This window comes from Sparus aurata, chromosome 1, assembly GCF_900880675.1.
Source record: "Sparus aurata chromosome 1, fSpaAur1.1, whole genome shotgun sequence".
Taxonomy (NCBI): Eukaryota; Metazoa; Chordata; class Actinopteri; order Spariformes; family Sparidae; genus Sparus; species Sparus aurata.
Genome location: NC_044187.1, coordinates 32,471,470 through 32,757,789, shown reverse-complemented (window position 1 = coordinate 32,757,789; position 286,320 = coordinate 32,471,470). Strand labels below are relative to the sequence as shown.

At 41.2% G+C, this 286,320-nt stretch overlaps 17 protein-coding genes and 5 non-coding genes across 35 annotated transcripts in view; 18 read left to right on the top strand and 4 right to left on the bottom strand.

Moving 5' to 3' along the window:
• Positions 1-2,892, top strand: part of LOC115582441 (uncharacterized) — a 10,213-nt gene extending 7,321 nt beyond the window's left edge. For both annotated transcript variants that reach the window (XM_030418427.1, XM_030418419.1), the window contains exons 6-7: positions 1-1,448; positions 1,982-2,892. The exon at positions 1-1,448 is cut by the window's left edge. In XM_030418427.1, coding sequence (XP_030274287.1) covers positions 1-1,448; positions 1,982-2,370 — 1,837 coding nt within the window. In that variant the 3' untranslated portion in view covers positions 2,371-2,892. The remainder of the gene's footprint in view (positions 1,449-1,981) is intronic.
• A 91-nt stretch (positions 2,893-2,983) lies between these two features.
• Positions 2,984-5,899, top strand: timm10 (translocase of inner mitochondrial membrane 10 homolog (yeast)). Its single transcript, XM_030418451.1, has 2 exons — positions 2,984-3,208; positions 5,186-5,899. Exons 1-2 carry the CDS (start codon positions 3,138-3,140, stop codon positions 5,379-5,381), a joined length of 267 nt encoding a protein of 88 aa, XP_030274311.1. The 5' UTR covers positions 2,984-3,137; the 3' UTR covers positions 5,382-5,899.
• A 1,509-nt stretch (positions 5,900-7,408) lies between these two features.
• On the top strand, positions 7,409-25,806 carry unc93b1 (unc-93 homolog B1, TLR signaling regulator). Its single transcript, XM_030418440.1, has 13 exons — positions 7,409-7,717; positions 11,673-11,789; positions 11,946-12,087; positions 12,183-12,336; positions 12,462-12,623; positions 15,053-15,182; positions 15,320-15,413; positions 16,399-16,523; positions 18,257-18,439; positions 18,610-18,883; positions 18,967-19,088; positions 20,087-20,209; positions 22,300-25,806. The coding sequence occupies exons 1-13, from the start codon at positions 7,424-7,426 to the stop codon at positions 22,573-22,575; spliced, it is 2,196 nt and encodes a 731-aa protein (XP_030274300.1). The 5' UTR covers positions 7,409-7,423; the 3' UTR covers positions 22,576-25,806.
• A 1,177-nt stretch (positions 25,807-26,983) lies between these two features.
• Positions 26,984-32,594, bottom strand: LOC115568927 (beta-crystallin A1-like). The gene is made up of 6 exons (XM_030396724.1): positions 32,496-32,594; positions 32,117-32,193; positions 31,870-31,988; positions 29,052-29,193; positions 28,647-28,789; positions 26,984-27,365 (listed from the first exon to the last, which is right to left on the bottom strand). Exons 2-6 carry the CDS (start codon positions 32,189-32,191, stop codon positions 27,218-27,220), a joined length of 627 nt encoding a protein of 208 aa, XP_030252584.1. The 5' UTR covers positions 32,192-32,193; positions 32,496-32,594; the 3' UTR covers positions 26,984-27,217.
• A 4,408-nt stretch (positions 32,595-37,002) lies between these two features.
• crybb1l2 (crystallin, beta B1, like 2) lies at positions 37,003-41,487 on the top strand. Its single transcript, XM_030440869.1, has 6 exons — positions 37,003-37,110; positions 38,318-38,412; positions 38,803-38,921; positions 39,541-39,673; positions 39,800-39,942; positions 40,993-41,487. The coding sequence occupies exons 2-6, from the start codon at positions 38,323-38,325 to the stop codon at positions 41,162-41,164; spliced, it is 657 nt and encodes a 218-aa protein (XP_030296729.1). The 5' UTR covers positions 37,003-37,110; positions 38,318-38,322; the 3' UTR covers positions 41,165-41,487.
• Positions 41,488-63,515: 22,028 nt separating this feature from the next.
• rtn4rl2a (reticulon 4 receptor-like 2 a) lies at positions 63,516-67,167 on the top strand. Its single transcript, XM_030436694.1, has 4 exons — positions 63,516-63,869; positions 64,412-64,638; positions 64,768-65,001; positions 65,147-67,167. Exons 1-4 carry the CDS (start codon positions 63,812-63,814, stop codon positions 65,999-66,001), a joined length of 1,374 nt encoding a protein of 457 aa, XP_030292554.1. The 5' UTR covers positions 63,516-63,811; the 3' UTR covers positions 66,002-67,167.
• A 20,670-nt stretch (positions 67,168-87,837) lies between these two features.
• LOC115588685 (N-acetylaspartate synthetase-like) lies at positions 87,838-92,350 on the top strand. Its single transcript, XM_030429433.1, has 3 exons — positions 87,838-88,173; positions 88,544-88,708; positions 90,045-92,350. Exons 1-3 carry the CDS (start codon positions 87,954-87,956, stop codon positions 90,437-90,439), a joined length of 780 nt encoding a protein of 259 aa, XP_030285293.1. The 5' UTR covers positions 87,838-87,953; the 3' UTR covers positions 90,440-92,350.
• A 7,717-nt stretch (positions 92,351-100,067) lies between these two features.
• On the top strand, positions 100,068-106,392 carry LOC115586352 (asialoglycoprotein receptor 1-like). 4 transcript variants are annotated; one of them, XM_030425322.1, is made up of 7 exons: positions 100,068-100,208; positions 100,482-100,614; positions 103,299-103,397; positions 103,505-104,299; positions 104,465-104,607; positions 105,194-105,303; positions 105,393-106,389. In XM_030425322.1, the coding sequence occupies exons 2-7, from the start codon at positions 100,545-100,547 to the stop codon at positions 105,529-105,531; spliced, it is 1,356 nt and encodes a 451-aa protein (XP_030281182.1). In that variant the 5' UTR covers positions 100,068-100,208; positions 100,482-100,544; the 3' UTR covers positions 105,532-106,389. The 4 variants fall into 4 exon arrangements, with proteins under 4 accessions (XP_030281182.1, XP_030281194.1, XP_030281183.1 ...); XM_030425323.1 differs by having other exon boundaries at positions 100,086-100,208; positions 100,467-100,614; XM_030425334.1 differs by lacking the exon at positions 103,299-103,397 and having other exon boundaries at positions 100,070-100,208; positions 105,393-106,392.
• Positions 106,393-109,719: 3,327 nt separating this feature from the next.
• On the top strand, positions 109,720-114,642 carry LOC115586337 (C-type lectin domain family 4 member M-like). Of its 3 annotated transcripts, none has more exons than XM_030425302.1 (7): positions 109,720-109,854; positions 110,128-110,260; positions 111,524-111,622; positions 111,730-112,524; positions 112,690-112,832; positions 113,629-113,738; positions 113,830-114,642. In XM_030425302.1, exons 2-7 carry the CDS (start codon positions 110,155-110,157, stop codon positions 113,966-113,968), a joined length of 1,392 nt encoding a protein of 463 aa, XP_030281162.1. In that variant the 5' UTR covers positions 109,720-109,854; positions 110,128-110,154; the 3' UTR covers positions 113,969-114,642. The 3 variants fall into 3 exon arrangements, with proteins under 3 accessions (XP_030281162.1, XP_030281155.1, XP_030281171.1); XM_030425295.1 differs by having other exon boundaries at positions 109,726-109,854; positions 110,113-110,260; XM_030425311.1 differs by lacking the exon at positions 111,524-111,622 and having other exon boundaries at positions 109,732-109,854; positions 110,113-110,260.
• A 3,374-nt stretch (positions 114,643-118,016) lies between these two features.
• Positions 118,017-118,089, top strand: trnar-acg (transfer RNA arginine (anticodon ACG)). The gene has a single exon. It is a non-coding gene; the product is annotated as a tRNA-Arg (tRNA).
• An 867-nt stretch (positions 118,090-118,956) lies between these two features.
• Positions 118,957-119,029, top strand: trnar-acg (transfer RNA arginine (anticodon ACG)). The gene has a single exon. It is a non-coding gene; the product is annotated as a tRNA-Arg (tRNA).
• Positions 119,030-119,380: 351 nt separating this feature from the next.
• Positions 119,381-119,452, top strand: trnah-gug (transfer RNA histidin (anticodon GUG)). The gene has a single exon. It is a non-coding gene; the product is annotated as a tRNA-His (tRNA).
• Positions 119,453-119,883: 431 nt separating this feature from the next.
• On the top strand, positions 119,884-119,956 carry trnar-acg (transfer RNA arginine (anticodon ACG)). Its single transcript has one exon. It is a non-coding gene; the product is annotated as a tRNA-Arg (tRNA).
• Positions 119,957-120,307: 351 nt separating this feature from the next.
• trnah-gug (transfer RNA histidin (anticodon GUG)) lies at positions 120,308-120,379 on the top strand. The gene has a single exon. It is a non-coding gene; the product is annotated as a tRNA-His (tRNA).
• Positions 120,380-125,290: 4,911 nt separating this feature from the next.
• LOC115585928 (up-regulator of cell proliferation-like) lies at positions 125,291-139,029 on the top strand. Its single transcript, XM_030424633.1, has 13 exons — positions 125,291-125,355; positions 126,420-126,535; positions 127,672-127,761; positions 129,758-129,847; positions 131,158-131,223; positions 131,339-131,416; positions 132,019-132,117; positions 132,438-132,521; positions 132,953-133,247; positions 133,359-133,380; positions 134,232-134,501; positions 134,604-134,870; positions 135,882-139,029. The coding sequence occupies exons 2-13, from the start codon at positions 126,510-126,512 to the stop codon at positions 138,344-138,346; spliced, it is 3,852 nt and encodes a 1,283-aa protein (XP_030280493.1). The 5' UTR covers positions 125,291-125,355; positions 126,420-126,509; the 3' UTR covers positions 138,347-139,029.
• A 752-nt stretch (positions 139,030-139,781) lies between these two features.
• Positions 139,782-161,979, bottom strand: LOC115585734 (calcium-binding protein 1-like). 3 transcript variants are annotated; one of them, XM_030424457.1, is made up of 7 exons: positions 161,822-161,979; positions 161,088-161,270; positions 142,858-142,888; positions 141,340-141,474; positions 140,622-140,731; positions 140,305-140,452; positions 139,782-140,003 (listed from the first exon to the last, which is right to left on the bottom strand). In XM_030424457.1, exons 1-7 carry the CDS (start codon positions 161,879-161,881, stop codon positions 139,978-139,980), a joined length of 693 nt encoding a protein of 230 aa, XP_030280317.1. In that variant the 5' UTR covers positions 161,882-161,979; the 3' UTR covers positions 139,782-139,977. The 3 variants fall into 3 exon arrangements, with proteins under 3 accessions (XP_030280317.1, XP_030280244.1, XP_030280389.1); XM_030424384.1 differs by lacking the exons at positions 161,088-161,270; positions 161,822-161,979 and adding exons at positions 147,122-147,343; positions 147,596-148,361; XM_030424529.1 differs by lacking the exons at positions 161,088-161,270; positions 161,822-161,979 and adding an exon at positions 147,596-148,353.
• A 6,012-nt stretch (positions 161,980-167,991) lies between these two features.
• LOC115579188 (prostaglandin D2 receptor 2-like) lies at positions 167,992-181,599 on the bottom strand. Of its 3 annotated transcripts, XM_030412755.1 has the most exons (3): positions 181,524-181,599; positions 170,820-171,276; positions 170,651-170,692 (listed from the first exon to the last, which is right to left on the bottom strand). In XM_030412755.1, exons 1-3 carry the CDS (start codon positions 181,577-181,579, stop codon positions 170,687-170,689), a joined length of 519 nt encoding a protein of 172 aa, XP_030268615.1. In that variant the 5' UTR covers positions 181,580-181,599; the 3' UTR covers positions 170,651-170,686. The 3 variants fall into 3 exon arrangements, with proteins under 3 accessions (XP_030268601.1, XP_030268609.1, XP_030268615.1); XM_030412741.1 differs by having other exon boundaries at positions 167,992-171,276; XM_030412749.1 differs by lacking the exon at positions 181,524-181,599 and adding an exon at positions 176,000-176,024 and having other exon boundaries at positions 167,992-171,276.
• Positions 181,600-183,874: 2,275 nt separating this feature from the next.
• LOC115584121 (von Willebrand factor A domain-containing protein 7-like) lies at positions 183,875-205,600 on the top strand. 2 transcript variants are annotated; one of them, XM_030421581.1, is made up of 17 exons: positions 183,875-184,054; positions 192,603-192,739; positions 192,874-193,018; positions 193,880-193,973; positions 194,518-194,646; positions 196,504-196,690; positions 196,805-196,974; positions 197,111-197,223; positions 197,338-197,454; positions 197,563-197,736; positions 197,866-197,998; positions 199,429-199,581; positions 202,276-202,368; positions 203,127-203,398; positions 203,564-203,697; positions 204,438-204,597; positions 204,765-205,600. In XM_030421581.1, the coding sequence occupies exons 1-17, from the start codon at positions 183,875-183,877 to the stop codon at positions 205,443-205,445; spliced, it is 3,072 nt and encodes a 1,023-aa protein (XP_030277441.1). In that variant the 3' UTR covers positions 205,446-205,600. The 2 variants fall into 2 exon arrangements, with proteins under 2 accessions (XP_030277441.1, XP_030277503.1); XM_030421643.1 differs by lacking the exons at positions 183,875-184,054; positions 192,603-192,739; positions 192,874-193,018; positions 197,338-197,454 and having other exon boundaries at positions 193,852-193,973; positions 204,765-205,597.
• A 10,800-nt stretch (positions 205,601-216,400) lies between these two features.
• LOC115584008 (von Willebrand factor A domain-containing protein 7-like) lies at positions 216,401-229,347 on the top strand. The gene is made up of 18 exons (XM_030421334.1): positions 216,401-216,463; positions 217,329-217,518; positions 218,712-218,848; positions 218,958-219,102; positions 219,298-219,391; positions 219,597-219,725; positions 220,971-221,157; positions 221,272-221,441; positions 221,578-221,690; positions 221,820-221,936; positions 222,045-222,218; positions 222,348-222,480; positions 224,470-224,622; positions 225,069-225,161; positions 225,745-226,016; positions 226,178-226,311; positions 227,226-227,385; positions 227,553-229,347. The coding sequence occupies exons 2-18, from the start codon at positions 217,336-217,338 to the stop codon at positions 228,531-228,533; spliced, it is 3,375 nt and encodes a 1,124-aa protein (XP_030277194.1). The 5' UTR covers positions 216,401-216,463; positions 217,329-217,335; the 3' UTR covers positions 228,534-229,347.
• A 3,911-nt stretch (positions 229,348-233,258) lies between these two features.
• LOC115584002 (serine-rich adhesin for platelets-like) lies at positions 233,259-241,198 on the bottom strand. Its single transcript, XM_030421321.1, has 5 exons — positions 240,746-241,198; positions 238,798-238,961; positions 238,622-238,688; positions 236,283-238,480; positions 233,259-235,913 (listed from the first exon to the last, which is right to left on the bottom strand). The coding sequence occupies exons 1-5, from the start codon at positions 241,014-241,016 to the stop codon at positions 233,934-233,936; spliced, it is 4,680 nt and encodes a 1,559-aa protein (XP_030277181.1). The 5' UTR covers positions 241,017-241,198; the 3' UTR covers positions 233,259-233,933.
• A 1,257-nt stretch (positions 241,199-242,455) lies between these two features.
• LOC115590761 (zinc finger and SCAN domain-containing protein 2) lies at positions 242,456-246,869 on the top strand. Of its 2 annotated transcripts, none has more exons than XM_030432155.1 (4): positions 242,456-243,230; positions 244,451-244,569; positions 244,723-244,831; positions 245,343-246,869. In XM_030432155.1, the coding sequence occupies exons 1-4, from the start codon at positions 242,963-242,965 to the stop codon at positions 246,500-246,502; spliced, it is 1,656 nt and encodes a 551-aa protein (XP_030288015.1). In that variant the 5' UTR covers positions 242,456-242,962; the 3' UTR covers positions 246,503-246,869. The 2 variants fall into 2 exon arrangements, with proteins under 2 accessions (XP_030288015.1, XP_030288005.1); XM_030432145.1 differs by having other exon boundaries at positions 242,457-243,230; positions 245,337-246,869.
• A 1,404-nt stretch (positions 246,870-248,273) lies between these two features.
• On the top strand, positions 248,274-254,780 carry LOC115590772 (zinc finger protein 37). 2 transcript variants are annotated; one of them, XM_030432177.1, is made up of 5 exons: positions 248,274-248,715; positions 248,985-249,252; positions 249,334-249,467; positions 249,602-249,707; positions 253,460-254,780. In XM_030432177.1, the coding sequence occupies exons 2-5, from the start codon at positions 249,003-249,005 to the stop codon at positions 254,503-254,505; spliced, it is 1,536 nt and encodes a 511-aa protein (XP_030288037.1). In that variant the 5' UTR covers positions 248,274-248,715; positions 248,985-249,002; the 3' UTR covers positions 254,506-254,780. The 2 variants fall into 2 exon arrangements, with proteins under 2 accessions (XP_030288037.1, XP_030288028.1); XM_030432168.1 differs by having other exon boundaries at positions 248,274-249,252.
• Positions 254,781-286,320: the final 31,540 nt, after the last annotated feature.

Here is a 286,320-nt window from a genome sequence, read left to right as displayed (position 1 = left end):
TAAAACTCAGCCACAGCCATCTCTACACTGCCCACCCTGGCTTGCAGAAAACTCCGGATCGCTTCAGTTTCCCCTCTGTGCCATCGCTCAAAGAGAATATAAAAGCGTGTGCTCGCCGAAGACGACAAACCACAGCTGTAATTCAAAGCCATGGCAGACACGTCAGGAGTTGAGGCCAGAACATACGAGTCCCAGAGCAGAATCCTTCGCTGTGAAAGAGGTGGAAGAGCAAGAAACTAAATCTGCTGCTAACAAAGCTGGCCCAGAAGAGAAATCTGACCGAAGGAAGAAGAAATACAAACAAGGGGACCCTAAAGGTGATGCTGCAGTGCCTAAAAGGAGGAGGAGGAGAAAGCGCACCATACAGCCACAAGGTGCTGCTGTTTCTCTGCAGGCGCACAAACAAGTCAGCGATCGAGCAAAAAGTCAGATCAGCCTGAGTGTTTGTTCGGTCAGTTTGTCGAGCAACAACGTGCTGGCAAAGGAAAGAGAAATGGCCACCAGTTCCTCAAACTTTGCAAACAAATTTGTAAGCCAAAAGGACGAAACTTCAATTATCCCGGACAGCTGGGCAGCGAAGACCAGAGCGGCCAAAAATCTCATTACTGGCCAGACCTGGATCAGGACCAGCGGCTTTTTGAAAAACACTCAAGAGACCCCAAGTAACACATGCCAAGAGAATTCTTCAGTTTTAAAGCCCGTGGCCCGTGGAACTGAGATTTCGGATAAACAAGGAGTCTCAGGCTTGAAGCGGAAACGTGGAAGGCCGAGGAAAGCAAAGCCTGAAGAGCGGCCTCCTGCCATCGGTGAGGAAAATGAGCAGCAAATCGACAACAGTTTGCCAAATGAGGAGGAGGCGGGTGAAAAGACAAAGAAAAGGAGCAGAATACGGAAGCGGGATAGGAGTAAAGTAGATGTGATTCCACTGAAGAAGACCAAAAGTAGCGGAAGCACTGGCACTGTTGAGGCAGACGATAACAGCGACGTAATCCCAGGAGAGAGAAAACCAGGGACGCCCAAACGTCCACGAATGGTCACGCTGAAGGAGTTCCAAAACCTCATCAAGTGCCGACACTCAAGAACATGGAAGTCAAAAGAGAGCGAACACAGGGGAACAAATGTGACCGTAAGAGCTGGAGAAAGTGAAGAGGAGGCACTTGGTAGCAGGCGCGAAGAATCAATCAAAGAGACAGAGGTGGACAAAGACAGGGGGTGTTCTTCCCACAGCATCGTCGGCACCGCAGTCGATAAAAATCACAATCAGATTTTCAAAAGCTCAACAGCTGAGTGCAACCAATCACACCGAAATGACAAAAACGGCTGTTCCAGTGAGGGGACCAGTGTGTTGGGTAATGAGAACCATCCATCGTTTTCCTTCGATCTCTTAGAACAAGAGGTGGCCAATATAGCAGCCAAGGCTGAGACACCGCTGAGGACTCCTGATGAAGGTAAAGTGTTTTTTCCTATAAACGTGACGCCCTTTTTCCACGTTAAAATCTTCTGATCCATTTGTCAAGCTGAGTTTTCTTAAAGCTACAATGTTTCAGATCGGAAAAGCACCTACTTTGGTGCTATCTGGTGGTAACATACAGAATAACATGATGTGAGTGGTTTTAAAAAAAAAAAATCTGAAAAGCAACCTGTAACCTCAGCTCTCAAGTAAATGTAGTGGTACAAGATTGCCCTCTAAATTGTATGGAGAGGAAGTATACAGAAGCTTAAAATGGAAAGTTCAAGTCAAGTACCTCATAACTTAAGCACAGTGCTTTGGTAAATGTGGTTTCTTACTTTGCACACTGTCTTTTATTTAATGAGGCTTTCAGATATTTCCCATGTTAATCCAATGGAGGTGAAGGATTTGGTCTGGTGCTTCAAAAAATCTCTAAAACGTTGTGCATTTACAAAAAACACAGCCCCAGTTACTCTAAATGATCTATCTTAATTCCTTCTTTTTTTCTTTTCTTTCTGTCTTTTTTTTTAGCACAAAAAGCCTGTGGTGCAGGAGTGTGGGATACAACACAGCAGACGGAAATCCACCACGAAGGCTCATCTCACAGTGATACACACCCACTGCAGGAAGAAAAGGCAACGCTTTTGGAACACAACATGGACCCTGTGACGCCTGAGAGACCCGGTCCCGCTCTGTCAGACAGTGGTGGGTTCATCAAGAGCTCAGGCTGCAGCCGAGAAAAAGAAGAAGAAGACGAGGAGGAGGAGGAAGAAGAGGTGGAGATTCTGCTTTACTCCCCAGACAAAGTGCCTCAGTTCAGAGGGCATGACAAAACGCTGGACAGCATAGATACAACTGCAGAGGAGGAAGAGGAGGACGATGTGAATGAGATTGATGTGACTGGAGACGAGGCAGAGTGATTTTGTACATAGTTTTTACTATGTTATGTGACTAGTTCAGCACTTTGACGTGACATACATCATATTCTCTCTGTTCTGGTTTTATGTATGTTCACAGAGATGCCAGATGAAGTCCATTTTGCTTGTCACACTATGTGTAATAGATTTTTATGTCCTTTCTTCTCTGTATTCAGTCATCGTCTGGATATGATCAGGTTTGTACGTGTAAGACTCACGGCGTGCGGGCTGGATTTGAGCTTCTTTAGTTCCACATGTAAGGTTCGAACGGGTGTTTAATTTTCCATTACTCGTATGCTAAAGCATTAATACAAAATAAGGAAAAAGTTCTTACTGTTGTTAACATTTACCATTTATATTTGACAGTGAATTTTGAATTGTCTGACTAGTGTAAAAGCACTTCAGCAGCATTTTGTCTCTGTAACTATTGTAAAGAAGAAACTTTATTTTTTTGAGTCTGTATTTGTAAAACGCAGTCTGTTTAAAGTATATAATTATTGTTTATTAAAAAACAGTCTGTCTTTTCAACTGTCTTTTTTCCGTTGATGTAATCAGGCCAGGAGGGGGCGCACTGCCTCTACCGTCCGTTTGAATCGAACTTTATTGACACAGTATTTGTGAGCGGAAGCGGTACACACGTGCTGTCTTCAAGATTTGAAGGTTACAGAAGAAGCACCGCGTAGTTTTCTTCTCGGCTGTCCGCAAGAGAGGGTCACCAGAACGGCGTGTTTGAGGTTGTAGCCGGGTGTGAGCAGCACTGAAGCGGAGACATGGACCCCATGAAGGCACAGCAGCTGGCGGCGGAGCTGGAGGTGGAAATGATGGCTGACATGTACAACCGGTAAAGCCAAAACAAGCTAACCGTTGAGCTAACCTTAGCCATCTCCTATTCATGCTACACCTGTCAGCAGTGAACTGTCTCATGGCCTTGTTTTACAGTTCTTCTGAAACTTATGCACGTATTTACAGCGGGTCATGTCACCATGTCAGTTTCCATAATTCAGTGACGACGTGGTTTTCGTGTCTCTGGTGCTAGCTTCGTTATATCGGATTATCTGAAATTACTGCAGCTACATGTGACAGTAACGTTATTTCAATTATGCTTACTGGACTGACACTGAATGGACATAAAGGACTATGTAAACCACCAATAACAAACAGTGCAGAGTTAGCTTGTCCTGTTTAATTGTCACTGAATTGATGTACAGTAAGTTACAGTAACACACGACCAAGGACACTGAAGAGAAATGTGGCATTGAAGTCCTCTAAATGTGTGTTGTGAGTACAAAAGCCCAGTGTGAATTATCAGTTTTTATTAACAGTTTATGATCAATCTGTACGTTTTCGACTGATTTATTAATCACAAGAGAATTGACAAGTGTAAAATATTTCGGTCTCATCTCAGGGACCCTGAATGTCCTCCACACCGACATTTGCTAACGAGTTAAATCTGCTCAAACTTGGCTACTAATAATAGTAGATAAAAGTGCTCACACATTGTATTAATTTGTATCAAACAAATGAATCTCCCACACGATCAAACAATCTGAGTCCATAATTCCAGTACTGATCCCCACAGCAATGACGAGTATGTGTGTACTCAAAAGAACTACAGAGCTTATAGTGCTCTTAAATACGTATAGCATTTACTATACATAATGTATGTTGTGGACTAAGATATATTTTACCACAAACCATCCTCATCATTTCCATCAGACAAGTCTTTCTATGTGATGCCAGTGCAAATCAACAGAAAATCAATAGAAAATCATCCAGACTTAGAGTTTGATTACATTTCCCTTTCCATGTGGTTTTTAAAATGGGAATCCCTGGTGGAAAAATTCAGCTTGATGCAACTCAACTTCCAGCATGGGAGGAAAGAGATGCGTGTAGTTTGATGTGTGGACAGCGCACAGGTGAAGGGATGCTGCGGTAGAACTTAAGGTAGTTTGAGGACGAGGCAGGGTTGAAATGAGTCAAAACAGAAGGGGCGATTCAGAAAGAAGTTCAGGGGAACTGAAAAATGTGGACCGTTGTGGATGTCAAAGAGGGACTGCGCGTAGCACTGACAGGAAAGCACAGCATTGTGCTGCTTTAAACCATATTGGCTGCAAGAAGTATTTTAGCTCCCTTAGAATATATATATCTGTCTGAACATTTTTGGCACTTTACATTATCATCACACAGCCTTTTCCTTTGGCAATACATTCCCTCAATCATGCAATAGCATGCTTTCCTACACACGAAGCGCCAATATCTTCTGAAATATAGCGTCCACCTAAATGGATATATATATTTTTTTAGGCGTGATGATGATTGTCATTAATTAAACTGACTAGTAATATTTGTTAATGAGCTAGTATTAATCACAGCAAACCTTTTCCCACCAATTTAGCCCAAGGTTGCTCTGATAGACATGATCTTGTTGTTTTGGCCAGAGTTCTTCGATCATCTATGTTCCTGTGTCTGCCCTGCATGCCTTAGATGTTTCTCTGCTCCAACACACCTGATTTAAATGATGAGCTGATAACGACCCGTTCATTTGAAACAGGTGTGGTGGGGCTAACACTGTAACTGGTCATGCACGTTAACAATCCGTATTGTTAAATAAATAAATAAATAAATAAATTTTTTTAATTCTTAAAAAATGCTGATTCCAGCAGATCAAGCGGTATAATTTGACCAAGTGAAACTGACTTTATGTAAGCATTGACCAGACATCATATTCAGGTGCATATTAACACATGAAATGTGATGGAACTTTAGACATTTATGTTTTAAAAAATCTGACCGTCTCCTGGCTTCCCTTTCTTCCCAGTATGACCAATGCCTGCCACAGGAAGTGCGTACCGCCACATTACAAGGAGCCGGAGCTGACGAAGGGCGAGTCGGTGTGCCTGGATCGCTGCGTGGCCAAATACCTGGACCTCCATGAGAAGCTGGGACGCAAGCTGACAGAGCTCTCCGTCCAGGATGAGGAAATGATGAGGAAGGCAGCAGTGGGGAGCGGATAGAGACGCTGACGAAGGGAAGGAAGTGGAGCATCATGGGGAAGTTATGGGAAGGGGTCGGCGTACCTGGTTTCTCCGAGAGGAGAGACTTGCGTTTTAATAAGTGGGTGGGTTTTGTTGGGGAAATAAAAACATGTTAAATTAATGCTGTTGAGGGTCCACTGAGAAAAACTGCTTCCTTCACTGCAGCAGAGGACGAACATGGGACCGGAGGGATCACTGGAACACTTTGTGGAAGGACGACACAAAGACGTCTTCCAGCCTCTCTGGATGTGTCAGATTAGTTTTACACTCAGAAGTCGCCTGGAATGAAAAAAATAAAAAAGACTGGAAAGGAGGAACACCAGGGACAAGTGATATTATGTTTCAGTCATACTCTGTGATTGTTTTTAGCTGCTTTTCTACAGCAGAGACTCAAATATTGCGTTGAAGCTTTGTGGAACCAGCCATCGGGTAATCAGAGCAGGTTGAAACAACCACTAAAGATGATTTACATTTAGTCCTTGTTCCTAGATCACTCTTTGAACTCAAGGATTTTTTTTTTTTTTTTGAGAGGGGGTTAAAGTAAACATGGATCCTCTTCCTAAGGTTACAACACAACAGGATGATCAGTTGTTCACAATTACTTCTTGTGTGTTTTGTAGAAAAAGATACAATAAATGAAATATCAGGATTTGCACTGAATTGTGTATGGCAGTGTTCGAGACGATAGGTAACACTAACTAATGGGACAAATAATGATGAACAAATGCATGACTCATGATGAGTTAATGCATGAATGAATGCAGAACCTACCATTAATTCCTGATGCTGACTTTTAACAAAAGAAGTTACTGGAGCCCCTTTCACACGCACTGTAACTCTGCATTTATCCAGAGTTTACCCAGAGGAGCTGTATGTGTGAACACAGATGTCTGACTTTACCCTCCCAGCTCCATAGTCCCAACACATCTGTGAATGGCCATGTAGACGATGCGTAATTAATCAGCTGTAACACGCATACTCAAAAGTACACCAGGGCAGATAAAATTATTTTTTATGAACTGCTCATTATCAGAGTTCTGTAAAACATCTGTCGCTTGAGCTTCCATACGTCCTGCTCAGTTTGCAGCTGGACACAAATCCAAATGTTCATTGAATTTGCAGATGCGTCCAAATCATGCAGTTTCCTCATTACGGAGCAAACGACGACAAACATCCTGATCTGATTCACTTAATAGATCATATAGACCAGTTGAGGAAGCTGGTTCCTTGAGGGTGGGTTCCCCAGATGAAAAGGGAAATAAGTAATTTCACTTCAGTTCCATTCATAAGTGAAACAGTGTCACCAAGTCTGACTGTTTGGTCATGGGTTTCTTACCAGAATGAGACAAAATCTAATGAAATGGGGGAGTCTGTGGTCTAATTGGTTTTGGGCGTGAAACATCTGAGCTAAAGAATATTAATTCGGCTACGTCATGTGTTAAATGACATGCGTCAAGTTAGTTTATTTTTTTTATGTTACTGTATTAAAGTATTTAAGTTTAATTTGTGATTGTTTTGTGTTCTGCTTTTAGAGGCTGAGCAAATACATAGGTCTGAAATAAAACATCCAACTCATTTTGTTACACATCAATATAATGTATGAAGAAATTGTCGTGAACCAAGGACCAAGTAACTTCTGTGAATGTGTTAAAGTTCAGCAACAGGAACCTGATACATCCTACATTAAATCATCGTGCGTCATGCATCGGGTGAGTTTATGATTTCATAAATAAAGTGTTACCTCAGAGTTTACTCTCTTTTCAGGTGCCATGTGGCGTTTGTCTGTGGCAGCAGCTCAGACGCAGACTGCTCCTGGTCTGACTGACCCTTGCTCACCTGTCCTGCCGGTGTTGACTGTGTTGTGTTGTGTCATGTCAGTGGACCATGTTTCTGACTGTGAAACGTTCATTTTGTTTTTTTTCTTCATGTGCTAACCGCTGTGTCGGTGACGCAGCTGCATTGTTTTGTCGTTGTTAATAACTCTAATTAATAAAACATTGTCATGCTTTTATCTCAACATCATGAGCGTTGTCACTTTTCTGTCCCACACAAGTGATGTGGCGGCCGGTGTTGTTCCCGTGGCATCATGCGGGCAGAGAGGTGCCTGTAGCTTTAAGAGAAGCAAGAGTGAGGAAGTGAAGACGGCTGAGTTTCGTTTCCCTGTAGAAACTTGTATTTATACCTGCACCGTGTTCGTCGGAAAGGAGAACCAAAAGCGGCGGGGTCGACCAGTCACACGATTGCAGGGGTATCTGCGCTGCTCTCACACAGGTGGACAACTTTTACATGCCGAGGAGCCCCGTCAGAGAGACATGGTCAGTGAGTTTCAATTCAATAAAGTTTGATGCATAGTAAAACAGACATAGAGAAGGGGTGTGTGTGTTGTTAAGCTAGCTGTGTTGGAATAGGTCCCGTTCTGTATATCAAAATAGTTCTTGGACAGGCTAAAGCAGAAACAACCGGCTGATATCGATGAAATCAGTAGAACTTTTTTTTTTTACATACATGTCATAGCAGCTCAGACGTGCTTTTAATCCGCGAATATACTACTGCAAGTTAACAAGTCAGTCTTAAAAGGACTATTGAAGAGGAGTTTAAAAGCCTTGCTGAAGAAAAAGTAGAAAACGACCTCTGTGCAATACTCCTGTGTGAGAAGAAAAACATGGTAATAACTCAAGTGTGACGTTTGCCCTGGTTTATAGAGTCATATTCATGTACGGAGGCCAAAGAAGACATGGTGGCATTGTGTTTATTGCCACATCCTCTTTTATAACTGTTTGTTAAAGTTAAGGGTAAGACAAAGATCAAATAGTTGCATCGAAAAGACAGTTTTCATGTTATCCATTTTGAGATACCGGGAGGAAGGTGTTACATATTTTTATTCTAAGAACAGGGGGAGGCCCCCCAAGACAATATGGATAACTCAAGAGAAGGGTGTGCTTTGTTATAGCAAAAAAACAAAAGCAAAAAGAATTAATAAAAGCTTGAAAATCAAATAACTGAAATAAAATGTTCATTCAGTCCCTTGCCTAAATGTTTTTTTTAACACAAATAGAACATGCACCTTCTACTACTAAATAAAAAAAACACTGAATGACATTGAAACCTCAAAAAGAGGACTTAAGTTCAATTAAAAGAATGAAATGAACTCAAATGTTAATTCAGGAAAATGTATCTGTCCACGCGACAGAGATAAGGTGCTGTAACACCAACAGATAAAGGACAAGATTCAACATCACCACCGTAATGAAACGTCATAACCTTTTTTAAGATATATATTTCGTTTTGATTTCAGTATTGTAAACACGCCACGCAGTTTCCCATTTGAACATGTCAAATTTTCAGTTGCCTTAGAATTGAAGACATTTCCAGCTGTAAATACATAAAGACAAAACAGAAACAAGTTAACTATTTAATCATCAACCTGAAATGCATGTAGGTAGTAGAAGGGATTAAGAGAGTGAAAGACAGAATACATGTTAATACAGGTACCATCAGAGGATGCCACCTTCGTAAAATGAACTCATTTGATTTGCTCCATAGTTCAGACTTCATGGCTTGAAGGAGCAATTATACTGATGCTCTAGCCATAGATTTCAGCCTTAGTCTGTAATAGGGCTGGGTATCACCAGGTACCTCGCGATACGATACTTTCACAATATTTTGCACACGATAACGATAATATCACGATACAGCGATTCTGCGATAATCGATATATTGCAAGGAATTTCATCCACGATACATCAAGATATCTGTGTCACTGAAGAAATTCAGAATTTATTGACTGCACTGAATCCATTTCACAGGAATTACAAAACATTGTCAATCAATTTCACATGAATGACAGCCAAGTAAACAAAGAGTATATTGCGCAGTGTCTCTTCTTAACACACACACTGACTACAACTATCATTAAATATCTATATGTGTGGGTTTCAGAGCTACTTAAACCATTTTTTAAATTTTATTTGGTTGTATACCTATGTTTGAATAAAGATAAAGCTGTCCTCCGAAGAGGGGTGGTGGTGGTGGGCCAAAAAAAAAATGTTATTTTTTTTTTTTTACATTTTTAAATATCGATATTTGGCACCAGTGTATCGATAACGTACCTCAAGACGAAATATCGCGATATATTGTAGTATCGATATTTTGGCACACCCCTAGTCTGTAATACATGTCTGTGCCCTGTGAAAATGTGAGCAAGTGTCTAAATGTAGTCCCCTTAGTGTTATGCACAGTAAGAGATTTGACAACTCTAGCCCCCTCAGGTATCTCATAAGACGACTAATTAAACATAAAGCGATTGAAACGTTTGGATGTGTACTTAAGGTGCACTGAACTGTCCATATCATTCCAAATATACTACACACTTCATTATATTGGCTCATCACAACTTTAAACACAAGTCAAAATGTGCGCAACACTTGGAGATAAGCATCTTACTTCTGTCTAAAAATGAAACTCTGCTGCAGGGATGCCACAATAAGTGGATTCCGCAATTAACCGCAATTAAAACGTCATGTTTTTGTAACCATAAAGTCTCAGCTACATTGAGGGTTCTGTTCTCACTCTCAAAAAACATTATGGTATAATTTTTTTAGGAACATTGAGGAAAATTAAACACACTTAGATAATTGCTAATAACTGGCAACCAGCAGACAATAGACAGAATGAAAACATTAACATGGTGCACCAGGTTCAGGTGAGCGCATCAGCTAAAGGATGGGAGAGGGACTGTTATTGTGAAACACACTTTAATCCTGAAACTGCGACCTATAATTGCTGCATCCCTACTCTGCAACCTCTCTTTTGCAAAATGTCATGACTGCAACAAAATGGCACTATTCCGAACACAGCTAGCTTAATTACTCTTTTGTAGCAGTAACAACATAGTCATCTACTTCATATGAAACAGTGGTTTGTAAATCTTGCTGAATGTTCTCACTTAAGATTGTCATTACACCTGCTGACATTTGACTGAACACAAAAATAGAAAGCTTTAAAAAAAAAAAACACAAAGAAGAGAAGAATTACAGAACAGTCATCAGCACAATATGTTAGTGTAAACTCCCGGAAATAAAAATAATTATAGTAATGCCTTGTCATGGTGTATGTAGGCAGATGATGTTGTTAGCCAACACTATATTGACTGTGGCCAGTTCCTGTTCATGAGTGAGCAGGCGTTGCCTTCCACCCTCAAGAGGTTATCTAGTAGCTCTGTTGGAAATGCAGAACACAAGGTCATTGGTTAGGTTTTTACATACTGCACTGTCATATTGTACATTGATGTACAACATCAAAACTGTATTACATATACTTCACACCACTATACCTTGTTTTTGATCACTGAGGAGTGTAACACAGTATAGCAGGACTACATTGTATTATGCTGTGCCACAGAATAATGTGCTACAATTGCACAGGCACAGTCGAGTGTATAAGATTAAAGGCATACTTTAAATTCATTCGTGAATGAAGTGTGTGTCAAATGTAAGAAGCAATGTGTCCTAAACATGTCCTACTGCAAACAGTTCCAACAAAACATTTAGCCTAATGTTTGTCTTTATTTACTCACCCCCGCGCAGAAAGTCAGGTGAACTTTTGTAGTCCGTGAAACATTTCTGGAGCTATTCAACATAACAGCATTGCCGCATTATTGGAAACAACCGACTTAGATGGGGCCTTGTTTTAAAATGTTTTAAGAAAAAAAATATTAACAAAACAAATGGCTTCATACAGCTCATCTGGTGTAATCCAAGTCTACATAAGGCCCACGATCCCAAAAGACGTTATTTACGCCTTGTTTTTAAAGGCAAAGTGTGTTAGTGCACGCTCCACCTGAAGACTACACAAACATAAATGCCTGTAAATGTAAAAAGAATGTAGATAAGTTATTTTCAAATCAACGTTGGGACAATGACAACGACAGTGACTTGGACAAGCTGTATGGAGCAGTTTAATTCCTTTCTGCCATTTTTTTTACATTTTAAAACAAGTCCCCAATTTACCTCTGTTGTTAAGGAGAATGCTTTAACACTGTTTTGCTGTGAAGCTCCAGAAATGTTTGGTGGCCGCACTATGAAACCTCACTGGACTTTTTCATTGTCATGGTGGTGTGTGTTGATAATGGCAGAATTTTCATTTTTGGTTGAATGTCTATTGTCCTTTAAGGCATGGTTGTCAGGAGGTAAGGAGGCATTTTCTTATTGTGTCCTCTTGTGTGCAAGCAATAATCCAGTAATCCAGTGTACTGCTCTTTTTGGCCACTAGATGGAGGCATGTGAGAGAGAAGAGTTGATTGTGGATGCTGATCACCTTGCAGCAGCTCCTAATGGCATCGAGAATGAACTGCTGGATGTGGGAGAGGAAGACCACATGCAGGGCCAGGTGAGCTCCTTGCTGTCCTGTGAAAAACCTCCTGACTGTGTGATTCTCCAGTTTCTAGTGAAAGATTGTTTCTCTCCTCCATGAGTGTATTAAAATTCCAACACCTTTGCTCTCATAAAACGGTTGCATAACTTTCTTTCGAATTTCTTTCCTTAGATGGAGGAGTTTCTTGGCCCACAGGCAGAGTACAACGAGGAGGAGGAGGAGAGGAAATACTACCGGAGGAAGAGACTCGGAGTCATCAAGAATGTTCTGGCAGCCAGTGTTGGAGCCATGATTGTGTACAGTGTGTATATGGGTGCGTTTGATTGGAGGAACGACATCGAGGTTGACAATGCACACAAAGAGGCAGAGTTTTTAATTTGTGTGTGTGTGTGTGTGTGTGTGCTACAGGCCTACTGCAAATGCAGCTAATCCTCCATTATGATATGACATACCGTGAGGTGAAGTACAGCAACCTTGGCCTGGTGGACATCGATCGCAAAATGCTGATGGGAATCAACGTCACGCCCATCATAGGCCTGCTATACACCCCCATACTCATCAGGTGGACACACACACACGCAAGCACGCACCACGCACGCACCCACACACATACTGACATACAGACACAAATGATAAAACCATTCTTGTTAATTTAAATGTTTAAAAATATATTCACTTCTCTGGCAGGTTTCTTGGAACCAAGTGGATGATGTTCCTAGCTTCTGGAATCTACGCACTCTTTGTCTCAACCAATTACTGGGAGCGTTACTACACCTTGGTCCCTTCAGCCGTAGCTATTGGCGTGGCCATTGTTCCGTTCTGGGCCTCTTTGGGAAATTATATCACTAGGTAAGAAACATGACGTTGAAGGGTGGGTGGGTGAGAATGTGTCATGAGAGGCTGAAGCTTCACCCTATTTTTGTCACAGAGAAGGTAGTGCTGAAGGTTGATAGCTGAGATCTCAGTCTATAGTCAATGTCACAGATCTTTGCTCTGACCTTCTTCTGCCTAGTTTGAGCTCACTATCTGAATTTTTCTCCCCTTACACAACATATTGTGTTGAAATGCCTAAAGATAACTTTCGTCTTCAACATTTCAAATATTTCTGTAACATTTTCCCATTTAAATGTCTAGAAACATCTAGCAATTTTGTTATACATTTTGTTGAGTTATGTACTAACAGTATCCCAGATGTTTCCAACAATTTGGAACCAAGAGAAATCCAGAATATTACTCAAGGAAATGGTATGTTTCATTTAGTTGCCTGTCACTATACTCTCTGTGAAAACATCAGATGATACATCAGAGAGTGAGGAAGGAAGCCAGCGAATGTGACCTATTTAGCCATTAAGTGAACATTTCTGTCTGAGTCACGTCACACAGATTTTCATATGTCAGACAACAACTACAGTGACTCTACTTCACAACATCATCAGACAAAAAAACAAACAAACAAACTGGTAACAGTTTATAAGCAGATTTTCTTTTCATATAAAAACGTAATAGGTCCAAGATATGTACTCAGTGAGACAGTTGGAAGATTTGTCAGTTCTTTCTGTTGGACAGACTTCTAAATTAAGTTGTGACTTGGCCTGATTGACTGCTGGCTTCATTAAATTAAGAAAATGCAAAATACAATATAAGGACAAACCTGGAATGATCTGTCCTGTTCCTGGGGGCCCACTACCCTGCATGTTTTAGACGTTTCCTGATTCAAATGATCAATCTCTGCTGACGCCTGTTATTGATCCATTCATTTGATTAAGGTGTGTTGAAGCAGGGAGACATCTTAAACATAGGGCCTCCTGGACCAGGATTGAATGTTTTAAAACTGCACCTTGACAACAGGGCCCACTTAAACATCAGCACCATTCATGGTGTTACATTTCAAACAAATATTTTTAATTTTATTGACATATTAATTCAGGAGCTCAGGTGGTTTTCCTGCTTTGTATAGTGACGCTGTTTCTAAATCGCCTCATAAACAATTTCTTGTTTCTTGTTGTTGACATTCTTCAAATGGGTCAAAAACTGGGATGCTGTGTAATAGGTCAATAAAAAGACATACATATAATCAAATGTAAACAAACTGTTAACCGACAACACTATACAAAGTGTTCTCACACCCATGTAGTGTAGTGGGTGAGTACAATCATGTGTTTCACTAAGTGGTGAGCCTTGCCCCGTACTTGCTTGTTAATGACGGAGCCTTTTCAAGGGAGCCTCTTCCAAACCCAGTCATGATGCTGTCACCTGTTACCAGTGAACCTGTTTACCTGTGGAATGTTCCAAACAGCTGATTTGTAGCATACCTGAACTTTCCCTGTCTGTTGTTGCCCCTGTCCCAACATGTTTGAAACGTGTTGCTGGCATCAAATTCAAAGTTGATGAGGTAAATCATTAAATAAATTGTCTTTGTACTGTTTTAATTGACTATATGTCGAAAAGGTCTAACAAATTATCATATCGTCTTATTTATGCAGTTTTACACGGCATCCAACTTTTTGGGAGGGAATTGAGGTTGTACAGTCAAACCTGTTTTAGTTAAATAATAGATTTGAGCTTGTGGTGTAATATAATACACCTCTTCATTAAGATTCATTGAGATCATGATCTCTTTTTCAAGGCAGACCTGTGTACAAGAATAAACATATACAGTGTAAGCATGGACAGACACAGAAAACGCCCACACATGTGGTATATTTAATTTCACATTGAGACAAAGAATTACAAGGCGAACTGCACATGCCTCTCTTTAAAAATCCTCAAGTGAAATGAGAGATTTTCATTTCAAAGTCCGTTGTGTCAGTCGATGGTGACGGAACTCTAAAAAAGCAGCTTCGAGTGTTTTCACGTCTGTTCACAAAGAGCTGGAACAATAACAACTCCCCGTATTGTGTCGATCAATGCAGCCTGAAACAACATTTCACCAGGCACTTTTTTTGTTGAAATTCTGTTGAACTGTGCGGTGCTGTAGTCGTCAAGCTGAGATATAAATTGTCAGCACACTTTTTTCGTCACTTTGCAAAACATTGTTCCTTTGTGATGCTATGCTGCGGATAAACATACGATTCTCTCAGACAAAACCCAGTGGTTTTCATTCCAGTGTCTAAAGAATAACTCATTTATAAATGTAAGGCACATTCTCAGGCCCCCTTATTCTGTTAAAATCAAACTATGAATTTTAGGGATCCTTACACCTCTATTATGCACTAGTCATGGAGCAAAGCTTAGTTGTAAGTGTGTTTATCTTTTTCTCCCCCCACAATCCTATGCAGAATGGCGCAGCAGTACTACGAGTACGTCAACTACAGAGAGGATCACGTGCAGGAGCAGAAGAAGCTTCCTAAGGGAGCGTGCCACAGCTACATCATCGTCTTCCAGTCAGTCTTTCACATTATCTATCATGTGAGTCTTACGCCATGCTTTCTTCACTAATGCTTCAATTAGCATCATGTTGTGTGCTGTGTTAAACAGTGGAAAACAAGTGTGCACAGCTGCAGAAACGAAGCTCAAGTCCCTGCCTTCTCTCCCTTCCTTATCAGCTGAGTTTTGTCTTCGCGGAGTTCCCCATGCTGTTCGTCCTCAACGGCCACCTGCGTGAAAGTGATCACATTCTCTACAATGTCAAAGGCTGCGGTAAAGACATGTCACTTCACCTCCACTGATTACCGAAGTAAAAGCAGGATAAGAACGTGTCAGGATTGAGACATGGCAAAGCTGTAGCTTGACATTTAGGGAAATACTTACCATGCTTCTTGCCAAAAGTTACTTTGTCAATTATACGGCCAGCAACAAAGGGTACTGTTCTGTACACGACCTGCCTTACCCAAAACAGCAACGTACAAAGTTAGAGACTGGCTGATGAAGATAGTAGAGTGTTTAGCAGCTGAAGCCCTGCGTATTTCCTCAGGTCCCTCAGGAGTTGTTTGAAATGAAAACAGAGAAGAGCAACCAGTGAACTTATCGTAATCAGTTAGTCAAAGGCACGACCCGTAATGAAAGCTAAGGTTGCATCGTGTTTGCTTGATGTTTAAAAAAGGGAACTGTTTGCCAACACGCTCACCACAACTTCAAAAGCTGATAACACACCAATTCATGTTTTCAGCTTGTTGTACTGATCCCAAGTGGCTGAAAATCAATTTTAGCAGCTTTCAGTGCTTGATCGTCTGTATTTCAAAACCTCCCGTTTTCTTACCAAGTTTGTAAAGTGAACATTTTGTTTAATTTCTCAGAATCAAGCGTAAGAAAACACAAGATGGCCCCTTTAAGCTGCTGTGAAAATTACTGAAGTGCAGCACTTCTGCTAAAGCTGAAAAGTGTTTCCTGTCACGCTTAACCTGGAAAAGGATCTCACTTCTGGCAATGATGCTTCCTTTTTATTGTGACCAGTGATCAGAGGAAACAAAAATGTACATGCACATGCCTCTCAGATAAGATCCTCAACATACAAAACCATGGTCGCACAACTAGTTTTTTTCAAACTGCTGCTTTAATAGTTTTCCATTCCGCTTTTCTCAGGGTACATTTCAGCTATATGTTACTCTGCAGAGATGCAGCCTTGTGTGTTAAAAAAACAGGAATGACGTTTCTTAATGGCTGAACTTTCCTCTTCCTCTGCCAGGAGCAAACATCAGCGGAGTGATCCCCGGCTTCAACAGCACCGTGCTGCTCAACCTGCCTCGCTCCATGCTGCTCATCCAGGTGGAGAGCGTCCTCATGGGCTTCGCCTTCCTGGCCATGCTCATAGTAAGATTAAACCCACAGTTAACATGCTGTGTGACTTCTTTACTTGGTATACCCATAAAATCAAATGGAGTGATAGAACAACTTCAGGCTGCGGCCTGCAGTACACATGAACTATTGTTTGTTTTTCATCTTGATAGTGATTTAGGGACAATGATATGACTGGCTAGCTCGCTTGTGTTCTTGTTAAATATACTGTCAAATTTACTCTTCTTCAACTGTAAGCAATTTTTTTGGCTTTGAATCTTTAATGACATAATGTGAGCTTGTTGTTAATAGCTGAGCCAAAGTGCTCAGTCATATCATATCTTAGAAGTCATATCTAAGGTTCATCCTGTTTAGTGGAGTAGAGAACAACATCTCCATTGCATAAGAACTGTATGGGATTGTAATGATTTTTCCAGCTATTAGTCCAACCCTCAGTCATTGCCACGTTGGGATGGGACAATTGTTGATCGTGGTGAATATCTAGTTTCAAAGATAATCTTGAGAGCCTAGCTTAATAACATACGGTCCTACATTGATTTCAGTCATTTTTTTCAGTTATCTCTATCCTTGCAAACCAACCCCCTTTAATTTAAGCTCTGTTCTCCAACTCTGTTTTCTGAATGGTTTGTTTTTCACTAAAAGGGGTGTTCACTAAGAAGTTTGTGCAAATATGAGTGATGCAAAAATACATTTGTTTCTTAACAAACTGAAAATAGCGTAAGTGGGATAATGCCCTTCGAAGCATCAGTCATTGTCCGTCTCACATGCATTCATGTTATCCATTAGCTCCTGATAATGGACACCTTGCAAATTATATCCCACGCAATGTAATGTGTAACAGTGCTGTTGTAATGGAGCTGGTATTATGTGGGTATAGCTAATAAAGTGGCCAAATAGTGTATGAGAACTTGTTTGGAAACACAAACAATGTACACATCCAGCACACACAGCAACATGTTTCTGACCAATTGATGCATATTCTGTTAATCCACTTTCTGTGAAGAGTGTACACACAGTATACTATAGTATATGTTGCTAATTTGAATGTGTGCTCTGTCTTGTGGGGCACAAAGTGTTGAGTGGGCTTTGAGCTTTTTTGGATGGACACGGTTTCCAGCTGCTAAAAATGCTGCAGATGAGAGGCGTGAGAGTGAACCAAAACAGTGAGGACATAGACTAAAATAATGAGCTAAAACGCTCAAAGCTGAGGGGACCTGCAGTGTTTGGTGATAATTCTTTGTTGGTTCATGATTACTAGCAACCTGTCAAGTTACATACAGTTAACTGTTTTGTGTAGAATATTGATTAGAGCATCTTTAAGATGGAATTCATGAATATTTTTGAGACACATTTTCCTAATTTGTGTGAGACACCAGGTGCAGTCATGTTATCCACAGAGCGCTCCCACTCTAAAATTACCTGCCATAAATGTTCTAAACCAGTTGGTCTGTTCGGGGATGCTCAGGGCTCAAACCTATCCCATCATGCTGATGAGAACAGTTTATCACAGTGGTAGCTCACAGAAAAAGCACAGTAAACACACGCTCAGTTCTACAGAGTTGAACAATTTAGAGCAATTTAGAAGGCTGGCTTGAGAAAAGGGTTGTTGTTGCTAATACCACTCTCAGCAATTTAAGAGAGATTCAAGGGCTTTCAAGTATTTTATGTTTATGCACAGCACAAACAAACCTGAGCAATCATCTGAAATGATTACAAATAAACTGATTACTGCCTGCTGCTCCCCACAGTTCCTTTTGCTCTGCGGTGCTGCTTACCGCCCGACTGAAGAGATCGACCTTCGCAGTATTGGCTGGGGCAACATCTTCCAGCTGCCTTTCAAACACTTCAGAGACTACCGCCTGCGACTGCTCTGCCCATTCTTCATCTACAGCGGGTTCGAAACACTGTTTGCAGTGACTGGATTCTCCCTGGTACTGTGCTGTTATTGAGATTGTTGAAAACTAGACTAGCTTTTACTTGAATTTTGTCTATTTTCTTTATTTTGTTAGTGCTTTGGGTAGATTGAAATGCAGAATAATCAAACTGGACAAAAAAGGAGATAATAATGTTTTTTGTTTTCTTTCCTTCTTTTCCTCCGCAGTCGTACGGCGTCTGCGTTTTGGGCCTGAAAAAGCTGTGGCTCCTCATAGTGGTCTATGGCCTCTCCTGCTCTATCTTTTCCTCCCTATCTCTTTGCCTCCTGCGCCTCCCACGCTGGCTGTGTCTGGCAGCGGGTGCTGCTGTGCACATTGTGCTGCTGGTGGCTCTCCTTGCGTTGCCTCTTTATCCTGACCAACCAAAATATTTGGGCCCTCTGCTGGTGATCTCAGTACTGTGGGGACTCGGCACTGCCCTGATCAAGACGGGCGTCAACAGTAAGTGACATCTGTGGTATCCGACACCAACTTTGTTCGCACATGATGTGTGTCAGCATGATGTGTGTCTTCTGTGTTGACAGCTCTGCTTGGTATGCTGTACGCTGAGGACAAAGAACGTCTGGACTTTATCTACACCATCTTCCACTGGTGGCAGGCCATCGCTATCTTCATAGTCTACCTCTGGTCCAACCTGCCGATGAGGGTAAGACTGTTAGTATACAGGGGCGGAGTGTCAAACAGGACGATCAGGAGTTTTCCCGGTCAATGAATTTGAATTTGAAACCGGCCCACAGATTATTCTGAGCGGCCGGCCCTTGGGCTCATTGAAGTTATTGACATTGTTTAAATACTCCGCGAAAATCTCTAAGATCTACTATATTAGAATGGAATGGAAGTCCAACCAATGTTTGTACCACTTGCTCACTCTATATATCTCAGTCATGGTTACCCTGCACACTATCTTAAGCTCATCTTAACTATCTTAATTTAATTCTTCTTATTCAGGCGTTACAGAACTTTCATGGTCGCAAATAAAAAAATGACCTGCAATTTAATTTGTTTGTTTGCTCTTTAATTAACGTAGAATGGAGCAAAGCCTCCTGGGAATGGGAAATGCGTTTATCCAGAGCCTGTCACTCTGCTTTATCCAATGAACTGAAATCTATTTACAGAAATGTAGGCGGGTAAATGAGTGGCCCCTCCTCTAATGGCATGACCCTACAGGATAATGACATATGTCAGACAGAAAGCTAGAGAGCATGTTTGAAGAAAATTACAGGATTTTTGACAGTTGAAGGATTTGCGTGGTTGATTGTTGTGGAAAGCCAGAAGAGAAAGGAGAAGAAGCGTATGCTGGAGGGGGATGCATCAAAGTTCTCGAAAATTACGAATTTATTCTGAAATCAAACATCAACGAGTGCTGCAACAACGACAACAACAGATTTCATATTTCCGTTATGCGTAGACTTGGATGGAGGAATTCATCTGTTATAATGCCAGCCAGGGTGGTTGGCCGGTGTGGACAGAATTTTTCTGGTGGATTTCGGTGCCCCACTCCGCTCCTGTTTGTTTAGACAGTGTTAAATGTGTGTTAATGTCGTATATTGCACCTTTGAGGGAAGACTCACCATTTGGATTCACATTTTAAAGAATGTTTGCCCAGTTTTTCTTTCTTGACCCATGTCTGACCTTCTCCCTCAGGCCAAACTCTCCATCCTGTTGGCCACTTTGTTGCTGGCGTGCTACTGTTACTGGTTGATGGAGCGTCGGCTGGCCGATAAAAAAGCTTATAGACTCCCTCGCATCCCACGGCCACGGCACAAGGTAACCAATCACAGAATCTTAAACAGTCGCCTGAATTTCGATTCAATAAAAGCCGATGTGCCAGTGTGCCAATGTCTGACCTGTAAAGCGCAGAATTTAAATGTGTTGATGTACGTTAGTTTTCACGGTTGACAAAAACATTATATAGACAACGAAATAGAGAGAATCAATCTTAAAAGTAGGTAGTTAGTTTGATTCTTGTACATTGTAGAGAATGTATTTTTGTGCTTAGCAAAGGAAATAACTAATGAATAAGGAAACAATCCTGTGAACAAAATGATCAAAGGGCCAGAATGAGGTAGTCAAAATGCTGTATTACAGTCAAGGTCTGCCTTACCACATTCATACTGCAGTTTACTGAACACAAGTAAGAATTCAGTTTCCATCGAAGCCAACTATGATATAAAGTATTGTTTTCCATCGATGCCAAGAAACAGCCGTCTGCACATTTCCATTTGTTTTGACATTATAGCACTGTCAGAAATAAGATCTTTTTCCCAGTTCATATCCGTTTAGTTTTTTTATATCTAATATCAAGAAGAAAGCCGTAAAAACTTTAAAACTAGAAAAGCTGCTTTCCCTGGAATAGTTTGGCTACCACATTTTATGACCGTTTTGTTTGATATATAACCTCTACAGGTGTTCTCATGTGGGTAAAAAGCCTTTTTAAACTCAAAAAGTTCAACATTAAATCCCCCCTTTGCTCAAAGTTACCTTTTGTTGCATCATTTTTATTGTTATATTATCGTTACATCATTTGGATTTTTGACCTTCACTGTGCAGAATGATGTGCTGAGAGTGAGTCTGTGCTCGCCTCAAATCAAACGGGATTTTATAAGATCGCAACCTGTTTGAAAAGCCAGGCATGGTCAAATATTAAGCTTACATTAAACCTGACGCAAACAGACAAATAGACTTTTCAATGAGTAAAAAGGAGTAGATCTTATTTATAGAAACCCTCACATATATTTAAAGCAAAGTATGTTTTAGTCTAGTCTAGTGTAGGAGACCTTTAAAAAAATCCTTTTTTCTCTGATCTATGTGTGACAAAACCACATTATGTAATTATATGAATTAAAATGTCCTTAGACGTATGAATGAAGACAGGTCCAGTATATTTTATACACCTCAGGGTAATACTGCTCTACTGTGGCCACTCGAAATCATACATTTACAAAACAAATATGTTAAAGATCACTTTGATTATATAGTTTAATAAGCACAAATCAGAAGTGCTGTTGCTATGGTTACCTTTAGTTTAATATACCTTGTGGACCAACTTAGAAGGACATTTGCAGCTGTTGACCAGAAGCAAAACTGTGTTTTGCATTGTGTTGCTGTGTTGTACAGTTTTAGCACCTGGGATCCGAGCTGAACATGTTCCAAGCCTCCATTCAGGAGGTGATTGCTTTGTGGAGTTTTTTTATTTTGATTGTGTTATTGTGTATTGTATTGTGTTAACATTACTGTAAATATGCAAGAATTAGCCTTGCTATTGCTGTGCTCTGTCGCACCAATAATTGTGCAACAAAGGAAAAACAAACAACGCAACAACAACAAAACACAAGCACAGACATCAGTGGCCTCAGTGGTTGCCGTAGCCAAGACCCGGGTGCGAGAGGCTATGAAGGAGGTCAAAAAAAGTTCAGCTATCTTGTCCGATGGCTCAAGAAAGGGAATCAGGGCTGCTGACCCTAACTGGTGATATTACATGTGTATGACGGTTTAACACACAGCTTTGCACATGTTCAAATGTTTCAGCGCCTTAGATAACAACCATATTTTATTCATGAAAGAAGAGAGTTTTCCTGGAGCGATCAACTCTCTTCTTCTCCCATTCAGAAATAAAGACGTGTCTGTAGAGATCTGTTGTCTGGCGAGATTTGAACTCAGTCCTTTGTTCTACACTCTGCCAGCCCTCAATAGAAGGAGTCCTTCAGCTGTGCAGGAGTATAAAGTCTTATTATAGTCGCAGTGTTAAGATAAAACATTTAACTGGAGACTTAAAGGTGACTACAAGCACATTTTAACTTGAGAGGACTCACTTTCGCTTCTTGGTCATTAATATAACATATTGTTTGTGTTGGCAGGTCAAAGGCTACCGCTACCTGGAAGAGGATAACTCAGATGAGTCAGACTCGGAGAGAAGTGAAGAGGATGATGGTGATGACAGGGACAAGAATGAGGACGGAGAACATGTGGTGGAGGAGAGGAGAGCAGAGGACAGGGAGGAGGAAGGCCAAGACGCAGGGGTCCAGGGAGCTGACTCACCAGGAACCAGGAGGAGAGGGCCGGAGGGTCACCACCGCAGACTGGAGGACGCCAATGTGAAGGAGGAAGAGAGAGAGGAGCGTGAGGAGTGGTGAGAGAGGAGAAAAAGTAGGAGAAAAGAATGGAGATGGTGGACAGATCACAGATGTACAGAAGAGGAAGAGAGTTAAAGATGTACTGGATGCCGTCGCTCTCGGTTCACTTTTACAGACTACGAGGACCAAAAACATTTTTTTCTGGCATGTGCTTTAATAAAAAGCTCTGACCTGCTGGTCAACTATAATCACAACAGGGAATCAAGGGTACAGAAACAGAACTGGGTATGACCATCTTAAAAAGTAGAGCACCTCAGATAAACAAGTCAGAAAACAACATGATTGATTCATTTGCTGCACAGCTTGTGGCTCATGTTTAAAAAAAAACGTGCTGGTCATTATCGAGGTAGTTGCAGTTGCTTTTGTGCTTCTTCGAGTGGAAAATATATTCTCTAACACAGAAGCTGGTTATATTTTAAAAAAAGAGAACTTCTTTACAAAGAATCTTCTGAATGTCTCAGAAAAAGGAATGAGGAATTGATTTTCTCAGTTCACCCTCTGGGTGAAGTGTGTTTTGAGTCATTTTTAGAGAGTCTGGTCCTGCTGGATGTGAACAGCGTAAGCAGCCTCAGCTATATTTAATGATCTGTCTATGGTTACTTTCAACCCCTTCAAGAAAACAAGCTGACCCAAGGTATCACCAGAAGCTTGGACACGTGTCTGTTGACGGATGTGTATCCCGGGGGAAGTTAAACATGCTTTTTGCTGAAGTTTAATATGAAGTTTAGTTTGAATGTTTGTCTATGTTCTAGTAAAGTTCGATACAGGTACGGCTGGTCGGTCATGTATGGCCCATAAGGTATGAAATAGGGATGTGCAGTCATTAATATGTGGATTCCATTGTTTAATAAAGTAACGTAAAAAAATGTCAGTGAGCAAGATTATACACGCGCGCTAGCAGTCGCTCTTAAGAGGACTGATTTGACAGTATACTGCTGATGTTAGCATGTTAGCTCGCAGTAACAATGTTAACTTGCTGATGTTAAGTAGGTTTAATGTTTGCCATGTTTAGTGTGCCATCTCAGTTCAGTTCGTAAGCATTCTGATCTGTGCTAATTAGCATTCAACTCAAAGCATGGCTGAGGCTGATTGGAATGTCAATGTTCATTGCAATCCCTTTCATAATTGTTAATTTTACTCAAAATCATGATTGTCAACCTGCCGGTGGCACAAAAAAAAAAGTCAGGGATTCATTAGCATTCTTCATCTGTGTTTACCATGAATATCTGTCCAAAATGTCATGGCAATCTATCCAACTGATGTTGAAATATTTCAGGACCAAAGTGCTGGACAGACCGACATTGAGTCATATCATTAGCGTGGTTAAAAACAAACAGGAGTTACAATTTAACTGAGAGACAGTACAGATAACATAACAAATAAACAAGGTCAGTTTATGCTTAACTACATACATATCAGGATACCCACAAACCCTAAAACAAAAATTATACACTCGCACAAAATGTTCTTTTATCATAATCCCAAAACAGCTTTTATTTGTGCTGAATGGCCATGGGCCCAATGGCCCTTTTTTTTTTTTTTTACAAAAGACATTTTGACATGGCACAACAGAAAAAGCACATGTGTAAAAATAACACAATGAACTGTGGCTGAGTTCCATTTAGCAGACAGTACAGTATGTCAATCCATCCTGCCTGTTGTTGTGGCTTAGTTGAGTAGGTGGTCCTTCAAAGTGGTCCAGGGCGCATGTGTGTACACATGCTGCTGAAAAGTTGTCGTCACATGAGGCCCCGACCACCTCTGGACATGCTCTGAGTGATCACATCTTATCACACCTGTACCTAGAGCTGTCAACTTACAATTGATCACTCAAGGGTGATCAAAATCAAAATGTCTGAGGTGAAACAGGTCTCATAATTATGACAAAAGGGGAGATTGGAGACCTCATATTGGATAATTTGGTGATTATGAGTGAATAAAGTAAATGTGACTATAAACAGAAGCTACTGTATATGTTATTATTGTTGCATCTGTAAAAAGTTGTCACGTAATTCCCTGTCATGTATTTTGCTTTTACAGCTTCTAAAATGATGTTTTGTTTTGTTTGTTTTTTTATTCCACCTTTTGTCATCTTTATTGATATCTCATCCAGGCAGCTTTGGGAGAAAATGAATCGCAATGTCAGCTCTCATGCTTTCAGACTGGTAGTCAAAAGTTCATATCGTTTCGTTGGTACTACACTCGCAAGTGTTATCTAAACCTGCTGTGGGAAGACAAAATAAATCCACATTCCCGTGTGAGTATTTATCATTTCATTTATGGCAAAAAAATAATTCCTGACTTTTTGATGAACTGACGCCAAAGCTACTTGATGTTTCACGGATCCCTGTCAAGTTGCTGATGATGTGAAATTGTGTTACTGAGAGTGTGAAACTCTGTTGCTGTGTCAACAGCAATACACTTTGTACCTTGCTCCTAATTGCGCATGTACTTTTAAATTAAGAGTGTGTTGAGGATGACTTACTGTGTTTGTCTTGTCAAGTTTCACCATGGAAACGTCAAAGCACGGCAAATGCAAAGAATAGCAAGACTAAATTAATGTTCATTCACATGCCCACACATTTATACAACATGTCACCTACGTCACTTCTTGTGTCTTTTACTTATGTAAGAGAAGAATTACTGTAATGGACTAAAGGGAAAAAAAGAAGTAAAAGTTCTGTTATCACCAAAAAATGATGTGATGAAGCACCCGCTCCCTCACTATATGCTAAACCCTTTTTGTTCAGAAAGGTGGACACAGTTCTCTCTTGTCTTTATTTAAATCACATTTCAGATATCAATGATAAATACATCGAATTTTCTTTCATCATTAGAATGTAAGAAAGCGGAAGTTCATTTCTCAAAATATATCACTCTAGATATATTTTGAGCAATAAACTTCCATGCTGTAATCAAAGCAATTACCTGTCAAGAGTTTGAGTCCTTTGTGGTGGCCATCTTGTGCTGCAGCCGAAAGAGGAAGCGTACCTCAACAGTAGTCTTTTTATATGCGGTGCATGAGTAGGCGTGGCCAGGCCAGTTTGAGCTGGAAAGGCGGACTCTCGTGCTATATGTGATATTAATGGTAGCGAATGGACTGTTTTTTTGAGGAAAAGATCCACCAGAACTCTCTGGAGCTGTGCAAAGAATGTTTTTCTTTGTTTCACGTTTCTTTTCTTTTTTTTTGGAGACTACAAATAAAAAGTCTGCCTATTTCTTTCTGCGCAACTCCCTGCCAGCGTGATGTTTTATCTTCCACCGTGCTATCCTGCACCTCACCTCGCCACAAATGAAAACACAGCCATGACCTTCTCACCGCCGTGCTTATGGAAAGTCAGGTGAGGGTTTGTAGTCCACAAGACACAGCCTCACAGCAAAACAGTGTTGCATCAGTCTCCTAAAACCTGAATAGGGATAGGGACTCGTTTTTGAATGGAACAAAACATAAAAGAAAATGCGAAACAGCTCCACACAGCTCGTTCAGCATCAACTGAGTACCCACCAATCCCAAACTGATTTGAAAAAAGACACTTCTTTCTCTGTCGACTGGTGGTCGAGCTTGTTCACCCACTTCAGACACACACTGTTATGATTGGGCTTTAAAAATGATGGAAGTTATTGGGGACTGAACCTGCCAACATCAGAGATAAAGACGTGGGTACATTGCTCAACCTTTGTATTAATTCTATTTACTTACATTCCCATTTAATTTTCACATTTTTTGATTAATTGTTTTATTTATTTATCCACATATCAATTTCCATATATAAAGCAAAATAAATTAAAAGCTACAAAATAGATAGAAATACAGGAACGAAATAAGTATGTAAGTATAAGATTAATAAAATAATTGAATAACATGATAGCTAAAATAGTGGAATTAATGCAAAAGGTTAATAAATACAGAGGTTAGTTAAAACAAATATCTATTGATGTCACATTTCTAAATTGATTTATTTTCAATATTTTGTTTTTGGTGCATTTCATGACGTTTATTTAATGAGCTATTTATATATTTAAAACAAATTATAATTATTATGTAGTTGCAGATACCTAAGGTTATAGTTGCTCTGACCAATCATAATGTTACTGGGTAATTACACTTCATGTAAGTCTGCGTGTTCTTTACACATTTACACACGTCCTTGTGCTAGTTTAACTTTCTGCAGTGACTTTTAAAGGGGTTCATATGGACCCTGGCTAAAAAGGTAAAATTTCACTAAATAGGAAATACTCAGAAGATGATAGTATGTCGAAATTGAACTTTTGTACTGCAGTAGATGTACTTTGCACACACGACGAGTGCTGTTTGTGCTGACGGACACGTTCACGTAGATGGGAAAAAAAAAAATGCCAAGTGTTCCCTGCATTTGTGCAATCACACATGAATTACAGAAATCACTTCTCAGGGTCTCAATCTGAATTTATTTCACTTGTACTAAGACAAAATGAGCATCAACAGAAATATGAGCTGGGATAAAGAGGTAGCTGCTACGTCACTGTTGGATTGTGTTGTAGTCGCGGTCCTGACAGATCAAGCCTGGAAATTCAGGCTTTTGTCTCATAGTCAGGCCCCTGAAGCACAGCGTCCAGGTGTTAGCCTGAGCCATCACTGTTGCCGGTCCTGGTCTGCTTCTCCTCAGTGCCTGATGCGTCTGATGGACTGGATCTTTGGAGTCTGGCAGTGGGAGCCCCAGTTCCTCCAGTGCTGATAGTCTCCACTGTGTCTTTCACACTCCATGATGTACTGCTGGCCTCTGTAGCCCGGGTACTCATAGCACACGAAGCTGAAAGAAACAAGGAGGACGGAAAGGGAAATAAGGTAAGAATAAAGATTGCAAAGTTAAAGTTACGTTTTTATGACTTGCTTTACATTTAGAAACTCTACAGGTGGTATTGATTTAGCCACTATTAGGGAAATTATTCAAATAAGAGCCTGACAGATCCTGGATGCCAGTACCAATATTTAAAAAGTAAATATCGAATATAAAAAACGATTTGATTAAGTTTGACATAATTGGAGTGGCAGTGAAACTTGTCCATGCTCTCTGGTGCACAGTTCACCTATGACTACAGCGTTTCCACATTACTGCAAACCTGCGTGTTGTGTTGTGTTGCAATACAAACTTCAAAGCTAAGAAAATTAAGAAAAGGCAAGACGCAACGAAATTTGAAGAAATGGAGATGACCGTGACACGTCCACAGGTGATTCTTTACAATAAGACATGTTTGCAAATCAGCTTATCTAACTAAATGTTAAGTTATTATGCATAAACCGAATGATCATTTAGGTCAGAATTTGCCTTAGAAATCATGGTGAAGTTAACAGTGATTGTTCTGCCATCAAAGCTCATGATTATAATGCTAACATGCTAAGGTTTGGCAAGTAACTCTCAGAATACCTGTTACGCACGCTAACACGAGCTAGTTAGCAATCAAAACAAAGTACAGCTAACTGGAATGTTATTAATCTCGCAGCTATTCGGCCGTAAACTAGAGTATTGGGTGACTGTAAATCTGACCTGGTGATGGAGAATAATGAAAAGTCAGTGAGTCACGAAAGTGATTAGAAATCATGCCGAGGGGGGGACGGAATGTCGGCTTCAAATCTCACAGCAATCCGTCAAGTGGCTGTTGAGATATTTCAGTCCGGACCAGAGGAGCAGACCTAATGACGGTAACATCCCCGGAGCCACGCTGCTAGGGATGCTGGGAATAGCGGCATCATTAATCTAAGTGTGATCCAACTTCCGAGATGTGGTGCAACCACTGTGACACTGTTGGACAGTCTGGGGACTCTTCTGAGCTGCTCAACAGGGAAACAACAGAGTAACGCTGAGAAGAGTCGCCTGTGTTCGCCTGTGAGTCAGTGTTTTTGTTGCTTTGGGGCACGGTATGTCTCCTGGAATGTCTGAACTTCTTTACATCTATCAGTTTGGACCTGAATATGCTTTTTGTCCTGCTCCAATCTCTCTCTTTTCAGATTTAAAGCTCTCTGAAACCTCTCCACGATTAGGAGCTTCACTGAGCCTGGACTGGAATGTGTTGGGTTCGAAGCACTGACTTACGCGCCACACTGCACGTGCATGGAGCCCACCTCGGGCCTGAACCAGCCCATGGCCTGCAGGGAGGGGTAGTCGTCGCACAGCTCGGTGTTGCGGCCCATGAAGTTCTCCCTCTCGAAGATCATCATGCGGCTGCTTTGGTGAGACTGCAGAAACAGAAAGTGAGCGCGAGGCCCGTCAGACGGACGTAACAGCGACCAGCAGACATTCGGCGCTGACTTGTGTCATTTTCTATTTCTGAGCTGCTTCAGTCACTGGCTGTGGCTCACTCTTCTGATCACTCCCTCCCTTCTGTCACTCACTATCGTCTCATTTCCATACGCCCTCTCACGCTCCTTTACTCCCACCTCTCTCCACTCAGTTTCCGCGCTTCTCGTTTTAGCCGTCCCCTCCCCTGCAAGTACTCACGGCGCAGTAGATGGGGCGCAGGGACATGAAGCGCTCGATGTGGTTGGACAGAGAGCCGGTGTAGGCCTCCCAGTTGGGGTACTCGCCCCTCTCCAGGATGAACTGCTGGCCCTGGAAGTCGTGGTGCTCGTAACCCACCCAACTGGACACACGAGCGAGAAAGAATTGGAAAGGTCAGATGGGGAATAGGAAAGTGTTAAATGTTGGGAATCAGTCTGAACGTCAAACAGACAGGTGACAGGTGACACTGGACGGGGTGAGAGGAGTGAAAGGTAAAGCAGCAGAGAGGGAGCAGTCTGCAGTGACGTCCCAGGAAGCAGTGCACCTCAAAGGCAGGTTCATTAAAGGATAAGTTCATCCAAAAATCAAAAATTCAGGCATTATATACCTACCCAATGGAAATGCCGTCGAAGCTTTGCGGCCCACAAAACATTTTTGGAGCTTCGCAAGAAAATAGAGTTGCAGCATTCTCCCAAACGACTTGCTTTAAAACGATAAAAGAAAACTTCCACCGGCATGGAGGTGAGTGGATGTTTTTATTTGTGGGTGGACTTCGGGTGGAAGTTGGGAGCACCCTGTTTTTAATTGGTTTTCACATTTAACATGGCCAGACAGTTTCATCTCTAAAGGTGACCATTTTTTTTTAAATGTTCTCACAAAATGATGACGGAAGATTGAAAATACCCAATGAATGCGCATTTTTTACGAGCTACAAGAAACACGACCTCGACCAAAAAACCCCACATAGCTTTACATGATATATAGAACACTATTCCCCCCTTTTGCCTCTGAAACCTGGGGGAGTTTAAAGATGTTCTCAACAACTGGGGCCGCATAATCTGTCAGCTGAACAACATGTCAGAGGAAAAAAAAACAAAAAAAACAAGTCGCTTATTTTTTGGGCCAGACAGTGATTGGCATGTTCTGGTCAGGATGCACAGAAGAGGAGGAGGAGTGAGCGCTCGGTGAAGGAGCGTAGAGAGGAAAAAACTTCCACACTGTCATTTTAGGTTCTGTATTTAGCCTGTCACCCTCGTAGATTACCATCCATCCACTCAGTGTCTACAGAGTAGCTGGACTTGGTATTGATGTTCCCCCTTTAGTCTACAAATAGTACAGTTGCACTCTCATCGACAATCATTCCTCACCACTTTTTCTAACCCCGTGAGGAGTCACCAACAGATGGCTGCTTGATGTATACAGAACACTCTGCGGCCGGGAGAAGACGTTAGAAGTGATGGATGACAAGCAGCTGATAACTAACGAAGAGGCTTACGTAACACCCACACAGAGAAGAAAAAGTTGATGAAATGATCTGTTGATTCACCTCGGATTTGGCGAGGCGCTGTGACATTTTTCCCGCTGTAGACATCGAATAGAAAATCCAGGAAGACTTGTTGAACCATCAAACATGCAGCAAGACTTCCTGTAATTTTTATTTTTGTTTTCCACTGAAGATCGTCTGTCGCATGCAGCACCTCTTTTCTTCAATTTCAAACTTTACACATTAAATGCTTCTATGAAAGTACAGTACATTTTAGTGTCAGTCTTCTAAAACTGAAGAAATACTTGAACCCAGAGAAATACGTGATTTACGGTGCGTTTCACTTGGTCGCTAGAAACATCCAGGAGGAAGTCGTGAGCGAGCACGACTAAAAAATGTAACGTAAATAAAACGTCGATACGTTACCTCGCTTGTGACCTGTTTTGCACGTCAGATGGCTTCTCGTTGGCGATGCTGGTCATTTAACAGTGAAGACAGCAAATCCCATGATGCCTCAGCGCTTATGTCTTTTGTTTTGTTTTGATCGAGGGACCCCTAGTGGTACGAGATGACATGCCGCGCAATGATCTGTAATGAACTCCTAAAACTAAAACCGACTGATTTACGAGTTTATTTCGATAAATAGGATTTCAATCCATATGTTGATTATTGAGGGTCGTCGAGGGTGGTGGGGTGGACAAATGCTTAGTAACACCATGCAGTCCAGTCCAACAGATGGAGTTAGATTGCACAAGTGGTCGGCGAGGGTTTTTCCCATTATGTTGTGTGATCAGACACAACGACTGAAGAGCTGGCTGATTACTCATGACAAATAATCCGCCGAAGTTTGATAATTTTTGGCTATTTTACATGAAATTTCAGTATTTGGATGCGCGGGGCTCCTTTGACGAAAGGTGGTGTCACGGACTTCCATGTACCAGTTAGAATTGGGCAACGACTGAATAAAACGTCATGATCACCATATTTTTTCAGGGGTTTTGCAAACATACTGAACCGAGACAAACGCAACATCACAGAGGCTTTCAGTTTAGCGGCGTGATAACAGGGCCATGGAAGAAGATAACAGTATTAGCAGTGTGATATCGTTCTCAGAGCAGTTTCTAAAAATATGGCTTGAGCTGAAAAAAGAAGAGTCGCACCGTTTAACTAAAAGAACCTCAAAGTATCCGCTGGTGGCCACAGGAGAGGATTGTATTTCAGCGCTGACTCGCCTCCACAAAATGAAACCCTAAATAGCGTTGAGCTTGGTGAAAAGACCCCGCTGGCTCCCCAGGTGATCCTGATAGAAACGCTCTCTCAGCACTTCATCTGGTTGAGCCCTCAAAGAAGACTGCTCACGCTGGGTGTGTGCACCCTGCATGTGGGACCTCACAGGTGTCACGCTTTCGTGGGAGCCTGGACACAGCTTCCCTCTCTCGTCAGCTCTCTACCTCCGTCTCACAGACACACACTTACATCAACACACACGCACACGCACACAGAGTCAGTCAACTGTCCACAGAGACTTGCAGGCGTACAGGCTGTGTGACTCACGCTCCACTCTCCACTCGGATGGAGCGGATGTTGTCCATGCCGCAGTCATAGATGTTGCAGCACTCGGAGGTGAACTCCATACACTTGCCCTGGAAGTGCTCCTGCTCAAACAGAGTCACCTGCACACAGAGAGGGGGGGGGGGAGGCAAGATGGGGGGAGGCATGAGGATGTGTAATGTATCTATGTGTGTATGTATGTGTATTTGTTTGTGTGTGTCTTAGTGTGTGTGTGTGTGTGTGTATTCACCTTAAAGAAAGGGGCTGTGTCCATGCTAGGGAAGAACATGGGTGAGGTCATGCGGGTTCTAGTGAATCGATACATTTCTACAGAGGAATAGAGAAAAGAAAAAAGAAAAAAAAGAAAAACAAAGCACACAGGTCAGAGAGGATGTTCAGAGTTAGCACATGTTGATTTACTTGATAACAAGAGGATTTTTTTTGGTTTCCATATGTTGTAACTAACACTTTCCTCCCATATGAAGTCAGAGTTTTACTGTTTAACTTCCCATACAGCCAACATGGTCTTCATAAAAAAACAAAAAGCTTGAAAACTAAAGTGTCAAGCAAGCGTTTAATCCGTGTGGTGGTCAGTGCTCAGTGTCAGTCACTCTGCCGGCCCTGCTCACCTGGATGCTCTCTGCTCTCCTCGCTCCTCACACACCGGATCCTCTTTACATACACACTGTGTGAACCTGGCGCGTCGGTTTTATACCGGCGTCCACGCGGGACACTCGTGCGCGCGCGTGCGCCCGCGTTGCCCCTCCATACTGATGATGTGAGCCGGGCCGGGCCTGTCAAGTCCAGAGCGGGCCCCGAATTCAGGGCGGTACTTCCGGTTCAGAGCCTTCAAAATAAAGCTATTTCGGTCACCTGTAGGCCTGCATTGTGTTACAGTCATTATAACAGGTGATACAGATGAATACACTGAACACGGAGGATAAAATAATCAAAATATGAAATGTTTTAGTTATCACATTTTAATTGATCACCTTAAATTCACTGGTCCACGAGGCATTGTTCATGCTTACTAGGCTTTATGTTTCTTTCATCTCATTCATGAGTGTTCGGGCATAAATTGGTTGTTCTACAATTACTCACACCCAATGATTATCTTTATTTTTATATCAATTAAATGTTGCATTACGCATACTGTAAACACATGTTTTCCCACTGATTTATGACATCACAGGTAGGCCAGAAATGTTTCATAAACTAAATGCTCCACATATTAATCAATAACACAAGGGACAGATTGTTATCCGCATACTTGGCAATACACACAGTGAGCGGGCTCAGGGTTGGGTTAGCGTTTCTATGGAAGCGCAGTGCATGATGCCAGGCAGGTAATCAGTGATGACAAAGAATGAGATAACTACTTCAGAGCTGTTGTGGCTTTTATTTTGAAGGCGGAGGGAGGACGAGTTCCGGTATTGCTCTGGCTAACCGTGGTCGGCTTGACTCAGGTGAGCGTGAACCTCACGTGCGCTCCTCTGTGCTCCTTTTAGTGCGTAAAAAGCGGTTTGTGCGCGCGCGCACGTGGGGGCCGGCCTCTCATCGCTCTCTCTCTCTCTCTCTCTGTGTCTGTGTTTCTCTCCCCCCCCCCTCTCTCTCTCTCTCTTTGTAACCCTGTGCGGCCTGTCGACTCAGCAGATCATATACAGCAGGCAGAGGTGAGGCTGGGGAATGCGGGGCTGTTGTTGGTCTATTCGTATAGGTCAGCAGTGCCATCGTATAGAGCAACAATGGCCGGGGCTATAGGCAGTGAATGAGGAGGATTTGGAGAGCCATCCGGGGAGAATGTTTCAATAGTCAGTCCCAAAAGTTGAGGAAATTGGGACAGAGGATTTCAATCGATGATGATAACTGGTAATGAATAATAACACTATGGCAATAATGATCTTTGAAAATCGAAAAGGCTCGAAAAGTGGATTAAGCTCATTTTTCTATGCGAGAACAAATACACAGCCCACTGAAAATGAAAGTGTGAAAACGTGTTCAGTCTATGACGCTGCACCCGTGTCGCATCCAAGGAATTTTGTTGGCTCTGATGTCTTAATTGAAACCCCTGGGTCCATCACCTCAATCCACAAGAGGCCACAGTTGCCACGGCAACAAACCCCCTCCCCCCCACGCCCACCACCACATCTGGGCCTTGGCCCTTGACATTCCATCTAGAGAGTACAGTAGGGGGCCGGCACCAAGCTCCCTTTGATATGTTCCCCCGCCATAAAGGCTGACACACACAGACACACATATGTACAGAAACATACAAAGCCGCAGGCCGCGTCAAAGGACACCCAAGTCACGATGCTGCCATTATTTTCCCACTCACTAGCAACATCATTTTATAATGAGGCAGTCATGCGTGTTCTCCTGAACATGTGTATTACAGGTAGTGTGTGAGGTTTCCCTCTCTGCTGTACAACTGAAGAGAATATGAATTTTGCAGTCACTGTCATAATAATCACTCCCCAGGGAGCTTCCTTTTTACTTGTGGTAAAGATTGTCAGGATGCTCCACTTCGGTGTTTAACAAGTAGGGAATGAGACTCAGTAATCAAATATCTTACAAATTAGACCTCTGGCTTTTGATGAAATGAGTTTACATTCTTAGTCTGTTGAAATGGTTGATATATCGATGGATAAAAAAATGTTCAATAGTTATCAACAGTTGGTTTAACACAGGGCTGCACAGCGTTAAGGCCAAAGTTTGCTCACTATTATTAGGTTTGATATGGCCTGCTGGATGTAGTTTTAGTGAAGAAAAGAGGAAATTAATTAAATGTGCAAAACGAACCAGTGCTAACTGTTTTCTTTTTATACATCCTTGGCTGTGGCTACTGCTAGCTTTTTAGCTCAGTTAGCTGTGTAGCTAGCAGGACTAGCAGGGGAGTATTGGTGTTTACACCACTAACATATAGAAGCTTTGGACAGCTTAGGGAAAGTTTCAAGTGCAGGGCGAGGTGCTGAGCATGTTGACTTCAGTAGATTTCTCTTCGACAGAAAATGTAGATTTCTTTGACATAACTTCTAAACTGTTAGGCCTATTTCTTCACACTGTTTAAAATGTTTTGAAATAAAGTTCTTGGATATTGCACCTTTAATGATTAATACATTAACAAAAAACTATGCTTGTTAAAATTATGAGGGAAAAATACTTACATTTGTAAGATTTAGTAGTGGGCAGACGGACACTTTGCACAGTGAGTCAGTGCGGTAACATTTGCATCCTAGGTCCCTGCTCTCAGCCTTCGGACAGAAAAAGTTCTGGCACCCCCGAATTATGAGATAAAAATCAAATAGGCCTGCATAAAACATAGAATACTGAATGTCAATGCGGGCACAATGAGCTGCGATCTCTATATGCACTGAGTGAAGGGGGGGAGGAAATTAAAGATGGATCTCACACATTGAATTTACATCAGCCATGCCCCAGATTTGGATCAATGCACAGATCAGCTGCAGCATCTCAATATGTCAGCTGAGTATCTCTGGTCTGATTTCACACGAGGGACCGATACACGGTTTGTATTGCAGACTTCCCTAAACAGGCCAGTCACCTCGAAAAAACATCAGAGCTACAGTGTCAAGTGAGGAAGTTAAGGAGATCATCCTTTCAGCTGTGCTAGACGTGAATGTGAAAAATCTACAGCTCTATGCCGCTCTATGTGCATTATTGATGTGGTACGAGAGAGAGACAGAGAGAGCCCCTGGATGATAACCTTCACATAGACTGCATTGCAGATGTTTTGTGATTTGATAACTTCTCGTCCTTGGGTGACCAGTGTTCAGAAAGTTTCTTCCGTTTTTTAATGTACACAGTCAGAGGACCTAAAGTTAGCCATAGTTACATACCACAGATACTCGTCCTGGTTAATTAAAATGAAATCAAGTTACCTGCTAACATGTTCGCAGATGAAATGAAAGGCTCCTTTACACTTTCTTCACATTAGCATTGTGATTTCTATGGTCTGTGATGAGCATCATCACTCCAGTTTGCTAGTCTGCTCTGAGAAGTGTATTGTCAGCTTGAATGTCCCTCTGGGTGGTGGACCTCGACTGAATCCAGTCTCGAATCCAATCCAAAGTGGTGGATCTGACTGTTCTCCACTACTGACGAGGGGACAGGTGATGACACTGCAACAGGGGTGCGCCCCAGGGTGCCCAGTCAATTTCCCTTTGCTGTGCGACACTTCCTCTTCAGACTTCCGGTTAATTTTCTCCTGATCCTGACCGGAGAATGAGTATTTGTAGAAATTCCATTAGCGGGATCATTGAGGCTGACCACTGAATCCAAGACATTAATCATCTCCCCCTCAGGATCTCATCTGATGAACAGGTGCAACACTTATTTCCTTCCTGTCTTCCTCGAGCGCTTGATGTCACACATCACGTGACCTCCTCTATCACATTCGCGCATTTCGGCCGGCCCGGCTTGTTCTCTTGTGCGTACTTCGGAATAAGCGTCTCATGGACTTTCCTCTTGCTTCTGACGCCCACCACAATATTTCTTTCAACCACGTAAGAAAAAAAAGGGCAGAGGCCTTTAATTTAATAGCTGTGCTCCCACTGTGATGAGGAGAAAGATTGTCCATGCACACTCTGAACCGCTTTGCTCACCCAGAGGTGGAGCAGGCAGCTTATTGCTTCTCACAGCTTATTGCTTTCCTTGTTGTTATTTGTCCCAGTGCTTCTTGGCTATGACAGCGGAGGGAATGGGAGCTTTTAAAAAAAAAAATCTGCGACAGGCTGTTAAACGTGATCCCGGTCAGCCTGGCTGTCGTTATCATGAAACTGTTATTGGACTCGGAATTAGCAGGAGACTTAAAGGCTGACTTTAAACCAACTGCACTCTCTTTTCAGGTCGTGGATTTAATGTCAGGTTGGCGGTGAAGCCGTTCAGTCGGAGCCCACGTTGATTTTTTTCAGTCTGTCATTTTTGCCTCCTCATAATTTATTATCTTCTTTCAACCCATATTTCTCTGGCTCTCTTTCTGCCCCACCGTCTCTCTCTCTCTCTCTCTCTCTCTCTCTCTCTCCCTCTCCCTCTCCCTCTCTCTCTCTTTGATGATGGGGGTATTTCTATTCTGTGGGGGCTGTGAGCTCAGCGAGTTTGTTTCTGTGTCTATAATCCCCTCTCTCTGAGCGCCAGCATATAAAAGCGCAGGGGGGCCTCCCGCACTCTCACACAGACTGCCAGTCTCAGCCCCGTGTCTACTCCTTTGCGCACACACTGCCACAGGTAAGACAGTGGACAAACATCTTAGGGAAAGGAGAGAAAAAACGAGAGAAGAAGCGAGGGAGGTAGAGAGGAAACGGATGCAGTACTTTGTGATAAGGAAGTGTTGCGATGGCTCGAGCTCATGATTTTGCTGTCGAAAGATTGTCGGTGGAATTTCACTGTGGCAGGTTTAAGTCCTTCACATTCAGAATAAACATGAGAGGTCACTTTGAGTGTACGTTATGCTCAATATAACGCTGACATCTAGCTGCGTTGGTCCCATTTCACGAGCGCTCAGTTTGTAAGTTCAGCCTCGAACGTGGAAGAAAACGTTCAACTCAAAGAATTTAAACGGCGGTTTACCTTGGCGTGTCGATTCTTTTAATTTCGTTTTGGTTGTATTGTTTTGAGGATTTCCGATGGAAACGGCTGCTGTTTTATTATATAAATATCAGTGTAGAGCAGGACATTTGACGAGATACTAATTTGTGTGAACTGATTTCATCTTCTTTAGGGGACTGTTTGGAAATTATTAGGGGGGGGGATTGTTGGGAGAGTCTAAATGTTTCAGTCCACTGGTAGACTGGGAGAGGGTCTCTAGTCACTGAGAGTTATCTCACTAGAGAGCATTTCTCCTCTCCTGTAGCAGCTTCCTTAATGTAATTCTGTATTTTAACAGGAAGCAGAATGTGTTAAAAAAACACCAGTCAACGTGTCATATAAAGTGAACGCGGCAGCTCTTGTGTCACAGAACAGAAGTGCTGGAATATTTGAAAAAACAGGACGCATCAATTTGACTCGTAATTTCTTAACTCGAAATGGCTCGTATTTGCGTTTGTATTATGCAATTCGGTGGCTATTGGTGAGTTGGAGTACTGCGTCTTCAACTGTTTTGCGCTGTTTCAGCTGTCCTTGTGTGGAATTTGACCTTTTCCAGATCGGATAAGTCGTGAAATTAAGTTGATAATTCATCGGGGAGCGCTGTGGATGGAAGTCCCTGAGGAGTCCCCACAGCCCCGAGGAGAGAAGCTGCTCTGTAGTCTGATGGGATGGCACTAAAAATAATCGTCTACTTTGCTTCCGGGCCTTCAAAGGGGCTGCCGGAGTCAACAAAAAAAAACTTGCTTCATGTTTAATGCCTCTACCAGTCATTTTCATACAGTTTGTAAATGTGAAGACTGCCGTCAAGAAGTGATGTGAAGCGTCTTCTCTTCTCGTCTCTTCACAGTCATCATGTCCGGAGAGAAATCCAAGTCTGCTTCTCAGACTGATGGGAAGGCTGCTCAGAACAAGACGTCTGAGACGGGCATGATGTCTTACAAGGTGCAGTACACACACACACACACACACACACACACTACACCCCACATGTCCACCAGATGGTCAAACATCTGCAAACATAGAATTTGTCACACTGTGTGAAGCAGCTGGCCTCACTCACACTTTACCTTCATGGCGGATGTCTATAATCTCGACCTGATGGCTTGTAGCTCAGTGACAACTACAACTGGCAGAGAAATACCATGTGAGGCTTCTGTGCGTGAAGTCGGCTGGGCGGGGGGGGGGGAGCTGCTAGAACCACACAGTCATTTCATTTAACTCCATGTTTGGTTACTTTGTCTCCTCTGGCTCAGGCCGTTCCAACCTGTTTCTACCGTCCTTGGGTGTCCTCGACTTCCTGTCCTCACTCCACGCTTCTCTTTCTCTATCCAGATGTTTGTGTTTGACCATGAGAACTTCCAGGGCCGCTGTATTGAGATCAACGCCGAGTGCATGAATGTGTGCGACATGGGAATGGATAAGGTGCGCTCCCTGCGCGTCGAGTGCGGACCGTAAGTAGCCTGTGCATGTACAGACGCAAGCACACGCCCGCCCACACACACACACACACACACACACACACACACACAAGTGCGGATAATGTACCCGGCACCCACACTCCTGTGAGCGCGGAGCAGGTGATATCCGATTGTGCCTCCCCATTATGTGACATTTCACACTTCACATTTGAGGCGTTTGGATGATGCTTTTATCCCGAGTGATTCGCAGAGAGTGCAGCAGTAGAGTGAACTTCACTGATAACATCATGCGATGATCACGTAACAGTGTGGGGCAATAAAAGTCAAAGGAAATAAAACGGAAATGAGGAGATTTCTTTTTTTTTTTCAAGGTAGGGGGGAAATAATTGCAAGAAAGAGGAGAGAAAACAGGAGAACAGTGTAAAACGGTGACAAAGTCTTTTTTTCAAACCAAGTCCAGCACGCAGAACAGGAAGGCGACTTTCATAAAGTTTGGGCACTCAAAAGAGACAGAGAAAAACGAGTGGTCAAGTTCATGAGGTATGTGTTCAGGGTTGATCTTCATGTGTAAAATCAGTGGGCTGCTCCTTTAAAAGACGATACAATGCCCGTCCATTGCAAGTAGAGCTCATCACCTTCCTCCCCTCCTCAGCTTCGTGGGCTATGAGCAGATGAACCTCTGTGGAGAGATGTTCATCCTGGAGAAGGGCGAGTACCCCCGCTGGGACTCCTGGAGCAACTGCCAGAAGAACGACTACCTGCTGTCCTTCAGGCCTGTCCGCATGGTAAACCCCACGTCAACAGAGCACTTTCACCGGCAGCTTGTTGTTACATGCACGTGGTGGCTCCTACTTTTCCTTCATCTTCTGTCTCTCCTCATTTCGAATGCTTTCCCCTCTTTTTCTTTCCAGGACCCCGAGAAGCACAAGATCTGCCTGTATGAGGTCGGAGAGTTCAAGGGTCGCAAGATGGAGATCATGGACGACGACGTCCCCAGCCTGTTTTCCTACGGTTTCACCGATAGAGTGGGCAGCATCATGGTCAGCTGTGGAACGTGAGTGTCGAGGCAACGTGTTACGAGCATTTGTCGTCCTTTTTTTTTTAGGTCCGGTGTGTAGGATTTAGTGGCATCTAGGTGTGAGTTTATAGATTGCAACTGACTGAACGCTCCACGCCTTCAGAAACATCCCTAAATCCTACACACTGGACCTTTAAAAGAGGACAGTGTGCGTTTTATGGCAAAATACATGCATTCGCTCTCTTGCAGAGACTTAAATGTGAAGATGAATAGCACTTTCGTGTCTGTTTGCTCAGTTGAGCTAAAAGCCTCTGATATAGGGCCTTTTGTCACTGCACTTAGCCCAGGGCTAAAAGCAATCGCACAACTTTGTCAGCCTCAGGCTAAGAAGCTCCCCCCACCACAATCCGAAATGGGCTAACCCTGATTGAGCTAGCAAGCCCGAGGCCAACATAAATTGTGGGGTTATCCACTGAGAATTAACACGAGGCTGAGAGGTGCCAGTGTGAAACAGAATAAATAACCACTGGTCACATGTTCCAACCAACATTTAACCCAAGGCTGCTAGCAAGACAGCGTAGAATCGTATCGCCCCGGGCTTTGGTTACCCCCTGGGTCAAAAATGTGTGTGTGAAAAAGGGGCTACGTATAGCCTTGAGCTAAGAATATGCAGTGCGAAAAAGTTTAGTCGAGAGTCTGGAGACTGTAGCACGTCAGCAGCTCAGTGTCTGTGTCAGAGCTGTCACAGGCAGCAGACACTGTCTCTGAACGCTGTGATTACTTCACTGGTTCTGCTCGCTGACACAAACAAGTGAGAGGCAGTCTGCCTGAGAAGTGACATCACCGAAATGAGTTGTTCGACGTTTTGACCTTGCTGATCTGTTTACAACTGTTTCTCGCATCATTCGCAGACACTGCATCCGTCTGTTGCTCATCTTTCCAGCTTCTGTTTGCTTTCCTCGCATCAACCCTCTCTGCCTAATCGTTTCTCCTTCTGTATTCCAAGCTACCTTGCAATCCATCCCCAATTTGAAAATGTAAATCTTTTCTTTCTTTCCTCCCTTCCTCTGCTATCTCCCTCTGCAGTTGGGTGGGTTACCAGTTCCCCGGCTACCGTGGCAGCCAGTACGTGCTGGAGAAGGGCGAGTTCAGGCATTTCAATGAGTTCGGCGCCCGCTGCCCCCAGATGCAGTCCATTAGGCGCATCCGTGACATGCAGTGGCACCCACACGGCTGCTACACCATGTCCACCAAGTGAAGCACAGCGAGGGCGAGAAAGAGAGGGATCGGAGGAGAGATGGAGGCAGAGGGCGGGCACAGAGACGGAGGGGGAGGCGGAGGAGGGAGGGCGAGGAAGGAGAGGAGGAGGGAGCGGATGTGATATTTCCTCCTCTGTCCCAAAGTCTCCGGGCAGTTTAAGTGCAGGATGGAGGGAATACAGTCGGTTGTTATTTTTAGTTGTTGGGGGATTGTAATTTAGCGAACCAGTGAGAAGTTATTCAAGGGGAAGGGGGGCGGGGGGATGATTACACCGACCATTGATACTACATCTGACAATAAACAATTTCTGTTCTCCTTCAACCTGCGTCTCTGTTTGTCAGCTCCCTTCTCCCCACTGTCTCTCTCTCTCTCTCTCTCCCCTCCCCTCCCATCCTCTCTCCCCCTCAAACTCCTCATCCACATCACACCGACGTCAACCTCTCGCTCAGCCCATTAGAGCCAGACTGACTGGGGTGATGGATACTGATGTGAATTATTGTGTATTTCTGCGTCGGGCAAGCTGAGACAGAGGACAGCCACAGCAAGGGGAGTGGTGTTGAATCCTCTGTGTGCTCAGATCCTGCAGCCACAGCAAACCCTAAACCCCAATAAAGCATCTCACATCCTGTTCCGCTTGAAATGACGTCTTATTTATCATATATGGTGATGATATATGCGTCCCAAGCGCACTGACAGATTATGAGACAATAGGCATGTGGGAACAGACACATGACGGGCCCCCTCCTACCTACACGAACAGTCAGTGGTGTTTGGTGTAATTACCTTAACACTAAAACAGATCCTGAACTTAAAGCTGTTATAGCACTAGCTGCTCACAGTGGAAAACACACAAATAATTATAACCTGTATCTGGAGTTCCTCTTTTAGTGTCTTTCAGCCCGTTGTTTCGTTTTTTTTCCAGGCCAAAACGTCACTCTTAAAGCTCTGATAAACCTGCTGTACACTTCCTGAATAATACCAAATGACAAGCAGAAAAAAATGGCTAGTAGCTCAATCAAAGTACTGGAACATTCAGCAGCGAAGGAGCCAGATATATATTTCTTACTTGGGAATTGGAGAAGAGCCACGTCAGAATTGAAAGGGAGCGAATACTACACTTACATTTTTCAGGTGGCAAAAAAACAATGTATGAATTGTAAGCTAATGCTGCTCTGAATCTGACGTAGGTGCCGTATATGTGGAGGCACTGAGTAGGTTATTGTTCGCTAGCCGTTCGGCAATATGAACTTAAAAGGATGAATTATGTCAGTGTTGTGGTTTTGGTGTGTGTTTGCCGGCCCCCGAGTGGCCATGAAATTACTTTAGGGGCACCTGAAGTAATTTTCCACATCAAAGCCTGTTTTAAGTGGGAATGGAAAAAAAAACCTCACACTAAGTTGATTGGTGGATTTTCTTCGTCACAGTCATGAACTGCAGTGATATGAATAACTTGAAAAGGCTGTCTAGCTCGCTGTCTGATATTGGTTTCCTGATTGATTTTGAATTGCCTTGGTCTGCAAATGTGGCTTATGTTGTTGGAGAGGATAACTGTTACAGAGAACATTTTCACCGGGGACCAGTGATGTGCACAAGGGAGGGGCAGGGGGGCAGTCGCCCCGCCCCTCTTGGCCCAATTGTTGAAAAAGGTGTGCTAAAGTGCCCTCCTGGAAACCAAAAAAGCATGCCAAAGTGCCCTCTTGTTTGGCAAAACACACTAAACTGTCCCCTTGGCTGGTTAAAACATGATAAACTGCCCTCTTGGGAGCCAAAACACGTGCTAAAGTGCCCTCTTGGGAGCCAAAACGCACGCTAAAGTGCCCTCTTGGAAGCAAAAACACGTGCTAAAGTGCCCTCTTGGGAGCCAAAACGTGCGCTAAAGTGCCCTCTTGGGAGCCAAAATGTGCGCTAAAATGCCCTTCTTTTCGCCCCTGCCCTTCAAAAAGTCTGTTCACTGAAGACTTCCAGTTTGCAATTGAAAAAAATCTGTGGGGTTAGAAGGAAGTGACCTACCCAGACCTCTGCACAGATGCTCCTCATCTCTGCTTGTGGCTTGAGGTTACATTAGCTACTACTTAAACAGAGATGAAGCCTTATGCTACCTGTCCTGTCAGTGGTTGAGTGGTTACATTTCCTCTTATGAAAGGTGTCGTGTTTTGACATGGATCATAATGAATTGAATAACAAAGACTCAAGTATTAAGTTCATGTTGGAGATGGAAACAGGCTGCTAAATGTTTCTCAGCTGAATTTTGTAGGGGAACTTGTTAATAACGTTCACTTCAGACAGAGCTTGTTGTTTCAGGGCCTCTGAAATCCAATCGAACCCAAATGAGCTGTAAGAATTTATTGTCTTGTTTATCACAACTCTAATCAACAGAAATTCCACATTACATTTAAACTGCATTCTCATGAACATTGCCACAAAAAAAAAAAACAATTTTGGGGGGATTTTTGGGTTGTTTCTCGAAGACACAAAAGCACTTATTGATCAACTTCCTTGAGGAATCGACTGCCTCTCTCGATTTGTTATTGTCAGGCGGGCACAACTCGAGGTAATTTGCAATCTCTATCCCACGTCCAGTCACAGTGTGATCACTCAACATAACGCCTGCTGCGGAGACACAGATTTGATTTGTACTGATGGAGAACAATTTGGACCAACATTGTTAATGTGCGAAAGAAGAAAGCACTCCGACTCCTCCACCCTAGCACTCTGTCTCAAACAGCACATGATGTTTTGAACGATTTCATGCATTATTTATCCTTCTCTGAAAGAATATTGATGCCTAGTGTGGCCGGCAGACGTCAGCACCAAAATGGACCGTGGCTACCGCATTTGAGCTTTTAGACTTTCTTTTTATGAACTATAAGCGGATGTGCGGTGCCTGCTTCCCTCCCTGGTGCTTATCAAATATTCAAATATATCAAACTACATCATTCAAGATGTAATCAGCTCATTCTCTGTGTGCGGCGCGGCTCTATCCACAGTGTGACGTTGCTGTAGAACAGGGCTCAGGATCCTGCAAAGACAATGAGGCAAGTTTCAGTAAACTGCATTAGAGTATTACTCCATCATCGTTAGCCCAGATATGATGACAGATATGATTCACTGTGTCCTTTCATTTGCTTCAGTCTCCCCCTCGCTAACCTACGGACCAATCCATACACTTTCTATTTATATACAACAAAACGTGTACATATTCCATGTGCCAGCTCCAAAATTGGGGTTAAAGTTCATGCTGAGTGATTCACCAACACGGTATCCCTAGTGCTGTAGCAGGAAGCATCTTGTCAAACTACTTTGTATTACTTATCTCTCCAACCTCCTGATTACGTAAGCCTCCTTACTGGCAACACCATTTCTTGTTTCAGGGAACTCCACAACACTTTGATATCGAGCTGGGCAGCATTAGCCAATTGTTACATATTCCAGCACGGTGTCAAGGTGGGATGATATCTGGGGTGTCCTGCGGATAATTCTCTGCGCAGACAGAGTTGGAGCACTTCCCAGGCTTGGATGAGCATGAAGCTTTCCTACCTGAATCATCAGTAAGAAAGTATGAGCAACTGTGCGGCGCAAAAATCAAACTCATCGATTGAAAGTCCAGAATACGGGCCTGCATTCATTAATACTGGAGGAGAAGAGTTAACTGCAACTCCTGAGGGAGTAGCAAGAAACACTCAAACACTCATATCAGGATTCTGTCTGATGGCAGGTCGACGCTTGAGTCTATGTTTTTCGAGACTCCGATCAATGATGAATGAATTGTGCATTTTACATCAGATCGCTCTGATTCCGGGTCAGTGTTGTTCGGACTCAGCAGTCGTCACTGTTTCGTCCCGGTTAAGGCCTCTGGGTTTGATGAAGCTCTGATTAATTCACGCTGGCTGCTCACTCTCCATCGCAAAAGCAGCTGGGGCTAGAGAGTACAGTACAATTTAAAGTAACTCGCCATCAGTGGTGGAAAAGAGAATTGAATATCTGTACACAAGTGATTTACATTACTGAAGTATTACTCGATTACCACTAACTACTGGTATTAAAATAATATTGTAAAAAGTACAAAGTTTTCTATTTAGACACTACTCAGAGAATTAGTTAATTGATAACAGTTCATGTTAAACAAACTGATCTTAAAGGACAACACATACTGTTTTACTGTGTTTATGTGTGGCGGACCCTGCCACCTTTGTAGCATCAAACATTGTTCTGGGGTTTATTCACTTATTGGAGAAATAAATATTTCAGAGTCTGTATTACTGCCTCTCTGATACTGTAAATATGAATTGAATGAATTGAATTTCACCATAACAACATATTGCCCCTTTTATGCATTATCAACCGCAGGCATTTCAATCAAAGGGGTTTCTGTTTGTGTGAATTACTCTTTAACTCCTGCTCCCTTCTGCTCAGTGGTCACGATCACCTTTTTAAACCTGCAGATTTTTTGTTCTTTTGTCTGTATGTCAGGGTTTTCATTGATCCATTTGTGATCGGATAGCCTTATTGGCTGCAACAATGCAGATAATAGGTTAGATAGATAGATAAAGAGAGATAGAGATAGAGAGAAAGAGAGAGAGAGAGAGAGAGAGAGAGAGAGAGAGAGAGAGAGAGAGAGAGAGAGAGAGAGAGCGAGAGCATAGTATAGTTTAATTAATCCTTGTTGCCATGATGAGGATTCAAACATGGCTCCATCTCCTTTGCCACCCTCCCGGAGGAGCTAGTTGATTGGCAGGTGTGGGTCATTCCATTACGAGAACAAAACGAGACTCTTGAGTGATTACATGAATGAGCGCTGCACAATGAACGGAGACTTACCAGATAGAGAGGATACAGCTGTAACAGGCGGTCGTCACCACACTAACATGTAGGTGGAGTGAGCAACAGAAATAGCAAAACCAATAGGAGGCGGGTTTCCAGATGACAAAAACTGAACATTATGACACTGATAAAAAAAAAAAAAAACAAGATTCATGGGCTCGTTTGGACTGACTTGATGTTTCCTATTTGTGCATTAGACATTTTACTATGCAGTGCTTAAAATCAATTGTATAGCTGCTCTATGACGTCACATCGGTAATTTCACTTCAAGTTTTTTTGGGACTAGTGGTTCTTGTAACTCGCTAAAGGTGTTTAGATGTTTATTTCAGTATGTGATAATGCACCCACTTCAGCACATTCCTCATTATTTTTTCATTACTCCGCTCTGGAACACTTATGAACCACCCCCCCCCCCCCCCCCCCCGCATCCACCCTTTCCCAAACCACAACACATTTCCGTGCATACCACTCCAAAAATAGATTCTCCTAATTCAGCCTAGCTCTGCTTCAATCCAGAGAGGGGAAGGCACACTTTACCTGTCACAGTGAACCCACTTCGGCTCAGTCTATAAATACTTTGAGATAAGACACCTACAAGGTGCTGTGAGTCTTCCTCACTATGTTGTTAAATATGGATTGGAGGAGTATTGACGTCAGACTGACACGCACGCACACACATGCAAATGCGCACAAGTTAAAACACACATATGGACGCTCATATGTGAGTAGACCTGACCACAATCCGGCACACACACACACACACACGCACCCCACGCACACACACACACACACACACACACACACACACACACACACACACACACACACACACAGAGGCACACATGCAGCTACACTTATTTCCAGCCCTGCTTCTGATGTCATTCTGTGAATTGGGACTGTTTCAGCAGCAGGGCATTATGGGATAGCTTATAAGAGCTTAATGACTCCTTGAGGTACAATACTGCTAAATAATGGGTAGAGAGCAAAAGAGAGAAGGGGAGAGAGAGAGAGAGAGAGTGGGATGAAAACACACACCCTAACACACATATGTATACACCCAAATCCCCCCACCCTCTCACTTTCAATTCCAGCGCTATACAATCCTCGCTCCATCTGGTGAGTTAGTGGCTCCAGTCGTCTGATTGGCTGCTCAGACAGGAGGTCAATCACAACTGCCAATACAGACTTATCAGAAGCTGTTGGAGATAATGGAGTGTGTGCCTGCAGTTTCTTTTGTTAGCTTATACTCTCTGTCCTCTGGGTATGAGTTCGCTCTGGTGCCAGCCTCGGTGGGTTGGACTAATGGCTTTCTGGAATGACAACACACTGATTTTCAGTCTCAGAAGAAAAAAAGGAAGTATAGCTTGATCATTATCAACGCCTTTAGTTTAATTGGAATACAGTTGAACTTCAGAAGAGAGCTGCTATATGGAAGACCAAACCTGACTCTTTAATAAATAGGTAAAGTGAAGTGAATGTTATAAAGGCAGTGAAATAATAACATGGAAAAGTGCAACAGCCCACAAATAATCAAGAAACATTAACACTGTCTTATCTGCCTATGAGGGGTGGATGTTATGAAAATGAATTTTAAACTAATAGTGATCGATTAAATGCTTATTTTCCATTTGCTGGTAATTTTATCATAACTGCCCATATTTGAAATTTACACATTTGAGTTCTGGCATAAAATATTACCAGAAGTTAGCGATGGAATAGCCTACGCAAATTGTGAATAAATGTCCTCTGTGGTGCACGCCCATAGCTTGATGAGGACGGATCGAAGGATCGAGCCCAGGTCTCCCTGATGGGTGCGGTGTTGGATTGACACAAGACTCTAATTTAAAACCAAATGCTTCAAATGATACTTTAGTTTTTAATCAAATACATTTAATTGATGAGTGACAGATTTATATTAAAGTTTTATTGCATTTAATAACCCTGCATCTAAATTTTCTTTTTAAAATCAAATGTATTTCATTGACTATACCACCTGATTTTTCATACTGGAAGAAAAAAAGACTTAGGCCGTCATCCAGTGAAACCGAATCATCCTGTTATTTTCACCTGAGCCGACATACAAGGTGCCTCGACCCTCTGATTGGTGGCAAAAGCACATGAAGGACACCTCCTGTGTCATTTGCTGATGAAGGCTTGGTGCTAAAATTCACTCGCTGTTTCCCAGAATAAAGACATTTTTTTTAAATTTGTTAATTTAAGATTGGTGCATTACATATTAATCAATTTACATTTATTTAAATGAAATGACTCATGTCATTGTATTTATTTCTCTTGAAGAACCCACAATTTCATGGCGTTCTCTTCTGAAACCAAACCAGCTCACCAAGCCACACCACTGAGGAAGATCAAATACTAAAGTGGACAATAAAACGTTAACTATATTGTGGAATGAAGTTATGACACATAATTATGTTTATATTTGCTTTGCTGTATCACACTCTATCATAAATATTGGTCTATTTTATTAAATTGTGTTTTAAATGTATTTGTCAGATTATTTTTTAAAAGGAATTTATTTGCTTCTTTGGTTATTTTTTACATGTCACTTGAACATTTACTATTTATCATCACTTTGTATGCGCACATTTACTTTTTATATGTATTTGTAAAGTTCTTATTTTCATTCATTTATTTAAATCTAATGTATTCATTTTATGACACTATTTTGTGTATTACTTTGTCATTAGTCATGTTTGGTCGTCCACATATTAAGCAGAAGTCATTATCTTCTTCCCAACTGCACTGTAAGTGTTTCTCAGCAGCCTTAATCAGTTTAGTCAGAGATATGCCAGGCAGATGATTCTCTGTGTAGTGTTTATTGCAATCAAAGTCAAATTTTTTTGTTGTTGCCGGCACTGAAATGTGTCATCATAACTCATTTTACTGTGATATTTGAATAATGTAGGCCTACATGAAGCCTTATTAATCATTACAATTGGCAGTGATTATGATGCAGCCATTGTTACATGCAGGGATTGTCATGTATAAGTTTGGATACAGCTTGCACACGTATGTTGAGTAGGAGTGGACCGACAATTTTAGTCTCATTGTCCAATTATGAGTAATGTTAACTCATCATTGGGAGTTGGAGGCTGTAGGACCATGTGGTGAAGAAACGTTCCCTTTTCTCTCTGCTGTAGGATTCTGTGGAACCACTTCTTGTCTAGGTCTGCTCCGCAGCCAGGCATATTAATTATAAATGATGCACAAAAATCCCTTGCACGTACTTGCACCTCTTTTCGTGCACGCGCAGATGCAAACGCACACACGCGTGCATAAACAGTTTAACCTGACAGTTGGTGTGCGTCATGGCGCCTTCGTCCTCATTCAGTGTCTCTATAAGAAGTCTAAGGCCGACTGTTGAGTGATGTAAGATTGATATGTAACTCCTCTTCTTTTCTGCTCAGACAAATGAGTGGGTGTGTAAAGCTGCAGGAAGATGGATGGGGTAGACGAGGAGAGGGAGCAAGTGGAAATAATACAGCACTGATTATCTTTCTAGTTTTTTGACATGGTGATCACCGTAGCAGGGGAGTTAAAAAATGTTGCTGGCAGGTACTTCATTGATGTGTGACAAGTGTTACCTGATCGGCGAGTGAAATGAAGGACGATAACATGACGGCCCCTCTCTCTCTATCTCTCTCACCACCTATCCCCCCCCCCCTCCCCCAGAAGGCTTTCTCCTTCCCCATCTGACAGTCTCTCTGTCGGTCTGCAGCCCAGACCTTTCCCTCTTTAATTTACTCCGTCCGTATTACGTGCCCATCTGCGTCACGCATGAGGCATGCCTGAGGGTTAAAAATAAAAGATGAAAGGGGAAGAGAGGAGTGGAGGACTGATGACTAGGGGCGGGGATATGGAGGGTAGAGGAGGGAGGGCTGGCCGTAGAAGCAGCAGTCTGTGGGAAAGTAAGAAGTCTGTTCATTAATAGCTGTTTGTTCATGTCACCTGTAAATGTGGCGTCACAGGGTATGAAAGCTTTCTGTCTGGCTTTGTCAGTGCCCGACACAGATCCTAATGAAAGAGTCGTCAGTGGTGGGAGATAATGGGCTGTAAAAAATAAGCGGAAAAACAGGATGCGAGGCGTGTGTTTTGCAAGTGTGTTAGCGCTGTGATATTTTTTCTCTCGTCACGATGTCCAAATGACAGAAAACCGAGGGCAAGTTTCTCACAAGTCCAGTTTTGTGTCCGTAACCACGAGCAACACCATGAAAAGACCAAGCAGAGACTGTGTGAAAGTGGATGCTCTTATTCAACTTTTCACGATTAGCGCCTCTCTCTCATCTCTCCACTGACAGCTTTTCTCATCGAATTTGAATGTGGCCGTTTGAAACAGGTTCTGATAGGTCTGCCTTAAGACATTATCACTTCAGACCTGCTTGAGGCCTCTGGGGCCTTGCTGACCTAGTTTATCCCCATTTCTGTGTAATGAGTACCGCTTTTGTGTGCAGGAATATTGCTATGTGGGTTTGATTAAAGTCAGATTACATCATGAATATGCAACATATAAGCACAAATCCAGTCATGTGGATAAACTGGTTGGTTCCACGCCCAATTTCAAGGCTTGAATTTTGTATTGAGTTTTGTTAGTTTCCTTAGTAAAGGAACTTACCTCACCCTATGCTGTGTTACAGCCAGAGCTTTATGGGAGTCATGGTTTCAAAAGAACAGAATCCTCCAAAAAAGAAACTTCAAGTCATTATCAACTCTACTAAATTAGATGAGGTTTCGTAGCCCACAAAACAGTTCTGGAGCTCAAACAGTAAACCAGCGCTGCAGCGTTCTCCTTAATAATTGAAGTAGATAGAGACTTGTTTTAAACACAAAACAGAAAAACAGAAAGAAAACCAAATATGGCTCGATAATTCAAGTCTCTGGAAGCCCTGAGATCTGAAATTGATTTCAGAAGATTTTTTTTAAATCCTCTACTCGCTGTGGAGCTTGTGTGCTCTATTCAGACAGGATGCCTTATAAAACCTTTAGCTTAGCAGCTACAGTGAAGATTTTTAGGGATGTAAGAGAATGTAAATAATGTCTTTTCAAGTCAATTTGGGCTGTCTGGCTTTCCAGAGTCTTCGACTACACTGGACAAGTCCCCATCTGCTTCAGTTGTTAAGGAGAATGCTGCAACACTGTTTTGCTGTGAAGCTCCAGAAATGTCTTGCAAGTGACAAAACTTCCCCTGACCTTCCACGGAGACGGGGGTGAGTAAATAACAATTGAACACATAGAACTGAATCAGGGACCTCAAATGTGAATGCCTGTGTTGATATTTGTGTACATATACACTCAAGGACTCGTGCGTCTTTGGCAGCTGCCACATTTGAAGGTTACACTTCTGCTATAGGATAACAAACAGAAGGGTTGTATCACCTCCTGCTTATGTTTTGTGTATTTGAAATATGTTGATATGAGCAAAAGAATATAAATACATACTTGTTAGATGGCATGTGTATTTTATGCATGAAAACATTTGAAAAAATGGTGATGTGACACAAGCTGTCAACTAATATCATTATCAATAATAAATAGTGGGCTATTGGAGGATGGATGCCATCTCCCATTGTTAGCACAATGACCAAACTGTATCTTCCTTTTTAACTTTGCATCCCCATCCCCTAAAAAAGAAAATGATGGGGTAGAGGGGTGGTTTCGTTGAATATGTCAGCCTAGTTTGCCTGATTAATTGATCCTTTATCTGACTGAGGCTTGGTTAGACTGTGTGGCCCTGACTCTGGCCCAAAGTGACACAGTGAGTATCTAACAGTGCTGTGTACTGATAAATCCATGACTGCGGCCACTGATGTAACAGATCTATACATCTCAGTGCCGTCCCTCTGTCAGTTTCACCTCAGATCTAATAGCCCCAGACTAAGGTACCCCTGTTGCAAAATATCTTAGCGGAGATATGACTAAAGAAATATAGTTTTTACATAAGATTTTTTGGCGTAACATCAGAGTGAGGTAGGTGATATGACTGACAGAATTAACCTGCACTGGTTACATCATTTGAAAATATTAAACAGGCCGGCATAAAAGACATGTATGTATTTTGCCTTACAGAAGCTTCAATCAAAATTACAATCACCATTATAGTATCAAGAATTAGGCTATAGTCTAGGACAAAGGTGGCCCTTTAAAACCTCTTGTCAGTGGGATTATTAGCCCATATATTAATAATCATTTGATATCATGAGAAAAATACTCCTCACTTTTAACCTAGTCTATTAAGCAGTGGGAATTTCCAAGAATCAAATTGACAATCGACTACTAAGAAGGTGCACAGCTTTTTTCTCCCTGTGCTGATGTTCCTTTTTCAATTGTGAAAACTAAGCGGAGAAAACAAAATATGAAACTGTATTTTAACACATTTGAATTCCGAAACGTATGAGTCCGACATAAGGAATGTACATACATGTTCGGCCTCTTGGCACTGCAGTCCAGCCTTTCTAACATGGGATGTGTTAGGGTCCTGGCTTCAATTTGTTTTCATTTTACGCTCTCAGGTGAAATCACTAGGCTGGCCATGGCCTTTAAGTGTTCAAGCCAGACTAGCAGTGGCTCACATGATAACGTAATAAACTGTCGCTGACCATGAAAGTATTTCCGGCCATCAAAGAAAGCAAGGAATGGAAAGAAATGGAATGTTATCAGTTCAACTTGCGTTTATTAGTATTTTCATTATTCAATTATTGTGGGATAGGATGGAGTGAGATTGGTGGAAGTACGGTATTGTGTTTCCGAAGTGGGTAAGGTGAGGGTTGGGATCTGCAGGTAGGGGTTTCAGAGGGAAGGATGCTGAGTCCAGCCAGCAGCAGGTTTGTCCTCTGTACTGTACATTTCACTATGCACCCCCGTTTTTCCTCCCTCTCTCTCTTCTTTGACGTCTCTTTATCTTTGATTTCTTTCTCTCCACTCGTCTTCATCTCCTCCCTCTTCTCATTTTGTTTCTACTTGATCTTTCTACCTTAATCTCTTCCTCCTCGTTATCTGTCTTTTCTCTGTCTTCCTCCCTCGTCTTCTCATTCTCATTCCCCTCCTCTTTCATTTTCTCCTCCTCCTGGACCTCTATTTTGGAAGTGAGCCCCTGAAAAATAGGAAAGATCAGTGTTCAGCTGGATTTCTTTCTGAGCCAGCTGGTACGGGGTGTCCACACGAGCTCTGCTTGGCCCCCGTCTTTTTGAATTTCCCTTTTGAGGAGTTCATCCTTTTCTTTCAGCTCCTCTTAGAGCCCGCTCACCTTCGCCTGCCTGCTGGTCACCACCTGCTGCTGCTCTGCTCCTTTCATTTGATAGTGAGCTCCTGAAAAGAGAAAAACTGAACATCAAAAATGAAAAGGTTCACACAGAGAGCAACAAATATTTAAAATCAAACATTCAATGAAAATTTGTAGGCCATACATTATTAAATGTTTTGTTTCGATAAATAACATATATATATATTATATTACCTGAGTATCAAAGACCAGCAGCGACTTCTGTTTTCATTTTAATTATTTTATAAGTTTTGATTATTTTATATTTTATTTACTTTTTTCCATTTTTAATCTGATCAGTAGAATTAATCTGCTTTGGCATGGGGGGAGAAAAAAGGTGATGTCAGATGTTTTTTATTTCCCAAAGTGATTTACACAAGAAATGATTAATTTAGCATTAAACTAATCCTGTATGAAAATTGATCTGCTTTCTAATGGCTAACTATGCTTTTTTCGTAGCTAATCTTTTGACAAAATATGAAGACATAACAGCAAATAGCCTAGCTGAAAAAGTCTGTTCAGGTCAAATAAGAAAATCTCACCTCATTTCTTCCACTGGATCTTCTGTCCATGTTGGAACAGTGAAGATATCCCAGTGGCGGTAAAAACAGTTGTCCAGAGGAGCTCACCTGGAAACTGGACTGTAGTTTCATTGTTGAGCAGAGCAGACAATTTCTGTCAATGTATTATTTTTTTTCTTTTACAGAAGCACAGTTCAACATAGATGTTCAATATGGTGTCTCTGCTGACCCAGAATCCACAGTCTTAATCACATAAAACACATCCCTGGTGAAATATCTAAAGTGTTGTTTGTATGAATCAGAGGTAGCCACACGTATATCAAACTTATGATTTTGTTTCTAGCTTCTTCTAGTTTTGTTTGAAGTTACCACAGACACCAAGTATCACAAATATCAACCCTTCTGACTATAGATAAGTCATAATTATGAGAAACAGTAGAAACTATTAGATTAAAAGCCAAACTAATGATAGTGTGTGCGTTTGTGTGTGTGTCTGTGTGTGTGTGTGTGTGTGTGTAATAAAATAACTCTGTTTGTAGTTGGGTTATCAGTAACAAATTGGATTACTTTGTCAGATTACTTCATGTGTCTGGTGTGTCTGTGCACTATCTGGTCAATTTCCTTAACACCCATATTTATTTCATATTTATTATCTGTATTAAAAATCTACGTTTAAAAACAAACAAACAAACAAACAAACAAACAAAAAAAACTGCTGTTAATTTTGCACTATATCATGTAAATATGTCTATTTCTTCCCTTTTTAATTTTATTGCTATTTTTGCCATTGTTTCTGTTCTTGTAATATGTTTCTGTTTTTGTAATATTCCGTCGCTGCTGTGACAAACAAATTTCCCCATCTGCGGGACATTAAAGGATTTCCGATTCTGATTCTGATTCTGATTCTGATTCTGATTCAGATAGTGTTTTGATGGAACTTATCCGATGCTGGCGTAGCTGTTCAATGTCTGTGTGTTTTTTGTATCATAATTTCTTCAAAATAAAAATTGTTGTCCAACATTGTTCTGTGCCTCCAACACTTCTCGGCCGAATCATCTGATGCCCAAATATCAAACCTGCCTACTAATGCAATTCAGACATAGAGGTACCTGGACCTACTCTCGGAAACCCTGCGGAAAAACACCCGATTCGACTCTCTTTTTTAAACAACACACATCAAATATTGAATCCTTAAAGATAGATATCCTTCATTAAACCTCTGCATGTGGCGGAGTAATTTAAATCTGATAAGACTTGAATAATGTTCGACAGCGGCTGGTAAGAGCTGAAGGACTCTTCTTGGTCTCTGTGCGTCACATCACTGACGTCTGTCTTCATGTCACTCAGTGCACACTCCTGGAGGTTAGCATGTTATATATATACGTGTGTTAGGCTGTCTGTTGCTCCTTCTTCTCTTTTCTACCCATTGTGTTGTGAAGGATTTTTCCGCATCCCTTTCACAAGCTTGTTAAATCTTTGTCAAAGGTCATAACAAAAGAAAAAAAGTTGCAAAAGACAAGAAAAAGATCAGGATGAAGATTTTATCCTGTGGGTAATGGGGACGGGACTTGATAAGCTTTGGCTTCTCCCGCTTTTCCCTTTCGGCCATGTGTGTTGTATTATTTGAACAATGATGAAATGTGATGTTTATGAATTGACATGCCCGAAATAAATAACATAAATACACTGATTGTATTTGCAACCTTTGTGTTTTCAATTTGTTAGTTTCACGTCTCAATGAATCCACCCATCGTCATATTCATTCATTATTTCACTCATTAATTCATTCATTCGCTGGTGGAGGCAGATATTAAATCAGGATCATTTACTTTCCTTCTCCATGAAATGCCGCCTAACGGTGTGTTTTTACTGTCGAAGAGGTGCATAATTGATTTGGCAATATTATTACAGAACAGTCGCTCGTCTCAGTTAAAACCAAACTCAAAGAGACAGAGTGAAAAGGCAAAACATCTGAAGGTAAAAAATGGTAAAATCTTAAAGAGAGAAGTGTTGAGCAGAAGATGCATTCAAAGACCTCGAGGCAAAACAAGCGCAGACAACATTTGGGGGGTGGTGATGCGAAGGAGGTCTGTGTGAGTAAAATGTGTGAGAACAACTTGTGAAAAAGAATCAAACCTGTGAAGTCCAGGTGATCCAATTATAGTATGCTTCAACACCGCTTAAATCATTTCAAAGCTTCTGAGGAATGAATCAAAACAGACAATCAAACACTGTTCCAGATCAGAGGAGGCAACGAAAAAAAAAGCCGATTGTTTCCGCGTGGTAAACATGCGCTTGACTGACTGTCTGTCTTCTGCCCAACGTCATGATACAACACAGGATAATCGAGCCCAATTAAAAACAGCCAGCTGGGGCTGTGTATTTGGTTCCTGCATGATAAGGAAAGCACTATATCCTCTGCTGTGAATAATAATTCTCTCCGTTGGAAATGCTCTGAGATTATAATATGAAGTGAATAGGTTCACAGGGGGTGCGCATGGATTTTACATGGGATTTAAATCCCCATAGATAGGAGGGCGGAGTGCTATTTGCATATTTACGTGTCTCATGCAAAAGTGGTCCGGCAGGGAGAGACTTGGCTCATCAGGGGAGATGTGGCACATCTTTTCCTCACCATGCCAGTTACTTTAGCAACAAGTAAAGCCATCTTTTCATCAAGTACTGTAAATCACGACGGTTCAGGCAAACCAGCCAGAGCGCATTATAGGGAAAAACAGGAACTTAATTTATAAAAAAAGGGAATAGAATTATACATTTGTGTTTTTGGCTTAAAATTCCTGTTTTGGTGGCCAAACGTGACTGGACTAGTCTGTATGCAAATGAGTGCAAAAGATCCTCTGCAGGTGTTATGTAATTACTTTTTACACATTCATTTTCTGTCTACTGATGCCAAATAAAATTTGTCAAACACCTATATTACTCATGAAATAGTAACTAACAGAGTGATTCATTAATTGGTTTGAAACTTTGTCAAATTACATAAAAGCAGCAACACACACATTTAAACCAGAGTGGTCACAAAACTAAAAATGAGGTGAACTGAAAAAAGGGCAAGAGAGGAAATTGTGTGTATGTGTGTGTGCATCTGTATATGTATATATGTACAGTATGCACATATATGTACAGTATGTATATTGCAAAAATAATGTATTGTTCCACATCTAGACCATTTGGGAACCAGCAACCAAAGAGAGATGACCTTACATTTTCCAAAAAAAAAAAAAGAAAAAGAAATTTACATTTGCCTTTAATATGACTGTGGAGATACACGGGAGTGATGGAAAGGCAGATACGACATGCAGCAGGCAGACTGTCAACAATGCAACAAACATATCATTGCACTCATATCATTGGGGGAATCAGCTATTGTGTACACAATATCACTCACAGCCCAACTCTGACACAACTGCATCATTTTAACAATAATGTCAGTCTGAAAACTGTCAAAACATAATAAATCTAAACTTATGTCAATATGTCCTGTGGCCTAAAGCATGCTTAGAAGCTTTCCTACACGTCTATGTGCTGTGTGCGGGCTCGTCACTTGCTCAATTAGATGCCTGACGAGGATTGCTGGATTGAAACATGGCTGTTTAATAAATCTGTCAGTGTTGAGAATCATGTAGGAGACTGCACTTGATATGTCTAATATCTTTATAGCAATGTTGCGTCATTTATTCTGCCACGCACCTGCCTGTCTAACGGTGCACACAGATGCTTTATTTTGTCATGCTTTAAGGTCGATTCAATTGTAAATCTATAAGGGGGGGGGGGGGGAGGTGCTCAGAGAGAGGAAGAGCTATGATGAGAGATGGAGCGAGCAAGCAAGCAAGTGAGGGAGGGAGGGAGGAGGAGGAGGAGGGAGAGTGGAATCAAACAAACAAACACGTATGTCTGAGTGTTATACAATTGTTCTGCCCGTGATGAAAGAGGAGGAGAGGAAGTTGCATTGACCAAAGAAAGCAGAGTGAGTAGAACACACTGGATGTCTCCCAGTCATTAGGCTCTTTTATCAGGTTCACTCTGTAACCTTCTGTACTGCACATACTTCTAGATATGTATAGCCTATCCTTTGGTTCATCGTTTGGGTCTTTATTGAGGTTAAGATACCTTGGTTTATGTGAGACGGACAGTTTTATAACCAAACTACATGAAATCTGGGGGACAGTACCTCAGTGTGGCCGTAGATTAGAGGTCATATTGATGCAAGTAGTCCACTAAAACACTGTATGGACTGAGGCCTAGCCCACACACACACACACAAATATTTGGTCTCCATCCAATCTCCAATACAGGTTCTGTCTACACTCTTACATCTGAAAACTCATAGCACGTGTCTATTCATTTACATGGGGCATGCATGAACATTAACATTCATATAGCACATGCTGCTGTAACCAGATTCTGCACTCTGTGGTTGGTTGTTCAGAGTAATTGCTGAAAAAATACTGTGAATGATTTTTACTTTAATTCATTTTACTTTCATTCCATTTAACAGGACAAGAATGATGAAAAGCGGTGAAGCGTGACTGTTCACAGAGCCCTCCTGCGTCATGCTATTTTTTATTACAATATTGTCAGCAGACGGGTTTTTGTCTCTCTTTTCAATTGTTGTATTTTCAATGTAGGTTTGTGTTCTGCCAGCCTAGACCTAAAAACCGAAAGTGGAGATGTTTCCAATAGGTCTGTTTTGAGTGACCTAAAACACATAAAAAAGCTAAGTCTGTGTGTAACATCTGTGTGTGTGTGGACAGGGCCTGATATAGCAGGGCCTTAAAGGTGCCCTGTGGGTTCCCATTTTCTTTGAATCGAGACACACAAGACAGCAACACATATTTCTGCCATCAGCTCCATGCTCATCTCCTGACTGACAGCTGATGGCAGACAACCTTTTATAGGGAATGATATGCACTCAGCACCTCAAAGGTACGGGCAATATATTTTGGTAAGAAACATAAACCGAAATGAAACCTTTGCTTCAACAATCCCACCCTCCTCCTTTCTAGTTCAGAGTCCCATCATCGCTGAAAGGTTAAAATGGTCTTCAGTGTCTTGCTTTGGCCTCACGCTGTATACCTGCAATACTTGTATTCTGTATTGTGCTCCCTGCTTTAACCCTCACACCTCCACGACTAAGTAGCTTGATTGCCAGTGACCCCCAAAATGACATTACTGTTGCAACATACCAGCAGCATAGCATACTGGACGGTCATTATACTGTGGCAGGTTGGTTAGGGTGAGACTCAAAAAGTACTTGGTAAAGTTAAGGCAGAAAACTACTTGGTTATGTTAAGACACTAAATCGTCTGGGTTAGGTTTAGGCACCCTAACGCATGAAAACATATGCAGTGCACAGAAGGGGAGAAGAACACTGCTGTCAGTCGGGGCTGATGGATACATTTTTGCCCTACAGGCAGGTTAATGCCTCCATACTCATTGAACTCCCAGGAAATTTCGAGGACACACCAGATACAACACTACTACGATAAAACTTAACAAATGTTCTTGGATACTCCACTAGGATTACAAGAAATCCCTGTTGAACACGGAATGTTTCACTTTAAATTGGATGATATTTAAGCACAGCGAGGAAAAACCCCCCAAAACGATGAAAACAATGACACGAAAGTGATGACGACCTCCTGATCAAGTCAGTCTGGCATCTTAGAAACTCGATCACTTGCTGCCTTAAAAGAAGAGAAAACTCATTTCATGTCACTCCAGCAGCCATTGTGCTGCAGACAGTGTGCCAGCGTGTGGAAGAGAAAAAAAGCAGCAGTATATGGTTTGGCGGAAGTGGTGACGCCATGGCAGGATGAAAAACTGGCAAAAAAAAAGAGGGAGGGAGTGCTGGAAGACAAAGAGATTAGAAAATGAGGGGGGGGGGGGGAGCGACGCCGTAGAATAGCACGGTGACAATTGGAGAGGCGCTGAAAGATAACGCTGCCTCTGTGAGTGCGTCTATGAGAGGTAGACGGACCGTGCCAGTGAGCAACGTGTTCGAGTTTCCTACAAAACAATATGTGTTGAGTCACCTTCTAGAAGTATTTCGTCTTTGTCTCGCTGTTGATGTGCGTGACACTTCGCTGTCTTGTCTTGTTTGCTTCTCAGAGTGTGTCACTGTATGTTCCCGTATCTCTGTCTGCATCAGCCTTGTACATCACGCTGTCTGTAGTAACCACGAGGAGGTGTGCGCGCGCTTATCCTGTGTGTGTCTTTTGTGCTCACTAATGAGACAGAACATGTGAAAGTCATCCTCCATTAAAAGCGTCATCATTGAATCAATAACACTCGAGGATGGCGCTGAAGAGAAACAAGAGAAGAAGTGTTGTGAAGCCAGAAACAGGAGCCGCAGCTCAATAACAAGGAAATCTTACTTATATTTAATAACTTCTTTGAAGGCCGGGGAACAGAACCGTAACCTTGGCAACAGACACACCTCAACTATCCCATCAGCTTTACCCACATCTACTCGGTGTGAAAGCTTTGACGTCACGCAGGAGTGAATTGCGCAGCCACACCTGTAGCAGTGAATCCCGCGGGCAAATTCGTATCAGCTGACTGGGCGTCCAATCAGTGTATTTCAGGGTGTCTGACACCACAGAGCGAGATAACAAGCCGCCTTTCTTCTGGCTGGTTGCAGTGACGCACTCCTCGGTTGGTAACTAACAGTTGATCAAAGCCGGGCAGAGTGTGGATAAAGAGATACAGCAGTGCGCAGACAGGAGGACGGAGAGACGGGCTGGCTGATGTGGCGGGGCGGGTGCGGGCCGGGGGGAAACCTCGGTGTGTTTTTTGCGTGCGGGGAATACACAAACACGACGTGGCGACCGTCGCACTCAATGTGGAGACGGCGCCTACGCAGTAGCGCCAACCTGCTGTGTGGGTGACTGGCACAACACGGCTTGACTGACACTCGGCGGTGGCATTTAGACAAAGTTGTGCCACGGCGGGGAGGCACGCAAGCGCACATGCACACTGACACACACAGTCGCACAGCTGGTGTGGTGGGTGTGTGTGATGGGGAGGCCTGCGAGGTGTTGGTCCCGGATGGCCAGTGGGCAACGAGACTCAAACACAAGTCCCGATAAGGACAAAGCAGGAGGTGTGAGGGAACAACAGCGCACGCCGGCTGACGGATCCCCTCACTTACTCATTTGTTTATCACTGCCTGTGGCTCATTTGGCATTGTGCGGAATGAAGTGTGTGTGTACTGTACTGTATGGTGTGTGTGTGTGTGTGTGTGCATCCACATATACACCCTTACATGTGACTATTCCTTCATTCATACACTCATCTGTTGTGTGTTACTATGAATGGATGAGCCTCTGTTGTCTTCCTCCTCACTATGTCTGGGTCTGAGCAGCATTCCACTCATTTCTAACACCACACACTCGCAGAAATAAACTTGAATTACTCTCCAAGGTCGACTCTGGCTTATTCTACTGCTCATCACATTGCCAGAGCCTCACTCACTGCAATGATGCAACGATGATTTGCTCCTATTCTTATTAAAAGTGTCTCGCTTGTCCAATGTTCAGCAAACAGCATGCTCTTTAGAAACCACGCCAGTACAATCCATGCATTCATACACCTCTATGGGCTCTTTCTACAGCTCTCTACGCAACCAAGGACCGCACGGAGACGGAGCCTACAAGGCAAAACTAATTAAAGGGTAAGAGCAACAGAAAAATGATCACCGCCATGCTGATGGAAAGCCGGGTGAACTTGCGTGATTCACAAAACATTTCCGGAGCCTCGCAGCCAAACAGTGTTGCAAGCATTCTCCGAAACAACTGGAGTAGATGGGGACTCGTTTTAGAGCGTAAAAACCTAAAGATGAAACAGCTCGTACAGCGTAATCCAAGTCTCAAGAAGCCCAGGGATTCAAATTTGAGCCAAAATGAATGCCTCTCGGGTCCGAAGAGGGTGCATGAGTTTGAACCCTTGGCTCAATGTACACACATTTGTTATTTTATCAACCAGCAGTTTAGGATCTCAGGGCTTCTGGAGACCTGGATTATGCCAGACCGGCTGTAGCGGGGCGTCTTGTGTTTTTTTCCGTCTTTTCTTTCTTATTCTTTTTACGTTTGGAAACAAGTCCCCATCTGCATTTTTTCTGCGCCGGCGTTTTGCTGGGAAGCTCCAGAAAGCATTGGGATAGGCAAATAATGACTAAATGTTCACTTTTGGCTGAACTTAACCTTTTACGATCATTTCATGTGGCCCTATGTAGCATAAAGCAGCAATTTACATGTATTAATCACTTTCGTTTTATCGGCCACAGTGAACAGATTGTACTGTGACGTGGTAATGACACCTTCCCCGGCTCTCTCGGTTGCCTATACAAGCCCGTGGACCATTTGTCAAAGCTGTTCAATGCTGCTGGACTGTGGATTTGTTTAGTGATGGACTCGGGGCAGATCTTACCGAGACAGTCCGGAGAATGCGACTTCAAGCATTCTCTAGAGTGCCTCATCTCAGTTCCTTTTAACATCAATGAGGTCATAACACAAGCTCAGGAATCCTTGTCATAAGTGAATAAACAAGCTGTTCTCAGAGGAAGATAAGGTCCCCAGAACACTGTCTGAAGCTAGAAAGGTGGCAGGGTCCGCCACGTATAAACCAAGTAAAACAGTATGAAATTGTGTTGTCCTTAAAGGTCAGTTTCTTTATTCAGTCATGACAAAAAAGTGGTCATTTTTTTTCTTTTTTTTAAGTTTGTTAGGCATAAAAAAATAAAAAAATCAGGATCTTTGTCTTCTGGTTAAAATGTCGTCCCCGAAACCACACAGTGCACCGCAAACAACATCTTCCATACACAGTACATTTGATCAATGACAGTTATATGTATCACTCTCTATCACTGTCACGGTCGATGCTATCCTGCTATCTTACAGTTGGTGGTCGGACACAAGCAGTGACAGCTTGAGGCACACACACACACACACACACACGGACACACTCAACAGACTTGTAAGTGGCATGCATATTAAGACATCTGCTGTGTTTTGCTGCCTTTCTGCTTTCTGGCTTCATTAATAACCCGTTCCCCCCATTTGTGGACTTAATTAAAAACATCTGAGGCAGTGCGATCAAAACAGAGACACCAAATATGAGGATCCACTTCTACAGAGTTTGTGTTAATGTCCTCAAACAGCAGATAGCCCCCTCCCTCTTCATTTGTGACCACTCTTCCCCCTGTTGAGCCAATTAACTCCACTTCATCTCTCCATCATCAGCAGAATTATGTCAGGAGCTAATTAAAGTACAAAAAGCATGACTGGAGCATGTCGTAGTTAACCTCCACAACAAATACTACTCAGCCACGGTTGTTTTGAGTAACTCTCTCTTGGCACTGATTCTCCCATGTAGCTGAATCATAATTCGGGGGCATCCTCCGTTCCTAACGCAGAACCATCCCAGCCTTCATCTCTTTCTCTCTGTCTGGCTGGTGCGCGCCGGAAACGCAGACCATAACGGTCTCTAAGAGAGCCGGCCAGGAAACGAGCCGCGCGCTCTTCTTCTCCTCCGCTCCTCCACAGAGCCCAGTCATTATTACCGGGCACGGTGCCTTGCTCTCCACCCCCCTCCCTTCCCCGTTCCTACTTTCACTCACCCTCCCCACACTGTTTCTACTTTCATTCACCCCCCCTTCCTCTTGTTCCAACGTGCGTCGAGAAGAGTCTCCTCCTCTCACCGACTCTGAGCGCACGTCTCCAACCAGTCCTTACGCGCGTACAAGCTCTCCACGAGAATCCCCTGCGGTCGGCCCCTCCCCTTTCCGTTTCTTGCCGCCCTCACTCATTCATGACCCGGGATCCGTGACGTAGGAGATTCCACGGTGCCCACTGCCGTAGGCAATAACGAGAGGCTCGAGTATATATGGGACAGTGGTAGCCATCAACCGGCACACTCTCAGTCGCTCCGACTTCGGGAACCAGGGCATCAGCGGAGATAGCAGGCTTTACTTCTTAGGCTAACTCGCTTTGGGCTTTGGTTCAGGATGGAAACCTCTACGATTTCTCGTAGCCGACGATGCTCCATCATGCGCACCTACAAAAGTAAGTTTCTCCTCTCTGTCTTCTTCTTTTGGATACCTCTCGGAAACTTAACGCATAGAGTTAACGCAGCCTTTCATCACTTGTACAACCATTTCTACGTGTTTTGTAAATCTAAGAAAAGTTGTGATACTTTAAGATTTTAGACCTAAATGGAAAATGGATACATGATTGGGTAAACTCAGAGTTTCAGTCGGAAAATGACTTATCCCGTGACTTACAATAGTTACATTTGAGTGTGTGAAGCGGAATATGAGACGAAGTTTTCATTGACTCTGAGAAATAGCTGCTCCGACTGAACGCTTTAGTGATGGAGCTGTGCGTAATGGTCGGTGCAAGTGTGGCGCTGAAGCGTAAACTTCACCTGTTGTTGCTCGAGATGAAAATCCAGCTAAAATACCACTGGATGCATGCAGCAATAGCAAAATAAGCGCAATATTCAGCCGTTTGGACTCAGTGTGAGGATGAAATGTGTGGTAAAGGATGACTTCAGCACCTCGGACAGCTCCCGCTCACCGCTCCTCTCCCTGCTCTCTTCCTTCCAGGCGGTCTCTCCCTCTGGCTGGTGGTGTGGCTGGTCCTCGGCAAGCCAAGTCCGGCGTCGGCGTGCCCGCATCACTGCGTGTGCTACCCGACTCCCATGACTGTGAGCTGCCAGGCGCAGAACTTCACCGCCGTCCCGGTCGGAGTGCCCTATGAGTCACAGCGCGTGTTCCTCCAGAACAACCGGATCACGGAGCTCAGAGTTGGCTCTTTTGGCTTCGGTACTCAGGTAAGAAGGAAAATGACCAACGGTTCAATTTGAACATGCTTTAAATTTCTTCACATCTGAAGTGAAGTCATATCCACTGAAAGGAGAAAAATAGTCACCGTTCAATCTCTGTATTTTCCTCTGTATCAGGTTCTGTGGCTGTTCTCCAACAACATCACGTGGATTGAAGCTGGGGCCTTCAGTGAGCTGAGGGACTTGGAGGAGTTGGACCTCGGGGACAACCCCAACCTCCACAGGCTGGAGGGGGGAGCCTTCCGCGGCCTAGAGAAGCTCCAGAGCCTCCACATGCACCGCTGCAAGCTCACTGCCCTGCCCCATGACATCTTCCACAAGCTGTACAGCCTGCAGTTCCTCTATTTGCAGGTAGGGGGAGACATATTAGTACATGCACACAACTCTGACACACACACGTGCAGCCACCCACCCACACACACACATACACAGCACTACACATGACCAGTTAAAGATATTGCAATCTCAAATCTTCTTCTTCTCTTCCCCCCCTCAGGAGAATAATCTTCACTTCCTGCAGGACGACATCTTCTCTGACCTCATCAACCTGAGCCAGCTTTTCCTGCATGGCAACCGTATCCGCACCCTCTCCGAGAACGTGTTCCGCGGCCTGGTCAACCTTGACCGCCTCCTCCTCCACGACAACCGCATCAGGCAGGTGAACCGCCGCGCCTTCCGCGACCTCGGCCGTCTCACCATGCTCTTCCTCTTCAACAACACCCTGGCAGAGCTGCCCAGCCAGGCCCTGAGAGACACGCAGGGCATCGAGTTCCTCCGCCTCAACGCCAACCCCTGGTCCTGCGGCTGTGAGGCCCGCGCCCTGTGGGAGTGGTTCCGCGAGGCCCGCGTCTCCTCATCCGAGGTCATCTGCGCTTCCCCTTCGACCCGCCGTGGCCAGGACCTCCGCTTTCTCAGGGAGATGGACTTCGCCCTCTGCCCCCTGCCCGACCCCGGCTCCATCGCTGGCTCCACCACCACCACCTTCAGCACCAAAACCCGCTGGTGGTTCCACAAGAACAAGCCCCAGTCATCCACAAAAGGCGTCTTTGAGAAAGCTTCCGAGACTGTCAAGGCTGGTTTGTACGGGAAAGGCCCATCCACGACCACCTCAGTAGTCAAGTACGAGCTGGGTGAGGAAGAGCTGGCGCTGCCCAAACTCGACCCAGAAGAGTACTGGGCAAACTACGGCAACGAGGACTCAGGTGTCACCCTGCGATGCTTCGAGCTCGAATGTCCACCTGAGTTCGACACGCCTTCATCCGCCTCCTCCCCCTCATCGTCCTCGCCCTCCTTCCTCTTACTAGTAGCCCTCTCTGTATTCAGCCTCAGCCTCCACCTTCTTTTCGGCTGAATCTGACTCTTAGCAACACTCCCCTTTCCCTTCCAGCCTGTTTTAAAGGCTGCGAAGACCTCTGTTAGACTCTTGATACCCTCTTTGCCCTCTTTGCTGTAAGCCAATCCTCAAGGCACAGCGAGGGAGATAGGGGGACGGTTAGATTCTGAATCTACCACTTACAGGGCTTAACACTTTTCAGGGCTGCTAAGAGTTCTTTAGCTAAGGTCACATTTATCTATAATAGTCTGCAGGTGAGGCTTTCTGCGTCTCGCCTGTATGATGTCATGATTCCCTGCAATCAGGGCTACGAGGGCTGAGTCCATTAATAACATCAGCGGGATTTGATAGCAGTTGTGAACGATGTTGTCAGTCTTTGTCACCTCGACTTAGTTAATACTACTAGTGCTATTATAGTGCATCCAATTAACTGGCTGCTACAATGCTACAATTACTGTTAGAACCTGTGCACAGTAATGACAATACTGTAACCACTTAAAGTGTTATGTAAATAGGTCTGTATTTTTGTGAGTGTTCTAACTGATATCTGTGGTCCGACACTTTCACCTTCATCTAGATCCAGGTAATACTTTGCAGGCAAGTGCTTCGTAGCCAGGCTGACAGTTTACTGTGAGAGAGAGGAGAGGAAAATCTACTGTGAAGCCGTGAGGGGAGGGGAAAGACGGAGAAGGGAACACATGGATGCCAACCAAGAAGGAAGGGTGACAAGTAAAATAAGAGGGAGAGGAAGGGAGTGGGGTTTTAAAGACGCAGGATTAGATAGAGGAAGAGACGAAAGCAAAGGGAGGAGGGAGGAAGGAAGGAGGGAGGAGGAAGGAGGGAGGGAGGATGGGGATGGTGTTCATGCAGCAATAAGAGCAGAACAGGGAGAAGATGGCGCGACACTACAGTATCCGAGACAGTGCTGGCCGTAGAAGCAGCAACACGCAGGAGAAGAGTAATAAATCCACTCATCAATAGTTGTTCCATCATCATCCCTCATTCTCTGTAAATACAGTGTCGCCCGCGACAACCACAGGGAAAGAATTCTTCCTGTCAGGAAGCCAGAGATTTTGGGGTTTTTGGATGTCTTTCTGTGACATATTGATATAATGTGTAAAGATTGTTGACTTGGATGCAAAATGAAGATCTTGATATAAAAGATACACCGAATATTTCCTGAATCATGCTGTCTATCTTTACTTTTCTTTGCTTAAATTATTTCTTAAAAGGATGCAACACAAGGTCATTTTAGGGTTGACTTCAATGCACCCAAAAAAGTAGCACTGCGTGTGACTAACGCGTGACTAAATCGGACTTTGTGGACTGTGAGCTTGAGGTCACTCAGAATGTCTCTGGCTGTGATGGGCATCTGTCTTGTCTGTGTCTGTGGATAAATGAGGCTGAATGGATTCACAGGCTGGCGGCGCCGCAAAAGGCAAATACGTCAGCAGTTCTGTCACTCGACTGACTCATCGGTGGGCGATGCCAGATGGACAAAGAAGGTGTGAATCCTCCGATTTGTAAATACACCAAGAGAGCAATGACAGAGTCTGGTGACTGTCAGAGCAGGAGACCGGTTGGGGATGGCAGACTGACGTGCAGACGGACTGATGGAGATGGTATGGAGTTACAGAAGAGGGGGTTTAAAAAAACAATCAAACATGCAGGCGAGGGAACTGTTAATGCTGAGTGCGCAGAAAAGAAGAAGAAATGTTCCGAGAGTGCCGCGGCAGCAGTGCGGTGAAAGAGAGAAGTAACCAAATATAGGCATCCACAGGGTTTATTCATCCCTCCCTCGTTAAAACCAATTTCCGCCTCGCCTTGTAGGAAGCGAGATGCTGTCGGCGTGCTGATGTATAGCAACTCCTTCTCTTCATTCCTATGTTTGCCCACTGATTTCCTGAAGCTCTCTCCATCCCTCAGTGGCAGAGGAACGTTGTAAGGAGAGATGGTCCCCAGCTCCAATAGAGGTGACGGGGGCCAAGGCCGAGATGTAGTGGGAGTGAGAGAGTAGGAGGTAGTGTTCGAGAGGTAAACACAGGCACACACAGATCTGCTCACAAAGCCAGTTAGCCTTGCTTCAGTAGAAACAACCGTGTGCAGTCTTTTTAAATCTCTAACTGGTATTGAGAACTACAGAAAAATGACCAATCCTTTTAGCCGTTTTCTCAATGGAGCTCTGGACTAAGAACGATTTAAGGAAATATTCGGTGTAGTCTCGATGTGCAGTCTCTAATTGAGTAATTGGTCAAACTGAGCCCGGGTGCTCTTCAGTGGCCATGACAGTGAGGTCACTGTCAGGCGACCAAAGTGCCAGTTATACCATTTCCCCAGCTCCCTTGTACGAGTTCGTCGGTGTGCACGTTCTGTGCTGTGTTTTGTATCAGAGAAAAAGATATGATGATTCTATATGACAGATCGACTTCTTTATATATTTATGATGTAAAATGTAAAAATGTTGTTGGAGGATGCAGCATAAAGAAAGAATAAATTCATACTTGATTTAAACTAAAATGATTATGTGTGGGCGTTTTCATTCTATGTCTTGGTGATCGTCCAGTCAAACACACAGAGCAATCAAAGCGTGCACACACACACACACACACACACACACGGACACACAGACACAGTTGCCATTGTGTAAGTCCTACAGGCAGTTGTCCAGCTTTCTCAACTGTGCAACTATTCAGCTGGGAAAAGAACAGAACGAGGAGATGAAAACACAACACGAGCCGTGTAAACTTTGTTACTATTTAGCCACAATTGAAGCACAGTGACACTATACAGTACCATCACATTATAAACAACGCCTGCTCTGGCAATATGTTGATGTCGCTGCAGTGTAATAAGTCACACAACAGTAGTACTTTAGTAATAAAGATTAACCTGAACATTGTTGCGCACCACCTTTAGACATAAGATTATTGTTGAGATGACTAAAAAAAAAGAATTAAAACACAGATAGTCTAAATTAGGGATACTATCCAAATACATACACCCAAAAATAAAAAAAAGAAAATGTAAAATGTTCCACTAGTTTACAATGATTTGGGCACATTAAAACACTCCTGAAGTTGTAGTAGGTAAATATCGATAAGGATAGGATCTCTTTCATTGGAACTGAAATACCAACACTTTGAGTTAACCTAAAGGGTAGGGTCACACCTTTTGTCACTCCACTGTTCACATCTTTTAATTTAATACAGTAAGCCTTATCATATGCACATATGTGACCAATTTGATAAAAGTTATGACGCTGTGTAAAATATGATTAAGACACAATGTGATCATTTACTCATCCTTTTTGACAAATGCTTGATTGAAAACAGCACAAAGAAAAAAATGCTCAATGTTTTACCTGGTTAACTTTATTCATTTTAGTAAATAAATGCTTTCATTGAATTTGATGCCAGCAAGATGTTTCATTGGACAGGCAGAGGCCCCATCTGGGATTTGGTGCCCCATGAAAAAATATCACAATGGCCCCATTTACCACAATGCAATAATTTGTAATTTTGGATTCATTCTTATCTCCCCGCTGTATTTGTTTTCACATAACTGTTTTGTGTTAACAAGCTACTCAAACTGATTCCCCACAAAGTCTACATCTGTAGATGTCATTAAAGGGCCATAACTCAGTCTGCACCGAACCATCTGACTCGAAGGGATTATTTTAGTGTTGGCTATAACTTTCATACAGACTGAGTCGCTTGATGCTTCAAACTGTCCAGCATCCAACACAGTCCAGAGGCTGTTTCTGTTTTATATGTGGAAAAATAATTACAATGTTTGATTGAAAGATTACGTTTTCTTTCTTGAGTGAGAAATTCCCACAAACCCCTGCAATGATGCTTACTCACATGTCATTCAACACAATGTTTCTCACCTTCTCGAGATGGTTCATTGGGCTGGGGAAGGCTATGGACACCTGATTTAGTATAATTAGGTTGCTAAAACTCTTACCTGCACTGATCCAATGTAGGTTAGACAGGAGTGAAATGTAACTGTGAATATGTAGCTTATTTCACTGTGGACATCATGCTAACAGGTTCATTTCAACCAATCACAGACTAAATCCACTTTTATCGAGAAAAACTGGGTGTACTGTTGTCCTTCCTTTTCTCTCTCCTGTCTTTCCTTTTATGGAGGCTGACGGCGGTGCTCCTACTGGAGCTAACTGTGCAACTCCTACCTGCTAACAAGCACCTCAGGCAGGTCTGTACCATTTCATGCAGATACAGGGGGGTTGTCAATGTGGATGTTTAAGAAGTAAAGACAAAGAGGCTGTTCATTTTATTACCATATTTTGAATACATCGTGTTAATTATGATGTGTTAATCATTTAGTATTGTTTTTTCCTATCCTAATTTTTGGGGGCCCCTGTCAGTCATGGCTCCTTAGAATTGTCCTAAGGGGTCCTCTCAATTTTCCGGTGGCTGTAATCTTTCCTCAAGGTAACAAAAGGCTTTAACAGTCTGAGGATTGCTTGGAATGAAAATGTTAATCTGATTATGTTGGGAAATGTGTAGGAAATGTTATTACATTCACCGTCTTAGTTTAGTGTGTGGGCATGCTAATTAGCACTTAAAACAATGTTAACTTTTTAATTTGGCCTTAAATTACACTATTTAACAAAGTAACTTTCCTAGCTGATGGAGGTAGTAGTCAAGGGGTGGTAAACATAATAAAAATGGTTGTTAAGATATTTATACCTAAGTGGTGGACTGACTATCCAACACTGCCATCCAATAGCTAAATAGTCCCACAGGGTAATTTGGATAATCCACAAACCCCAATGTGTGTGGACCATTATTCATAGGAACTGTTTATTGTTACATTGGTTTCTGGCATTGTCTACGCTCACTCACTGGCATGGCTGGTATCTATGATGAGCTAATTTAAAGAAGTCAACAATGGCTCAGAGTTTTGGGCTGGCAGGTAAATACACAAACACAATTATTTGGTAGGCAAATGAAGACGTGTGCTTTTTGCTCATGCACAGTTCAGCCAGGCACAAATCTTCAAGACAAAGTAACAATTTCTATCTGACAAAAATCCTAACTCTGTAAAAACAGTTTGTCTTCATCCTGAGCAAACACCACACGCACACACACACACACACACACACACACACACACACACACACACACACACACACACAGACCACACCGTGTGGCACGGAGCTCACTCAGTGGAATCACAGCTTGTCATGCCTATATAAGGATGAAACAAGCACATCAGACATCCCTCACATTCCCATTGGTCTCCAAGCTTTTGTGTGGCAGAAAAAATTCCATGACGCACCTTCTTCGTAGACTACATATAAACTGTGTGGGTTCCATTGGACGCCGTCCATGTCACTCAACCATCAGCACAGTCGAAGGCGGGACATGAACGCTTTCTGTGGAAGCCACACTACAGTATGTTGAATACATGAATATTAATAATAACCAGTCTATGCATGAGAAGAGAGGGAGCAAAGGCGAGATGGGGAGGGAGGGAGGCTGTCTGCAGAGGGCTTCTTCAAGTGCGTCACTACTTTGTCGCAACTTCCCTCCACCTGCTGAGCCCCCCGTCCCTCTCTCCGTCTCCCACTCCCTCACACACAAACACACACATAATCACAAACATGCAAACAATCTCTCACTTTCTCAGGCACATACGCAATTTACACTTTGTTCACACTTTAGTTCAGGAGTTGAATATATGCAACCCCTCTGACTCTTCTGTCACAAATCTGGCATCTTATTCACTTCTCATCAGCGGCGCTCTGCGCTCCTTGCTTTCACACATCCCCTCTTTTCTCTGAAGCTTCCTTGACGTCATGTACTCTCCTCATCGCCTTACATCTCAACACTTTTGTCTGTTGCCTGTTTTTTTTCTAAGATGCGACCTCCAACATGAGCTGACAAGCTCCACTGATTCATGGCTTCTCTCACACTCAGTCCTAGAGTTTTCTGGAAATGTGCCGCTTCTGTCCTCAAATCTTGTCTGTCTGACTATTTGATCTGAAGCTCTTTTTACTGATGTTTTCTCTTCATAAATTTGCACATTATTCTGTTTTTCCTTTGAAAAGCCCTTTTAGCACATCTTTGTTATTTGTGCCCTTTTTGTCTTCTTCACAGTCGATGGGAATCTTTCCATATCAAAGAGAGCGGAACAGAAGATGGTTGCTGCAGCAAGCCAACATGAGAGAAAGACTTTTGATCTGGTGCATACATGTAACACTTGTTGGTTTCTTTATATTAAAGTATGCATATTTCTTCTTTAGGTTATGCCGGGAAAAAAGTTTACATTACAAGCAATAGTGCATGCAAATCAGACCAACAACTAGCACTTTAATGGAGCTCATGTTGTTTTTACACCTACGTGGAAAGATCTAAGGCTGTTACATAGATACACATGCGTGAATGATCATGTCAAGCAATGTAGAAGAGACCTCCTGTGCAAATGAATACTAGGAACAGGCTGTTCATTGTGTGTGTGTGTTACAAAGAGACAGAAAAAGGTTAAAAGTCGCTGACGCCAATATGGGGTGGAAAACAGAGCTCGCTGTTGACAGCATGAGATGAAAATGTGAATTAGTGTGAAAGAGACTGAGACAGAAAGATAGCAACAGAAAAGGTGTGATGTTTGAGTCATGTACTTGGATCTGGTCGCAGCTGAGAACATTTGGAAGGCTTAAGCGTGCACACGCATACACGTGCGAACGCACCCTCGTTGGCAGCGCTTGCCGTTGCTGGTGCGCCTTGAGAGAGGCCCACTGGGAGACAGACGTTCCTCCTCGCATCACACAAAAAGGGATCCACGCACATGCAGGCCTGCACACGCACAAATACAAATATGCAGAGAAAAGATATACATGCTCATGCGTGCATAAACAGCGTGGACTTGACACATTTTCATAAACAGGCTGCGGCCCCCAAAATATCTGAATGTTTTTTTGTCGGCATTTGCATTTCAGCGTGTATTTAAGTGTTTCTGAGGAGACAAGTGCGTCATGAACTCTGCTGTGATTCTGTTCCCCCCTGCAAATACATCTTAACAAAAATTCCACCTTTTCCAGAAATATTGATGCACGCAAGAAAAAACACTCCACACAGAGGGCTGAGTGTACAGAACGCACGCATATGCAAACACGAACCAGTGGTAACACACTGCAGACAGATGGAGACACTCGCATACAGATGTCTCAGAAGGATTCTGACATCATCTGTCAAGTTGTCATTGAAAGTGAGGTGATGAAGAGAGAACAGGAGGAGGAGGAAGAGGAAAGAGAGGGCAAGAGCAACTGGCTGAGCAGACATAAAAACAGAGAGGGAATCAACTGAGCAGGGCAAAGAGGGGAACAAGGACAAACTGAAGGATAGCAAGAAGTGTGAGGAAAACAGAGAGGCTGTCGGCAAAAATGAACGAGGTAGTTAGCACTCGATGAGGCTGACCTTTTCCTCTCATGTCACCTTTTCTTCTCGTTTTTCACTGTAAAACCCTGCTCACACCTCGCTGCTGTCTTTTCCCTCTTTTACTCTCATCTCATGCTGCTCACGCTGAGCTCGGGGTTACTGATCTCATGTCGTGCATTTGACATGATCACAGTCAGCTCCTACACATCTGGCTATATGCTTAGGAAATGGCAGGGTGTACCCCCAATTAAGCAGATCAAAGCTGTTTTAATTTTCTCACTCATTTAAAGGGGAAAAAAAACAAAACTCCCTGGTGTGATTTTCTGCCTTTTAACCAATCACAGCCATCTTGGGTGGGGCTATGTCATGGATGCAGCCACAGTGCAACTGCAAAATAGTATATATGGAGAATATGTTTATCATGTGCAGGGGGGTGAACCATGACACCTACAGTAAATACCCTCGAAATAAAGTGTAACAGCTGCTAGCTTGTTGAGGTCCGTACTGTGTTGAGTAACTTCCAGCGTGAAGCTTGCTTGCTCGGAGGTTCCATTTAGGGAAAACTGGAAAACTTTTGAGCGGCGCATAAATCCCAGGCGATTTATATCTTCTATATAGCTCCTGCACGAGTGGTTAAGCCTGACGGTTGTGGCGCTTTGAAAAGAAATAATGCACAATTTTACAGATGCATTGTCTCTCATGGGAAAATATAATTTTTTGGGCCACTGTGCATCACATGACATTGTGATTACACGGCTTGGCCACTATGTCAAACTGTTTTCAAAGCCTAGCGCTGTTCCCCGGGCTTAGCTACGAGGTTAGTTTTGGTGTTCCCTGTAGAGACAGGATTTTGAAAACGCTGACACACAGATACCGAAAGGGAAGACAATGCTGAAGGAAACAGTCACCTAGTAGCAGGCTCTTACTAACAATCAACCTTCTGAGATGTGCATATTCAAGTCACAAGTCTTCATAAACAGCCTGAACACTGCTTTTCTATCAGGCCTGTGATTGCTGGGATTGGATCAGTGTTCTTTTAAAGATTCTGGAAAGAGAGTTTTCTTGCCTTACATTCAGCACTCAAACCATCTTTTATATAGATAACACCTTGAGTTCAATTAGCAATTAGCATTCCCAGGCTTCTGAAACCAGCTGATGTGCTGTCAGTGAAGCACAAGTGACCAATACACTATACTTGGAAAAGAACAGAGATGCTTTGGAAAGAAAAGCTTCAGGACCTCTGGATGAAATGTGGTATCTCTTCCTCTATTATTTAGGAAGTGAGAACTCAGTCTGGACGATCATGCATGCTTCATCTTTACTGGGTAGTTCTCAAGACAGTTGAATCAGAGAATGTTTTCCCCTTTTCTCAAGTTCTCTCTTTTTTTTCCCTTCATTTTTTGAGTACATAATAATGACTGTATCTGTGCATATACACATGTACTCATCAGTGCACTAGATGACAACATTTTTAATATCATCACTCCTCAAAAACAGCACTTTTTTTTTTGTAAAGCCTTGACCGGATGAATGATGAATGACAGATGTCTGTGCCTGTACTGTTGTGGGATTTTACCAGGCCTCCATCTGGCTCTGAATGTTTTAGGGAATCATGTGGGTGTAGTCTTACAGCAGTGAATTCAAAGTATGAGAATATGGTGCACATAAATCAGACACCAAGTTTCCTCACTCTTTATATTAGCCCAGCAATCTGTGTGCATCTGCTGTCTGTCCACACTGAGAAGAGCACTGCAGTGCAGTTTCTTCAAGGCCTGGGGAGGAGTGAGACTTTCACTTTTTTAAAACTTGCCTCATGTTGCCTTCAGTTCACTTTACACAAGCTGACTAGACACAGTTCTAGTGGCCCCCCTTGTGCATATCTAGCTCTGACACGGGTTCAATTCTTAAAGAGACATGCGCACATGAGCTAAAGCTGCCGATGGTGTAGCTACAGGGCCTATTCACAGGTGTACCCTCTGATACAGAGCTATGGAAACTTCTGAAAACGTTTTGAAAAGAGTATTTCTTAACAATATGAGATATTCCTGAAAATCGGAATCTGAAAGAAATCATATCGAGAAGCTGCTGTAAGTGATATATTTGTATTAAAATAAGTGTTAAATAGCTCTATATTGCAACAGTATACACTGTTGTAGAGTGTTTGGTCAGTGACCCATGTCTCTCCTCCCTCTGCTCATGCAGTAAAAGACAAAATACATTTTCTTGTATCGCTGCACACTTTAGCCAATCAGAACTCAATAAAGATGCAGTCCTGTCTCAGGTTTTTATGATGTCATAGCTTTGTGACTCAGGTAAATGACTGGAAAAATATGCACATGGTGTCATGTTTTCGATATTTGGTAAGTCATTTCCTGTTTCATTTTGTAGATTATATCCTTATGTGACTTTCCACTTCCTGTCTTTGTCTTTTCCCCAACGTTTTTTCTGTGTACCCTTGTGTTTCTTTTGTTCATCAGTACTTGTGTATTTAAGCCTGTATTTTTCCCTTTCACTTTTTGTCAGTTTCTCTGTTCCTCATCCCTGTGTTCCTGATTTGTCCCCCATGGACTTATGGGTTGTCCTCCACTTTTGTGTTACTTTGAATTTTTCTAGGATTTTCCTTGTTGTCTTTCAGTCATTGTTTCTTACCCTGCCAGCTATTGTGTCTGCATTTGGGTCCTCAATCTTTGTGGACTATAACACATGGTAAATTCAGCTTTTCTAAAATGCGGTTCACATTATGAAGCAGTCTTTTTTAACCGAAACCATATTTCCGGAACATAACAAAGTAATTTTGATGCGTGACCCTAACCTAACTTAAAAAAAAAAAGGAAATTATAAATTCATAATAAGGTCAAAACAGGACACACACCCCAGTCTCCTGGATGAAGGGTTAGGGTTATCTACTCTGTCCCTTCATTTCCTGGCATGATAAGGATAGAAAAAATATGGATCCTCTATCTTACCTAACCTCTTTCCAGCCATTCATGCTTGGTGTAAGCAATGATGATGACGTGACACGCGGCTTTCTCACACAAGTCAAGATGTTGAGAATGCACCAGTAAGCTCAGTTAATTAGCTTAGTATATGACATTAACTGTTATGTCTTGTAATTTATTTTGGTAACAGTGAGATATTAGAAAAATTGTCAGACCGATGGACTACGGACACCTAGTTTAATGCATCAAGCTGTTTCATCTTACTTGAACAAAAAGGGGAGTAGATATGTAGGTCCGCCAAATATTTGTTTAATCAAGCATTCTAATTTATTCTTGTGGTCATGACTCATCTACAGTATTTTCCCCCGTAATATGCAAATTTTAACTGGACTTTTCACATCTGACAACTCTGATGCTCTTGTGGGAAATAACTCCAACATGGTGACACCAGAGAAACCGACCTGGGCGCCCCTCAGGACTGACCGAGGCAAACTGCAGGTTGCAGAACGGAAGCTTTCTTGTCCTGTGACATGGATAGATGGATTTTTCCCTTAAAAAGAAATTTGAAGGATAAACAAATTGGGATTATTTCCTGATGTTAATTCTCTTGGCTAATGCTACCAACTGCCAGAGGCTAAAAGGCTCAGAGAAAATATTTCTGGGAACTAAGGGGGTGGGCATGTCTGATATCTCTATCTGCTATTATCATGATACAGCACCAATAAATTAGTCCTCCTACCTGCAGTTCCCACTCCTGTGTGTCCTAATTTCCCTCTTTGCCTCACTGATTTAAACTGTCACAGCCCAACTACATCACAAGCTCGTACCAAAATGACTCTTTGCCTGCCCTTTGCAGATTACTGCCCCCTTCTTTCTTTCTGTCTTCAACTCTGCGTTTTTCCGACTCTGTTGGAGCCTCTCCGCCTCTTCTCTAATCTCTCCTCCACAGCACAGAATGAAACTTTGTGTTCTTCCCAACATCTTCCCACCTCTTTCTCTCTCTCTTTCTCTCCAGCTCCCTCCTCTCTCACCCTCTTCTGCCTCCTCTGTCATCCTCGGGTACGTTCTGTTCTACCGACTGATGACTGGCCTTGTCACTGAGGTGTCACCACGGTCGATAGTCATCTATACTCATCATTCAGTTCTACTGTTGAAACTTCACTCTCTTGTGATTCCACTGAGCAAACGCCGATCGTATTTATAAATGGGAAACAACATAATGGCCGGAGGTGATTTTAATTATTTAAGTCCGTCTAATGATCGAACCATTTGATACCAGAAACAAAGCGTGGTGTTCATGCAGACATTTGTGAGCCTTTCATGTCCAAGTAAAAGTTTGATCTCGTTGCTATTCATTTTTTGTCTGTTATATTCAATTATTTAAAAGAAAATCTTGAGCAACTTGAACACCCCCTGAGCATCCTGTTCAACTGCTCACCATGCTGTAGTAGTGACGTCACAGGGCAGTCTAGCACCCTGTGACATGTTTGGGTGCAACAAAGAACATTTTTGACCACAGCCAACCAAACCCCAGGATCCACAGGTTTGATAAGAGATGCATCAGACTCATATCTTTGTATTATCGACAAGGCTATTTCTGCAGTCTACTACGCGGCTGTGGCTCAGGGGTAAAGCCAGTGTCTTGTTATCGGAAGGTCGCTGGTTAGATTCCTCCGATCTGCATGTCGACGTGTTCTTGGTCAAGACACTGAACCCCAAACTGCTCCTGACGTGCTTGTCGGCACCTTGCATTGCAGCCACCGCCATCAGTGCATGAATGTATGAATTACAGTTGCTTTGGACGAAAGCGTCTGCTAAATGCCCTAAAAATGTACTCTTTAATGTCTTATATATATTATGTTCTTCACTTTGAATGGAGCAGTTGAAACATTTCTCTCCAATGAACGGGAGCTGGTCAGAGAGAAGTCAGCCAACGAGACGAAACGTAATATAAATTAAGTTTATGTAAGGTTTAATCATTTCTTTTTATTACTTCTAGTAGGCAGCAAGAAATAACTGGGTAAAGAAGTGTGTGTGTTTAAAGTCAGAGTGACTTTGCTGGAAAATGACCGATAAGTGGATATCATGGAATACAGATGTTTGATGGGAGAAGGGAGGTAATGGTGACCCAACTCTGTTTTGTTGCACCTGCCCTTTACAATAAGCACCACAATCAAAAAGCTATTGAGTTCCATTGTATTTGTGAGAAGCCAGACACCTCTATGGCTGATATCTCCAAAACAGTCTGGGTGGATAAATAGCTTGACACGAAAAAGGAAAACAGAAAATAAAATAATATATATATATTTGGGGTGACCTCATTGACTGCTCGAGTTAAAACAATGAAAAAATGCCAGTGTCCTAATTTGCACTGTAGTCTGAGGGTGACTAACGCGGCAGCAAGAAGAACTTGACCAGAGGCATGGCGGGGGAACAGAGAAATGACGGACCAGGACAGAGGCCTCCGCACTGTAGCCCACTCAGACCAAACGGAACAGCGTGGGCCACCCGGGCATTTGACTCAGTACAAACATCACAAGGACAGTTGTTTCCCTGCAGACTAGGCGAGAGAACTGCTGCTACTCTGAAGAAGCTGTGTTCCTGGCTCTCATCCAGTTCTCTCTTCTCCTTTTCCAGACAGTGCAGAGAAATAAGCATAAATTACTGAAATCTTAAACGATTGCAGAGTTCACTACCTCGCTTGGGAATACAGCTCTGCTTAGCATCCCTTTTTGGAGTTTGATCATACAGAAATTTGAACAAATGCCATTTTTTTCGACAATTTAGTCCCTGCTGAAGATACCCTGTGCCCATTACTGGCCAAACACATCGGGACCCTGTTAATCATTTTTTGAGTTTTGACAAACTGCTCTGAAACTGTTTAATGTTCTCTTTCAGAGGTGTGGGTTGCTTAGTCAGATTTTGTCCATATAAATTACAGTTTATTTACATCCTCTGTGGGATGGTTTTAAGGATGGCAGTGCACAGTTTGTACGGTTCAAATTCAATTTAATGCGTGAAGAAAATGTCGCAGGGGATAATGGCTGTAGCTGTGGGTGCCTGTTGAGTTTACTGAGTCACCGGCTAAATTAGGTTAAAAACAAGCTATCACTCATGCCACCGCAGCACTAAACAAATAAGAAAAAACATGTGAATGCGTACGGGGGATCACCACATACGGATGATCAAAGTGTGGCAAATCCGTTGGAGGCTTATGTGACGTCACAGACGGGAAACTCTCCTGGATCCGACTCTTTGGTCAGTCTGACATTGAAATCAATGCCACAGAAGATGAAAAGCGGAAAATATTTTGCCTGGCGAGATGATGCAATGACTAACTGACAGGAAACTGTATGAATGCATCAGGGATGTCAGGTTAAAGGGGCTCTGAGGAACACCGAGACGAGGCTCTTGAGAAAGTGCATCCAGTCATACATACTTTGGACAATATCAAAACAGCCCAGTCGCATTAAACAACTTATACAAATCATCCACAGGCTCACATACTGAGAGTCAGTCTGCTCAAAGAACTGCAGAGCTTGTGGTCATGTGTGGGACGATCCTTAACCTGTGGAACCTGGGAACGTATGTTTGTGTTCGGGTCAGCTTTACCAGAAAATATCACGGGTGGGTGCGGGTGGGCGGGTGTGCACAGAGGCTTACAGACGGCCCGACATTAGCCAGTGGCTGCCCTCAGGTTTGAACCCTCACAGACTTAGCAGATATCACCAGGTAAGCCAAAACGCACGCTAAAGTGCCCTCCTGAGAGCCAAAATGCACGCTAAAGTGCCCTCCTGAGAGCCAAAAAAGCGTGCCAAAGTGCCCTCTTGGGAGCCAAAACACGCGCTAAAGTGCCCTCTTGGGAGCCAAAACGCACGCTAAAGTGCCCTCTTGGGAGCCAAAACGCACGCTAAAGTGCCCTTCTTTTCGCCCCTGCCCTTCAAAAAGTCTGCGCACGCCACTGCATCCAAGTCACTGAACGGACTTCCAGGCTCTTGCCTTTGGGCCCATTCAGACAGAAATCAGTTTTTGCAGTGAGTCATCTTTTCCAGTTTTCCAGTCCAAGATCTCAGAACAGATAAGCGGCTGATGTCACTGTCAAACGGTCCCTGACTTAACGTGAAATAAATATACATTTAAGCCTTAATCTGACTATCATCCAGGTGAGGCTCCTGGACCAACTGGTTGTCCTCCATGACTTCTTCTCCGTCTGAGGTTCTCATTTATCCACACAAGTCTGTTTCCCTTTGTCCTCTCACCCTCAAGTAATTTATGCACAAGGTGGGTAACTGTCTAACAGCTAGACATGCAACTACTGCCAAAATAAAGTAGTGAGTTTTTTTTTGGTAGTTGCTGTGGAATAATAATAAAAAAAGTTTGATTTAGGAAATGTGTCTTTGTTAATAAAAATGCTGTATGTACAATAACAATATCAGACATTTAGGAGAGCTATCATCTGAGATACTTTTTAAAAAACTATTTCGACTTACTGAGAAGCGCCTCTGTCTGTGAGTTTGTGAGTGCGGACACTTGGGATGGGCCATACTCTGTCAGGGACAGAGCATGCCTTCATGAAAACCAACTCGAAACACCAAGATAGATATTATCTGAACAATCACTCATGAAGAAAAATCAATCATCACAAAAAAAATTATAATATCGAAATAAACATAGAAAAAAGTAGAACAATAGACATGTATGTATTACTTATACATCGTCTGTATCGACATATACACATTTGAAAAAGACAATCATATTTGTTATTGTCTGACAGGCAACAATACAGAGCTTTTAGACAGAGGGTCATAAACGGTTTGAGAAATAGTGTTTGAATGTGAATGAGTAAGTCAGTGACCTTTGAAAGTGAAATTACAGTGTCATCTGGAATGACCGATAAGCAGTGAGTAGGTCGTCCTGTTGGAAGGTCAGCTCTGACTACGAGTTCACAGATTTTAGATCAGTGTTTTTGGTCAGTTATTTCTCGTTTTATTTTGAAGTTATCCTCTTGATCCTGACCAGCCTGATTGTTCCCCCCTCATCGGTCTCAAATAATCCTTGTTAGCTCTGCCCTGCTCCCTGTGTGTCTCCAATTGCACCTCATCCCCTCGTTTGTTAAGTGTTTATTTAAGTCAGGGTTTGTCTCTTTCCGTCCACGCGTCTCCTGTCTCTGTTCTGGTCCTCACGGTTTTCTGGTTTGTCCTCAGTTTAGTATTTATCTTTTGTTTTTTCCCTTGGACTTTCCTTTGCCTGTCATTGGATTTGACATTGCACACCAGCTCAGTAAAGCTTGCTTTTTGTTTTCAACCTGCAATGTCTGCATTTGGATCTTTTTAGAACTGTGACAGGAGCACATTAGCAAACAGTGCGTGGGGAATCCTTAAAGACTGATTTATGATTAGAATCATATTTCAAACTATGACAATATTGTTGAAGAATCCCTTAATTCTTTCCCCAAAGCAGATTATTATAAAATGCTTCCATTATCTGAGTCAATATTTCTCTTGTTGTGACTTTAACTTTGGCTGACATTCTATCCTTCTACAGCATTTTGTATTCAGCCTTTCTCACACTGCCTGTCCCTAAATCATTCCATCATGTTGTCCCTTTCATTCATTCATTCATTCGATTCATTTCATTCTAAGACTCATCTGAGCTTCAAATGTAGCTACTAAATTGACTATGGATGGAAACTCTGGCAATATAATATTCTTGTTTGTTGGTTAGCTCTCGACAGCAGCTGCCACTTTGGCTCAAGTACCCCTCACTGTAGAGGTGGTTAAATTGTCCTGAGAAGTTATTTGGGAGTAATTATAATTGCTCAGAAGATAAAGAGGATGACTCCTTGCATTTAGAAACTGTATGAAATCCAGTTATTCTTTCATAGTACCTGACCAAAGGTGGAATATATCGTCAGTATAACATGACCCGATTCCTAGGCGAAGAAAACAGAAATAGCGAGGTCACACACAGAAAATCTCCACATACGGTTCTCTTACTGATTTTATTTCTCCTTGTAATAAGCAAACTATCCAATCCGATCCCAATTTTGTGAAAGAAACAGAGTTATAATGTCAAGCACTTTCAAGCACTTAAACTAAAATCCAAGCACTTTTCAGACCTTGAAAACACAACACTGAAATTCAAGCACTTTCACGGATTTCAAGCACCCGTACGAACCCTGTTGTTCAAAGTGTCTAACTTACCAGGAGACATGGTTTGCTGTCACGGTGCTACGCATAGCTGTGCCTTTCAACAGCTGATAAAAAGAATCTTTGACATTTAAACTTTTCAACCAACTTGTTATTTATAATTTAATACTGGTAATCTTAGAATTGATATGGGAAAGAGTAGACTGTTGATAAAGTCTTTTAAATGGTCTCTGGATTTTGTACAATAGGGTAAAGTCTGTTTCATGTCTGGATCATCTGAGCCGGACATTAGCATTCACACTAAATTAAATCAAACTAATTCTCCTCTGGCTCCGGCTCTACAAAGAGTTAAACTATGACCAGAATATATGTTTAAAACATTAAAAAATTAACTAACATTATCAACAGAGTGTGTGTGTGAAGAACAGTAGTGTTTATCACTGCGTACGGAGGTTAGCATGCTAATCAGCTAGCCCCAGCCTGTTCTGGCTCATAATTCCACTCTGCACTGTGAGAGATGATAGTCAAATAGCCCCTGTAGTTTTAGCTGGGATACGTATGGGAGTAGCGGCCTCTCAGAATAAAAAACAGTATAAATGCTCAAAATGTCAGGAACTAAATATTCCTATATCTGTTTTTCTTACCTTCTGGATTCAAGATTCTCTGTTTAACCAAACCCACCCAGGAATTGCACTGGCTCCATGCTCCGTCGTCCGTCAAACCCCCACCGCCTCCTTTTTGAGTTCCTGCGATAATTACAAAATCACGCATGACCATAGTTATATGTATGTTTTACTAACATAACAACAACAACAAGTGTTCCCAACCAAAGAATTAGAACAAGTGCCTCAAATGTCTCTTTTTTGTTTTGTGCTGGCGTCAACACAGTGTGTTTTATAATGATGATGGTGATGTTTTTTAACGGTGTTATGTTGTTCTTTCAGTATGTGACTTCCTGTCTGCTCTGTGCCGTATTCGTCTGAATTGATGTCTTGCGTATTTGCGACGGAAGGGTCCGGAATGCCGGAGCTGCACTGGAGTGGATACGCAACGCAGTGGAGCCAGTGGAAGTACAAACATGCACTAGAGTGACACCTATCAGCTCCACTGCAGACACAGATCTGGTGGAGTTTAAGGGTAAGACGAGATTAATTGCCATCATAAAATACACTTCATCTAAGCTTGACATCAATGAAATTAAACTCACCAAAACAGTCTTGGTTTGTCTTTCCAAAATTAGAAATAAATCCTCAATTTACCAGGTAAGATGTAAACTAAGTGACTTAGCGATCCTTTGGATTTAGTCAGCTAATAGGACCACTCAGCTCAATGGCTAAGTGAGCTAAATTTCTCAGGGCAGCTAGACGCCACAGCCAAAGATAGCAATGGTAGAGACTATAGCAAGCAGCAGTCAGCTGTGTTTTTGGTGCGACCTTCAACAGGTGGCCACATGTTACAAATGACACCTTTAATGCAAAGTGAGTGTTCTCAGTCTTCTAGTCAAATTTCGGTGACAAGGTGAATAATAATCCCATTTCCAAAAATGTCACACTATATGTTTAACAGGGGGTCACTTATAGCACTCAAAACAACGCGAGCCAAGGATCAACAAATATACGGTAGATGATAAATAATGAGCTAATTTAAAGTTATTAACATTCCCTTTTGTCAGGACAATATTTTAGTACATTCATAGCTGAGAAATTCTCTGTCAAACCCAGTGATTTAAAATGTATTCTCGATTGGAGGTTTGTTTTCTGATATATATCAATCAGCGCAGTAAAGAACAAGAGGGTTTAATAATTTATAATGACGTGATGGAGATGATACTAATCATATCACAGGAGAAGTGAGTGTTAGTGAGTGGGAGGCAGCATGTGTTCATAGTATGCATATTACAGAAGGGAACGAGAGATGAAAATGAAGAGGTGTGGGTGTGTTTGTTTTTTGTTGACCTGTATTTATTGAGCTGTAAAAAAACTATTTAGGTGTTGCCTCATTAGTGAGTTCTGGTGTGTCATTATGGAAAGATGTGGCTTCAAGCTTATTCAAAAATCCTATTTCTTCTTCACCTGTGGGAGAAGTATTTCTAAGAAGACAGTCCTGTTGCTCATTTGCATGCGCAGGAGACAGAAAAGCGTCTCCTGACGTTTTCGTGAAGTGCCTGTCAGACATGAATGAGCTTCTTCATAGGGATCACGCTGAGATAGCTACACACGACGATTCCTTGGAAAGTGCTCCCTCTGTCTCCTGTTCCCTTTTGAGCCTTTCATTCTTGCCGTACCCCATTCAAACATTTGTGTCAGTATCATTTCACACACATCACAACCAAAAGGCGTCATCGCGGCTAAATATAGAATCCCATCTGATCCCACCCTCATGTCACATTTGGCATGCTTGAGCTTGTCTGATTTACACACATTATTTATGATCTGAACAGCTCTTTTCCAGAGTTCTTGGACTAGAAGTGAGTCATTCCCCACCAGTTTCCCTGCCTTCTCCCAGCCCCGGCCCCCCTACCCACACCACCTCGCCTTCTGCCGTCAATGCCGCGGTCTATTTTCACTCTGCAGAAATTAATAGAAAATGACTTCATCAGATGAGCTACATCCTTTTGTAGTGCTCATTGATAAACTGTATCTTTTGTCAAGCGGTCTAAAGCCTTGAGCAAACAGGAGCAACAGGTGGTGTTTGTGTATGTTCTTGACTCATTCAAAGCCTTCTATTATTAGCATGTGTCATTTTTCAGCAGTTTGTCGGTGGATTAATAGAGTCTCTGAACCATATTTCCAGTTGAGAAATAATTAAGACATTCTTACAATATATGCTGTGCAACCTGTTTCAGCCTGTATTTCAAAGAAGCTCATGATTAGTATATAGGTATGAACTGCTAATAAAGCAGGGGCTTAGCACAGAGCTATGTGGGAAACCACTTTTAACTTGAAAAAAGCTTCTTGAAAACACAATTACTTGTTATATGAAACCATCTCCAGAGCCTTCACATTCTACATCTTCTGTAGGCTGACTTGTGTAGAGACAGAAAAAAAGAAATGAGACAAGGTAGTTCGCCAAACAGCCTGGAGGTATTTAGTGGCCATCCACAGCAAGCTTAGCCAACAGGGCCCTCCAGAAGTGCTGTCGTCACAGTGAAGCAGCAGGCTTCTAACCCTCCAACCCTGAGCAAATTGTAATTTCAAAATGTGTGTTGTCCTGTGGCAAACATGAGCAAGGACGATATATTCCTCGTTTGGTACACACAACATGTAGCTAAAAAAAGACACATTTTCACAACAGCCATTAATTAACTGCTTCCTCACAAATCAAGCCCCAGAGTCCAGTTAACAAACAAACCAAAAAGTGTTGGTATAACTGAGAAATACTGGGATTATTAACTGAAATTTAATAACTGAATTTCAAATCATAATCCCTCATGCTCCTTGTTAAAAAAAGTAATCACATTAAGCAGGCTTCTACATTACAGCCCAACACTCAGTTGGACAGAGTTGAAAATTCAAACCCTGCCATGTGCAGGCCCAACTTCACACTCCTCCTCAATATAAAGGGTGGATGATATTTCCTCACTAGGATAACTACGTTTAAATGACAGTATGTAACTTCTGCTGCTATGTGGCTCTCTATCACAACAAAATATGTTTATGGAGTGTTGGAGGGCCGGATGGAGTGGGGGACGAGAACCGCTGTTGCATCTATCTGATGTGACTCAGGCGAATGTTCCAAGATGAAGGTCGCTGACTTCCCTATCCCAGATATAGCTGCAGGCGACCTAATGAAACACGTGTGAGAGCAATTCTCAAATGTCCCTTCTTATTTTTATGTATTGTGCTGAAACTTAACAATAGATACAACATTATTATTGAAGGTCAAATCTTATTGTTTGTGTGCTTCCAACACGAGCTCTGTCTTGTGATAGCTATGTGGTTGCAGAGTATGAATGGATGTGTTCATGAGTGGTACATGATGTAAAGTGCCAGGTAAATGAACATAAAGGAACTTAGGTAAGGAGTTATTCCTGAAGGGGGTTGGTGAATAAGTAAGGGATAATGTATAGAACGGCGGTCATTATCGGGAAAAGAAGTCGAACCGCACCCTGGTGCGAAGCGTGAAGGGATAATGTGCGGTTCTATACATTATCCCACTTATTGCACAAAAAAAACCCAACCCACAGTGTGTCTTTTTACAATTTATTTGTCACCGTTCATAGTGTTTTTCAGCAGAGAAATATAGTTCGCCAAATCGACACCGTTTCGCTTCTCCCCCTTGCTTTCCTCTCTTTTTCTTTTCTTGACTGGTGACGACAACTCACCCTTTTGCCAAGACTCGAAATCACCATATTTTCCAAAAACATTAAGTTGATGTGAAACTCATCACATAGTAGTGGCCTAGGAGTACGTTTTTTTCCGATATGAAGTAGACTGCAGATCAGCTGACGTCGCTTAGCGACCAAATACACTGGGATGATAAGTGACCGGACTACTTGTGGAGCAAAGATTCAAGAGCGCGAAGTGCTACGAAATATGTGAATCAGAGGCAAAAAGGCCACTTCCCTTGACGGTGGTCAAATATGCTTAGCAGCGGTCAATTAGACGAAAATAATTGACCACGTTGGGAAGGCTCATTCAAGTGAATGGAGCATTCTACAGCATTAAAAGGGCCTTGTAATACGTGTGTATACGTGTTTTGACCTTAGGATTACGTGACACGCAATAATGGTTGAAGTGTGTAAGAAGTGTATGTGTATCATGAGATGGAGGTGGCGATGATTAGAATAGTGTTTTGAAAGAGAACATATGTATTCTTGTAACTGTTACAAATTGAATGTATTGTTACTAATCATCATAAAGGCTGAGGAGATACTGCCTGTTCTCCGCTGGTGTGTGACTCTTGCTTGCAAGCAATAAAGCACTTCCAGAAAAGTAATATTGTGTCCGAGCTTAGTGTTTGACCAACTCTCATTTGCACTACACAAGCAAGTGGTTTTAAGTTGCCACGACACACACACCGTTAACTTGAGTAAACATGTGGATTTCTCTGAGTTAGAACATTGTTGGAAACGTTGTGGTGGTACACAGCTCAGCAAATGATATGAAAAGATCTTTTCTTTTTTAGAAATTTTAATGCAGAACTAATACATATTATATATTTAAGTAGGCCGATAACTTAAAAAGTACTTTTACTACCTTTCACTGAGAGCAAGACATCTTTTCACATGTGGTAGCTGATAAGAGTGTTTAAGGGGCCTCCAGACGTGCCTTGGGGTCTTATCTGTAGCAATCCTCAAAGACAAATACTCTCAGAACAACTGCAAAGCTACTGGAGCAGCAAACTATCTCAAAGCAGAGAGCACACAGAGAAACTTGCACACAACAGTATTGTTGTTGGAAGAAGTTGTCAGTGGTTGGACCTTAGCTAGTTCTACACCTGCATCCTCTCAATCAACTGTTTTCAACCTTTTAAAATGGGTGACAAAGGACAGAAAAAGGATGTCCAAAAACATGACAAAGGACTAAAAGCTCCAAATGGACTTCAAACTGTTGTTGTGCGTGAGTTTGAGCCGGCGGACAAACCAGAAGTCCAGCTGATCTTTTATGATGGAGTGATGGAGATGATACCAGACATCGCCTTCAGAGGCCTGAGACATCACCCCGAGAGTCTCCTGCTCTATGCTGCTATGACAGGTAGGATTACAAAATAAATGGTATATTTCTGTGACTGCTTCTGCAGCTTGGAAAAATTTGTAAGGTAGTAATCGCAAGCACACTGATTAGGAGAGGTCAGATCAGGAGACTATATTTTATGAGCGACATCTTTTTCTGTTTTTTTTTTCTGTTAAAGTTTATTGATTTTGATGAAAACAAACATTAACATTTTTTTTCTAGTTATTGATTATGTTTCTAATGTATTGTTCAAATGAATGTGACATTTGTTCTCTTGTTCGCTCACTCTTCATGCCTCACCTTCAGTCTGTGCCCATGGGTAAAGTTATAAGCGCAACAACTTTAGATTGTCATTATTTTCACACATCTGCTCATATCTCTCCTCCGGCAGTTATATGTTTTGTCATCACCATGTGCTGGTGGGTGATAGGACTCCTCCCTGTAGTTGTGCTGTGTGGGCGCTACTTCTACAGCAGACGTGTGATCCACGGTTACCTGGAGCACGCCATGCGCAAAGACATGGAAGACATCGAAGGCTTTTACATGAAATCGTCAGGTAAATATCGTAGAATTCACATTCCAAGTGCAGTGTGTACTGAAAACATATCTATGGTGCACATTGTGGAATTGAGGTACCCAAGTTAACTGTTGCAGAACCTTGATTCATCTTTTATCCCCTGATTAGCAACACATAAGAACGACCTCTTTGAATTGAACACAAGTGAGGGTATTTTGCACAGCTGTACCTCCAGGACAGCTTGAGCCTTCTGTGAATGAAAAGTGAAGTCATGAAAATGCCTTAAATCTGCATTCTTTCTAAAGGCCAGCAGGGAGGAGACTAAGGTTTAGAAAACAAGTCAAATTGTGTGTAGGCTTAAAATGACTCGACTTCTCACTTGATCCATTACTTCATCCAACAGCTTATTCATGTCTTTATGGTCTCAATCTAGAGTTCCAAGTCTTCAATACAGCATGATGTTCATTTTGTAAATTACAGTCCCCTCCAGAGTAAAATAAAAGATAAATCAGGGTATGCTTAGGGCGTGGCCAGGATTAGGGTTATTCCAATCGGAATAGCCTCCCTAGCTCCAACATTCTCATCCAAATATGTGCCTTTCTGGCTCCATTACAGTCCAACGATGCGACACAGTAATGACGCACCTTATTTTCAGGTCTTGAAATGCATTCAAGAGGGAAGTTAATTCAATTTCTGCAGCAGAAACAAACCTAACCGTTTCTATTTTTGATTATTACGCAAAAAGTTAGATGACTAGTTAGCCGTAAGTTCTGGCAGATGCCACAGGTAGACGAGAACAAGGTCATTTCAATTGAAAACTTAGACATAATGTAGTGTAATTCTGTCCACACTGGCTGCAGCCTTGCACAGAATTAACATATCTACGGAATAAAACTATGTCAGGGATAGGACAATAAATCCCTGCTCTTACCTCCAACATTGTGTTTCACAGTCGGATGAAGTACTAAGAAAATTTGAAAATAGTAATTAAAAAAGTTTGATTATGGACCATATTAATAACATGAATAATGACATGAAAACTTCATAGAGACTTAACAGTCATGTTGCTGATAAGACTGACAAGCTTACTGGGAAGAGTGTGATAATGGATGCACAATTTGTACCCAACCTTTCTAACCTCTCTAAGCTTCCTGTGCTCACGAATGACAGTTTTCACACCACACTGCCGCACTGCTCAGGCTTTCCCTGCCACCGAAAGACGTGTAATAAAATCAGGACTGACAAGGATATTGTTGCTGGGAAAAAAAAGAGACTTGAATTAATTATGTGTGAAACTGAATGATTCTATTTTTCAAAGCATTTTCAAATCCTTTATTCATCATAGCTCATGTTGTGTCCTTGCCCTCAAACTCAGACTCCTGTCTGTGGGTAGCAGTGCTGGAGGGCAAAGTGGTGGGTGTCGTAGCAGCAGTCGGACAGCAGAAGTCAGGAGGTGCTGTCGAGTTGCAGCGGATGTGTGTTGACCGGAGCTGTCGGCGGCGGGGAGTCGGTGTGGCACTGGGACGGAAGGTTCTAGAGTATGCCGCCGCTCACGGATACTCCTCTGTTTTCCTGGGAACTTCAGCCTACTCAAGTGCTGCCCACCAGCTCTACCAGCGCCTGGGCTTCCGCTGTGTTGGGGTCACCAACGGGTACATCACACCCGGTGCAAGATTGTCCTTACTGGGAAAGATTTTCTACAGGGTCCGCCATCATCACTACAGCCTTGTTGTAGGAAATAGTAAGATCACTTCAAAAGGACAACACTGACCTTAGGAGAAAACACACAACTCAAGTGGATTTTCAAGCCTGTCTGTAATATAAACATTCCTGACTGTTAGGATCCCAGTTCTTTATGTTCTTTAGTTTCCTGTTTAACTTGAAAGTATCTCCGTATGTGTCACGTCTGGCTTTTCAGTTCCTCCCGCGTGTTTTCCCCTACCAGTGTTTTTCCGTTCCTTCCCTCACCTGTCCTTTTCCCTCTTCAGTCCACCTGTACCTGATCCCCTCATTAGTGTGTGTATAGTCTTTGTTCTCCCTCATGTCCATGTCAATCCTTGTTCATCCGTCTTCCTCTGTCTTTGTCCGTGTCCGCCTGTTCTGATTTTTCCCATTTGATTTGTACTTAGCTTTTACTGCACTTTGTTTAAGCCTTTAGTTGCCACCTTGTCTTTTTTAGTCCATTTTAGCTTGTTTTTGTCCTTGTTCTCTTGTTTTCTTGCATTGTTCAGCTTTGTTTTATTAAGGTGCTCTTTTAGTTCCCCTATTCTGGCATCCCATGTGTATGTGCATTGGGGCCCTCACCTTATTTAACCATTTAACCATAACTTATAACACTAACAACCAACCTACCTGGATAATGACTGACTTTCTCAAAGACTGAGTTAGTGTATTTATTTCACCAGTGGAGTAGCAAAGGAGGAGTTCAGCATGGCTGTCTTTGACAATGTTATACATTTGCAATGTCAGCAATGGTTTTCTGTGTTTGATTTATTTCAGAACCTGCCTAAATAAAATAATCAGGGCATGTACTTGGTACAAGAACAGTATGAACTAGTGTAAAAGCACCAGCAGGGAGAATTTTTGCTGTCGTGGAGTCCTGCAAAGCACTTTTGAGACTTTATATGCAGGGATAGAAAAGATAGTTGGTTTCTGTGCTTCTTTCATCTGGCACTTTGAATACTGACCATGACCGTTGATTGGCTGTTTGTTTTGATTGTTGACACAGTTAAATAGGCAGAACGACCATTTTCATTGTGTCATCATATTTGAGCAACTCTTCCCTTTCAGAGATCCTATTTTTGCAGGTGTTTTTCTTTGCTGCATGCACCATAATTTTTAAAACGTTTCTGACTTTGGGAGACCGACCAAAGGAGATTGTTGATCAGTTGTGAGCATGTAGGATGCAGGAATTCTCCCTTGCAATGAGGCTTCTCTGCTGGTGGATTCTGGTTCAGCTTTTGAGACTAAACACAATGATATATTTATTTATTTATTTTTACTAGGACATCAGGTCTTTCTAACCCTTAAAGTAATTTTGTGCCAAAGCGCACACATACAGGTACGTTATGGCTTCGTTAGACTTGTTCTTTCTTTTGTGGGTGGGTGTGGATCTGGTGCAGAGTAAGTTCTTTGTCATTATTTCTAACAACAACATCAAGAACTTTTAATTTTTTAGCTGTTCCAAAAATGAAAGGATGTTCCGCGGCCTTTTTTCCCTGTTACAAGTTAACGTTAGGTAGCTACAATCCAGGAGAAAACGAAAATGTAATTCACAAACACTACCAGCATCTTTTAGGTGGGACATTTTCTTGCATGTTACATATGTTACTACATAGTGAGTGGATCTTCAAGAGCTAAAATGTATATGATTATATGATTTTGAATCTGATTATGCAGACTGCAAACATTTTATGTGTTGTTGTGAGTGGAGGTCCGGGTTGCTCCAGCACCGCTTCCCACAGTTCTGACAAATCACCTTGTCCACAGTGCAACCTATCACCTATTTTGTTATGTAAGGACTGCCTAAGCAGAGGATAAATGTGTGTGTATGTGTGTGTGTTAGTGTGTTAGAGGCAACATATTTAATTTCAGTACTTCCAAACAAAAGATATGATTATTGATTATTTGATTACCACGTAAACTCCTTATTGACTATCCCATTTGAAATGCCTTCTATAACCCAATATGCCTATATGACACAATAAAAACAGTACATCAATATAAAGTGGGGTTTTTTTTGGCCTTTTTTAATGGCTTTATTCATAGAACAGCTTGAGGGATGACAGGAAACAGGTTGAGAGAGAGAGGGGAAGTGACACACAGCAAAGGACCCCAGGACAGGATTCGAACTCTGGGCTGCTGCAAAGAGGACAAAGCCTCTGTACATGGGACGCCTGCTCTACCAAGTGAGTTAAACAGCTCCCTGTATAGTGTGTTTCTATGGCCAAACAGGTAGGAATTACTCAGCAATGACTTCAATGAAGACTGTAATTTCCTGTTTGTCTGGTGATGTGCTGTGCTGTGCTCAGGTCTGTCTTGCAAAAGAAAAATTGATCTCAATAAGAGTACCAGATTAAATAAAGGTTATAAAGGTTCCATTTCTATGGCGGACTCATTGGGGGTCCAAAAAATGCTACATGAGTCTAGTCCCATGACACAACTCAATGGCATCCTTCATATGCTCCCTCTGCCTCCTAAATAACTACCTCCTTCAAACCTTATAGCTCATAACTGTACAGTAGCACAGGCTTTGTGTTAAAATTTAAGTCCCAACTGTTAGAAATATCAGAGGAAATGCTTTCCAGAAAGTTCAATGAATGTTCTTTCAAGTCAGACCAACGACTCTGTCTTAACGCTCTGAGCCGACTTGGGTAGTGGGACCATACGAAGAGAACGTGAATGCAGCGAAAGACCAAGCACAGATAACCCTGATGTTTTATCACACTGTGAAAAGCTCCCTGCAGAGCAATAGAGGGCATTATACAATTGTTCAACAGGATGAGTAGCACTGTACTCCTTGTGATGAGTGAACTGATCTTCATGCTTAAAATCGGTCAAGTGCCCCTTTAACAACTGAATAATCTGAAAATGAACCTCTCTTTCTTCACTTTGCATGGCCTTGCTCATAAAGCCATGCAGGCTCTATTATCAATCAACATCTAAATGAACCAAACAGTTTTCATCTCTGGGTGAGCAACAATGCTTTCTGTATACTCCATTAAGTGGCTATTGCATGTGTTCTTGCTGAGCTATCAACTGATCTGGAAAACACAACTGCTTGTATGAGATATGGAGGGTGTAGCAGCTGGTCCCAGCTCTGTTCGGGTTCACTTCCTCATAGTTTGTTTTCAGTTGACTGAAAACTAGTCCCCTCACTGGTTCTGTGGGGTTGAAGTCATGACAGATGGGGAGGCCAAGGCGGCATTGAGGGAAGCTGTGTATTTCCTCTCACTGTCCCTCTGTATATTTAGAATGGATTGTGTCATGAAATGCTGATTTGCTGTTCTAACATTCTCACAGGAACCTGACTAAACATAAGTTGTTAAATTGTTGACAAGCTATGGACTAACGAGAGGTTGTAAAATGTTAGCTCCAGCTTGCATTGTCCAACGGGACCTGTTACTGTCGCTGTGATCCGGAAAGTGAGCTTCATAGAGACGCTTGAGCTGTGTGAATTTGATGAATACATTTCCTGCATTGTTTTATGATATGAAAATGAACCAATTCAGATGAATATCCAAATTAAAGAAAATTTCCATGCCAAATGTCCACTCTGATACACAAGCTGTTAATTAAAGTCTACACAAAATCATTTACTTGCCCAGTGTGCAGTTTTTCAATCAGAAATACGTTGGAGGGAAACTTGAGTAATCAACCTGACTCAGATGTTTTCCCAGTATGCCATGCTATTAAAACTCCATGCTCAGCATTTTTGTTTTGTGAAATCTGTCCTTCCTCATATCTGAACTTGTGGTTCACGTTGTGAAACTGACAAAAAGTTTGAGCTGCTGGGCTATGTAGCGCTCTGATTACACCAAATCTATCAGATTTATATCCCAAGACCTCAAACATTGGTCTCATTGCTGTCGGGGCTTTAGGTGATTATTTTAATCAGAGACACAAACTGATGTCACCCATGAAACATACTACAGAAACATTGCACTGTAACATTGTTAGGTTAGGTGCAGGTCAAACAATGCACCACCAGTGTTAAGATCAATCTTGCATGGTCAAGAGGTATCCTCAGTTTAATTTCAACTGCTGCTTAAGTTAAAAGTTCACACAAACATTCAACATCAGTCAATGTCCACTCACCCCCATGCTGATGGAAAGTGAAATTTTATAATCAACAAAACATTTCTAGACCTTAACAGCAAAACAGTGTTGCAACAATCTCCTCAACAACCGAAGTAGATGGAGACTTGTTTTAAATATGGCTGTCAAGCTATTAAAAAATTCATCTAATTAAAGATAAGCTTTGTGATTAATGATTTTTATTATTATTATTATGATTATTGATATTATTATTATTACTACTACCACTACTACCACTACTACTATTACTAATAAAAAATATAATAATTAGGGCCGGAACTTTAACGCGTTAATTACGATTAATTAATTACACAAAAATTAACGCGTTAAAAAAATAACACATTTTAATCGCACTAATTTTTGCACCGCGGAACGTTTCTCACTGGAAGAGTTTCAGGGGCAGTGTTGGGAGTAACGGCGTTTAAGTATAATGGCGTTACTAACGGCGTTATTTTTTCAGTAACGGAGTAATCTAATGAATTACTTTTCCAAAAGTTACAACGCCGTTACCGTTACCGACTATAAACTGTGGCGCGTTACAAAGTTAAGTTTCTCATTGAAGCTGACTCGGCTCTCAGCGACCGGGCGGCAGAGCTGTTTTATTTTCCTCCGGTGAGGCAGGAGGGAGGGGCGGAACAACCGCAGAGGTGCTGATTGGCTCTCTAAGGTAGAGTGAGAGTTCGTAAGCCAATCAGAAGCTGTGTTCGGTTTACACACAAACCACACAGCCTCGCACACACAAACTAGCAGAGGTGAGCTGCAGAAATGGAGAGTCCAAAGGGAAAGTTAACGTTAACGGCCAAAAACTCCGTTGTTGACACTGTTGATGAGGATAGCAGGTGTGGCTAACGTGAGCTCTGCTACACAGAAGGACACAGAGCCGTCTGAGCAGCTACAGCTGGATGTTTCTGCTCCAGCTTCACTAAGACTTGTGACACAGACTGAACTGAATGCAATGATAGGCAGGTATGTTGTTGAGAACTTGCTCCCGTTATCAACAGCTGACTCAGACTCCTTCATTGGCTAAATACCAGGGAGAGCAGGTGCCGGTCCGCCATGCAGAGAGACATTTTCTAAATACATAGATGCAGAGTACATAAAAACAATGCCGAGCTCAAAAGGGGAAGAAAAGAAAGTAATGCAAGAGTTACTTTTCCTGGTAACTAATTACTTTTATATTGGAGTAATTCCGTTACTAACTCAGTTACTTTGTGGGAGAAGTAACTAGTAACTATAACTAATTACTATTTAAACGTAGCGTGACCAACACTGTTCAGGGGTACCGATTATACTGGAGCACCAACTAACGTTCATGACTTAATACAACAACAATGAATGAAGAAGCAGATGAGACTGCTTTGGTTGGCCCCGTGGATGGGAAATTTTGTTTTAAAAAGCGGACGGATGGCAGCGTAGATAAGAGCATGCTATTGCTGCGCTTAATGGCAAAAGAGCGCGCGTCCCATGTGCCGAGGCTCTGCAGTGGACCCAGGTTCGACTCCCGGCCTGGGTCCCTTTGTCTTCAGCTGTACTATCAATAAAGCCATAAAAGGCCAAAAAAAAATTTAAAAATTGCACTGGTCTGTTGGTCTTGAAAAAAAACAAAAACAATATTTTGTTGCTTAAGCTTCTGTATTCAGTCATTATTCAATGGTATACTAAAATCCATGTGAAAAAAATTGCTTCTCACTGTTCTCAGGTCAAATATTTATATGCGATTAAAATGCGATTAATTTCGATTAATTAATTACAAAGCCTCTGATTAATTCGATTAATTTTTTTAATCGAGTCCCAGCCCTAATTTTTACATTACTTGCGGGAACAGCTGGTAAAAAATTTATTTTGCAGAATTGGAAATCAGAGTTTCCCCCATCGCAGAGACAATGGTTAACTGAATTAGCATCCTACAGCACACCTGAAAAAATCCTATTCATTGTGAGGAGGAACCCACAGAAGTATGAAAAGATATGGGGCTCATTTTTGGCTTTACTACCATCACTACATCACTTTAACTAGTACATCAGTATATAACTTGCTCCCCTGTACTATCCTGTATACTAAACTTCTAGGATTTTGTGATTATTTGGGACCTCATTCAGCACTTGATTGTATTTCATTTTACTTTTCTGATGTAACCAAAGGTGAACTTATGCAACTGTTTGTTTATTTATTTATTTATTTTATTTCTTACCGTACCAGGGTTGAGGGTGGGGGTTGGCGAGGGGTTTTGATTTTGTATTTTTGTTCTGTTTGTTTGTCTTGTCAGTGTCATTATATCTATAAAAGATTTCAATAAAAACATCTTTTTAAAAAAAGAAAGTTTGAATTTCAAGTCGTGCTTTTTATTGTTTTGCTGCACTGGAGCCATGGCGATCATCAATATGATATTGACTGACAGAAAGCAGCACAATATGTGAAAAAGGCGAAGAAGAAAAACGTGCAGTGTCAGTGGTCACGTCTTCTTCCTTGATAAAAAAAAATGAATTAGACCCGGCATTTATTTGGAACCGCCGGTTATTTATCAAAATATACACCTGCACCCCGTGTGTTTAAAGGGGACCCTGTGGTTAAAGTACGTGTAAAGCGGCAAAAAAATTGTGTTATGAGTTTGTCACACCAAAGAAACATGTATCATTGACCACTGAGCCAAATTTGAAAGATTAAAAAAATTGTTAAGTATATAAAATTAGGTCTCTAAATCATGGAAAAACAAGCACTTCTTTCTGCTGTGAAACGCTGGGGGCGTGTCAGTTAGAGGCGCTGGAACCACGCCCATGCGGCAGGGGCTACACGTCATGTTAATGACGTCGGTGTCTCCCCAGGTGTTCCCCAGGTGTTCCCCTTGTCTATCTAAACACGCGGACAGTTTATAATCATATAGATGCTGTTATAACGTGTAGTGATTGAGATCCTGACCCACTAAACATCCTGGAAAGTGACGGAGTGAAGTTTTTCGCGCTAAATTACATAATTATACATAATCACCATCAGTAAACAGGACGCTGTCTGACTCTGTCACTCGCGGGGACGGAGGCTGTTTTCTGGGGGACAGTTTCCTTAAGTCTCGGTCAGGAGGGCTGGCGGTCGCGGTGATTTATTTTCGTCAAACACTCGGTGAGTTAAACACTCTTGTGACAAGCGTGACAAACGCTGTTTTGTGAGCAGAAATGTGAGGAAGAGTCGGGAGGACAGGGAGGGGACGGACAGGAGGACAGACGCTTTTCCACATACAGCTGTGGGATTTGTTTTCCTCATATAAGTTGCTAAAGACAGTTATAGTTACTACGTTACTTTTGTTCGGTCATGTAACGTTGCTTTGTGGGACATTTCTCTGTATTTAGTTGAGTGAAGGACCTGTGCAGTTAGACTGTCAGACCGACACGCCCCCGCTCCGCGCCTCCGGATTATCCGTTCACACTGGGACGGCTCACCAATAATGCGGCCCTGATACTACCTCCACATACCGCCGGTGGGACCCGCCGTCAGCAGGACGGAGAGGGTCGGCTGCGGCGCGGCCACATCATGCCGGTGGGACTCGCCGTTAGCGGGACGGAGGGCCGGCTGCGGCGCGGCCACATCATGCCGGTGGGACCCGCCGTTAGCTGGACGGAGGGCCGGCTGCGGCGCGGCCACATCATGCCGGTGGGACCCGCCGTCAGCGGGACGGAGGGCATGCTGCGGCGCGGCGGCCACATCATGCCGGTGGGACCCGCCGTCAGCAGGACGGAGAGTGTCAGCGGCGGTCAGCAGCGGTCACATCTCCTCGTTGGCGGAGGAGAGGATGCAAGCCGGGGACGGAGTTGACCAGCGTCAATGAACTCCCCCGTTTCCTTACGTTTCATCCGAAGGAAACTTAAATAAGCTAACAGCGCAGTCACCCTGCACACTGTGGCATCCAGGAAAGATGCAGAGCGATGTGGAGGAGACATGGCTGGTTAGCTGACTGGTTGGCTGGTTAGCTAGCTGCAAACTATTGTAAGCAATGCTATCCGAGACTGGAGAGTGAGTGGGAGAACCGCTGAAGCCGATGCGCTGAACGTATTTATACCACTTCCGCAGCAGGGCGGGGTTTATGCAAATCATATGGCCGCGTTACCTAACGCGGCCATGATTTGCATGATTTCTGACCCGCCCATTAAATCCTGAACACAGAAATGTTGAAAAACTGTTTGTGAGCCTAGCTCCAAAATTTAATTCTACATGGCCGAATGGCTTTTACATGTTTTAAGTAAACACATTTATGACCCGTTTAATGTGTTTTGAAGAAAATGGCTGATTTTGGTTTACACGGACTTTAATTGAAACCCGGCTATTATTTGGTAATATACAGTAGTCATTCAAAAGCTTTTATCATTAAGCTACATTACAGGAAATGTGTTTTCACCAGCAGTCAGTAAACATGACTCCTGAAACAGCTCAGAGTGAACACAATCAATCAATCAATCAATCAATCAATTAATCAGACTTTATTTATAGAGCACTTTTCATACATCGTAATGTAGCACAAAGTGCTTAACAGAATTAAAACAGCAGCAATTTCAACACCCCCCCGTACATACACACACACATACTCCCACCCCACCCCCCCACACACATGATTCCAGCTACTTAAACACAGTAAGTGAAATAAAAGAGTGAGTAATAATAAATAAATAAATGGTAATAAATAAAACAAGGCATTAACAACAGGTATTGCAGAACTGAGGAAACGCTATCATTGATGCATTCCACTGAGGAGACACTAGAGGCAGTAAAATAAGATGAAATAATGAAACACTAAAACTAAGACTGATAAAATACTAAAGGAGGTTAAAAGTCTAAAACTGCTGTGAAATCACTAATATAAATAAGTAAACTGTGAACAGTAAAACAAGATAAAACAGAATAATTCAAATAAATAGATAAGTGGTGAGTGAATGGATAAATAGAATAAAACCAGGTTTAAGCAGAGTAAGAACCAATAAATAAATGAAATTCAGCTAAAAACCAGCCTAAAAAGGAAGGTCTTAAGGTTGCTCTTAAAAGTATCAACATTCTCCAGTGCCCTCAGGTCCTCTGGGAGGCTGTGAATGAAATGAAACTGTAAAACACAGCGGATGTTTGAAAAAACAAACAGGATAAGAGAAACTAAAGAGATTCATTCAGAAGCTACAAATGAACAGAGCTGGACGCACTGACTTTTTTGAAAATGTATTTCTCTCAGGTTCATGCACAGACATGGAATATTGTGAATGGTGTATCTGTCTCAGCAGCTCCGCCCCTCCGTCACTTGTTTCTGCACTGTGAAACTTCAGAGAGAGGTTAGGATCACAGCATTAAATACATGCTTACTTCAAGATACAAGTTTTCAACACAACATTGTTATGACGTAATGAGTTTTGTTAGCACCTACATTATGTCTGACAGATTGTTTCAGACCTGGTATTTGCATTTACGAGAGTGGCATTGTAATGCCCCAAATCTTCATTTTTGGGTTAGCTAATCCTTTAAATGGATTTCTCTGTCTAACTCACTTTTTAGGTTAGGGAGAAATGAGTTTCTCACTCCGCCTCCTGGCCAGCCCTCAATTTCTGCCCCACAAGTGGTCACAAGTGAAAAGAACACCATACATTACAGTGACATACTGACGCCTAAGTGCACTGCCTCTGCGCTGCGAAGTTACAGGAACACAAAACATAATTCCTTCATTATTCCAAAACTTTGATCATCTCTGCTAGGAGAGGTAAGGTTTACTTTGTTGCTATCTTACATTCATGTCTGGCATTCTTATCCAGGGGTAGATGCCAAAAAACAAACAAACAACTAAATGTAGAATTGTATGTAGACATTTGAATCCTGGTAAAACTTAATGTCAGTTCCACAGTATTATTCTCTATGTCATTATAATGAACTCTGGAGAGGAACATAAGTCAAAGAGAAGTTGTTGAAAGTGGACAGATTTTTTTGTATTGAAAGAATTTTCCATAAACTAATGTCACAGTGTTTTGCTGGTAAGACTGCAGCTCATGAAGCAGATCTAAATATTGCCGTTGAGTACCGGGCCTCCACAGTGACAAACATGGACATGGAGAACAGTAAAATTGGCTATAAGCAATTCTTCACGGATGGCAGCAAGCTCCAGTCTTCAGGTAAAAACATCTAAACCTCCTTTCAAATACAATTGGGTGATTTAACAATATATAAGATGACACAATACAAATTTGTCAACTGCTTTTTAATGTTTTTTTTTTTTAGCTAACTGATTTGGTTTCACAGCCCACAACTGTTTTTTCTAAAAAAGAAAAATCAGAAATACCCAGCATTACCACTGACAATACCACTCAGTAATCACACTTTTATATTTGATAGAATTGAACTTTCTTCCCAAAAATGTTTACTTCTATAACTTGTTGTTAAAACTGCAATATTTTTTCCCTTTTTTTTTGGCTGCTGTGGTAGAACAGAATATGCTGCGGACCCAAATTCAGAAGTTGTTTTTTGTATGATATTGTGACCCCACAGTTTCTTATTGCAACACAACTATCATAGGCCTAAATACTATGAAAAAACACCAGTTGTAGCCTAATGTGCTAGGTGCTATCTACAGCCAAATCTCTGCAGCATAATGACAATGTTATGTCTTAAAAACATATGTCTTGAAGTGGGATGTTCCAAATGGGAGTCAACATTTGCACAGGCCTTTTGCAAACAACTCAGACAAGTAGCATGCCAAGCAAACGTAAACCGAACCAATGAAAATATGCTGCTACTATCAGTCTATAACATGCTACCTGACCAAGGCCATTTGGCCATATCCTTTTTACACAGCCATAACAACAGTGGCGTCCATTTAGGTGGATAATTTTTCTGGCATCAGCACTGGACCCTAGAAGACCAAGCTAATAAAGTTAGCAATCACCTGGTTAAATATGCAACGGTTTGCTAAATATTTGATGCAGCAATTGTATGAGGTTTGTTCTGCTGCCCCCATGTAGCACCTTTATGTTTTCAACACATACCATTGTTTTGACACATTTGACAAGTTGTTACAGACCTGGCATTTGTATTGACCATAGTGGTGTTGCTAACTTCCTCAAGGATTAGCCAAGTCAATAGTCAATAATTTGACCTTTAAACACTGCTTAATTTTAACTTCAAATAAAGGCCTCAGAGAGAATATAAATGTTTGTGGTGTGAACATAAAAAGTTTTAAGAACCCTCCAGTTTCTGGTTTATTAAGAAACTAGGAAAAACAGTAAATACATAGGCCTTGTGGTCCACACGTACAATAGTATTTGAAAAAAAAAAAAAAATCCTTTGTCCAGACGAGCATTTTAGTTTTGTTTCAGAAATAATCTACATCCATACCATGTACTTGAAATTGCATATTTCATGGTCATTCGCTTAAACACAGGGCATGCGTATGCCGCTGTTAAAAGGCTGCAGATAGTATAATCTGGTTGGATGCTTTGCTACAGAAAATACTATTACTGAGGCAGGGAAACCTGACTGCTCTTAACACAATCTTCAAAAGTCTGTCAGCAAATCATTGCAAGCACCCATTTTTGATTCTCTTCCCCATCATTGTATTATCAATGTCTGTTTGTGTCTTTCCAAATAGAATGCTAAACAATATAACATCCATTACGTGATGGTACAAAAGCAAATACTTCCGAGTTGACAGTGCGTGACTGTGTCATGTTCTTTCCAAAAATCTCTGTTTCTTCCTCTCTAGACGTAAACACTGAAAGCACGGTTTCTTAATATCTTCACCTTGGTTTTTTCAAAACCTCTGTTTTCAGTGATGTTGATATTTGTACAAAAGGTCAGAAAACGTGAAAAAAGCTTTGTTTTAAGCGATGCTTAAGTACTAAGGGACTACTTGGTAACTACTCAGTATTTTGTATCACTACTTGAGGAGGCACAAAAAGTACAACTCATGATTCAATAATTACTTATTAATTAGCTGCTGATTCACAGATATTCATGAAGTAATCATTACCTAATGATTAATTAATATATTTTCTCCCAGTCTGTTCTCTTGTGAATCATCACCATCTACTATATAGTCCTCAATTTCTCATTAAACACTCAACTCTAATCTAATTATCAAGTAATTCCTGATTCATTCCTTACTCATTCTTTAGTAATTATTCATAGTAGTATGATATAGTGCAGTCTTACCATATATGTATATATATACATATGTATATATAATTTCTAACATTAAAATGGTTGTATATGTAATATGTTGTTTGGAAATAATATCTACATATATTTCTAAAGGCACCACGAATCTCACCACTCATAGTACAGATGAAGCACATGACCACAAGTTCCTTAAAACACTTCTTCGAATTGTTTTTCTGTATTATATGGTGACTGCAATGTTTCTTATTGCAACACAACTTTCATGGCTACACACGTATTTTCTTCAGTATTTTGTATCACTACTTGAGGAGGCACAAAAAGTACAACTCATGATTCATTAATTACTAATTAATTAGCTGTTGATTCACAGATATTCATGAAGTAATCATTACCTAATGATTAATTAATATATTTTCTCCCAGTCTGTTCTCTTGTAAATCATCACCATCTACCATCAGTCCTCAATTTCTCATTAAAACATTCTACTCTAATCACAATTTCCAACATTAATATGTCCATATATGTGATATTTTGTTTTGAAAATAATACATATATATACCTACATTTATTTCTAAAGGCACCTTGCCTCACCATTCATAGTACAGATGAAGCACATGACCACAAGTTCCTCAAAACATTTCTTCGATTTGAAGTTTCTGTTTCTACCCCTGCTGTCATCCAGTCTATGCAATGAGAAACAGCCCTTTCCGGATGGCTACAGTTTGCCTTGGTCTGCTGTGTCTAATCCTGTTGTTAGGGGTCATAGGTCAGAGTGTCCACTGTGAGTCCACCTCTGTTTTTCCCTCTATCAAATTTTCCCATGTTTTAAAAAGTTGCCTCATGTCCTAATGAAACCACTAACTAACTGATATATCTTATCTTTGGCAGATCAAAAAGCAGAGCAAGAGCATCAGAGCAACCTAAAAACCATGCATAAAGAGAAAGAGAATCTGCAGGACGATTTGAGGAGAGCGCGAAAACAGAAAACAGATCTCGAAGTCACAAATACTAACTTACGGGAAAGTAACGATCAGTTATCAAATAGATATCAGCGCACAGATACCAACAACAACTTACTGAGTAGGCAGGTAACTGAACTTAAAAGTAGCCAAAGCCAGTTACAGGCCAGTAACACTGCCACAACTAAGGAGATAGAAGCACTAAAAGCCACTAATGACCAGCTCCAGACTAATAATAATGCCTTGACTACAGCCAAAGACCTGATACAAAAACAATACGATATAGCGCTCAACCGCAAAAATGAGTTACAGGCCAATTATGTCTCAGTGACCAAAGAAAGGGACAATTTACAGAACAAATACAATGTCGCAACCAGACAAAAAAATCAGCTGCAAATGAATTACAACACCTTGATTAAGGATGTAGAGCACCTGCAGGACAGATACAACCACTCTACCAATGAGAAAGACAAGCTAGCAAACAGCCACCTAAACCTGACGGTAGAAAAGGAAAGTCTGCAGACCGGAAACGATATACTTGAAAAATCCTTGGATGAGCTGCAGGCTTCTTACAAGTCCCTGAATCAAGAAAAACAGGAGGTGGAAAGCGGTTGCCAAAATGTAACTGTGGAGAGAGACCTGCTGATGAAGAACAACGACAACCTGACTGCTGAGAGAGATGTGCTGCAATTAGAAATTGAGAAACTGAAGGCAAAGATTCAAGGTAACATGTTAACGATGTTTCATTTTGCAATATGTCGTCACTCAGTAAAATGCATGTTGCTCTCTTGTCAAAATCATTCTTGAAAGAACTTTAAGGTCTGCTGTGCCTTCTGATGAAAAACAAATCCAATGCTTTCACATAGCTTCTTGATGACTGCATTTTCAGAAAAAACATGCCCCACTGGCTGGAGAAAATATGAGGGCAGTTGCTACTACGCTTCCGCTGGCAAGAAAACCTGGAGGAAGGGAAGAGAATACTGTCAAAGCAACGGAGCAGACCTGGCAATCGTAAAAAGCCAAGAGGAAATGGTTTGTTTGTCTCTTTGCATTTATCTACAGTATATCGGCATGTCTCTTCGTGCAGGTGTCACCATGAAAACACAATGAACCAGCTTCTTCGTGGCATTTTAGTTCATGAAAGCTGCACTAATCAGTGTGTTTACACTAACAATGGAATAATGGGTCACTTGGCTCTGCTGTTCTCCACAATGAACTTAATGTATAACACATGCTGAATTAACAAGTAGGTGCAAATAATCACAAACCAGTCATAGAAAGAATTTCACAATGTCTATGAAGACTATCACACAACCACTTAGTCTGGGTACTTTCTTCTCGGCCGAGGAAGAAGTCGCCTATGTTAGGAACCCCACCAGCCACTGTCTTATCATTGTTTGTTTGGATTTTAAAACCTGCCGCTAGTGTTTTAGTTTGGCTATCCTTGAACAAAAGCAAATTTTGGCAGGACAAATTGTTTGTGAAGCCATGTTGACAACGTTGTCAACATAGCGTCCAAGCAGCTTTAAGTTATTGTGCTTCATCACAACGATAACTGTAACTTTGTGTTCAAGGAAGTTCTTCAATAACTTTTGATTTGATGTCTCATCTCCCACAGTTCTTCATCAATAGCTTGTATTCAAGTGACAAACAAGTCTGGATTGGATTGACGGATGAAGGAGTGGAAGGGAATTGGAAATGGGTAGATGGGTCGCCACTGACCACAACGTAAGAAGCTAAAAACTATGTAGATCTTGTTCAATAAAGGATCGAGCAGCATTTTTTTCTCATTTCGGAAGTCTCTTGTTCTCCTGCAGGTTCTGGGGTAAAAACCAGCCCAACAGCTACAATGGGAGGAACCAGGACTGTGCGGAGTTCCGGCACCGGGCGACAGGGACTGGAGACTGGAATGATGAGAACTGTAACACAGAACAGAACTGGATCTGTGAGATGTAGTTTTCCTGTGCAGAGTGGACTAGAGCTTTTGCTGGCCAATGTCTGGTACAGATGATTATTATGTAATATCAAATTTGCACACAATGAGACAGAGCATTGCTAACATATGAAGCCTGTTGTGATAAGTAATGTAAGTCAAATTTAGCAGATGGCTGATCTTGTGCTGGAGTAGGTTCATTGAAATAGTTTGTTTGGATAAAACTGCTTTGGTAATGTTGCACCAGTTAACTATACAATGATATCTGTACATACCGTAACAATCAATTATGTTAGCGTTGTAACTCATTTCTAAAGAATGATTTTCAGTGTACACATTATGTGAAGTAGACGCTTACAGAGTATGTGAGACTAATTTGCAACTAATTAATCAATTTTCCTAAAAGTTGTACCTACTAATCAGTTGCTATTAGGCTTGTGATGGAGCAGCTGGGTGGAGTATGAGCTCCCTTTACATTGTGCCCTCTGGTGCCAGGCCCTGAAAATCAACAGTGAAAAGATAGACAAACATCATGACAGTGAGATTGTTCTTAGTTTAAGCTTATGCTGGCTATTCTGTGCTCAGTTATGGCTTCCTGTATGACCTCAAAGACCAGCCAGTGCAAAGGTTTACAATAGGATAAATGGAAATGGAGTGTTCTGTATTATGCACAATTCACTATGTGTAACAACCATTCAATCTGTGCTTTAACTATTTAAACTGACGCTTACATTGTAATTAAACTTGTTTTTGTGCACTTCTACATTTTATATATTGATTCATGGATAACATATAAAATGAGTGAAAATAAATACTAAAGTAATTCATCGTGTACAACATCAAGTTCATCAATGTGGTCAAATAATTAAATAAAGTAATAAAGTGAATTGTTGGTTTTCATTTATTTGAGGATGCATCTGAAGGAGTATGAAGTGTCCTAATAATGGGGCGAGTTTCAAGGATTCAAATGATACTATAAGCTACAAGCACAACAGCCGTTCTGGCTTGAATATGTGTCGAGAAGCAGCTGATGGACACCTGTGTTGACGCCTGTCAAACACTGTTTATGTCTGATGCTGTGAAAACATTTCACTACATTAAAAGGGCTCTGTGGAACTTCTGTGTCGTGGTGGAAGGCTGACTCCATTTATAAATTAACGTTAGCTGCTCTAGCTCCGTGTTAGCAAAGTGTAGAGGGGGCACTGAGATGAGCGAATGCACATAAAGTCACAGCCTTGAAATCCACTGGCAAATGGAGGAGGAGGAGAATGGGAATGCGGCATAAGCTCATGCACAGATAACCCTGAAGTTGTTTTTCATACTGTGAAAGCAATAGAGGGCATTATACAACAGGATGAGTAGTACTGTACTAGTCCCGGCAGAACTGAGACCACTGGTTCTGTGGGGTTGAAGTCATGACAGATGGGGAGGCCAAAGCAGCACTGAGGGAAGCTGTGTATTTCCTCTCACTGTCCCTTTGTATATTTAGAATGGATTGTGTCATGAAATGCTGATTTGCTGTTCTAACATTCTCACAGGAACCTGACTAAACATAAGTTGTTAAATTGTTGACAAGCTATGGACTAATGAGAGGTTGTAAAATGTTAGCTCCAGCTTGCATTGTCCAACGGGACCTGTTACTGTCGCTGTGATCCGGAAAGTGAGCTTCATAGAGACGCTTGAGTTGTGTGAATTTGATCAATACATTTACTGCATTGTTTTATGATATGAAAATGAACCAATTCAGATGAATATGCAAAATTAAACAACATTTTCATGCCAAATGTCCACTCTGATACACAAGCTGTTAATTATCTACACAAAATCATTTAGTTGCCCAGTGTGCAGTTTTTTCTCAATCAGAAATACGTTGGAAGGAAACTTGAGTAATCAACCTGACTCAGATGTTTTCCCAGTATGCCATGCTATTAAAACTCCATGCTCAGCATTTCTGTTTTGTGAAATCTGTCCTTCCTCATATCTGAACTTGTGGTTCATGTTGTGAAACTGACAAAAAGTTTGTGCTGCTGGGCTATGTAGCGCTCTGATTACACCAAATCTATCAGATTTATATCCCAAGACCTCAAACATTGGTCTCAGTGCTGTCGGGGCTTTAGGTGATTATTTTAATCAGAGACACAAACTGATGTCACCCATGAAACATACTGCGGAAACATTGCACTGTAACATTGTTAGGTTAGGTGCAGGTCAAACAATGCACCACCAGTGTTAAGATCAATCTTGGATGGTCAAGAGGTATCCTCAGTTTAATTTCAACTGCTGCTTAAGGTAAAAGTTCACACAAACATTCAACATCAGTCAATGTCCACTCACCCCCATGCTGATGGAAAGTGAAATTTTATAATCAACAAAACATTTCTGGACCTTCACAGCAAAACAGTGTTACAGCATTCTCCTCAACAACCGAAGTAGATGGAGACTTGTTTTAAATATGGCTGTCAAGCTATTACAAAAATCATCTTATTAATTACAAGCTTTGTGATTAATTTATGGAAATGAATCCTAAATACCAATACTTTCTGTAAGCATTTAAAATATTTCAGTGGAAATGTATTTTGGTTGATGAGTGAATAGAAAAATAAATGGACATTCTAAACTTTAAAGGAGGTGATATTTCAGGCTCGAAGTACTCCGACAGTACGAAAATTCAGTGCTCCTGTCAACAGTTCCATCTGGTTGTTGTTGGAGCCCCACTCCAGTGTATTTTGGTATTTTCATGATCTTTCCTGACAATGTTTCATAATTTTTGACATATAACTACATTTTGTGCTTAAAAATAAATGTAAAAATGAAGCTCTCTCTCAAATGGAGTGGACTATAGTAGAATCTGGGACTTTGTGTCATCTACCAAGCTTGGCTTCTGGCCTGATTTATGGTTACAATTAGGCTCTACACAGAGCTGATGCCGTAACTAAGTGACCTTTGCCACAGTGAGCACTTTTACATGTGTACTGACGTGTCTGTGTTGCTGGCTTTGGTAAGCAGATTGCCAACTGACTTTCCTCTTTAAACTCACTGACCCCTTTGACTCACAGCTGTGTCTCTGGGCTAGAGAGAGCAGACAGGCAAACTGTCTGCAGGGAGGGCCACGGCTCCATGCGAACCCAGCTTGAACAACTTGGTTTTCAGCAAGCCTGCATTACCACCATGCTGCTTGTGGAGGTGCAGTTTGCCCTTCAGACATCCAGCTTGTCCAATCTCTCTTGCCCAGAGACACTACAGCTGCGAAGAGAGACTCTGACCAGAGTCCTGCACGGGTTCGGGTACCCGCGGGTACCCGACGGGTGACCCGCACAATTTGGATGAAACTGGTGAAAAATAATGTCCTGTGTCAGACACGGGTGCGGACCGGGTCGGACGCCTAGAGAGCGCGGGTCAGGTTTTGCGATTGTTATTTTCAGGGTGTCACGTGCAAAAAAAACAAAAAACAAAAACAAAAAAATCATTAGCAACACATCTACAAAAATATGCCTGCATTTCAAAATGATAAGCATGTATATTTCATATGAGCTCATTCATGCGTGCTTGAGCCCTCCCAGAACTCCCATTCCCCATGGCTTACTTTCATTTTAAAAAATTGTGTCAGTCTAATTTTACTTTGGGTCGGGAGTCGGTATCAATTTATAGTGGGTCGGCTCGGGTGTGGGATGGAATTTGTGCTACTGTCGGGAAACAGGTCGGATGCGGTTTTAAGTACGACGGGTACAGGCGGGTGTGGGTTTGCAAAATAAGACCTGTGCAGGACTCTGACTCCGACTAGTCAGGAGGAACTGCATGTCGAAGTGTCCTTGGGCAAGATACTGAACCCCAACTTGCTCCTGATGTGCAGTTGGCACCTTGCATTGCAGCCTCCGCCATCAGTGTATGGCAAGTATTGTAAAGCGCTTTGAGTGGTCATTAGACTGGGAAAGCACTATATACATGCAATGCTTACTTCAAGATAAAAGTTTTCAACACATCATTGTTATGACTTAATGGGTTTTGTTAGCACCTACATTATGTCTGACAGATTGTTTCAGACCTGGTATTTGTATTTACGAGAGTGGCATTGTAATGCCCAAAATTTTCATTTTTGGGTTAGCTAATCCTTTAAATGGATTTCTCTGTCTAACTCACTTTTTAGGTTAGGGAGAAGGGAGTTTCTCACTCCGCCTCCTGGCCAGCCCTCAATTTCTGCCCCACAAGTGATCACAAGTGAAAAGAACACCATACATTACAGTGACATACTGACGCCTAAGTGCACTGCCTCTGCGCTGCGAAGTTACAGGAACACAAAACATAATTCCTTCATTATTCCAAATCTTTGATCATCTCTGCTAGGAGAGGTAAGGTTTACTTTGTTGCTATCTTACATTCATGTCTGGCATTCTTATCCAGGGGTAGATGCCAAAAAACAAACAAACAACTAAATGTAGAATTGTATGTAGACATTTGAATCCTGGTAAAACTTAATGTCGGTTCCACAGTATTATTCTCTATGTCATTATAAGGTAATTTGGAGAGGAACATTAGTCAAAAAGAAACTGTTGAAAGTGGATAGATTTTTTTGTATTTAAAGAATTTTCCATAAACTAATGTCACAGTGTTTTGCTGGTAAGACTGCAGCTCATGAAGCAGATCTAAATATGGCTGTTGAGTACCGGGCCTCCACAGTGACAAACATGGACATGGAGAACAGTAAAATTGGCTATAAGCAATTCTTCACGGATGGCAGCAAGCTCCAGTCTTCAGGTAAAAACATCTAAACTTCCGTTCAAATACAACTGGTTGATTTAACAATTTCTAAGATGACACAATTTAAATTTGTCAACAGCTTTTTAATGTTTTTATAGCTAACTGATTTGGTTTCACAGCCAAAAACTGTCTTCTAAAATAAAATAAAAAATCAGAAATACCCTGCATTATCACTGACAATACCATACAAAAATCAGACTTGTATATTTGATAGAAATGAACTTTCTTCCCAAAAATGTTTACTTCTATAACTTGTTGTTAAAACTGTAATTTTAAAAAAAAAAATGTTAGCTGCTGTGGTAGAACAGAATATGCTGCGGACACAAAATGCAAGAGTTGTTTTTCTGTATTATATGGTGACTGCAATATTTCTTATTGCAACAAAACTTTCATGGCTACACACGTATTTTCTTCAAGATAAAAGTTTTCAAAAGACAACATTGTTTTGAGGTAATGGGTTTGTATACTTGGCATGTTAATCACGTTTGGCAAGTTATTACAGACCTGGGATTTGTATTTACCAGAGGAGTGTTGTTAAATTGCTCAAGGATTAGCCAAGAACATCAATAATTTGACCCATTAAACACTGTTTAACTTAAATGGATAATTAATAAAGTAAATAAAGGACTCAGAGAATATGAGAACAGGCATGTGAATATGAATGTATGTGGTGTGAATATTTTAAGCACCTTGCGATTGCTAGTTTGTTATGAAGAAACTAGGAAAAACAGGATAAACATAGGACTTTGATGATTGTACAAAAGGTCAGAATGCACGAAAAAAGCTTTGTTTTAAGTGACGCCTTTGTATGCATGGACAGGGTCTTAGTAAATAATTGTTATCATGATGTACTGAGGGACTACTTGGTAACTACTCAGTATTTTGTATCACTACTTGAGGAGGCACAAAAAGTACAACTCATGATTCAATAATTACTATTTAATTAGTTGTTGATTCACAGATATTCATGAAGTAATCATTACCTAATGATTAATTAATATATTTTCTCCCAGTCTGTTCTCTTGTAAATCATCACCATCTACCATCAGTCCTCAATTTCTCATTAAAACATTCTACTCTAATCACAATTTCCAACATTAATATGTCCATATTTTTGAAAAATATACATATATATACCTACATTTATTTCTAAAGGCACCTTGCCTCACCATTCATAGTACAGATGAAGCACATGACCACAAGTTCCTCAAAACACTTCTTCGATTTGAAGTTTCTGTTTCTACCCCTGCTGTCATCCAGTCTATGCAATGAGAAACAGCCCTTTCCGGATCGCTACAGTTTGCCTTGGTCTGCTGTGTCTAATCCTGTTGTTAGGGGTCATAGGTCAAAGTGTCCACTGTGAGTCCACCTCTGTTTTTCCCTCTATCAAATTTTCACATGTTTTAAAAAGTTGCCTCATGTCCTAATGAAACCACTGATTAATTGATATATCTTATCTTTGGCAGATCAAAAAGCAGAGCAAGAGCATCAGAGCAACCTAAAAACCATGAATAAAGAGAAAGAGAATCTGAAGGAGGATTTGAGGACGGTGCGAAAACAGACAAGGGATCTCGCAGTCACAAACACTAACTTACGGGAAAGTAAAGATTACATGTCTATTACATATCAGCGCACAGAGACCAACAACAACTTACTGAGTAAGCAGGTAACTGAACTTAAAAGTAGCCAAAGCCAGTTACAGGCCATTAACACTGCCGCAACCAAGGAGATAGAAGCACTAAAAGCCAGTAACAACCAGCTCCAGACTAATAATAACGTCCTGACTACAGCCAAAGACCTGATACAAAAACAATACGATATAGCGCTCAACCGCAAAAATGAGTTACAGGCCAATTATGTCTCAGCGACCAAGGAAAGAGATGATTTAAAGAATAAATACCATAACGTAACCAGACAAAGAGATCAGCTGCAAATGAATTACAACACCTTGATTAAGGATGTAGAGCACCTGCAGGACAGATACAACCACTCTACCAATGAGAAAGACAAGCTAGCAAACAGCCACCTAAACCTGACGGTAGAAATTGAAAGTCTGCAGGCCAGACACGATATACTTGTAAAATCCTTGGATGAGCTGCAGGCTTCTTACAAGTCCCTGAATCAAGAAAAACAGGAGGTGGAAAACGGTTACCAAAATGTAACTGTGGAGAGAGACCTGCTGATGAAGAACAACGACAACCTGACTGCTGAGAGAGATGTGCTACAATTAGAAATTGAGAAACTGAAGGCAAAGATTCGAGGTAACATGTTAACGATGTTTCATTTTGCAATATGTCGTCACTCAGTAAAATGCATGTTGCTCTCTTCTCAAAATCATTCTTGAAAGAACTTTAAGGTCTGCTGTGCCTTCTGATGAAAAACAAATCCAATGCTTTCATATAGCTTTTTGATGACTGCATTTTCAGAAAAACCATGCCCCACTGACTGGAGAAAATATGAGGGCAGCTGCTACTACACTTCCACTGGCAAGAAAACCTGGAGGAAGGGAAGAGAATATTGTCAAAGCAAAGGAGCAGACCTGGCAATTGTAACAAGCCAAGAGGAAATGGTTTGTTTGTCTCTTTGCATTTATCTACAGTATATTGGCATGTCTCTTCGTGCAGGTGTAACAATGAAAACACAATGAACCAGCTTCTTCGTGGCATTTTAGTTCATGAAAGCTGCACTAATCAGTATGTTTACACTAACAATGGAATAATGGATCACTTGGCTCCGCTGTTCTCCACAAAGAACTTAATGTATAACAAGTAGGTACAAATTATCAAGAACCAGTCATAGAAAGAATTTCACAATGTCTATGAAGACTATCACACAACCACTTAGTCTGGGGACTTTCTTCTCGGCCGAGAAAGAAGTCGCCTATGTTAGGAACCCCACCAGCCACTGTCTTATCATTGTTTGTTTGGATTTTACAACCTGCTGCTAATGTTTTAGTTTGGTTATCCTTAAACAAAAGCAAATTTTGGCAGGTCAAATTGTTTGTGATGCCCTGTTGACAATGCGGTTGACACAGCGTCTAAGCGCTCCTCTGGAAATAGGAAAAATACAGGAAAAGAAGAGACGAAGGAAGTTACTTTAACCAAAATGGAATTGGAAATCTCTAGCTGTTTATATGCTTAATTATCCATTATGTTCACCATACTTATACTAAGTTAATTTAGAACATAATTTATCAATTGTTAGTATAAAACTATTCAATAGCACAACTTTAAGTTATTCTGCTACTTCACAATGATAACTGTCTGTATAACATGCTCATGAAGAAATGACATGATTTCAGGTGACTTTGTGTTTGAGGAAGTTCTTCAATAACTTTTGATATAATAATGTCTCACCTCCCACAGATCTTCATCAATAGCTTGTATCCAAGTGACAAACAAGTCTGGATTGGATTGACGGATCAAGGAGTGGAAGGGCAATGGAAATGGGTAGATGGGTCCCCACTGACCACAATGTAAGAAACTAAAAACTTAGTTCAGACCTTGTTCAACAAAGGATATAGCAACGTTTTTCTCTCATTTTGGATGTCATTTGTTGTCCTGCAGGTTCTGGGGTACAAACCAGCCCAACAGCTCCAATGGGAGGAACCAGGACTGTGCGGAGTTCCGGCACCGGGCGACAGGGACTGGAGACTGGAATGATGAGAGCTGTAACGCAGAACAGAACTGGATCTGTGAGATGTAGTTTTCCTGTGCAGAGTGGACTAGAGCTTTTGCTGGCCAATGTCTGGTACAGATGATTATCATGTAATATCAAATTTGCACACAATGACACAGAGCATTGCTAACATATGAAGCCTGTTGTGATAAGTAATGTAAGTCAAATTTAGCAGATGGCTGATCTTGTGCTGGAGCAGGTTCATTGAAATAGTTTGTTTGGATAAAACTGCTTTGGTAATGTTGCACCAGTTAACTGTACAATGATATCTGTACATACCGTAACAATCAATTATGTTAGCGTTGTAACTCATTTCTAAAGAATGTTTTTCAGTGTACACATTATGTGAAATAGACACTTCCAGATTAGAGGATAGACAAACATCATGACAGTGAGATTGTTCTCAGTTTAAGTTTATGCTGGCTATTTTGTGCTCAGTTATGATTCCATGTATGACCTCAAAGACCAGCCAGTGCAAAGGTTTACAATAAGATAAATGGAAATGTGTTCTGTATTATGCATAATTCACTATGTATAACAACCATTCAATCTGTGCTTTAACTATTTAAACTGACGCTTACATTGTTATTAACCATACTGTTCGTACTTTTTTAAATATAAATACATTTTTCTATATCAATTTATGGAAACATATAAACTGAGTGATTTCAAATAAAGTGATTCACCTTGTACAACATCAAGTTCATCAGTGTGGTTAAATAATTTAATACAGTACTAGGATAATTGTTGGCCTATTTCTGAATTGTTGGTTTTCATTTATTTGAGGATGCACCTAAAGGAGTATGAAGTGTCCTTATTATGGGGTGAGTTTGAAGGATTCAAATGATACTATAAGCTGCGAGCCAAGCTGCCGTGCTGGCTTGAATATGTGTCGAGAAGCAGCTGATGGACACCTGCGTTGATACCTGTCAAACACTGTTTATGTCTGATGCTGTGAAAACATTTCACTACATTAAAAGGGCTCTGTGGAACTTCTATGTCGTGGTGGAAGGCTGACTCCATTTATAAATTAACGTTAGCTGCTCTAGCTCTGTGTTAGCAAAGTGTAGAGAAGGCACTGAGATGAGAGAATGTACATAAAGTCACAGCCCAGAAATCCATTTGCAAATGGCAAAAAAAAGAGATTATTGCATGTAAATAGCCAAAAAAAAGAGTTACATAGAGCCCCTTTAATCAGTAGCCATTGATTGATTATCACCTATAAGAATCGTCACAGAGAGTACCAGTGTAGACAAGCCAAAAACAAGGTTTTAGCCAAGCCCAAAGCACAAACACAGTCTGATGTTATCACTAAACAGTGTAAAAAGGCATTTGGGCTTGCTGAGACTGCTAAAATGATCCGTCTTACGGGATGTTTTCACTTTATTTCAGTGCACTTAACCTTTGTTTGGCATATGTACTGTGTCTGTTTCGCTGTTTTTGATGATGACCTGACCCCCAATGCCTTCATTTGCTACTCACAGTACTACAGGAAAAATTATATTTTCTCTGACCTCAAGAGGTTTAACATCTCACTATGCTGGACTTTAAAATCAATAAGTTCAAAACTTCACTGAGGGCCCTGAAACATAATGTCTTACTCAGCCTCTAACTTTGCGCAATGTGGCCCGACATGAACACAGATTTTTGTGCCAAAGCTGTAGATATCTGCATTGCTTTTTTTCCCTGTGCTCTGGCATTGGATTTAAGTATGTTGGAAGAAATACAACATACTTCAGTGCAACCACCAGGATCGAGCCAATCTTGATTCAAATGTCTGATGACAATTGAGGGGTTGCTGCTTGTGTTGCAGTTCAATCTGATCACAACACAGCACATCAACATAACCCATCTTCAGCCTTAAAAAACAGTAAACTCTAGTCCCAAATGACAGTCCCATTGCCAGACATCCTACTCATTCTTCTCCACAACGCCTTTGCATCTGCAGAAGAGTATGTTAACATCGCTCTCTCAGTGCTGTAGGTGTTCCTTCCATTGTCCTAGATTCGCAGGTCCTTTTAATAAGACTTAATCAAATGTTTCACTTAATGGGTACTGTATATATTAAAGAAAACACTTTCTGATCATTCACCCACACAAAGCCAATGCAAGAGATCATCAGCACATTTGATGGAAGCAGGCAGAGTTATACCACTAATGTTCCCACTGTGCTGTCTCAAAAAGATGTGCTGCTTAAAGATTTGAGCTATCTGTATCTTTTGAATTTCTTAACTAATGTGAGAAGTACACACCTCAAAAATGATTTCTGCCAATATATTGCATCCCATGCCTTCTAGAAAGTTGTAGTCCTTGAAAGAGGACAGATATTTACTGTACCATAATTTATCAAACTGAGAAGACTGCCATACATCAGGGATTCACAAGTCTAAAAAATCTTTGCAAAAGGCACCCCCTGCTGTTGAATGTTAAGGGTAAAAAAAAAAAAAAAAAAAGAAGTCATATCCATAAATTGTGTGTTTTGATGTTTGCTTTCCAAATCCACTATTCATCTAGTCAACAACGGACTTCAAGCAAAGCTGTGGCACACTTCCAGAGAATCTGCTCAGGTACCAGACTGCACCGGACGTCACTGATTTAATCACCCACAATTCACTGCTACAGACGTGACGTCATAGTTTTTCTCAGCACCAACTGAAAAGCAAACAAACAAACACACAAAAAACAACGTATTACTAATGTGTAAAACAGTGAGTCGTATTGCCTCGCAGTCTCACTCCCACGCTGACTCGATGTGATGACAGTGAAAATGTCACAGTACGTACCAGCTCAGTCCAAGGAGGGCTCAGTCTGCAAGTCCAGAGGGTGGAACTTTGTATTCAAACCAAAAACTAGAGACTGAAAGTCAGAATATCTCAGCCTCTTTGGCTTCAGTTTTGTCCACTCTTATTCAAATCTCTGAGACCCCCAACTTTTTGGAGCAAAATTCCCTGGAAACAATGTTTACTTCATTGGTTTACTTTCATTCCTTCTTTCTACATCTTACTGACAGCTAAATACATTAGTAAGACGGTCATGTTATTTAGTCTTGACCTTTGCAGTTTTTAAGTCTTAAATTTAGCTCACCATATTAGAATGGATGTGTTTGTCAGTCTAACTTAATTAACTATCATTCCTTCACTCCCTCTTACGTCCTGCATACATCATTGGCTCCCTTGTCTGCTGATCCCTGTCTGCTCAGTGATCCTATTTCTTGCAATTATTCTGGGGTAAGAAGCAAGCTGCAGGTGCTCATGTTTGACAGGGGAATTATTCAATTTTTAATATGCATTTCTATGTCAATTAATGATATAAAACCTGAAAAAAAATCTACAAATACAAAGACGCACAATTCACTATATCACTGAACTCATGACAAACAATGAGTGAATAATTTTATAGATTTTATAATGCAACATTTGGAATTGGGACATTGAGGTTAATGGGTAATTTTTCTGTACTGTGGTAAGGACTTGGTGTTTAATAGCTGAACTGTTGTAACTTCTCTCCTTACTTCTGGCAGACTTTTCTATGACAATTTCCACTTCATTTGTGTGGGTCCAGTGCAGTTGAACATATGAAATAAGTTGAAGTAGGCTTACTGTAAATTCCTTTAGTTGCAGGGAGATATTGATGTAGATTTCTAGCCATCTAACCTTCATTTTGAACCACTTTGTCTATTCAGACTTAAGGTAGACATTTTGTAACTTGACGGCTCTCCATACATTTATTCTGACAAACCCCATAGTTTAATTGCTTGAAAGAGTAAGGCATCAGGAAGAAGATGTAAACACAATGAACTAACCTATAAAGGAATTGTTGTCAAATAAGGTCAAAGGTCAGTATACTGAAAATAGAGTTTATTCATTTTGGAGGTGATTTTGTGGTGAGATTTCTCCACATAACTGCAGTGAAATGTAACCAAATGTCTACCTGTGATAGAGTAAGGCATGAGAAAGAAGGTGCAAAGATAATGATGAAGTAACCTATGAAGGAATTGATTTGACATAAGGTCAAATGTCAGAATACTGTGAATGGAGTTTCTTCATTTTCGAGGCGATAATAACAGGTGAACGTAGGGCTAGTGGCGCAATGGATAACGCGTCTGACTACGGATCAGAAGATTCTAGGTTCGACTCCTGGCTAGCTCGATTTACCCTTTGGTACTCTTTAGTGTGAAGCACTTGGTCCTCGTGCATTGCTGCCATTCTACATACTGTGCAACGAAGGACATTTACAACTGAAAAATACCAAATAATACCAAATTGGCAATTCAACAACTAGTAGAAGGCGTCAAAATCCATCGGTGACAGCCAGCAAGGTATCCTATAACTCCGTAATTATCTTTGAAAAGCTACATTTCAACCTGAAGAATATGCAGAGCGGCACTCCATGAGCCCTCTGATGAACTTCATTGTCTTCTCTGACACATCAGTTAAGCTATTCAAAATTCAAAGCATTCCATTTCAAGGCAGGGACACAGTAAAACAAGAGGTTGCTGTGCAGAGAAAGAGGCTGTGATTGTATAGTGGTTAGTACTCTGCGTTGTGGCCGCAGCAACCCAGGTTCAAATCCGGGTCACGGCAGCATGTGAAAAAAGAACCTCCCTGGTGTCTTTGCCTGCGCTTTAAGGTAGACATTTTGTAACTTGACGGTGCTCCATACATTTACTCTGCAAAACCCAATATTCTAATCGCTTGATAGAGTAAGGCATCAGGAAGAAGATGTAAACACAATGAACTAACCTTTGAAGGAATTATTTTGAAATAAGGTCAAAGGTCAGCATACTGAAAATAGAGTTTATTAATTTTGGAGGTGATTTTGTGGTGAGATTTCTCCACGTAACTGCAGTGAAATGTAACCAAATGTCTACCTGTGATAGAGTAAGGCATGAGAAAGAAGGTGCAAAGATAATGATGAAGTAACCTATGAAGGAATTGATTTGACATAAGGTCAAATGTCAGAATACTGTGAATGGAGTTTCTTCATTTTCGAGGCGATAATAACAGGTGAACGTAGGGCTAGTGGCGCAATGGATAACGCGTCTGACTACGGATCAGAAGATTCTAGGTTCGACTCCTGGCTAGCTCGATGTACCCTTTGGTACCCTTTAGTGTGAAGCACTTGGTCCTCGTGTCAATGCTGCCACTCTACATACTGTGCAACGAAGGACATTTACAACTGAAAAACACCAAATAATACTAAATTGGCAATTCAACAACTAGTAGAAGGCGGTGACAGCCAGCAAGGAAACTTATTACTCCATAATCATCTTTGAAAAGTTACATTTCAACCTGAAGAATATGCAGAGCGGCACTCCATGAGCCCTCTGATGAACTTCATTGTCTTCTCTGACACATCAGTTAAGCTATTCAAAATTCAAAGCATTCCATTTCAAGGCAGGGACACAGTAAAACAAGAGGTTGCTGTGCAGAGAAAGAGGCTGTGATCGTATAGTGGTTAGTACTCTGCGTTGTGGCCGCAGCAACCCCGGTTCAAATCCGGGTCACGGCAGCATGTGAAAAAAGAACCTCCCTGGTGTCTTTGCCTGCGCTTTAAGGTAGACATTTTGTAACTTGACGGTGCTCCATACATTTACTCTGCAAAACCCAATATTCTAATCGCTTGATAGAGTAAGGCATCAGGAAGAAGATGTAAACACAATGAACTAACCTTTGAAGGAATTATTTTGAAATAAAGTCAAGGTCAGCATACTGAAAATAGAGTTTATCAATTTTGGAGGTGATTTTGTGGTGAGATTTCTCCACATAACTGCAGTGAAATGTAACCAAATGTCTACCTGTGATAGAGTAAGGCATGAGAAAGAAGGTGCAAAGATAATGATGAAGTAACCTATGAAGGAATTGATTTGACATAAGGTCAAATGTCAGAATACTGTGAATGGAGTTTCTTCATTTTCGAGGCGATAATAACAGGTGAACGTAGGGCTAGTGGCGCAATGGATAACGCGTCTGACTACGGATCAGAAGATTCTAGGTTCGACTCCTGGCTAGCTCGATGTACCCTTTGGTACCCTTTAGTGTGAAGCACTTGGTCCTCGTGTCAATGCTGCCACTCTACATACTGTGCAACGAAGGACATTTACAACTGAAAAACACCAAATAATACTAAATTGGCAATTCAACAACTAGTAGAAGGCGGTGACAGCCAGCAAGGAAACTTATTACTCCATAATCATCTTTGAAAAGTTACATTTCAACCTGAAGAATATGCAGAGCGGCACTCCATGAGCCCTCTGATGAACTTCATTGTCTTCTCTGACACATCAGTTAAGATATTCAAAATTCAAAGCATACCATTTCAAGGCAGGGACACAGTAAAACTAGAGGTTGCTGTGCAGAGAAAGAGGCTGTGATCGTATAGTGGTTAGTACTCTGCGTTGTGGCCGCAGCAACCCCGGTTCGAATCCGGGTCACGGCAGCACGTGCAAGACAAGCCTCCCTGGTGGCTTTGCCTGTGCTTTAATTTCCTGTTATTTCACTACCTAGTAGATGACCCTTGGATAGTTTTTCCCCCATAATCATTCATTGGTATCACATAATTGCTGAATAATCAACTCTGGTAACAAGTACTGATTGGGAAATACTTTGTGCATGTCTTGTACAAGAAAAATGTGTTTCTAGGCATTGTACTGTACACATCAATGCTTAAATATAAAAGTGGCTGGTAGATTTTAGAATTTACCAGCCACAGAGGCAGGTGGACAAAAAAGTTCATTTCCATCCCTGGTACATACAAAGTCAGCTCACCTAGATAAGACTACTTCACCTAATTTTTACTATTATTCTGTATTAATATTATTTCACTACTGTTACGACCCCAGAGGTCATGAATGTTTCTATTTGTCTGTTTTTTATTATCCCTCTTTTACCTGAGTATGAGTGTGTGTGAGATTGGTTGCAGGTGTGTGAGTGGTTGTAGGTTGTCCCCGAGAGCTGATTGGTTTCAGTCTGGAAGACAAGGGTTTAAAGGCTGGCTCCTCCCAGTTCCTCTGGACTCTCCTCCATTGACCCAGACTGCCAGCATGCATGATTGTGGAAAATGTGTTTGTTTTGAATAAAACTATGTTAAAAATGCTCATAGCTGGTGGTGCTTGCTCGTAACAATTGGGGGCTCATCCAGGATCTGAATGTCCATGAGGTGAGGTAGATGTGGTTTGGTTTTGTTTGTTTGTGTAAGTGGCCGTTAGTTAAGTGTAGTGGTCATCTCTTTTGTTAAGTTGTTGCTGCATGTTGTGTGTCTGTCTGAGCACCCCGACCAGATAGCTGCTGGGCACTTTCAAGTAATTTGCCATGTTTGTTATTTTGCCTTTCTTATTTTTGGTGGTAATCCTGGGTGGGGGTTCGCTTCAGTGTTTCGCAGTTGACTAGATTCCTGGTCTTCGGTGATTCACTGAGTTCAGCGTTTAAAGACGCCTCGAGCTCGGCAAGCCACTGAAGACTAGCTAGGTGAGTTAGCCACCTTTTGTAGGCAGGTAAAGTTGGGGTGTCCCTACAGTTTCCCTTTTTATAATTTGCACAGCAACGTGGTTTTGTGTGAGATGGCTGCTTTTGTGTTCATGTTGTGATGTGTGGCCCTAATTAACACTTGTGTGCAGTAACTTTTTGTGACTTTTTGGTTGTGGTAACTGGACTCCACTTTTGTTGGGTCACTTGTGGTTGCAGCTTAAGAGTAAGCTTGCAACATTGTGTAGTGGTGACTACAGTGTGATACCTTTTGTGTGTGGTTGTTGCAGTCCAATTTTGGTTTGGTCATGTAGGTGTTGCTGCTTTAGTGTATTAATTAGTGTGATTGGCATGGTGTCGCTCCCCAGATCAGTGGATCTTGAGTGGTGGCTATGGCTTTCCCAGTTTGTCTGGTCACTTTTGTCCCCTTTTTATTACACTCCTTTTACAGTAACATGTGGTTGGAGATCACAAGGGTGTCCATTTTGGGTGTGGTAGTGGCAGTTCACTTTTGTTGGGTCACTTGTGGTTGCAGCTTAGGTGTAAGCTGGTGACATTTGTGTGTAGTGTTGACTACACAGTGATGCCTTTTGTGTGGTGGCTGTTGCACTCCACTGTTGTGTTGGGCACCTGTTGCTGTTTTTGGTGTGTGTCTGTTACCACAGTTGGTGTATTTGCTTTTTGTGTTCTCTCCTCATGGTGGTGGCCATTTTGTTTTTGGGAGTGGCACCCACTAATAAGGTTTTGGGTCCTGTTTTTATGTAGATTGGTTTTAAGAGGGAACAGACTTGTGATTGCTCAACACCCGATTGCAATAACTTGAACATTTCTTTATGGGAGAAATGTTCAGTTTTAAGGGGGGAGGTGTTATGACCCTAGAGGTCTTGAATGTTTCCATTTGTCTGTTATCACTCTTTTACCTATGAGTGTGTGTGTGTGTGTGTGTGTGTGTGTGAGATTGGTTGTAGGTTGTCCCCGAGAGCTGATTGGTTCCAGTCTGGAAGACAAGGGTTTAAAGGCCGGCTCCTCCCAGTTCCTGTGGACTCTCCTCCATTGTCCAAGACTACCAGCATTTGTGTGATTGTGGACAAACTATGTTTGATAATAAAACTATGTTAAAACGCTCGCTGCTGGTGGTGTTTGGAGGGTGGGAAGAGGGGAGTCTCATTCTCTTGTTGCACCAGGGTTTCCCCTAGGCCCTGGTCGTAACACTACCTGTAAAGACAATACCTATCAATTAACTCACCTGTACCTGTTACAAAATCACATCACCTTTTTGTTACCTGGCATCAGCTTGTGTTTTTATTTTCTATAAAATAAAAGGACTATCTATGGTACTTCAAATAAACATGTGAAGACTTTCTATCACTTCTTTTGCAAACAAACAGGTGGTGCCAAGGCCAAGCAAAGGGCAGCTGCAAAAAAATGATTTATAATCTCCACAATCATACTGGTTGTCACTTTGACCCATATCAATTCCTGGTATAAACTGACCCCAGCCCCCCATCAAAGAAAGGAAAGTTGATGTGGCCCCCACCCAAAAAGGTTTGGGGACCCCTGACCTAAACACTTCACTACCTAAACTTATGGTAACTTAAATGACCTCAACAGTAGCGAATGTCAAGAGTTAATGTGATCATGAGTGGTCCTGAAATATTACATTTTGGAGGTAATGTATAGTGTATTATTCTCCAGTCAGTGCTCTTGACCAAAGCACTGGAGTTGGCCTCGGACGCTGTAGGTAGGTTTCCCACTGCTTGTCTGGGATGGGCTAAATGTAGAGAACCAGTTTCACTACATTGTACATGATTGTATGATTATTTGTGATAAAGATTCTTCTTCATAAACCATGATGTATATGACTGGGCTCTGGTCACCCACTTCCTGCTTCCATTGGTCAGAAAATCCAACTGAAGACTGTACTCTAAGTGCCCTGCATGGTAGCTCACTTGCATCTTGTATGCAAGTGTGTATGTGTGTGTTAACAGATGAATGCGAAGCAAGGTAAAGCACAGTGTCTTTGTTTAACACTGCTGCCTCCTGAGGCCTGGGTTTGACTAAGCACTAACCTAGATATATGTGACAGTGCATGACACAAGTTTCTTGTGACTGTGCTACTGTGCTCTAATACCTGCTTATATCCACATAACTGATTATTTATCTGAAATATGTTAGTTTTTTGTCAAAGGACCAATAGTCATCCGTTCAGTAATGTTTTTGGTCCAAAATATTGCAGCATTTAATTTTGTCGCCCAGTTATAGCATTGATGAAGTACTTCTGAGAAGACAACAAAAATATTGAGTTATATATTGTGTATCTCAATAAAGCCAAACAAATATAATATATATATATATATATATATATATATATATATCATTAAGGCTATATATCCCAACCCAGGCATGATTGTATGTGATAATACAGATTATAGACATCTGTCTCCATGTTATTTGGAAAAATGCAGTAGCCTGACTCAGTATAGAATCATTTTACAGTTTACCATGCAGTCCATTTAGGCAACTGACTAAACCCAAAGGGCTGACTGAACCAAAAACGAAACTTTTTCTTTAAAAGTGAGTTAACTTTTCCATATTTAGGCCTGTATTTAGAACTTAAACAGGCACTGATGGTCAACCACAGCTGGGTGTCTCTAAACTCTATCTCTTTGTATATTCATCTGTCTGTCTAACTTGATCTGTACCCCTCCCACTTACAAATGTAGGTGGGGAGTTCTCAATTTGGCTGCATTACCGTGTTGGAGCAGAACCATGCATCTCAAACAGAAATAATCTCATGACAACTACGATTTTTCTTGTGACCCTTTGGAGGGGGCCCAAACCACTGGTGGGGAACCAATAGACAATACAAAACTCTAAAGTAGTTTAAACTAGCTGCACCTCGAGCAGTGAGCAGTACCATGCTATTTACACACTGACGCTTCAATACTTAAACAATCATGTGATAATTATCTATATTTTGATACTTTAAGTACATTTTGCTGAGAATACTTCTGTACCTTTTTTTACAGTAGGAGTATTTATTTATAAGTAGTATTATAAATGCAGGACTTCTGTTTGTAATGGAGATTTTTTTTTTTTAACAGTGGGGACTGGCAATGATCAATGCACCAGAATGCTGTAATGTTTGCTGATGCTAGTTGATAATATTTGTCAGTTAGTTGAACTTTATTGTCCACAGGGAGAACGTCTTTTTCACAGCAGTGTACATCAATGGGAGACTTGACACTGCACTCTAAACACGTTTTTTAGTTAGCCCTGCTCTGCGGCACACAGGGCAAGATGTAGAGATTTAACATAAATCTCACAATTAATGCCTACAGCAGCAAAAAACACCTCCTGAGCAAAATACTTAATACATAAGTGATGAATGAGTAATATAACATTTGTGAGACTGAACCAAATTACTTATATTTCTTTCTACAGTAGACGATCATCTGATTTCATTCAAAATGATGCAACGATTGATAGATCACTCATGAAAGGACTCATGAATCAGTTCCCATATCTGTATGCAATTCTATCCTCTTTGAAACTTGAACTTGAACACACACACATGCACATGCACATGCACACACACACACACACACACACACACACACACACACACACACACACACACACACACGTTGAATTTTAAACCAAAGCACTCAAAGTGATCAAGTGTTATGTGTTGATAAGTAATCATCATAAAAATAACCACTTGAATACATTGTGTAAAATATATATTGAAACACGTCAATAACAGAGACCGTGACTGAAGTATGCAGCCCTCTGCTAGCAAGTTTACAGTAGTTATATATTAAAGAAATGTGGGAGCGGTCAGTAACTTTGCCAGTGAGATTACACGTGATAGTCAAGTGATTTCACTTACTGACCTAACACATCAAGCTCTGTTTGAGTTTACCATGATTCACCATGAGACTTTATCAGGTAGGCTAGTTTTGTATTTTTCTATTCCACACACTATATATATATATATAGGATCTAAGTCACTCCAAGGCATATTTTGATTAGTCATATTCAGATGAACAGTACAGGAGAAAGTGTCTTTTGTCTTCATACATATCATTTACTTATTATTTTGTTAAAAAGCATAAATTGGACAGCATTTCTTTCTTTTCTTTTTTCAAATTGCCTTGCCAAGTATTCCTGCACCTCTCCAAAAGTTAAGTTATTTCTAATGCATTGTAATATTTGTCTCTGCTAACTCCACTATTGACTTATGGAGGCCATGTGTGGAGGCCTTCGAAATGCAAAAATAAACTGCTTCCCACTAACTGACTGATAACACTAATATCTTCAAAATATTTATTAAATCACTTTATCGTGGCTTTATAGATGACTAATTGGCCAATAACAGAGACAGATTATTAGTTCCCAGTTTGATAATACTACTACTACTACTACTACTACTACTACTAATAATAATAATAATAATAATGACAATGATACTTATAATAATAATATAATGATAATAATAATAATAATGATAATTACAATCTGGCTTCAGACCAGTCACCATAGGGCCAGAATAACTGTTGGCAATGTTAAAAAGAAAGTCAACAATACTAAGATGGGTTGCATTGGTCCGCATAACTATACATGGGAGGCTACCCATGTAAAGTGTACGTGTAGGATACACTAGTTTTACATTGTGGGTAAACTGAACAAATCAGTGGTCAAACCAGCGTCACGAGAAAAATTAGTTTTGTGTCAGGTGAGCTTATACCATAACTGTCATGAACCGTTCTGGGAAGTTTTGTGTGCAAGCTGTTTTCCAGTAAACACATTTGTTGTAATACACCTGAGGTGGTGTCACTTACAAGAGCAAAGTTATGATTCAAGAACAAGATTCAATACTTTATTGCCCTATCAACAGAACTGAATAGAATTTACCTTGGCAAGCTCACCCAGACCCAGACAAGGAAACCACTCACTCATAAATAATGCAGTTACTAATAATTGACCTGATATCAGACTCAATTTGCGTGCAGGTTGTCACGAATGTCATGGTCCAGTGGCAGAGTGATGCCAAGGTGGATTGCGGTTTGAGCTGTTACTGACCCCTCAGCCAAAAAAAAGGGATGGACTCCTTAAAAGATGATGCAAGGTAAGAATATATAACTTCTTTTAATAAAAATTGATAGCAGTCATACATCTTTTCAATCCTAAGTAAGAAATAAGAAAGTTCCTAATGAATGAAAAACATATCAATACATACATTGTGGTAGTTCTGTCAAATTAAACAGCATTTGAAAGACTTGATCACTGATGAATAAAGATCGTGTATGATTGGTTTGGCACATGAAAAGCTGATTACGATCTACAATACCCTTGCTTGTAGATAAGTTTGCTTGGCTGTATGGGCATATAAGTGTGTTGTGTCAACTGTCTCATTTACCTCTCAGCAGGAAAAGAAGCATGTTTCCAAATATGTTAAACCTTTCCTTTACATGGCACTGCAGTTTAATAAGTTGCTTTTGATTGTTTACTTTCTAGTAAGTGACTTTATTGTACTTTCCAGTCTGCTCTTACTCCCAAAGCATCAAGTACAGCAGCCTGGCAGTATAAAGTCAGTTTAAGGAGGGGAAAAAGGTCTGAATTAGGCGGTTGTTGAGGTGGCTGGATGAGTCATACACTGGACTTTCCTTCCAGAGACTGGAGCTCATGTTTAATTTGTGAGAAGGAGTCCAAAGTAATTTGGTTTTAAGTTATGGTCAGTAAGTCGGTTAACGTACGTTAATGACATAGACGGCTGATGTCATGTGATGTGAGTTACGTCGCATACATTACAAGACTGAAATAGTTATTTTGACCTAAAGTATGATCTCATCCTAAACCTAACTAAGTTGTTTTGGTGTCTAAACCTAAAAGTTTGAGAGTGTAAATAAATATCCAAAAGTCATAATATGTCATATTATGTGAATTACGTGAGTTTGTCAGCAAGCTTTATTTTGAAAGTCAAACTGGACATATTATTGCTTATTTGACTGTGGAGCCCCCCCCCCCGGCTGTAAAAATGATGCAGAGGAGTTAGTAGACAGTCACAGTTTGAAGCTGAAGGCCACTGACAAAACTGCTGTATCTGAGGAACATGTTGCACTTTCACACCTTTTTAAAGATAGCTTTTCATTTTTTCAGTGTGAAGACACCGGTGTATTTTTGTGCAATTAAAAGCTTTGATGTAAGGAAGTAAAGACAAAGATAGGCTACTAAACATTTCCTAAATTGCATAATGAATTTCAGATTGAGGACACCAAGCCCATTGCCCAGTGGATGTGTGAGTTTAAAGTCTGCACAGTCCAATGAACCCATCGTAGACTTAAAAAAACAACGGTAAGAAACCATAAATTCACAGTTTCACTTAGAAATGACACATTTTATGTATTCATGTAAGCTGCTTTCGTGCAAGTGAAATCTTTGATGCAAGATGTTTCCTTGTTCGTGGTTTAAAGGACTTGTTTCACATTTTGGGAAATGCTCTGATTCAGTTTCTTGTAGAGGGTTAGATGACAAATTTGATCCCACTCTCATGTCTGTGTGCTGAATATGAAGCTGAGGTATCTGGATGGCAACACATTCTGATTTTTGAGTTTACTTAGTTTGGATTGAATGATGACTAATTGTTTCTCCTCATGTGAGTTAAGGAATGCAGACAGAGTGAGGCTCACAGCTCCAGGGGTCCTAGAGTAGTTTTTCAACTGTGTGAGGGCTAAAGGTTAGCAGGCTGCAGGCCATCATAAAGTACTAAACCTGAGATTGGCCCGCACGCCAAATGGTGGGAGATGTCTACACGTTTATGTTCCTGTGGAAGGATAGAGGTGTCAATTTGGGGACAAGACCTAAAGTTGACTGCAGCCAAGTTAGATGAGTTATGGGGGAGACAGGTCATCTCCTCTTTTAGTCTATTGGATAATTTACCAAAGTGACCAGTTTAGAAGAAGTGGGTGTGTACTGGAAAAGGGACTCTAAAAACCCTCACATAGGAAGAGAAGGAGTGTGGCACTTGGTAGAGCTCCTAAGATTGAAGGCTGATAAGAGTTCTGATAGGGCAGAGGGCGAAGCATTTTGGCCTTGCTTTTGCCATAGATTAGAGAGCATCAGAATGCGGCCGATTCTGATTCGGACGCTGGCATCTGTTTCAATAAAGATTGCTCTATCATTCCACCCAGCCTTGCCTCCGCAGAATTCTTACATCAACATACTACTAGCCGACACCTTTGATGAAGAGAGCCCAGAAACCACAAAGCTATCACCAACAACCAGTCAGCTTGACAAAATGACTGTAAACAGATGGAAAAAGCTGGCCTAGCTCTGTCTGAAAGAAACAAAAAGTGCCTGCAAGTACCTCTACTGCTCATGCATCAACAGGTTGTATCTCACTTGTTTAATTCATTAAAGATCAAAGTGTAAAGACTTCACCGCCACGCTAGTTGTTTTGTGATAAGCTAACCCCGTCTTGGCTGTATGGGCATACTGACATGAGTGTTGTGTCAACTGTCTCATCTACCTCTCAGCAAGAAAGGAAGCATATTCCCAAGAGGTAAAACTTTTCCTTTACATGGCACTACAGTTTAATAAGCTTCTTTAAATTTTTCTCTTTTTTGTAAGTGACTTTACTGTACTTTCCAGTCTGCTCTCATTCCCAAAGCATCAAGTACAGCAGCCTGGCAGTATAAAGTCAGTTTAAGGAGGGAAAAAGGTCTGAATTAGGGGCTTGTTGAGGTGGCTGGATGAGTCATACACTGGACTTTTCTTCCAGAGAATGGAGCTCATGTTCAGTTTGTCCAAAGTGATTTGGTTTGAAGTTATGGTCCGTAAGTGAGTTAACGTATGTTAATGACATACGCTGCTGATGTCATGTGAGTTACGTCACATACGTTACAAGACTGAAATAGTTATTTTAACCTAAAGTATGATCTCATCCTAAACCTAACTAAGTTGTTTTGGTGTCTAAACCTAAACGTTTGAGAGTGTAAATAATAATCCAAAAGGTAATATGTCATATTAAGTGAATTATGTAAGTTTGTCAGCAAGCTTTATTTTGAAAGTCAAACTGGACATATTATTGCTAATTTGACTGTGGAGCCCCCCGATCGTTAAAATTATGCAGAGGAGTTAGTAGACAGTCATAGTTTGAAGCTGAAGGCCACTGACAAAGCTGCTGTATTTGAAGAACATGTTGCACTTTCACACCTTTTTAAAGATAGCTTTTCATTTTTTCAGTGTGAAAACACCAGTGTATTTTTGTGCAATTAAAAGCTTTGATGTAAGGAAGTAAAGACAAAGATAGGCTACTAAACATTTCCTAAAATTGCATAATGAATTTCAGATCGAGGACACTATGTCCATTGCCCAGTGGATGTATGAGTGTGAGGTCTGCACAGTCCAATGAACCCATCGTAGACTTAAAAGAAGAACGGTAAGAAACCATAAATTCACAGTTTCAGTTAGAAATTACAAATGTTATGTATTCATGTAAGCTGCTTTCGTGCAAGTGAAATCTTTGATGCAAGACGTTTCCTTGCTCGTGGTTTAAAGGACTTTTTCACGTTTTGGGAAATGCTCTGATTCAGTTCGTTGTATAGGATTAGATGACAAAATGGATACCACTCTCATGTCTGTGTGCTGAATATGAAGCTATCACCAACAACCAGTCAGCTTGACAAAATGACTGTAAACAGATGGAAAAAGCTGGCCTAGCTCTGTCTGAAAGAAACAAAAAGCGTGTGCTAAATATGAGGTTAGCACCGACAGCCAATGAGCCTAGCCTGTAGGCTATTTTGCTGTTCATGCTCATGCTCAGTGACCAGCCAGTTTTAATGTGGTCCTGCCAAAAATGATGACATCAAAAATCTTATAATGTTGGTTAGGACACATTCTATAGCCCCTGCCAAAACCCTTCAAGGTATCCAAGCCAAAGCATGACAGGTCTGCTCTGTGTACATATGGTTGCCAAGCTATGATCAGACAAATGCTGTTCTTGTTCAGGGGTTCACAGACAATTTGTGTTGTCATACTTTCAGATTTGAGAGATCAGGCATCCCTGACAACAAAATGCAAGACTTGTGTCTTTAAAGTCCCTATGATCTAAAAGAATCACTGTATAATGTCTTGCTCCATTTCTTAGCTAAAGCCAGAAAAACATTTTGTAAATATTCTTAATGGTATTTTAGAGATAGTAACTCCCTGGAAACACATCAAAAATGATGATGACTCATTTTGCACTCAGGGGCAGATATTGTTTTTCCAATTAATGCTTCCTCTATTTGATGATGCTGCCATTGAGGGGATGGGGTGGTGTGGGACATAACCTTGGTCCATGCTGTTGGCAGCTGCCTGTTTTTATTGGAAACACCCAACTGTGCTGAAGCAAATAGCACTTGCTTAGCCATTTCATGGGGATTTTAATACATTGTTTTTATCCCAACAATGGTATTTATACTAGCTGACACCATGCTCAGTTGCAAACCTTCCTACTAAGTTTTGCATGAAAAATGTACACACTGCACTATTGCATGCAAGGAATGAAAATATTGTAATATATTTTAGGGGAGGAGATCACTGTCAGTGTCTGGTTGAGAGACAGACAAGTGGTTGAACGAATACAGTAACCTCTAGCAGATTTTGGTCTTTTGTCAGCATATTTGATACTTGGAAACTTGGTGATGGAAAATTCCTGCATCTTTGGTTTTGACACGACTGATTTTTTTTCTTAACCCCTCCTGTCAGATCAAAAGCATATGGGGTGCCTAAAGCCTGGGGTGGACATCTGCCTTATTCTGAGATTCCACATAGGTATTTTTCCTGCATGAATATTTGTCTGATACCATGCTGAATTTCTGTCTGATTAACTATACCATGTGAAAACTGACAGACATGTATGCTGTGTGATGTGTGTAATGACTTTCAGGTTGAAGCCGCAGGGTCCTGCCCCAGTTGTGTATCCAGTACAAACAACTGGTCACAGAGCCCTTGATGGCCAAAGCTGGTAAAAATCACTGTTCACATTACCGTCTAATTCATGTGCTGTTATTAAACGAACATAAGGTTGATGGGTAAAAAAAAATATCTGATTTTCTTTGATGCATTCAACAAAAGTTGATGACATTTGTAGGTGCTCAGAGATGATCAGATGCAAGTCAATGCCAGTGGGGTTTTCATGTTAGCAATTTGTTATCGCACTTTGACACTTTCCGTTTAACTTTCACACACTCTTACTTAATTTATGATTTGAAAGTCAGAAAAGTGATTCATTTGTGAAGGTTATCTTGCTGAACAAAATGTAAAAAAAGCATCACAAACTTGTGTTTGCCACAGAACTTACCAAAATCTAATTAAAAAATCCCATAAACTTTTATGTTGAGGGAGAGAGGGTGTGGAATTATTTACTTTTTCCTTTGGTTTGGTCTTGCTGCTTTCTGAAATCTTACCAACCGCAGCTTTAATTGCACAATTCGTTTTATAATGAGAGACACACATTCATCAGCTTTGGAAGAATTTGTTGACTGAACTGAAAGGTGGAGAGCTGCGTTAGTTCAGTATTTGTACATTTATATAGCCTTCATGTACAGTTTTCCGTATAATTTTCAGGAATAAGGTCAAACCCTCCTACCCTTCATTTCCTGCATGTGAGAGTGTCGTGTCCGATGATTCAGAGGATACCATAACCAACTTCCTCCGAAGCGAAACGTAAGAAGCAAGACTAAATATGATTTTGTTACAATGAATAATGAATAATCGCTTGTTCTAGAAACAATATTTAATCAATGCATCAGAAATTATTAATGACTCAGATATCAACTCTAAAGCAATATAAAGGCTGATTCATCCTCACTTCTTGATTCCAATGGGATGTTGCAGCAGTCATTGTAATCTCAGCTTTGTAATTCTTTACTGTTACATTTTGAATATGAATGACTCAGAAAAAGAAAGAGGGCAATTTCTTGTAGCTTTTAATTACAGATTATTGTCAACATCCGTTGAGTCTTTTTTCCTATTTTGTCTTTCAGCGGTGTTCAGTTCGAAGCACAGACAGCATACTCATCCACGACTGGATCGAGGGATTCAGTATTTGATGAGGAGACAACTGATTCGTGAGACACTTCTTAAATTCAATACCTTAGTAGTCCACTCTCATAAAGACTGATCACGATCAGAAGAGAAAGATGTTGATTGACTGATTTCTTCTGTCTAAACAAACTCAATAAAGTAGCTCTCTTCATTTTCATGACTAAATTAACTGAATAAAGAAACCGACCTTAAAGGACAACACAGTTTCATAATGTTTTTTTTATCTGGTGGACCCTGCCACCTTTCTACCTTCACACAGTATTCTGGAGAACTTATTTTATAAATAGCTTGTTTATTCACTTATGGAAAAGATAAAAACTTAGAAAAGTTTAGAAAACTTAACTAGTCCCCCCATCTTTAATGTTTAAGGGCCAGGCTCACACATAGCGAACATGTCTTGCACTGCTTCATGCAGTGAATAATAATAAGTGCACTTTATTTGCCTGTTTAACAGAGAAGATGAGGAGGTGATATGTGACATCTGCTGTAAAGCTCGAGCTATGAAGACCTGCCTGACCTGTGACATCTCCCTCTGTACGAATGATGCGTGGGACCACTACAAAAACGAAGCTCTGGAGGAACACACACTCACTGATGTGTGTCAGGACGGCGAGAGGAAGCGCTGCCTGCAACACAAAAAGCCTCTAGACTTGTTCTGCAGGTCCGATCAGACTCCGATCTGCAGCCGATGTGCCCGGAAAAATCACAAAGGTCACGACATCGTCTGGAAGAGGAGACATGCAAGTCAGGTGAAAATCTGAAAATGTGTAAATAATGGGAAAAATATGTTAATAGTGACACGCTGCATTTTGCTAATTCATTCTATTCTGTTGCATGTGTGTTGTGGTGATGGATAACAGAGCTCTGGACTAACTGAGACAGGTGAGTGAATACTTCAGAGGTACAGGCATAGTCACACACACATTTGGGATTTACTCATATGGCTTTTTAATTACAAGTATCTGGGGGTAGATAAGCAATTTGATTGGCTGGCAGTTAAAACAATACAGGAATTCTCTAGTTGACAAGGCATAAACTGGATCCAGGAAAGATAAAGAGTTTCATAGAAAGAGTTGTTGCAAGTTTCCTCCCAACTAGTAAAATCTAGTCAGCAGTAAAAAGGGTGCTGTCTCCAGTGATTTTATGACAGCCTGTAGAGAGATAGACTTTGATCCAAAGTTAAAAAAGCACATCACGCCACATAGCTGGGCAGAGGTAAAAATCATATTTTTTTTTTTTATTGGTGGTGTACAGCGGCTGTTTAAACCTGTTTATACCTGTGTATCCATCTGTCTATTCATCGATTCATCTTCATCTTGATAAGGTTTACAAGAGATTTCTACATCTCCAGAGCCAGTTACCAAGAGCACAGGCTGATATATAAATGTGTGTTACTGTAGTATTTAATTCAAATGGATGCCAAAACTCATATTTCACTGGGTGAATAATTTGTCATGATGATGAAGCAGACACACAAGCAAATATATTATTCTCAACAATGAAACTCAGAATTTTGATATTAATAATATTAATGGAGTAATAATAAAAAAAAAAAACAGAATTGAATTTTTAGTTTCAATAACTTAAAAAACAAGCTCCTCTTGGATGAAAATGAGTGTGCAGCATTAGAAAGTGTTTTATATGATAATGTTCATTCACCGGGCTTATAATGATGGGTTTATGAATGTAAGAGTGGCTCAAAAATAGTTTTTGTGCTGTCTTATGTTTGACAGTGGTGCCCCCTCCTGGTGAGATCACGTTCCTGTCAGTGAAGCCAAACTCTGTGATTCTAAGCTGGGAATGCCCAAAGGGACCAGAGGGGCCTGCCAGCTTCAGAGTTATGTGGGGCTCCTCTATAAAGATGACGGGTTGCCTCGTCATCAGAGGTTTTCACAAAATTGAAATAAACAAACTCCAACTTGGACAAAAGTATTTTTTCAGAGTGGCCACAGAAGACAAGGATGGCAATTTAAGCGAATGTGTCGAGGCATCTGTTGTGACAGGTAATAAAAGGGATGCGAACACATTTCACGTTTCTTTTACTGCATTGTGTTCGTGTTTCATTCACACACAGTTTTTTTTTTCAAATAACTGCTCTCTTGCAGCCGTGCCAGCCCCTCGACACTTAAAAAAAGGACATTCAGAGGCCACAGCTCTGTCTTTAAAATGGACGGAAGGAGAAAAAATGGAGGGAATTCCACATCAGTACCTCATAACCATCACAAGTCCAGGGAAAGATTCTTTAGCAGTACACACAGAAGACTGCTACAAGATGTTCTCTGATTTAGAGCCAGACACAGAGTACATTATCTCTGTTTCTACAGTGCTGGGTGATGCGTGCAGTGAGCCAGTCTCTACAACTATACACACAGGTGGGAGTTATATCGCATTTAATATTCACGAAATACTTTTATAAATGTAGTAGTCTGATAAATATATTGTACATTATGTATACAAAGAAACTTTTTGACAAAGTTTTAGTGTTATTGAGTATGATAAGTGAACCCAGTGCAGAGAGAGAAAATAAGAAATAATTCAAAGGTGTAATCCTGCAGCGATGGAATGTAACTTTGCACAATCAATTCAGTGCTGTACTTGTTTTTGTTCTTTATTTGAGTATATACATTTCATGCTACTTTATATGTCCACTCCACCACATTTAGGAAATGTAAAAGCAAACACCGTAATTTCTACTACACTACATTGTCATATTTAAAATGTGTTTTCAAACCAGGTCATGGTAATTCTAAGTGTTATATCGTAGGCAACTACTGGACTTTTCACCTCTCATCCAAGAGGCTTATTCAGTTCTAATGGGAGGGGAGTTGGCAGGCTTTTAAACCCTGTGTGGGAGTGTCCTTACAGAGTCGTTAAGGACATGTGTGAGTTTCAGACTCATTAGGGCCACTTGTGAGTCGTTGATCCAGCCGGACATGAATGTCGGTTGGACCCCCTCCCCCCACACATGGAGTGGTTTTTCTTATTTTTCTGCGGTATTTTGCAAGTTAAGTCTGACATTCAATTGCTGAAATTGTGTGAGTCCAGACTTAGGCCAGATTTTGTAGACAAGGATTAACTTTTAAACCCAAATAAATCATGGTTTAGGTTTAAACTGTGTTGCACCAAACTTTTAACGTAACACAAAAATTAGATTGAAGTTAAACCTCTCTTTGAACCTCAGTTTTGTTCTCTCAACCAAAATTAAACTGAATTCTGTTGTACCAAAACTTTAAACTCCACTTCAATCTGTGATCCAGTATCAACTTTTTACTTACACTTGAGAGGGTCTTTATAAAATGAACTGAGCAAAATGATCACGTTTCTGGAATGAAATTAATTGTTACATCATGAATATTGATTTATCTCTTTGTGTTGATTTACAGAGCCGTGCCTCATGGAGGCGCTGTCAAAGATGGGACTTGACCAGTATGACGACAAGCTAACACTGAGCACTGTTATGAAGATCAAACAAGACGATATGTCAGAGAACAAGCTCGAGACTGCTGAGTCACTCCCTGGGGCTTTTTTGAAGAAACTTACAATGTTGAATGCAAATGCTAGAAGTGTCAGATGTGCTTCCCATGATGTGAACACAGACAAAAGCAATGCCATTAATCCCCTAGACCTAATTGTTGCGCTGCTCCTTTGTTCAGACAGTTTCCTTCAGCAGTACATAGTTCTGAAAATGGCACTCTGCCAGTTTGCTGTCCCACTCTTGCTGCCCAACTATGAAACAAAGCAAATCACGTTGATGCTTTGGTCCATGCGTGAAATTGTCAGAACCTTCAGTCCCTCAAATCTGGCATTCCGAAAGTTAAGCTGTGTAGAAAGAATTGTGCTCTCTGATATTCCCCTGGTGTCATTTGTCAGGCTGGACAGAATGATGTTGTCCAAGTCTCAGATGCTGAACAAACTGCTCAGTAACTCTCAGCAGTGCCATGACCCGTTCTATCATCGCAACATGGTGTGTGGTGATGTTCCAAGGAGGATTTCAGAGGGGCTCGTTGAAATAAGCTGGTACCACCCGTGTGGGGACAGGAAAGTAGACAGATTCACTGAGCCACTGGCTGTCGCCAACCTCAGAGGAGACATTAGGGCCTTTGACAAGCAATTCTCATTCCTCTGTCGGACATCCGCAGCTATTTACATCTTCTGTGATGAATCAGAAGCTGATTTCTTCAAGAATCTGACAGGAAAAGATGCGAAAGCGAATGTCATTTTGATTAGCAGTGCACAGGGGAAGACCTTTACACTGCAAACGCTGACGTTGAAACCAAGTTTAAAGAAAACTAATGTGAGCCAAAAGAAAAAGACTGAGACAGAGCTGATCAAAGCCCTCCAGGAATCAGTCTCTAAGTTGCTAGAAAACTGTCCGAACAAAGTGTCGATAGCAAATCTGGCTGACAGTGCTCCAGGCTGGGAAATCCTGGTTGATGAGGATTCTGGTGAATGCCAGGGTGCAAAGAAGCATGTGAGTAAAATCACTGAACGCATCGCTAATACCTCAGAGTTCAAAGACAAACATCTGGCTTCCCAGGGGCACATCTGGAAAGCAATTTCATGGCTGGAAACTGAGTGCTGGAGACTGCGTAAAGCTGGCAACCAGGACACTGAAGAATACCGCAAGTCTTTGAAAACAAAAGAAAAGGCGCTCAGAAGGAAACAGCTCAAATTTGAGATGACACCTGTTATGTCAAGCTTCCTTCGCGGTGTGGTCATATCCGAAGTGCAGCGTTACTATTTCCTCAAATGGCTGGAAATGGATTTGGACAACCTGTCCTGGAACCAGCTATCAGCTCTGCAGGATCAATACAAAGAGCTCAGTCAGAAACTTCCCCAACATACAGAAGACATAGCGGCCATTGACAAGCAAATATCTGCTCGCTCTTTGCGCCTCGAGCACTTTCTTCGAGAGTGTGGGCAGCTGTATGAATGTGCGAGTTACCTGCCAGACTACAGCGCTCAGAGAAAGACCATGGAACAGCTCCCTGCGCTGTGCGCTCAGATGCTACAGGACGGTTTCCCACTTGAGCTTGTTGATGGAGATGCAGCAAACATCCCGCTTAAATGGATCACTGAGGTGCTTACCGAGCTTCACTACATAATGCAGTCCAACAGTAAGCTCAAGGTCATTGCTATCATCGGAGCTGAAAACTCGGGAAAATCCACTCTGCTAAACACCATGTTTGGAGTCAGGTTTGCCGTCAGCAAAGGAACATGCACCAGAGGGGCGTCCATCCAACTAATCAGTATTGACAAAGAAGTCAAAGAAGAGCTGGGGTGCGTCTGCATCGTGCTCATCGACACTGAAGGACTGAAACCGCATCAGATGCTTCACGATGATCACAGTCACGAACGTGCCAAGGAAGTAGCGAGCCTTGCTGTAGCACTTAGTGATGCCACAATTGTCAGCGTTTCCAGGGACAACTCAAGTGAGCAAGACATTTTGGAGATGGTGCTGTATGCTTTCACAAGGTTAAAGGATGTTAGATCGAAGCCACTGGGCCATTTTGTTCATACTGACATGAATGAGAAGCCCGTTGCGAAGAGGAGAAATAGTAAAGATTGGTGGGAGAAGCTCAATGAGATCATCCGGAAGGACAGTAGGATGAAGAAGGCAAAAATCACCAGGATCTCAGATGTGGTGAAGTTTGATCGAGACACTTGCAGCTGGCAAATTCCTTCGGTTTGGCACGGAACTCCACCGATGGCTCCTATCAGTGTCGACTATAGTGAGACTGCTCATGCTTTGAAAAAGCGTCTCTTAGGTGACCTCAAAAAGTGCAAGGCAAGGGGTGATCTGATGCACTTTATCGAGAGGATGGAAAGCCTCTGGAAGGCTCTATAAAAGGTGAAGCTTTATCTGTACTGATAGCCGAGAGGGGAAGCAGAATAATTTCGTAGAAGCCTATTTCAATGTAAATGTTTCATCTTTCACTGTTATCCTGCGGTATTAATGTTGCCGTCGCTGTCACAAAGACTAAGACAGTAGCAACATGGTTACAGCTAGCAGCCTGGCTAATCCCAATTTGACCTGGAAAGCCTGAACAACTGACATGAAAAGACAGAGTAAAACACCTGGTTGTATTGATAAGTGGGCAGGGTTGCTGCTCACTGATTTCGGAGAAAGAAACCTGATTTTGTCTGTCTCAAGACCAGGCAGTATCAGCAGGGAAACAGACTTTGTCACAACACCAGAGGTCTCCATTGAGTGTAAGCCTATCTGTTCATTTTGCTTTTCCCTGGTCTCTGTCACTCCGTTTTTATCTTCTTTGCCCCCTCCATCAGCAGGGTTTTCTTTTTTTCCACAGTTATTCCAGTTATTCCACCGTAACCTGCCTCCAACCATGCCTCTTTGTGCTGTAATTTGACCTTTGTTTAATTTGACGGGAAAAACGTCAGATGACCAAGGTAATAGTGAGACTTATAGGGGACCAATCTATTGTACAGCCATTAAGTATGTACTTCAGAATGATAAATTAAAGCAAGAACGTTGTCAAAAACAAGTATACTCACTCAAAAACAAGTATACTCACTCAAAAACAAGTATACTCACTCATTCACTTTTTTTTTTTATTTACAATGCATTTTTTTTTTCAAAAAGATCCGACATGTTGAACGCTGTACAAATAAAACATTAAACCCGATGATTGCATAAAATAAACATGTACTTTGAGATGAAGTTCCCTCTGAATAGGAAAACAGAGGTATGGACATACACCTAATGTGTACAGATGTGTGGCAGATGTGTAGTGTTATCAAATCTTTATCAAAAAGATGTTTGTATCTGCAGTGATTTTGTTTGATTGCTTTGATTATTTTACATTAAAAAAGCACAGCTGAAGATAGTGCTAAAATTAATTTATATGTGTATGGATTTATGTGGTAGTTTGTACAAAAAAATATGCATATATAATCTCATTTACTTGCGCTATCATTAGGAAAGGATTCACTTTTGCTGTCTACTCTACAATAATGTCCCACAGTTACAGTCATAACAGTTTAGATGTGGCATAACTGACATCATGACAATAAATCCTCATATTTACATTCATACACCTCTCTTCAAATCAGGTCAGGGAAAAGTACTAAACTGCATACTTAAAGGGTCAGTTCACCCAAATTCTGAGAAAAATTAAATAAAATCTCAGAAATCTTGGAGACAGGGCAACTGAACCCCTAAACTAGAGTTACAGCTAACCCTAACTCCTGACAGTATACATTTATATTTAAATGTAAATGTACTTCTAAAGAGACTGCCCCCAACCCTCTTCAATCTCTTGTTACATGTTAAATACATATAACATTCATACAACTAACACATTTAAGGATTCTCTTATATTTGAGACATGATGGAAGTAGCTGAAAAAAAATACAGACACCAAGAAGTCTTTGTACATTGAGAAGAATTACATAAACATTAACAGTGTGCAGTCTGGTACATGGTGTGTTGAGTGCAGTAGGTAGAGAGGTTTGGAGTCAGCGAGACATCATTCGCACAAACTCTGTGGAAAGAAAAATATTTGTTATTGTTGGCTCGAGAAAAGGTAATTATGTCCTTAATCTACATTGTTTCCTTCGACAATCTCCTTTTCCTTCTGTCTTTAATCTGAACATCCTCCTTCAGTTAAGTTTTCTTGCCAGAAATGGATGCTACATGTATGCCAAAGAAGATTTTATTATGCCTGAACTCTGGTTTTTCAAAGAAAATGATTATTTAATACCACAGAAAGAAGTCCAGTGCCCATGTAGCAGACACTTCCCCTTCCTTCCTAGCTGTTTTAAGCTAAAGCAGTAATCACTCACCTTCAAAGTCCACCTGTCCATCCCCATTGAGGTCTACGTCTCGAAGAATCTCGTCGATCTCGCGGTGGTTGAGCTGCTCCCCCATCAGCTTCTTCATGGCTTCCCTCAGCTCCCCAAGGCTGATCTGACCATCACCGTCAGAGTCAAACTAGGGGGGGGGAAAGGATGGGGTAGAGAATAAAAAAAAATAAATTAAATAAACAATGTAATAGATGTGAAAGTTGCTAAAAGGAGGTAAGCTACTCAGGGTACCCCTAAGGTAGGCTGTAACCTTTTTTGGCTTGAGTTAATAGATTTTATTCATCTTTATTAGACACCTCTTTGAAGGCGTCCCTCAGCTCCTTCACACCAATCATGTCTGCAGTCTCAGCAAGCATCTTTGGACCCATTAGTTCCACAAAGTCCTCAAAGTCCACTCTGCCACCACCTAGAGGGCAAGTCAAAAAAGGACACACAGAAGACCAAAGTGATGTCAATTTTCTTCTAATACACAGTGTCAAGGGAAGTTATAATTTGGGTTTTTGAGTGCCAGATACCACCAGCCTGTACAACAGCACAAACATGAGGGGAACTTGCTACAGCCTCCTGCCATACACCTTGCAGGAGGAAGCTTGGGGACTGTCCTGGCTTAATCGATTCCAATTCAAATTCAGCAACAATTAAAGTTGCTGATCAATGATAAGGGATATATTTTGGTGATAAAAGTTTACTCTCTTCAATGATACATGCAGTGATCTCTAGTTCGGGCCGTGAAGGTACTGCAGATGGGCCGTGAGGTTATTTACAATTCATGTTCAATTACACTTGAAATTTTACTATTCCAAAAAAAAAATATAAATGAATGTAGATATACATATATGTATGTATTCCCTGTCAATGTGAATGCACAGCCACTGTGTGCAAGTGCAATGAAACAAATTAAATCATCACACTATAACATATCAGTAATACATTTTGTTCTAGAGGTATATGAAATTACAGACGTCCTTTGTGTCTCTCTCTGTATGTGTACTGACGTGTGCGTGTGGGACTCACAGATCTGCTGGCTGAGTTCTATCAGTTCCATCTCTGTTGGCATGTACCCCATTGTTCTCATGCACTCTCCGAGGTCCTTACAGCTGATGAAGCCATCTTTGTCTTTGTCAAACTCCCTGAAAGCCTCACGCAGCTCTGTGGGAAACAAATAATGACCGATTAGTGAAAGATAGAGACATTGCTGTTCTAAGTGTGTACTCTATAGGTCTTATGTTGAGGTCCCATGTTTAGAATTTTAATGGGATTATACCATTTGACAAATTAATCTGATAGGAAAACCCTAGAGAGGATTGTTCTCGTCTGTGTTGCTTTGAGCCTGTTATCTTTCCTGAATCACATCTATGATTGTGTGTGTGTGTGTGTGGAGGTGGGGGTCGTACACGGGTTCTTTTTTTTTTAGAAATGCTACTAGTGGTAGGAGCCAAAGTTGTCAGACTTGATTCATAAATGGCTTAAAGTGGAACTCTACCAATTTTAGACATCGACGTCTGTTACAGGTGATTGGGACTTCTGCTGCATACACAAAAAGGAGTTGTTCCAGTGGGTACAGAGGGAAGTCTGATAAATGTCCTTGGGTGTCACTTGTGTCAGTCTGACGACTGCAAGTTTCAGCAAATGATTATTTCAGACAGCCTGTGTGGTTACGTGTTGTAGCACTGAGCATGTGTCTATGTTCATATTGTTCTCGTGTACTGTACTGTACAATATTTGGAGGAATTGCACTCTCATGCTTTGGAAAAAATTTTCTTGTAATTTCCATGTCAATAAGGCCTCTTGGAATTCAATTTTTAGAAAATGCAGTTCAGTGAAAACGAATGATGAACCATGCACTAAAGAAATTTTAGTGTTGCATTGTTGGTTATTTCAGGCACCAAGCAAAGAAGAATCCCTGGAATAACTGTTGTTTTTTTTGATGCTGCTGCATTTATTGACAATGCTGTAGGAATGACATTTGAATTCATTGGAATACTCCACGAATTGAGTTGTTACCAGAAAGAAAGAATGACCACCTACCAAAAGGGTTCTTATATGATATATAAACTATTCATTAACTTCAGTAAAGCCATTATCATATACAGCATGAGCCTCATTTGAAAGTGGTAGCTTGATTTGTTTTGTTCACTGTTCAAAATCTGCTTGACAACTAAAATGTCAGCGTGTTTTTAGTGTAAATGATCCAATAAGTTCTTTCTTATATCACCATGAATGTGGAGCGTGAAAGTGTGAGCCAAACCTGAGGAATATACTTGAACTGGGCTTTGAATGTAAGGAATAATCTTTTCCTTTGAATAATAATCCTTCACTTTGATCTTCCACAGTTCAAGTAAGATGACATTCAGTGGGAAGTCAAAGTCAGGAGGGTCTCTTCAAATTCTCCTCTTTACAGTAAAGCACATTTTTTCACCGTCAAACAGAAGGTTTGAGGTTTGAAAGGAAGGCTGTTCAGGGAGAAGACTGAGGAATGACTGTGGGAGCGAGATGGGAGGATTTGGATTAAGCGTTTTGACATCTCAGTACCTTCCATTTCCTCTGGTCGTAGATCTCTGTCCTGTGGTGGTGCAGATAGAAGACATGGCAAACATACAGATCAGTATCACTCCGTTGCACGCACACAGTTACAATGGCAAAACATGCAGGAAACATTACAGTGCGTCAACAGGTTCCTTCACTCCTGTGAACCATTTTTTCCCCTTGTTGCACCGACTCAGCAGAGATTCCAATGCAGGATTATTTGGGTTTTTGATCCGACTGACCTTAATAACCTTTTTAGTTGATCTGCTACAAAATTTCATGTCCAATTTCATTTTGCTCTCGCTGGTGGAGAAGCTTTGGAAGTCTGCTGTGCATATGCTCCACAAAAACCATCAGAAATGTATTATCATCTGACGTCTCTCTCTCCATTTCCAAACACACAACAATAAAGCACAAACATCCATATGCACACACGCACAGGCCGAATTCTGAAAGCTCTGCATAACATGTACCAAGTAAAATGGTGAACGAATACATTTAAATCGCAAAAAGAGAAGTTGAAAAGGAGTCGGTGCCTAAACTGTCCTAGAAAAGAAAGCTACACTCATACACAAAAAATTTACAGTTACAGTTTGGGTTTAGCGTGTGGTGGCATGGGCACAAGGTAACGCCAGGATAAGTTTGTTCTCTCGGGATGTTCTGTGAGGCTTTGACATCAGCAGCAGGAATAATACAGACCTGGATTAGAGAGTATAAAGGGAAAGAACGGTGGGAGGGAGATTACAGCTGTAAATTGTATTACAAATCACGAAGGCTTATCGGTTTTTCATTTCCCTATCTGATGCTGATTTTTTTTTTCATCTGTATCTGCATCTGCATCTGCATCTGCACCGTGGTTCGGCCGGGACATGATTAACAAACATTAACACACCTGCGCAGACTTAACGTACAGCAAAGACACATGAACAAACTGCTGGATGTTGTTCTTGCTTATAGTTGTGACTGTCAGGCTGAAGTGTAAATTCAGGCGCAGAGGCCTGAAGAGAAGTTTCTTGTTCCCATTTTGTTAGGATTTGCATTACCAAGCTACTACCACAATAGCACCACAACTACATTGATAGTACCCCTGATCACTTGTAGAACGACAACGACCCAGCATCGACAAAAGTGTTTGAAGGAGAAATGTTGCCACCTCAATGTGTTTTAGGAGCGACTACAATCATGTGCATCAAATTCACACTATACCATCTGTACAATGTGCTGCTAAAGCAGTACTCATTCTCTGCCTTTTTAAGCCCGTCCTTTTAGAGAACAAAGGGATTATGGGGGATTAATAACCTTTCACTCTCACCCTGTCCATCTCATAGATATATCTGTGTACTCTGTCGAGGAATCCTACCTCTTTCCTCGATCTATGACTTATGGAAAGAAGTTGTCCTATGAGTTCAGGACTGTGGTGGCTCAGTGAAGAATCTGCTGGGTGACTTGACTGATGTATGAAAGTCTGAACACTTATTACTCAACAAGAACAAGAGTTTAATATCATAGCAACTCTGTGAGCAGCTCTGTTGGGATGTAAGGCTGTAGTACATCTGTAAGGATGACTAAATGCTAATTTACTCAAAACTACATGAGGGTAATGCAAATTCTAAGTGATGTATTTTAGGCAACTGGTTGGGTTGTTTCTTGAATATATTTCACCTCTCATCCAAGAGGCTTGTTCAATTTGAACTATCTGGAGGAGAGTTGCAGGTGTGGGAGTGTCCTTACAGAGTTGTTAAGTAAACATGTGAACTCTGAGTTTCTAGGTCATTGGTGACATGAACTCAACAAACGTCCAGTTGCCTTCGATATAGCACTTAGATTAACTATTACCTATATGGCTGAGAACCTAAATCAACACCACCTTAATGCTAATGTCAGCATGCTCATGTTGCTCACAATGACAGTGTTAAAATGCTGATTTTATTAAGTTTGACCATAATAGCTGTGAGCTAGCAAGTATAGCCCAGATGTTTACCGTGGTCAACATATTAGTGTACAAGCACACCATTACTGTTATAAATACTACTATTAGCACTAAAAACAAAGTAAAGCCCAGGTTGATGGGACATCTGATCATTCCAAGACAAATTACAATGACCTGATGATGTTGTGATAGTGTTGGATGAAAAATATAGGGATCACCATAAGTTATCAGGATTCTTTCAAAATTTGGTAGAATCATTAGTTGTATGTTAACACTTTATATTTATATTTACAGCTAGATGCTAACTTCATCCGTCTGTAGTTTGGTGGTGGGCAGGTTGTGAATGGTGGGTTGTTACAGCTTGCTGGTTGAAACAAGCTGCAGTCGGAAACTAAGTTGATCAAAGCAGTGAGACTGAACCAAAACAGTAAATTGCAGACCATTGTTATTATGAAAATAATGATATAGCCACGTTGAAGGAGAGTGGCTACCTGCATTCAGACATATGCATACAAGGAGGCAGGTTGTCATTTTCTGCGGTAGCTTGTTTGAGCTGTGCTCAGCTCCAACAAAACAGCTTAACTTGTTGTTAGAACCTGCATGAATTTGCAGCAGAATAACACAATTTCAAATTTGCAATAACGATATCATTGCAATATTCATACGTATGTGTACTGTATGTATAATACAATATCAATATTTCATGGCTTTGGTGAACACCACAATATTGCGTCACGTTCATCTTTTAAAGCTTTGTGTCAAAACTGTTTGCAAACAGATGTATATTTTTCTGGGACTGATTGAGATCATCATAATCTGTATCGGCTCAGCCAACAGAATGGTCTGTATCTGGACTTGCAACTGGCAGAGCTTAAACTGAAAATAGATGGTGCTTAACTCAGACGTGGGTTATTATGAGAACGATATTTGCAGAACAGACTCAGAAGTGTGCTTCAGATCAATGTGTCGAAACAGTAGAAAAGAAAACTATTTACAGAACAAGACTACTCAATTAGGGAATGCAATTTTAGTACGTTGTCCTTAAAAAAAGAGTACAAATTAAAAATATATTAATATAGTATATATATATATATATTTATTTAACTATATTGATTCATTAAGTTTATTTATATATGTAATTCCCTATTTAATTAGTTCAGAATTAAGTTCATTCATTTATTTATGTCATAAGTTTATTTATTTCATAAGCTTATTTATTTGTATATTTATTTGTTAAATATTTTAAAAAATGTAATTCCATACCTTATGACATACTGACACATTTACTCAGATGATACTCATACTTATTCAAAGTACATTATCTTTGCTGGACACTCGTCTCAGTCAATATTTATGTAAACAGCCGATATGGAGTAACATTAGCATTCATTTGGATTCGTGTCTCTGGCAATGCAATGAATATCATTCCAACATTCATCCTCTTTTTAGCTTTTTTTTGGCCTCCAACAAGAAAATATGTCTCAGCTCATGGCTACATTTGTCTGTATGCTGTTTGTTGCTGTGCAAGTACTGCACAGTGAGCATTTCTAATTCTCCATGGCCATAGACAAGTTAATAAGACTTCCTTCAACGTTTTTGATTGGATATACTTTATTAATTTACCAAAAAATGCACTAAGGCCAACTGTCAAATACCGTACTAGAATATCAATTCTATGTAAATTATTTCATTACATTTCTCCTCTAAACTCAGCCCAAGGTCTTCCAATCCCTCGGGAGCCTATAGCGCAGTAAAGCACCTGTGATCAGTGACTGTCCTAATGGCTCTTTTCAATTAGTGCTGCTCACCTTGCAGCCAGGAAATGACTCTGTTATTGATCTCTGCTGTATCCCCTGGTCTATACATGAGAAATTGATCTGAAATAAGATAATATCTCCAGGAGTGTTAGAAAGTTCATTTATGAACTAAATGACAGTCTGTCATATGACCAGTTACTCTCACTCACCATAGGACAAACAGTAAGTGGAAAATATTTTATGACTTTCTTCGCCTTAAATCTTATGTCCCTTTCAAGGTGGTTTAGGTGTATTCCCTTAAACAAATGATGCTCCGTAACACATATTTTTGAGCTAAATCATACAGTAAGATTTATGAAATATGGGGATATGGTGGTAGGGGATGTACGGGAGGTTGACACTCACAGGATGAAATTCTCATTGGTGGAGATGGGAAGGGTGAGATGATGTCACAATGATCTGAAGGATGGCCTTAAACCTCACCTTGCCTTGGACAATGACACGCTATGAAAATTTATGGATGAAGGGATCTATGGGTGATTTTGACCTTGATCGTTCTGTTCTGTGTGAATGTCATACATACAAGCTGGCTCTGTGCGAAGCCCTGTCTCAGGAAGATACAAGCAGGCCCCACTATGTTGTGCAGCACGTTGCAGTTCTTAACCAGAGCACACAGGGGCTCATCAAAGTCCCGATCGCTCCCTGCTTCGTCCTCGTCGTCCGTGTCCACCTCACCTGCACCACCCAGCTCCCCCAGCATGGCGGCAGATAATTGGGCGCTGCTTCGCTCTACGGGAGAGTCCCCCTTAGAGGAGGGGAACCAACCGCATTAGGATAAAACTTCCGATAAGTGCAATGAAACATGCTTTTTTTTCCACATGTACATTTCCGTCGTGTTATGGCAGTCGTGAGTTAAATTTTAAAACTTAAGAAACAAAATTTAGTGGCGAACTTTCACAAATGATTACACTTAAAAATGCTCAACAAAGCATCATCCTACATATATCAATAATATAAACTCACTTTCCAAGCCGAAAGCAGTTAAATAAGTCCTTACCTGCTTCCTTTTACTGTTCTTTTTAGAAGCTTTGTTGATGTTTCCCATCACCCTGCCCCTCTTCTTCCTGTCTTCCCCCCTCCCTTTCCTCTTTGTTTGTCCCAACACTTCTCCTCTGTTTCTCTTCCTCTTTTTTCTCTTTCAATCCCTCTGTTCTCAGTTGTCACAAAAAAAGTCCACTCTCAATCCAGTGCAGTCCACGGGGCAACACCTCTCACACCCGTTGAGGCGAAGGCGAATGTTTCCCACTACTACTGAAAGCAAATGAGGACTCCTCTCGGTGCACATGCTCCAATCCAAGATCCCATTGGTCCAGTGAGCGGCAAGGTAGGCATATGATGTCGCATTTGATCCTAAACTCCTATAGGTTGTTGGAGGCTGTCATGATGAGCTTTGAAATGTGTAGTGTGATATTATGGCATAGCAGCAGGGTGCGGGAGATTGACGGGGTGTGGAGAGAGCGCTGGGTCAAATCTGGGTTGAGGCAACCTGCTGCTGCCAGACTCTGTCTCTGATTGCATGACTTGACCATTTTTTCTCTCTCCCTCTTCTGTCCCTCTCTGACTCTGTCTCACACAAACACGCTCTTTTTTCCCCCCGATTTATCTGTCACCCCCTCTCTTCACGAGTGATCCCTTGAATTTGGACCAACTTAATCTAATCCACCCAGCCCACTTTTTTTTTCTGTCTGCCTCTCAAACATCGTGCTTACAGTCTCAAAATGACTAGTCTGGCAGAACTCTGTGAATTTGTCTTTGTGTGTGTGTGTGTGTGTGTGCGCGTGAGAGAGAGAGAGAGAGAAAGAGAGGGAGTCAGAAAGTGAGAGAGAAAGGGGGAGGGGATGGTAGAATTATGGATGGAGAATTGGCTGCCTGTTTAATCCCCGGCATATCAGATTAGAGGGAAAGAGTTCTGTTGCCACGGGAGTACAGGCTTGTAGTGGTAGAAATGGAGCAAGAGTATTCAGAGTACTCAGCCTATTTTCAAATACAAAGAAAGGGAGCAGACAGATGTTCAAGTCCCAGAGAGACAGAAAGGGGGTACGCACCAAATCACAGTGAAAAAATTAAAAAAAGATTGATCTCTGTTGGATAACAGGCAGAGAGGCTTTTAGAAATACTGCATCAGAATTTCCAGTGACCAAGGATAACCCCATCACAACCTTAGACATTTCCAATGTATTTATTCAAAGGTGTAATTTCTAAGAAAAATCCAAAATTCAAAAGTTACTCCTAAAATATAGGTGGACTAAGACTCTACTAACGCAGCCCAGTCACCAGGATATAATGCTAGCAGTTAACGTTTCTGCAAACCACAGATACGTCCAAGGTTGAAATTTATACCAAATGATGCCAATCACATTCACATTGTATGCTTACAGTATGAGCCAGCTTTAACATCAGAAGATGCAGGGGATGGTGGTGTTATCACAAGCCAACAAGCCTGGTAAAGGCAAAACGGTCGAGTTCGTGTTATAATGCGGGGTAATTTTAAGGACGACGGGGTTGTTTTTTTAAGGTGACCTGCGGACATTTCCACCCGAATGTTAAACAAATGTATTGTTGTATAAATGTATAACATAAAGAAACGTTGAGTTTTAACTTCTGGTAAAACTCAACGTCTGTGGTTTTGCAGAAATGTACTTAGCTGACATTTATTCTGGCTAAGGGGTTGGCTCGCAATACTTGACTTGCTACACTACACTTTGGCTGCAGCAATTAGCTGCCATGAGCAGCTGTGGGGCTAAGTCGCCCTATTATCTGGAAGCTGAACTGATTACCTGAAACTACAGGGGCTATCAAACAATTGCCTCTTGTGGTAGAAGGTGGTATTAGGGTTGGGGCTAGCTGGTTAGCATGCTAACTGCAGTAGACACCTCAGCGACACAATACGTGGACATCTTTTGACATAAGGTCAACACTTTTGATTCTTCACACTCTACTGATAATATGAGTTAATATAAATATTATCTTCCTGGATGTTAATCCAGGTTTATATTAGAATTAGAATGTACAAAACTTCATTAGTTCATTTAGTTCTAATCTATGAACAATTGATTTTTGAATAATTTTTAACTAGATCGCAACCAAAGTCTTTTATTAGTAGTGAAAAAAGATTTATTTGATCATTCCACTGTCCAGGTACAATAATGAGAACAACACCGTTGATTTCTTTCTACCACAGTGTCAGGGTTGATAAAACCACCAGATGGCACTGCAGTAGTTCAAATAAAAGTGGTTTTAATATGAAAAACATTTGAGTTTTATCTGGTAAAAACCACATCTCTAAAAACATATAATTTTCAATTCAGGCTAAATTTCAACAACACTTCCTTAATGTCACTCCAGCTTGGTGACTGCTGTAATTGAAGTGCTCTTGAAGCTCATCTAAACTCTCTAAAACTTACAATCACTGCTTGTTCATAGCTTACATTTACTGATGATGCTTGCGTAAAATACTTGTTTGATAATTAATTGTTTGTTTTCTTAATTACTGTTCTGCTGCATTGTATCCACGGCTATGAGACAGGATTATATGATCATCTATGCATTTTCAATGACATGAAAGTGACATTTGGAACCAGGCTGTGATACACATGATCTCATGAACAGTAACATCTCTGATTCTCATTCTGATGCTAAATTTAGTCCAGCAAATGTGGGTCTGATGTTGTGTTAATATTTATATATTGTCCATAATAATAAATAAATACATATTTCTGAATGTCACGTGTTGTTGAGTTTATCTCTATACATCTACCGTAGATGAGTGCTGGCGCTTTGGTCAAAGTGCCATATCATATCATTATCTGATATCATATAAGTATGAAAAGTCATTTCCTGGTAGTAAATGTACTTACGTGTCAAAAGAATACGTAAAAATAAATTCTACATGCACTACATTTTGTATGTATGTACATACTGACAACAATGGTCAGACGATTACCAGCCTGGCTGATTATCAGATCAGATATTCAGCATCTTTCTGATTATTAGAATCAGTGTTTTGTTTTTGTTTTTATCTGATTACTACAGAGCCCCAGACATGACATGGTCAAAAAAAATTTCATCGTGGTCATAATTTAGCTATGACGTGCACACGAAATACTGATATGTGGCCACGAAGCAGGTATAATGTGCGCACGAAATAGAAAAAGAAATAGAAATAGAAAGATAGTAATTAATAACATTAATATCAATCCTGGACAGCTGGGTAAGCAAAGCGAGCACACCTTCTCTAGAAACTGCAAAAGCCTACGTGATGTCCGTAAGGTGAGTGTGTTTTCTTATTCGCAATTTAGTATTTTGTGGCCATAAATTAGTAATTTGTGCACACGTTATAGCTATATTGTGGCCACAATAAATTATTTTTTTTTACCATGTCATGTCTGGGGCTTACCAATAGAAAAATAAATTAAAGATGCAGTACTTTGACTCCAATGCAGCAACCTGGACAGTAACTAGTAACTAAATTCTGTGAGTACAATATTTGCTTCTAAAATGTAGTTGGGTAGAAGTATGAAGTGAAGAACAACAACCTCAAAATTGCAAACTTGAGTACAGTTTGTAATCTAATCTTCTGCTGCTTATTTAGGTTAACACATTTTTGTTAGCTCTCAATGTTTCTTATATCTTTCCAACAGACTGGTAACACCTTATAATAACCATCATTAATAATTGATACATTTATTGTTAATCGAACTTTAGTTAAAGGCCCGATATTATACTGTTTTCCATCAAATTCACACAGCTGTCAGAGGTCCAACAACAACTTACACAGACCGTAGCCGGCATGTTGTCGTTAAAAATGAAACGCAACCACTGTCTCCTCTGTTGTTCTGTAGCTGGGACAGAATATAGGCACTGATGTTGATTTATACAACCAACAACAGAGCAATTTGCATGTCTAGCTCTGAGCGACGATATTGGGAAACACTGCTAGCTTACCGCTGGACACACTGAACTTCACCTCGGGGATGGACGCCCCCCTCTCGGATTTCTCCTATCATCGCGCAGAGGAGGCCGGCCTATGATCATCTCTCCTGTCGTTACATAATGAAAGGAGCTGAATCTGAACACCCTGTAGGAGCACCGTTTTACCAGTGGGTGGGCTGCAGAGACCATGCAGGACTCGTTTGCTTTCCTCATTCTGGGACCAGTTTATATATGTAGAGACCAGAGAAAAAGTGTTTTTATAATAAAGGACCTTTAATAGTTGACAAACAATACAATGTTTTATAAACCATTTATCAAGCAGTAGTTTACTGTAAAGAAGTAACTGTTAATCAAGCTTTACAGTTGTTAAATAAAGGGTTCATAAAGCGTTTAATTGTTTGTTAACAGTGAAATACTATTAACTAAAATGTAGCTGATGGTACATTTAACATTTATTAATGATATTATTATAAAGTGTTCTTTATCTGATCTTTTTAATACTGCATCCTCATTTGCTGCACAGATCTCTGCACATTCCTGCTTGGATTCTGATTCCTTTAGTCTGACTTCAAAGAGAGCAGCTCAGCTGGTGAAATGAGACACGAGACAGGCCGCTACCTTACACTGTCAACATTCCACCGGAGGAGTGCAGCAAAGCTCAGCCTGATGCTCGTGACAAGATGAACTTGTGTAAGCTGTAATACTCGTGCAGCACCACCAGATGCCAGCCTCGTGCCGTGCATCATTTTAGTTAAGTAAACATCTGTGTTTCTTTGGAAAGCAGCACACTAAGCAGAAGGAGAGAGGGGAGGACCAGCAGGGTGGAGCGGTGACTGGTGCACACTCACAGAATCTCTACCAGCTCCACAGACTTGGCCCTCCACCCGACCCTGCAGTCTGACCTTTCTATGGACTTGAGGGAAATGAAAACAAAAAAAATCCACTGTGAATGTATTAAGTAGAGAGGACAGAGAGTGATGAGATGACTTGCAATAAAGGATTTGAATCCACAGTGTCTCGGTTATATAATAGTATGTGCCTTAGCCCACTGGTCCAGCTGGACAGCCACCAGATTAGCGAATGGAAGCCTCGGTCCTGTAATGGGCTTTTTTTCCCTTCTGAATCGTAGATTTCACAATCATGCACAGAATGATTCAGCTGGGTTTCATTATGTTTCATTGCACTGCTACAATGGCTTAGGGTCATATTAAGTGGATATGTCTTGCACAACTCCAAAGGGTCACACACGTCAAAGTAGAAAAAGCACATGCACATAAAGAGAAAAAGCTGTGTAGCTTTTGTCTCGCTCAGTTGAAAAAAAGACAACAACAAAAAAAAAACAAAAAACAGAAGCGCTAAAAGCTGGCGTCAATCAACAGCCCGGCGCGAACGCAAATCTTTACAGCCATTAAACCCCAAACAGAGCAGTTGGGTGAGAATTCATGCACGGTCCCTCGACAACAGCAAGCACACCAGATGCCTGAAAGACAAAGATAGAAGACAGGCCAACAGAAAATCCAGTGCCAGGACAGTGTGATGGACGCGTTCCAAAAGTCAGGATTTTGCACGCCATGCTATGTTGACAGCTTTGGTGTGGGTCAGGTCAGACATTTTGGTTGAGATGGGCTGCGCCTGTGTGACTGCGTACACATGCTTGCACACTGACACACAAACACAGTTATGGCAAATGCTGTAATTAGTGGATATGAGGCAGGATACAGGGTGACCTACAAACTTAAGCTATGAAGGACAGTTTTGCAGCCATCATCACATTGGAACTATACACCATGGCCTGCATCAACAGTAGAAGAGTCATCTAACTTGCATCAAAGACAAGGCTGACAGCATAATCCCAGTGCATTGAAGACGGGTAATAACACTCTTATAGGTGGTAAACAAAGCCTCTTTGACGTCAGAGCTTTCACAGAAACGCTCTTCCCTTCATTCAGTCTTCATCCGTATGCTCTATGCCATCCGCACACATCGAAGAATGCGACCTGACCATGGCCATGCGCTGATCTCTCTGGTAGATGAATTTGGATGGTATATATCTGCTGTTCTAGGAAGGAGGATCAAGCAGAGGTGAATTGAGCTGAACCCGGCTGAGTTTGAGTTGGCACAGTTATGTAGCCAAAAGCTCACAGCCCAGATACACAGTTATTTGAAAACAACACAACAGTGTTGTCAACAGGTTACAAAATCACTGAAAAAGACAAGAACAACGTCAAATCTGAGTATCAGCTTTTTCAAACTCTTATTTTACATTAATATTCATGACGGGGGACAGTTACTGTACTTGTCATCGCATCTTTTACGAAAAGCTTGGGTGGCCATCTCTGATGGTAAGACTTGACAGGCATTGCTTTTCTATTTATTTATGGAGCCCTTAATGGCAGCATGCCATCGTACATCACCTCCCGATCAAACTGATCCCATTGTCAGTATTTGGGCCTTCCAGTTGATTGGCTAAAGCAAACATAAAATTTGCGAAAACTGCGTTTTCTTTGGCAGCCTTTTTTTCTGCACACAACTGAACCATTTAACGACACACACACACTAAAATTCAAAGTAGTTGTACCAATAGGTCAATTTAAGAGCACAATTACAAACTACTTGTTTTTAACACTGTTTTGTTGTTGTTTGTTTTTCTCGTTCAACGTTTTTGTGTGTATTTATTCTGGTTGAGTGCTCTTGACTGCCCTCAGCGACTCAAATAATTATTTATTATTTAAATAAAGGTTTAAACTTGCACCAAAAAAACTCCATGAAGCCGAAATGCGCCAGAGTTTGTTTAAAGGTCTTTTATTGGTGTGAAAGCGTGTCAAGGTTTTAGGTATTTCAATTATTAACTGTGCCTGTTATATACTGTTTCATTTGTATGTCATTATTTTGTTGTCATTGTACCCCGTGAGGCACTGGTTTGAAAAGGTGCTACATAGATAAAATGTTACTTGCTTGCTTATCATTTTTATGTCTAAGGGTAACCCTATCCAAAGACCACTTCTTACAAACAATTTGAGTCCACGCTCCTACCCTTATATTTTGATTTAAATAAAGGTTGATTGAATTGTACTGAATGTACCGAATCCAGGTGTTGGTCCTGCATGTTCAACTAAGTCATTTGTTATATCATCAATGGAAAAATGTGTGTAACGTTAAGTGTAGTGTGAAAAGGGTCACTCTTGGAAACCTGACCATCACGTTTACTTTGGTTCTATGAAGCATTCTAGCGTCTTGCATCTAAGGGTTTTCATTTTCCAGCCCAAAACTTTGCGATTTACATTTTTCACAACTCTCAATCAATCCTGTGTCCATCTGCAGCAGGCAGCTGTTTTCACTGAAAAAGCTCTCATAAAGCCACTGTAAGCTACCTGCCAACTGACAAGGTTAGCAGCTGGTAAACATAATGGGACATTTAGCAGGCTAACTAGACACATTTTTCTCAGGATTTAGTGGAGACCAGAGTAGAGCTGAAAGGAGAGTGAATATTGGATGTTTCAACTGTGTTTTTGCCATCAGTAGGCAGCTGTTTTCAGTGAATAAGCTTTAAAAAAAAAAAAAAATCCACCAACCACTCAGCAGCAAATGGTAAACAGACAAAGTTAGTGGTTGGTGAATATAATGGAGCACTGGAATGGAACATGGAAAAATATATTAGAAACTGATCCATTCATAGAGGTTGATTCTGATTCAACATGCGAAGCACTCAAAACTAAACCAAACACAAATTCTGTTTCAGAGGCTGATACACTGTTTAACATCAATCCATCAAATAGTCTTTGTGTGTAAAAACATCAACATTTTGAAAGTGAGATTGGCATCAAAAAAGGATGAAAACCAAAAATACAAAATAAGAGTATTACCTCATATATCCTTTTCTGACCTGCACTCTTCAAACTATGCCAACTACAAAAGGTTGTGTAAGGAAAAAGTGCTGGTACAGTCAGCGGAGGATTTCAATTTAACCAGACATCATTTTACAGACTGCCCCCACATATGGCCGCCCGGATTGTCCCACATTCCCCGCTCTCATTCTCGCCCACTTATCCATTTCCAAAAGGAGGATAATACCTTTTGCACCTGCCCAGATTTTGTTTATGCTTTTTCATGTGACCTAAAAGTTGGAGTTGCTCTGAGGTCCTATGGATTAGAGACTGTCTGCAAGTAAAAAAAAAAAAAAAAAAAACAGGATGAAGGGACGGAAAGTCACAGAGAGGTTGGAGCTGCATGTTTATGAGTATAGGACCAACTGTTGGTGCTGAAAGTGCCCCAGTGGTAATAGTCCATCAACTAACCTACTTTTAAATCTGCCTACTAAAGCTGCTCTTGTTTTTGCAGTTCTAATTGGGTTGTATGCGCTGTCTACAAACACTGATGTTCAACTGTAACTTTGTGCAATGTTTTCTTACAAAGCCTGCTGCTCAAAATAGAATTTCTAAAATAGGGGACTGTTCCCATCAGTATAGTTGTATAACAAATACTAATAATATCTACATGTATGAAACTGTAAAAAAGTAATGTAATGAAAAACAAAATATGTGTATTTAATATGTATTTCTTCATTTTAAGGATGAGAAAACAAAAATAGACTCTGTGCCACAACATCAATTATATGTCAATTATTCAATCAGTTAGTTTCTTTTGCAGCACCTGCAACCATTTGGAATTATTTATGTAACTTCTTCTGGTCCAAAAATCATAGTCAGACTTCGGATCTCTGTGTAAAAAACAAAGCACAACTGGTTCAAAAGAATGAAATTAAAAGTTCAACACAAGGTCAACAGATCACAACGGCGCATCATTGTAGCGTGAGGCTGCATTGGCCAATCAAATACAGGCAACCTCACAATATTTTGTATATAAATGCAGTAATTCCACTGCTTAGTTTTATAATACTGTCCTGAGTATTATAAACCAGTGTGCAGTGTTTTGGCACATGATAGCATACAAACCCATGGATTTGTCACTTAAACCGGACTTCTTGGATTATATTTCACTACTGCTGTGCCCATTCAAAACATGCTGGTTGGCTGGTCTGTGGTACTGCTGCTTGCAGCTTTTCAAGAAAAGTTAAATCAAACAAAATAAGACCAGACACTGTGCACTTGTTGTTCCTCCTTATGAACAACACACCTGCTACGACATAGTAGAAGTGATAGAAGAAGACTTGAGTAAAGCTGGGCTCCATAAGAGTTAATGGCTGATTTAACCCTGAGATCGCACTTGTGATAATTGGTCCTTGAGTGGTTCGATTATCAGCACTTTAATTATCTGGTATTGTGAGGGATTCACAGATTCGGTCTGAAGCCTCCTGAACTGCTCACAGACTCATCTGACATCATCCGGCCACCTGATCATGTCAAATATGTTAGATTATTTTGATTAAAATCTCAATGATTCCATAGGTACTTTCTGAATCAGACCACAACAACCAATGGGACAAGCGTCTCGAAGCAGCTGATGGTGCTGGATGATAATCATTCTAGCCTTTGAGGCTAATGTTGGCTTGCATGCCACTGTTAATGTTAACTTAAAATCTCACCTCAAGTACCCACTGAAGAATAGAAAAATACTTGTTGACCTCCTCATCAGGACTCATTTACTTTGCTGCTTTTGTGTTTCTCACTGCAGCACCTTACTTAAGCAAGCTGTTGCGCTTCGCTTATCTCCATTTTGTTTACGTCTGCTCCCCCATGGGATCACATAAGAGGGATCACTTGTGAGCCCAGTGTCAGTCTGCAGAGAGTTCGCTGTTTGCTAAATGTATTCATATTGAATGTGCTGCGTGCCCCAAAACAACATGCTGTATGTTCACCTTGAAGGGACAAAGCCCTCTAGTGGCTGTAGAAATTATGACGGGAGCACAGAAGGATGTGATGTGATGTATTGTAGAGCAGCAAAGTCCAACACAGTAATTGTATTTAGAACTTGACACAGTATCAGTATGGCAATTTTACCAAGTGGCAGCTGAAAAGATTTCCCCTGACCAAAGAAAAGTTTTTCCCATAGAACAACATATTTTGTTGTGATATCCCGCTGCTGGCTGGCACGTAAATCTTTTGTCATTGGTGAAGTTCAGGTGATATATTTATCATTATATATGACACCGAATACAAATGCCAGGTTACCACATGGCCAATTACACAGTATGTCAGGATACTGACTCATACTGACAGCATGTTAATTTCATATATACATCAACTTTGAAACTAACTTGTTTCTATGAATGGGCTGATTTCTAAGCGGTGTGTTGCGTTTCTCTGTAAAAAAAATTAAGCAGAGAAGTTAAATGTTCATCGTCCTTCACAGAAATCCATCCAGTTCTTCAACAGTGTTGGTGTAACGTGTTAGAAAACCAACGCATTACAGTGATATATTACTTTTAGCGCTTATGGCGTAATATATAACGCATTTTTCTCAGTAATTCATTTCTGCAGTTATGTCACATAGCGTGTTACAATCCACATAACCGACCGAAGTGAAGCTTTTATAGTTTTTTTAAGAACCCATCCACCCCAACGTGACCATATTAATATAGGCTCGGAGTGTGTTTAATATAGCCGAGCCTGTAAGTTCTCTGTTAAGCCTCTGTGTGACTAAAATGAGACGTATTTCGTAGGCCTAATGATGAAGCCTCATCCTCCGAGTGTACTTCAAATTCTTGAATCACATATGCTTATACATTCCTTGTTCTGTGGACTAAAATAAAAAGGCATAGACAAAGAGATGTTTGTCTTGTCATGTCATTATAGGCTACATTAAAAAAGATAGAGGTCTATTGTGTTTCAGCCTACAATGAAAAAATTGCATTCCTATCTCATAATATATCAGACTGAGGGCAGGGACATTTGTTTATTCAAAAAGATCGAGACTATTTAATTGTCCCATACAGGTTATTTGGGCATTTTTTGAAGTTCAACTAGAAGCAGTGTAAGAAGTCATTTATCACTCTACGCAGACAGTAATATTGTAACGTAATACATTACTTTAAAATGAAGGTAACTAGTAATATGTAACACACTGCATTTTGAAAGTAACTTGTCCAACACTGTCCCTCCAGCATTTTCTCCGTATTTTGCAAGATGTCATAAGTGACGCGCGTCTAACTGGATGTCTTGTCCTCTCACTTGTTTAAGCTCTAATCTCCTCTTTATATCGCAATCAATCTCTTCTGTCTTTCTTTATGACATCCACCCCTCATCCCAGCCCTCCCTCCCCTCACTATCTCATCAATCACACCATCTGTTGCTGACAGTATGGATGCCTCATCTGAACAATTAGGACAAAGCTACAGGGGAAACAAGAACAGAGAAAAGAAGGCAAGAGGACATTCATCTATTCTCAGTGGAGCTTTCATTAATGATTCTTATTAAGATTGTAAAAAAAATGACCAAAAGTAACATCTTTGACGACCACTTGACCCGAACTGAGCATTCCTTAAGCCCTGTGCTACTCTTCTACTTTCTGGTCTCCTCAACCTCAATTGAAAAAGAAAAAAACACAAGACTCAGCTGTTACAGCAGTTCCCTACAGGCTGCAGCGCAAACACAGATCAGGTCTAACAGAGTCGGCTGCAATACACCCATTTAAGACATCTGTATAATTGCACACTTGAACACAAACACACAAAGCACCAGGACATAGATAAAAACTGTGTACAATGTGCTGACCTGTCCTCTGAGGGGTCACAGGTCAGGTCGTGAAATCAAACCTGAGAGGCCGGTGCGCTGAAGATCCACTGAGCCTGAGGCTGATGATTCTCTTCTTGTGTCTCAGTGTGACAACTCATCTCTCTGACTATCATTTAACTACCTGCTGTTTCTCTCTCTGACTTGCTGGCTGTCTTTCACTGTTTTATCAGCTTAAGTCTACAAGTTTCCCTCTTCTCTGTGGTCTGTCTTCAACAGGTGATCGTACCACGTGATAAAAGCAGTCTGTGAGAGATCTAATTTCTTGTTCATCTCCTCACTCTTAACATGATCCCAACTTGAAGTACAAAAAAAGAAACCTTCCAAAATATAATATATAATAATATCATGTAACTTATTCTGGACTAATCAGCTAAGTGCGTATATATTCTTCTTAACCAATTACTTTAGAACATGTTGAAGACGTGCACGGAGTGTAGCCACGTCGTATTCTTTCCTGCTTCCCTCCATAATGCTTTCCACTCTTTTGTTTATATTTTGGAGACGTCCAAATATACGTACATTGATATCAGCACAAATGCAGTCAACATTACGGATGAGCACGGCTTTACACGAGTATTTCCAGTAGGTGAGAAATCATCTGACACGAAGACTCTTCTGTTTTGTGCAACGTGTGTGAAAGAGTCTGAACATTGTCTGGAGTAAACTTGAAAATAGCAACACTCTTGTATTCAGGTTTTATTATTATTATTATTATTATTATTATTATTATTATATTATTGTTATTTTCCTCACTCGATTTGTAGTTATATTTACCAAAAACATTAAAGGGGCACTGTGAAGTTTTTCTCGTAAATAACAAAGGGTCCTGGGAACAGACAGCAAGTGGTATTATTGTTGTAACTATCACAAAGACAAACCAAGTGCTTACTGTTTTCATCTGTGACAGCTACAAACAACTCAGTGCATTCTTTCATTAAGTCCATAATGGAGACGAGTAAGCAGATACTATTGACAGGCTGCCAGTCAAACTTTCATGCCTGCTGGTATCAAATTGCATAGGTGAAAGTGAAGTTTACAGAAAAAAACAATTAAAATTCCGACAGTGTCATTATTCTGTAGACTTTACATTGTGCAATCAACATATTTTTTGTAATGATTAGTTAAGCCAAAAAAAAAAAAAACTAAACAAACCTTTCTCAATGTTCTAAAGGAACATTAGCTTTCTGCCGTTCTCAGTTCGTGGAGTGGAGAGAGACGCATTAATTCACATCTTTTGGACTGTTGCTGAAAATCCGACCAAGTCCTTCAAAAAGGAATCCATTGTCCAGAAGCACTAAACAACTCAAACAAATCGACCACTGGCTTGTCGAGGTGGCTGAGAGAGACAGGGAAGTTCTCCATTTGCACGTCATGTTACATTTTGCCCACATATGGCCGATAAATGATCAATACATGTGGCTTGCTGCAAATTGTTACGCAGAGCACCTTTCACATCCATATATGCTTGCTTGCAGTCTTGCAGGACTATGTAGCTTTTACAAACAAACGGAGACTTTCTCATCCAATCATCTTAGCTCTATATATCTAGTAGTGGTCAACAGCTCCTCAGGGTAACTTTAAGTCAAGTTGATATCTTGCAAATTTTTGTTCACAGGCCACGAAAAGTTTCTCACTCTCTATGTGCTCACTGCAGTTTTGACTCACAGCAGCAGTGACCTGCTTCCATTCATTCATACATTCATTCATTCATCCATTCATTGACGAGCAGTTTGTTTTGCCACGTTTGATGGATTTTTTTCTAACAGTATCCAAAAGGCTAGTGTCATTTTGCACATCCAGACACATGTTATAAATGCCATGTTTAGGAGTGCACTGACACCAAGACTGCCCAGGTCAGAATCCTACCTGTCCGAAGACTGAGTCGACGATGGGTCGCAGCTTCCTCCTGTCTCCCTCCTGCATCCAGAGGTCCTCGGGGTCTCCAACGGGGGAAGACAGACTCAAGGTCTTGGCCTTGTTCTTCGGAGGCCTCTTTATGCTCGCTGAACTCCATCGCCTGAATGACTCAATCTTCTTCTTGATGGAACCCTGGAGGACAGAACGAGGAGGTTGATGTTGGAATGTCGCTCCACATATGACGGACAGAAATGTGAATGGAAAGCAAGAGAGAGAGAACTAAGGGAGAGATGACATTTTATTTATCTGTTTGCAAACTTCAAGATTAAATGCAGCCAAATTCCGAGAAAGACAGGAAATCAGGCGAGGGTTGGCGCACACATACTTTAGGTGATGTTTCATGCACACAAATTTATTTTATTTAATTTATTTACATTGCACAACCTTTTAACGAACTGGCTCGAAAAAGTTCCCACGTTTGCAGGATTTGTTCGACAGCCTTAGAGAAACATTGCTGGTTATGGTCAGTTTCTTGCATGTACAGTTTTGCTCTTAAAAAAAAAAACTGCATTAAAATGAACAAAAAAAATAACCAACTGTTCAGCTTGAAAGTTGTAAACAAACAGTAAATGGTGTGTCAGCAGCAGCCAGGTCTCTGGGTCAACAGCGTTTATCACGTTGGAGGAGGAGCACTATGGATTTAGGACACTGCAAACTCATATTTTGGCATGACATCCACTGACCTTCTTCACTAACTTCCCCTCTGGCACTTCCACGGATGATACTCCCTTCGTGTCGCTCATCTTTGCAGCCCGGCTCACATGCACTCACGGATGTCCTCTCTCTTTCTGTCTCTCTCTCCTCCTGTCACGCTCTTGTCCACTCCTCCTCTCTGTCTCTAGAGCATCTGACACCGACTGGTTCATAATCTGAGGCATATCTCCCACTGTTGTCGCTCCTCCTTCTCTCATCCCTCTCTCTCCCTCTGTCATCCCTCCGCCTGTATCTGCATCCATCACTCACGTTTTCATCCGTCTATCCACCTCTTCACTTGGCTTCTCTCTCTGTAGACAATGCGCTCACACAGAGAGGCTCCTTCATTCAGCCACATAAAAATGACCTGGTTTGATAACTTGATAATGAATGTGTATTTTCCTGCTCTTGTGTTGGCCTCTGTCATTTAAAACTGTGATGTTAATTGAAAAATATACAAAACAGAAGTGTGACACAGACCTACAACATGCTCTGTTTTTTTTAGCTTAACACTATTTTCTGTCCATGTATATGACATCCATTAATCCCTTATTTATTCCATCTATGTCTGTCTGATCTCGTCTGTCCCGACGCTGATGTAGGCTTGTCCTCAATCCTCTGCGCGCCACAGCGCTTCCCATTGTTTAATACATTTGCCATATCGGCCTGTGCAGTGCATGTACAGTACAAGCACACTTGGCTGGGCTCCCAGCCTCTGCGACTGAAAAACGAAAATGAAATTCACCCATGTGACCCACCCTCCTCCGTGACCTCCTCTGGCTTCCTGATGCAGCCCGCATCTGATTCAAGACAATGGTGCTGGCCTTCAGGGCCATCAAAGAAACTGCACCCATCTACCTTCAAACACTGGTCAGACCAAACGCCCCAGTGCAAGCACCTCGCTCCTCTACAGCAGCTGGCCGGCTGGTACCGTCATTGCTGAGGGCAAACAAAGGTCGCTGATCAAAGTCACAACTCTTCTCTATCTCTGACCAATGTCAGGACAGCAGAATCACTCGGCATCTTCTGCAAAAGACTCAAGACTTCACCTAGACCCCACATAGCCTGACTCCCTTCTCTCTTCCTCTCTCTAATGTTACTCTAAAGATGTGCACTCATGGACTGAAATGTGGTACAGATCAACTTAACTTGAATTGGTACTCAGTAGTACCAATGTAATTCAGTTGGTACTGTCACGCTTGAGCAGAGAAGGTGCATCCAGATGCAGGAGATGGCCAGCATGTCAACAGATAAAGTTTTATTCAGGATCATGACAGGACCAGAAAAAAACAACAGGTGACTGAACAAAGCCTTAAATACTGGTCTTAAATACAAACCAATGAGGTGCAAGTGGAGACAGGTGGAGAAACACAAGTGAGGGTAATGAGTGGAAAAACACTAGGAACGGGGATGTGTTAATGAAGGAGACGCAGTGCAGTTGTGGAGGGAAACCAGACTGGGGAGGAACATAGCGAACACGGCTGGGCTAATCAGAGAGATGGATGACAGGTTGTTTGTTTCCAGGGTTGGAAAGGGTCGGTCATAATAATTCTTGCACACTACAAGGTCCTGGAGGTGCACACGTCCTGGAGCGATGGCAGGCTGAGTGAATGATATGCTTCCTCCATCACAGTCTGCTGCAGAGGTTTCAGCCACAAAGTTCAGAGGAGCCTGATAGAGTGACGACTGGAGGTGCAGCTAAAATCCACAAATAGGATCTTGGGGAAAAAGGAAGACAAAGAGCAGAAGGGAAGGGCAAAACAGAGCAAGAACAGACAGGTAGGTACAAAGAATAAAGATTAATAAGAAAATTGTTTTAGGTGTGGTCTGTGGTCCCATGTGAAAGTAAAAAGACTCTTTGAAGGCTGATTCCTCGTTGACTTCTTTTTTTTTCTTACGACACATAAAACATTACATTACTCAAACTGCAGACATACAAACATTTTTCTTTGACGACAGCTTCATAATCAAACAGCAAGGGAGCCCCGGGGTGAGTAATACAAACAATTACCACACACAAGTTCATTTATTATTTGGTCAGCTTTATGTGGTCTCTTATCATTATTATGCGTGTTTAATGTAGAGGCTTATATTATGTAACAAAACAATACATTTACCTCCATTCATAAATCAAATGTCATGAATGCTAAATGAAATGACTCACAGAAACAATGTGCAGTTTGAACCCGAAGCTGGGCGTTAGCTTATGTTATGGACTGTCAAGGAAAATCCAACCAGAGGTTTAGTTCTTACTACAAACAAATCCACAGTCCAGCAGCATTCAACACCTATACATATTGGCCTCACGTTACAACATTGTGCACATTACAATCTGCACACCAGTAAAACAAGTCATTAGTACGTGCACATTGTTCTAAATTGTAAAATAGAGCTGGTTAATGTGTAAGTAACAGAACCAAGTAAAAACAAAGGATAGTGATTGAATTTTATTAGACGTCTCTTCTGTGTTCATTATTATATACATACACCTGTTGCTATGTTTGAATTTGCATTGACATGCATTTGCATTGTATGATACATGCATGTAAAATTTTTTGTTAGTAAGGTTTTTTTTGCCAGTGTTGCCATGTTTATCTTCCTTGTATATGTAGAAACATGAGTGTGCACTTCAGTGCATGATGTTGAAAAGAAAATCGCTGAAGTGCGATGCGCTGTAATTTTCTAGTCAGCATCTGTCACCTATAAGTACTGCAGCAGTGCATTAAACCCTTTTAAAGCGATACTCACTGCCCGCCCTTCCATGTGTTCTCTCATTTCCTTCTTTCCTTATCTCTCATCCGTACCAACTGTTTTCACAGCACTTTATATAATCTCTCTGGCTGAATCGTTTTCAACATCTTACGTTCTCAGTGTTCTCGCTGTGCTCCTGCTGTCTCATTATCTTTATCCTTATCTGGATGTGTCTGTATTTACTGTAGTTGAGCTTCAGTATACCCCTAATCTCTATATCATTTCATTCATGGCTGTTCAGGGTTAGGGTTAGATAGATTATAGATTAGATGAGATATTTTATGATTCAAACCATGAATTATTAAGACCATTCAGCTGACTCATATACGTTTGTTTCAGTCGTAAATCGACTTCACTTTTCACAGTCGGTCCAAACGATTTCAAAGGTCAAAAAGTCACCAGGAGTCCTCAAGGCTGAGTGCAGTAGAACTTTATTTGCCGGCAAACAAAGCACGAGATTAGACACAGACAAAGTCTGTGTCAACAAAACAAACTGATTTGAGGTTCTAAGCATTAGGCATCCTCTTATAAACCCCCAAAACTGGGAGTGTCTTCCCATGGCTTCATGTTCTCATCCAACCCATACTCTTCTTTATTTCTACTGACACAGGTATTTTTCTCTGGTAACCCCCGTTCTTCCCTCTGCACCTGCTCATGGCTTGGCGTACGTGACTCCAGTATCTTTGGCTACGTGCATAGCTGCACGCACACCAGTAGCACTTAACCTCAGTTCCCCTTCTTGATATATCCCATTATCTCTGACCACTCTTTGCACTGCATTTTAAAGAAATGATAAAAGTGTTGTATATTTGGTTATATGATTTCCCTCTTATATTCATGGTTACATTTTCACACTTCACATCATCACACTAAAGTAGCTTTAATCAGTAGATGCACATTTCAATCATCTGGTGCCAAGTCGTATGTTTCAGCATCTCCTTCACACTTGATTACCCTTCATTTCTTACTTTTATCATTATAGCAGTTATTATCAGTTATCATTAGTCACTAACTACTTACTGTGGCCATTTACACTACACCTGGATCTATTAAGATTTTCTTAAAATCTTTAATGAGGTCATTTCATATGACATGCTTTTGTTCCTGAATGTGAAGATGGGAATGACTGGTAGCAGAGATAAAGTCCAATCACAGTGTATTTTGTTTGTTTCAAAATTCATATATTGCTGTATGAACTCCCAGATTTATAACTTTTTGATTCTTTTTGGCAAAAATCGTGCAACGAGTGAAATAGAATATAAGTATGAGGTAAGAAAACAAAAGAAGAGAACTCCCTTGCTGTTCCAAGCCTGGGCTCCAAGCCTAACCCGAGCTTGACAGCTGTTCAGTTTTTTTTACGTCTGAACCCAACTCAAGCCTGATGCAATTAATATGAGCTGAAGTACTACGTTTGTGTTTCATGTCATGCAGTTTTGCCATGGTTACAGCTTGCCTCCAATGGATAGGCAAAAGCAAGATAGACCCCAAAAAAGGGAATGGTTTTGCATGTGGTTGCTTTCACCGAAAGCTGCTCTCTCCTTGTCCTTCCTGCCTGATTCTTCTCTTGTTCTGTGTTCTGCCAGCGTCCTTGTCACTACTGGTAGCATTAGACTGTACCTGCAGCCCAATCAGGTTGAACAGGTGGTCCAGCTTCTCCAGGATGGTACATCCATATGTGCAGGCGCAAGGTTGGCTGTGTCGCCAAGCACAGTCTCAAGAGCTTGGAGGAGATACCAGGCGACCCATCGTTACATAGGGAGAGCTGGACAGGGTTTTAGAAAGGGCATCAAGGAGCACTGCCAGAGTCCTACAAGATGACCTCCAGCAGGTTACTGGTGTGCATGTTCCTGACCAAACTGCCAGAAACAGACTCCATGAGGGTCACAGCCAGGCGCCGCGCAGCTCGATTAGCATTCACAAGAGAACACTAGAATTAGCAGGTCCGCCAACGAGTTTGGAGACGCTGTGGTGAAGGTTATGCTGCCTGTAACATCATCCAGCATAACCGGTGTGGTGGTGGTAGGTGCTGATGATTTTGGTTTCCACTGACAGTTGTTGCAACATTTTGTTCTCAACAAATTATATAATGTATATCAGTAAAGATTTTCAGCTCGAATAATTTGTTCATCAAGATCTAATGTGTGATTAAAGTGTTCCCTCAATTTATTTGAGCAGTATATTTTCACTGAAAGACCTCGGACATCATTTCAAAATTTTTCTCCTCACCAGGCCGGGGTTCCCATGCTTTATACCTCTGATTGTGAAAGAACTTAGGGAACTGTACACAGGATGTTTGTCAGTCTCTGGCAACCTTTTTCCTTCCGTAATTCTTGGTTCGCACGGCATGAGTTCCACCTTTAAAAAGAATGTCATTTGCTGCTTTTTTCGCTGGTGTGGAAGTCAGTAGAAATAAAGAGCGAGCGAGGACTCACAGAGAGCTAACAGATTCAGACGACAGACTGGATTTTAAATGTCTCTTTCACATTTTACAGGGCTCTACATTAAAAATAAAGTCGAACATGGACAGAAATGTTTGCACTTCACTACACTGAGAGTGTTTGTTTGCTCCATCACTTCAAAGAGAATAAGCCTTGCTCCACAGCCAAAAAGACATAAAGAGAGAATTAGATGAATACAGGGAGGGAGGGAATGACAGATAGTTCCAAAGGGAGGGAGAGAGAGAGGGAGAGACATAATCTGCTGGAAGTGAATGGCTGAGAGGAAAGTGGAGCTTTGTATATCAGTCTGACCCGTTAGGTTTAATCCTGCTCTGTCTTTATATTCTGAATCTTTACTCTCTGATGTTCTCTCCAAATTACCAAACTACCTCCACGGTAATCCCACGCTGCAGTGGCCTACATTACACCTCAGCCTGTGTGTGTTGGTGTGTGGGTGTGTCATATTGAATGTGATGGGACAAAACAATTGTGACCAGCAGTGATGAGACAGTCAATCAAAATGGGTATCAGATATGATCAAATCCAATCACTCAGGAGGGTGGCTAGACATCCAGCAATTCAGATTGAAAGTGCTCCTGGATTACAGGACCTGAAAAGCATAATCCTACTTCATCATTTCATGTCTTCTTCCCAATCAGTGCTACACTGCTCTCTGGTGGCCAAGACCTGCACAGCATGAACCCCCAATCTTTTGGTTTGTGAGACCTTGAAAAGCTTTTTACCTTGTAGCGTTTCATTTAATTAAATAATAACCTAATGTGGTGCATCAGAAACCTATTTCTTGCTTTATATAAATGCAACCACCTGAGTATGCATTTCTCTCACATCTTTCCTGTAAGAAGGGAAAAGTTGAAACATTTCAAGGCACAAGAATTAAATAATAACATGGAAATAAATGTCAGGAATAGTATAAATAAAAACCAAATGAACCAAACCAGACCAATAGTTTCTGTCTGTGCAAAATACCTTTCAATTTAATATCAGAGTGACAACAATTTTTCATCCATGGCAGTGACAGAATCTGCCAACATCATGGAGATTAATAACCACAATAATAAAATTAATACAAGCAAGTGAAAGTAGAACAACTTCAAATGAATTTTAAATTCATACCTCACAATAAGATTAATTAAAAAGGTACAAAACATACAAACAAGATAACATCTAAAATTTGCATCTCAAAAATATCAAGTGCAAACATTGTTAAAGAAAGGGAAGAGTGTGTGTGTGTGTGTGTGTGTGTGTGTGTGTTGAAGAGCCATGGAAGATGAAAAAGTGAGACACTTGACTGATTCTGAATATGAATGCGGAAACAGTGTAACGAGTTGACAGTTCCGTCTGATATCAGGCAAGATCTTGCATCAAGGTGGAGTTAAATTTGGAAGTGTATATCAACTTGTGAGTTCATCCATTTTTACCCCCAAACTGAGAGGAGGGCTCGTGTGAGCAATTGAGGCAGGGTTGGTCATGCATTCTCACCTCTGCCTCTGGGTTGGGTCGTCAGGTCCCATGGCACTACCCAACACAGAAACTGAAAAAGCACCCGTTTGATGTGTACCACAATGAAATTGGGAGGGAGATCAGGATTGCTGGCATGTATGAAAATGTTGGAGTAGGTTCCCAGATAGACAGAAACAGAGACAGTGCTGTTATACTGTTTTATACTTCCACCATCTTATTTGAGTGTTTCTGCAAACCATCTTGCTGCAGCATGCATACGTAAAAGACTGAACAACTGTCAAGAAAATCTTGATATTGATTCGGGGACAATGACATGGCCATCTAGCTAACTAGTCTTGTTGCTAAATGTACTGTAAGATTAGAATTGCTGTTTGTCAACTGTATACAAAGTTATTGATATTGAATTTTGCTAGCATAACTTTAGCTTTGTGGCTGAGCTGAAGGCTTCTGTCAGCTGAGCAGTATTGTCTATCTCCCACTGCAAAGTCGTATCTGTGGTTCGTCCTATTTACTGGAGTAGTTAAAGTTTCTATTGCACAAGACCCTTATGGGATTGTGATGATTGTTCCAGCAGTAAATCAAACTCTCAGGTTTGCTCAAAGTTATTGCTTTTGGAAAACGTAACATTTTGATTACGTGAAAATAAAAAATAAAAATTAACGGTTTTGATTTTTGGCATTATTGGCAGGATTGTGGACTCCGCAGAGGTTACTGTGCTACCGTGCGATTATCAGGTCAAACTGAACTTCTGACCTGATGGAAAATTAAGGGATCACTGAATTATTGTAATTAATCGAGGGGGCCACCTTAATGGCTATACCAAATTTCATGGCTAGCCCTAACCTCTCTAACTGATCCAACAGTTGTCAAGACATCTCCTGTAAAAGTGCTAATGTCTAACTCATGGTGGCACTAGAGGACAAGTCAGGGGGTCACAAAGGCCGGTGAGGCTCAGCCTTTGCGGACCATGAACAATTTTTTTTTTTTTATTTAACCTTTATTTAACCAGGAAAAAAGACTCATTGAGATTACACTCAGCATCCAAAACAGCAACATTTGGAGGTCAGCTACATTAATAACAGCCTCAAGCAAAACATCTACAACCAGATGTTTTTGCCTCCAGGTCATCCAGTTTCACCTTAAAAGAGTTCAACATTGACCCTAATGCCAATATAAGCATGCTAACATGCTAATGTTCAAGTTAAAACAAAATGGTCAACCTCATGGTGGTGCTGAAGGAAAAGTCAGTCACCAACATCAGTAAGATTGATCCTGAGTACCACACCATTTGTACCAAATTTATATGGCAATCCATCCCAATTACTGTTTAGAATTAGAATTCATTGTAGTGGGCCTATGTGTGCATTAAACCACACTGACATGATTAATCAATCACTCAAATAAATCAGACGTAACAAAGACAAAAATCTAATAAAATCTAGCATTTAAGTTCAGTCTCAGTTTTTGATTCTTGTCTTGGGACAGAAGCTGAACAGGATAGCTTTTGTGTTTCAAGCCCCAAATCTTGACTGCACCTTCGCTTAATATGTGCTTTTAAAGTTTTTCCTGGGCCCGTCATTAACCCTCTTTCCTCTACCAGAACGTCGAACACTGCTCCAAGACTCTGTCGTATTCTCACACTGAAGTTTGGGCAGCTGAAGACGTACAGAATGGGGTTCAGCACTGAATTCAAGAATGCAAAGGTTGTGGCCAAGGGCAGCCCCACCTCCACCCCGTTGACGAGGCTTTCATTGTTGTGGGCTGCCACTTCGAGTATGCAGAAGATGTGATAGGGAGCCCAACACAGTGCAAATGCTGCAATCACAAATGTCACCATCTTAGTGAAGCTCTGGGACAGCAGACTTTGGCTGGACTGATTACAGGTGGTGGGGGAAAGGGAATGAGTTGACTTGAATACAGATGGCTTGGAGGCCAGAGGCTTGAGAGATATGTTTGTGGTTTTTGTGGTTTGAGGGGTATTTGTTGCTCCTGATTCTCCGTCTTTGTTTGACTCAATAAGGGCATTAGGGAGCCTAGTGTCACGCTGCTTCCTCCTCTTACTTCTGTTCCCCAGGCTTACAGCAATATGGATGTAGCTTCCTGCAATCACCACCAGGGGGAACAGGAATGCTAGCAGCAACTTGGATATGGCTGTTGCTGCCTGTCTCACTTCGCAGTCCCTCTTCAGAGCTTGAGAGGATGAATACATAGCAAAATGATGATAGCATAGTTTCCTTCCACCTGTTGTATTCACTGCGCGGAACACAAAGTAAGGTACTGTATTGATCACTGCCCACAACCAACCCAATGCACACACCTTCCATGCCCCTGCCACCGAGCGATGGTTCTGGCTCCACACTGGCTTGGCCACCAGAAGGCAGCGGTCCAATGAAATGGCTGCCAACAGGAAGGCTGACACAAACATGTTCAAGAAGAAGATGGAAGCCTGTGCTTTGCAAAGTCCATTGCCGAGGTCCCAGCTATGTTTGGCTTGCAGGTACATGGTGAAGAGGGGCAGCGTCAGTGTCGTTAGGAAGTCAGACATGGCCAAGTTGAGTACCCAGACAGAGGTCACAGTGCGGCGCTGCAGACGAAAGCCCACCACCCAGAGGATCAGGGCGTTCTCCATAATCCCCAGGCAGGACACCAGACCATGGAAGCAAACCAACAACGTATTGGCTTCTGTATTTTTGTGGCTTTTGTTCATCATTATCTCTAGCAGGGGACAGAACAGCTGCCCCCTCAAGGGCTCTGACGTGTTCAGCATCAGCTCTCTGAAAGAAAAATGTCATAAAATGGATAAAAAACAGATTTAGGGTTAGTCTCAAGAGGCGAAGGTTCACGCATGCTTGTGCTTGTTTTAATCCTGAATACTTTATATGTCACCTTCTGCAGTATCTGATCTTTTTTTTGTTCTTATTTACGTAGAGACACATTTTCCAGAACAATTTGTTGCAGTGATGGTGATGTTGATGATGATATAACCAGTAGACTTGCCCTTGCCTGTAGATAGATAATAAATCGTCACTCTGTTTCCTCATGTACAATGACTAAAGGAAATGAGTACCATAATCGTCTGGCTTGTTAGTCTTTATTGCTCAATTACAAATCTACTTAATTACAGAGGAAACTGTTATGAGCCTCTAACTGCTGGGGCTGTCTGATAACGTGGCAGCCCACTCACCCTGGCATCTCTTTATTAATATGTGTGTGAGCATATATGCTGATATCATAATAATCGTGTGTTACTGTTCATTTATTCAGTCATCATATTACTGTTGGTTGTCATTACTTGCCTTTTAGTCTTTAAATTATCTACAAAATACACGTAAAATAAACATCAAACATGCCTTTTCATGCAGGCTTGTGCAATAATTTCCCCCAGACAGTCTTGTGGTGATTTCAAGGAGAAACACATTGTCTGATAAATGATGAGTTGTAACCACGGCTTTGGTGATACGCGCATCAACTCAGCTGGTATAATCTCTAGTCATCTGCCACTAAAGGGCCAGTCTCAAATTATTTAATTTTGTGAAATGTTACTTTTAGGCAATATCTTTACTGGTACGGTTACGTAAGGAAGGCAGACATCTCTCTTACATTGTTTTATTTATTTTATCATACTGCTCACAACATTTTTCTGTGCCTTTTAAGTGCTGTTTGGCTCATTTTTTTTCAACCTTTCAGTAGGCTTTGTGGTATTAAGAGCATTAAAAGGGTAATTGGTGTGTATGTCCTCCTTATTAGGATAGGCTGATATGTGAGTATAGTGTACTATAAATAACTAAAATACACTTTTCCCTTTATACTTCTCTCTCAAGAAAACCTAATGAGAAAAAAATCTACATCCACATTAAACTCCATCTACTATAGGATGGATATGATATACAGACACAGTGTGAGTTACCATATACTTATATCATATATTGAAGCAAAACTAAAACATCGTGATTTAGAAGCTGAAGGTGGAAATAGCTAATGACAGAGCCATATCACTTCCTATTCATCTCTGCAGGGATGCCTAATCCTTCACAGTCGGCCGGTAACCTCTGTGCAGTCAATAATCCCGCCTGCCAATAATGCCAAATTAAAAAAATCAAGACCATTCATTTCAGTGTCAGGCAGGTTGTACAGATCAGGTTTCTTTATATAAATCTATGGGTTTCTTTCACAAATCAGCGACACAATTCCAACCACACTTGGGGGCTTTTCAAAACACAACTCTTTGTCAACCACAAGTAGGCAAGTGCTCTCCTGAAAATATGTCGCAATGACAACCCCAGGTGTTTTTTCCCACCATCTCCAAAAACCAAACCGATGTGTTCCGTTTTTGAATGCCCCTGTTCAACAATATCCCATTGATACACACGACATGCCAAAGCCTGTTCTTGTTGTCTAACCACATACCAGCAACTACGCATGTAGCCAAGCAATACAGACAGTGAATGTTTTACAAGTATGTCATTGTCAGGATTGGTGTTATCTGTGTATATCAATTTCTTTTCACTGAGATAACCTCTTTCTATCATTCCTTTTGGATGAAACCACCAGGACACATGATTTAACTTGAACAAAATGTGAAAACTCTATCTCCCCATGCTAGAATGTTTAACCAAGATGGTTTAAACACTGTAGTCCGGAGTCACTGGCTTACTGGTAAATCATCAGAATAAAGACGACTGACATGCCAGGCCGCATAGTTGGCATTGGTTGTGCTACATACTGTTTACATTGCTGTAAGAGCTGTTAGCCGAGACAACTCTAAAGAATGAAAAATACTAAGAATTTAGCCAAAAATGAAAAGATTTGTTCAACTGATAGCCTACCCACTGAAGGGAAGCAGAACGCCACTTTTTGCTGGACTCTGGTACCAGTGCTGTGGAGTGTGACATGAGGACTTGAGGCAGAGGAGGACTTTAGAGCTACTTCAGTTAATACAAGTTGCAGTTGTGACTGCTCACAGGGACTTGTTAGCAGCACTCACACAAGCTAGATGTATGTCTACTTTTGAATATTGAATAATCAACAAACTTATATTAAACAGCACGAACTGAACAACTAAGCCAAGATGACCTTTTTAAAGAATGAAATGTAGAATCACAATGATCTGATGTCATAGCTTTGCAACTCGTGTTGATGTTGTTCCTGGAACATCATAAGTAATCTTAATCCAGGACTAACATTGCAACCAATATATCCTCATACCTAAATGACTGAATAGATCCATTGTCCATTGTGACCATTGTAGTGTAACAGTAACTTACGTACCTGTGTTTGAAAGATAATGTCACTAAGATACAACATTACCAAAGACTGATTGGTCAGTTTCAATGATGGCTGTGGAGCAACTTTACTTATGATGTTCCAGGAACAACACCAACACGGTAGATTGTGCAACAACTGTCCCCTCTTCCAGTGTTCTTCTCTGTTACTAATTTTCAACTATTTTTGGTGACACAGAAGTATTTAAACAGTATACTTCAATATATCCATAGAGTTTTGGATATATGAAAAATAAATATAAAATTAGCAGACATGTGGAACACCTAATTATCACTTTGTACTTTAATATAAAAATTGACTTTTCAAATGCTGCCATAATATTTTGACATACAGCCATTCGAACATGCTTAGTCACATCCCCCGTTCCAGACTGCCTAGATGAGGTAAACACAGCACTGTGTCTGCACAGGTACACAGACATGAGAAAATCTATCCATGACGTGACTCCTTTCCCCCTCAAATGCTTAGATGGTCTCAAATCAGGGCGTGTTTTGGCATCAATTAAGTTCTGGCATCTTGCTGTGACAGCTGCCTTCAAGATAAAAAATTGAGAACTTGACTAACATACAGTACAGACAGAGAAATTACGGTCAGAGTGAGCCAAACAGCAAACTGCTGAACCTGCAGATTGTTATTCATACTTCCTTTGTGTGATCACATTTCAGTGAACACAAGGTTGTGTATTATTTTTCAGTGTGCTGACTTTCGTGCCTGACGAGCCATCGGCTGCTTTGCTGTATAGTTGCTTTTGACATTTAGCATCAGTTTTAGTGGGGACACCACACTAATATTTAGTCTTCCATCATTTGATATCAATCAAAGGAGTAGTATTTGAAACACCCCAATGGTAGCAAGCAATGCAATTCAAAAGGACCATGAAGATTAATGAATACCTTTCTAAAACAGTTTAACAGTCATGAAGGTAGGATTTATTGCAGGGCTCCTTTATTAGACTGCATTTGTGGTGGATGCATCAGGTGATAAACTGGGACTATCTCTATTCACCTAGGACACTTACCGAGGGATCTCTAGTATTTAAAAACTGCAGCAGTTACCTGTGATCTTAATCCCATGCAAATCTGTTATGTCTGTAATTTGAGAATATCCCATCGCAAATGAGCAACCATATTTCAAACACAGAAGCCATGTGAGGATTTTAGTCCCATGGGAATCAGCATCTCTGTGATATTTGTTCTATTTTTTGTTTCACATCTGCTCTCTGTTGCCACACAACTTAACGGTCGTGAGATTCGGATCATAAAATGTTGCACAACCGTCCACAGCTGTGCTGTAAGATCAGTTATATTGGCGATAAAAATGAGTGATGACAGACAGGGTTAGCAGCAATGAAAGGCTGTTATAGGCAAGTACAGCCACAAAGCATCCATTACTTGGTTTAAATGAGCCGCAAATATGTATTTATGCTTGTAACACATGCAGAGGGTGAGCAAATCAACTATATTATATTTATTAATTCATGTTGATGTAATGTTGAGGCTTTGACATTATATCCCGGAGATAATGTCAGAAAAGTTGACTACAACATACAGACCTTACTTATATGTGCAAATGCACCGAACGAAACACAGATGAAGCTGGTCCCATGTAAATAGGACTACATAGTGCCATGCAAATTTGGCTGTTATATATATATATATGTATATATATATATATAAATATATATATAAATGTAAAGTGATGTGATACTGTGATATTGTATTGTTGTTGTAAAATTCCTAATATTAAATACTGTATAATCTTGTAGTGAATGATATGTGGAGATAAGGGACAGTATCTCAGTAACTTACATGAGAATCTGTTCTTTCTACATAAAAAAAAAACACATAGAGCTGTTCATATTTTGCTGTTACGTTGTAGCGCTGTATGATGAAATCCATCACTCAGCATGCACGATATGAAACTGAACTGTCATTCAAATATATCAGAAAAAAAACACGCACTGTAAAAAAGATAGGTCAGCAGGTGAAAAAATAGGTCTGCAGCAACAACAACAACAACAATAAAAACTGCATAAGGATGAGAGAGCACACCGTTATGAAGTATAATAAAATAAAAGATACATTTGGAACTGATTAATAAAAGTCATGAGAAGATCAGAATAATGAAAAGTCTTCTTGTTAATGTGATCGCAGCTAAACAGTCATTGTAGTGCTGTGAACTGTGAATTCATTGAGAAGTATTTGTAACACTCACCCTGACATTGGGATACTCTCACAGCTGAGAAAGTGGCAATCAAGTTCTGTCTTCCCCTTTGTCTTCTTGTCACAGACACTCATCCCCCAGTTCTTTCACTTTCTACACCTCTTTTGGACATGCCCACTGCTCCACCCCCAAATCCACCTATACAGAAATATGAACTGACATACCTCCTCTTCCTCCACTCAGATGCTCATAAGATTTGTGATTAGTGAGGGAGTGTGTGATAGAGGATGCAAATTCGAGTGAAATTTAGAAAACGGACATGTATGTGCAGGGAGAGAACATGACAAAATAGCATATGAGAAAGAGAGAAAAACAGAAATGAACAGAAAAGGGTGTGAATTGCGATGTGCGTGATGTATCATCATCTGTCCTACGTAACTGAGCATCACACCAGGGCCGGACTTGTGTAAACTAGTTCCTCTGATACCTCAGTCTGGCTGGAGTTTATGTGACCATAAACTGTATCAACACAAAGTATAAATCAACATTTTATTCAGGCAGTACCACTCTGCTTTCAACTACAGCAAGTCAAGTCAATTTGTACTTAAAAAGCCCAAAAATCACAAATCACAATCTGTACTGCACACAGTATTCAAGTAATTTTTTGGGGCAGCTATTTATATGTACGCAGAGATCGAAGATGTTGAGCATTACCAATCCCCGCTGCTAATTTCTTCATGTACAAATAATACCTCTGTCTTTCCACAGAATCAAAGATATTTGTACTGTAAAAAACAACATAGTCTACATAGAAACCAGGACACCATATAGCTGAAAAAGACCATTTAATGAGATATCCAGTCCCCACAGCGATAAAGGCAGACATGAAAATTCTCTTATGCGTGTCTGACATGGTTTTAGTAGGGGAAAGAAGTGTAAGTAACACATTAAAACTAAGACCTACTCCCTCTCCCTTATTCAAATTAAAGAAGATAAGAATATGCAAATATTTCTATATTCATCCATATTAAAGTCCATTGTCAGTGGCTGTGCCCTGAAGGCTTGAAGTTTAATACCACGGAACCGTGACTAGTTATGCCATCGAAATATGACACATATAGACACCCCGCACATACTCAGACAAACTGGGCTTTTAATATGTTTTATACATCATGGACAGAAGATAAAGTCAGCTGTAGTGAATAAGCAGAGCTACACACACGTTTAAAATGACTTAAATTTTAAAATGACTGATGAGAGGATTTAAATTCAATTTCATGTCTATTAGATTATCTCCATTAGTTAATGCCAGCTAGCTCCTGGGGTCTGAAAAACACACATTGTAACATAATACAGTATACATTAAAAACAATCAAGCAACACATTACTTTTAAAGATCCATCATCAAATCATTAACAACAAGCAAATAGAATCATCAAATCAGAATTTTAAAGCTTTTTTCTTTTTTGAGACGCCCAAACTCAAAATTCTTGCTTTGATGAGACTATATTATGAAACAGGGCTTACACAAAGTATAACACATCACTTCAAACAAGCTGGTCATTTTAAAATGCATGGTAAATGTCAGAGATTAATAACTACTAACGCTTCCAGTGTTTCCTTCACAGTCATTCAGGGGTGGTGGACCACCACAGTAAAAATATTACCACCACAGTTTGAGAAAATGGAAAATTTTCCTGAGGGTCATACTGGCTAACAAAATGTAAGCGAATGGCCACAAATTTGGTAATTGAATCAAAGCATTAACAACCTAGTGCTTAATTATGTTAAACTAATTCTGAGTACCATAGAGAGAATAGACGTTCAGCAATGAATTAAGAAAAGATCAGGCTAATATTAACTATCCATGAACACACACGGTCTTATAATTCTTCGTAGTCGTTGTTGAAATACAGCACAAAGGACAGGTGTTTATCAGTCAGTAGTGATCTGTAACATGGCTTGTTGAAGTTCAATCATGTCTCCATATTGACAACTGCTATTGTAACTTGTCACATGTAGTGAATGACCAAGAGTCAACTTGAGGTCTGTTGTCTGACAATAATGTATAGAGCGCCCTCTGTTGGAATCAAACAAAATAGCAATGCAGATTTACTGTAGTCAATTGCTACAAGATTAAGCTGCCTCTAAAAGTGATGAACCATATTTTGCCCGTGTGTGATCAATATCTATAAAACTGTTAGATCTATACTCTATAATACAAAACACAAATAAGCAGGAGGCCATACAGCATAGAAGTGTCCCTTTAATCGTGATCAAATAACCAAATATGAACATGATTAGTGCTGCAACCAGTTATAGAACTAGAACCAAAACTAAGACAAGGATGGATGTGGAAAATGACTCACTGCCACCACCGCTACAAAACAGTTACAGAGGAAACACTGTAAGTTCATCACATGTTTTATATGTGAAATCTCAATTTAATATGGTAATCGTTAAATTAATAAATATTGTTTGTGGATTTCATCTCCTTCCAAACCTCTTTGTCTTCTCTGACTTGCTGGGTGCCTGGCTGTACTTGAATACATCACTTATATTCTTATATATGTAAGCCAAATCGGCCATACAAGAGTAATCAAAGATGACGCAATCGGACATAATAAAACAATAAAGAAATTAATCAATTAAAAGCACTTTTTAAAAGAGGGTGTTTTTAGAAACGTTATAAATGGGGACAAAGATGTAGGTTACCTGAACTCGTCTGGCAGGGCCATTCAAGAGTGACGGGATCCTGTTTAAAGTCCCGGTTTCTCCTGGTTTTTAGTCTGGATCATGGAATATCTAAGAGTAACCCACTGGAGGATCTCAGGATACAGTTACTCCTTCATAAGGGATTAAACAATCATTGATCAACATAGATCCTAAAATCTATGAAGCCAGCCAGTATAATGAAGCCAGAAAGGGGTTAAAGTTACTGTTTTGTTTGAATTTATCAGGAGTCTGGCAGCAGCATTTTGTGAGTGAGTAGTAGAATAGACCTGAAGTGATGAATGCATAATCCGCATTGGCTTCTTGACAGACAGAAAGGACAGCACCTTGGAGGTTCTGTGTAGCTGGTAAAAACAAGACTGGGCAGCTACTTTAAAAAGCTGATTGAAATTGAGATTACTTTTCAAAAGATTTAAACACCACTATGTCTTCAGCTTGAGGTGATACAGGTGGAGATCAGGTGCACAATGTGTAGCAATTGATTAAGTTGAAAATGCCAGATGGAGGTGTAGCTATTATGCATCAAGTGTAGCGTATACATAAATCTTATTTAAATAACATATATAACCTTCCAGTGGGGGTAGTTCCCCTACAAAACGAGAACTCTTTTGGTTGTAGCCTACTGCATGGTAACACATCTACTTTAAAGTGGAAACTTTTTAACTGTCCTCCCTCCTAGCATTCCCTTGTGGCATAACTATTAAAAGATAGTGTTAGCAACATGGCTACCGCTAACGGCCTGGCTACTGTCTAAAGTAAAAACAGTAAGAATCCCAATTTAACCTTGAAACCCGATCTCAGTGCTGTGAAAAGTCAGCGTAAAACACACAGCTTTATTCCTAACTAGGCAGGTTTTGTTACTAAAAATGTCTGTAATGAACCGTCCATGCCTACAAGAAAAAAGAAGTTGACACAACACTGAGTGAATGTCTGTCCTTCCTCTCTTGTTCTCCCTTGGTTTTCTATCACTGTCCCTCTTTGCCTTCTTTGCCTCTTCCATACTTACCCGATACTCAGTGGGGTTATTTTTTAATTTACAGTGTAAAGTTTCCACAGTTACACCAGTTGTAAGTCGGTTTTATTTATTTATTCTTAAAGCCATTATACTGTGCAATAAATGTTTTACATCAGAATGCTAAGTTAAAGCAAAATTATGTGGTCTGTTGGAAGTTTAAGTTGACCACTGTGTGTGGGAAATACTTTGAATATTTTGAAATAAAACTAAAATTCATACCCAGTCTATGTGTATCTATGTGGATAAATAAAACAAATTTAAACCACAAAACAGCTCCCTTTCCAGTGGACTTGATAAAAAAGTGAAGTCAGCAGTTATCATGTAACCACTACACCATGCTGTTGGAGCCATTAACCTCTAGTCCTCCCCCTCTAACTTGAGTGGTGGGAAGAATATATTGTACGTATTATGTGAACTTGCCTCACCTTTGTGTGAACTTTCCCAAGCAGTGAAATCTTGTTGCACACAGTGCGGTCATTTTGAGCATTAACTAATAAAACATTGTCTACATTCTTGTTCAATAATTTACTATCCGTCTGATATTCAGTAAACTGGGCATGCTCCTAGGGATGTGACATAAATTGTGACAGTGGTCACATGGTGTTTTTATGAGGGGACACCCTTTCATTTTATCAGATTCTACTTGTGTACAACTGATAATGGCGTGAGGTGGAAAATAGCATTCACAAACCAAAACATCCACCTGAATTTTAAGACATCCACCTGCACTTTAAGTCTCCTGTTGAAACGGGGTGTGTTTCACATTAAAATGGGTCACACATTGAACCGTGACCTCACATTAGTCTTCGTTGGAAAAAGGCTAGTGTGATGTAAAAGGAAAACAGATGCATCTGTTTCACAATTTCAGTCAGCAGAAACATGGCCTCGTAGATCTCCCAGAAACAGCCCATACCGTTTAGCTGATTACTGAGCTGATGAAAGTACAGTCATCTGTTTACACCATAAAAGGTATTTTGTCGTAGTCTGGCAAGATATGACAAGATTTCTATGCTCCATGTTTGAGCAAGTGTTAGATGAGTACATTCTGAGAGTCTCAACAGGTGAGATTTAAGACGAAGAGTAAAGTTTTGGACAAAATGTAAAGTTTGGCACCCAACGCCAGGGCATTTTGTGTTGTACTGTGTAACCCTAACCCACCTCTGTGGCAACCTTTGCCTAAATCCTGTGTTGAACACTGCTCAAAAAAATTAAAGGAACACTTTAAAAAAACACATCAGATCACATAAGAAAATTATGTTCGATATCTATACAGATATGGACAGGGCAATGTCGTAGGAACGAAAGGATGCCACATCTTTTAATGGAAATAAAAATATTCAGCCTACAGAGGGCTTAATTGTATAGACACCCCAAAAATCAAAGTGAAATAATGATGTGGCAGGCTAGTCCATTTTGCCAAAATTAAATTTCTGCAACTCAAAATGCTTCTCAATATCTTGTGTGGCCCCCACGTGCTTGTATGCATGCTTGACAGCGGCATGCTCCTAATGAGACGACGGATGGTGTCTTGTGGGATATCCTCCCAGATCTGTGTAAGGGCACTGTGTGAGCTCCTGTAAAGTCTGAGGAGCAACCTGGTGGCGCCTGATGGACCGAGACATAATGTCCCAGAGGTGTTCTATCGGGTTTAAGTCAGGTGATCGTGAGGGCCATTCAATTGTATCAATTCCTTCATCCTCCAGGTACTGCCTGCATACTCTTGCCACATGAGGCCGGGCATTGTCGTACATTCGGAGGAACCCAGGACCTACTGCATCAGCGTAAGGGTCTGACAATGGGTTTCAAGAATATATATCAAGAACATACCTAATGGCAGTCAGACCACCATTTTCCAGCCAGTAGAGGTCTGTGCGTTCCTCCATGGATATGCCTCCCCAGACCATCACTGACCCACCACCAAACCTGTCATGCTGAACGATGTTGCAGGCAGCATAGCATTCTCCTTGTCTTCTCCAGACTCTTTCACTTCCATCACAGGTGCTCAGGGTGAACCTGCTCTCATCTGTGAAAAGTACAGGGCACCAGTGGCGGACTTGCCAATTCTGGTGTTCTCTAGTTCTCTAGTTTTATGTTCCTTTTATCATTCTTTTATGAGTCTCTTAACGTTCTCTTTCGTTTGTTGGTTTAATGGTCTGTCAGTGAAGGACAAAACCAGTCTTAATCAGATCGTTAGAGTCTGCTCCAAAATTATCGGAATCCAGTTATCAGATCTGAGTGTGCTTGCATCCTGAAGCAGGGAGACCATGTCATGTCCAGTGAATTTACTCTGATGCCCTCAGGGCAACGCTACTCTGCCCCCCTGAGGAAGACAAATCGCTACTCAAATTCTTTTATCCCTTCAGTTATTAGGTTGATGAATGCCAATTTTAATGAGTAGGGTTGTGCTTGTTATTTATTTATTTATTTATTTATTTATTTATTTATTTACTTGTATATTGCACAGGTACATGACATCGCTGTTGGAACCATGAGTTGAACTGATTTACTGATAACTGAGAGTTGTGTGTCAGAGTTGTATGTCTAATGAATGATTGTTGTATGTCTTGTTTTGTTTTGTTTTGTTTTGTTTTCTTTCTTTCTTTCTTTCTTTCTTTCTTTCTTTCTTTCTTTCTTTCTTTCTTTCTTTCTTTCTTTCTTTTCTAACTTAATATAACTGGGAGGTGTAAACTGAATTGCCCGTATGGGATAAATAAAGTTTTCTGAACTGAACTGAACTGAACTAAATGCCAATCGAGCTCCACGGTGCTGGGCGGTGAGCACAGGGCCCACTACAGGAAGTCGCGCCCTCCGGCCACCCTCATGAAGTCTGTTTCTGATTGTTTGGACGGAGACATTCACACCAGTGGCCTGCTGGATGTCATTCTGTAGTTCACGGCTAGTGCTCAACCTGTTCCTCCTCGCAAAAAGGAGCAGACATTGGTCCTGCTGATGGGTTGAGGACCTCCTACGGCCCTGTCCAGCTCTCCTAGAGTAACTGCCTTTCTCCTGAAATCTCCTCCATGTTCTGGAGATTGTCCTGGGAGACACATTAAATCTCCTTGCTAAGGCACGTGTGGATGTGCCATCCTTGAGGAGTTGGACAACCTGTGCAACTTCTGTTCCGTCAACACCAATTCAGCTGAAACTGATTAACAATGCCCTCTGCTACTTAACCAACCAGAACATTATCAGACAGCTTCAACTGACCTCATGCCATACTCAATAAAAAAAACGTTCCTTTAATTTTTTTGAGCAGTGTATATCCTCTCCACAGGTCACCTCCACCTAAACTTTCCCAAGCAGTGAAATCTTGTTACGCACAGTGGGGTCATTTTGAGGATAAACTAATAAAACGTTGTCATGTCATTTTATTAATTCATTATGCTTCTGAAATTCAGTAAAGTGAGCATGCTCCACAGGATGTGACTTGAATTGCGACAGCGTTCACAACCCCTTTTAACTGTTCACACTAAGTTTTTTATGAGGGGACATCCTTTCATTTGATCACCTTCTACTTGTGTACAACTGATAATGACAAAAAATGAATCTAAAGTTTTTTTGTAGTAAATACTTTCCAATTTAATCAGCCTGTAAGAACTTACCATTGTTTTAAATGATTTATTGATTAGCTTTTTTTGTATGTGCTATACATAATATTTGAATTGCTTTTTGTTCTTTTGTTTTTACACCATATGCACATTTTAATCTTTGACAAAAATAGAGGATTGTAGACATTATGGGTTTCAGTTCACTGTTTAAATAATCATTGAGAAATCTGTGTGAATAGCAAGAAAACAAAGTAAAAAGTGAAGCGATAAGCTTGATGGGGAGTTGCATCATTGGTACTTTCTACAAGTATGCAAGTGTGCTTAACATGTGTCTTTGCCTTTGAACTCCTCATGTCACATACATGACACTGAATGTAACACATCTGGATATTTGAAAGAATGCCCAATATATAATAACATATCTGACATAAGAAATCTGACATATGGCTCCAGTGGGATTTAAATTCTGTGATTCTAATGTGTCTTCTACTATTCCAATAATATTTGGTGATGTGTCAGCAACCAAAACCAGAATACAAATCAACTGAATGAACGGTCCTTTAGATCATTAATCATTTAACCAAGCTGATAATTGACACTTCATCATTTTTCTCTCCCTGTAGATCAATCATGACCTCATTGCTGGGCACAGCCCTGCTGGCTTTAGCCCTATCAGGGCCCACCTTGGCCTTTCTACATATTGGAGGTGAATCCAGTCATACCAGCATTACAGGATTGGCTCTGTTGCAAAAAGTGACAGACACATGTCGGGCTGTGGCAAAGGCAGCTGGTCATGAGTTCAAACCCACGGTAGGATGGATCATCATAAATATGCAAGACAGCACAGAAATACTCAAACGTTCACCATGATTAAAAGGCATGTGTATACTTAAATTCAACCAGGATATAAACACAAGGTGTCACTTTATTAGTATAAGTATTTATAGGTATATGTGACAATTCATACACATACCTATATATTCTCAGAACAACTTTGTCGAACCTGTTTTGTTAAAATAATTCTGCGTTAATTTAGAACTGGAGGAAGGAGATCGGAGTCAGCTCAAGATTCAAACAAAGTTTTAATCTTGTACAAGAGGAGCATTCACAGAGCAACACGCAGGTCTGTTACAAAGTGAAGACTCAATATCTGAAGAGAAAAGCATGGTATATATCCCTCTTTGTGGGTGTGTTTTCACTCAATTAGTTCCTAATTTATGACCTGCACTTAAAGGAATACTCCACAGAGAAGGAAGTGATAAGGAAGAGTTAAGCTTCAGTGGTCACTCAATACCAGACATAGGTAATAAAATGTCCTAAAACAAGATCACAGGTTACAGGTCATTTTAAACAGTTACATTGAACATTCCTATGTAGGACTTCAGTTTACATCTCTCATTGAAGTACAAAATTTCTATCACATATCCCTCCTGTTTATGCTGATTTCAAGCATAATTATAACAAATTTTGTAGAGTGTGAGAGCGAAAACCCTATCAGGCAGTTCAAAACATTCCAATTATCTTTCTAGATAGGGAAACTCTCTCACGGTCCCGCTGCCCCGGCAACCACACGCAGGTACTCAATTTAATCAGGCACAGAAGTTATATAGAAATAAGCATAAGTTCAAAAGCATTTTGATTACATTGTCACCCCAAAACAAAACATAAACGTCCCCACCAAGCTAGTCAACCCATCGGGCTTGGCTACGGACCTATCCCTACCTAACTAAACTATCCCTTACGCGTAAAAAGAATAAATGAAAAGGGGTCACTTTCAATATGTACAAAGGCTGTAAGTATTTTTCTCCTAAGTTGCTCTAGTCTGCCAATTCAGAAAACTACAACTTCAGTTAGATTGTCTGAAGTATCATCTTAATCAGTAGATAAACACATAAACAACAATCATCCCTTAAACTGTGATGTCCTTATCTTTATCAAACAGGTTACCATATAAATCATCATCTGCCATATCAATGTAACATTTTCTTGTGCTGCATTCTCATAGTCCTCCTGGTAGTCATCGGTGGTGGGGACCCTTTCATACAGCATCGCTGTTTTGATCACAGCAGTGTCAATGAGTCTCCGTAACAGTCCTCTCAAACAGGGGATAAAACAACATCCACAAATGGTTAGAATGACAATCATTACAGCTACAGATAACATCATAGCTTTTATAGAACCTGTCCAAACATTCTACATACTCCTCCTTTTTCAGCCAACAACATGTCTAACGCCATCCTATTCTGCCATGCCATTAAACTAGTCTTATCTAACTGTTGATGTATGCCCCCAATTGCTCCCTTAGTGTAATTCAGAAATCGTTGTTGATTATAATACACATAATTTATCCAATCCACATTTTTATTAATAGTTACCCGACAAGCCAGGAATGATTCAAACCCTGAACCAACATGATTTCTAGCTTTAAATTTGTCTGGAACACCTCGAAGAACACCAATTGCATCCACATAAACCTTACTATCAAATGATCCCTTTGGTGCTTTTCTCTTGGTAATACGTGAGTTATCTGTCATCGTGTCATATGGTAAAATATATGTTTGCATTAGTAACTGTACCATGGCACAAGTTCCCTTCCAGTCAATTGGTAATTTTGCTCTGAGTGTCTTACCTCCACAGAACCACCAAACATCAGCTCTAGCCATGATTTGATCATTCACTACACCATCACTGACATTGTTCTCGCCCTTACTTACATCAATGATGGTTTTATAGATTATCAACACCCCTACTGACACGGTACCTTTAATTTCCAGTGTATGGAGTAAACCAAGGTGGTTTAATCTGTGGTGACACTGGTGGGAATAAAAGGTTCAAAGTGGTGCAGTTTGTAACACTATCTGAGTTGTATAAATCTAGCATGCAACGAAAACCTTTCGGATCATTATCTGAATTAAGGGGAAAAGGCACTGTGCCTAACCCCGACCTGGCTGCACAGGCTAGACAGCTTGAGGGGGAAAACTTGCTGTTTCGGGCTGTGTAAACATTCATTGTAACCATACATTTGAATCTGTGAATCCCATTTCTAGGGCATACGTTTCCTTTATATTTTTGACATCTATATATTTTACAGGATTAGTTTTCATCAAAATATGTGTGGTTGGTGTAGCCATTACAGATGTTGTCTGATTACTCAAGTTTGGGGACAATTTTATATGAAATATCCCAACTGGGTTTGTTCCACTTACCCATGCTCCCAACACATATGTTCTGTTATCAGTGTGCTTGGGAGTCTTGAGTGTTATTATTACAGGATTGCAGTGGTTTATTTTCCAAGTGTCTGGCATCATCTTGATACTTGTCAATCGTTTTTTAAATTCACGTCTCAGATTGTATCCCCAATCCTGTGTTCCTGTATTGGCAATTACCCAATTCCACTTCTCACATCCACACCCATACCTGTTAACAGTTTTACCCCACACACTCCTATACGCAGTGCATGCAACTGTGGTGACACAGATATATTTCTCTGACCCCAGCCAGTCAGAGTGTTGTCCTGAGCAAGGGAAAATCTGACATGCGCCAATCTGAGCAATGCAGTTTATCCCTCCAGTACATTGTATTATTACTGCACCTCTCCTAGTGTCCCATCTGGATTGTGTTCCTATAGCTCCTTCCCTCATTTTATCATGTACCTTGCCTTGTGTCTCTAAATTTGAGATAAGGAATGCAATTGTGGTCACACATAAAACAGTTATTACACATAGTTTTAATTCCGGCATGGTGAATGCTTCTACTTATCTGACAGTAGTATTTGTACTCTTTTGCAGTGCGTGAGATGGATCCACGTCTGTCTTTCAGCTATGCAGACTGCTGTAGGTGTAGACAGCAGTAATTGCTAGGGCCCTTCCCAGCATGGGGCTGACCAATTCTTTTGTCTCAGGACTTTGATGAACACCCAATCTCCTGGGTTTATTGGCCCTCCTGTTGGTGCTGGACCTATTGGAGGAGATACTGTAGACGTAGCACTCTTGTTCTTCACCATTTTGACATTATAGTTTACAATTGTTTCAGTCAATCTAGTATCATCTCCCTTCATATCTATTAGCAGTACCGTGAATGGCCTTCCATATAATATTTCAAATGGGTAAGCTGCTTCTGGGAATTTACCTGGTTTTGGACGTGGTCTACCTTCAGCATTATGTGTAGAACATATCAATCATGAAGCACAAACATTTTTTTTTTAGTAGTTTTGAAATCCATATGTAGTAAATATGTTCTCTTATTGTGGATACCATCCCTCCTGTTGAGACATGGATATTCCCATGACTCAATACTGCAGCAAATCTAAATAAACTCTTTGGTAATAGAGGTTTATCGCCTAAGCTCTTCCAAATTCCTGCTTCTGTCTTTGTGGCTCCTTTAGTTCGCCACATGTTTTTCTCAGTCTCAGGTGAGCTATTTTGCATGTCCCTTAAAATATCATGATCTATATGTGTAGGCATAACCTTGGTGGTATAAATATCATCTACTTTTTCCAAAGAATCAGCCGCTCGTTTTGCTTCTCCGTCTGCTTTTTTGATTCCCTATTGAAATAGAAATCTTTCCTTGAAGTGTGTGCAGCACACTTGCATATTGCAACTTTTCTCGGCAGTTGAATGGCATCCAATAGCTGCAAAATGAGATCTTTATTCTTTCCTATTTTGCACACCTCCATAAGTGCAACAAGTTCTGCTGTTTATGCAGAGAAATGTGACGATAAGGAACTTGACTTGGAAACTTTGTTGGATGTTACTACGACATATCCAATGACATTTGTTCCATCCGGATTCTTCTTACATGAGCCATCTACAAACATCACAATATCAGCAGTATTAAGTGGTACATCGGTGAGATCTGGTCTTGGTAGTACTTCAACACTAGTGTCTCCTACACAATCATGTGCTATTCCATCTGTTTCATTTGGCAACAGAGTTGATGGGTTTAATGTAGTGCATCTCTCCATAGTGAGATGTGGCTGTGACAATAAAAACTATCTTGTTTTGCATTTGAAGAACAAGCATGTGAAAACATAAGTGTCAATGGATGAAATAACGCTATAGAAGCAGAACTCTGCACACTGAGTGCAGCTGCCTGTACTGCCTGCAAACAAGGTGGCATAGCTTTTGTGATGTTATCTATTTTAGATGAATAATATGCAATAGGTCTCTGTTTTCCACCAAATGGTTGTGTTAGAACACTAGTCATAAAACCATTTCTTGCATCGCATGTCTGAACAAACGGCTTTGTGTAATCAGGGAAAGCTAATACTGAAGAGCTCACTAGAACTATTTTGAGTCAAGTCACAAAGGCATCATCTGTTTCTTGAGTCCATGTTATTTTATCATGAGCCACCACAGGTTGATCATATATAGCAGTTTGGAGCAGTTGTGCTTTTTTCAGCATATTTAGCAATCCACTCTCTGCAAAAATTAGTTATGCCAAAGAAAGACATCATTTATCTTTTGGTAGTAGGTTTTGGTGCTTACTTAATAATACTGGAGCGCTATCTAGCAAACATACTTCTTCTTCCTCATCTTCTGTGTCTTGGTGTGTGTCTGTGTGTGTCAGTGCATGACCTGATTTATTGGATAGTCATGCCGATGAATCATCAACTCGTCTGGGTCTCCCTCCTCCTCCTCTTTCCTGCCAGCCTCCTTGACCTCTGCCCTTTGGAGCTCTACATTCTCAAGCCCAATGTCCAAATTTGCCACAATTGTAGCAGCTCGCATCTTCTCCAACTCTCCCCATCCTCCTCCTCTGCTTCTCCCTCTCCAGCCTCCACAGTTGACATTGCCTCGGAAATACACATCAGTAAATGCATTAGCATAATTTTCATCATCATCATCATCATCCATGACAAATACTTCACTTGCCTTTTTGTTCCACCTTTCTTGGCCTTCTTTTCTTTCAGTACATTCTCTGCATGTACTGCATGGTCGGTCGTAGCTTGTATACCAGCTGTTCCAACACCAACCGGGTGCTTCCTTACAAACTGTGAGATCTCTGGCTTCAATCCATTCAGGAATGCATTTTTTTTTTTAGCTGCATATTGTACTGACCATTGTCAGCATTATCCTGTTGCATACCGCTGTTTGCTACACTTTCATCAGTCTCTCTAGGTAAATCAATACACCTTCATCTGCTTTCTTTACACACTGTGCTATTTTGCAATAATCTGCTCTTCCCTGAAAATGAATTATTATTCTTTGAATCAAAACATCAACTTGGACAGTCCATTGAGCGTCCCCATGTAGTATGGTGACATTGTTGTGGAATGGGTCCCATGTTACCTTAATCAAACACCAATTTTGCTTTACAATGCACCCTAATATACTTTCTACCTCCAGCATTTCTATCAGCGGATACATTTCTTCTTCTTCTATATTAAAATTCACTGACTTCTTTGGCAGAGAGATTATAGGCATGACAGAAGGTTTAAAAAAATTCATACCACTTACCAGTCCTTGTTTTTTTTTTTGACTTCCTATGGCTCTTTCTGTTGGTACAGGAGCGGAGAGAGTAGGTGCAGAGAGAGAAGGAGGGTGAGGGTGTGGAGCGGAGCGGAGGCCTGTTCAGGAGGCTGCAGTAGTTGAGGGTCGACGTACGTGGAGGATCAGGATAGGGACCCAGAGGCACATAATCATCATTCTCCTGTTTATCTCGGTTGGAGTACAAAACAGGATAAAGTTTATTACTTCCTGAATCTTTTTCCTTTTTCTCTTTTTCTTCCTGTCTTTTCCTTTCTTCAACCTCTCTTCTCAATTTCTACTTTACGTTGTCTCACTTCCTTTTCTTTCTGCTTCTGCATTCCTCTCTTTCTTGCTTCTGCCTAATCCAACCATGCCTTTGCCTGTATATAACCTTCTTTTTTCTTTCTCATCTTACTTCCCTTTGACTTTGCCTCTCTCTTTTCTACCAATTCTTTGCATTCTTCTGCCTGCAACTTTCCTCCAAACCCCTACTTCTTTTTTACATAATCCTGTGCCTCCACAAAACTCTAGACAAGTTTAAGAGCAGCTTAATGTATAATATTTTCAAATGTGTATTGTACTGTTTTTTTTTATATCAATATTTGCCCTTAACTCTTGTTTTTTATTTTTATATTCTTATTATACTGTACCGCTGCTACGATTACCTAATTTCCCCTCGGGATCTATACAGTTATCTATCAATCGGTCTAACAATCTGTCTATCTATCTATCTATCGATCGATCTATTTTACATCTCCTTTATATTGAACCTCGTCAGGTTCACAACAACATTTATAACAACTACTACAATTTCCCATTTTGATCCTTTCTTTTTATTTATCTCAATTTTATTCGTATTTCTATTTGAGCGCTCTTCTTTTTCTTTTTTTTTTTACATTTTATTTTATTTTACCGGTTTTTCCATATCTTTTCCTTATGAGTCCCTGACTCTTTCCTATGGGTCCCTGACCCGACGTCCTTTTGGTTTCTCAGCCCTGAGGGATTAGTTTAAGCCTTGTCCTTCCAAAGACAGATATTTTAGGGTTCCTGCCCTAAATCTAAGAGAGACCTGCTCCCCCAAGTCCCTGACTTGCTTTTTTCTTTATTTCCTTTAGGTCCCTGACCTATTCTAAGAGATCCCTGATCTCCCAAGTCCCTGACTTGCTTTACTTATTAGTAATGGTTATTTCTTACCCTTTTGATGATTTGAGTCCCTCACTCAATGTTTGCCTGGCTGGTCCGTCTCCCCTCTTTGGTTAGACCCGTCACTGTCCCTCTCTCCAGGCGACCTGGCCTCCCTGGCCAAACGAAGCTTTAAGAGCCCCGCGGTGGAGGACTTTTCAGGAGTTTTTACCTCCGCCTTGCAAGGTCTTCAGGTCCGCTGATGTGGAGAGAGCGACAGATATTGGGGTCCCTGTTCGGGCGCCAAATGTTTTGTTAAAATAATTCTGCGTTAATTTAGAACTGGAGGAAGGAGATCGGAGTCAGCTCAAGATTCAAACAAAGTTTTAATCTTGTACAAGAGGAGCATTCACAGAGCAACACGCAGGTCTGTTACAAAGTGAAGACTCAATATCTGAAGAGAAAAGCATGGTATATATCCCTCTTTGTGGGTGTGTTTTCACTCAATTAGTTCCTAATTTATGACCTGCACTTAAAGGAATACTCCACAGAGAAGGAAGTGATAAGGAAGAGTTAAGCTTCAGTGGTCACTCAATACCAGACATAGGTAATAAAATGTCCTAAAACAAGATCACAGGTTACAGGTCATTTTAAACAGTTACATTGAACATTCCTATGTAGGACTTCAGTTTACATCTCTCATTGAAGTACAAAATTTCTATCACACTGAGCTACTCACTCAACATTTGCGATGCCAATGTTCAACAAATGATATAAACAAATTCAATAAACACTTAGAAAACCATTTCATTAACCTTTGTTGAGCATTTTAGTTCTCAACCCATGTTCAATATAATAAATACACATTTTCACAGTGGTGGATGTTTCAGGGACAAAAAAATAAATAAAAGGAGCACAAGCTGTATGTGGTGGGGTGCCAGACAGTCATTATAGAGAGTCATTTTCTCTACTGTAAGGGCACCCTACAGGCCACTTTATCATGTTTTATCTACCATAGGGGTATGCAGGATGGCACTTCCGGAGGGTGTTTTTGAATGTGGGAAAACCAAGGGGCGAGTCGAGTCCACCAGTGAATTTTCAACAGTACATAGATAAGCATTCTATCCAAATAACCATGAACGTCATCAATCTTTATTACTAATATGAGTGCTTAGGGAGAGGAAAGTAGCAGAAGCTTATGGGAGCTGATTTAATATAGAGCAGCAGTTAAAGCTCCACTGGCTGATTTTTTCAAGGCATGCTAGTGGTGTGACTTAAGGCATTGTAAATGTGAGTCCACCACTTTGGTCATGAAGCTATTGGAACAACTATTTGTTTGATAACCATGAAATTTTGTAAAGACATTCATGGTAGTTGACTTACTGACACTGCTTTTAACCAAATGTCCTGACAGATTTGACAGAGCTCAGGACTATTCTTGAGAACAGCTGCTTTACTCCCAATTATATTTTTGTTAATCTTGAAGGCTGCAAGTATAGCTTTCAATCTGAGGTTAAAAAAAGACAAAAACAAAACACTAACATTAATTAGATCTGAGCCAATTCAGTCAAAGTTTAGAATACTTAAACAATTAATGATTATGACTGTAGATGAATGATTAGACTTAGCTCACGTCATTCCTACTATTGTATGACAACAACACAGGTATATAATCGACTGAAAAGGCCCAACATTCTCCTTATTGTTGTGTTGTTTGTGATCTTTTTGATTCTACTGGAACACTTGCTCTTCACCGCTCACCACAGGGTTCATCTCCTGAGGAGCTGGTCCAGGCCTGTCTCGGCCCCACAGCCGCAGGAGAAGTCTCTGGGGCCAAGTTTCACTCTGCTCTTCAACAAATCTACACACAGAACGGATTGGTAGACCGTAACTTTGTCAACAGGTACAAGTGGATCAAAACTAAATTACATTTGCTAAAAATCAATCAAATAATAGAACTATTTCTAATTAAAAAAATAAAATAAAAATACTTGATTTTACACAAACAAATGTATCGCTTGTGAAATTTTCTTTCAGTGCGCCACACCACTTCAATTCAGAAGCCTTTCTGGAAGGACGTGGCCTTATTATGGAGGGTATGGCGGCCATTAAAGCAAACATTCACGAGAAGAACTTCCAGGCTGCCAGGGAAACACTGGGCAGAATCCTTCATACACTACAGGTGAGAGGACTCAACAAAACAGCTGGACACAGAGAGGTTAAAGGGGTCCCAAGAACAACTGCTTTACTCCCATTTATTTTTTTTGTTAAACTTGGAGGCTGCAAGTACAGCTTTCAATCTGATGTTAAAAAACAAAAACAAAATGTGAACATTAATTAGATCCCTGCCAATCTTGGAAGATTTAATGATTATGACTGAAGATGAAGGGGGGGGGGGGGGGTTCTCTTTTTATTGGCTGGAGATCAACACTGAGGAGACCAAAAGAGCCAAACTTCAAGGTACAAAATTTAAAAAATGTATTTAACCATTCTGAATGCATTTAGTTTTAAAGAGTCCCAAATATATTGAATCCCAGCATCCCTTAAAACCTTCAGTCCAGTGTGGGTGCAACAGAGAAAAGGTGGTGGCTTGTCGGTATGCCTCTCTCTTCACTGCCTGGTATACCATTGTCCTCGCTCCACACTCCTCTCTGCACACCCCAGACTTTCTTTTTCTTCTTTCTGTGCCAGTCATATCCTTACCATTTGACCCAGGTAGTTGGTCCCACCCGTTGAATCATGCCATTGTTTCCTTGTAACATTCTCAGAGATTCAATTGGTTGTCCCCAGTGCCTGTTACAAATACAGATCTACCAGGTGCGGGTTATCAGGGAATCAAATTAGTCAAGGGGAGTGCAGACATCAAGCAGTGACAGAAAGTGCAAACACAAACCAATTTACAAAAATAAAAGCATGGAATACAACAAAACAAACTCATGCAAATAATACACAGCAAGCAACAATATAAAAACTTACTAACTTCACTTCTGCCCTTTGACATATACAGGGGTTAATGTGTGTGTGTGTTTCCATGTACTGTCAGGACTTCTATGCCCATAGTAACTGGGTGGAGCTGGGGTACACGGACCCATACATCAACCTTATACGTCCAGACCATCAACTGGAAAACCTGGCAGGTGTGTGTGTCTGTGTTTTTGTTGCCATACATGATCAACCATGTTTATTCATTTTATGTTTGACGCCTCCAAACCAGTGGCGGTTCTAGACCAGTTTTAATAGGGGGGCCAGGTTGGGGCCGGCTTTTTTGTTCGTGGGCACATACAACCCGGAAAAAAGGATAAATCCCTCATTCAGGCAAAGCAGTGTTTACAATTTCAGCAATATTGATTGGGTTGTGCTGCTGAGACACTTTATTTCTGCCTTACATTGTTGGAATCAGAGTTGTAGGACGACTATGCATTTGTTATGGGTTGGGTAAAAACCCATCTGGGTTTATATCTGTACACCAAAAAGCAGAGTTGGTTGTTTATGCCATGGCCAAAGAGGTTGATTCATTCTGATTGACTGGTGGGTCTGCATTATTTTCATATAATCATACAGCTCTGACATAACACTCCTATCAGTGGTCTAACGTATACCATACAACTTAAGCCAGCCTGATGAACTGAAACTTACCTCGCTATACCCGTTGTGCATCCCATTTGCCTTTTGCTTGTGTAGATGTTGCCACTGCCACCTGCAATGACTGTGCCAGTGGATCATGCCCCAATCCCATCCTCTCCAGCATCCTGAAGGAGAAGAAACTCACATCAGGCTACATGGGAATCTTCTCCTCCTTCAAGCCTCAAGGTATCAGCAACAAACATATTCCCAAACCACATTCAAACACATATTCACTGACACAAGGAGCAGGACTGGCTGAGAGGCTGAGTGTGACCACTGGAGCCAATACACTGTTTCCTTTCCCCTTAAGGAAGAAATGAACTTCCACAGCTCGCAAGATATGTAAACATTTATATGAGACCACAATTACTTGACACATCATGATCGAAAGAAAGCAGACAAAACAAGACATTTCACCCACTCACTTACATAATGGAAAGAGGTTAAGCAAATTATATAACATTTTGCCTGAAATGTAAGAGGCCATGTTTAGATATAAAGCTGCAATATGTAAGAATTGGTATCCTGTCAAATTCATACAAAAAAACGGAGAGTCGGTATTTCACCAGAGTAACTGCTAATGGCTGCTAGCCATAATTAGCTAGTAAGCTCTGTCAGCTGTGCAGCTAGCAGTGCAGACCATGGTTATCTGGATGGAGCTACAGAGGCGGAGTCCTGTTCATTCCAATGAAAGCTGCTCAGTGGCGCATTAAGCCAAAAAAGCTGAAGTTCCAGAGTAAAAGTAACCTGGATTTTCTGTGTTGTGGGGCCTATTGAGCGTGCACACTCACTAACTCAAGCTGGCCGAGCTGACTAATTTCCGGTTCAGTGTCCAGCTAGCTGAATGTGAATAAAATAATTTCATGGCACGGCTCTTCTAGACTTTCCAAACGTTGTTGGATTGAATTGCTCAAATAATGATATTGAAACAGGTCATTCTATGGGGGTTGTGACACTCAACACATTTTTTCACAATCTAAGCTTATGGAAAGAAGATTTTTAAGGCCCCAGTGCATCACAGTGTGTTGCAATTACTAAGTTTGGCCATTATGAAAGTTAGATTCAAAGCCCAAAGCTCTTCCTGGGGGCTTGGTGCAAACTGGGAGCTCAAAACACCATGGCAATGTTGGTGTCTACACAGCTAGCACAAGAGCTTTGAATCGGAATGGGCCAGGGCTAGCTGGTTTGCATGCTTACTTCAGTAGATATCTCTGGAACACAGTACATACATATCATGATATAAACTGTTATTTCTTTACATTCTGTTGAAAATGTTTGTAAATATTTGAATGTTTTTAAGTAAAATTCTTAGATATTGCACATTTAAATGTTTCACTTATCTGCAAACAATAAAAGGATGAACCTTTAATTAGATGTCTCATTATCTTGCCACGATTAGATGAGAAGATTGATATTAGTCTAACATTTGTCAGTTCAATATATAGCAGTCACTTCTAGGAGTCTTGTCATATGTAGACAGACAACCAGTAAGAGTCCATGAAGTGACTGTTCCTTGCCAAGAAGCCACACGGTTTGTGAGAAGTAAACAAATGACAAATAAAATGTTATAGGCTTTATACAATAGGTACTGGTGGATTTTTCTACCTTCGGACATTGCCAGGCTAGCTGTTTCCCCGTTTTCAGTCTTTGTGCTCAGCTAAGTTAACCAGCTGCTGACTTAATCTTTTTATTTAATGGGCATACTGTATGAGAGTGGTGTCGATGTTCTCATCCAACCCACAGCAAGAAAATAAATAAGTGCATATCCCCAAAATGTCAAACTGCTCCTTCAATCCCCCATAAGGAATCTAGATATTGTACTTAACCACAACTAATACATATTACCCCTTTAACTCTCATCTGAACCATTCTATACACTCTAGTACCGAGTGGGTTTGGTAATGTACTCAAATCCAGATGCAGCATGACAGTTATTGTGGGATTCAGTCTACCCAGAAAACACGATGGAGTACAGAACTTGCACAGGTCCACTATAAATTGCTATTTCAACCAGTCTGATCTGTCCCTTCTGTCCTGCACCAGGTAAATGCAGCCATGGAGGTGCAGCTGACCTGACTAGCGCAGAAATTCCTCGTGGAGGCATCAGCAAGGATGAGCGTCGCGCAGACAACGTGGCCTTCCACAATGCTGCAGTGACTCTGGCCACAGCTGCCAGCCTGCAGCTGCTGGAGGACATCCGGTCTGCTGCCGGGGACAAAGACTTTCTGAGGTGTGCCTTTCAGATATCAAATCTCTAAGTTTTACTTCATGATGAAAACTTACTGAGACGGATGAGTAGATTGACCTGAGCTTTAATTCTTCACTCTTTCTTTCTCCCTCACAGAATGATGGGGATCGCTCACTCCTCTGTCGTGTGCTTTGTTATTGACACCACCGGCAGTATGTCAGATGACATCGATGAAGCCAGGGCTGTTGTTTATGAGCTAATTGACAGCAAAAAAGGAACACAGGATGAGCCGTCTGAGTATATTCTGGTGCCTTTCAATGATCCCGGTATGAACTCTTGGATCATACTGATGTTTAGGAAGCGCAGCTAGCTGTAGGATAAAAAGTGATTTTAGAAAGGAAAGCTACATTTGGTTCAAAAAGCTTTGACCTTGGCCCTTTTTTTAATGTGCTCTATATGTAGATTTTGGACCTATGATCAGAACAACAGACCCTGATGAGATGAAAAGAGAAATCTCTAAGCTCAAAGCCAAAGGAGGTGGTGATGTCCCTGAGATGTGCTTGTCTGGACTTCAGGTACTATAACCATGATATTGTCAGATGGTTATTGATTGGGGAAAACATTCTGGATATTTAAAGATTGTTGCAATCCAAAATGCACTCACCAGTTTCATTATTTTGTTTGTCCAGTTGGCTCTCACTGGTGCCCCTTCCTCCTCCCATATTTACGTTTTCACTGATGCTATAGCCAAAGACATCAACCTCAAGAACACTATTATTGCTCTCATCAGGACCACCAAGTCAACTGTAAATACCCACACTGATGGCACCAATGATGCTCTGTTTACTCGGTTTATTCAGCGATTTTAACTTGAAATGCTAGGGGTTAATCTCCACATTAAATGATCTCCATAGGTGTCATTTTTCATGACGGCCAGTGGTGCGAGGCGTCGTCGTTCCCTCAGAGCTGCTAGCTTTAATGACTACAAGGACCTGGCTTTGGCCTCTGGAGGTCAGGCCATCCAAGTGTCCAAGAAACAGCTGCCTCAGGCCACAGATGTCATCCTTGACACATCCACTTCAGCTCTGGTAAGATAGTGTAGTTGGCACAGTCTGTACTATCTGAGGCAAGTGCAAGGTCTTTCTTCATTGGACCATTTTGAAAAGTAGATATGTAAATCATCCCTGTTGCTCCACTTTTTCTCTGCTCTCCATCAGGTGACAGTTCTCCAGCGAGCAAGGAGCCCTAGGAAGCAGGAGACCTTTTCCTTTGTAGTAGATGAATCTCTGAAAAATATCACTATCTACATCACAGGAAAATCCATTACTTTCACACTGACCAACCCTGCAGGTAACATACCATTCCTTATGCAATGTTTGCAAAGATCTAACGATCCAATGTCTAGGATTTAGTAGCATTTTGCAGTGAGATTGCAGATTGTGACAAACTCAACACCCCTTGTAACACCAGAGCACTAGCCAGTGCAGAGGCCCTTTGGTGATGCAGTAATTATTTTACAAAATAAATTACATTTTTGTGCTGCTGAATGTGCTTGAAAACTCATACAACTCTGAACATTTGGTGGAAATGTATGGGTTTTATGGGTTTTGGCCATAAAGAACTGCCCCCAGGAATACTTTCATCTAAATTGTAGAAATATACATGTGTATCAGTTGTAGATCAACCAAATGTTTGGTGCCATGACCCTTACCCAACAAGAAGTTAATCATTTTGTAGCTAATGCTCAATATTATGATTTATAAGTATTGCACCTAGAGCTTTAACCCGATCGACTTCACAATCTGTCAATGAAATCCTAACTCTTTTGGGATGAAAAGGCATTAAAAGCTTTAGTGTTCATTAAACAGCTGGGCCATGGTGGCAATATTTGATGATTTGTCATGAAATTTGAAGTTGCTGTAAATCAACAGTACATGGTCGAATTTGCCCTAAACTTCACATTGATGAGAGCGCAGCCCTGAAGACAATAATCCCTCAAAATCATTTAGAGTCATATTGCCACCGCAACAGGATTGACATGATTGAAGGTTGAAGAAATCCACCTCAAATGTAGTCGACCTTGATGATGACCTTGATGATGCTATTGTGCCATTTGTGTGTTGTTGTTGTACCGTGTGCCGCTGTTGGCATAGTGAATTTTGTTTGGCCATAAAACAGGAAGCTGCTGTAACTTTACCATACATGGTCAATCCTGCCCAAACTGTCCCATAGAGTCCAAGCCTGAAGACATTTACATGCCAATGTTCATTTTTTGTCAAAGTGCCACCTATTGCCAGTCTTTTAAACTTTCTATAATTTCCTACTGTTGCAAAAACTTTTTTTTGCTATGAAACAGGAAGTTCTTCCCCAAGTTTCCTGTGTTTATAAAAAAATTCAAATACACATTGCGCCAGCTACTGGCAACAGAGAGGAATTTTATTTTGACAAGGATAATTTGATTTACATGACATTTTCATGGTATGGTCTACGCCTGAGCCTGACTTGTAGTTCATGACTGTTGTGACTAGCGCCACATAGTGGACACAGGAAGTAATATTGAACTGTTTTTCGCAACGCCAACAACAATTCAAAGTTCTGTGACAATGTGTACGAGGGCCTGTTCAACACTTCTTGCAGCTTTAATAATGAAAAATGTATTCCATTTTTGCCAATAGAGCCCCTAAATCCTACACAATTGACCTTCAAGTGTTCTGTCTTCTGAGGGAGAATGCCATTGTGATACATATTAATGACCAATAATGTATGTTACCAAATTCCAGGTGTGAGCCAGAGCCAAAACGGGGCCAGTGGTGAACTGGGGACCGTACAGACTGTGGGCAACCTGTGGAGAATTCGTCTCAATGCAGCCAAGCAAACAGGAACCTGGAAAATAAATATAGACTCCAAAGAACCATACACACTTAAAATTACAGGTCAGAAATGATCACGGGAACTGTGTCTTCTTGTGCATGCACTTAATTTGCTGATTAAAGGAGTCGTTAAACTTGTTGGGAAATACTCTTATTCACTTTCTTTCATAAGTTAGAATTGATGGTAGGGCATAGAAAACGTGTCAAAGCGGGTGCAGTCTTTGGAGCAACTTAGTGCCGAACAGTCCATGTAAGTGGTATCCTGGGAGTTTCACAGTCCATAGCCATTTTTAGACAGAGCACCAAACCGCCAATTTGCCCGTCCTTTTGGCGGCTCAGTCCGCGGTTTAAGACAGAGGCCGGCAAATTGGGGGTCTGTTTTGGTCCACCGATTTTCCGCCTTGGAGGGTACACTTATTTCCGCCTCGCCTGCTATCTAAAAACGAGGCGACAATGTGGCGGCCTCTGCGTGAGGTGAGCAGAGGTGTCGATGACGTGCACTGTTGTGCGACCCACAGCCGGGGAGTTTTAAAACCAAGAAACAGCTGATCACAGCAGTCAGTCCATCATTTCATCCGCAGATATTAAGATGAACAACTGGACAGCCGCTGAGATCCAGGAGATGCTAGCATCTCCTCGGTCTCTGTAGCTGTTTGGTTGTGTTAGTTTGTTGTTGTGTCGGCAAGCTAAGACCGATCGCTACTTTCAAATTAAAAGCCCCCCGCTAAGAACCCAGTTCTAAACTCCAATGGGGTGCAATGTAAAGCTCTTATTTTGAAGACAAATTCTATGTCACTGTTCACAGCCCAACTTTGAGCTTCACGTCTTCACGCAGCTGCGTCTTCACGTGACGTCACGTCACATGTTTATGCCTACTTCAGAGGCGGCTTTTGGAAAAGGAGGAATATTACGCCTCGGTTTTAGAAAGACAGGCCGGCACATTGCAGTCCTTACCTTGAAACAAATGTGCCGCCTTTTCTATCTAAAAAGGGCTCATATTTCCTCTGAACCAGCCAACTGCCTTTATCTGACCACTCTGTTGCCTCTCGTCTGACCCGTTCGGCAGAAAAGTTGCATTGAACACACCGCTTCAACGTGCTACCAACTCCACAGTGGCGTGTACGTTCTGTGCTTGCGCGAGATGCAATAAGCCTCCTTAACAGCAGGTTTGCTAGTCTAGTGCCAGTACTCAAAAACAGGAAAACAGGAAATGACGGAACGGAGTGCATAGAAAGACAAAGAGCACACAGTATTCCGCCCCTCCCACACACCATGCTGATTTGCTAGCATACCGCCAATCAGAATGCTCATACAGTTAGTACACAACCAATCAGAGTATCCAATGGCTCAGACAGCCAATAGCCAACCTTCTCAGACTTTGCATGTTAAGTCGGAGCAGATGCTGTCCGCGTGGTTCCAAAAGCTTCCAATGCAGCTGAACACACCAAACAGATTTATTCCAGAACTCGTCTGAGTCTCCCCAAATGCTTCAGATGGCCAACGGTTGGCCCGGTGTGTTTCAGGCTTAAAAATACTCTTTCTTTCCCACTGCCATCAGACTCCTGAGACATCTGAACTGCTAGAGTCCCTCATATTGCTAAAGTGATCAGAATGATGTTCCCCCCTTTTGTGATGGGGATGAAGTCCGTTCAAGAAGCAGGCGTGAGCCACAATGTGCATACAGCTCACCTGTGAATGAGGGTCCAGAATCAATTATGCTGCTCCAAACAGGGTGGTAACCTTGCTGCCTTTGGTGTGGGGTTACAGTGTCACAGCATATATTGGTGCAGCTGGGAATGGACTGGGGCACCCTACGCAGGGGAGGGGCACCTGTGTCCACCGTTGGTGGAGCTGGTTCGCTGTCAAGTGTCATGTGGGAGTGGCTGTTGTCCATGAGTTGATTGGGGTGGACTGGATGTGTTTTTTTGAGTCATAAATATTGGAATAAAGCTTGAATAAAGCCCCTCACATGGGGCACCATTGTTGGAATTCATGGTAGGGCACAGAAAACGGGTCAAAGCAGATGTTTTCTGAGGAGAAACCTCCTTCCGTAGGCATTAGAGGGAGGTTACGCAGGACTTCTCTGGATCCTGAGCGTGTTTGGTAAACACGGGGCAGTTTTATTGTTTTAACATAGGCCAGCCCGCTCTACCACCTGAGCCACAGTCGCCCCAAAAAAATCCAAATGTTTGTGTGGTCCCTTTTAGTAACAGCTGCACAGATGCAACACGTTACGATGTGACTGCTATGAAATGGGCATGCAGCTGTTTTATCTTCTAAACCTGGGGGACTGTGACAAGCAGGTGCGACCTACCACCTGGACGTTATGGTCGGTGCACTTTCCTTTGCTTACCAAGCTTTATTAGTGCTGGGAGGCCGCATTTAAGCTTACATGCACGCAGCTCTATTGTCATGTAGCCATGTAGTGAGGGTCCCAACATATATTTCATATTGACTGGAGTGGTATTGATCAAGAAAGCAAATAAAAGTATTTTCCAAAATGTCTGTCCAAAAAACAGTGGCCCACTGACCCACATTGTGTTAACTGTTATTTAAACAGAAGCGTATTTCAGTCCTTACAAACCAGATATATTCATACCGCAAGTATTGTCATAACAATATAACACAAATCATTGCTCATCTGTTGGTTGATTCTGATTTTAGAAAGACCAGGAGAGACTGTTCGGCCTCATACATGTCAAGTCCTTCTTTTGCTGTATGTCTGTATTTACTGTAAGTCTGTACTTGTGTTTCCAGGCCAAAGTACCATAACCTTTATCTATGACTTTGTGGAAAGCTTCAAGGGACCTCACCCAGGTTACGCAGTCCTCAGTGGGCGTCCGCAAGCAGGTACACTACATACAATAAAGCAATTTTACTGTTTTACAACCTTAGTGCTTGATTAACTGGAGACCATACAAAAAGTAATTATGTGTGATCATCGATCATAAATGTGATGGTCCTTCAACATCTTTATAATTAGGACTGTTTAATTTGCTGGCTGGAATTTTTATATTTTAATTAAATTCTATGTCTGCACATTCATCCCAATCATAGAGTATGTGTCGATGTTTTAAAAAAACATGTGAACACATGCCTCAATGTGCGGTTCTGTGCGACAACAGCATAGAGTTTAAAAATCCCCAAAGCTACCTTTTAAGAGACTTTTGCAAATGTTGTAAGAAAACAAAATATGGTTTCCAGATGCAGCAACCAGCAAATTTCAGTAAAAAAAACGTTAATAAACCCAACGTACAATACCCAGCACCAAACAGACTGACAAAACTAGCAACTAGCTTCTGAACATAGTGGAGCATTTGGAAATAGAAAGAAATATGACTAATAAGAAAATGCTTACTAACATGTTTGCTATAATGCCTTTATGAAGACAATCTAGGCATGATGAGTAAATTAGTTACGACACACCATTTGTTGGTATCCAGAACCAGTTCACATTTTGGAAATGCAAATATGTGTCTCAAAGCCAACATTCCTCAGGCCTAAAAGACTCCTGTTAAATCAATTAAGACATGTTCTCCATGAAAATTGATTCTCTTCCTGTTCTCCCCCCTACTTTCCTTCTTTGTGTCTCTCTTCTGGAAACCCAGGCCAGCCGGCCACTCTGATGCTCTCAGTAATGGGCAGGAAAGGTCCATCCTCGCTGACTATTGGAGATGTCGGCCTGGTAACTGTTTCTAGTCCTGAGACTGTTAGCAAAAGTACAACAACTGACATGGGCAATGGAGACATCCTGGTGACAGTCGATGCAGTCCCAGAGGGGGAGTTTGTTGTCATTCTTAGTGGAACTGACAAACTGTCAAACAGTGAATTTCAGAGGCAGTCTACCACCCAGATGTCCGTCTCTAAAGTGAATATACAGGTTGGTCTCCTCACTGTCTCTTCACATCCTGTGTACCATTTAAGATCACGATGAAAGAATATTTAGACCTTTACAGAGTGCTTACAACTGCCTAGTGGTACAAAAGACCATATCACTAATTTTCACATATTAAATTGCTCCTTCTTCTCTTTCATTTCCCTGTAGGCTGTGGTAGACAACAGTATGGAGCCAGGGAAAGCTTTCACGCTCCCCTTTAGTGTCATGACCCAGGGCTCTGGTGGCAAGTACTCAATTGGGGCCAACAATGACAGAAACTTTGAAATGTCCTACCCAAACAGGTGAGAAGAAGCCGCTAAAAACAATTCCATTGTCAAATATCGTTCTCCACATTGACACTTCTCTACATCTAAAGTACACCATTCCTGCTGCCTTAACCATCAGGCAATGCTATATCTGGGTGGTGTAACATCTGCAACCCCACCATTAGTTGGAGTAAAGATTAGGGTTAGGCTTAAGGTGCCAGTATATTCATTCAACTTCTTGTTTCTCAATTTGTACATTCTCACAAACTGTCATACAAAAGAACCTATCTGTACAGTCCTGCTCCTGTCAATGTTTGTAAAATACAGCTGTGTGGCATGCCTCTTTCATGCATCACAGATGCTGAAAAGCCTTCTGCAAGAGATATAACTACATCTACACTCATAGCTCCTCTGGCAACAGAAACTGATCAAGTGCAAGAACGCTAACTGGGGGTTTAGGAGTCATTGCTACCACACTCTGTTGCCATTTGTTGTGTTTATATGTGCAATATGTACGATAATTGATTGCATCACTGTTTGGACCTTTAACGTTTATTAGAAAATATCAGCGTGCTAAGATGATGGCATGAGCATGTTATCATTGTTGGTATGCAGATGTTAGCATGCTAAAATTAGCATTTAGCTGTGCCAAAGTGAACTCACAGAGCCATTAGTACGGCTGTAGACTTTAAATTCATTCAAAATCAAACGCATGGGTTGTTCACAATAATGGTTCCTATGATCATAAAGCATTTCTTTCTCTCTTCTCTCGACAGCCTCACCTTGACACCTGAACAATATGCCAATGCTACTTTGACCATTACGCCACCTGCCAACACACCATCGGGCACTGATGTCACTCTGACTATGGAAGCCAAGTCGTCCAATGGTCTAGACTCCAACTACGCTGTTTTGAGATTGTCTGTTGTTACCAAGGTAACAAGACATATCTTTGATCACACAGTCCAAAAGAATGAAATAAAAAAGCTTTGAGACCACAATCATCGCTCTTATAAAGTCATTGATATCCTGCAGATCTAAATTGCCCATTGCTGTGATTGTTACATACACTTTCCTCTTTTCTTTCCCTGTTCTGTGTCCAGATTACAGATTTTGTTCCGCCTTCATGTGAAGTTGTCAGTGTACTGGCTGCTGATTGTCCTAAAAATGTGTCCAAGTGTGGACCTTTCCAGTGGGAGCTCTGGGCTAACCTTACTGATGGAAATGGCACCGGGATAGAGACCATTTCCCTGCGCCTGGGCAATGGAAACTTGACATACACCTCCCTGAGTGCTCCTATCATTCAGGCAAATTACACAGCCTCCTGCTGCTCGCAGATTGTTGAGTTGGTAGCTGTGGATAAAGTTGGAAATGTGGGCAAGTGCTATCATTCTATTGAACAGATTCCAGATTCTGTTCCACCTTCATGTGAAGTGGTTGGTGTGCAGGCTGCTGATTGTCCTCAAGATGTGTCCAAGTGTGGACCTTTCCAGTGGGGGCTCTGGGCCAACCTTACTGATGGAAATGGAACCGGGATAGAGACTGTTTCACTGCGTCAGGGCAATGGAAAGTTGACATACACCTCCCTGAGTGCTCCTATCATTCAGGCAAACTACACAGCCTCCTGCTGCTCGCAGATTGTTGAGTTAGTAGCTGTAGATAAAGCTGGCAATGTGGGCAAGTGTTATCATTCCATTGAACGCTCTGCTGGCCCTCCGGTTTTAACCCTGTCACTGCCACTGTGGTTGTGCCTGCTGGTATCTGCTTTCATAACAAAGTTTTAAGGGGCTGCGGTTTGGTTATTCGGTTATTTGGTGCTTAAATAAAATGTCAGCACTGAATAAGCGATGAATAATAAATGTCTTCCTAAGTTGCCATGGATAAATGATTTATGTTATTGAAAGGATCATATTTTTCTCATGTTTTTGATACATTTCAGTTTTGCTGACGAAAATCTAATTTGAACAAATCTTTGGTTTTAGACCAATCTTCAATAGGGATGCACAATACATTAGATAATAATAGATAATATAAATGTATCAGTCCTATCTATATATATATATACACAGTATTTATATATATATATCGGACTGATACATTTAATATTATCTATGATTTATTTGTATTAGTGAAATTCTTGCTCATAAATGGAGCCAATAATATGAAGCCAAATGGCTTTGCTCAGCATTTGCACACCTGATACATTAGGAGGCTGTTTGCACCTTGAAATTTGGCTTGCAGTTTATCAGCTGGTAAAAAACAAACTTTGTAGCACATTACTCATTTATACTCTTTAAAATGCACAACAAAGTGTCTGTAATATTTGGAGTTCCAGAATTGAGGAGGAAGCATCTGAGCATAAGGCTAAATATGTCCCTTTGTATACATTTACCATGGAAAATTCTGTATGTAAATGAATTCATAACATTTTACTTGTTTTTTGTGTAATAAAATGTCATTATCTGCCAAAAGCCAACCTAACTCCTTGTTGTAGTACCTAGTACAGTTTTGTTATTCAAGCACACTACTAAAAATTTGTTAGGGATATTGGGCTATGGGTGCATATATGCATGGATTTGCACTAAAAGTCGGATGAAAAGTGTTGCAATATTTTTGGGGACAAAATTCACAAAATACAAAATTCAGATATGTCACTGAATAAACAATCCAGTGCAACACAAAAATATCCCAATATCTAATGCATAAAGAACTAGTTTGAGTAGACTTGACTGACAATGGACTTGGGAGATGGATCTTCTCAGGGCAGGTAGGGTCAGATCTTCAGTGAACAGAGAACTTGAGAATCTGAGATTTTAACAATGAGATTTGAAGACACAATGATACCACTGTAAAGTGAGAATTACAATTGAAATTAAAGGAAAGAATGATATACAGAAATAATAAGTCAACCTGTAGTGGACACGCCTCATTTGCAACTAAAGAAGAAATAAGTTCCCCCTGAAATTAAAATTACATTTGTCTGTTACTGCCGCATTGTGCCTGGAAAAACACATGGCTTTGTTTTCAGATGTAATTTTGTAATACAAACCTATTGTACTTGTGTTATTTCCCGGCATCACTGTGTACTTTCTGTCAGTTAACACTATAATTTTGTCACCATTTTGAAAAAGCACACATTGTTACTTAAATGTAGGTAGAGGGTAGAAAATGAGTATCAATTTTAGAGGCAAGGAAAAATAAATTATACTATATGTCATTACTGTCAACAGTTGAGCTTGAACCAGTTAACTGTTCAGTTTATCAATTCCATGCCTTGTACGCACCCAGCTGTTAAAATAATGTTTCGCTGATTCCTCATACCTCATGGATACACAATACTTACCTACTTCTTCATTCCTATGAAATTCCCAATTGTTACTTCATTGTTCTGCTCTGGCAGCACTTAGGTAGCTGTAAACCTGTGAGTGCTTTATGTGTACTGATTTGTATAACGAAATTACATCTAAACTCAGAGGAATAACACTGTAAATATCAGGAAATTACACTATAGATCGCAGGTGCACTTAGTCGTGTTACAACCACTTCTGTCACACTTCAGATTGACCTTCTGACCACCTGGCATTAGATAGATATTAGATAGATAGATAGATAGATAGATAGATAGATAGATAGACAGAATTACTTTAATGATCCCAGACTGGGAAATTATTTTGTTACAGCAGTAGTGGGTCCGCAAATAAAACATTTCATACATAACATAAATAGAATCCAATATATACATAGTGTATATATACAGTGCACAGTGTGCTATAAACAGTAAACAATAATAATATATACAACAAAAGAAAATATGCAAAATATACTATAACAATAATAATATATACAACAAAACAGTAGAGAGACCAGAGTTCTCTGTCAGGCAGAGGTGAGAGAGTTGTCGTATAAAGTGATGGATTGTGGCCGGAAAGATTTCCTGTATCTATTGCTACGACAGCGAAGCTGAAGCAGTCTTCCGGAGAAGGTGCTCCGCTGTCTGACCAGTGTGAGTTGGAGACAGCGGAGCACCTTCTCCGGAAGACTGCTTACCTGAAGGTATGAGCTTAACTTCAGCAGTAGGTTCTGACAGAAAGTGCAAAATGACAGGCGCAAGAAAATATACATCTACATTTGACAGCATTAAAATCCATGTAAATTTGGAATATGTACAGTATTAAGAAATTGTTCTAATGTAAGGAAACACAGTTCAAACTGTCTTTCAGAAGAAATTAGGATTTACCATAGCAATAACATAATAAATACATGTTGAATATCAGTTGAAGTCAGACTAAAGGCAGGAACACACCAGCCCAACCGTTGGACGTCTGAGGCGTTTGGAGAGGCTCGGACGAGGTCGGGAACACATATGTTTGGTGTGTTCAGCTGCGTCGGAAGCTTTCGGAGCCGCGCAGACGTTGTCGGATCCAACTGAGCATGCGAAGTCTGAGGAGGAGGGCCGTCGGACGTCTGAGCCATTGGATCCTCTGATTGGTTGTGTGCCAGCTGAATGGCCGTTCTGATTGGCGGTGTGCTGGCGAATCAGCGCCGTGTCTGGGAGGAGCGGAATACTGTGTGCGCTTTGTTTTTCTATGTACTCCGTTCCGTCATTCCCCGTTTTCATGTTTTGCAGTAGTGGCACCAGACTAGTTGTTATGTCCGTTCAGGACGAATTAATTTGTGTAAGTTTGGTAATGCCTCACTGCATGTTTAGTATGCAGCTGTTTTTTTTATCGGAAATAGTTAAGTTTCGTTTTGATCGAAAGTAAAGAGAGTTGCGTGCATAAGGTTCTCGTTTACAACTCACAACACAAGCGCCACCCGCTTATTGCATCTCGCGCAAGCGCAGAACATACACGCTACTGTGGCGTAGGCAGCATGTCGAAGCGGTGTGTTCAATGCAACTTTTCTGCTGAACGGGTCAGACAAGAGGCAACTGAGTGGTCGGAGAGTGGTCGGATAAGGCAGTTGGACGTCTGGGCGGTGTGTGGGGGCCTTTAAATGGGCTCAATTAATTGTTCAACACAGATGACTGCTAGGCTGTGCCCAAAGGTGACATTACTTGTGGAACAGTGACACATTAAGTGAGTTTACACCAAACATCCAGCAACACAAATGCTAAACATGTGGTCAGGTTTAGGGAGCAAAACTACTTTGTCAGGTTTAGGTAAGAAAAATAGTTGGTCTGGCTTTAGAAAAACAAATTTTGGGTTAATACAGTACACAACGTGTTTGAAAGATAACGTCTTGTACGCTTCGTTAGTGCAGAGCCAAAAGCAAACAATGATTCAGGGAGTAGTGTGCAAGGTAATTTATTGACTTCACAAGGGATTAGCAGGTGAAGGTGAGGCTGAGAGCCCGTCCACACGGAAACACTCTTTTGTGTAAACGCACATGTTTTGCATCGTTTGGCTGATCGTCCACACGGATCCTGTAAACGCAGCTCCTGAAAACACTATTCTTTTTAAACTGGGTCCCAGGGTGGAAAAATCCAAAAACGCTGCCCTTGCGTTTTCGTGTGGACAGCAAATCTGCATACTTTCCAAAACAATGACGCCATTGCCCCACCCCGCGACCCTTTTGCCTCCGACCTCTGAACCCTGCGACGTCTCATAACAACAACAACAACAACAATGGCGGACTACATGCTTGTGTTCATGCCGCAGAAGATATTGAGCCTTTCTTGCAACTTACTCGCCTTGTAGTTGAGTGTGAGTCGCAGCAGCAGTTTGACCTCATTAACTGTCCACACAAACGATCCTGTTCCCATTGTACTAGCCATTTTCGTCTTCTTCTTGTTGTGTTCGGTTTCGCCGTCTGCTGTCAGTTTGTTTATAGCGTGCAAGCTTAATGCGCATGCGCCGTCTCTTCTTCTCCGTTTTTGGTGAATTTCAAGCGCCACCTATAGGCCTGGAATATGAACTACAGCATTTTCGGTCGTTTTCAGTGGATCCGTGTGGACGCAAATGTTCTTGAATCGTTGCCGAGGAAGACAGAGGCAAAAAAGATTGTTTTCGTACATGTAGACGAGCCTAGGAGTGTGGAGGAGGAGAGGTTGCTCACGGTGGCGCTGATGGGTAGCATGGCGAGTTGAACATCCAGTGAGCGCAGGGCTGTTGGCTGTTGGCTGCAGAGGTGCGGAGAGCTGTGCTGCTGGAACTGGAAACACTGGTGGTTGGAGTGCTGGTGAACACTGGAGGTAGAAAAATACGAGAAGTATTAGACCTCCTGGAGAAAACACTAAAACAGAAGTAGTCTCACTAAAAGGCGATCTAGCCTAGGAATGTGTCAGCAGCTCCGATGAGTGGAAAGCTCCGCCCAGCCTCTCAGTGCACCTCTGCAAGCGCAACAGAAAAACAAACATCAAAACAAAAAATATCTGCCACAGAATGTGACAACTTTCCAATCAGCTATTTTTTCCAGTCTTTTTCCTTGAGTCACTAAGAAACGACATTACAAAAGGCTGTGGAGCAACTTTACTTATGATGTTCCAGGAACAACACCAACACGGCAGTATTAGATTGTGCGACAACTTCCAGTGTTCTTCTCTGTTACTAATTTTCAACTATTTTTGGTGACACAGCAGTATTTAAACAGTATACTTCAATAGCTCAGTAGAGTTTTGGATATATGAAAAGTATATCTAAAATTAGCAAACATGTGGATCACTTTGTATTTTAGAATAAATATTGACTGTCCAAAGGCTGCCATAGTATTTTGACATACAGCCATTCGAACATGCTTAGTCACATCCCCCGTTCCAGACTGCCTAGATGGGGTAAACACAGCACCGTGTCTCCACAGGTACACAGACATGAGGAAATCTATCCATGACGTGACTCCTTTCCCCCTCAAGTGTAAAATGCTTAGATGGTCTCAAATCAGGGTGTGTTTTGGCATCAATTAAGTTCTGACATCTTGCTGTGACAGCTGCCTTCAAGATAAAAAATTGAGAACTTGACCAACCACAATAAGAGAAACAAATGTTCTTGGAAACGCTGAACATACAGTACAGACAGAAAGCTTATGGTCAGAGTGAGCCAAACAGCAAACTGCTGAACCTGCAGATTATTATTCATACTTCCTTTGTGTGATCACATTTCAGTGAACGCAAGGTTGTGTATTATTTTTCAGCGTGCTGACTTTCCTGTCTGACGAGTCATCCTAACACTGACCTCAACACTGGGTTACTCTCACTGCTGAGGAAGTTGCAATCACGTTCTGTCTTCCTCTGTGTGGTCTTCTCACAGGCACTCATCCCCTCTGTTCTAGACATATATGCAGTGACATACCTCCTCTTCCTCCGCTCGTATGCTGATAAGATTTGTGATTAGTGAGGGAGCGAGTGATAGAGGATGCAAATTCAACTGAAATTTACATTCAGACATGTATGTGCAGGAGAGAGCGTGCCAAAATAGCATATGGGAAAGAGAGAAAAACAGAAATTAACAGAAAAAGGAGTAAAGTGTGATGTTTCATCATCTGTCCTACGTAACTGAGCATCATGCCAGGGCTGGACTTGTTTGAACTAGTTCCCCTGATACCTCAGTCTGGCTGGAATTTATGTGACCATAAACTGCATCAACACAAAGTATAAATCAACACTTTATTCAGGTAGTACCACTTTTCACTTTTTTTGCTTGCAACGACAGCAAGTAAAGTCAATTTGCACTTAAAATGCTCCAACATCACAAATCACAATCTGTACTACACACAATAATCACGTGTCATTTCTTTGGCAGCTCACAGTATCCGTCAGAGTGAAGTTTGAAGTGGAGAAAACTGTGGTCCCTGTTGGTCACAAATGTCTCAGTCAGCATCTAGTGGTGAACATGACTTCAAACACATGTAATCAGTTTGCACTTATGAAACGAACGCAGAGATCGAATATGTTGAGCGTTACCAAACTCCACTGCTAATTTCTTAATGTACAAATAAAAATAATACCTCTGTCTTTCCACGAAATTAAAGATATTTGTCTTGTAGCAGCTCCCACTGGACGAGGATACAGCAACACAACCTAACAACACACCCTCCCTCCCAAATGTAATGCCAACGCACTGGACCTGCTATAATTCACTAAAACAGGTGTCACTTCAGTCGATCAATCTTATGGCATTCACATGTGACATATGCAGTTTATTTTAGCCCTTTCCTAAAGCAAACACTTAGCAAAAAAGTTGGCATTAAAACTTGCCTTTATCCTGTGAGCGTTTTTCTTCATTTAGTTTTTTCTCCATCCTTTTTTTCTTTTTTCTGCACTAGATGAATACATTTCTTTTGATGCCATGCCGTGAAAGACCGGTACTGGTGGCTCAGCGCAATTCGCCCAGCCTCTCCTCGCTTAGTAGTACTGGTCGTCAGGCATGGACTGGCCATCTGGCGTAGTACGGGCAATGCCCGGTGGGCCGACGCACATTTTTGAGCCGGGCTGTCATAATTTAATCAAAAAAGTATGTTATAAATCATTTTTATCGACCGCGACGGCCCATTGGTTGATTTTTTTGAAGGACATTGGGCTAATCCACGGAAATATCTCAGCCCTCTTCTTCTTTTTTTTCTAAGTGCACAATTTAGAGGGGGCGGCCCATTGGTCCATCTTCAATATAGACAGTGGACTGAACCAGTCAGGATATAGTACGACAGCGGCCCCGCCCCTCCCTGCGCTGTCTCCTGTAACTTCTGCTAGTTTCAAAGTTTTGAGCGCGAGGAGTGACAACATGGAGCAACCGAAGAGAAAGAAAGGGGGTGCGGAGAAGTTGCGTGCTAAGAGAAGAATCTCACTGTAGATGCTGCAGAATGTGCTAAAATCACAGATATGTTGGCTGGAGGGGCTGCTGTAGCTTCCACGTCCTCTCAGACAGCAATGATCCAGCAGCAGCAGGTTGAAGGTGAAGACAGCAGCAGCGGGCAGGAGAGGAGCAGCCAGAGATGATGCTGACTGACAGGGACAGTGTATAACCGGTAAACAGGTAGTAACGTTAATACAGGGACTGTGAGGTGATGGAGGTAACGTTAGCTCTATTACATGAAGAGCTCTCAACGGGACTGGAAACCCTAACGGACCCGCGGGCTCTGGCCGAGTTAACGTGTGGGGGGGGGGGCAGACAATTCATGTGGGTGTGTCGGGCCGTGTCGGGTTCGGGCTTAAAAACCCGCGGGCCGGTGTTATGCCGAGAAGTGCCTGCATGCCGGGATCTGCATGCCGCTCGCGGCATGAGGGGGATGCAGTATTCGGCAGAGCTGGTTTTGAACTTGCCAAGATATGCATCCCTGGCTGCTTATGACAGACACACTGCTTTATGTATGGAGTCCATGTTCATATGAATAAACACTCGTAATTACAATTTCTCTAACCTCATAAGAGTGTTTATTCATATGAACATGGACTCCATACATGTAGCAGTGTGTCTGTCTTAAGCAGCCAGGGATGCATATCTTGGCAAGTTCAAAACCAGCTCTGCCGAATACTGCATCCCCCTCATGCTGCGAGCGGCATGCAGATCCCGGCATGCAGGCACTTCTTGGCATAACACCTGGTCGGGCTGTAATTTTCAGGCACGCTGAGAGCTCTAATTACAAGAGAATGATGAGCAATGGCGATTGATTAGTATCAATATTAATTGGTGTTGCATACTTCTCAAAATCTGGCAACCACGGCACCTTATTCTGATGAAATAGCAAACGGTCAAGGCTGAGAAGTGTTGGATGAGCAGCAAGTGTCCATTTTAGGCTCCATCATAGCATTTTAGATAAAGGTGTGTTGAAAGGCTGCATAGTTTGAATGTGTAGAAACCCTCTATGCTGTGGTTAAACATGTTTTAAAAAACTGATTTTAAAACTGCTAAATGAGAAGTAAAAGCTTTACTAAAATAAGTGTAAAAAAAAAAGTATAAAAGTAGGCTATATTAGCAAAAGGTATGCCCACAGTTAATAAGAGTAAGACAGTGTCAAATGCTTTTAAGACATAGGTGCTCTGCATGAGTTCATAAAGCAGCCTATCTTTAGCCTGATATAACAATGTTATAGCTTTTTAAAGGAGGGAGCACCTTTTAACCTGAAGACTTAGAATTGAGCTGCTATATCAGGGAAATTCAGAAAATACACATTAGAGATGATTCTCAATAAAAAGGATAAAAGAATCAATTGAACTACACAGAGCAGACAAAAGTGGTGGAGTCAACAAAAGATGCTAAACTTCTGAGATTTAGGACGTTGTTGACATTCTGCTTGAGATAGAATATACCTAAGGAGGTAGAACTATGTGTTGAGTAAATTTACTTATTTGCTTTCCACAATGGTTATTTGATAGACTTCTAAAGTAATGATAAACTGTAAATTTCTAATTAGCCTAAAGGCAAAAGTTGTGGTTTTTTTTCCCGTTGTGCTCCGTTAATTATGAGGGGCAGGTCTAAGCCAAAAATGCCAGGGCCGATTTTTTGTCCCAGCCCTGCTGGTCGTCATAGCAATGCGGCAACCCTGCTTTGTTTTTAGGTCACCTGTTGAAACAGGTTGTGTTTCACCATATCAAAATGGGTCGAACATTGAACTGTGACTCATATTAGACTTTGTAACTTCATGTGGGAAAAAGGCTAGTGGGATTTCAAGGGAAAAATTAAAGCTGCAAGCAGCGATGAGCAGGAGATGCAGTCCACATGCGTCAGGCATTGCCACTGTCAGGGCTTGTTCATGCAACACCTTCTGTTGAGGAAGTTGTTCCTTTAAAATTTGGTAGCCTGCTCCTGTCGATATTAAATAATGTACGCTGAAGTCTACATGAAGAACAAATAATGAGAGGACTACACTGTGTGACCCTACAGACCCTTACACACCCTTACACACAGGTTTGTATCCATTAGCAAGGCAGCACTGCCCTCTGGTGGAGAAAGCCTGTAATGTACAATGAAAAGTGAAGTCATTCAAGCTGTTCTTTCATCATTTAGCATTAAAAGCACCATCTATTGGTGGATTTGTACGGAATTTTGCACAAACCTTCATCGTGCCAAGGAACACAATTAGCAAAAGTTTTGTGGTAATTGGACTGTATTTCGTCAAGATAAGCAAGACTGACTGTTTGACCACAACGTGCAGGAAATTGTTGTTTTATATTTTGGCCGTTACCACCCCTATGAATTTAATTTACATAATTGTTATGGTGTGGGCACAGTGCCAATTATTTAATTAGACTGCCACCAGAGCGCCACCTAGTGGTGGATTGGTAACACCTTCAACAGCTATTTAAAATACTTCAATTTAAAGAGCGCCACCTAGTGGTGATCACACAAAATTTTGCACAGAGCCTTGGGGGCTCATGGGGAAGTAGTAACCTGATTTTCATGTCATTCGGACACACCAATGTGGTAAGAAACACTTCCTGTTTTGACCAAAATCTACAGGAAGTTGTTATTTAATAACTTCAGCATTCTTTGGAATATCACAATTCTTTTCAGGAGTTCTTGTCAGGAGGGTCCATAGATGCTGTGTGCAAAGTTTCGTGCAAATCAGTGAAATTGCCTGGGAGGAGCTTGAAAAAGCAGGTTTGTGACATTTTGCAAAAAAGAAAAAAAGGTAGGCGGGGCCTATATCACGAGGTTCAACACAATTCAGGGAATACGTGGATATAATTTTTGAATGTACAATAAACTATATGGGAGTTATAGGCCAAAATGCACTTTCCTTGATTATAGCGCCACCTAGTGGTAAACAGTCACATCTACCATAGATTCCAAAATGTTTCGCTAAGTGTAATGTGTTTGGCACATAAAATCAGGTTTTCATCCATGTTCAAGCAGTGAAAAATGCAATCATTTGGGACAAAGAAAAAAAATCATTAGAAAAACAATAGGGACCAAGCACGTTTCCCTGCTCGGGCCCTAATTTCGACCTGTCCCACAATTTCAGTCAGCAGAAACATGGCCTCATAGATCTCCCAGAAACAGCCCACACCCATGTCTACTGTGTGAGCACAGATGACTGTACTTTCACAACAAAACCATAAAAGGTTTTTTGTTGTTGTCTTGCAAGATATGACAAGATTTCCGAAATAGGTTTGAGCAAGTTTTAGATGAGTACATTCTGATGGTCTCAGGTGAGATTTAAGACAAAGTGTGAAGTTTTGGACAAAATGTAAAGTGTGGCACCCCACCACAGGGCATTTTGTGTAGTGCTGATTTTCTAAAAGACATTATTTGCCAACACAAGCCTGGATTAAAAGTGTGGCTGTGAAAATTTGAAAAAAACAGCTCCCTTTCCAATGGACTTTATAAAAAGTGAAGTCAGCATTTACCATGTAACCACAACACCATGCTGTTGGAGCCATTAACCTCTAGTCCTCCACCTCTAACTTGAGTGGTGAGAAGAATATTGTAAGTATTACATGAACTTGCCCCACCTTTGTGTGAACTTTCGCAAGCGGTGAAATCTTGCCAGGCACAGTGGGGTCATTTCGAGGAAAAACTAATAAAACATTGTCTATCTTTTTATTTTTTAGTGATTTTTCAGAATTTCAGTAGTGATGTGACATAAATTGCGACAGCGTTTACACCCCCCATAAACTATTCACACCAACTTATTATGAGGGAAAACCCTTTCATTTTGACAGATTGTGCTTGTGTATGACTGATAATGACTTCAGGTTGAAGATAGCTAAACACACCAACACACCCACCCACACCCACCTAGTCGTGTTAAATGTTTGTGTCCCCACCCATCATGTATAAGGCACTGTAGCCTTTATATTCAGCTATAGAGCGGTGGTGAAACTGCATGTTGCACGTAGGTGGAGGCGCCACAACTAAGAAACAACAAGGTATGATTGTATTTCGGCCTACTTTGTCAGCTTGAGAACATGTTACTGCACTGAGAGCAGTTTTTCCAAATTTTTCCTCAAGACATTTGGAGGTTTATGTAAACCAAAATTACTCTAAGAGACAGACAAATGCTGTCTTTTATCAGTACGTGTAATTCCTTTGTGGGAAAAGGAATCTAAAGATATAAGGTTTTTTTATTTAATCTTTTCTAGTTTAATCAACCTGTAAGAACATACCATTGATTTAAATGATGATCTATACATTTGTTTTTTTGTATATGTGCTATACATAGTAATATTTGAATTGCTTTTTGCCAAGTTCTTTTGCTTTTACATCATACACACTTATTGTAATCTTTTATTTGACAAAACACAGAGAATTGTAGACATTATGAGTTTCATTACACTGTTTAAATAATCATTGATAAATCTGTGTGAATAGCAAAAAAAACCCCACAAATTATAAACTGATAACTTTGATGGGGAGTGGCACCATCGGTACAATCTACAAATATGTGTTTAACATGTGTCTTTGCCCATGAACTCCTCATGTCACATACATGACACTGAATAACTTGACTGGGCTTTAAATAGAAATTCCAATTGCCTGTGAAACACATCTGGATATTTGCAAGAATACCAAAGAAATAATGTTAAAATATCTGACATAAGAAATCTGACATTTGGCTCCAGTGGGATTTAAATTCTCTGATTCTAACGTGTCTTCTACTCTTCCAAAAACATTTGCTGATGTCAGCATCCAAAACCAAAATACAAATCAATTGAATGAACAGTCCTTTTATATCTTTAATCATTTAACCAACCCTATCTGATACTAATGATACTGATTTTTCTCTCCCCGTAGATCAATTATGACCTCACTGCTGGGCACAACCCTGCTCATTTTAGCCCTATCAGGACCTACCATGGCCTTTGTACCCATCGGGGGTGGGGCATCAACTCATGTTAGCATTACAGGAACGGCTCTGTTGCAAAAAGTGACGGACACATGTCGGGCTGTGGCTGAGGCAGCTGGTCATGAGTTCAAACCCACGGTAGGATGGATCATCAAACATATGCAAGACAGCACAGAAATACTCAAACGTTCACCATGATTTAAAGGCATGTGAATGCTTAAATTCAGCCAGGGTATGAACACGAGGTGTCACTTTGATAGTATATGTATTTTAGGTATATGTGACAATTCATAAACATACCTATATATTCTCAGAACAACTTTGTCAAACCTGTGCTACTCACTCAACCTTTGCTATGCAAATGTTCAACAAATGATATAAACAAATTCAATAAACAATGTCATTAACCTTTGTTGAAAATGTTAGTTCATAGATGAGACTTGACAGTGGAGTGACTTAAACCTTTATGAGTTACAAATCCATTAACATAACTTCCTTGTGGGGGCTAACAAGTCACCTTTCACTTATTCAACTTGCTTAAATATGAGTTTACTAGGACTTTGCTGTTGTAAACATTGCTGTTCCTACTAACAGTCACAGTAGCAGTCACAATAGTCATTTCTTGGTTTTGTCACATTTTTAGATGTGTAGCCTGAATTTCTAGTTTGCACTTGCCCTACAATAAATAGCCTACTAATAAACCAGTGTTTTTTACTTTTTAGAATTGCAGCTGAATTGCATCTCTTCCAAACTTCAGTATTATGATAATGTGACTAAACTCATGTTGACAGTAATTTGTTGACACAAAAGAAATGGCAATTGCACATCACAGCTACACAGGATACACAGCTAAGTAGTTAGCTTTCTATCATTACTTTGTTTATTAATTTTACATTAATCTACATATTGTGTTATTAAGGCCTGAAAACAATTTGCCGCATGCTATGCGCACGCACATACTGCCCTTTTCTGTACTTTGAGCCCCTGCCCCTCTATAATCATGTGCACGTCCCTGATAGAGGTATCTAGGATGGCACTTTCGCAGGGTGTTTTTGAAGGTGGGGACATATTCAAGGGATGAGTCAAGTCCACCAGTGAATTTTCAACAGTACATGGATAAGCATTCTATGCAAAGAAGGTGTTACCAAACATATAAACATAAAACATGAACTTCTTCATTACCAGATTTTATATAGAGCAGCAGTTATAGGCCCTGTTTGTTGATTTTTTTAAATAAGGCATGGTTGTGACATTCTACTAATTGTTGTGTTGTTTGTGAAATTTTGGGATTATGCTGGAACTTTTGCTTCTCACTTTTCACCTCACTATAGGGTTCATCTGCTGAGGAGCTGGTCCAGGCCTGTCTCGGCCCCACAGCCACAGGAGAAGTCTCTGGGGCCAAGTTTCACTCTGCTCTTCAACAAATCTACACACAGAACGGACTGGTAGACCGTGACTTTGTCAACAGGTACAAATGGATCTAAACTAAATTTCATTTACTAAAAATCAATCAAATAATTGTCAAATAATCTAATCTTAAAATATGACTTGATTTTACACTTCAAATATTCCTTCAGTGCTCCACACCACTTTAACTCAGAGGCCTTTCTGGAAGGACGTGGCCTAATCACAGAGGGCATGGTGGCCATTAAGGCCAACATTCGCAAGGAGAACTTCCAGGCTGCCAGGGAAACACTGGGTAGAGTCCTTCATACGCTACAGGTGAGAGGACTGAACTAAAACAGCTGGGCACAGAGAGGTTAAAGGTCAAGATGACAAGGACATTATTGAATGAAAGAATGATAAGGACTGAAAGGAACCAAGGTCCTAAAGTTCAGTGTATTAAATATGAATCATATCACCCTCTACGTTTATGTATACAAGGGTTAATGTGTGTGTGTTTCCATGCACTGTCAGGACTTCTACGCCCATAGTAACTGGGTGGAGCTGGGATACACAGACCCATACATCAGCCTTATACGCCCAGACCAACAACTGGAAAACCTGGCAGGTGTGTGTGTTTGTGTGTGTTATTCTTGCCACAGAGGTTATTCATTTTGATTGACTGGTGGGTGTGTATTATTTTCAGATAATCATACAGATATTAACATTCCTGTCAGTATTCTAACATAAACCGTACAACTTAAGTAAGCCAGATGAAATTAAACTCATCTCGCTATACTCATTGTGCGTCCCACTGCCTTTTGCTTGTGTAGATGTCGCCACTGCCACTTGCAGTGACTGTGCCAGTGGATCATGCCCAAATCCCATCCTCTCCGACATCCTGAAGGAGAAGAAGCTCACATCAGGTTACATGGGAATCTTCTCCTCTGTCAAGCCTCAAGGTATCAGTGACAAACATATTCCCATTCCCAACATTTAAACACATATTCACAGACACAAGGAGCAGGACTGGCTGAGAGGCTGAGTTTTACCACAAAACAAGACATTTCACCCACTCACTTGTGTAACTGAAAACTGATTAAGCAAATGATATCAAAGTTTGCCTGAAAGCTGGTGAATGTAAGAGGCCATGTTTAGACTTAATGGTGCAATATGTAAGAATTGGCATCATGTCAAATGCCAATTCAGCATTTCACCAGAGTAACCAGAGCAACCGTCAACTAGTAAGCTCTGTTAGCTGTGCAGATAGCAGTGCAGATCATGAATCTAAGACTCTGCATGCAGCTTGAAATGAAATGAAATCAGCTCAGTGGTGCATGAAGCCAAAAAAGCACTTACTTCCAGAGTAAAAGTAACCTGGGTCTTCTGTGTTGTTGGGCCCATAGAGTGTTCACACTCAAGAACTTCAGGTTTACTGCCCAGCTAGCTTGAATGTGAATACAATAAGTGAATGGTGTGGCTCTTCTAGACTTTCCAAATGTTATTTGACTGAATTGTTCAAGTCATGGCGGTGCGCTCTTCCTGGAGACGTAGTGCAGACTGGGAGCTCGGAGCACCGCGGCAGTGTTGTTGTTGACATGCTAGCACAAGAGCTTTGAATTGGAATTAGCATGCTAACTTCAGTAGATATCTCTGGAGCACAGCACATAGACATTATGATATCATAATATAAACTGTTATTTCTTTACATTCTGTTGATCATTTTCGTAAATGTTTAAATGTTTTCAAGAAAAGTTCTTACATATTGCACTTTTAAGTAAAAAAAACAAGAAAAGAATGAGCCTCATCTTATTATCTTGCCACGATTAGATGAGAAGATTAGTATCACTCACATCTGTCAATTCAATATAAAGCAGTCACTTCCTGGAGTCTTGTCATCATCATGAGTAGCCAGACAACCAGTGAGACCCCAGGAAGTGACTGTTCCTTGCCAAGAAGCCACACGGTGGTTTATGTGAATAAACAAATGACATAGTTAATGTTAATCAGTGAGCTTTATACAATAGTTGCTAGTGGATTTTCCTACCTTTGGACATGGCCAGGCTAGCTATTCCCTCCTCTTTGCACTATTCAAATCCAGATGCAGCATGACAGTTATGGTGGGATTCAGTCTACCCAGAAAACACGATGGAGTACAGAAATTGCTGTTTCAACCAGTCTGATCTGTCCCTTCTGTCCTGCACCAGGTAAATGCAGCCATGGAGGTGCAGCTGACCTGACTAGTGCAGCAATTCCTCGTGGAGGCATCAGCAAGGATGAGCGTCGCGCAGACAACGTGGCCTTCCACAATGCTGCAGTGACCCTGGCCACAGCTGCCAGCCTGCAGCTGCTGGAGGACATCCGGTCTGCTGCCGGGGACAAAGACTTTCTGAGGTGTGCCTTTCAGATCTCAAACCTCTAAGTTTTACTTCATGATGAAAACTGATTGAGAGGGTTGAGTAGATTGACCTGAGCTTTAATTCTTTACTCTTTCATTCTCCCTCACAGAATGATGGGGATCGCTCGCTCCTCTGTTGTGTGCTTTGTTATTGACACCACCGGCAGTATGTCAGATGACATCGATGAAGCCAGGGCTGTTGTTTATGAACTAATTGACAGCAAAAAAGGAACACAGGATGAGCCGTCTGAGTATATTCTGGTGCCTTTCAATGATCCTGGTATGAACTCTCGGATCTTACTGATGTTTAGGAAGTGCAGCTAGCTGTAGGATAAAAAGTGATTTTAGAAAGGAAAGCTACATTTGGTTCAAAAAGCTTTGACCTTGGCCCTGTTTTTAATGTGCTCTATATGTAGATTTTGGACCTATGATCAGAACAACAGACCCTGATGAGATGAAAAGAGAAATCTCTAAGCTCAAAGCCAAAGGAGGTGGCGATGTCCCTGAGATGTGCTTGTCTGGACTTCAGGTACTATAAACCATGATATTGTCAGATGGTTATTGATTGGGGAAAACATTCTGGATATTTTTTATTAATCCCTTAAAGATTGTTGCAATCCAAAATGCACTCACCAGTTTCATTATTTTGTTTGTCCAGTTGGCTCTCACTGGTGCCCCTTCCTCCTCCCATATTTACGTTTTCACCGATGCTATAGCCAAAGACATCAACCTCAAGGACACTATTATTGCTCTCATCAGGACCACCAAGTCAACTGTAAATACCCACACTGATGGCACCAATGATGCTCTGTTTACTCGGTTTATTCAGCAATTTTAACTTGAAATGCTAGGGGTTAATCTCCACATTAAATGATCTCCGTAGGTGTCATTTTTCATGACGGGCAGTGGTGCGAGGCGTCGTCGTTCCCTCAGAGCTGCTAGCTTCAATGACTACAAGGACCTGGCTTTGGCCTCTGGAGGCCAGGCCATCCAAGTGTCCAAGAAACAGCTGCCTCAGGCCACAGATGTCATCCTTGACACATCCACTTCAGCTCTGGTAAGATAGTGCAGTTGGCACAGTCTGTACTATCTGAGGCAAGTGCAAGGTCTTTCTTCATTGGACCAGTTTAAAAAGTAGAGATGTAAATCATCCCTGTTGCTCCTCTTTTTCTCCGCTCTCCATCAGGTGACAGTTCTTCAGCGAGCAAGGAGCCCTGGGAAGCAGGAGACCTTTTCCTTTGTAATAGATGAATCTCTGAAAAATATCACTATCTACATCACAGGAAAATCCATTATCTTCACACTGACCAACCCTGCAGGTAACATACCATTCCTTATGCAATGTTTGCACAGGTTGCAACATGTAGATCCAGTGCAGAGGCCCTTTTGTAATGCAGTAATTATTTCACGAAATAAATCACATTGTTGAGGTGCTGAAGGCTTGAACACTCACAAAACTTTGGACATGTGGTGCAAATGTATGCGTTTTATGGATTTTGGCCTTAAAGAACTGCCCCCAAGAATACTTTCACCTCCATGGATGAAATATACATGTGTAGCAGTTAAAGATCCAGCAAAAATTGCTTGGTGCCAGGAGCCTAACCCAACAAGGAGTCAGTCATTTTATAGTTAATGCTCAATTTTATGATTTACAGGTATTTTACATAGAGCTTTAACCTAAATGACATCTTGTCACGGAAATCTTAACTCCTTTTGGATGAAAAGTTATTAAAGCTTTAGTTTCTGTTAAACAGTGGCGCCTACTGGTGAAAATTTATGATTTGTCATAAAACTTGAAATTCTTGAAGTTGAATTTACCTTAAACTTCACATTGATGAGAGCACCACACTGAAGATAATAATCACATAAAATCATTCTAAGCAATAGCGCCACCCAATGGCAACAGGAATGACATAGTTTGTACTTGATATACTTGCGAGTTGAAGATATTCACCACAAATATAGTCAGAAAAGCCTGAAGACCGTGATGATGCTGTTGTGACAATTGTGCATTGTCATTGAACCATGTGCCAACACTGGAACGGCAAATTTTGATGTTTTGTCATAAAAGCTGCCGTACCTTTATTATACATGTTAGAATCTGTCCAAGACTATCCCATAAAGTCCAAGCCTGAAGACATTAACATGCCAATAATCAATTATTGTCACAGTGCCAGCTATTGACATTGCTTGAAAGTTTCTATAACATTCTGTTGTTGCAATGCTAACACTTCTTTTGCCATGAAACAGGAAGTTGTTGTATCTTGACTGTACATAGTCCAATCTTTATCAAGTTTCCCCAAAAAGGTCAATACACATTGCGCCACCTCCTGGCAACAGGAAGCAAAGCTAAGTTGACACTCAGTGCGTTTACATGCACAGCTTAGTCAGATTACAGCCATAGTTTGACTATACTACTCAACCAGACAACTGCAGTTGTCCGAGTATACATGCCGGTGAGAAAATCGGATTATTGGGCCGGAGCTTGTCATACCCCGGTACGCTAGGTAGCGCTGTGCCCATCTCAACTAGTGGTAACAGAGCCACCTCTGCCTGACCTCTTTACGTCACCAGCTGCCTCGGCATTCAAGAAAGATGGCGTACGAAGAGCAAGACGAAGTCTTTGTACATTTCGTATATGGTGTACATGATAATTACACAAACTAGGGGCACAGTGGCGCTCTTTCTTGCAGTGATTTTGGAGGAAAGACGCCGCTGCCGCCGTCCGTCTACTTCCGGCTCACGGCCCCGGGGGAAAAATCTCGTGTCTGCGCAGAACGCAAAATCCGTTCCGATCTGATAGAACGTATACATGCAAGAGTAATGCGACTATCAATCAAATAATCTGGGTGCTTTAATTTGACTATGAGAAATCCGATCCGGTCCGATTTTAGTCAGACTAAGGTGTATACATGCATCTTAAAGATCCGTTCATAGTCAGGCTAACCCAGTAATTCGGTTTTCTTGAGTGTCATGTAAACGCACTGAATGATAATTTAATTTACATGACATTTTCATGGTGTGGTCTACGCCTGAGCCTGAAGCCACTTAGTGGACACAGGAAGTAATGTTGAACTGCTTGTCACAATGTCCACAACACATTCAATTCTATGTTCCATGACGATGTGTATGAGGGTGCGAGGGCCAGTTCAACACTGCTTGCAGCTTTAATTATGTACAATATATTCTATTGCTGCCAATAGAGCCCCTAAATCCTACACACTGGATCTTCACATGTCCAATCTTCTGATTGAGAATGCCATTGAGATACATTTTAATGACCAGTAATGTATCTTACCAAATTCCAGGTGTGAGCCAGAGCCAGAACGAGGCCAACGGTAAACTGGGGACCATACAGACAGTGGGCAACCTGTGGAGAATCCGTCTCAATGCAGACAAGCAGACAGGAAAATGGAAGATAAATATAAACTCCAAAGAACCATACACACTTAAAGTCACAGGTGAGAAGTTGTCTCATGAATTGCGTCTTCTTGTGCATGCACTTAAATTGCAGATGAAAGGAGTCATTCACCTTGTGGGGAAATACACTTATTCACTTTCTTTTATAATTCATATTTACTGGAAACACATGAGAGTGGTGGATCTACGATAACTTTAGGAAAGAAAGCGAATAAATGTATTTCCCAAGATGTCTGTCTGAAATCGAATAGTTCCTAAAGGTAATCTGACCCAATACATGCACTGACCCACATTGTGTTAAATATACATACAATCAGATATATTCATCCTGCAATTATTGTCAAAATAATGGAACACAAATCATTGCTCATCTGTTCGTTGATTCTGATTTTAGAAAGGCCAGGAGAGGTTGTTAGGCCTCATAGATGTCATGTCCTTCTTTTGCTGTATGTCTGTATTTACTGTAAGTCTGTACTTGTGTTTCCAGGCCAAAGTACCATCACCTTTATCTATGACTTTGTGGAAAGCTTCAAGGGACCTCACCCAGGTTACGCAGTCCTCAGTGGGCGTCCACAAGCAGGTACACTACATACAATAAAGCAAAATACTGTTTTACAACCTTAATACTTGGTTAACTGTAGACCATACAGACAAAAAGTAATTATGTGTGATCACTGATCATAAATGTGATGGTCCTTCTACATCTTTATAATTAAGACTTTGTTTAATTGCTGGCTGGAATTTATATTTTTTTATACAATTCTTTGTCTGTACATTCATCCCAGTCTTAGAGTATGTGTCGACGTTTTTAACAAAGCCTCAATGTGTTTTTCTGCAAAAACTAGCAACTAGCTTCTGAACATAGTGGAGCATTTAGAAATGGACAGAAATATGACTCATTAGCAAATGCTTACTAACACGATTGCTATAATGCCTTCATGAAGACAATCTAGGTATGACAAGTCAATCAGTTACTACATTAAATTTGTTGTATCCAGAACCAATTCACATTTTGGAAATGCAAATATTTGTTTCAAAGCCACCTTTCCTCAGGCCTAAACGACTTCTGTGAAATCAATTATGATATCTTCTTCATGGAAATTGATTCTCTTCCTGTTCTCCCCCCTACTTTCCTTTTTTGTGTCTCTCTTCTGGAAACCCAGGCCAGCCAGCCACTCTGATGCTCTCAGTAATGGGCAGGAAAGGTCCATCCTCGCTGACTATTGGAGATGTTGGCTTGGTAACTGTTTCTAGTCCTGAGACTGTTAGCAATAGCACAACAACTGACATGGGCAATGGAGACATCCTGGTGACAGTAGATGCAGTCCCAGAGGGGGAGTTTGTTGTCATTCTTAGTGGAACTGACAAACTGTCAAACAGTGAATTTCAGAGGCAGTCTACCACCCAGATGTCCGTCTCTAAAGTGAATTTACAGGTTGGTCTCCTCACTGTCTCTTCACATCCTGTGTACCATTTATCATGATGAAAGAATATTTAGACCTTTAGAGAGTGCTTACAACTGCCTAGTGGTACAAAAGACCATACCACTCCTTTCACCTATTAAATTCCTCCTACTTCTCTTTCAACTCCCTGTAGGCTGTGGTAGAAGACAGTATGGAGCCAGGGAAAGCTTTCATGCTCCACTTTAGTGTCAAGACCCAGGGCTCTGGTGGCAAATACTCAATTGGGGCCAAAAATGACAGAAACTTTGAAATGTCCTACCCAAACAGGTGAGAAGAAGCCGCTAAAATGAATTCCATTGTCAAATATCGTTCTCCACATTGACACTTCTTTACATCTAAAGTACACCATTCCTGCTGCCTTAACCATCGGGTTATATCTGGTTGGTGTAACATCTGCAATTCCACCCACTAGTTGGAGTAAAGGTTAGGGTTAGGCTTAAGGTGTCACTTTATTCACCAATATTCTTGTTTCTCAGTTTACACATTCTCACAAACTGTGAACCCATCTCTACAGTCCTGCTCCTGTCAATGTTTGTATAATACAGCTGGGTTATCCAATCTCCTATTTCCTCAAGATGTCTTCTATTTCTATAACTAACACATTCATCAAGATATCCTGCTGATATTGTTTTTTAGTGGCTGTTCTTTAAGACATGTAAGCACTTCAAAATTCAATTTGTGTCTTTAATTATTATTTAATGATATATTTTATGTCTTATAACAAAACATCTTAATCCTGTGGTAACCACAGAACTCATTTCAGGCATTAACTAAAAATGAAGCAGGAGCAAGAATGCTAACTGATGTCTGGGTTTTAGGATTAATTACTACTGCACTCTGTTGCCGTCTGTTGTGTTTAAAGGTGCAATAAGTACGATAGTTGATTGTTGTGTCTCTCTCTGGAAAAAATCACTGATTGTACCTTTATTGTTTATCAGAAAATGTCCACATGCTAAGATGATGAACATGGTAAACATTATACATGCTTGGCATGAGCATGTTAGCATTGTCGGTATGAGCATGCTACCATGCTAACATTAGCATTTAGCTGTGCCAAAGTGAACTCACAGAGCCATTAGTACAGCAGTAGACTTTTAATTCACTCAAAATCAAACGCATGGGTTGTTCACAATAACGGTTCCTATGATCATAAAGCATTTCTTTCTCTCTTCTCTCCACAGCCTCACCTTGACACCTGAACAATATGCCAATGCTACTTTGACCATTACGCCACCTGCCAACACACCATCGGGCACTGATGTCACTCTGACTATGGAAGCCAAGTCGTCCAATGGTCTAGACTCCAACTACGCTGTTTTGAGATTGTCTGTTGTTACCAAGGTAACAAGACATATCTTTGATCACACAGTCCAAAAGAATGAAATAAAAAAGCTTTGAGACCACAATCATCTCTCTTATAAAGTCATTGATATCCGGCAGATCTAAATAGTCCATTGCTGTGATTCTTACATACACTTTCCTCTTTTCCTTCCCGTTTCTGTGTCCAGATTACAGATTTTGTTCCGCCTTCATGTGAAGTGGTCAGTGTGCTGGCTGCTGATTGTCCAAAAAATGTGTCCCAATGTGGACCTTTCCAGTGGGAGCTCTGGGCTAACATTACTGATGGAAATGGCACCGGCATAGAGACCGTTTCCCTGCGTCAGGGCAATGGAAACTTGACATACACCTCCCTGAGTGCTCCTGTCATTCAGGCAAACTACACAGCCTCCTGCTGCTCGCAGATTGTTGAGTTGGTAGCTGTGGATAAAGTTGGAAATGTGGGCAAGTGCTATCATTCCATTGAACAGATTCCAGATTCTGTTCCGCCTTCATGTGAAGTGGTTGGTGTGCAGGCTGCTGATTGTCCTCAAGATGTGTCCCAGTGTGGACCGTTCCAGTGGAAGCTCTGGGCTAACATTACTGATGGAAATGGCACCGGCATAGAGACCGTTTCCCTGCGCCAGGGCAATGGAAACTTGACATACACCTCCCTGAGTGCTCCTGTCATTCAGGCGAACTACACAGCCTCCTGCTGCTCGCAGATTGTTGAGTTGGTAGCTGTGGATAAAGTTGGAAATGTGGGCAAGTGCTATCATTCCATTGAACAGATTCCAGATTCTGTTCCGCCTTCATGTGAAGTGGTTGGTGTGCAGGCTGCTGATTGTCCTCAAGATGTGTCCCAGTGTGGACCGTTCCAGTGGAAGCTCTGGGCCAACCTTACTGATGGAAATGGAACCGGGATAGAGACTGTTTCCCTGCGTCAGGGCAATGGAAAGTTGACATACACTTCCCTGAGTGCTCCTATCATTCAGGCGAACTACACAGCCTCCTGCTGCTCGCAGATTGTTGAGTTGGTAGCTTTGGATAAAGCTGGCAATGTGGGCAAGTGTTATCATTCCATTGAACGCTCTGCTGGCCCTCCGGCTTTAACCCTGTCACTGCCACTGTGGTTGTGCCTGCTGGTATCTGCTTTCATAACAAGATTTTAAGCTGCGGTTTGGTTATTCAGATAAAGTGCTTAAATAATATGTAAGCACTGATTAAGCAATGGATAATAAATGTGTTCCTAAGTTGCCATGGATAAATGATTTATGTTATTGAAAGGATCATATTTTTCTCATGTTTGTGATGCATTTGGTTTTGCTGACAAAAATCTAATTTGGATAAATATTTGGTTTCCTGCACTAGGACCAATCTTTAATAATGCACAACATATATCGGACTGATATATTTAAATGATCTGTAATTTATTTGTATCAGTGAAATTCAAACCCATAAATAGAGCCAATCATATGAAGCCAAATGGCTTTGAGCAGCATTTGCACACCCGATACATCAGGAGGCTTTTTGCACCTTGAAATTTGGTTTGCGTCCTGCCAATATACTGTACACAGAGAAGAAGAAAACATGATTTTGATAAGCAACACATGGTCATGAGAAGGAGGCAATTCTCAGTTTATCTGCTGGAAAAACAGTCTTTGTATCACATTCCTATTTCTTACTCATTAAATTGTACAACAACGCGCTTGTAACATTTTTTTTGTGAGGTACTGGAACCGATTTGATGATGTCAGAAGAGGAACCGTCTGAGCATAAGGCTTAATATTTCCCTTTGAATACATTTACCATGGAAAATTCATAATGGGAACATTTTACTCATTTGCAGCTTCAGAAGAAATAAGTTCCCCCTGAAACTAAAACTACATTTGTCTGTGACTGCAGCATTGTGCCTGGAAAAAGACACGTTTTTATTTCAGATGTAATTTTGTAATACAAACCTATTGTACTTGTGTTATTTCCTGACATCTACTGTTTACTTTGTGTCAATTAATACTATAATTTTGTCATAATTTTGAAAAAGTACACATACAATACTCCCAGGTTCCTACTATTACTTAAATGTAGGTAGAGGGTAAAAAAGTTGTATCAACTGGGAATTTAGAGGCAAGGAGAAGCAAATTATACTATATAGCTATATTACTGTCAACTTAATTACTCCTTCATTCCTATAAAATTTCCAATTATTACTTACTTGTTCCGCTCTGGCAGCACTTAGGTATCAGTAAACCTGTGAGTGTTTTATGTGTACTGACTTGCATAACGGAAATTAAACTACAGGTTGACTTGCCGACCGATTGTCATTATCAGAAGGCATGACCTTAACTTCAGCAGTAGGTACTGACAGGAAGTGCAACACATTAACTGCATGTTATTGTCAAGCATTAGTATAAAGGCTTGTACTTGAGCTGGAGACAGATATCTAAGCAATGGATCCTGCTAAAACTACGTATCCCGTTTTCTGACAAAAAAAGTCTGTAGAAGGACATCAGTTTGATCACTTTAATTTATTAGCCGTTTTGTAAAATAACAGGAGTAAGAAAATATACATCTATATTTGACAGCATTGAAATAAATGTACATTTTGAATATGTAGTGTCTTAAACAAGGTTCCGAATTATAAGATGATCAATGTCATCAAGCGATTGTTCAAATGCAGTGAACACACTTAAAACTGTATATCAGAAGAAGTAAGGATTTACCAAAGTGATAACAACATGAGAAAATGTTGAACATCAGTTTAAGTCATACTTAAATGTGCTCAATTCATTATTCGACACAGCTGACCACTAGGTTGTGCCCCAGGGCGCCATAACTTGTGGAACAGTGACACATTTTCAGTGCCTTTACATCAAACATGAAGCTACCCATATACATACATTGTAAGGCTTGAACAAATACAGAGGAAGTATTGTAGTGCTTACATGCTTTTTGACTTTAACCCTGTGTCTGACTGCAGCAGTCACTTCAGTGCTGACCTCATGCCGCCAGTGTTTACGCAACAATTAAGTGACTGTCAATTAGGGCTGGGCAAATAATTGAATTTCAATTTTGATTTTGATTTTGGCTTCCCTTGATCATGAAAACAAGATAATCGTAATAAAACGATTCTGCTGCACGCTGTGTCTTGTGTGGTAAATGCAGCGAACCCTTCCATCTCTTCATCTTTCAGCCACGCCGGTGCGTGTTGCCAGTGTGTATTTTGAAAAAATATGTAGAAGAAGACGGTAGAAGATGGCAGAAATGCAGCCTTTGGTCGGGAAGAAAGGTAAAGCGAATTCAGTAGTGTTGAAACACTTCAGTTTCGAGGAGTCTGAATCGAAACAAACGAAGATATTGTGCAAGATATGTCACACGACCGCGTCTAACACTCAAGGGAACACGACCAATTTATTTAACCATTTAAACTCCACACACAGAGTAATACATGACCAAGCAGTGAAGGAACAAAAAAACTCAAAAATGAAAAGCTCCTGGAATCCTGCCACCGCCACACAGTCCTCAATTAAGGAAACACGTTACAATGCCACCGCATATCCACCCAGCTCCCACAGGCATAAAGAAATAACAGATGCCGTCACATACATGATTGCCAAAGACATGTGCCCCATCAACACTGTTAGGGACCCGGGGTTCAATTAACTGATGAACACATTGGACAAGCGGTATGTGTCAGTTGGTTACAGTTTATAATAAACCTATGAGATGCAAGCCTGCGCAGATTTGCAGCTGCACTTTTAAGGGGCATTATTACAGCAACACTGAAAAGCAACATTAGACACAGAAATGTGTATATATACACACTACCAGTCAAAGGTTTGGACACACCTTCTCACTCAATGGTTTTTTATTATTTTTTAAATTATTTTCTACATTGAAGATTAATAGCGAAGACATCAAAACTATGAAGTAACACATGGAATTATGCAGTACACAAGAAACGCATCATTCTATCACCCTCCTTCTTTGTCAGATAGCCATTACAGAGCCTAGAGGTGTGTTTGGGGTCATTGTCTTGAAAAACAAATGATGGTCCCACTTAGCGCAAACCGGATGGGATGACATGTCGCTGCACAATGCTGTGGTAGCCATGCTGGTTCTGTGTGCCTTGAATTTTAGAATAAGTCATCAAGAGTGTCATCAGTAAAAGCACACCCACACCATCACACCTCCTCCTCTATGCTTTAGATTTACTCTACGGTGGGAACCAATCATGTAGAAACCAACTGCTCACCTTTTCTGTGTCCCACAAAGACATGGTGGGTGGAACCAAAAAGTCAGATTTCCACTGGTCTGATGTCCATTCTTGGTGTTTCTAGGCCCAAGGTCTTCTTTTGTTGTCATTGTTCTTCCTCAGTCGTGTCTTCTTTGCAGCAATTTGACCATGAAGAGCTGTCTCAAGCAGTCTCCTCTGAACAGTTGATGCTGATATTTGTCTGCTACTTGAACTCCGTGAAGAATTTATGTGGAGCAGTACTCATGAGAGCCAGCTTCATCATGTGTTTGATGATTTTCGCGATTGCACTTGAGGATACATTCAAAGTTCTTCATATTTTCCAGACTGACTGACCTCTATGTCTTAAAATAATGACGATCTGTCGTTTCTCTTTATTTAGCAGACCTGCCAACCTTGAAGAAATGTTATCTTATATCCTGTCCAATATTTTGCACCCATATATTTTGGTTAGTCTAACTAATAGGAAGGGGAGTGAGCTAATAAATAGGACTAAGTACTTCTGTGTTAAAGATGCGAGTCAGGCCAGGTTAACACATAGCCTTCTTCTGATTGCTGAAGGGAAATGAAGTAGCCTGAGTACTGATTTACTCTCAAAGCACCAACTTTAAATAAAGCAACTACTACAAAAGCAGAGACAAAATTATAGGCTAATAAATGGGTCAAATAATTTCAGATAGGCTTTTAAAAGGGTGTTATTGCATTAAATGCCTATTATGTCAGTTGCCATTACATTGGCCTAGCCAACAGGCCTATGCTATGCATCATTAACTTGAGCTACAATAGCTTGTCACAGCTGGACTCCCTGTTATGATGCCATGGACATTTTTAATGTTCATAAATTAAATTAGAAAAAATATAAATAGCCCAACTGTAACCTAAATCCTGTTTTGCAATTACTCTATTCATTTATCTTATGTTAATCAGCACCTAGCCTGCTATTTGCAACACACACACAACATCGATGAACGATAACTTTGACGAGTGGTTAACAACACTGTCGGGTAAACTCAATGTCTAAATTTTAAATTTAAATTTGTTCAATGCTGTTTGCATTGGCAGTGACAGCAAACGGCCGAAGAGGGGTCAGTTATCCAGCCAGCCTGGCTTGCTTGAGGCACTGAACTGAATTCAACGGGCAGAGCATTTAGTAGGAGGGGCAGGTTGGTGGGGGTGTTAAAATGCAGCGCTCTGATTGGCCAAAGGCTTTTCACTCCACTTACACGCAGATTTTTGTGGCTCAGCGGCAGAATCAACTTCATAGATCTAAACTTGCATAGAAACTAAAACGGGCGAAATGCGAGATGCAGCAAAATGCGTACCATTCCAGGTAACTACCTCATGAATCTGATTTACAGAATGCCAGAAGTGTGCAAAGTTGTCATCAAAGCAAAAGGTGGCTAGTTTGAAGAATATAAAATATAAATCATATTCTGGTTTGTTTAAGAATGTTTTTTGCATCATTCCATGGGTTCTTTCTTAGTTTGGATGTCTTAATTATTGATCTACAATATAGAAAATTATAAAGAAAAATAAAGAAAAAACACAAAATGAGGAGGTGTGTCCAAACCTTTGACTGGTAGTGAATATGAAACTCAATTGAAATTATTGACATTTTTACAGTTAAATAATGACACTCACATTTCAACCACTTTTATACATTTATTGTATTTTCCAAATTCACCGTTACTGCAGATTTTCACTGAGTCCCATCTCCAAAATAGACGATTCATGTTCATCATAACGGCTGCTTGAGGTTTGTGTAAGATTAACCTTCGAGTTAAAATATCTACAACTTCTTTCTACTCTGTGAAGAGTAGTGGTCATTCTGCTTATTTATTTATTACTGAGTTACCATTTCAATAGCTGTGCACTAAATATCGAGCATCTGCTCACAGTCCTAAATGTAAATGTGAATGTCTTAGCATATAGACTTTGGGCACAGTGAATCATCTACTCTGGCTCTGTCTAAAGCATCAAAATACAATTACGAGCAACTCTTCAATTCTTAAACCATTAAGATTAGACATTAGAAGTTCTCTGTACAATTAAAAATCCTTACTAAACTTAAAAAATTATATTTTTACAATATCAACAAAGCTTTACAGGTGCATCTTCCAGTATAACCTAAAACTCTTCCTAATACAAGAGGAGACATCATCCTCTGTATTTAAAGGACACATTGCATCAAAGAAAAAACAAACAGATCCCTTCTAAAACAAATGTTCTCACATTATATTTTCAACAACTTTTATCTCTCAGAGATAGAGAACGCTACCCTACTCAGTGGAACACGATGTCATCTTGAAAATCCACCTCATTGGATTTTGTGTACATTTTTGACATGCTTTTTCAGGTGGCCTGACTGTGTGAAGTGTTTGGGGCAGTGTGGGCAGGCATGTGGTTTCTCCCCTGTGTGGATATACTTGTGCCTTTTCATGTTATTGAAGTCTAAAAATCCTTTCCCACAGTATGGACACCAGTGTCTCTTTTCCCCATTATGCCACCTTAAATGCACATTCAGGTCTACCCTCCTTGTGAATTTCTTTTCACAAAGGTTGCAATGGAATGGTTTCTCTCCCGTGTGGATACGTATGTGGGCTTCCACATCTAGCTTTGTAAAGCATCCCTTGTTGCAGATCTGACAGACAAAAGGTTTTATCCTGCTGTGCACCATCTGCAGGTGTTTCGTGAGGCCAAAGCGGTAGACAAAGCCCTTCCCGCACTGCTGGCACACATGAATCCTACCATTACGGTGCACCCGGCCATGCCTTTTTAGACCCTTGGAGTCTACAAAGCGCTTGCCACAGAGCGTGCATGAGAATGGTCGCCTTCCTGTGTGGAGACTGACATGGCTTTCTAGGGCGGCACTGCTGCTGAGGACGCGACCACACTCCCCACACTGGTTTTTGAGCAGACGCCTACCTATGACTGATAAAGGCTGTAACGGCGATACAACAGGGGGTGCTTTGATGGGTATTGGGAGGAGAGAAACACTGTGGGGGTAAACCTGTATATTACACTGGGATTTGGGGGATACCATCTCTTTCTTAACAGATCTCTTTCCTCCTGCTGGGGGTGTTTTACTGGCTGGCAGTCTTGGAGGAGTCCATACAGCTTTAGCTCTACATCTTTTTACAGCCTTACAGATGGCATGGCTCTCTGCTAACTGGCTTGTTTTAGCTCCACTCTGCAATTTTGACTGATTGGAATTTCTTTTATCTATGGTTTTTGCTTTTGCTGTTTTAGCCAACTTCTTCGCATTCACCACTCTTAAATTCTTTTTAAGAGTGGCATCACCTTGAATTAATCTGGATTTCTTAATAGACGTCGATTCCCTAGTCTTTCTCGGTCTGTTACCGTCTTTAGATAATTTAGGCCACCTAACACTTGGGGAATCAGATTCATTCTCTGTATTTTCCGCACTAGCGCCATCTGCAGCTGCACTACAACTCCTTGGACTACAGGGACTAGATTCTGCTTTAATCTGTTTGGTGCAAGAATCATCTTTAGCGAAGGTGCACCTTCTACGGCAGAAAGAAGTTGACTCGCTGGTAGACATTTTAGGGGTAGAGCAATTTTTACTTAAACCAGATATACTTGGATTGACTGATGTAGATTTTGTTCTTTCAGGATCAACACCATCTGTACTAGAACTAGACCTCTTAGATCTTAGAGAGGTGGTTTCAGTATTAGGGCTAACACCATTTCTGGTTGAACAAGTCCTCCTTGTGAGCAAACTGTTTCTGGGCTTTTCAGGAGTAGCATTTTCTTTAGTTGAGCTGGACCTCATAGGACTAACAGAGGTGGATTGTTCATTTGTGGAAACTACACCATCTCTGTCTAAACCAGACCTCCGTGGACTCACAGGAGTTGCTTTACTGTTGGGCTTAGAGCTCCTAGGACAGGCAGACGTTTCACTAACAGATGGTTTAACACCATCTTTAAATAGTCCAGGTTTCTTACGAGTCATGGGAGTAGGGTCAGTAGTTGTAGAAGTACTAGTTTTTAGAGTTGTAAAATCTTCAACTGGTCCTGGGTTTTTTGGGCAGAGGGGAATACTAGCTGTGTTTTCATCATTTAGACAATCATTCCCCAATCTGAGTTTCTTGGGGCTTACAGTGTAGTTCGCCGTTTCTGTGAGTGGTTCTGGATTTGAATCAGTTCTTTTTGCTTGCAAATGGGTTTTGATGTGACTTCGGAGCTGGGCCATGAGGGTAGTTTGCTGTAACCTTTTCTTGTCACTGATGCTGCTCTCTGCATGGGAAGTTTCTGCTTCTACAGAGTCAGAGGAGGCCTTTAACAAAAAGGAAATAAGAAAAACATATTCAGATAATATACATGCAGAACAATCCCAATAATCTGAAAACAGAAATTCCAGTTAATTATGAAAACAATCATGCACACGGTGACCATAAATAAAAAACAAACTCCATTTTAACATCTACAAAACTTCAAAATTTTCCTTTTACACACCTTAAAATGCTGGGGTTTGCTTTCCTATCACAAAGGTGAGTATATGTGGATTATTCTGACTCTGGGTAACCAAAAAAGGCTGCCTGAATGTGTAGTTACTAATGCAAATATTATTCAATAATTAGAAAAAAATATAATTCACAGCAAATATACTGTTAAACAGACTGAAAAGAGTTTACTAATCCATTACCTCTTCGGTGTCTTGTGCAACAGGTGATACTGCCAGATGGGCCAGGAACTGGGTCTTACTCATTTGTGAATGGGGGTCAGATGTATCCTTGGCGTTTTTCGTGGAGGTCAGACGCACAGGGGCAGCGGATTGTTTCTCTCCTATTGGTTGGTAAATAGAAAACTCACAATCTTCCAAATTAGAAGACTTTTCACTCGCTAATCCAGGTGCAGCTAAAGGGTCAGTCATACTGATGGCTATGGTAGGTGACTCCTCCAAAGTAATGCAGTTTTCAGAGGATAATATCTTTTCTTCAATATCATTTGGCTCTTCTGATATCCGAGTGGTAAATACAGACAGAGCAACAGATAAAGGTTTCTCTTGTGTGGTACCCAGTTTCAAAATGGACCGAGAGCCAGCTGATCCACTTGTAGGCAGTCTTGAAACAAAGACAGACTCTTTGGTTGTAATTGGAAATGGGAGCCTTGATAATCTGACCACAGCAGGGAGTTTTTCCTTAGTTTGCAGGTTTGACAAAGTTTTGAAACTGTCAGATGTATCATCTCTCTTTTGCAATGAGATTGAGGTCACACCGTTGAAAGCGGTCTGTGTATCCTGAGAAACGCTCAACTCCTGCGTCGAAGAAATTAACTGCGATTTTGACACCAGAACGGGAGCAGCTGATTTGGCTGGATCCTCCTGTGCTGTCGAAATCTGTGCCTGTCGTTTCCTTGATGCTGCAGCTGACACCTGTCTTAGAATTGCAGTGCTTATTTTGTGGGGTAGTAGAGTCCCTGAATACAGGCCTTTAGAGGTGCTGGTGGACTTTGTGACAACAGGGAGCAATTTGCTGGTTGTTACACATGTTGTTTTCTGAGTAGCAGAGGAAGAAGAGGGCATTTCAATAGGTAAGCCTGCAGCTGTAGAACCTTGGAGTTTACTTTTATTTTGTACAGTAATAACTGTTGATATATCACTAGGAAGTTGGTTTGGAGACTGTTCTGCGATTTTACGAGGCATTGATGAGAATGCCGGTCTTGGCACAATAACTATTTTATGAGGCAATGCTTTACCCCGACCAGTGGTTGCTACCGATGATATCAGAGAATGGGGATGAAGCTGCTGAAGTGGCTGTCCAGTTGTTTGAGCTGCAGCACTTGATGGGGGCACTGAAGATAGAGAGACTGTATGTTGTTTTGGTTTGACAACAATAATGTGGGCCTGAGCTTCACTGGTTGGAGGAGCACACCGGGTCTGGGCTGGTTCCGCTTTTCTTTGCGGAGAGGAGCTTCTATTTTCTGCTCGTGACTGGTTCATGGCCTCAACTAATAGCAGTGCATCCTGAAGAGTTACAGATGTGCGGCATTCACTCGGCTGAACTGGTGGTGCTTGTGGTGACTCAGCTGGTGGAGCATTAAGTGTTTCAACTGCAGAGGAAGCTTCAGTGGATGGAGCCTGAATTGTGCCCTCTTCCATGTCCATGGAAAGTTGCTGAGTCTCAGATGGTTTTTCCTTTTCCAAGGAACATCTTCTACTTGAGCACACTAATGAAACTGCCAAAGAGCCAACCTTACTGTTCTCTACATCTTCTAAGGAAGGGTCTGCTCTCTGCTGGTTTGATGAGGTGATAACTGATGAAGACAGAGATGTTTCCTTCATTTGCTGTTGCGCGTGTTTTGCTTTCTTAGGTGGCCGTCCTCTTCTACGTCGTAGTTGCAAGCCAGGCTGGGAACTAGCCTCAACTTCTGGCAGACTATTTTTTAATAGATCACATGCTTCTCTGTTGTTAAGTGGTATTGGTTGTGCCACCTGGTCCTGTGTAGATTGCACATCTGTATTTTGTTGCAGAGTAACATAACTTTGCTCATTCACTGACATTTCACCCTCTCTTTGAGTTTGTTGGGGGGCAACTGGCGACTGCAGATGCTCGGATGTCATGAGTTCTCCCTGTTCACCAATTTCTGCCATTTTCTGACTGACTTCAGATTCTTCTTCTAGGTCATCTTTGACTGCAGCGAGTGAAATTGCTAATGAATGCTCTGGTTCAGATGACTGGTTCTGGGCTCCTTGTGAACCACTATATGTCACCAAAATAGGTAGTTCCATGGCCACTTGGGTCTCTTTGTGTATTTGAGGCAAGGATGTTTCTCGAGTTGAGCATACTGTGTTAATAATAGGACCTTCATTTTCAGTTCCACAAGGAGAGACCCATGGTGAATCTAGGAAGATAAATATGTAAATGTGAGAAGAAATAAAAACATGAGAATGGTGAGAAGTAAACCTTAACAAATTTTGTCTGCTTAATCAAATCTTACAAAAGACCAAACTTTATTTGAAAAAAAAAAAAAAGAAATCCTCACCTGCTTTATCTCTTAAGATTTGCCTTGACGCCACAGTGGACTCAACTTCCTCTTGCTTCAAGACAGACTGTACAGAAGAATCATCATAAGCATTATGTAGAGGGGTGACAAAACCTTGAATTTCAAAAAGACATAAATGGAAAAATATATGGGTTAGCGGCCATATAAGCACTTACCTCCTGTTTGACAAGTATAAATGCCATCTGAGAATGTCCCTCTCCATGGCTCTCATAATCGTGCTCCTGCAAAGCATAATGCACCTCCTCAGAACCGTGTTGTTGCCTTTGGTTTTGCAATGGCTGGCATTGCTCTACCAGCATTGCACGAAGAGGAACAAGGTCTGTAAACATAAACACAAAAACAGGTGATATTCAAGCACTGTTGCTATTAAATATTGCCAGTGTTTGTTGTGAGTTGAACGCATAGTTGCATTATAATGTCATAATCAAAATATTAGGAAGTCTGAGTGTCATCTGCATACAAATAGAGACTGGGGTTGTCTTTTGCCCTTTGAATCGTAGGCTGTCTTTGTTTTGCACAAGCTTGTCAGTGTAGTTGATTGTCATAATGACATTCAGACAACAAGCCCTCCAGGTCTAGCTGTAAATACGTATCATTTATGGCTGCAGACGTTAGCGTCCGGTAAATGACTAAATTGTTGTGGGGCAGAAGTCAAGCTCAGCGTGGGTCTCATCCCACTTGTGCGTCTCAGCAACGCCATAAAATCCAACAAAGCATGAAAGCATCATCAAAATGTAATTTAATTGTCCAACTGAGTTCAAACAAAAAAAAAAACTGCAGACTCTCAATTACCAGCACCCAAATCCACTCAGCTCTGAGTGTTCCTGTTGAGCCAAAAATTATTTTGCAGTCGCATGACTGCATTGTAGGCTGAGGATTCTCAACATTGGTAACATCCTTGCTAGTAGGCTGGCCAGCTAGCTATAGTTTGACCTGTATTCTGCCACGATCCTGAAAACACGCTGCTATTGTGAATAATATTCTTCTTCGGTCTGTCAAACTGCTATGACATATACTTTTAAGGCCTTTCATTAGAAAAACATTGACATCTTAAGACTTTTTGAGGACCTTGATTCAAGGGATCTTGTTCATCACTGAGGAACTGGTGATTTTGTTTCCTAGTATGCACTTTTGTACCATCTAGTGCTGACTGCAGATAGCTACATTTAAGAGGAAGTAGGGTAAAATCGAAGTACCCAACAACAGGAAGTTGTTATTAGGAAGTTTTTTTCCCACATGGGATCATAGAGGAAGCATCCTAGCACAGCAATATTACTAACCCATCCATTAAAGTCCATCAATACAACTTCATCTGTAAGCTATAAAGTATTTTTTATTTTGATTATATCGCCTTTATGATAGCTGGGCTGTTGTCTGCCCCATATAGATGCATACATGTATGCTGGTTATGGCATTGGAGCTTGTGTAAATTATGTCTACTGTATTTTCTGATTTTATTACATACATGAAAAAATTACAAGTGTTCCTCATTAAACAATGCCAAACAAAACAAGATGCCTGTTGCTTGGAGGACGCAATGCTGGAGTATATAATTCTAAGATAGCTGTGAAACGGAAAAATACGTTATCTGCAGGAGTGTTAACAAGGACAGCATATTTATATAAGGTATTTACTGACTACCAGCTAGTACATTATGTAATATATGTATGTAACGTCACATCCTATTGAGTACTCACTCATTATCCGATGATTTCAAATATCATTATATTATACATTAAAAAACACTGCTAACGAGTGCCTCCCCCCCCCCCCCCGTGAAACGTATTAAACACCCGTTTCTCTTTCTTATCTCATTTCTAACAGCCTGAATGTTGTTGAAACACTCAGGTTCCTCTAGCCTAACTTACTGTTAGCCAGGGCAGCATTGTATGGTTTCCCTCTCAATCTGGCTCCCACGCTCTACACTATGCTAGGCTAAGCTAATATCACTACTTCAGTAACTTATAGCTGCCGTGTGAAACGCATATTACCACGGCTATACCAACAACCCCATTTGCGCTAAATCATCAACTAGCAGTGTCCGACATCTACATTGGACTGGATTAGTAAGATAACGGTGAACAACACTGCATCACAACTCACCACACTGAACCGCCGTGTCACGTCTCTCAGAGGTGTCTCTTCGCCCCGGCGGAGGCTCGCTTTCTCTGAGGCACACAGCCCCTTGGCCTTCCGTCCTCTCAAACTGGTTGCACCTTGCCTTGAGCTCCTCGTTCTCCTTTTTCATTTTTGCTATTTCTACCTTCAGCTCGTCGACCATAGTTTCGAAAAGTTTCGTGGTCTCTGAGACGGCACTCTTGAGCATGCTCTCCATGACGGAGGCGTACTTCGACTGAAAATCGTCCGCTGACATTTTTGGAATGGTTTACCGTTCACCCGAATGTAAATATGAATCCCGCCTGGACATTACGATTTACAACAGCGTTATTAAATACATGATATTAGGAGCTGGCTAAACATGGCTTCTTCCCGTACAGAGGCAGCCGCGGCCTCCGCTTTGTATGACGCACTTTGATATCTTCTTCGTGCTCTGCTTCGCCTTCTTGTCAGCTGCTACATTCACACCGCCACCTACTGTACCGGAGCCTGCACTACAGGAGCCACGTTACAGGCGTCTGTCAGAATAAATATGAATGAACGAATGAATTATATACACATTTATTTCGGACACGTGAAAACAAAACGTTAAAACATTTCGACAGATTAGCTTAATAAAATGAAGAGCATGCTACAAAGTATATTCCATTGGAAAGCATTGACAAGCCCGAAAAGGAATTTATAATAACTATATACAATTCAATATACTGTATGTACAATTAATATATCACATATATCACTATATTTGCATGCAAGCCCATATATTAATATATACACATGTGCAGAACACGTACATATTCATACCTACATGCACACACATTTATGTATATACACTCCCACACATACAAATATACACACATAGCTTTATATAATATACATAATATATATACACTGATCATATTTCTATATCTTATTGTACATTTTTTTTCTACCACGAATGTATATTTCATAACATATAAATATTTTATACACACAGACACAGGCATACATCTATGAGAACATGGAGCATTTTTTAAAGCCCCCTGTACCTTTTGAAATGCATCTCCTGGAGCCTTTTAAATACAATTCAAAAATGAAATAAAGATGAATATATTTTATTCAACAATCTGATGAGCACTGAGAAATCTATTATGCATGTGTATCTCTATTTCTAAGTATCCCTCCCTGATGACATTTTAGTTTTCTCGAGAGCGTGATTCAGTTCTGCTGATGAGAGTGGTATATTTATTAAAACCTTTAATAAATAATTTGAATAAATGGCCATGTACTACTATTATGTTCCATTGAACAAATCATTGCTTTTTGTGCTGGTCTGGTCCCATGATAGATCTTTCAAAGCCAAGATTGTTTCACAATTGTTTGAATTTTTCCATCGAGGCTATTTTCAATTGGCCCCTTCTTCCATTCCCCTTTGTTCCTGCATTTTCTTCACTGCTTCAGCATCACATGAATTGTTGACCGTTTTCACTTGAATTTCCAGTGCTCTTCTCCTGACTTTACCACCCCTTCACCTTAACTGATGCAAATGTATCAGCCACAAACTATGTTATTTTTACGGGAAATGTGTGATAAGTACGGAAACAATAAGCTGCTGCTTGTGTGAGTAATTGTTTAGTATTAATGTGCGTTGGAGCCCACTACTCATTGCCCAAGAAGGCTGGCTCTTTATCAGAAAAAACTGGAGCGATGAGGATTGTCCCACCTCCCGACCCGTAGTTTAAATCTCGGAAGTGCGAATGTTTACGGAATCAGGGGGAAATGCGACAGCTCCACGGGAAACAATTTGTAACGTTAGCCCAAAGCTAAGTATTTTAATAACGTTTGCAGTTCACACACACTGCACGCTTGTACAATATGGCAAATGCATGTTTCCGATAATAGCTCAGGACACAGCAGTCGGAATCTGTGACGTTAACTCTGAATCAAAACTAGTGCTGCAAGCTAGTTAGCTAACGGTGACATGCCAAGCTACCTATTGTTTGTTTAACACCAGGTTTGGTATGATGGAGGTAACAACACGGTAAAAAAGTGGAACAACTCGTTCACATATACAACCAGTTTAACGTTGCCTACGCTGCAAACCGAGTTTAAAGGGGCAGACGTTGGCTGTGCCCAAGTGCCTCTACATTTAAGTGCCAGTCAAAAGTTGCCTTCTCTCCAGTTCACTGAGAAGAAAAAGACTGTGCGCACACTGTTGGCACAATGGCCGAGGCTATAGTAACGTTTCAGTCTCAGCTCTCCGGAGTCATGGAGACGGTCTTCAAAGCTGCCATGTATGAGATCACCAGGCTGGTGGAGGACAGCTTTCTGGAGGAGGTGACGCGGTGCAGGGAGCAGGTGGAGACCCTGAAGAGACGGCTGAAGTGGTCCGAGACTCGACGGAAGGAGAGAGAGGGGGACAGACCGAGGGGGAGGTGTTCAGACTGCGGGAGAGCCGGGCTGTCCGGTGAGGAGGAACCCAGGGCGACAGGTGAGACCGTCATGTGCTGTACGTTCACACAGTATTATTACCCAATACTGATTTAGTCATAGGGGTGACCTAATGCACACCTGCACTCACTAGAATTACATGCAACACTTTGTAATATCCATCATTGATAAATGTTCAATTTAGAGTCCATTAAAGTTTAGTTAGTAGTTGTTTCACAAGAATTAAATGAGTAAGTTAAGGTATATAAATATTATTATGAATTGTTATTGAGATTAGAATAAATAAAGTTCACTTATCTAAGGTGGCTGAGCTCTGTTTGAGATGAAAATGCACAGGTCCTTGGGAATCATTTAATAATCATACATGTGGGGAGGTAATCTAGAAGACTTATTACCATTAGATTAAAGGCCTTATTTCTATTTTTGTGTCTCACTCCCAACTGGTCAAAAACTGACGCATGGGTTGACCACCTGTCCTACAACCCCAAAGCGTCATTTATTTGGGGTGAGTTGGGAATCAACAGAGGCCCTTTAAGTAAACCAAGTTGTTCTGCAACAGCTTTTACTCTTCCCCAATCTTGATGTTGATATTTTTATATCAACAATGAACCGCTCTGCTAGTGGCAGCATGAATTCTGCACAGTCGCTCTGATAAACTTCCGTGACTCTGGAGTTGATGCTGTCGTCGTGTGCCATGCTGTGAGCAACACAGAATACACCTTTAAATCTAATGTGAGCAGCCAGAGCATCTGGACTGAGACACATCTGTTGAAACTGAAGTTGAATCACATTTAAGACCATCTCCAAATTTAATTTGAATCCAATTTGCAAAAACAGCATTTCATGTTTTTTTTTTTGCTGACCAGATTCTCAATTTGTGGACATTTGGTCTGGCAGAAAACTCCCTGATGGACCAACTGTCTACTACCTAAACAGACTGAAGGATGAGTTCACCCAAAATTGAAATTCTTTCATAATCTACTCACCCTTATGTCGATTTGGTCGGTATTAGCTGGGTGAAGTTTTGCAGTCAACAAAACATGTTCAATGGCAACGTTCACCTAAACAGCTGAAGTAGATGGTGACTTGTTTTACAATTTTAAAAAAGGGTCAGAAAATATGAATAAAACGGCTCGATACAGCTTGTCAGGCATAATCCAAGTTTCTGAAAGTCTCAAGAAACTGCTTTGGAAAATATATTATGTGCATTCTGTTTTTTTAAAAAGTAAAAACAAAAAGAAAATCTATCTTCTGCTGCAGAGAGAAATCTCAAACAGGAGAGAGTGCTGCAAGAAGAGCTCAACAACTCCCAGAGCACTGATGGTGAGACATGCAGTCATGAAGCAGAAGAGGCCCCAAGTGCCATGAAGGCGCCACAGGTAGCCGACAGTTTATTACACTATGTAAGCCCCAAAAATGAGGTTTAATTGTTAAAAAATGTTGATGTAATGCCAATCTTATAGTTTCCCCTGAGGTGAGTAAAGTTAAACTTTCTGTAATAATGTTGACTTTCTGCCTGTTTTGTCTGCCAGGCGGCAGGTGTGCAGGGTGAAAAGCTGGACAGACTGCTGAAGGAGGAAGCCCTGCGGATAACTCCAGAAAATACTGAGCCCCAAGAGAGATGGGGAGTCAATTTAGAAGGTCAGTGTCTTAAAATAGATTCAGGAAGAATTTTTTTTTTAAGGGAATTTTAAGCAGATTAATATCCTTAATTTTCCAGTCACATATAAGTAGAGCCAGACTGATGTATTGGTTGGCTGCTATTTTAGGAAGATATTGGCCCATTACAGACTTATCGATTTATTGTGCAGAGAATAGATGTTTGGAAATTGTATAATTATTAAAATTCTCATTGAAGTTCATTGTTTCTGTAATGTCAAACCTTGAAGTATCCTGCCTCCATAACTGCACATACATATTTGTCACAAGTGTTTGATATCAGCATTGGCCCCAGTAATCCAGTATCAATTGGGATCTACATGTTAATCTGTTGTCATTTCTACAGTACTTGTTCTTCTAAACCAGATAATGCTCATTACCGACCATATTGCACATTCCACATTTAATACAGTATATTTGTCATTGTAGTCCCTGTGACCATGTATCCATCCCTGTTAGAAAATCCTTTTCTCCTCTCACTGGTCAGAAACAGAACCATCAGGTCAGCCAGGGCCCAGTAAACGTTACACTGACCAGAAGATCCCAAAGTGCCACGTGAACTGGGAAGTCGGCTTTGACCAGCGCCCAGAGTCGGGCCAGGACGGACACTCGGGTGACCCATCGGAACCACTTTTCCAAAGCAGATACGCTATGGAAGACTTGGCTGGCTTTGACAAGACTGGCTATGGAGACGGCAATATGATAGACATGGGTAACTTGGATGGGTTACAAGGATCACCATCCCACCTGGGCGATGATCTGGGCTACATGGGGCACTATGAGGGGGATGTGGAAGCACCAGAAGGAGCTGAGCATCAAGCTTACCAAGCAGGTGCTCCGAGGAGTAGAAGGGGCGTGGTCGGTTCAGCTGCAGGCTCACCCTCAAGGACTAACATCGACGTGGGTGGAGAGTTCAGTTGTTTATTGATCAATGAAGAAGGATACCTGCAGGACCCAAATATCTTGTACCCCGTGTCTGGTGAGTCAGGCAGCAGGCTGAACCTCCGAGGGCAGAACATTCGCACTGACCCGACTTTGAACAGCACAGCGGCTATGTATGGACCAACAGATGCATACAGTGATACTTTAAACCTTGGTGAGAGGTTGCAGCATCAGGCAGCAGGTCGAGGAGGGAGGAGACACACCTGTAACCAGTGCTCCATGTCCTTCTCTGATTCAGCCTCACTAAAGGCTCATAAACAGACCCACAAAGGCACCGGACAGGCGCCACCGTACTCCTGCACCCAGTGCGGAAAGACCTTCGCTCAAGCCTGTAACCTCAAAGTCCACCAGAGGATTCACTCGGGGCAGGGGCTCCATCTCTGCAGCCACTGCGGTAAAGGTTTCCCTTCTTTCTCTGACCTAAAGACACACAAATGTGGCCAGACAGGTGACAAACCTTACTGCTGCTCCGTATGCGGGAACAAGTTCAGCCGCCTCTGGAATCTGAAGTTGCACCGGAGAATTCATACGCAGGAAAAACCTCATCGGTGCACCATGTGTGATAAGAGCTTCACACGGGCAGACATATTGAAGGTTCACCAGCGCACCCACACAGGGGAGCGACCATACTGCTGCACTGTGTGTGGCCTCAGCTTCAAACGCCTGGATCATCTGAAATCACATCAACGCAAACACATGACAGATCTATAAAGCTAGGCTTGGGAGAGAGCCTCAGAGCATTCAAGGTTGTTTGTTGTATTGGATGATATACAAATGTATGCTTTTATTTATGAGCTATTCATCAGCCATTCAAGTCATGATTATTTTCATTCTACTCTTCAGTTCAAAGTACTTTGTTTATTTCAAAAGCTTTTTTGTAGTATGAAAAACATGGGACAAAGATAACATACATGCTTCATGTGTTTGATAAAGTATGTCCCATCTGTCTGCATTTTTTTGTTGCATATTTTGTTACTGAAAGAAATGTCCTTGAGTAAAATTGAAGAAAGGCAGAGTAACACTATTGTTGTGATTATTTCATTACACATTCAAAATAAAACTAAAAATGGTGTCTGCAATTTTTTCTTTCTCCAAATGAAACATTGAAGCCAAAGCTGTGAGTTTCAGTTGTTTTTATATCACAAGCTGTTCTGACATTTTTTTTTTTTTTTTTTATCACTTAATTGACTTGAAAATACTTGCAAACTGACATAATGGTCATTGGACCTGAGAAAGATGACATTTTCCTGAGTGAATAAGGACCCAACCTTTACTCTCCATAAACTGTATTGCAGTACACAGTGAGGGTGTGTATTTTCACAGGAATATTTTCATAGCTATTATCCATTGTTTAATTAAAGCCTACAATTAAATTCACCAGCTAAGTGAATCCCATGTGGCAAAAAGAGGAGACTGGGACAGAGAAATGCCTTTGTTATAGCCAGCCAAGCAACCACAGGCACAACTATAGTTTAATGCATGAAGCTTGATTTGTTATGTTGAGCCATGTGTTTGATTTAAACAGTCTTCAGTAGTTTGACCTGAAGACTGGGCAGGTTAAATAATAGGGGGAGCGTAAGCTTGATGAGAGGGACAAGATGAATGTAAGAACAAGCAATTTATTAATGTAGTTTGTAAAAGTACGTTATTCCAAATCTGTTACAACCAGAATCCATATTGTGTTGAGTGCGCTTCAAATTAATAAAAAATTCAAACAAACAAAAAAAATTCAAGACACTTTGTCTTTTTCACACATTTTGAAAATAAATTACAAATATATTTCTTATATGTTAGAAATGTTATAGTTATTTAAAAACAGATCTCAGTATATTTAAAGAAAAAAGTAAATGTATTTAAAAGGTACAGCATTTGTGCAAAAATAAGTACACGTAAGTGCATCAGAATGGTGTCCCAAAATAGAAGAGTTAGTTGTACTTTAGTGTTTTTACGGTATGTCTTTAGTGATGATATATCATTAGCATACTAAGTACATTATTAGTACATTGAAATAAGCACAGTTTTGGTACATGAGTCATATGATTATTAAGTGTGCAAAATTTTTACATGGGATTTCTCTTTCAAAAGAGGTTTGATCATAAACAATTCTTTTGTTTTTGGAGGATGGAAGCTGGTCAAATGGAGATAGTGCGGCTTGGATAGAGGTACAGTGTTGTCCGGTCACAAAGCTGACTGTACACTGCTCCTCAATAGTTAGCATACACGGCCAAATGTATGTATTTATCTATTTATTGCTCTATTTATTTTCCCATGCACTAATCTGCCTCACCTACGTCTCTGTCTACCACTGGCAATTGGTCATTACAAACTACTAACTGTAGTAATTGGTGAGTGCATTTGATCTCCTTATCAATCAAAGTCATGCTCTGCTTAAAATTGGTTAAACATAAATCTCATTTTTGCTTTCTTCCAACAGCATTGTAGGAGAGAGCGGCCAGTCTGTGTAGTTCAATTGCTTAAACGTGTTCCTATGTCGAACAATGAGCTTTAGTGAGCAGCAAACGCTTGGCGCAACCTTTGGGTTTCACTTCAAAAAAACGCGTTTTGTTATTACTCACAGTTTTCCCGTAAGGCCACCGTACTACGTTGGGAATGACGTCACGAGCAAAAACAAGAAGTATAAGCGATTGTTTGGAGGCTAGCATGGTTTAATGATTAGTGCACATGCGTTTGCTCGAATAAACATTCGCTATTAGAGTGATATATATATATATATAAACTAAGTGTAAACAGAGCAACACGTTAGGCTCGACTATGGTTTTTGTCATTTGTTATGGTGTACGCTTTGCTAACGGTGTGACGCCGTTTACGTTAGTTAGCTAATGCTAACGTCAAGATAAGGACTCACGTTAGCTGCCTAGCTGACATGAAGCTCACTCGTGTTATTAAATAACTCGAAGAGTATCGTAAGTCCAGCCATTTAACCGAATCCAATGAATATTAGCCGTATTTGTTATTACATTAGGTGACCACAAGAATAAGTTGACATAAAGTGGAATTATAGACTGCCTTGCGATAATGGTGAACAACCTAAACAACCTGTGGTAGCATTTTCGAGACAGACAAGCACATCTTCTCCCTCGTTTGTGTTTTCCTACAAATACACGTGTTACTACACAAATATTAGAATCAGTGCATCATGTCGGACCTAGACACCCTCATTGTCACCTTCCAGACCCAGCTCTCGGATGTGATGGAGACTGTGGTGAAGACAGCCATGTATGAGGTCACCAGGCTGGTGGAGGACGGCTTCTTGGAGGAGGTGAAGCGCAGGGACCAGGAGGTGGAGAGCCTGAGGATTCAGCTGCAGTGGGCTGAGAGGAAGTTAAGTGACCAAGAGGAGAAGGAAGGAGGGAAGATCGGGAAGTGTGTCGACTGTGCCAAGGATGATGTGGAGCTGTTCTGTGACGCTGCAGGAGAAACCTTCAAAGATCAGCAGGATGGTAAGAAGAAACAGAAATATATTTAATCAGGTATATAAACACTGTATTCCCTCATGCTTCTTCAATACCCCTTATTTTCAGACACATTGAGTGACTGCGGTGTGAAAAAAGAAGGAGACTCAACGGACAGGTGGACGAGCAGCCGAATGGAAGTCATACCAGAGATAGCACAGGCAGCGGACAATCCTACAGCCACTCGCAGCCCTGAAACACAGGTGAGTCTCAAGACCAATCTCCCAGCAGAAGTGCTCCATCACTGGTGCTACATCAGTGTTGTTCTGAAAGGGTTTATGAATATCTGGTATGACAGGAAAATACTTAAAATCTCTCTGTTCTCTGTGCTGTTCAGGTACCAGAAGAAGACGAGTTAACTGTGCTAGATATTAAGAAAGAAGATGTGAATAAGCCGTCGTGTTCCTCTGTGCATTTGGGAGTGTGGAGCGGTAGCCCGGATAGTGAGTATAACGCTGTGTCACCTACGACCTCTGTTTTTGTTGCATATTAGTTTTGGCATTTTTTGCGGAGCGACCAAAGAAATCTGCAAGCTCATGTTTTATGTATTCTAGCAGATATGCCTTGCCACCCTCCCATTCAGACAGATTTACCTGGTTTGTGATGGGCCTATCACAACCGTTAATTTACCGGCCCAGATTTTAAAAGTCAGACCTCACATGTTACCTTGCCCCGATGTGTTGTGCATTCAGTAAGTGCACAACACAGTAAGTGTTTTCCAACTGTCGTTAAACAACAACAGCAGAAGAAGACACTGTGATGCTCTATGGCTATATCACAGGGACCTGCCCTCTGCTTTCAAACCAGCTGTGTGGGAATGTTTCGGAGTGCTGGATCAGATGAGGAGGGTGTGTTGGGTTTTGTCCGACAGCTGTGAGGGGGAAAACAGCGAACAGCATCACCCAGATGTGCAGTCCAGCAACATTTCTCTGCTCTTTTTAAGCTGCCTTTCGATATGAAAGCAGACAGGACCAAATACATTACTGTAGCAGTTAGCTACAATTTGTTTTTTGTCTAATGCAGGACCAAGCAAGGTCAAGCAGCTTTAAGTTTCTTTGCTCCCACCTGTAGATTAACCTTTCTGAACACCATATCCGGGATAAACATAAATCTTTACGATGGCTTCACATTACAGTTTTTATTGATTTCTTTGATGCAACAGTCAACTCAAACTCCACATTTTCAAAACAGTTAACACACAGGCCGAAACAGTGGCACTCATGGTCGAAATTACTCATTTTGTTTGCAAAAGGCTCTAACCGTGCCAAAACATTTAAAATATGCAACAAAAGCTAATTTTGCTTTCAAACAACACAACTTGCAAACAAGTGTATGAGCTCTTCCAATCAACCATTACACAGTGGACAACAAAATCAAATTGTCATTGTGGCCTATTACTCTACGTAACTTTCATGCCAGTGCCATTTGTTGTCAAATTTGCCTTATTGCAAAGAATTGAATCCAGAATCAGGAATGCTTTGATGCATTTTTTGATTCCATTGATTCTTTTTTTCGAACTGTGGCTGAAAACTGAAATACTGTAAATATTACACAAAATACATGGAAACCAAAATAAAATCTATTAGAGTATAAGAAAATAAGAAAGCTGGTAGTCTCATAGTCCACAAAACATTTCTGCACCTTCACAGCAAGCATTTTCCTGAACAACTGACCTGTTTTAAAACATAGAAAAGAAGTTAAAGATATAAAATATTACAGTAAAGTATAACAATCTATTACTGTAGAGTATAAGAAATAGCCACTATTGATACTCAGGCTCTTCTGTCTTGACGATGGGGCCACATGGCCTCATCCACATCACATTCATTATCCTCTCTTGCAATGAACCAAGGGAAAAATCTTCTTGCATGCCATCCAACCTTGACATTCCTCTGCACCTATTTCTCACTCTCATCTGCCTTGGACCTCTTCAATCCATGTTGGCAAAGAACAACACAGCCGCTGCACTTTTTAAGGCCTGCAGACTGATTGCTCATTGAAGATTTGTGTTTAGGAGTGTCCAACAGGTGCTTTAGTGATTTCATACTGATGTAGGTAGTTTCTAATAGTTAGGATATCTATATATAAGTATATGTATAGATAATATATATATATATATATATATATATGTTTATATGTATAAATATATATATATTATTATAGTATATATATATATATATAGATATAATCTATGTATCCTATTTTATATTTAAATATATTATATAGATATATAATTGTATATGTATCTGCTATGTTATATCTTATCTTATGTATTATGTATGTATATATATATATCTTCTATCTATGTTTGTTATATATTATATATATATATATGTATTATATATAATATATGTATACTATGTATTTATATATGTATATGTAGTATGTAGATATATATATATATATATATATATATATATAATATTATATATATATAATATACATATATATAATAATAGTATATAGATATATATATATATATACATATATATACAATATGTATATAGATATATATATTAGGGTATATGATAATTATATATATATATATACATCATATGATATATTCTTATACACACATAATATTTATAATATATACACAGGAGTATAGATCAATAAGATATAGAGAGAGATATATACAATTCATACATATATATATAATATTATTATATATAATATATATATATATATATATATATATATATATAATATGTATATAGATATATATCATATGTATGTATATATATATATATATATTATGTGTATATAGATATATATGTATATATATGTATATGTATATATATATATATGTATATATATGTATATGTATATATATATATATGTATATATATGTATATGTATATATATATATATGTATATATATGTATATGTATATATATATATATATATATCGTGCATCCTTATTCCCCCTCCAATAACAGCAACAATCCTTTTGTCGCATTCACGATGTAGACCTGCTGCACCTGTGTAGAGCCTTGCAACACAGACAAGAGCCAAACATGTCACTGCTGGAGTGGCGTTCAGTGGAAGACAACACAATTTAAACTTGTGTAAAAAGTGTTTCTGAGAGGCAAAAGACTTTGACACAATAAATCTTATCAGAGCCATGAATAATAAGTCATGAGGGCTGGGCCAACGAATGATGCCATTGTCCATCGCTGATGGCTGTCACCAGAGCACAATTAAGTGGCTGCTGTAGGGCAAGTATTGGTGTTTGTAATATGTGGGGAGAGGAAATAAAAAGAAGTAGGTTCTCTCTCAGTGCACTAACATTATTCTCCATGTCCTGTTAAATAATTTCTTATTAGACCAGCTCAGTTAGGCCAACCCAAGACAATTGTTGGCAGCAGGGTTCCTATCCCGCGAGCCTCTGATTCTTTCAGTAATGCTGTTTTTATACACAGTTTTCTCAACTTAGCTGCCTTGTCTAGTCGGCCAACGTTGTTTTATGCATATGGGGCTGAACAAAGCTAAGTTACGGACATTTGGTGTGGAGACGAGGATGATTATAAACCTAGAAGACTGATGTATATCAGTGGTTATGGGAGATGGTTTCCTCTGCTGGGTGAGACAGTTGGAGATTCATGTCAGAGCAACGGTGGGAAACAGCGGCGGCTACAGCGGTGAGCTAATACGCAACTGCTGCCGTACGACAACACTGAGGGGACACACTGCCTCAGATTCGTAAAACATCAATGTCCACATCCATCACCATGTTTCACTGGAGACATCGTCATATGCCAATTCGGCGGACATCGCTCAACCCTATAAATCATCCATATTTGCCCACTACATCTTAGCCTTTTTCCCTCAGGGATGCATAAACTATAGGATATATAGAAAAAAATCCATATCATGCAACCAACTTTGTGCATTTAATATTACCACTGTACAAAACTTCCTTTGTGCTCCGCATGAAGTTTTAATAATTTCCCCAGTAGCTTTAAGACCTTAGAATTAATTTACCACTCTGGCTTTTAGATAGAAAGGTTAATATCTTCTTTTGCAGGCGGTTTTTCAAATTACAGTTATAAAAATGATTTCAGTAACATTTTGTTTTCGGACTAAAATACTGAGCTGACAGCATTAGCTGTGGGAGCAACCAACTTGCTCTTTTGGTAAATGTCTGCCAACAGAAAAGGCATTCATATAACTTTTATTTTCATTCATTTTCCAGGCGGAGCAGGACCTCAATCACACAGTGCTGCTGAAAAGATTGAGGCACAACCAAAAGAGACTCAAGAAATCAGCGAGGAACTATTGAGGAACGTCATCAAGCAAGACACACAGGTCTCTACTGCGTATGTCTTTCCTGAGGAGCAGGAGGAAACCCAGGTTCCATCTTTAGAGGTGGATGTTCTCGTTGGTCCAGGTAGAGATCAGATTTCATCCTCAGCACCCCCCACGGAAAGACCGCAAAACAGTGATGCGTTAGGTGTGACTATCAAGCAGGAGGTTATCGATGATTCTGATGTGGAAAGCGAGCGTAAGATAAAGAGAACAACAAAGTCTGGGATGGCATCTTTTCCGTGTTCATTTAGACAACATAGGGTGAGTTCAGTACCACACAAGCAAAACCACTTTTCCCATAAAGCCACGGTGCAAGAGGTTATGAAGCTGCACTCCAAAGTGGGTGCAGGTCTCAGATTGCAAGCTGCTATACAGCACCTGCACCGACCGATGAAAAGGCCCCCCCACGCCCTCTCGAACAACACCGCCGCAACTCTGTCTGTGGCCCACTCTCAGGTTGCGAACTTAAATCCCCTCAACAGAATCCCCTCTACATCTAAAGCCGCCGCGCCTCCTTCACTCTCAGTCCAGCGAGTTCACCTGAGTGACAAGCAGGCAGCAGCACATAACCGAACTGGTGCCCCCTGGGTCAGCATCAAAACCCAACTTCAGTCGGCAAACTCCCATCACACCAACCCCTTACCCCACCCAGACTCTCTCCCTCACACGGGCCCCAGACACCTCCTGCGCTGTGGCCAGTGCGGGAAGTGCTTTCCGCACCCCAGCAACCTAAAGGCCCACTTGCAGACTCACACAGGCGAGCGGCCTTTCTGCTGCTCCCTCTGTGGACGCAGCTTCACCAAGCTGAGCAACCTGAAGGCCCACCGACGGGTCCACACCGGAGAGAGACCATATTGTTGTTTGGCTTGTGGCAAACGCTTCACCCAGAAGTGCAACCTGAAACGCCACCAGAGGATTCATCTGGACGTATGATGGTGGACAGCCAATGAAAAAAAAAAAAAAGAGTTTGGTGTGTGTGTTTCCCTTAGATTAAGATGCTGTGTACTACAGTTGCTGTGATGCTTTGCAAAAGTGCTTCTTGTGTCTCTTGAAGTGATTGTCCTGAATTTTTCCGTGCATTCCAGAGAGGTTGATCTACTTTCCAAGATGTTATAGTGTTATAGAGGATACAAAGCAGTGTGTTGTGAAATGTATCACGCACACAGAAAGGTCAAGTGTGATCAATAAATAACTATTTATTCTGTGAATACTCAAATTCTTCTGTTATATCAGTTGCACCATGCCTGTGGACACAAAACACACTTATTTTATTTGGCCAAGGACCAGGGCTGGTATTTATCAACCCTGCTGAAAGGGATATCATTGGTCGATGAAAGTAATTCACACACAGCTTTACTCCTAATACATTTTAAAGAGCTCAAATGTGTCTAAAGTTGGTGAAGAGTAGATCTTAGATAGCTGCAACATAGAAACAGGTGAGCACACACCTACTAATATATGTTTATCATTGGTGTTGACTTACAATAAGTCAGAGGAAGCATTATAATTCAGAGTAGCGCAGTTTTAGCCTGTCATTTGTTTTCAGCATTTCATAGGAAATGACAATTTCAGTTTTTTATTTATTTTGTTGATTGTCGTTTGTTTTGCTGTTTCCATTTCCGCCAATTTCATATTATTTTATACCTATTTATGTATTTACATATTTTAAATATATTTTTAATTTGACGTGTTAATTGCTATTTTTTGATGAATCAAAACATTAAATTGACTGTTTAAAAAGAAAGGATTGATGATTGACTGATTGATTTTTTTACTTGTTAAAGTGTGTTTACAGGTCTTGTGAAAGAAGTTGTTGAAAGCCTTTTGTGGCTCCAGATGAAGCTGCATGTTATCTGATAAATAGTCTCCCATGATGTCACTCAGTGGCTAAGTTTCATCGTGGTCAATGTAGCAGGCAGCAGGTTTTGAAATGGTGACACCTCGGGTTCTGCTGTATCCAGGGTTCGTACGGGTGCTTGAAATCCTTGAAAGTGCTTGAATTTCAATGTCGTGTTTTCAAGGTCTGAAAAGTGCTTGGATTTTAGTTTAAGTGCTTGAAAGTGCTTGACATTATAACTCTGTGTCTTTTACAAAATTGGGATCAGACTGGATAATTAATTTCTGAAGTTTTTGCTATTATAGAATATAATTTTAGATGTTTACAGCATAATACAATGTACATAATTGTGATAAAAAGTAAAGAAAAAAATCACAAGTGTATATATATTCCTTTAGATACGTATTTTACCCCAGCAGTAAGGTGCTGAAGAATCTTAAAAATGACCTTTAAAAGTGCTTGAAAAGTGCTTGAATTTGACCTTGAAAAATGTGTACGAACCCTGTGTATCATTTTGATCATTTCAACTGTCTGTAATAAGTCCAGCAGTAGCTGCGTTTACATACCCCAATATTACACGAGTAATAACAATAATTGCCTAATCAGAATAACAAAAATGCCACATGTAAACACCTCGTTCAGAAGAAACTGATCTGGTCTGGCCTGACCTGAATGGATTTTTGTGAGTGAGAGGGTTGGTATATTTCTTGGATATTCCAATCAGTAGGAAAATAGTAAGTAGTAATAAGTGAATAAATATAAATAGTAATAAATAACACTTATTCCGATTGTTTCTCAAAGGTTGGAATGAATATATTCTCGCCCTATATGGGGCTAACATAGGTTATGTGGCTTCCAGGAAGCACAAAAACATGTCAGAAGCAAAACATGATACCAGATAGATACAGCTCCTTTGTTGGAGATCTTGAAGGAGTCGGTGGAAAGACCTGAAACAACAAGTTGTTCAAACAAGTGTGTGCAAAGATGAATAAAGCCTGAGTCCACTGAACCACTAACCAGATTGGACACTGCTGGAGAAGTGTGAAGTGCCTATTTATGTTACAAGGCTGAAAGTCAAAATGGTAGAAGTGGTTCCAAACCAGACAGACGTAGGGATGACCTGAAGAGACAGCGTTGTGTTGCTACTCTAGAGGACAGCATCACTGGTAAATTCAATCTTGACAGCTAGTGGTGCAACGGATTATCACTGATCCGTGATCCATTCGGATCAATATCTTCGGTTCGGCACACACGTGATCCGCGGATTGATTTATGAAGAAAAAAAAAAGTTGTGCGCATGTTCAATCCACACACTTGTTAAGTGCAGCGTGGTCATGGCAAGCGGAGGAACGGAGGAGCTTGAACGCCCCGTGTCTTTTAAATCACCTGTATGGGAGCATTTTGGCTTCCCTGTCAAATATAATGATGAAGGAAAGAGGTTAGTGGATAAAACCGTGGCGGTGTGTAGGCACTGTGGCACAAGAAAGCCATATGACAGTGGAAACACATCAAGCATGGCCACGCATTTGAAGCGACATCACCCCGGTGTTTCACTGACAGGAGTGAAAACGAAGGCTGCTCAACAACTGCTTATCACCGCAGCATTTACAAAGTTATGTTTGTTTGTCTTGTCTTGTCTTTTTTTTTTTTTCTTTTGCTGATCCGAAAAATGATCCGATCCGTGACTCTGATCCGTGAAACGATCCAAACTGTAATTTTTTTGATCCGCTGCACCCCTATTGACAGCTAAGGCTAATATCACAACATAAGCTAACGTTAGGTCCATTAAAATGAACATGAAAAGTGTATTGACAGCTAATTATCGATACAGTCGGAAAAAAAATGTTTTCAATTATGTTTCTGGCAAATAAGATGCTTTGCACGTGTCAAAAAAGTAAGAAGTTATGTTCTGATTAAATACTTGGGGCATGTAAACACAGCTGATGTTATAGGAGCGCAGTGATCCCCACAATGCAACTTAATCACTGAATGACATCACTGGAGGCCATGTATCAGATTACGTGCAGCTTCCTCTGGAGCCACAAAAGGCTTCATACTACTTTTTTGTTTATTTATGTTAACGTTTTGACATAGGCCGTCATAATCCTCAAAACTTGTAAACACACTTTAATATGTAAAATTGGTGGAGGTACCCTTTAAATACAGCTCTGTCACCAACAATACCTCACTGTTCTTTAGTGTTGTATTGTCCTAATCGACCACTTGGTGTCAGCCTTTCACTGAACGTTGTACTAAAATGAGGCCCACAGCAGAGATCTTCAGAAGATATCTGTCCTCTTGACTGCCCGCTAATATAGTAATGGAATAGAGAAGTAGAAGAAAACCATTCCATTAGAGTAACACATCGTGATTACAAGTGTCTGTAGACACTGTTTTAATCGATCAGATTCTGTGCGGGCCAAAGCCTGTGTGTGTGTGTGTGTGCTATAACACATCTCATGTGCAGGATTAAGCTTGATGTGTTGTATCTGTAGTTTGAGTCAGAGCAGCACTGTGCAGGTGGTACAACTGATAACATTTTAATCTTATTTTCAAGGTGAGGTAAAAGCTAGCGGAGGCTAAACTCTTCCTCTCTCGCTGTGTGTGTGTGTGTGTGCGTGTGTGTGTGCGTGTGCAAGACAGAGAGCGAGAGAGAGAGAAATGTGGATTAAAGCAGTGGTTCTATTCTTGATATTATCTTTTCTTTTTGATGTTTGAACCCAATAACAAGAGAAGTTATCTGTGAAGAGCAATTGAAATACCTACTTAGCTGAATCTGCAGTGAGCATAACTTATAGCGCCGGCTGTGTGACGGGAATGTGAAACCAGGCTGTCGGTTCTCAGTTGAATGTGTGGGAGTGCATGGCATATATAAACATATCCCTGTATGTAAGCCAACATACACCATGTGTCCGTGTGCTTCAAACCGGACTTATGAGTAACAGTGTCTCTTAATGTCATGTGAATCCCTTTTTTTGCCTCTAATTGGACCACTGATGTAAGCATTTCTTTTCAACACAACAAAAGCAAACTTCCATTCCTCCTCTCCTCAGCCTCATAATTTGGTCACATTATTTTTCTGCACTCTCAATCTTCTCCGCCCTTCAGTGACTAAGCCACGCTGTGGCGAGTATTATGAAGAATACGAGATTGTGTTCCTGTGTAGAGGGCGGCAACTAAAAGCCACCTCAAGCTTAGCTGCTGTGCAGTAGGATTTGTTTTAAAAAGGGAAACATACTGGGAGAGATCAGCGAAAGAAAAATAGTTAATGGATCTGGACAGTCACTGAGCACTCAGAAATGTTGTTAAAAGCTTCTAAAATCTAGCAGTGCAGTATAGCATGTGGCGAAGGAGGCTGAAAGGGGACATAGTGTTAACGTCACAAGTAGCCATGAGTCTTATTAAAGTGTCCTTCAGCAAAACACTGAAAAATCCACATGATTCCTACATGATGCAATGCTTCACATCAACAAAGGGAGAAAGGTTTGGGGTTAAGGAAAGATGATGAACTGTGAATGAACTGAAGCATGAGCCTCCCTTTCAGTTAGAAACAAATTGCTATACCTGTCTCCTAATGTTAGAGACATTATATACGTACATGGCATAAACTTAACAGAACAGTGACAATACTAGAATGTCATCCGAAGCTGAATGACAGTTGTGTCATCACCTGCCAAAAAGAACCAATCCATCTCCTATACTAAGAAGGCGGCTGTGGCTCAGAGGGTAGCGCCAGCGTCTTGTTATCGGAAGGGTGCTAGTTCATTTCCCCTGGTCTGCATATCGAAGTGTCTGTGGGCAAGATACTGAAACCCAAACTGCTCCTGATCTGCTGGTTGGCACCTTGTATGCAGCAACCGCCATCATGAACATATGAATTACTGTAAGTTGCTCTCAACAAAAAGCGTCTGCTAAATGTAAGGTAACGTGAGAATGAGGTGGTTGGGCTGGATGAAGGGGGAATTAAAACATCAGTTCAGCACAGGAGATATTTGTCATTCCCCACATCTAACAGACAGTCAACAGTATTTTTCAAAAGCTGACCTTAACTTTTTCTACATATTCATTATTGTAACCATGATGCAAAAGGTACCCTATCTTTAACAAAGTAGTAATTTTACACAAATTGCAATGTTTCCCAAACCTCAACTGTGCTTAGTTTAAAGGTATAGTTTGTAAAATAAAACAAAATTCCAAAGTAGCACCAAAACCATAGGGGGCGGCATGTCACCGAGTAACGGGTAACTGCTGTTCTTTGTTAGCTTTTCTGGGCTGTAGCTAGCTAACGTTAGCTAATTAGCTCATGGCTCATTTCAGTCGAGTCAGACATCAGCCGTAGGTGAAAACGGCGTGCAGAGCTGAAATATTTTCACATCTTACTCTGTGAATTAAGATGTTGTAAAGTAAGCTTAAAAGGCGCATGAAAACCATGTTTTTAGTGTAAATACTTGATCCCCTTTTAATTTGAAACAATTCACAAATACAAAACAGGAATTAAATAGAACTAGGGGATTAGGAAGTAAATGACCCTCCTGTTTTCCCTGATATGTTTTGCACACTCCCAAAACAACCTAAATATAGTACATGCCAAGTCCCCGTCACACGAGACTGTCCATGTCCAGTGTATGTCTTCAGACTCCAGACATGCTTTGACTTTGCCCTCAAATCTCCCACTGTTTTTTAATATGTTTAAAATTGTAATGTGTGCAGCTCAGCACTGTCGAGAGGTTTTTAGCCACTGCCTTTCATTACAGAGACTGTTAACGTCTCCCTGAGGTTTGAGAAGAAAATGAGAAAGAGGGCAGACAAGACAGGAAGCAAACAGATGGACTCAAAGAAAAAGACCTCTTTGTAGAACAAGGCACAGAATTACAGTTTCCTGATGATTTCCATCTCAATTCCCTGATATAACATGCATCTGCCGACGCCTCTGCCCCCCTGTTTGTTAAAGGTACAAGGCAATCAATTGTATTAGCAGTGCCTGACTTGAGTTGGAAAATGTCTCTTGCTACTTGAATTTATAGCTATACTTTAAAAGAAACTTCTTTTCTCTTCTGTGTCAAATCACTCCAATATTCAATTCAGTGCTTAACAGGCCACGGAGTGCACTGTGGAAGATTTATGCCAAGTGTTGCAAGGCTAGTGTGCCTTATTCATAACACCTTCATATTTCATAAAAGCAGCTCAGGCAGAAGAAATTGAACTTTGATGTGTTCTTCATTCCAACTTTTATTCACATTTGTTGCAAGTCCACTAAATCCATTAAGAGGAGGTTTAAGTCCTTGAGTTTCACCTTCTTTTTGATTGTGTATAAAAGAATAAGTCGCCACTGATTTTCTTGTTTCTCTTTCGTAAGATTCAATGACCAGGGTCTGCATTCACTGACAATTAGAGAAGACCTCAGAGAGCTCTTCACTTGGCCTTTCTGCTATGCAGTATCTGGGAAACACATTGTGAAAATTTCTTTAAATTTAATAAAAGCGTCCACTATGACTCGAGGATGGACTGATCAGATTTTAGTGTCTAAAGGTCAAAAGTTAAGGTCATTGTGACCTTATGGTTGCACATTCTCAATTTTTTTTTCAAATTAGGTGTACATTTTGGCTCAGGGATGGACTGATTAGATTTGGTGGTCAAAAATTAAGGTCATTGTGACCTCATGGAGTCCCATTCAGATGAATGCAGAATCAGGGAAACCTTTTAGAGGGGAATTTGTTCAAATTTGGTACAAATGTCCACTATTACCCAAGGACGATTGGTTTAAAATTTGATGGCCAAAGGTCAGAGGTCAAGGTCACTGTGACCTCACAAAACACATTTTTGGCCATAACACAAGAATTGAGATGACAATTATGATAAAACTGAAGATACACATGTCTATTGGATAAATTGATGAAGTTGTGACATTGATATCCAAAGGGTTATGTACACAGTGACATCATTATATTCTTTAAAAAATGTTCTGGCCATTATCCAACCACACAGCTCAGGAGCAGCAATTTGACTGTTGCACAGAGGCATCCAACCGCGATGCTGTCATTCTAGTGATAGTGGTGGAGAGGACACTGACACTGTCCAAAATCTCCCATATATGTTTAATTGGCTTGAGAATTGGTGACGGTGAAGGCCATATCATACGATTGAAATCATTTTACATCCTCACAAACCATTCAGTGAGCCCTGGTTCACTATGGATGGGGCAATGACCTCTGACACAGAAAATTGCAATTGAACGGTCGCCCAAGTCGGAATTCCAAGGAAAAACTTCAGCAGGATCCACAAAGCCCTGTTCCACTAACACAAACACAGATGACATCACGCTATCTTTCTTTACTTTTTACTTCATTTGTGTTTTGAAATGTGCTGTAATATCAACTTTGTAGTTGTCATTTTCATTTGATTTTTACTTGATACAGTAGAAATTCTACATCTACTCTTCAAGTCTATTTTTAAGTGCCCCAATCTGTTAATTCAGCTGCTATAGTTGCTTGTGAGGCCAACAGACTTGCCATCCAAACCTTCATTTGATGGGGCATCCACGTTTTCCTAAGCAAATGCACTGGGACGCATTTAGATTGGAAGTTCGGAATACTGACTCAGTAATATAGACTTCTGCCTCGCAATGCGTTGCAACATTAGGTACAGCGGTGTTCTGAGGGAAGATGCTAAAGTCAGCAAGTTGCTAGCAATAACAATGCTACCATGCTGATGTTCAACATCTTAGTGCTTTTTATTGCTTATTAGCACTAAGTACAGCTGAGGTCGATGGAAATGCTATTAGCAAAAAGGTATTTGGTCTAAAACCGGAGTAGGCTTCTGCGCAAAGTCAAATCTTATGCTGATGATTGTGCTAGATGAGTCATACAGGGAATGACTGATATTATACTTTATATCGTTGGCATCATTAATATCTGTGACAAATTTGGAATTTTTGAGATATATTTTAGTCTTGACACAAGTGGTGGACCAAACCAAGAATGTTATTCATAGAACCATAAAGCTAACATGGCCAAAAAACTGCAATATGACAACATGAAAGTGGCCCGATTTGTGATTTTTCGGGAATCTCTTCAAACAACACTACTCCAATTTAGCATTGCATATGTAACATTATATGTCTTTGTCCTTGTTGAAACGTGTCTCCATTACCCACAATGCAATCTGACCTCTAATGGTTCAGTTGGATATGCTAATTTAGCTTTGAGCAATTAGCCTCAAGCTAAGATGAGGATTAGCTACAGAAGTCTGGTAAATTCACTTCTTCAACTCCAAACCCCTAGACTTTTTTCATTTTCTAACATGTAGTTTTCAGCCCTAACAGACATCGATTGAGGCATGTTATCAGACTTTGTGTATCTCTCTCTGGAGCTGCATGTGGATTTACAACTTTCTTTTCTCGTATACATTAGTACCTTCTCACACCTGAATACAGACTTGGTTTCTCTTACATATTGTGATTCCTTTAAAGCCGGTACACCTAGAATTTTTCTGAAAAAAACCCCAAGTTTAAGTAGAAAGATGAACTGATCTTGATCCTTTATCTGTGTCCCCAGCTTGGGTTCATATAGCGATGTGCACTGGTGCCTTGTACAGTGTTTCATTTGTTTCTAACAAAGGCCCTATTATGAAGCTTCCCTCTCAGTGCTAAAATGATGACAATGTAGATTTATCATTCATTAAAATGTACATCATGATCATGTCAACATTCAAGCAACGGACAGAACCTTCATGGGAGCTTTGTGGCATGTGACCTAACCCCAGAATTCTTGAACAAGAGTCCAACCTCGCACAGAAGCAACAAGGTCAGCTGCGTGATTTCTTTTAGCCTTGGTGTTCTCCTCATTCGGGGTAAATATTGCTCTCAGTTGCTTCATAAATAGGATTCCACGAGTTATCTCTCAGCGAGAAAGGTTTGTGTCATTCAGAAGAACTCCTGGTGTTGAAATAAAATACACTGTGAATGCAAATAATCACTTTTGTTTTCATTCAGCAGGCTTAAGAGGGGCCCATTGACATTGGGCGTTCTTTGATGAAAAGGAATTTCTTTCCATTTTTCTCTGCATGAACGTATGTGTGTGTGTGTGTGTGTGTGTGTGTGTGTGTGCGTGTGTGTGTGTGAGTGTGTCGGGGTGGATGTGTGTTTGTAAGTGTGTAAGTGTGTGCAGAAAGGGAGAGAGAGAAAAAGAGTCAAACATTCCAGTGGGGTCCACACTGCCATTGTCAATGAACAGCCATGCACATCTTTCATCACTATGTGTGTGTGTGTGTGTGTGTGTGTGTGTTTGTGCGCGCACATGTGTGTGTGTGTGTGTGTGTGTCTGTGTGTGTGTGTGTGTGTGTGTGTGTAATAATAGCTGTGCTGGACTCTTTCCCCTGCCAGTCTCACAGTTTGACGCTTGTTTGTCCTTCAAGTCTGGCAGAAGCTTCTGAAACCACATAACCTGTCTTGCTGTGTGTGTAAGCGCACCTACAGTGTAGCACAAAGTAACAGAGAAATCTATCTTTCAGACAACAGGAAACCTTGAAGCCTAAACGTAATCCTACTCTACTCACAAAATGAACAAGATTGCACTGTACCAGTTATTTTGAGCGCTTTACATGTCCAATTTTTTATACACGTTTCCATGGGGAACCATTTACCATGGACCAGAGCAGCACAGGGGAAGGCAAGATCCTTGTTAACAAGGCCTTTGAAATGAATCTGAGTGCTTGAGGTGTTTTTTCACTAATGAGTCATGTGATTTAACTTCGTGATTTATATTGTATTAGACAATCGGGTGAATGCTCAGATACTATTTGGTAAGTGGTCAGTTTGACATGTAACGGGGGCCCTGAAGCAAACAAAAATAAAATAAAACAAATTATAATTCAGCCTATCACCTTTGTGCAATATACCCTGTTATAAATACAGCAGACTGTACATGGCTGCTTAAATTATTTGCCAACACAGAACAACAGACCACAACTCCTGTGCCAAAATACCACCTGGCCCAATATTTTCTTCTGTGAATTAGATTGAGGCATATTAATCAAACCGGGAAATTAGAAAATAGAGGGTACATATGGCAGGTGTTTTGGTTTTCTGGCCTGCAGGTTTACTATTTGGTACTAGCCAGTGAACACGTTAAATTTAGCCTCAAGAGCCAGATATTTTCTCAGGACTTGGCGGAGACCAAAAAGGGGCTAAAAGGAGATTTACAATTGTAAGGTGACCAGGAGCATGGCCCTAGATTAAATTAATGTAGGATTCAGGAGGATTCATTTAGCAAAAACTATGATATAATATTATCATTATAACCATGTTGCTTTGCCAGGTTTCAGACAAACCAAACAGTGATTCTAAAAAGTGCAATTCGTGTTTTTTTTTATGTTTTTAGAGGCCACGGTAAGGGTGCCACTAGCGGCCAAAGAAATTTCATTAGAGTGCCACTGGAGTGTCACTTGGTGCTACACGAGTGCCACTAGCTTAACAAAGGTGTCACTAGCTAACAAAGGCGTGTCAGTAGCTGCCATAGGAGAGTCACTAGGTGCTACATGAGTGCCACTAAGTTTCACTCACCTGCCAATGTGACAAGGAGGATCTCTGTGTCACTCCAATTTTGCTAATGCATTTATTCTAACAACTGATTAAGGCGATAATAAGTCAGTGATGCTTTTTCAGATTGTTCTGCTGCTCCCAAGGCACCGGAAAATCCAATTTTAATACAGCTTGTGATTAATGTAATCTAGATCTTGTCACAGGTCAGGTCAGTGAACGGATGAACATAAATAATTCAGGAGCCTTTTTAGTTGAGATGGTAATTCAGTGATACAAATTACAAACACATTTATTAAACTATGTACAACCTCTTGACATGCAGTCAACCTTTTTGAACCTTTTTCCCAACTGGCAGGGTAAAAGGTTCAGCGGGAAAAATGCACCGTGACACCAAACAAACACCTCTAATTTATCTTTCATCGTATGTTTTTTTTTTCGTTCTTACTTCAAATTATGCATCTCTGTGCTTTCAGCCTGGATACCAGCAGTTACCCACTCACAGCTCTGCCAGATATGCCAACTTTTCAAAGTTTTTTTTTTATGTACAATACAGTTTGGCTATGCTGGAGAGGTCGTGGATCAATTCTGCGGGCATGCAAAAAGTCGAGCGAGCGGTCCATCTACTATGAATCATTATGCAAGCTTCGCTAATCAATCTCTGGGAGTTGGGGCACTGACTACCCTTGCTCTTTGGAACTTAATTGTCTCATTTTGCTTTGAAAACCCGCTCTGTTCAAACGGCGTTTGACCATTCTCATCACCGTTCAACTTAATTTAACTTGGCTGCGTGAGTACCTTTGTAATTGTGAGTCTGTTTCTTCAAAGTCCCGTTTCATGCTGCGCTTTCATCGTGTTGTCCACCCCTCATATTTCATCTCTTGATCTCTTTCTCTTGTTAGTCTCTCTGTCTTCATTTGTGCTGCCCCGCCTCCCTTGTTTCGTACAATCTGTTTTTCTCGCTTGCAACTGTTTGACCCTTTCACTCCCCCCTCATTATGCCCTTCACGTGCTTCTCCTCCACCCACAACGCACAAGACATGCATTGATCAACATGTTGAGTCCTTGCATGTTGAGGGGGGCTAATCGGGTGTGGGAAACAAGCAAGGTAGGGAGGAAGGGCTGCACAAATAAAGACAAAGAGAGAATAACAATAAAGATCAAGAGAAAAAATACAAAGGGTGGACAACATGAAGGAAACAGCATGAAAAGGGACTTTGAAGAAAACGGACTGACGGATGCATTTATTGTCATCGGGTTGCACAAGCACACTCTTCCTGTGGTTTGCCATTTGCAGCCAACTCATGTTGAGCTGATAGCAGCAGCTCTACGTGGATTCAGAAAACTGAAAAGTGCCTTTCTGACTTGTCATTTACCCTCGTTTAGCTGTAGGCACATACCCACCCACACTCCCAAAAGACAGCAGCTCCTGTCGCCACTGTCATCAGGAGGCAGTTTTTATTATTCTGTTTAACTACTTTCTCCGTCTACTTGTCAAGAAGCTGAAAATGCCACTTGAGTCTCTGCATTTGCACGGCATCGGGTGACTTTAAAACACATTTGCACTTGTAGAGAGTGGATTTAATTCTTGCCTTTGTTTTTCTTTTTGCTTGATGAATTGATTGAGTGGGCATGTGAGCATAAACGTGTTTATTACCACAGCCAACTTGTTTTTATTCAAGCCTTTAACAATAACCTCCAGGAACATTATGTTACTTCCTTGTTACTTCCATTTTTTTTCATTTCAAGTCTCTACTTGAAAATAGAGAGGTCAATTTATGGTAAACATACAAAATTCATTCAAAAAGAGTGCATCATTGTGAGGCTGTTCTTTGAAGTAAATGCTAACACTAACATGCTAATGGCATACTGTGTTTATACGATGTTCCCCATCTTTTTCTTTAGCGTGACACCCTGCTAACATTTGCTAATTGGTACAGTTGATGCAGAGGGAATGGCAGTAGATTTGATGGTATTGGGTCATGAAAATAGGTAGCCTATGGGCCAAATTAGAATTTCAACCAGATCACAAAGTCACCGTCGCTCTCTTGATAATGGCTGTGTGTAGTGTGTAATAATGTGTCAACCTCATGGTGGCGCTCGAGGAAACACCACCAAAGTCATTAAGGTTCCTACGCCAGGGACCATTGACTGAATAGAATGTTATGGCCATCTTTTTGTCATTGTAGAACAACGTTATCATCAATAGATCCAAGTCTTCAGACCTTCGGAGGTTATTCGTTTACACCGTTCCATTTAGTCTCAGACACAAACTTCCTGGAATAAGGTAAGGAACCTACTCATTACATCACTGAGTCTTACCTTGGTGCCAGCCTGTGGTATCAGCTGTATGAAGTCAGTAGAAGATGCATGAAGAAACACACTTAAACCCAACATATCTATGTCATATGACTTCTGATGAAGAAGTGGCTCCTGGAAGTAAACACTTGTTGTTGTTTGTCCCTGTGTTGGGGAAAGGCTCCTGTTCGCAGTCTAATGGCAGTCTAATCAGCGATATTTGGCCCATTTTATCACAACATTATTGGGCATAATTAACACTGGTAGAGGGGGGAACCTAACTGTCTCCCTCACTTTTCAGAAATCTTTTTTTGTTTGCGCCATTGTCTTTCTACTTTTCAGCTGTTGAGATCCAGATGAGAAGTGCTTATAAAAATGTTCGTAACATTCATCTTAGTCGCCTTTAGTCGTGCCTCTGAGCAATGAACTTAACCACCAGCAGCCAAGTGATTTATTGACTTTTCCTTGGATTTTGCCTCTCAGGCTATACATTCTGTTCTTACTTCGTATTTGAGCTTGGAAAGCTGAGAGAGGTGGATCGCAGGTGCTACTCAGGGCTGAAATAAGCATTCACCTCTCTGTGTAATTTCAGTTAAAAATATTATGAGGCATATTTTTATGTAAAGTTAAATATTCTACTAAAAAAATGCCAAAAAATCAGCATCAAGGCGGTCAGTAAAGCACAGCACTCTTTGTGATGAACGTGAAAAAGATGAAACATTTTCAGGTCTTTATTCACGAAACTGGAAGGTTTCAAGTAGGGTCGGCCCCATCCACTGTTCATTTTTATTGGTATTTTAGCAGACCTGTCTTCCCATCTGACTCGGGCTCGCACACACTCGGCGCCACAAATCAAAAACAGGCTGACATTAGAGGTTCAATCAGCCGATAGATTGCTGCTGAATCCCCAAACTGCCATTTGAAAATGTCGTCAGTTCTCCTTGAGCGCCGTGCGATAAATATATAAGCTCGCGCTTCTGAACAATCATTACTTTTGAAGAGAGCAGAGCGGGGGGTCATTAAAAGTTTATATCACTGAAACCAAACATGATAAACGTGACCTTTTAACTGTTTGGTGAGGGAGAGAGGGAGAGAGAGAGAGTGGAGGAGGAGGAGGAGGAGGAGGAGAGGAGAAGACAGGAGAGCGCACAAGCCATTTTCAAAGGGAATCACTCAGATTCCTCGTAGATGTTCATGTAACTGTTACTGCACGAACACAGCATCCCCTGCCAGCCGGATCACCCTCCTTCGTTTGGACTGAACGTAAAAAAACGTAGATTTCCTTCAATTAATGACTTTTGCGCATGGACTTGAAAGAAAAAAAAACCTTCTTCCTCGAGTCTGGGCTTTCACAAGCTTGCTATGAAGTGCTGTGATTAAGAGCATCACACCGACACTGATACATTTGAAAAATGGCTGCATACAGTAGGGGTCAGTGTTGCTCCACTGAAACGTGTGAGACCACCAGCCTCTGATGCTGTGTGTTGATTGAGATGCGTGTGTGTGTGTGTGAGTGTGCATGTGTGTGTCATTTGACGCAAACCCTGTCAACATTAATTGACATGACAGCACTCACGCACACACACACACACACACACACACACACACACACACACACAAATCTAGTCAGATGACACATTGTTCTTTACACTGACTGCCTCCTCTTGCTTCCCCCTTTTCCAACTTATTGGTCTTTTTCTGCTTTGTGAAGGGTTCTACCCTCTGGCTAAACAGACGCACACACACGCACACGCACAAACACACATACACGCACACATACATGTGCGACAGCAAAGCAAAGTGAGGGAGGAGAGGCAAGGCAGACTGTGAGTGTGGGTGAGAGTGGAGAGGGATGATAGCTATGGTTTGTGTTTTCTCCGTTTCTCTCTCGGTAAAGTGAGCCACCCAAAGCAAAAGGACACACACAGACACACAGACAGACACACACCTTTTTTTTTTTTTTTTCCTCTCCTTCTCGTGAGCAGATGGAATGAATCGCTACAAGGGCCAACAAGCAGTAAGAGTGGCTGAAGAAATGTCAAACACCCACTTCCCTCCGAGCGTGTGGAATGAAAGTGTGGTCATTTAGACGTGAGTTTTTCCTCTCTTCAATATTCTCTCTCACTGCATGCGTGTGTGTCTGTGTGTGTGTGTGTGTGTGTGTGTGTGTGTTCGCACAAGTGGCTATTTACAGGAGGCGCAAGTAGGATGACCTATGAGTATGCACATATGTGTGTGTTATCACTGTCAGCCAGGATGATTTTCGACTGCTTTAGCTGCGTAATGTTCATGTACTGTCTGGCTGAAGGTACTCTTTCTCTCCGCCTACCTCTCTCCGTCCCTCTCACTCTCTCTCTCTCCCTCCCTCGTACCAAAACCTATTAGATGGCTTGTTGTGGGAGCCAAGAAGGACAAAATCCAAGGCTACATTTCCTCTCCCTTGCTAAGCCTGCTGCCACTATCTGGACAAACTATTGACGGCCTCCGAGCCAGCAGACAGAGGTCTGTCTCTCAGTGTACTGAAGGAGTGCGATAGAGAGAGAGAGACAGGGACTGGAGATGGAGAAAGAGAGACAGATCGGATTAGCTGAGTTGCAGTTATTCCATTACCTCTGAGCCACACATACACAAGGGTCTGTGTACACACACACACACACACACACACACACACACACACACATAGTCCCCTACTCTGTGTTTGGCACAACACAAATGAAAACACAAATGGAAAAAAAAAAAGGATCCTAAAATGTGAAATGGTGAGAAAAATTGATTGAGCAGCAGCTCCTTTAATTGCATTCTGAACGCTGGTTCTGGAAGCACTGTGAGTTTTGTGAGCGCTGGAATTATAAGTATCCCGGGATGTCCTCTGACGATTCTGTCTTTTAAGTTGCTTAGCAGCATAATATTTAATAACCCCTGAGTAAACACTGGGAGGAATTACTCGATAAATAATTGAAGGGAAATTTATAAATAATTTTCCCTCTTAATCTACTCCAGTGCACTGCCGCCAGGTCCCCGAAGTGATGCTCATCCCTCTGGACAGTCAGCGGTTCTGGCGTGCCGCCTCATGGGGGCGCTCTGGTTATACCGCAGAAACTGTCTCCTCAGGACTACTGAATAATAAAAAAAAAAAAATATATATATATATATATATTTAAATAAATGGGTTATTCGCAAAAAAATAGCACATGCTTCTAAGGAACAGGCCTTAACCCTCTATTAAAATCCTGTTTTTGAGAAGACTACTTTTGTTATCGGTGCTGTCTCAGATTTCTGGGCGTTTTCAGGAAATGAGAGAGGTTTTGTGCTCGGCGAGCAGCTGCAGAGCTCTACAAGCTGCTCCTGGGTCTATTCAAAATGTCAGGAGGTATGCCGAAGCAGGCCTGTTTGACTTTTAGACTTGGACTGAGGTGTGCGTCATGTGTTCTAATCCAAAAATCACAATTAAGTCGTCATATTTTAGGCAATTTCTCCACCTGCACCCCTTGCTCGTTTCTTCCCTGATCTCTTTTTCCCAATCTTTCCTTCCTCACCTCATTCCCTCCCCGCTTCGGCTGCAAGTGGCCTTGTATACAATTAACAACTGTTTGCTAATGAGAACGAGTTGGGGGCTCATTATTCATTATATCATTAACATTTAATTGCTCTGCGCTAATCCTAATAACCATCTCGCACAGTTAATCGGTTCTCACTTTCCTGTGTGACCACAGCGTCAGGACTGTTTGACATGAAGTCTCCAGTGAGGCTGAGGTCAGCTCTGATCACGATGAACAGTTTTAGGTTTTAAATGGTGGATTTTCGAGATCATTTGGAGAATAATAACTTGAAGAATCCTGTGTGTAAGTTGTGAGGATTTCAGTCACTGATACGGTCTCAGCGGAGCTTTGGAGCATCTTTGGTCTCGTCATTTCAGCTGTCTCGAGCTTCCTCTTCGCCTTTTCTCTCACTGTCTCTTCTCCCTCTCTATCTGTCCCACCATCTCCCTCTAGTTTCCCATCTCTTTATCTATCTCCTCGCATGTCTGTTCGTGTCTCCTCCTTCCTCGCCCTCATCTGTTCCCGCTTTAAATTGCATACCAGGTCCAAGCAGCGGAGGGCGTAGGAGATGCTGACACCCTGAGTGGCTGGGAGGAAGAGCGGAGGCAGGACAGATCCTCCCTCCATCACTCATCACCTGAGAAAAGGGGGGAGAGTTGGACACGGATGCGAAGGGAGGAAGAGAGAGGGGGGGGGGGTAAGGAGAGAGAGAGAGACAAAGAGGGAGATGCTTTATGAGGAGGGGTGGAAATGAAAAGGGGGTGAGCAGCCACCCAACACAGTCATCAACTGCCTTCCATCCATCATCGGCCTCAGCCCAAAGGCTGCCACTGCTTCATCAGCAGCAGCTCCCTGCGCGTTACGTGCATGTGTGTGTGCACGTGCACATTCACAGGAGAGGTTTATGAATATTTGTTTGTAAACGTGAGTTCAAGATTGAGTGTGTAAGTGTGTGTGTGTGTGTGTGTGTGTGTGTGCTTGATTGGCCTGCTTTTTTCCGTCTATACCTTAATTTCAGCTCAGAACAAATTACAAGCACTACTGCAGGCCGTAGCTCATCCTCCTCTCAGCAGACGTATCATTTTCCTCTGCTGTGAATATAAAGTCAACGTGGAAAATAAGAAGAACACTAAATCTTGAGCAAATTAAACAAAAAAAAAAGTGAACATACATCCAAGGTCATCCAAGATTAAAGTGAATTTCACATGGAAAGATGTCATTTGTAAAATATGGTCAGAATTTGAAGTTTGCTCCAAAAACATAGGAGGTGGGATATTCCCATATTAACAGACAGCTACTGCTCTGTGCTAGCTATCCTTGGCTGCGGTCATAGATGTAAAAAGGAAAATCAGGACAAGGCGTCAGAGGAAAAGCCTTGTTTATTCCTATGAAAGCAGCTCATTGGCGACTGAACCCAACAAAGTGTGTGAAATTACCCAGATCGTCTGCGTAGCGTCCGCCACGTGCAGCCTGAAGAGCGTGCATACTAGAAAATGAAATCGGCTGAGCGGCTAGCTAACAGTTTAGCCCTCCACTAACTTAAATATTGATAGAACAATTTAATGGCGCAGCTATTCTAGACCTTCCAAATGTTATCAGACAAAATAGATCAAATTCTGATAGTGAAAAGAAATATTTTGGGGGGGTTTGCTATAACGTGACATTGTACTTCCACGGTTTTGCCATCGTGTCAGATTGGCTTCAAGGCCTGGTGCTGTCCCTGGAGGACAGCTCAACCATCGCAATTAGCCATGGAACCAGTGGCCCTAGAGTTAGCCAGGACCCGGACCTCGGATCACTGGGGCAGTCACAGGCGATGCGGCCAAGCTCAACTCGATTAGGCAGCCCGAGAGTGAATACGGCAGACACCGAAATTGGAACTGAACACAGCCTCCAAGACTGCCGGATGTCAATTTGAAGACCGGGGATACAGGACAGAAGTGACAAGCAGTTCTGACCTGGACTATGACTTTGGGGACGACCAAACATGGCAGGCAGGCACAGGAGAGGAGCTACAGGAAGTCTAAGTCTCAGCAGCGGGTGTAAGCGGTGTATAAAACAGCCTTTTTTGTGGAAGATCTGTGATTGTGGAAACTTTCGGACGTAGCGACATTCAAACAAGTAGATAACAAACGCGTGTTGCATTCAGCAAGGTGCAGGGAACTGTAGAGGCAATCACATTCAACAGTTCCAGCTCCAGTTTCCCTGAGCTGCATGTGTTGGAGGATCATCCGAATTGAAAAACAGAAAGGACCAATTCAAATCATTATGCATTCACCAAATAACACAGTGTGGCAGTCGTTTTCCAGTTAACATGTTTGCCTTCAGCTGCGCAGCTCATCATTAACATTGTCTCTTTCCCAACTCCGCAATTTAATTTTATTTGAGGGCGAAAGCCATTTAATTTAATTTGCGATTTTAAAAAAATACATTTTAGCCTAATAAAGACTGAAAGTAAATAAGACCCTTAATTCAGGGCCTGAGAATGACTACCTCTCTGTTCGTGTGTGCAACCTGATGATATGCCTCAGACTGAATCATCTTATATGTACACACTGATCTATAAAGGCCAGGTGAAAAACCACAGCTGTAACCTGTGGCAACAAGTGATAGGTATCAGGTGTTCTTATAGGACACAGCACAGATTTTTTTGGAAGAGGGTAATGTTTTATACACAGCCGCGTTGTTGTTGTTAAAGACCGGCCCTAAGTCTTCCTCTGATTGGTCGACAGGCTCGACCCAAGGCATCATGGGATTACCGGTGGACGACTAATTATGCTAATAACAACATAAACTGTTTTCAACAGGGAGAATGTATAAATAATCACAGAAGACATTGTTGGATTTATGTGTTTACGGATTTTTATGATGCAGTTCAAGGATGGATTACTAAGCTGCTCAAAAGGATCCGATCCCACCGGAGCCCTCCACGGCGCAACATTATCCCTCTGGGCGAAAAAAGAAAAGTGAGTCACTAACATGCATCCTGTTTATGTTTTGTTTTGTTTTTTCTTACATATTTAGTATGTTGCATGTTTGGATATAGAATAAACATTGTCGGCTGGTTGCATGTAAATTGACTCTGTAAATGTAATAAGCCAGAAACTTGACCAGTAACACAACATATTTGCCCACTTCATTATTGCTAAAAGTAATATGGAAGAATACGGAAGAAATGAACGTGAACTTGTTGAGTTCTTTGGTTCTGTGAACTAGTTCATCAGAATCTGTGTAAAGTGACTTTGAGTGTGAGCTTGCACAAAACTGGTCAACAATCATTTCCACAGCATTTTTTCCAGGTCATGTTAAACTCACTACTCTTTAGAGGTGTGCCAAAATATCGATACTACAATATATCGCGATATTTCGTCTTGAGGTACGTTATCGATACACTAGCTAAATATCGATATTTAATAATATTTAAGTTGCGGTCAGTGTGTGTGTTAAGAAGAGCCACTGTGCAGTATACACTTTGTTTTACTTGGCTGTCATTCATGTGAAATTGATTTACAATGTTTTGTAATTCCTGTGAAATGGATTCAGTGCAGTCAATAAATTCTGAATTTCTTCAGTGACACAGATATCGTGATGTATCGTGGATGAAATTTCTTGCAGTATATCGATTATCGCAGAATTGCTGTATCGAGATATTATCGTTATCGTGGGCAGCCCTACTACTCTTTATCAATATGAAACTTTTTCTTTGCCTGCTACAGCGTACATATCTGCTCTGTAAAGTGCTCCTCCTGTTCCTGCTCCTCTTTGAGAAAAAGAAAAAAGAAAATCACAAACCAAAAGGAAGAGATTTCCATTGCATATGTTTTGGTTCCCTGTTCAAGATTCATTCGATGGAATCCTGTCCTGGTACAGAGACCTAATTTCAAATACGGCTAATCGTATCTCTCTAAAAGGCAGCGTCTACCACAGGTGGAGCAGATGGTCACACTGAGCCAGACAACAGCCGGCTACACAACACAAGAGCAACAGGCTGAGTCAAGAGCTTTCTTACTAAAGTCTCCTTCTCATCTCAACTTGTCCTGCACCTTAACATTAGCTTGTTGAACAAACGACCAAACAAACATTCACCGAGGGAAAGGGCACCACTATCATCAGTTTTATCGGTGTTACTAAAATATTAGCTCTGGTTATCTGCTGGTGTGGTCCTTACTCTTCAACACCACTGACAACATCCTGTTTGTTCATGACATGTAGGCCTAGCTGTAGCCAAAAGGAATAATACCAACTAGTAGCATATGAAGCTAAAGCCCGCAGGTGATTAGCTTAACTCAAGATAGCCTGGCTCGAAGGGGTTTGGATTAAATAAACAAGATTGAATGTGTTAATTAGTCAAATAAATATTATATAATCATCATATATAATTTTTTCGGAGAGAGCCAAGCTAACAGTTTACCCCTGCCTCCAGTTTACATGCTAAGCTATGCTAATTGCTCGCAGGCTCCAGCTTCATACTTGATGGACGGCTATGAGAGTGCTTCGATCTCTTCTCGTCCAACTCTCGGCAAGTAGCCAGTGACAATGCCAGGGTAGTCCATAAAATACCCAGCGTGCAATGTGTCATGGCACTTTATGGCCGCACTCCACTTTAATAAACTAAAGGACAATAGCTCTGTTTCACTTTCGTTGGATTTGCCTGTCTTGTAGTTCCAGTCATTCTTTTGTGAAAGCCATACCTGCGAGCCATACCAAGAGTATTTTTAATCAAAATTGTTATGATTTCTTAGTTATTTAGACGGAGTGTTTTTTTTACCATCATACTGAACTTTTGTGAACTGCTAATTTTGAAGATGATATAAGGATGACACGAGGATAAAGCCCCTGCAGTTTGAAAAGCAACACGCACCCAAGCACAATAAATGTTTTAAAAACATCCTGACATTTCCATACAAACTGTGCTCCACTCAAAATTAACCTTTTTGTGTCTTTTTTTATTGCTTCCCCCAGCTCTGCCACTTCGTTCCTTCCTCTCTTCAGTTGCCTCTGGCACCGCGTTGCTAATTGTGCTTTAAGAGCAAGATCTAATTGTGCAGAAAGAAAATCAAGGCTGGAGGAATTACCCCGAGCTTTTAGTGCTTGTTTATTATCCAGTCAAATGCCAAAACTAGTGGCTAATGCTTTCATTCACACCCTGATGTAGGTGGCAGCCATTTGAAGCGCTGATAAATACGAGACTTTATGCGCGTCGGGATACTTTTATTTATTCTCTGTTTAGCTGGATGTGACCTCAGATGATTTTCATTTGGCTTAATAAGGCAGTTTTCGACTGCAACGGCGAGAAAAATGGATTTCCCCCAGCAGGCCTCGTGGTTGATATTTAGTGTGAATGCCCTTTTGCAAGTCCTCTCGGCTTCATTATATATGCTGCCTGCTCCGGCCTCTCCACCACCCTTTTTTCAGACAGTCAACAAAAAGCCACGCAGCCAAACTTCCCATAACACTCTTCCTCCAGCCTCCTCCTCCTCTGAGGAAAGGGCGAATGAATGATGCTCACTGTATCGACACAAAACTTTTCCCTCGCCCTCCCTCTTTGCTAATGAGCAATGCAAGCTCTATTGACCTACTTGTGGACTTAAAGGAAATCCAATCACAAATGCCTCAGGTCGCTTTCTTCCCACTTTGGGAGATTAAAAGATTCAATTCTCCCTGCCTATCCACACTCATCATCATCATTTCTCCTTCCTCTCCTTTCGTCTGTCTGCTCCGCCGCCTGCCCCTCCCCTGAACCCCCCCCAACCCCAATCCCAACCCCACCCCGCTCGCTGTCACTCTCTCTTCCCCCCCTCCTCGCTCCCTAACTAAGTTTTCAGGCTCTTTTACAAACTTGCTCTTTGTCTTTCCTGTTCAGACGCCAGGAGAGCGGGGTGGAGGAGAGCAGCCGTGCAGATAATTATCAGCAGGAGACAAGGGTGTTATTGGGACACAATGGAGCTGGCCGACAAAGTCGGATCTAGTCGGCTGCGGAAGGACAATGAATCATTGGCCGCGGCACATCTGCAATGTGTACAAATATGCACGGAGACGCACGCTCCCAAACCGAACACACTGCTCAAGTCACGATTTCCCTTTCATATTCGTACACACACTCACCTGTGACACACAAAAACACACACACGCACTTGTCAACTTCATCAAGTTAAAGGAAGTTGTGCGCTAACCTCCATTATCCCAATCCCTGCAGACACACACACACACAGCACGGACACCATACTGTGCCTTAAATGGCAGCAGGGTGCTGAGCTACTGTTTGCTTTCCCTATTGCCAGGGTGTTTGTTTGGTTTCATGCATACTGCGCGGTAATAGAGCACAGTGACCCGAGCGCTGAAGGGGGTCTGCTAACAAACAGACTGCACTCGCGAAAAACACAGGCTCTCAGTGGGGTGGACGCAGTATTCTGATCATATACACGCAGCTTATGCGCTCGTGTAGGTGCAGACGAGATGAAAGCGAGCTCGGTGTCATCAGGTTTCCCACTACAAGCCAGACTTCATAGAAAAATGGGACGCGGAGTGTGTGTTTGTTTGTGCGAAACCTAAATAACAACAGAACGCAATGATTTTCGAATCCGTTTCAACACAACATTTAATTGGGTTCAGCACAAAGACGAAATGCGTACGTGTTGTCTGCAAAAGGACACTCATTCTGAATTTGATGCCCGCACGACCAAGTCTCCAGAATGAATGTTTGGCATCGCAAATTTCTTCAAGCCATGGACGTGTTCACATCTTTTATGTTGCAACTTATGTGCGTACGCTCTGGTATTAGTTCATAGGCACAAACAAGGAGTTGGTTAGGGTGAGCAAAAGGTCAAAATGCCTGTTTCGGCAGCCAAAAACTGAGCTGGAGATGTTTGGCCTTCTCGTATGCAGTGTCTGGTTTTCGTCACCCCATGCACATCTGTAGAATTGTCCCATGGTCCCTTGTCAAAAACCTATCCATTGGTTTCATGCATACAAATGTGAAAAGGGGCATTTCTGTATCTTTAAACCAGAGCCCTATACATTATGTTTGATTCAAATTTACCAAAAGTTTTGGAATTGATCCAGGATTGCCTGTTCGAAATGGCTACCATAGCTGCAACGTAATCCTTTGGGATTGCAACTGAAACTGTCAAAGTCATGCTGACTAAAAGTGCCTGTTTTTGCTACTGAGAGGCTGAAGTAGTTATTCTAAATGTCTGACAACATAGTGGAAACAATTCCTGTGGCGGATTCATAAACTGTCCGTGAGAATGATTCTCCACCACCATCCCCTCCACCTCCTGATAAGAAGGTCAGATCATTAAGGTGTAATGTGAACATGATATAACACCTTTTGTAGAGGCGTCAACATTACGTGCAAATGCAGATGTGTCGGTGGTTTGCAGAAATGTTGACTGCCAACATTATATCCTGGCAGCTGGGCTGTGGCTGCGATACAAACAGGGTGGGACAGGGGCAAAAAAATAAAAAATAGAAAAAATACTGGTGTATAGTATCAAAGGGGAATCCTCAAAAGGCTCAGCCGTTCACAAGCGAGGATGGGACGAGGCTACGGTGCTCATGCAACATTATGCAAGAAAGGAGCTGCGTTTTACAGGCAGCGTGTGAAAAGCAGCCTGTAACTTCTGAGATTTCGGGTGAGTCAGACCTGGAAGCGGAAGAAAGAAAGAGAGGAGGAGGCAGGCATGAGAAATCAGACAAGAGGAGCAAAGCTTTTCTGACATTTTTTTTCTATTTTATGCCGATGTTTTCGTCTGTCCGGTCATGCAAGACGGCTGCAATAGCGAACAGACTTTTGAACATGAGAAATACCAAGCCAACCCTTTAACAGGATGAGTAAGACGATGATAATGGGAGGGCGAGATGGGGATTCTTGGAGAAAACTGATGGGAGTCCCAGAAGTAGCGGTAATGTACAAACTGCAAGTCGGGGCCCTGAGGGAAATTAATTTGTCAACAAACACCAACGCCATTGTTCAAGGAAATGTAAGCGACTTGCAATCAAAAATATACATAAGAAAATTAGTGTACAGGTTAGGTGCTCTCAATTTGCTCAAAAGACGCAAGCACACAAAGTTGTTTTCATCTCACCTCATCCTTTCAATTAGCTTCAGCCCTGCGCCGGGCCCACTTATTTTTTTATAGTGGACTCAAAAAGTGAATACCGTCAATTGCTTGTGTCAGACCAAAAGCCTCACGTCTCATCCTTTTGACAAGAATCTTTTCTTTTGGCAAATTAGTGGCAGGAGACAGCAAAATAAATTAGTTTCATGTGGAACATCCCAGCACGGTTCTGCAGCTCCCTGTAAGCAAAGGAGAAAAAAAAAGGCCAACTAAAGAACTCCTTCCCTGTCCTCTCTTCTTAATCGTCTTGTATTTTTCCACCGCCAGACTGTAAGATTGTACAGCCTAAGTGTATTTGTGCTCCCCAATCGAACGGCCTGTGCTTAACTGTCCTTTTGTTTAGTTTTTTCCCCCCCGTTTCCCTTCCCTTTACTTGCTTTTGTCTGTGTTTTGTTATCTGATTGATCCCTTGACTTCTGCAGCCCTCATCTACGGTAAGTAGTACGGTTTGAGTGTGTGTACGTGTGTGCGCGTGTGTTTCTTTCTGAACTTGGAAATAAGACATAACGGTTTGACCGTAGGTTCGTGCTTGGCAGTGCTTCTGTACTAACAAACAGAAATCAATATCATCAACTGATTTAGTGCATTTTTGTTCTGATGGCCTGTGTTAGTCTCACTGAATCTCGTTCTCGTGCGAGTGCGCAGGATGCTGTGACTTGACATCGACAGCCATCGATTCAAGTGCACTCAGCGTCCATTTCGGTGGGTACATCTGGTTGGTGCCTGGTACATCTCCTTATTTCGCCAAGAACACCCTGAAATCTTCGAGTCAAAGATTCAAGATGCCTTTTGAAGACGTTCATTCCAAGAGTCGTATATATTTGGTTACCGTCTCAACACACACATAAAGTAGCTGCTGTTTTCCCGGAACTTTTTCAAGATGATGTGCACTTCACGACACAGTATATGGCAACAACCTGCCCATTTTCTTTCATTTTCATGTACTTAGTTGATGGTGATAGATTCAGTCTGTCTCCGCCACTGCGGCTTACTACTTCGTGGCTAAGAGGCTGTGTGCTTTGTGCTACTTAGTTAACTAGCTGCTGAACAACAGCATATGACCTGTTTTCCGTTAAGGCCCCCACACATCGCCCAGACTCAAACCAACAGCCAACTGCCTTTATCCGACCACTCCGTTGCCTCTCGTCTGACCCATTCGGCAGAAAAGTTGCATTGAACACACCGCTTCAACGTTCTGCCAACTCCACAGTAGCGTGTACGTTCTGTGCTTGTGCAAGATGTAATGCCAGTACTCCAAAACATGAAAACAGGGAATGACGGAATGGAGCGCATAGAAAAACAAAGTGCACACAGTATTCTGCCCCTCCCACACATCGCGCTGAATCGCTAGCATGCCGCCAATCAGTATCCGGCCACCTTATGTCTCACTCAAATGCAAGAAAACAACAAACATGAACACAATGAACACAGACAACAAGCATGGCTGTTGTGAGTACACACCGCTGTCAAGCTAGCATGTTAGTTACTTAGGGAATTTTGTCTGAGCTTTTTCTGCCATACTTGCAGCTTGCTTGCTAGTAGCTTTAGCAATGCGTCCGCCTAGCCTTGTGTCATGTATGGTCAAGAACCTTAACCTTACCTTAAGGAGTAAGTGCCTAAGAATATCAGTCTGTCTGTCAGTCTCTGAGGTCTCTGAGTGTCCAACAGGCGGCAGTTGGTGATCTATGTAAAATGTGTATTTGGTTCAAGTGTTTTAATTTAATACAAATGTATAGAGCAAATAGTTTATTATTCAGGCCTCTAACAGGTTAGCAGTCAGATCCGGCAGCTAGGTCCACAGGGGCACAAACAAGCAAGCAAAAATCCAAAAACGTAGGCGAGGGTCAAAAACGGGGCAGTCGGAACACAGGCAAAGGCTGGAATGTAAATTATGGGGTGGCAGGATAGATGATCTCACATAAGTTCAAGGGATCGCCAAGGTGTACATTAAGGCTCTGTTTATGTTTGTAAAGAAGCAGTTTGTACTACATTTTGTCCGACAAAGTCAGAAGGTTAAAGTGTTTATAGTTGTTCTGAGTGGCTATACTCAAAGACGTAGTGAAACTATACAAAGTGACTGACTAAGAGAAGGGGTGGACGTGACACATTCACAGTGGTAGAGAGTGTATGGAGAAGGGGTTTTTGAAGCTGTCTGACCATCCAACTAGATTTATTTGTGATTGTGATTCTTATTTTTAGGGAATAAATGGAAAATGGATGGAGGGTCCAAGCTCAGTGTTTTACAGACAATGGCTGCATGCAGGACATGTTGGACAGTCCACAATGTTGGTCCAGACTGACATATTGAGCTATCAGATGAATAACCATGGGCAACCCCCTGACTTTTCATCTAGTGCCATGACAAGGTTGACTTGTCTTTCTTTTTTTTTTTTAGTAAAAAGGCTTGAGAACTAGAGGTGTTGCCATGAAACTTAGTAGAGATATGCATGGTTGCCAGAGGATGAATCCTAATGACTTTAGTGAGTTAATGTCTTTTCATGAAGGAAACGACTCTGAATCTCAGGGATAGATTGACACTAATTGTGGGACATCACCTGCTATCAGGGAAAAGCTGGTCTGGCTGATTTGATTACTTAAAACCAGCCACAATCGTCCTGGGCAACAAGCCCAGGTTGCAGCGACTGTCTGTTGCTACAAAATAGTGTTGTGTGGGAACATTTTCCGCATGGGGAGACGAGTTCTTGACATGGCTAAATCCCCAAGGAGAGAAGGTAAGGGCTGCTTGCTTGTTCACGTTCATGCGTAGGCGACCAAGTTAGTGTGAGCAAAACTTGCCATTTTCAGCCTGTAAGTTGCTAGCTCGGAGGTTGTTGTTGCTGTTTCCGGTAGCAATAGGGATTTTGCAAAACAGTTAAATGCACCCTGCCATTGGCCCTCTGAAATAGTCGTATTCCCACAATATACAAGTCAGAGTCAGACTAGTGATTTATCAGCTGTTAGCAGCTAGCAGTTCGCTCTGACTCAGCTCTGTAGAAGCACATTAAATGACGGTAAAGCCGATGTTCATGGTAAACGGTCAGGGGAGGTAATGGGAGTTGAAAAAGATGTCTGGAAACGCATTGCTCTGAAATAAACTACTTTGTTGCACTAGTATATCAGCAATGGGAGGACATAACTGCCTGATGAGACCAGAATGTGTAAATTATGTGCTCAACTAAACACGCCTGCAAGCTTCAGGCTCGTAAGAGCGTGAACAGCAGCCCATTAGTCATGTTTAGAGATACTGTATAAATACGTGTTAAGATGGTTAAATTGGAGGGGAAAGAGTCAAGGTCACTCACAATAAATAAAACGTTTTTTTTTCTATGTTGGCAAAGAAATTATTGATTTATATAGGTCCTGGAAGAGGATGTAAGAGAGGGTGCCATCCCCTTATTAGCTAAATGGACAAAATGCATCCCCCTTGTTAACCTGCCATTCCCCTTCTCCATTCCCCAGGAGTACAGGGCTAGATGGGATGTTTGGTTGAATATGGTAATCTAGTCTGCCTGACTTATTGATCCAACCGTTGGATCCTTCACGGCACAAGGAAAGGAGGACTGCCGTATCTCGTTGCTGTGATGCATTCCGTCTTTGAATGGAGCCTCCGGAGAACGCAGCCTCCAAATTGAGACACAGCTTATGGACGTAGCCATGGCTCTAAACCAAAAGAACCGAAAGACTCAGTTAGCTAGTCACGGCCGAATGAAACCGACCGCGTCCATACAAATCGAGTACTGTGTAGATCTATTGAGAAACTAATTTAAATCCACAGTCTGGGCGCTGTAAGTACGACTGTGTCAAGGTGTCCACTTCAGGTCCGGCTCATTATACCGCTCTGTCCCTCCTCTGCCACATCTCTACTTTCCCAGGCCCCCTTGAGTGTTATTCTTAACCTGTACACCAGATGCTCTCTGACTTCACTCCAGATACTGGAACTCCCATCTGCCCTGCAATTACCTCATCCCCCCTCACCTAAGCTCCCCTCTTGCACCTCATTTCCTCATCAGCCACTCATAGATACGCCGGCCTAGATCTATTGTTCCCTTGCCAGTTCATCAAGGTTGCCATGTGCCTCATGCCTTTGAGTTTTAGCCATCTGTATTTGTATCTGTTCCTGCTAGCTGTTCTGGTTTTACGTGCATCTTGACCTGCCGCATGTTCACCCGCCTGCCCGCCGTGCCCCCCTGGATGTCTTTACCTCTTCAGACCACCTTCACGATGTTGGCCCACGCCTGCCTCATGGTTCTGCGATCCTGTAGAGGTCACTTTAGGAGATACGTCTTCGCACTGTCTGCCCGCTTTCGTCTGCTTTTGGTCCCGTCCCTGTTTGCATTCACTTGCAGTGAGACTGTGGCAGTGATATCACGCTGTCGGTGTGATTATTTTGCAGCCTATGTCAATGACGATCACAGTGTTGCCCCTTAAAGACTTGATCATTTGCAATGCCGGGATAACAATCCATTTCACATGAATCGGAGGTGAAATCACACCTTTCAGTGTGTGAGAAAACCCATACATTTCGCTTTGATGGCAGGTTTTGAATAAAAACAGCAGGTGGTGACACGACGCTTTCTCCTCCCTGTAATATCCTATAACGCTGTGCTTTGCTTTCATGCCAGGTACCATTTAGATGGGAGTCGGGAAAAATTTCAAATGGTAGATGAATCACTGCGGAATACAGGCGGTTCCAGTGCAGATGGAGAGAGACAGGGAGGAAAGAAGAGGAGAGACGGAGGGAAACAGGGAGAGAACAGGGGGATTCTCAGATCCAGGTGTATTTATAGCTGGAAAAGGAGAGTCACACACATACACACACTGGAGGCTATCCTAGTCCTGCTGTTAAATAATGCAACTGCTTTGAGATCCGAGGGACTCCTATTATATTAAGCTTGTGTGTGTCTGCGTGTGTCTGTGTGTGTGTGTGTGTGTGCGCGTGTCTGCTAGGATGCTTACATGTGTCATTGGAAGACACAAACCCTCCGTCTTCCTGCTTTTTAACTTTGTTAATAGGCCAGTGTTTGCTGATTTGCGTGTTTCTGGTAGAATACATTATATGAAAGTTTACGACTCCATCTTGTCCCTGTCTTGCTTAGCGTTGGTAAGCGTTGGCAGTCGTGTGTCATTACCCACGGCCCGTTATGTGCCTTTCCTGGATGGTGTTTGTATTAGAAATGTGTTTTTGAAGTGTTCCACCAGCAAAACTTGTGAGGCCTCTTGTGCCCAATTAGGCTGCTTGTTTGAGTCGCCTACGTCGCATGGTTCCCTCTCTTGGCATCTCCCTTCTCCTTCATCACTCCGTCCCACCGTCCCTTCATCTGTCCACCCTGCAGCCTGACAGTAAGGGAGGAAAATAAATGAATGTCAGCCCTGCGGCGTCACAGTAAATGCATGTTTTGGCGCCTCTGAAGATGCGCCTCAATTTGCAAACTGTTGAATTCCCAGATATGACAATGGCTGGTCGCGCCGGCGTGCAAACACGCAGAGCTGACCGCACACGCGCGCGCGCGCGCGCACACACACACACACACACACACACACACACACACACACACACACACACACACACACACACTTTTCACCCTTTGTTTCTCTATGACATTTGAGAGGATGACAATAGGACAAGAAGAGAGGATGCTGGAGACAAGACAGGGACAGGGAGGAGTAGGAGGAGAGGCAAGAGTGAGAGATGGAGTCAGATTCTCTGCTTACCTCCTTAACTAGTCAGTGGATCTGTCTCCAGGAGAAGGGGTGACACCGATAGCAGGTTGGGTCTCTGCCAGCTGGCGAGGACGCACACACACATACAGGCCTGCTTTTTTCTCCCAGGGTGCACTGAGACATTCTGTGACCTTGGTCGGGGCAGCAAACTGTACAGCTCTAACAAGGACACACACACACATACACACAAACAGAAACACACACTAACAAGCCACCTGCTCGCATCTAAATGGTACTCCATGTTGTCGTTGACCTGTTATAAATTCAGCAGGTTGGTTCGTGTGTGCTTTGGTGTGTGCTTGAAGGGAAGAAGAACAGTAGTATCCACTGTAGAGACAGACAACTGGATTGATTTTTTTTTCTTCTCCTGTGTGTGTCTGCGTGTGTGTGTTCGAGCCACAGAGCTGTCTAAAATGCTAATCATGAGTGTTATGCAAAGATATTTCTGTAATTACAGGTGTTAAAGTTTTGGCTGGATTCATTCTTTCAGGTACAAAACATTTACATCTCTCGCATTGATTCACACGCACGCTGCTGATGATTGGACGGCGGACTGTGTGAAGTGTGTGTTTCTGTCGGGGGAACGGGAGGGAGAGAGAGAGAGAGGCAGAGACGATGTGTGTGCCGAGTTTCCTGCCAAGCAGATGTTCATCAGCATTTCAGAGTGTTCCTGTGAAGCCATTAGACTACATTACCAAGAACACACTAATTACGTAGGTGCATGGTTAACTGAAGGGAAGCAGGCCACACACACACACACACACACACACACACACACACACACACACACACACACACACACAATCTCATGCACAGTCACTTACACACATTAAAATACTGTCAGTCTTGTGAAATGTTCTAGGGTAGGGAACACATAATGAAAAAAAAAAAGTGACATTAAAACTCAAGCAAACAAACAAAACCTTTGTGATACACACAAAAAACAATCTTCAATGTTTTTTTCCACACTAATTCCGATACTACTGAAAAGTCATTTATTTACTAAGCTGCTGTTCTTCTCCTCCAAAACCACAGAGGATCTTTTGTGAATCACTCTCTGGAGTCCATGAATCTCAAAAGGCCACTTGCTTCATGGTGATAAAGGGGAAAATGGAGCATTTAAAAATGCTGAAGTGTGACTGTTGCAGATGTGGTGGGGTGCACGTGAGGTGCAATCCCAATCCATCTCTCCATCACCTCCGACCCTCGGTGACCTGTCTGTTAAAATGCCACTGTGGCCAGTCACATCATACAGCTGTTGGGGGAAACATGTAGTGCATGCTCACAGAATATCTGAGGTCTGAGACCACAAATGCAGTGCTCAAATTCTAATTTAATTTCAGCAGTTCCAGGTTCTCACCATTCTTCGCATCTTTTGACACAGACATCACATACACAACACGGTTTTGCAATGAATCATGTTGCTGCTGTGAGGGCTCATTGCCTGTGTGAAAATATTCAGTGGGACAAATCATTTCACTTCAAAATCAGTATAAATTCATGAGTTTTTTTTTTTTTTTAAAAAGGAACTGAATGTAAAATGGGATAAGGACGGTGCAAACAGCTGCACACCTTGTTACAGATTCATGGTGGACCCTTATTTTCTAACATATTCAACATTCCTTAAACCTGCAGTGACAGATTTTTTTTGTGCCACACAAACGACAAGGGCGACATGACAGAGGTGCTTGTCAAATA

Excerpts from the sequence above, each read along its gene's own strand:
- timm10 (XM_030418451.1), top strand. The coding sequence starts at position 3,138 with ATGGACCCCATGAAGGCACAGCAGCTGGCGGCGGAGCTGGAGGTGGAA. Across the intron at positions 3,209-5,185 it reads ATGGCTGACATGTACAACCG|TATGACCAATGCCTGCCACA; the intron begins GTAAAGCCAAAA and ends CTTTCTTCCCAG.
- unc93b1 (XM_030418440.1), top strand. The coding sequence starts at position 7,424 with ATGAGCGTTGTCACTTTTCTGTCCCACACAAGTGATGTGGCGGCCGGT. Across the intron at positions 12,088-12,182 it reads TGTGTACAGTGTGTATATGG|GCCTACTGCAAATGCAGCTA; the intron begins GTGCGTTTGATT and ends TGTGTGCTACAG. Across the intron at positions 19,089-20,086 it reads GGTCCAACCTGCCGATGAGG|GCCAAACTCTCCATCCTGTT; the intron begins GTAAGACTGTTA and ends CTTCTCCCTCAG.
- LOC115568927 (XM_030396724.1), bottom strand. The coding sequence starts at position 32,191 with ATGTATCGATTCACTAGAACCCGCATGACCTCACCCATGTTCTTCCCT. Across the intron at positions 31,989-32,116 it reads ACACAGCCCCTTTCTTTAAG|GTGACTCTGTTTGAGCAGGA; the intron begins GTGAATACACAC and ends CTCTGTGTGCAG. Across the intron at positions 28,790-29,051 it reads TGCGCCCCATCTACTGCGCC|TCTCACCAAAGCAGCCGCAT; the intron begins GTGAGTACTTGC and ends CTGTTTCTGCAG.
- crybb1l2 (XM_030440869.1), top strand. The coding sequence starts at position 38,323 with ATGTCCGGAGAGAAATCCAAGTCTGCTTCTCAGACTGATGGGAAGGCT. Across the intron at positions 38,922-39,540 it reads CTGCGCGTCGAGTGCGGACC|CTTCGTGGGCTATGAGCAGA; the intron begins GTAAGTAGCCTG and ends TCCCCTCCTCAG. Across the intron at positions 39,943-40,992 it reads ATCATGGTCAGCTGTGGAAC|TTGGGTGGGTTACCAGTTCC; the intron begins GTGAGTGTCGAG and ends CTCCCTCTGCAG.
- rtn4rl2a (XM_030436694.1), top strand. The coding sequence starts at position 63,812 with ATGGAAACCTCTACGATTTCTCGTAGCCGACGATGCTCCATCATGCGC. Across the intron at positions 63,870-64,411 it reads CATCATGCGCACCTACAAAA|GCGGTCTCTCCCTCTGGCTG; the intron begins GTAAGTTTCTCC and ends TCTTCCTTCCAG. Across the intron at positions 64,639-64,767 it reads CTTTTGGCTTCGGTACTCAG|GTTCTGTGGCTGTTCTCCAA; the intron begins GTAAGAAGGAAA and ends CCTCTGTATCAG.
- LOC115588685 (XM_030429433.1), top strand. The coding sequence starts at position 87,954 with ATGGGTGACAAAGGACAGAAAAAGGATGTCCAAAAACATGACAAAGGA. Across the intron at positions 88,174-88,543 it reads GCTCTATGCTGCTATGACAG|TTATATGTTTTGTCATCACC; the intron begins GTAGGATTACAA and ends CTCCTCCGGCAG. Across the intron at positions 88,709-90,044 it reads CTTTTACATGAAATCGTCAG|ACTCCTGTCTGTGGGTAGCA; the intron begins GTAAATATCGTA and ends CCTCAAACTCAG.
- LOC115586352 (XM_030425322.1), top strand. The coding sequence starts at position 100,545 with ATGGACATGGAGAACAGTAAAATTGGCTATAAGCAATTCTTCACGGAT. Across the intron at positions 104,300-104,464 it reads ACTGAAGGCAAAGATTCAAG|AAAAAACATGCCCCACTGGC; the intron begins GTAACATGTTAA and ends CTGCATTTTCAG. Across the intron at positions 105,304-105,392 it reads GGGTCGCCACTGACCACAAC|GTTCTGGGGTAAAAACCAGC; the intron begins GTAAGAAGCTAA and ends GTTCTCCTGCAG.
- LOC115586337 (XM_030425302.1), top strand. The coding sequence starts at position 110,155 with ATGGCTGTTGAGTACCGGGCCTCCACAGTGACAAACATGGACATGGAG. Across the intron at positions 111,623-111,729 it reads CATAGGTCAAAGTGTCCACT|ATCAAAAAGCAGAGCAAGAG; the intron begins GTGAGTCCACCT and ends TATCTTTGGCAG. Across the intron at positions 112,525-112,689 it reads ACTGAAGGCAAAGATTCGAG|AAAAACCATGCCCCACTGAC; the intron begins GTAACATGTTAA and ends CTGCATTTTCAG.
- LOC115585928 (XM_030424633.1), top strand. The coding sequence starts at position 126,510 with ATGGACTCCTTAAAAGATGATGCAAG. Across the intron at positions 127,762-129,757 it reads GTAGACTTAAAAAAACAACG|ATCGAGGACACTATGTCCAT; the intron begins GTAAGAAACCAT and ends AATGAATTTCAG. Across the intron at positions 129,848-131,157 it reads GTAGACTTAAAAGAAGAACG|ATCAAAAGCATATGGGGTGC; the intron begins GTAAGAAACCAT and ends CCCTCCTGTCAG.
- LOC115585734 (XM_030424384.1), bottom strand. The coding sequence starts at position 147,643 with ATGGGAAACATCAACAAAGCTTCTAAAAAGAACAGTAAAAGGAAGCAG. Across the intron at positions 140,453-140,621 it reads TGAGGGACGCCTTCAAAGAG|TTTGACTCTGACGGTGATGG; the intron begins GTGTCTAATAAA and ends CCCCCCCCCTAG. Across the intron at positions 140,004-140,304 it reads TGGACAGGTGGACTTTGAAG|AGTTTGTGCGAATGATGTCT; the intron begins GTGAGTGATTAC and ends TTCTTTCCACAG.
- LOC115579188 (XM_030412741.1), bottom strand. The coding sequence starts at position 181,579 with ATGGAGGAACGCACAGACCTCTACTGGCTGGAAAATGGTGGTCTGACT. Across the intron at positions 171,277-181,523 it reads GGTGGTCTGACTGCCATTAG|AGAGCTGATGCTGAACACGT; the intron begins GTATGTTCTTGA and ends TTTTTCTTTCAG.
- LOC115584121 (XM_030421581.1), top strand. The coding sequence starts at position 183,875 with ATGACCTCATTGCTGGGCACAGCCCTGCTGGCTTTAGCCCTATCAGGG. Across the intron at positions 193,974-194,517 it reads TCAACTGGAAAACCTGGCAG|ATGTTGCCACTGCCACCTGC; the intron begins GTGTGTGTGTCT and ends TTGCTTGTGTAG. Across the intron at positions 199,582-202,275 it reads ATACACACTTAAAATTACAG|GCCAAAGTACCATAACCTTT; the intron begins GTCAGAAATGAT and ends TTGTGTTTCCAG.
- LOC115584008 (XM_030421334.1), top strand. The coding sequence starts at position 217,336 with ATGACCTCACTGCTGGGCACAACCCTGCTCATTTTAGCCCTATCAGGA. Across the intron at positions 221,442-221,577 it reads GGTGCCTTTCAATGATCCTG|ATTTTGGACCTATGATCAGA; the intron begins GTATGAACTCTC and ends CTCTATATGTAG. Across the intron at positions 221,937-222,044 it reads TCAGGACCACCAAGTCAACT|GTGTCATTTTTCATGACGGG; the intron begins GTAAATACCCAC and ends TGATCTCCGTAG.
- LOC115584002 (XM_030421321.1), bottom strand. The coding sequence starts at position 241,016 with ATGTCAGCGGACGATTTTCAGTCGAAGTACGCCTCCGTCATGGAGAGC. Across the intron at positions 238,481-238,621 it reads AATCTTAAGAGATAAAGCAG|ATTCACCATGGGTCTCTCCT; the intron begins GTGAGGATTTCT and ends TTATCTTCCTAG. Across the intron at positions 235,914-236,282 it reads TTGCACAAGACACCGAAGAG|GCCTCCTCTGACTCTGTAGA; the intron begins GTAATGGATTAG and ends TTTTTGTTAAAG.
- LOC115590761 (XM_030432145.1), top strand. The coding sequence starts at position 242,963 with ATGGCCGAGGCTATAGTAACGTTTCAGTCTCAGCTCTCCGGAGTCATG. Across the intron at positions 244,570-244,722 it reads GTGCCATGAAGGCGCCACAG|GCGGCAGGTGTGCAGGGTGA; the intron begins GTAGCCGACAGT and ends TTTGTCTGCCAG. Across the intron at positions 244,832-245,336 it reads ATGGGGAGTCAATTTAGAAG|AAACAGAACCATCAGGTCAG; the intron begins GTCAGTGTCTTA and ends CTCACTGGTCAG.
- LOC115590772 (XM_030432168.1), top strand. The coding sequence starts at position 248,949 with ATGTCGGACCTAGACACCCTCATTGTCACCTTCCAGACCCAGCTCTCG. Across the intron at positions 249,468-249,601 it reads CTCGCAGCCCTGAAACACAG|GTACCAGAAGAAGACGAGTT; the intron begins GTGAGTCTCAAG and ends TGTGCTGTTCAG. Across the intron at positions 249,708-253,459 it reads GTGGAGCGGTAGCCCGGATA|GCGGAGCAGGACCTCAATCA; the intron begins GTGAGTATAACG and ends TTCATTTTCCAG.